The 222,361-nt window shown below is 44.1% G+C and overlaps 1 protein-coding gene across 1 annotated transcript; it reads left to right on the forward strand.

Moving 5' to 3' along the window:
- The first annotated feature begins 60,908 nt into the window (after positions 1–60,908).
- DNAH2 (dynein axonemal heavy chain 2) lies at positions 60,909–196,952 on the forward strand. Its single transcript, XM_063449723.1, has 86 exons — positions 60,909–60,959; positions 65,288–65,458; positions 74,048–74,276; positions 74,503–74,613; positions 76,096–76,334; positions 76,621–76,812; positions 78,265–78,422; positions 81,272–81,359; positions 83,110–83,315; positions 83,624–83,753; positions 84,779–84,961; positions 87,073–87,287; positions 96,035–96,181; positions 97,907–98,063; positions 98,338–98,577; positions 98,832–99,020; positions 99,743–99,890; positions 100,035–100,227; positions 100,774–100,974; positions 101,602–101,758; positions 102,245–102,419; positions 102,792–102,955; positions 103,193–103,354; positions 104,710–104,813; positions 105,674–105,830; positions 108,740–108,822; positions 109,414–109,594; positions 109,747–109,885; positions 109,987–110,204; positions 110,398–110,496; positions 110,740–110,865; positions 111,083–111,193; positions 111,540–111,728; positions 115,495–115,598; positions 116,882–117,071; positions 117,444–117,624; positions 120,627–120,754; positions 121,765–121,917; positions 124,708–124,833; positions 125,321–125,539; positions 125,679–125,796; positions 126,657–126,793; positions 126,892–127,029; positions 129,318–129,476; positions 129,562–129,714; positions 131,193–131,284; positions 132,923–133,121; positions 133,213–133,437; positions 134,506–134,610; positions 134,851–135,039; positions 135,223–135,308; positions 135,725–135,855; positions 136,475–136,624; positions 143,294–143,461; positions 143,795–143,955; positions 146,182–146,321; positions 148,255–148,387; positions 148,507–148,646; positions 149,478–149,688; positions 150,834–150,950; positions 159,995–160,136; positions 160,345–160,514; positions 161,465–161,581; positions 161,869–162,033; positions 162,139–162,261; positions 164,009–164,157; positions 164,744–164,810; positions 164,942–165,092; positions 169,342–169,490; positions 169,627–169,760; positions 170,218–170,362; positions 171,609–171,808; positions 185,107–185,233; positions 186,177–186,363; positions 186,711–186,859; positions 187,472–187,655; positions 187,861–188,051; positions 188,192–188,383; positions 191,327–191,511; positions 191,754–191,982; positions 192,117–192,268; positions 192,399–192,513; positions 193,690–193,866; positions 195,687–195,761; positions 195,960–196,110; positions 196,635–196,952. Exons 1-86 carry the CDS (start codon positions 60,912–60,914, stop codon positions 196,787–196,789), a joined length of 13,344 nt encoding a protein of 4,447 aa, XP_063305793.1. The 5' UTR covers positions 60,909–60,911; the 3' UTR covers positions 196,790–196,952.
- The last annotated feature ends 25,409 nt before the right edge of the window (positions 196,953–222,361 follow it).

Raw genomic sequence — 222,361 nt, forward strand, 5'->3', positions numbered from 1 at the left:
TCTACCCCCTTCCTGCCCCGTGTGCACTCCTGTGTCGCTTCTTCTCGCTTGCGCAGCAGCAGGAGCCAATCAGAGCCCAGCGGGACAGAGAATGTTCTGCGATTCTTTCATGCTATTCCAATTCTTATTACAAAATTGAAGGCTATTTTCAGAGAAAATCTGCATTTATTTGAATTTCTTTCAGTAAAGTCATGCACACAATATTGTATCCTAATCTGTGTCTACTGAGAGAGTGCCCCTCGTAACCTTACGAATCTAAACTCTGCTCTAACCCTATCTCTGAAATAACTCCTCCAATCCTATCAATCTAAGCACGACACAACTCTAATCCCATCACACTAAGCATGAAACGCTAGTATCAGGTACTAATCCCAGCTCTATACACACAGCATCCTGTACTAATCCCAGCTCTACACACACACAGCATCCTGTACTAATCCCAGCTCTACACACACACAGCATCCTGCACTAATCCCAGCTCTACACACACAGCATCCTGCACTAATCCCAGCTCTACACACACAGCATCCTGTACTAATCCCAGCTCTACACACACACAGCATCCTGTACTAATCGCAGCTCTACACACACACACACAGCATCCTGTACTAATCCCAGTTCTACACACACAGCATCCTGTACTAATCCCAGCTCTACACACACAGAATCCTGTACTAATCCCAGCTCTACACACACACAGCATCCTGTACTAATCCCAGCTCTACACACACACAGCATCCTGTACTAATCCCAGCTCTACACACACACAGCATCCTGTACTAATCCCAGCTCTACACACACACACACAGCATCCTGTACTAATCCCAGCTCTACACACACACACACACAGCATCCTGTACTAATCCCAGCTCTACACACACAGCATCCTGTACTAATCCCAGCTCTACACACACACAGCATCCTGTACTAATCCCAGCTCTACACACACAGCATCTTGTACTAATCCCAGCTCTACACACAGCATCCTGTACTAATCCCAGCTCTACACACACACAGCACCCTGTACTAATCCCAGCTCTACACACACAGCATCCTGTAATAATCCCAGCTCTACACACACACAGCATCCTGTACTAATCCCAGCTCTACACACACAGCATCCGGTACTAATCCCAGCTCTACACACACAGCATCCTGTACTAATCCCAGCTCTACACACACAGTATCTTGTACTAATCCCAGCTCTACACACAGCATCCTGTACTAATCCCAGCTCTACACACACACAGCATCCTGTACTAATCCCAATTCTACACACACAGCATCCTGTACTAATCCCAGCTCTACACACACACACAGCATCCTGTACGAATCGCAGCTCTACACACACAGCATCATGTACTAATCCCAGCTCTACACACACACAGCATCCTGTACTAATCCCAGCTTCACACACAGCATCCTGTACTAAACCTAGCTCTACACACACACAGCATCCTGTATTAATCCCAGCTCTACACACACACAGCATCCTGTACTAATTCCAGCTCTACACACACACAGCATCCTGTACTAATCCCAGCTCTACACACACACAGCATCCTGTACTAATCCCAGCTCTACACACACAGCATCCTGTACTAATCCCAGCTCTACACACACACAGCATCCTGTACTAATCCCAGCTCTACAAACACAGCATCCTGTACTAATCCCAGCTCTACACACACAGCATCCTGTACTAATCCCAGCTCTACACACACAGCCTCCTGTACTAATCCCAGCTCTACACACACACAGCATCCTGTACTAATCCCAGCTCTACACACACACACACACACACACACACACACACACAGCATCCTGTACTAATCCCAGCTCTACACACAGAGCATCCTGTACTAATCCCAGCTCTACACACACAGCATCCTGTACTAATCCCAGCTCTACACACACAGCATCCTGTACTTATCCCAGCCCTACACACACACAGCATCCTGTACTAATCTCAGCTCTACACACACAGCATCCTGTTCTAATCCCAGCTCTACACACACAGCATCCTGTACTAATCCCAACTCTAGACACACACACACACACACACACAGCATCCTGTACTAATCCCAGCTCTACACACACAGCATCCTGTACTAATCCCAGCGCTACACACAGCATCCTGTACTAATCCCAGCGCTACACACACAGCATCCTGTACTAATCCCAGCTCTACACACACACAGCATCCTGTACTAATCCCAGCTCTACACACACACAGCATCCTGTACTAATCACAGCTCTACACACACAGAATCCTGACTAATCCCAGCTCTACACACACACAGCATCCTGTACTAATCCCAGCTCTACACACACACAGCATCCTGTACTAATCCCAGCTCTACACACACAGAATCCTGTACTAATCCCAGCTCTACACACACAGCATCCTGTACTAATCCCAGCTCTACACACACAGCATCCTGTACTAATCCCAGCTCTACACACACAGCATCCTGTACTAATCCCAGCTCTACACACACACACAGGATTCTGTACTAATCGCAGCTCTCGACACACAGCATTCTGTACTAATCCCAGCTCTGCACATACTGCATCCTGTACTAATCCCAGCTCTGCACACTGTAGCGGAACCCCTTTTTGGCTGTCCCATCTATCGTTTTATTTGTTGGCCCTGCTGAGGTTTTTCATGCCTGGATTATACAGATTGACATTGCACCAGCTATGGACATACTTTGTTCGGTATACCGTCAAAGTAACGAAAACGGACCACCCTGATGTACATTAATCATGCAATTGACCTCCCTGATCGTTTCTCTCATTCCCTTGGTTTATACGAACTCCCTGTTGTATCCCCTGGGTGGCCGCCATTTCGGCAGCCGAACACGTGGCGGCGGCCATCTTAACCCCACGAACAGCAGCGTTTGGTCGTCGAGTGTCTGGAACTCAAAACGGACACTCGACTAGCCGAACACCGCTAAGACCTCCAGGACGGCAGAAAGTACCGAAAGTAATTCACGAACGGCCCGGCATTCGGTAGGATGAATCCCACGAACTAGGGGATTCATCCGGTTACCGACTCAATTATGTGTGGCATAGCCTTTCGGGAGTTTTGGGGCACGAATAGAGAATGACCGCAGGGCCAGATTTCATGGAACTAATTTCGGCATCTTTACCCATGCGGTCGGTCAAAAATTTACCTTCCTATAACTCCCGAACCCCTGGTCTGATCTGGGTGATTTTTGGATATGTTGCTCAGCCAGATCAGGGCTACCAGGGGGTACCATATTTGGGGTACATCTGGAAAGTGGGGAAAAGTATGTACAGTATAATCGTATTATCTGTTGAGCTAAGGGGAGGAGATGTGTGGGAGGTAACGTCTGTATGATTGGTGCAATGTGTAATTAATGTGAATCCCTCCCTTGCATGGGAGAAACTCATAAAAGCAGGAATGTTGCCATACTAATCCCAGCTCTACACACACAGCATCCTGTACTAATCCCAGCTCTATACACACACAACATCCTGTACTAATCCCAGCTCTACACACACAGCATCCTGTACTAATCCCAGCTCTACACACACAGCATCCTGTACTAATCCCAGCTCTACACACACAGAATCCTGTACTAATCCCAGCTCTACACACACAGCATCCTGTACTAATCCCAGCTCTGCACACACAGCATCCTGTACTAATCCCAGCTCTACACACACAGCATCCTGTACTAATCCCAGCTCTACACACACAGCATCCTGTACTAATCCCAGCTCTACACACACACTGTATCCTGTACTAATCCCAGCTCTACACACACACTGTATCCTGTACTAATCCCAGCTCTACAGACACACAGCATCCTGTACTAATCCCAGCTCTACACACACAGCATCCTGTACTAATCCCAGCTCTACACACACAGCATCCTGTACTAATCCCAGCTCTACACACACAGCATCCTGTACTAATCCCAGCTCTACACACACAGCATCCTGTACTAATCCCAGCTCTACACACACAGCATCCTGTACTAATCCCAGCTCTACACACACACAGCATCCTGTACTAATCCCAGCTCTACACACACAGCATCCTGTACTAATCCCAGCTCTACACACACAGCATCCTGTACTAATCCCAGCTCTACATACACACAGAATCCTGTACTAATCCCAGCTCTACATACACACAGCATCCTGTACTAATCCCAGCTCTACACACACAGCATCCTGTACTAATCCCAGCTCTACACACACAGCATCCTGTACTAATCCCAGCTCTACACACACAGCATCCTGTACTAATCCCAGCTCTACACACACAGCATCCTGTACTAATCCCAGCTCTACACACACCGCATCCTGTACTAATCCCAGCTCTACACACACAGCATCCTGTACTAATCCCAGCTCTGCACACACAGCATCCTGTACTAATCCCAGCTCTACACACACAGCATCCTGTACTAATCCCAGCTCTACACACACAGCATCCTGTACTAATCCCAGCTCTACACACACAGCATCCTGTACTAATCACAGCTCTACACACACACTGTATCCTGTACTAATCCCAGCTCTACACACACACAGCATCCTGTACTAATCCCAGCTCTACACACACAGCATCCTGTACTAATCCCAGCTCTACACACACAGCATTCTGTACTAATCCCAGCTCTACACACACAGCATCCTGTACTAATCCCAGCTCTACACACACAGCATCCTGTACTAATCCTAGCTCTACACACACAGCATCCTGTACTAATCCCAGCTCTACATACACACAGCATCCTGTACTAATCCCAGCTCTACACACACAGCATCCTGTACTAATCCCAGCTCTACACACACAGCATCCTGTACTAATCCCAGCTCTACATACACACAGAATCCTGTACTAATCCCAGCTCTACACACACAGCATCCTGTACTAATCCCAGCTCTACACACACAGCATCCTGTACTAATCCCAGCTCTACACACACACACAGCATCCTGTACTAATCCCAGCTCTACACACACACACACACAGCATCCTGTACTAATCCCAGCTCTACACACACACACAGCATCCTGTACTAATCCCAGCTCTACACACAACACGGGGATGTGGCTGGGATAGATGCAGTGGATAAGGATTGTGACAAACTCCCCCCTCCAAGTGAGTTTGCCATGAGCTCCTGGAGGAGCCTGCTTGCCAGCCTCCTGCCCACAGAAACCTGTAAAAGACTACCGAACTTGACTGATCGTTAGCACTGATTTCATGGAACTGTTTTTGGCATAGGACCATGTGCACCGTCGGTCAAAACTATGGCTTCCAGGAAATTCCTGAACCGATCTGGGTGATTTTTGGATATGTTCGTCACCCAGATCAGGGCTATCAGGGGATACCATGTGTTTTAGGGGGAATTTTTGAGACTTTTTAGAAATTTATGTTTTTTCTGTGCTTGGAGATAATTGGATTAGAATTAATACAGTTACTGATCTGATTATCTCCCAGGCAGAGGGGAGGGATTGTGTTACATGTGTGGGAGTGCCTTACATTGTAAATATGTTATTATTGGTTTGTAAGTTTGTGTCCCTGTCCCCAACAAGGTCCATGTGGGCGTACACCTTGCTTGGGGATTGTCATAAAAGGCCAGTGTGCCTCCATTAAAATCTATTCCAGTTTACACTCCAAAACTGTGTGTCGTCCTGTTATTGGAGGGAAAGAATATTTACTCCTGTGTCGGCTGTTCCAGCTTGCAGGGGATTCAACGGGGAAAGTCCTTGCAAGGACTAGAGCTCCTGTGATGTAATTCCAGTAAAATACAAGTTTAGCAGGCTAAGATTGCCACAAGGCATATGTATGTATATGTGTTTGTAGTATCAGTTAGTTAATTACACGTAACTAAGATACTGTTATCACTGTACTGACCAGGTGCAGGAATGTAAGAACTGGAATTACGCGTCCCTCTCCTTTGTATCAGATGAGCCACGTGGTTAGACCGGATGGATGAGTTTAGACTCTATTCATTAAATAGGTTAAGGGTATGTGTGGGTGTAGTTAATTGTGGGAGGAGCTACAGTGCTATATAAGGAATGTACTCTATGTATTCAGTACTCAGACTTTGCTGTATTTTGGTGACGCTAGTCCCTCTGAGTCCCGATCGGTGATCCAATAAAGAATCTCTTCCTTCCTGAAGAAACCTGTGTCCATCTCTCTGTGCTTGGCTTCCGTCAGTTTCTCCGGTATCATTTGGTGCATTGGCCGGGAAGCTCATCGTTCAACGGTAGCTGAGAGGCAGAGGCGTGAGACGGTCTATCTTTGCCCACGTTCTCTACGGCTGCACCCCTGAACTTCTGCGTGGACCTCCCTTCGTCTCGGCGCCACTGGTCTGTTGTCCAGGAGATCATCGGCCTCTACGTGAGAAGTGCTGGGGTGTCCCCGTCGATGAGTGTGAACTCAGGTTCAGGAACGAGGAGGTAAGACAACTGCTGTTTTAGACGGCAGGACCCACTAGGGGTATACCGATTGTGCGGTAGGCCCAAAAGGGTTTTTGAATCTGTGTATCTGCCCCCTCTGTCGGAGGGAAGGAGCGAAGGCGCACCGCTCGATCGAACGCTCTTTAGTCAGACCGTTTGATTTGGTTAGTCAGGCGGGGTCCTGGTGTAAGATAGCCCTAGCCGGACACCGGTGTCTTGTCTAGACTAGCGTTCTAGGGTGTATATTACGTTCGCTAGGTCGGAGGGACCGGGAGACTAAGCGGCGCCTGTGTAAATTCGGTTCGCTAGTTCTCATCCTATCTGGGCTAAGTGGGAAGGCGTGTAAATTTGGAACCCACTAGACTTTTGATAGTGCGACTAAGAGGCGCCTGTGTAAATTCGGTTCTCTAGCTCGCTATATATGTGGTGATTGGGCAGTGTGGCTAACCAAAACGGGTGTATATAGTTTTAGGTAGTCCATTCAAGGTACTGGCCAATAGTTTAGTTGGGAATTGTAAATGTGTTAACGATTGTTTTAGTAAAGTGTATATCTTGTTAGATAGCGCGAGCTCAGCCGTCTAGCGAGAGTGTTAATAGTGTGTTGCTGTATTATAGTGCACGGTACCATAACCCTGTATATTTACTGACATTGTATAATAAGTACTAATCATTGTCGTCCATTGCATGTTTTAACACCATAACCACTAATAATTGTATTGTGACCTTAACTTGTGCTTTGACCTATGCTAACCGTACTGTAACCGCTATTTGTAAAAGACGATGTTACTGGGTGTGTTATAGACGGGTAATTCGTATATAGAGAATTATAGCGTGGGTGACTGTGTAGTTACGCCAAAGGGCATAATATTGATTATATAGTGACTGGTGTAGCAGCTGTGTGTGTATGGGAATTCCCTGAGTGTTTATTGTTATTGTGTACGTTTCACTTGGTAACCGTACCACGTGGTGCTGTTGCCAGAGGAAACGGGTGTGACTGTTGAATAGTACGCGTGTATAGTAATCGTTGTCGACAACGTTCCACTGTTAAGTATGGGTGCGTCGCAGTCAACGATTCCGGATCCCTTAGGATGTATGGTTAAGAATTTTAAAAAGGGATTCAAAGTTTGTGATTTTGGGGTAAAGATGTCTCCTGTACGTTTGGTCACTTTGTGTACTAGGGAGTGGCCTACTTTGGTTGCGGCATGGCCGCCACGTGGCAGTTTGGATCCAACTCTGGTACAGCGCTTACACGTGGCTGTATCAGGTAGGCCTGAACTTTACGGCCAGTTTCCTTATATTGATTGTTGGAGACAGGCCGTAAATGACTCGCCAAAATGGCTCCGGACATGCCACGAGGAACAGTGTCGCCTCATGGTAGCTAGGACTTGCTCGTCCACTAGGACTGGTGTTAGGCCCATTTTGGACACGCCCCCTGAGTCCGAGATCCCTTTGCCGCCCCCTTACTTTCCGTTAAGAAGAAGTGACGCAAACGCAGGAAGTCCTGCACCCCTCCCCTCACTACCCCCATCCACTTCCGCTTCCTCCTCCAGTGCAGGATCCACCCCCCCTCGTACTAAATCCCCCCTTCCGGAACCAGATAGACCAACCTCCATTAAAAATGAATATCCTGATTTGGCGCCACTTCAGACTTCCGGTCAAGCTTCATCTAGCTCGGCCCGAAGTGTTCTATTCACTACCTTTTCCCAAAACCAACCTCCCACATCCCCATACCCTATATCTCCCCGACCGGAACCCATGACTGACGCCTCTCTACGTAGCCCCATCCAAACCCGACAGTTGACTGGTGCCCAACAATTAAAGCACTATCAGATGCCTCTTCGTCTGAATCCCGGGTCAGCTTATATCGATGCCGCAGGTCAAATGGCACACGCTGACCCAGTCTTCGTATATGTCCCATTTACCACAACCGATCTTTTAAACTGGAAGACCCATAATTCCTCGTATACTGAGAAACCACAAGCTATGACTGATCTGTTCACCTCAATAGTACAGACGCATAATCCGACATGGGCTGATTGCCAGCAGTTACTAATGACTTTATTTAACAATGAGGAAAGGACAAGAATAAATCAAGCAGCCATTAAAGCATTAGAGGATAGAGCCCGTGCTTTGAACCAAGCCAATCCAGCAGCATGGGCCGCGACACACTATCCCAACACCGATCCCGATTGGAACGTAAATGGTGCTGATATGGTTCAACTCAGAGCCTATAGAGACGCTATAATTGCTGGCATGAAAGCCGGAGGAAAGAAAGCCATTAACATGTCGAAGACAGTTGAGGTGATCCAGAAAAGCGATGAAGCGCCCAGTGTCTTTTATGACCGATTATTGGAGGCGTACCGCTTGTACACCCCCTTTAATCCGGAAGACGCAGACAATTCCCGAATGGTTAACTCCGCCTTTGTCAGCCAAGCTTACGGAGATATTAAGCGCAAGCTACAAAAGTTAGAAGGGTTTGCAGGTATGTCCATCACCCAACTAATGGAGGTAGCAAATAAGGTCTATATGAACAGGGATACAGAAAGTAAGAAAGAGGAAGAGCGCAAGATGCGTAAAAAGGCTGATATGCTAGCGGTAGCGATCGCAGGCGTAGATAAACGGGGCCCAGATAGAGGCAATAATAGATGGAGTAGGGAGCCTTTGAGTAGGGATCAGTGTGCGTATTGCAAGGAAGAAGGGCATTGGAGGAACGAATGTCCGCAAAGAGAGCAGTACGAGAGAGACCAACCCAGGGCAGGCTACGGAAACTTTAGAGGCAGAGCGAGAGGTAGAGGAGGTCCCGGAGGGAGTAATGGTTATAGAGGGAGTAATGGGAACAGAGGAAGTGTTAGGGAAGACAGGTATATTCCAGCAGCGCAAAGGTCTCGCGATAGAGAAGGTAGGGACTTTGTAGGATTGGCTGACACGGTCATGGAGGACTATTGATACCGACCGGGCTCCATCCCCCTTGGTCGAGCGGAGCCTATGGTCGATGTATCAATAGGGGGGAAAAGGAGTGCGTTCATGATCGACACTGGTGCTGAACATTCAGTGGTGACTAATCTAGTTGCTCCTCCATCTGGAAGGACTATTACTGTGATAGGAGCAACTGGAAGAAGTGCTGAAAAACCGGTTCTTAAAAGTCGACTCTGTACATTGGGAGGCCACGTAGTAAAACACCAATTCCTTTATATGCCTGAATGTCCAGTCCAATTGCTGGGACGTGATATGCTATCAAAATTACAAGCGCAGATTACGTTCCTACCAGATGGAACAACATCTTTAAAGTTTAATGGACCTTCAGGTATTATGACTTTATCCGTACCAAAGGAAGAAGAGTGGCGACTTTATACAGTGTTGACTAGCCAAAACCCTAGGAGTGATGAGACATTGTTTAACATACCAGGAGTTTGGGCAGAGAACAACCCACCAGGACTGGCCCGCAATATTCCACCTATAAAAATTGAACTAAAACTTGGGGTTTATCCAGTAAGCCTAAGACAATACCACATCCCACAGAAGGCTAAGAAGAACATCCAATCCTATCTGGATAAATTCATACGGTATGGTATCTTAAAATTCTGTACTTCCCCCTGGAACACCCCATTGCTGCCTGTTCAAAAGCCCGGTACAGATGAGTATCGACCTGTACAGGACTTAAGAGCAGTCAATGATGCGGTTGTTAGCATACATCCAGTTGTACCCAATCCATATAACCTGCTTGCTTTAATTCCGGGCGGGGCTACTTACTTCACAGTCTTAGATCTCAAAGATGCCTTCTTTTGCCTCCGAATTGCCGCAGAAAGCCAATGTATTTTCGCTTTCCAATGGGAGAACGCTGTAACGGGCTCAAAACGCCAAATGACTTGGACAAGACTGCCCCAAGGGTTTAAAAATTCACCTACCCTATTTGGTTCAGCTCTAAGTCAAGATCTATTGGATTTCGAGTCCATCCCAGGAGAGTGTGTATTGTTACAATATGTAGATGACTTGTTGATAGCAGCAGTTACAAAAGAAATCTGTCAGCAAGCAACGCACGATCTACTACACATTCTCTGGAAGGCAGGATACAAGGTGTCTAGAAAGAAGGCTCAGTTGTGTTTGCCAACTGTCAAGTATCTAGGATTCCATATCTCTGAAGGTCAAAGAATTATGGGGCCAGAGAGAAAAGAAGCTGTCTGCCAAATACCAATACCCAAGAATAGAAGACAAGTGCGAGAATTCTTGGGGGCAGCAGGCTTCTGTAGGATATGGATTCCCAGTTATGCGATACTAGCAAAACCTCTGTACGCAGCTATCAAAGGTACAGAGCACGACCCCTTCTTATGGACCCAAGAACAGCAAACGGCATTTGAAGATGTGAAGAAGGCTTTGATGAGTGCCCCAGCATTAGGTCTACCTGATCACACACGACCATTCTACTTATATGTACACGAGCAAAGAAGAATGGCTGTGGGAGTATTGACACAGTACTTGGGATCATGGCAAAGACCTGTTGCCTACATGTCTAAACAATTGGATGCAGTGGCCAGCGGACTTCCACCTTGTCTAAGAGCCGTAGCTGCAGCCGCCCTGCTAGTAGCTGAAGCCGATAAACTCACTCTGGGTCAAGAACTTTATGTACGAGTCCCACATGCAGTACAGACGTTGTTGGATTACAAAGGAAATCATTGGTTTAGTAATAGCCGTATGACCAAGTATCAAGCAATGTTGTGTGAAAACCCAAGAGTGCATTTAGAGACTGTAAACACCTTAAATCCAGCTACCCTTTTGCCGCAACCTACTGAAAGTCAACATGATTGTTTGGAAGTAATGGATGAAGTATTTTCAAGTAGACCAGATCTTCGTGATTTTCCCATCCAGAACCCCGATGTTCAATATTACACCGACGGCAGTAGTTATGTGAAAGAAGGGATCCGCTATGCAGGATATGCAGTGACAACAATAGACAAGGTGATAGAAGCTCGGCCACTGGCGAAAGGAACATCAGCACAAAAGGCAGAATTAATAGCACTAACACGAGCGTTACAATTGGCTGAAGGTTTAAGAGTAAATATCTATACGGACTCTAAGTATGCGTTTTTAACCACTCATGCCCACGGAGCTTTGTATAAAGAAAGAGGACTACTGAATTCAGAAGGCAAAGAAATCAAGTACGCAGCTGAAATCCTACAACTATTGGAAGCAGTGTGGGAGCCGAAAGAAGTCGGTATCATACATTGTCGAGCGCATCTGAGAGGAGATGGTGATGTAACCAAGGGAAATCGGATGGCAGATAGTGCAGCTAAGCGTGCTGCTGAATCAGGAAGACAGGAGTATGTAGGGCATATAGCTGCTCTTATACCAACTCCACTGTCCCAATGGACTCCAGTTTATACAGCTCAAGAAGAGGAGTGGTTAAAGACTGAACCGGGAAAGTATCTGGAGAACAAGTGGTATCAGCTAGAAGATGGAAGAATAGTTATACCAGCATCGCTAGCGGTAGAAATTGTCCAAAATTATCACAACGGGACACATTCTGGGAGAGACAGTACTGAAGAATCTCTTAGAAAACATTTCTACATACCAAGATTGTCCAACTTGACTCAGGCCATTGTACGCAGATGTGTAACGTGTGCTAAGAATAATGCAAGACAAGGACCAGTAAAGCCACCAGGAGTTCAGTTTATGGGGGGACTCCCCATGTCCGATCTACAAATAGACTTTACAGTGATGCCTAAATCGGGTGGACATCGTTACCTGCTGGTAATTGTGTGCACCTATTCAGGCTGGGTAGAAGCATGTCCTACTCGTACAGAGAAAGCAGGAGAAGTTGTGAGATTCCTGCTACGAGAAATAATACCCCGATATGGACTACCCTGTTCTATAGGATCGGACAATGGTCCAGCTTTTGTTCATCAGTGCCTACAACAACTGACTCATATGCTTGGTATAAAGTGGAGGCTTCATACTGCATATAGACCCCAGAGTTCTGGTAAGGTAGAGAGAATGAATAGAACTATAAAGAACCAGTTGGCTAAAATGTGTCAGGAAACCCAACTTAAGTGGAACGTTCTCTTACCCATAGCTTTATTGCGAATCCGCAGTACCCCTACCAGAAGGATGGGCCTCTCTCCTTTTGAAATCATGTATGGGCGACCACCTCCCGTACTTGGTAACTTAAGGGGGGACTTGAGTCAGTTGGGAGAAGGAATTACCCGGCAGCAGGTTGTAGAGTTGGGTAAGACTATGGAGGAGGTACAGAAATGGGTACAAGATAGATTACCTGTGAATATTTATCCCCCTGTTCATAGTTATCATCCAGGAGACCAAGTGTGGATTAAAGAGTGGAATAATGTACCGTTAGGGCCCAAGTGGAGAGGTCCTTATGTTGTTCTTTTGTCTACCCCTACAGCGATAAAAGTAGCCGAAGTGACTCCGTGGATACATCACTCCAGGGTTAAGCCAGCAGCAGTTGATTCTTGGCAAGTTACAGCAGATCCAGAGAATCCCTGCAGGATCCGGTTGAAACGCACTACTCAGTCGGAGTAACGAGGAATTATTGTGGATTACAAATTTTATTGTTACAGGTGTGAGTGAGAAGGCCATAATAAAGCCTGTCCGCTTACCATCACATAGTGTATAAGCCAGGAAAGTCTCGAAGGGACACCTGTGAAGATGAGCAGAACTCCATTCCCTGCAGCCCCTCACATCCTGGAAGCTGAGGTTCCATCGCACGGACGAAGACTGAGGATGACGGCGAAAGATGTGCTTTTGATAGTGTTTATTTATATGTGTTTTTATATTCAGGAAGGTAGAGGTACCGACACTCCTAGCTGTGAGGTATGCATTAAGACTACGAGAACAGGTAACCATATTTCCCAAACCCTAATTTGGCATTCACAATACGAGTGTAAAGGAGATGTATCGAGATGTAGATACTTAAATATAGATTATAGTGTGTGCCATTTAGGAGTAGGAGAACCTAAGTGCTTCAGTCCGGAGTATCAACCTCGTACAATTTGGTTGACTCTCAGGAATGGAGATCCTCAGGGGACCCTAATTAATAAAACGGTGTTAGAATCCGTACATTCTTCGGGTGTTCTGCTATTTGATGCGTGTAAAGCGATATCGAGTGGTAGAAAGCCGTGGAATGTATGTGGGGATCTTAGATGGGAGAGGACGTATGGGTCTAACGATAAATATATTTGTCCCAGTAGCAAAAATAAATATGTAAGTCCTAGATGCCCAAATAGAGATTATAACTTTTGCCCATATTGGTCTTGTGTGGGGTGGGCAACTTGGGGACAGACAGTAGACAAAGACATGATAGTGACTAAGTTGCCGACTAGCCCTTATTGTAAGTCTATGGAATGCAACCCAGTCCATATACTTATTAATAACCCCGACAAGTTCCTAGATAAGTATGGAAATTTATTTGGGTTTCAGATATACGGGACGGGTTTAGATCCTGGGACATTATTGTTTATAGGAATAGAGACTGATACGGTATCCTCCCAGACTCATCAAGTATACCATTCCTTTTACGAAGAGATGAGTATAGATAATAAGATCCCCCATAATGCTAAAAACCTGTTCATTGATCTAGCTGAAAGTATTGCCGGTAGTCTTAATGTTACCAACTGCTATGTGTGTGGAGGTACTAACATGGGAGACCAATGGCCTTAGGAAGCAAAGGAGGTAATGTCCGGTTCTGAGGCAGTTCAACAATTAATATCTTCACAAGCCGATTATCATATGAGTGTTAGAGGTAAATCTGAGTGGAGATTAAAGACCTCCATCATAGGTTATGTTTGCATAGCAAGGAAAGGAATGATGTATAATACTTCTGTAGGAGAATTAACTTGTCTAGGGCAAAAAGCTTATGATGATGATACAAAGAATACAACTTGGTGGTCGGCTTCAAATGTCTCAGAACCATCTAACCCGTTTGCTAGATATGCCAGTTTAAAGGATGTGTGGTTTGATTTATCCATCACATCTACCTGGAGAGCCCCAGCAAATTTGTACTGGATCTGTGGTAAGAAAGCCTATTCGGAGTTGCCACAGGACTGGGAAGGGGCATGTGTGTTGGGTATGCTCAAACCATCCTTCTTCTTGTTACCGATTGAAACAGGTGAGACTTTAGGTGTTAAAGTGTATGATGTGAATCATAGGAAGAAAAGTGGAACCCTTAGAGATAGGCACCTGGGAAGATAATGAATGGCCTCCCCAGCGTATCATAGATTATTATGGGCCAGCCACGTGGGCAGAAGATGGTACCTTTGGTTATAGAACCCCAATTTATATGCTCAACCGTATTATAAGATTACAGGCGGTGGTTGAGATTATTACTAATGAGACCTCACAAGCACTCAATCTTCTAGCGAAGCATAATACCAGGATGAGGACAGCAGTGTACCAAAATAGATTAGCCTTGGATTACCTTTTGGCAGTAGAGGGAGGTGTATGTGGGAAGTTTAACCTGAGCAATTGCTGTCTTCAAATAGATGACGAAGGGCAAGCAATAGCTGAGCTTACTAGCCATATGGTTAAACTAGTGCATGTGCCTACTCAGGTATGGAAAGGGTACAATCCAAGTAGTTGGTTTGGTAGCTGGTATGAGTGGTTTGGAGGGCTTAAGGCAGTGGTAGGTGGAGTCCTACTGATTTTACTGTTGTGTCTACTCCTGCCGTGTCTTATACCCTTAGTAGTTAGGTCTGTGCAAAGCCTGATAGGAAGTATAGCAGAGAGGAAGGCTGCTGCACAGATAATGGCGATATATAAGTATAAGGCTCTAGATCAAGGAGAACCAATGCAGGAAGATGAGTGTTAAAAGATTCACATCATAAGATAAGTCTGGTCTGGTTCATGGTAACCTGAGGTATATGCAAACCAAGGTTAAGTGATGCCTCAAGTAATTGTGAAATATCAGAGGCATCAAAGGGGGGAATGTGATGTAATTCCAGTAAAATACAAGTTTAGCAGGCTAAGATTGCCACAAGGCATATGTATGTATATGTGTTTGTAGTATCAGTTAGTTAATTACACGTAACTAAGATACTGTTATCACTGTACTGACCAGGTGCAGGAATGTAAGAACTGGAATTACGCGTCCCTCTCCTTTGTATCAGATGAGCCACGTGGTTAGACCGGATGGATGAGTTTAGACTCTATTCATTAAATAGGTTAAGGGTATGTGTGGGTGTAGTTAATTGTGGGAGGAGCTACAGTGCTATATAAGGAATGTACTCTATGTATTCAGTACTCAGACTTTGCTGTATTTTGGTGACGCTAGTCCCTCTGAGTCCCGATCGGTGATCCAATAAAGAATCTCTTCCTTCCTGAAGAAACCTGTGTCCATCTCTCTGTGCTTGGCTTCCGTCAGTTTCTCCGGTATCACTCCCAGGACTGAGTGTCGTCCAGTGCGAATTACCCATTCGGCTCCAGGTCCCCAGTCCAGCCACAGCGACTGTGGGCAGAAGTGCTGCGGTTTGTCCCCTGTTCCAGCTAGGAAGTGGTCCTTGGCCATCACAAGGATGTTACGGGGGGGAAGCCGTGGATAAGGATATGGCTGGGGAGAGATGCAGTGGATAAGGATATGGCTGGGGAGAGATGCAGTGGATAAGGATGTGACTAGGAAGAGATGAGGTGGATAAGGATGTGACTAGGGAGATATACTATGGAGGGATGTTAGAGAAGATTATGCTGATTTGTAATGAGTTAATATAAGATCAGATGATGGTGAGCCATAGTGAGTTAATATAAGATCAGATGACGGTGAGCCGTAGTGAGTTAATGTAAGATTAGATGACAGTGAGCCGTAGTGAGTTAATGTAAGATTAGATGACGGTGAGCCATAGTGAGTTAATATAAGATCAGATGACGGTGAGCCGTAGTGAGTTAATATAAGATCAGATGACGGTGAGCCGTAGTGAGTTAATATAAGATCAGATGACGGTGAGCCGTAGTGAGTTAATATAAGATCAGATGACGGTGAGCCATAGTGAGTTAATATAAGATCAGATGATGGTGAGCCGTAGTTAGTTAATGTAAGATCAGATGATGGTGAGCCGTAGTGAGTTATTATAAGATCAGATGATGGTGAGCCGTAGTGAGTTAATTTAAGATCAGATGACAGTGAGCCGTAGTGAATTAATATAAGTTCAGATGACGGTGAGCCGTAGTGAGTTAATATAAGATCAGATGATGGTGAGCTGTAATGAGTTAATTTAAGATCAGATACTTGCAAGTTGTTAAATGGAGATCCTACGAGCCTTGAGGTTTAATAAAATTGCAAAGTTTAACAAATGATCGAATAGCTCTAGAGATATTTTGAAAGATTAAAAAATCTGTACAGATGTTTCATGTAAGACCAGCTAGTACTAGATTCACTGTCTTGTGTCCAGCCCAGAGGCCCCCCAGTCATAAATTTAATCCTAGAGGTTCTTTGCTTTTAATGTCCTAGAGGTGCTCTGCCAGAGTATATAATCTCCTTGGATCAGTTGCTGCAATTAGCCCTGATTAGCTGCTCGTCACCTCATTATTATGTATGAGGAGCTAACGAGCCTCAGATCCGAACATCTCTCCATCAACATATATACATGTGTATATACACACACAGGGAGGGGCAGAGAGAATATGGAAAGACAGAGGGAGATACGGAGAGCTAGCATGGAGGGAGATATGGGGAGCAGAGCTAGCATGGAGGGAGATATGGGGAGCAGAGCTAACATGGAGGGAGATATGTGGAGCAGAGCTAACATGGAGGGAGATATGGGGAGCAGAGCTAACATGGTGGTAGATATGGGGAGCAGAGCTAACATGGGGGGAGATATGGGGAGCAGAGCTAACATGGGGGGAGATATGGGGAGCAGAGTTAACATGGGGGGAGATATGGGGAGCAGAGCTAACATGGGGGGAGATATGGGGAGCAGAGCTAGCATGGAGGGAGATATGGGGAGCAGAGCTAGCATGGAGGGAGATATGGGGAGCAGAGCTAACATTGGGGGGAGATATGGGGAGCAGAGCTAACATGGGGGGAGATATGGGGAGCAGAGCTAACATGGGGGGAGATATGGGGAGCAGAGCTAACATGGAGGGAGATATGGGGAGCAGAGCTAACATGGAGGGAGATATGGGGAGCAGAGCTAACATGGAGGGAGATATGGGGAGCAGAGCTAACATGGGGGTAGATATGGGGAGCAGAGCTAACATGGTGTCAGGATCGGGACAGGGATCCAACACGCAGAGTACAAAGAGTGGAAAGGTACGTATACCGGGCCTTAGAATGGCCGGACTAACGTACCGAGAGTAATAGAGAATAGTCAGAGACAAGCCGAGGTCGAGGGAACGAGAAGACAGATAAGCGAGAGACAAGCCGGGTCAAGGGATAACAGAGATAAGCAGGGTAGTACAACAAGCCGAGTCAAAACCAATAGAGCAAACTAGAATACCAGAGCATTGAGTGACTAGACAAGCTAGAACCACGACAGGGCAATGAGCTGAAGTGAGAAGTAAGCTTAAATACCCTGGCTCCGGATGGTAGACACGCCTCTGACAAGTACCGATTGGATATCGGACACTTGAGTGGCAGGTCGCTCGTGATAGCGTCATGACGTCACGTATTGAGCGTACCGCTAGAAAAGGACGTGGATTCCTCGCGGTCGGTGTTTAAGTGACTGGATGAACCGCGAGGAACGAAGGAAACAGCTCGTTTGGACGGATAAACTACTAAGTCTCTACCTCTTTTAGAGGTAGAGACCTCAGGTACCCTGACAGTACCCCCCCTCTCAGATACGCCCACCGGGCGGAAGGAACCGGGACGAGATGGAAAGCGGAGGTGAAATGCTCTGCGAAGGCGAGAAGCATGAACGTCCTCCTGAGGTACCCAACTCCTCTCCTCAGGACCATATCCCCTCCAGTTGACCAGATATTGCAATTTTCCCCTTGAAATTCTGGAATCAATGATGGAGCTGACCTCGTACTCCTCCCGACCCTCCACCTGAACAGGACGAGGTGAGGAAACCTTAGAGGAGAATTTGTTGCAAATAAGAGGTTTCAACAAGGAGACATGAAAAGAGTTAGGAATGCGTAAGGCAGGTGGCAGAGCAAGGCGATACGCAACCGGGTTGATACGAGTGAGAACCCTGTAAGGACCTATGTAGCGAGGAGCAAATTTCATAGATGGAACTTTTAGGCGAATATTCTTAGTGCTCAGCCACACCCTATCCCCAGGAACGAAGACCGGAGCCGCTCTTCTATGCTTGTCAGCGTGTCTCTTGAACAACGAGGAATTATGTAACAGAATTTGCCGAGTCTGATCCCATAATTTCTTCAGGTTGGCGACATGATCATCAACCGACGGTATCCCCTGAGAAGAGGAAACCGAAGGAAAAATTGAAGGATGAAAGCCATAGTTCATGAAGAAAGGGCTAGAGCGAGTTGAATCACAAACAAGGTTATTGTGTGCGAACTCCGCCCAAGGGATCAAACCGACCCAATCGTCCTGGTGTTCGGAAACAAAGCAACGTAGATACTGCTCGATCTTTTGATTGGTGCGTTCAGCAGCTCCGTTAGACTGAGGGTGATAGGCAGAGGAGAAGTTCAATTTGATTCCCATTTGAGAACAAAAGGATCTCCAGAAACGTGAGATAAATTGAGAACCTCTATCAGAAACAATCTCCGAAGGAATCCCATGTAGGCGAAAAACTTCTCTCGCAAAAATCTCTGCCAATTCAGGAGAAGTCGTAAGTTTAGGTAATGGCACGAAATGGGCCATCTTTGTAAATCTATCCACGACCGTGAGAATAACAGTCTGTCTCTTGGAAGCAGGTAAATCTACGATAAAGTCTATGGACAAACAGGACCAAGGTTTCTCAGGAATGTCCAAGGGGTGTAACAGGCCACAAGGGGATGTATGAGGTTGCTTAGTCTTGGCACAAGTCTCACAAGCTGCGACGAACTCCTCAATATCTTTTCGTAGTGAAGGCCACCAGAAATCTTTGGATATCAGAGAGTATGTCTTGCGAATACCAGGATGTCCAGCTACTTTACTTTCGTGAAAACATTGTAAGAGTTCCAGTTGGAGTTCAGGAGGGACAAAGTTTCTTCCCTCAGGAGTGTTTCCGGGTGCCAGATGTTGTGACTTCAAGATCTGGTCAAGTAGCGGAGAATGGATCTTGAGACTGGTATTAGCAATAATATTGCCTTTGGGTACAATGGAGGACAAAAGTGGTTCAACTGAAGCAGACGGCTCATATTGGCGAGATAGCGCATCGGCTTTAGAATTTTTTGACCCAGGTCTGTAAGTCAGAACGTAATTGAAATGGGTAAGAAATAACGACCAACGAGCCTGCCTGGAGGACAAACGCTTGGCCTCTCCGATATAAGACAAATTTTTGTGGTCCGTTAGAATGGTAACAGGATGTAATGTACCTTCCAATAAATGTCTCCACTCTTTCAAAGCCTTGATAACCGCTAGTAATTCTCTGTCACCAATATCATATCTGCTCTCTGTACCAGACAATTTTTTAGAGAAAAATCCACATGGATGTAATGGTTTATCAACACCCAACCTTTGAGATAGGACAGCACCTAAACCAGTCTCTGATGCGTCTACCTCAAGTAGAAAAGGCAGGGAAGTGTCGGGGTGAACTAAAATTGGAGCGGAAGCGAAAAGCTCCTTGAGAGTTTTGAACGCAAGAAGGGCTTCAGTAGTCCAATTCTTAGTATCAGCCCCCTGTTTGGTCATATTGGTGATAGGTGCGATAATTGAAGAATAACCCTTAATAAAGCGCCTATAATAATTAGAAAAACCAATAAATCTCTGTATGGCTTTAAGACCTTTGGGTAAAGGCCACTCTAGAATGGACTGGAGCTTATCCGGATCCATCTTAAATCCCTCCCCCGAGATCACATAGCCGAGAAAGGTTACCTGGGTTTGATCAAAGCTACATTTCTCCAACTTGCAGTACAAGCCATGTTGAAGAAGCTTGTGCAAAACCCTCCTGACTTGCTTGTGATGAGTCTCAATCTCACTAGAATGTATGAGTATATCAACTAGGTATACAATGACGCAATCTTGCTGAAATTCCCTAAGAACCTCATTTATCAGATCCTGGAATACAGCTGGTGCATTGCATAACCCAAAAGGCATGACTGTATATTCATAGTGGCCATATCGAGTATTGAATGCCGTCATCCACTCATGTCCCTGCTGGATTCTCACCAAGTTATATGCCCCTCTGAGATCCAATTTGTAGAGCCCTTCAAACGATCGAAGAGTTCGGTGATCAAGGGAATCGGGTAGGCATTTTTAATGGTTATCTTATTTAGGCCTCGATAATCAATACAAGGTCTTAAAGAACCATCCTTCTTTTTAACAAAAAAAAATCCAGCCCCGGCAGGAGAGGAGGACCTCCTAATGAATCCCTTGTCTAAATTTTCGTGAATATACTCCTCTAGAACTGAGTTCTCTTTCGTAGATAACGGGTATACATGACCTCTGGGCGGCATGGTACCAGGGAGTAGGTTAATTTTGCAATCAAAGGACTTGTGTGGGGGTAAGGTATCGGCTTTCTTTTTGTCAAACACTGCCTTTAAATCTAGATACTGAGACGGAATTTGTGTCTCTGTAGGATTGTCAGAGTTAGTCGAGGTGTTGGTTAAGCAGAGAGGTGAGACCTTCCGCAAGCATTTCTCTTGACAATTCTGTCCCCATGAAACTATCTCCCCTGACTCCCAATTAATAATAGGGTTATGTCTCCTCAACCAGGAGTAACCCAGGACTATGGGAATAGACGGAGAAGAAATGAGCAGTAAGGATATGTCCTCTCTATGTAGGATGCCAGCAGTTAAGTTAATCGGTATGGTCTCACGGAAAATGACAGGCTCAAGGGCTCAAGTAACGGTCTACCATCGATGGCCTCAACAGCCAGTGGTGTCTCTTTTAACTGGGATGGAATAGCATGCTTGGCAGCAAAACCCTGATCTATAAAGCTCTCAGCAGCTCCAGAATCGATTAGTGCCATAGTCTTGACTACTCCCTTTTCCCATTTTAAAGAAACGGGTAACAGAAGCCTGAACTCTTTGTAGTTGTGAATAGAGGACAAAGTAGAAACACCCAAGGCCTGTCCTCTAGAGAAACTTAGGTGCGAGCGTTTCCCGAACGATTAGGACAATTTAGGCGTAAATGACCTCTGACTCCACAATACATACATAAACCCTCCCTTCTTCTGTACTGTCTCTCCCTCTCTGTGAGATGAGTACTGCCTATCTGCATAGGTTCAGAAATACGTAAGTCCTCGAACTCAGAATTTTGAAAGGTAGGCGCTAGTTTAAAGGAGGGTCTACGGGTCCTATCTCGAGTGTTCTGCCTCTCTCTTAGGCGTTCATCAATACGAGATATAAAGGAAATTAAATCCTCCAAATTCTCAGGGAGTTCTCTAGTAGCAACCTTGTCAAGAATTACATCTGATAACCCATTCAGAAACACATCTATATAAGCCTGTTCGTTCCACTTAACTTCTGCCGCCAAGGACCTGAACTCTAGTGCATAATCCACTAGTGTTTGATCGTCCTGTCTAAGGCGCAACAGTAATCTAGCTGCATTGACCTTTCTACCAGGAGGGTCAAAAGTTCTTCTAAACGCAGCTACAAAGGCATTATAATTATAGACTAGTGGATTATCATTCTCCCATAAAGGATTGGCCCATCTCAGAGCTTTCTCAATGAGTAAAGTAATAACAAATCCCACCTTCGCTCTATCTGTAGGATAAGGGTTGTAATTCGAAATGGATGCTAATCTGGTTCAGAAAGCCACGACACTTCTCCGGTGACCCGCCATAACGTACTGGTGGGGTAATACGGGAAGAAGCACCTACAGTGGCTACCTCTAGACCTGAGACTGCAGGAGAAATAGAAGGAGTACGTGTCTCCTCAGGTGGGTTACTAGCACGAGACAAAAGTGCCTGTAGTGCTAGAGCCATCTGATCCATCCTATGCTCCATGGCGTCAAACCTGGGATCAGAAGAACCAAGCTGACTGTTTGTACCTGCAGGATCCATTGGCCCTGTCGTAATGTCAGGATCGGGACAGGGATCCAACACGCAGAGTACAAAGAGTGGAAAGGTACGTATACCGGGCCTTAGAATGGCCGGACTAACGTACCGAGAGTAATAGAGAATAGTCAGAGACAAGCCGAGGTCGAGGGAACGAGAAGACAGATAAGCGAGAGACAAGCCGGGTCAAGGGATAACAGAGATAAGCAGGGTAGTACAACAAGCCGAGTCAAAACCAATAGAGCAAACTAGAATACCAGAGCACTGAGTGACTAGACAAGCTAGAACCACGACAGGGCAATGAGCTGAAGTGAGAAGTAAGCTTAAATACCCTGGCTCCGGATGGTAGACACGCCTCTGACAAGTACCGATTGGATATCGGACACTTGAGTGGCAGGTCGCTCGTGATAGCGTCATGACGTCACGTATTGAGCGTACCGCTAGAAAAGGACGTGGATTCCTCGCGGTCGGTGTTTAAGTGACTGGATGAACCGCGAGGAACGAAGGAAACAGCTCGTTTGGACGGATAAACTACTAAGTCTCTACCTCTTTTAGAGGTAGAGACCTCAGGTACCCTGACACATGGGGGGAGATATGGGGAGCAGAGCTAACATGGAGGGAGATATGGGGAGCAGAGCTAACATGGAGGGAGATATGGGGAGCAGAGCTAACATGGGGGTAGATATGGGGAGCAGAGCTAACATGGGGATAGATATGGGGAGCAGAGCTAACATGGAGGGAGATATGGGGAGCAGAGCTAACATGGGGGGGAGAGATAAGGGGAGCTGAAACTCATGAAAGAAAGCAAGGTAGGTACACGGAGTCCGTAAATTAGTAATGTCTGATGAGAGGTAGGTACACGGAGTCCGTACACTAGGAATGTCTGAGAGGTAGGTACACGGAGTCCGTACACTAGCAATGTCTGAGGGGTAGGTACACGGAGTCTGTACACTAGTAATGTCTGAGGGGAAGGTACACGGAGTCCGTACATTAGTAATGTCTGATGAGGGGTAGGTACACGGAGTCCGTACACTAGTAATGTCTGATGAGAGGTAGGTACACGGAGTCCGTACACTAGTAATGTCTGATGAGAGGTAGGTACACGGAGTCCGTACACTAGTAATGTCTGATGAGAGGTAGGTACACGGAGTCCGTACACTAGTAATGTCTGATGAGAGGTAGGTACACGGAGTCCGTACACTAGTAATGTCTGAGAGGTAGGTACACGGAGTCCGTACACTAGTAATGTCTGAGAGGTAGGTACACGGAGTCCGTACACTAGTAATGTCTGATGAGAGGTAGGTACACGGAGTCCGTACACTAGTAATGTCTGAGGGGTAGGTACACGGAGTCCGTACACTAGTAATGTCTGATGAGAGGTAGGTACACGGAGTCCGTACACTAGTAATGTCTGATGAGAGGTAGGTACACGGAGTCCGTACACTAGTAATGTCTGATGAGAGGTAGGTACACGGAGTCCGTACACTAGTAATGTCTGATGAGAGGTAGGTACACGGAGTCCGTACACTAGTAATGTCTGATGATTAGCTGCTGATTCAGTCAGCGAGGCTTTGCTTTCAGTCGCCTGCTATATATAAAATATAGATAATAATAATTATTATAACGTTCTAACGTAGTCATTTTTTTTTTTTTTAAAACACTCAGATCCATCAGTTTGAGCCTTTCTCACATTCCAATTGCTGCTATTGATCCAAAGAAAAGCACAAAAGTGTTGCCATGTATGATTCTGCTCAACTGCAGACCCATTTATTAGCTCCAGGCTTACAGCTAACACGAACATGGAGGAAAACCAACAAACGCTCTATACAGAGAGCCTGCAGGGCATCGGGCAGCATGGACTTTATAGGGGGCTATGTGGTGAGATGTTCTGCAGATATTCTCATCATACAGGTAGCATTATGTCTAATTGTTAGATGGAGGAGGGGTTGCTGCCTGTCAAGGATCCCTAGTATTCTAGCTCCCTCATGACCTCATGTGGTTAAACAAGGGAACTACAGTACAAACTATACTAAATGCAATGCTCTATTGTGTGTGACAGGGATTGCTAACCTTAGCATTCCAGATGTTCCTTAACTACATTTCCCATAATGCTCACACAGCCTTACGTTGGTTCAAAATCTCTAATGAGACAGAAAGGGGTATTTATTTTATATACATCCCTACATGCTTATTACCCTTAATAGGGAACACATGGGATGGGCGGAGGTAACTAAAAAACTCCATTTGTTTTAAAATACATAGGGATGTGGAAAGAGCGCAGGTAACTTTTTTTCTTTGTTTTTTACTATATTTATTTTCGCTGATGTGTACTATAGTCATTGCTGCCGGCCAGGAGTAATGGGAGTTTGAGCACAGGACTAGTTTATTTGTATTTGTATTCACTTTTGTATCACACAGCTAGGTTGCAATGCTGCCGCCCATCCCATGTGTTTCCTTATTAAGGGTTAATAAGTATATAGGGGTGCATATAAAAAATACCCCTCTGTCTCATTAGAGATATCTTTGCCAGAAGCTCAAGGAAGCAAGGTGAATGGTTAGGTAGGACCCACCTAAGAGGTCTGCCTTGACGTTGGCAGGTGGGCTTACCCTCTCATGGCCATTGGAGGTAACTAAAAACCTCAATTTGTTTAAAAATACATAGGGATGTGGAAAGAGCGCAGGTAACTTTTTTCCTTTGGTTTTTACTATATGTATTTTGGCTGATGTGTACTATGGTCGTTGCTGCCGCCCCGGAGTAATGGGAGTTTGAGCGCAGGACTTGTTTCTTTGTATTAATATAGTGAGAGAGCCCACAGCCACTGTCCATGACAGCCTGTACCTGTATGTGTCTCTGTGCACCAGTCCATGACCGCCTGTACCTGTCTGATACCCTGTGCTTGTCTGTGTCTCTGTCCATGACTGCCAGTCCCTTTCCATAACTTCCTCTACCTTTCTGTGTCTCTGTGCACCTGTCCGTGACTCCCTGTGCTTGTCTGTGTGTCTGTCCATGATTGCCTGTACCTGCCTGCATTTGCTTGAACCTGCCCACAGCTGCCTGTACATGTCTTTATCTGTCTGTGCACCTGCCGAGGACTGCCTGTACCTGTCTGAGACTGCCAGACCCTTTCCATAACTTCCTCTACCTTTCTGTGATGGCCTGTATTGTCTGTGTGCCTATGTCTGTCTTTCTCCGACTCGAAATAAAGGGGTCAGCAGGTCTTTCTAAGAGCTCTCCATTTATTTAGGCATCCACACAACAAAATACATTTGACATTTTCTCTTTTGAGAATAAGTCGCTTCAGCTTACCCACCAAGTGAGGCTGTCCCTTTAAGGTGTCTTTGTAAAATATGCAATAGAGGGTCAAGATTATTATTAGCATTCTAGATAAAGTGATATATTTATATTTCTCTCTTTATAAAGTCATCATTTTACGTAATATCATGCATTTGTAATTCTGTATAAAGGTATATTATTATTATAGTGAGATATATTTGTCTTTTTATAAAATAGCACTATATAGTATATTAGTATTACATAACGTTATATATATTTTTAAAGCCCACCACTACGTCACAGTACCCCAATATCGGTAGGTCGTACACTAATTTCAAAATGGGAGATAGACCTGCTAACTGCAATACTTATAGCTTAAACTGACTCCAGAGACTCCCCTCTGAATCCCCGTATTTGTTTGCGGAGATAGGTGATTTTATATGTGTGTTCATGGGGTAAGGGAGATGATGGGGGGGGGGGGGGGGGGGGGTGGTAGGGGGGATTGGGGGGGGGGGGGGGGGTGGTAGGGGGGATTGGGGGGGGGGGGGGTGGTAGGGGGGGTGGGGGGGGGGTGGAGGGATATATCACACAGTTTAAGGGATAATGAGATATGTACCCCTTGGATGTTTGGAGATGCAGTCATTGGGATGATGGGAGATGTAGTCTGTGGGGGGAGGAATGTTGGGAGATGTAGTCTGTGGGGGGAGGGATGTTGGGAGGTGTAGTCTGTGGGGGAGGGATGTTGGGAGGTGTAGTCTGTGGGGGGAGGGATGTTGGGAGGTGTAGTCTTTGGGGGGAGGGATGTTGGGAGGTGTAGTCTGTGGGGGGAGGGATGTTGGGAGGTGTAGTCTGTGGGGGGAGGGATGTTGGGAGGTGTAGTCTGTGGGGGGAGGGATGTTGGGAGGTGTAGTCTGTGGGGGGAGGGATGTTGGGAGGTGTAGTCTGTGGGGGGAGGGATGTTGGGAGGTGTAGTCTGTGGGGGGAGGGATGTTGGGAGGTGTAGTCTGTGGGGGGAGGGATGTTGGGAGGTGTAGTCTGTGGGGGGAGGGATGTTGGGAGGTGTAGTCTGTGGGGGGAGGGATCTTGGGAGGTGTAGTCTGTGGGGGAGGGATGTTGGGAGGTGTAGTCTGGGGGGAGGGATGTTGGGAGGTGTAGTCTGTGGGGGAGGGATGATGGGAGGTGTAGTCTGTGGGGGGAGGGATGGTAGGAGGTGTAGTCTGTGCTGGGGGGATGATGGGAGGTGGAGTCCATTAGATATGATATATCACACAGTTTAAGGGATAATGAGATATGTACCCCTTGGATGTTTGGAGATGCAGTCATTGGGATGATGGGAGATGTAGTCCAGGAAGATTACTATTGGTGGTCCCAGTTTTGCTGAAAGCCCGTTCATCTTCTCTGGCTTCCTATTGGCTGAGAGCCCTGCCGGTCATCCAACCGTCTGACGTCACACCACCCTTGCCACGCCTCATGTTTCCCGCCTTTTCCCTCACACGCTCAACTAGTTATTAAGGACACGCCCCCCCCCCCCCCCGCGGGACACGCCCCCCCTGCTGGACACCCCCCCACTGGTTGCCTTGGAGACGCGTCCATAGCAACGGCCTGCGCCTGTGCATAGTAACTACTGCGATATTCTAATACAGAGAGCGGGGTGAGTGTAATACGCAGTGTGTGGGGTCTATAGGGTTAATATCGCTGTAATATGAGATGGGGTGTAATACACAGCGTGTGGGGTCTATAGGGTTAATATCGCTGTAATATGAGATGGGGTGTAATACACAGCGTGTGGGGTCTATAGGGTTAATATCGCTGTAATATGAGATGGGGTGTAATACACAGTGTGTGGGGTCTATAGGGTTAATATCGCTGTAATATGAGATGGGGTGTAATACACAGTGTGTGGGGTCTATAGGGTTAATATCGCTGTAATATGAGATGGGGTGTAATACACAGTGTGTGGGGTCTATAGGGTTAATATCGCTGTAATATGAGATGGGGTGTAATACACAGTGTGTGGGGTCTATAGGGTTAATATCGCTGTAATATGAGATGGGGTGTAATACACAGTGTGTGGGGTCTATAGGGTTAATATCGCTGTAATATGAGATGGGGTGTAATACACAGTGTGTGGGGTCTATAGGGTTAATATCGCTGTAATATGAGATGGGGTGTAATACGCAGTGTGTGGGGTCTATAGGGTTAATATCGCTGTAATATGAGATGGGGTGTAATACACAGCGTGTGGGGTCTATAGGGTTAATATCGCTGTAATATGAGATGGGGTGTAATACGCAGTGTGTGGGGTCTATAGGGTTAATATCGCTGTAATATGAGATGGGGTGTAATACGCAGTGTGTGGGGTCTATAGGGTTAATATCGCTGTAATATGAGATGGGGTGTAATACACAGCGTGTGGGGTCTATAGGGTTAATATCGCTGTAATAAGAGATGGGGTGTAATACACAGTGTGTGGGGTCTATAGGGTTAATATCGCTGTAATATGAGATGGGGTGTAATACACAGTGTGTGGGGTCTATAGGGTTAATATCGCTGTAATAAGAGATGGGGTGTAATACACAGCGTGTGGGGTCTATAGGGTTAATATCGCTGTAATATGAGATGGGGTGTAATACACAGTGTGTGGGGTCTATAGGGTTAATATCGCTGTAATAAGAGATGGGGTGTAATACACAGCGTGTGGGGTCTATAGGGTTAATATCGCTGTAATAAGAGATGGGGTGTAATACACAGCGTGTGGGGTCTATAGGGTTAATATCGCTGTAATATGAGATGGGGTGTAATACACAGTGTGTGGGGTCTATAGGGTTAATATCGCTGTAATAAGAGATGGGGTGTAATACACAGTGTGTGGGGTCTATAGGGTTAATATCGCTGTAATATGAGATGGGGTGTAATACACAGCGTGTGGGGTCTATAGGGTTAATATCGCTGTAATATGAGATGGGGTGTAATACACAGTGTGTGGGGTCTATAGGGTTAATATCGCTGTAATAAGAGATGGGGTGTAATACACAGCGTGTGGGGTCTATAGGGTTAATATCGCTGTAATATGAGATGGGGTGTAATACACAGTGTGTGGGGTCTATAGGGTTAATATCGCTGTAATATGAGATGGGGTGTAATACACAGCGTGTGGGGTCTATAGGGTTAATATCGCTGTAATATGAGATGGGGTGTAATACACAGTGTGTGGGGTCTATAGGGTTAATATCGCTGTAATATGAGATGGGGTGTAATACACAGTGTGTGGGGTCTATAGGGTTAATATCGCTGTAATATGAGATGGGGTGTAATACGCAGTGTGTGGGGTCTATAGGGTTAATATCGCTGTAATATGAGATGGGGTGTAATACACAGCGTGTGGGGTCTATAGGGTTAATATCGTTGTAATATGAGATGGGGTGTAATACACAGTGTGTGGGGTCTATAGGGTTAATATCGCTGTAATATGAGATGGGGTGTAATACGCAGCGTGTGGGGTCTATAGGGTTAATATCGCTGTAATATGAGATGGGGTGTAATACACAGCGTGTGGGGTCTATAGGGTTAATATCGCTGTAATATGAGATGGGGTGTAATACACAGTGTGTGGGGTCTATAGGGTTAATATCGCTGTAATAAGAGATGGGGTGTAATACACAGTGTGTGGGGTCTATAGGGTTAATATCGCTGTAATAAGAGATGGGGTGTAATACACAGCGTGTGGGGTCTATAGGGTTAATATCGCTGTAATATGAGATGGGGTGTAATACACAGTGTGTGGGGTCTATAGGGTTAATATCGCTGTAATATGAGATGGGGTGTAATACACAGCGTGTGGGGTCTATAGGGTTAATATCGCTGTAATATGAGATGGGGTGTAATACACAGTGTGTGGGGTCTATAGGGTTAATATCGCTGTAATATGAGATGGGGTGTAATACACAGTGTGTGGGGTCTATAGGGTTAATATCGCTGTAATATGAGATGGGGTGTAATACACAGCGTGTGGGGTCTATAGGGTTAATATCGCTGTAATATGAGATGGGGTGTAATACACAGCGTGTGGGGTCTATAGGGTTAATATCGCTGTAATATGAGATGGGGTGTAATACACAGCGTGTGGGGTCTATAGGGTTAATATCGCTGTAATATGAGATGGGGTGTAATACACAGCGTGTGGGGTCTATAGGGTTAATATCGCTGTAATATGAGATGGGGTGTAATACGCAGCGTGTGGGGTCTATAGGGTTAATATCGCTGTAATATGAGATGGGGTGTAATACACAGTGTGTGGGGTCTATAGGGTTAATATCGCTGTAATAAGAGATGGGGTGTAATACACAGCGTGTGGGGTCTATAGGGTTAATATCGCTGTAATATGAGATGGGGTGTAATACACAGTGTGTGGGGTCTATAGGGTTAATATCGCTGTAATAAGAGATGGGGTGTAATACACAGCGTGTGGGGTCTATAGGGTTAATATCGCTGTAATATGAGATGGGGTGTAATACACAGCGTGTGGGGTCTATAGGGTTAATATCGCTGTAATATGAGATGGGGTGTAATACACAGCGTGTGGGGTATATAGGGTTAATATCGCTGTAATATGAGATGGGGTGTAATACACAGTGTGTGGGGTATATAGGGTTAATATCGCTGTAATATGAGATGGGGTGTAATACACAGTGTGTGGGGTATATAGGGTTAATATCGCTGTAATATGAGATGGGGTGTAATACACAGCGTGTGGGGTCTATAGGGTTAATATCGCTGTAATAAGAGATGGGGTGTAATACACAGTGTGTGGGGTCTATAGGGTTAATATCGCTGTAATAAGAGATGGGGTGTAATACACAGCGTGTGGGGTCTATAGGGTTAATATCGCTGTAATATGAGATGGGGTGTAATACACAGTGTGTGGGGTCTATAGGGTTAATATCGCTGTAATATGAGATGGGGTGTAATACACAGCGTGTGGGGTCTATAGGGTTAATATCGCTGTAATATGAGATGGGGTGTAATACACAGCGTGTGGGGTCTATAGGGTTAATATCGCTGTAATATGAGATGGGGTGTAATACACAGTGTGTGGGGTCTATAGGGTTAATATCGCTGTAATATGAGATGGGGTGTAATACACAGTGTGTGGGGTCTATAGGGTTAATATCGCTGTAATATGAGATGGGGTGTAATACACAGTGTGTGGGGTCTATAGGGTTAATATCGCTGTAATATGAGATGGGGTGTAATACACAGCGTGTGGGGTCTATAGGGTTAATATCGCTGTAATATGAGATGGGGTGTAATACACAGTGTGTGGGGTCTATAGGGTTAATATCGCTGTAATAAGAGATGGGGTGTAATACACAGTGTGTGGGGTCTATAGGGTTAATATCGCTGTAATATGAGATGGGGTGTAATACACAGCGTGTGGGGTCTATAGGGTTAATATCGCTGTAATAAGAGATGGGGTGTAATACAGTGTGTGGGGTCTATAGGGTTAATATCGCTGTAATATGAGATGGGGTGTAATACACAGTGTGTGGGGTCTATAGGGTTAATATCGCTGTAATATGAGATGGGGTGTAATACACAGCGTGTGGGGTCTATAGGGTTAATATCGCTGTAATATGAGATGGGGTGTAATACACAGCGTGTGGGGTCTATAGGGTTAATATCGCTGTAATATGAGATGGGGTGTAATACACAGTGTGTGGGGTCTATAGGGATGTCATTTAGAAACATAAAATGTGACAGCAGATAAGAACCCTTTAGCCCATCTAGTCTGCCCAATATTTAAAAATACTTTGAATTAGTCCCTGGCCTTATCTTATAGTTAGGATAGCCTTATGCCTATCCCACGCATGCTTAAACTCCTTTACTGTGTTAACCTCTACCACTTCAGCTGGAAGGCTATTCCATGCATCCACTACCCTCTCAGTAAAGTAATACTTCCTGATATTATTTTTAAACCTCTGTCCCTCTAATTTAAGACTATGTCCTCTTGTTGTGGTCGTTTTTCTTCTTTTAAATATAGTCTCCTCCTTTACTGTGTTTATTCCCTTTATGTATTTAAATGTTTATATCATATCCCCCCGTCTCCGCTTTCCTCCAAGCTATACATGTTAAGATCCTTTAACCTTTCCTGGTAAGTTTTATCCTGCAATCCATGAACCAGTTTATGGATTATTTGTCCAGAGTCGATGCTGATTACAGTATACTCTCGGGCTGACTTCTGATATTGGCGCCAATATTCCTTACTTTTTACATTTAGAAAATATAACACAATTTGTACACAAATCTGGCATTAACATGCTGACAGCCACACTCCGATCATTCTCAGGCAGCCAGAGCATTCTGGTATCAATGAGTGTTGATACTGATAGGAATGGGATTTCTAAATCAGCCAGCCCAGTACATTACTGTAGATTACTCACAGAAAGGAGGTGGCACGTGGTGAGAACATGGCGCTTCTTTGTCCGCCGTCTATAGTCTCTGGATGTAGAAGACAGCATGTGGTGACTGGGAGTGGTGAATAAGTTAGCGGTATAACCGGTAAATGACAAGGCTGAAACCGATTATCGGTGAAATGCTGAACGTAGCAAACCTAGCACCCTTTAGGTTGTACTGTTTTAGGTCTAAAGGTTTTAGGTCTAAAGGTCTTAGAAAAGCTGGTTTGATTCTGTCAATTTTATGTATCCATGTATACCTGTAATGGAGAGCATTCGTATGCTAGCGGCCGAAAGCCACTAGCATTCATATGGTAGTTTCACGAACAGTGACTTTTCACACTGTTCGTGAAACTAATAAAGTCCCGAACGGGAGCCCACACACAGGGGGTCGTGTGGCTCCCATTAACCGATTTTAACATTGTAGCAATCAGCGGTTAATTGATTTCCCGGGTGGCCGTCGTTCGGCTACCGACCACGAGGCGGCGGCTATCTTGGATCTTCCTTTTGCCCAGCAGTGTTTGGTCGTCGAGTGCCTGAAACTAAAATCGGCTACTCGACGGCGCGAACACCGCTGGACTTCCAGGCCATTCTGGAGCGCCTGTCTTTCGGTATTTGTTCTACGTTATGTATTCGGTACTTTTGGGATGAATGTATAATAAAGTGTGTTTCGTGCGGCGTTCGGTTATTTATGCCGGGATCTGAGCGGTACTCTCACAAAGTGTGCGCTCCTCTCACAAAGTGTGCGCTCAGACCCCAGCTATGACCGAACGGTCATTCGGTATAATAGCACGAATAATGTTAGTTATGGATTTTTGTGTAAAAAGCCGGTTCTGCTGTACGGAGGGATAATCCACTTAACACGATATTCAAGTGGGAGTTTCCCTCTCGTACAGCAGTGCATGGTGGGAGAAATGCTCTGTATATTCAGTTTCCCATGTGGTCCCCTACTGTATAACCCCTGTAAAGTGATTAAGGAAACCCCTTGCATGGGGAACCACACAAATACTGTGAATAAAATCGTCAGTTGACTCCCAGAACTGTGTTTCGTCCGGTTACTGGGGGATTTGGGATATTGCCTTCATTTCCAGCGCTTCTCTTGGATTATTTTCTGTACCAGCGGAGATATTGGGATTTAATATTGCAGCTCCGCTACACTAAATATCGGTAATATAGGTAAGGTTTTAATGAGCATGTATGGACTATTCCCTGTTTAATCATCTGTCCGTTACATGTAAGAACCCTGGTACTGATAACATACAATAAGACACACCGTTTAGCTTGCTCTGGCAAGCTTCTGAAATTCCATGATTTGACCTCAGGTATTCCCAAGGACTTCTTATTAGCCAGAGAGAAACAAACTGCTCTCTTTACCCTCACCCAATGAGAATTGAGAAATATCTTGTGCGTAGCTCCTGAGGGCCCCCTAATAATTGGAGACCGGTCCCTTCCTCCAGAAGAAAATAAAGAGATTCTCAGGCCAAGGAGCTGTCTGTCTCGGCTGTTTGATAATTGTAGATTATTCTGGTTTTCATAAAGAAATTATCTCAAAGGACTACTATAGTGCCAGGAAAACATACTCGTTTTCCTGGCACTATAGTGCCCTGAGGGTGCCCCCACCCTCAGGGACCCCCTCCCACCTGGCTCTGGGGAGAGTAAAGGGTTAAAACTTACCTTTATTCCCGCGCCGGGCGCGGAGCTCTCCTCCTCCTCTCGGCCTCCGATCCTCCCTTTCGGCTGAATGCGCATGCGCGGCAGGAGCTGCGTGCGCATTCAGCCGGTCGCATAGGAAAGCATTTAAAATGCTTTCCTATGGACACTTGCGTGTTCTCACTGTGATTTTCACAGTGAGAATCACGCAAGCGCCTCTAGCGGCTGTCAATGAGACAGCCATTAGAGGATTTGGAGGCTGGCTTAACCCTTATATAAACATAGCAGTTTCTCTGAAACTGCTATGTTTAAAAAAAAAAAAAAAAGGGTTAATCCTAGAGGGACCTGGCACCCAGACCACTTCATTAAGCTGAAGTGGTCTGGGTGCCTAGAGTGGTCCTTTAATTTTAGTAATGACAGGAGGTGAATATTTTGCATTCTTTCTTTACTCCGCATACAAATAGCAGCAAACTATTTTAAAAAAATAATATTGTGATGGTACAATCCTTTACTCTGTCAATCATTCCCTTTTTCCCATAATATAAAATACTGAGAAACAGGGCACACAATTTATACAGTACAGAACTCCTCCTCTGGGCCAGGCTAATAATTGGGTTTGAGCAACTTATCAAACTCAATTATCTAGTGGCCAGAAAAGTATTTTTTTTTCACAATTATTAGAAACACACTTTATGCATAACCTATCAATATATCCCTGGGTAGCTGAGGGTGATGTGAGCAACATATCAAAATTTCGTTAGAATCCGTTCAGTAGTTTTTGGAGTTATACCGTGTGGAAGTTTGACCGGATGATCGGATGAAAATTACATGAAAACACCCATAGATGCAATGTAGCTGGTTACATTATAGTGCTGCTATGTCTTTTCCTCTGTTATTTCTAGTGGTTCCTCCTTAGCCGTTCGGGAGACTTCATATGAACAGAATCCCTTTGTCTCCCGAACGAGGACCACCCCTGTGCCCCATTAGAATGTTGACACCAGCCCCTTAAGTGTGAAAACCGCAAGGGAAACAATTAATGAGTGCTTCCCCTGGGTGGCCGCCATTTTGTATAACTGAACACGGGGCAGAGAGAATGGCGGCCATCTTGTCTCCCGAACTAGGGCAGCGGTACTTGGTCGTTGAGTGCCTGGAACTATTTTCGGCTAGGGGCCATCGGTGATTCCTAGCAACATCTTGCTGTGTGGGTTATTTACCATATTTGCCCACACTTCCCTCTGAATCCCGAAGTGTATGACTGTTTTGAACTGGGCGGATTTAGGATAACGATGTCTTCGTTACCCCCATTTATTTTATCGTCATTTTTTGTCCATGGGGGATTAATATTTAGCCCACTGGCAATCCGTTCCCAGCACTTCTTACAGTCCTTTCTCAGATTAGCCTCTGCATTGTATTGGCGATATCTAGAAGTTTTCTGTGACTTTAAAATTATTATATTTTTCTTGCCAAGCTATTTAGCACTTTTTCGTTACATGACTTTCTTTAGATTGAACTAAGTACTATAGCTTCTGTCACAGCTTGTTACAGTCTCGATCTACCAGAGGTACACTGAAATCTTTTGAACAGGTCCTCTGTGTTTGCTACATATTTGATACTTGTATTTATTTTCATATTTAGATTGAAGTACGTTACCACCATGTTAGGATCTATTCTCAACTAGCAATAGGTACTATCACCTTAACGTTGCAACTCCTCCATCATATTATATTGCAACTAATTATTTATTTATTATTTTTATTTATTAATTTGTCTATCATTATTTATCATTTTTGGTATACATAGCACTATGTCTAGTTTAACATATTTATTAAAAGTTATTTCTTAATCTTACCCAGGGCACTCAACTGTTCTATTTTTTCATTACTACTCTGGTAGTTTATTGTGGGTTAACCCCACTATGAGTGTTTCCCTATAGCTTCCACTCCCCCCTTTTTTCTCCTTTTCGGCTGGGCACTCGCTTGAACACCGGTAAACTTTCGACCGCTGCCCGTTACTGTTCCCGACCACCTACACAAACGTTGTTCGGGAGATTTGTATTACCGAACAGGGGAAGCATTCGTATCTTGAAAGCTAGAGATTCCTTTGAATGGTTTTCGCACAGGAACCTCACGAACGGAAACCGTCCAGGACACCTATTTCTCTGGAACTATATTATGCTAGCGCCTCGTGTCTGGCCGGTCAAAACTTCATCACTGTGGTGAAACCAACCTCACCACTGGGCATTGGAGAAGCCTGTTTGCCCGCCTCCTGCCTGCTGACTATGGCCCCTGGGATATTTGACCCTTTAAATACAGGATTTGGGCATGTTGTTGTATTGTATTATGCTGCTTCTGGCCCTTTAAGAACCATCTGGGGACATACTGTGGAGTTACTGGGTGGCCACCATTTCATGTATCAGAGGCACATGGTGAGAACAATGGATGAAGCACATGGTGAGAACAATGGGTGGTGGCCATTTTAACTCGCAGACACTGTTGTGACTTTTCTACATGGTGCCATCTCGCTGGTATTTGGTGCACAAAGACATTGTGCAGTAGTTTTAAACTATACAACAGGGGACACATTATACAGTGATTATTTTTTATATAATCTGTATATGTTCTGCAGAATCTGCATTAAACTGTATCTTCCAAACTACTGAACGGATCTGGGTGAATTTTGGATATGTGGTTCACCCAGATTGCCCGGTTCTTTATGGGGTTATTGCATGTTTTGGGGTCCCTGTGATATGTTTTATAAAACTGTATTTCTCTGTCTGTGTTCAGTAATCCTATCACAGGCAGAGGGGAGGATTTTGTGTGGGAGTGTCTGTGTGTATTGTACGGATTGATTGGTTGTTCTGTAAAACCCTGTGGGCAGTACTATGTTTGTGGATTGGGAATAAAACAGGCTGTATGTGCCAGTACAGTCAGTTCTGCTTGACCTCAAAACGAATTGTCGTCTCGTTATTGGGGGAATTGGATTGTATGCTGATTGCCGGGAGTGTAAGCTGATTGTATTTTCCTGTTCAGCTGTTTACAGCATTCATATGCTTGAGAGCATTCGTATGCTTCTCCGGTTCGGTGGTTGTGGTGTCTGCTACAGTGCTTGGAGTCCTCAGGAAGCGCTAGGAGCATCCTTCAACGGAGGTACCCAGTCGGGGTGCCCGTCGATCCGTTACAATCACAATGGCATTTCCGTTCTGCCAAACCGATCTGAGTGATTCTTGGATATGTTGGTCACTGAGATCAGGGCTATCGGGGAATGTGCTTTTTGTGGAGTTCCTATGTATGGTTGGGGTACAGGATATTTTGTAGATTTTCTGATATAATTTAATTAGAGGAGTTTACTCAGGCAATTATCTCTCAGGCATAGATGATCTTGGAATTGAATCCCCTGCATTTTCTGCTTGTGAAACCCCTTGCATGGGACTGGGCATAAAAGCCATGTATGTGTCAATAACATTCAGATATACTCCCAGAGCTGTGTGTTGTCCAGTTGCTGGGGAGGAGGTGGGAGATTCTTGAATTATTTTAATGTCCCTGTCTGCTCCATTGGATTGGTTTACTTGTTCCTGATTTGTACTTTGGTGTAACCAGCGTAGAAGAGTCCCTGCTAGGACTAGGGTTCCGCTACAACGTAACAATATATATATTTTTTTTTCATGAGGCAATTTTAGTACTCCGAGTCCATTTCTAATCTTTGAAACTGTATGGCAGGTTCGCCTGTAAAGGCAACGGTACCTAAACCTGGACCGGCGGAGAATGGAACTCTATTACATACTCCTGCGTAGCCTTTATAATCGATGCATCCATCAAGATTGTCACAAAATTCTGTAAAAAAAATAAATAAATAATAAAAGTATAGTCGACACGCAGTTTACTACTAAGAAAAAGGGTTTAAAATAGCATGATTTACCTTCCCAGAATTTTGCTCAACCCCAACCGTGGTATCTGCGACCTCTGTCAAATTCCCCTTGGGACTATAAATTGGGTAGTCCTGCAGTGTCTTGCGATCCTTTGTAGAAGGTTTGAGGTTGGGTAGCTTTGAGGCAGGACGTCCAGAAACAGTTGGAGATCCGACCTGCAGTAGTCCAGTTCTAGAAAAAATACCCCTCGTGCTCAGGGGGTGCAAACTTTCTGGAGGGTGGTTGAACATTGTTCAAAGAGGAAACAATATTTGCATGTTTATGGAGTTCTTTGAGGAAAGGTTCTCCAAATAACATCCCTTGTGCCTGGTATCCCAGTTTTCTTGAACCTAAATCTGCCAGCTTCGGATCTATACGAAGTAATGCGGCTTTCCACAGAATTCATGGCAACATTCGCATTGTCCCTTAGACATATGGTGTGTTGTACCCATTTGCTAATGACATTCTGATTAAGGGTGGAATCATAGGTCATAACAGCATCTGACAGATACAGAATTTGCGCCACCGGGCACAAAGCGTCTTGCATTTTGTCTTGAGCAAGTTAAAGCCCTCTTTCAATACCCTTGCGAGTGGGCCATGAAGGTGACCATTGCCTAATCAAATTCAGGAGTCTGAGAGATTTTGTCCGAGAGAACCTGCCTGGGACCCTCAGAATGCAAGCAGTCAACTGCGTTCTGTTCATTTAGATCAGGGGCGAGTGGAGGAGGTCCGACATGCCCAGTGGGCATATAAGGGAACACCCTGGCCGAGGGCTTTTCCACTGATGATGCCACAGCCACATTGAACCCTACTTGCAGATCATTAGAACGTGTCTTGTATTCCTAAATGTAGGGGTGTTGATGTCCGTCCTCTGGGCTCGCAGGGCTCTGTGCACCCGCTGAATGTGCCACTGTTCTTCAGGGAGGAGAGGCTGTAGGAGGGAATGCAGAGTCTCCCGCAGATTTTCGTCCCGCACCTCAGGGAGCCCCCTAAGGCGGAGGTTGTTTCTCCGGGACCTATTCGCCATGTCCTCCAGTGCCAGGTCAGTCTCAACCATGCGGGCCGCCATCCGGTTCACCCTTTCGTTGTGGGCACGGGCGGTGGTGTCCATGCGGTCCTCCAGGGCTGCAGTGCGTTCACCCAAGGCCCCTATATCTGCCTGGAGCACAGTCTTGGACCTGGCTATTTCTCCCGCCAGGAAGGCCCTGACTTCAGCCAGCTTGGCCAGGACAGTATCCTGTTCCGCGGTCGACGCCTCAGTATCGGCCCGGGTCGGGGTGCGCGGAGATCCTCCGTCGCCATCTTGGCTCCCTGTCCGACCAGGCCGTTGCATTGCGAAGTGGTCGAGGACGGAGGCCCCGGATTCCGCTGTTTTTTTCCCCCTGCTTTTTCGTTATCCTCCACTCCATGTCTGGGGACCCGTTTTGGGGTAATTTGCGTGTAGATAGGTCGCTTTAGTGGGCTTTAAGGCGCGGTGAGTGCGGAGCACTATTAAAACACGTCCGTGTTCATCGACGGTTCGGCCACGCCCCCTTGGTTGTTACTGTTTCTATGCTGCTGGAGTTTTCAGTAAAGAAAGATATGCAAATATGAAGCCTCCTGTCATGTGGTAAAATCACAGTTTAGGTATTTATGCAAATTACAATATTGCAGTAGAGATGTGAGCTCACCACACTAACCAGTAGCACCTTTTTTATAATAAAAGTATGCACCAAAGTATGTTTCCACAACAATGGGGGCTCACCCAATTGGCAATATATTTCTAGGCACCTTATACATTTGGCAAAATAATTTGTTCGCTCACTGTAGAAGAGTCCTTCAGAGCAGAAAGGCCAGAAGTGCGCTTCTCAGAAAAGAAGTGCCCTTCTCAGAAGAAGTGCGCTTCTCAGAAAAATAAAATGGCCATGATGTCTAGCCTCCGCGCATATAATGCCACGTCTCGTGAGACGTCAACAACAAGACTGCTGCAGGATTTAGAAGATATTTGACCAAAATTTGCTGGGAATTCGCCAGACCTTGTTGTACAATTACACTACGCAGTCAGACCTAGGCCCCCCAATCTAACCAATAACTAAAATATTACCACATAAAATGGTGGCAGACATACTGTAATTGTATACAGTACTAGGGTAAATGGGGTTGTAGACAAATCAGGATAACACAGAGCAGATAGAACAAAGTATCACATAACCCAGGAAGGGAGATCCTACTCTGACCAGAATCGGAGGCAGGAGCAGCAAAGAAAAAGGAAATGTTTTTCGTGTTCTGCCTGCTGTATGACTTTCTGATTCTTGATTGTCCACCCGACAAGGTTGCAGGTCTCTCCTTCCAGGCAGGTATTGTGCCTTATGCCTTTGCCTCTTCAGCTTCTTTCTACACCTCTACCTGTAATGGGATTCGCTCCTGCCTTTACAAAGGCACTCAAGACTTTTTGACTTGTCCTGGGCTACAGGGACCAAGCAACCAGCCAACAGATCTGAAAACTCTGTTACAGTAATCCCTGAGCCGATCTACAAAGGACACACAGTGCCAAAAGGAACTAACATACAATACTTTATTTTGAATTAGGACCAGCCTTTGCAGACTATATACAAAATATATAGAACAAGCAACACAATAATAATGCCTCAAATATACATAACTACAACTTTCCAATTTATTGGCAAACAGAATAAATATATATATATATATATATATATATGCAACTTGACAGTTTTTACAGTATCCTCATTTGCATATTGAGATTATGCGAACAATGCATTTTCCGGTTTCACCAACAGAGGGCAATGGAGTAAAAATTTAAACCTTTTTAAAACAAGGGTATTCCAACCTTGAAATCCAAACCAGGGGGTAAAGCAGTCCAAATGACCCCCGTGTTCCTGCCTTCCCAAAACAGAATCCTATTCCTGTAGTCCTGTCCAACTCCCAAGGTAACTGGGGATTCCATTACAAGGGGTAATATGGGATATTGTAACCTTTAGCTAATACAGCAGCCATTTAGACTAAAGAATAAGCAATCTTCAGGGAAATACACCTTTTGTTCATTAGATTTGTTGGTGACTAGATGGAATTCATAAACCTATCCCATAGAAACCTCTAAAACCAGGGCCGGATTAACATAGGAGCTGATGAAGCTGTAGCTCCAGGCCCATGGAATAGGGCCATTGTTTAAAAAAAAAAAACACTTTTTTTTTTTTTTTTCTTCACATGCTCTTGCTAAAGTATGGGAAACGTAAGAGTGATGTATGGGAACAAAACTGGTGTGGACTGGCTAACAATGAAATTAGTTAAGGTAAAGCTAACTTTGCTGCTCCAGTCTCTCTAACACTGTGACATGTGCCGTTTTTTCTACACTCACTACATACACCTATTCTCTGTCCCAGACTATATAAGAGGAGATTCTGCTTGCTAGTAAGAAGGTTAGGAGAGCAGTGGGTAAGTGAGTGCTAGGGGACAGTCCTTAGAAAGCGTAGAGCGAATGCATCATTAGACGTATTTATGCCAAGCTCAGGGTGCTGTCTGCATAGTATGCCCTCAGCTGGCCAACCTGATTGGCAGGCAGCCTGTCAAGCATTCACACCAGGCTGGCTTTCTAGTTCTTTGGGCAGGCAGACCTGCCCTCTTTATGGGCATTTCTTATTTTATAATTCGCGTCTGTGGCCGACCCTTTTACACCGTCCATTGACATCCTTCTTCACTGGACACTGCTGTTAGAGGGGTATGGATATACTTGAAAGATGAAAGTGAGAGATTAGCATAGGGTATGTGCTTTCTTATAGCTATATCCTGTGAGTTTACTTCCAGCACCATCTATACCATATACACGATGCTTAGGAGGTATAACTGTTTGAGTGTTTTCTGTTGATCAGATTCTGTAATGGGCTCTTAATCTGGACCTGTCTCTAACCACTTCACGATAAGAGATTTGGCAAATCCCCTTATTTTATGTTTGCCCTGACACATCACGTGTCATGATGGAGTTAACAAAGAACGAACAAATTGATCAATCGTATTTGCTTCATGAATCTATTTATTCATTCATAGACCAGGTATTGGTTTAGCACATGGGGATTTGTGCACAAGTCTACCAGAAATTTCAAATAACAAAAAATGCAGAAAAACACATTTATTTAAAATGTTAAAAATCAATATCCGTTCCTAAGCAGGATGTTAGCTAAATTCTGTCTGGTGGTTTATGACGAGAATGCTGTGTAAGTGCATCTGAAGCACCATTCGAAGCGGTTATATTCAGCCTTATTTGTGATAAATTCTGCTTCTCCCAAGCTGTTTTGAACGTGTGCAGAGGCATTTTTGAAATATAAAGACAGGAGAAGGTCAAGATGGTTTTTCACCATGATTCATCTGAAATAATTTGTTTACGGTGAATCTACAGCATGTATGTCTCAATGTCCCGCTCGAAAAATCACATCAGGTTGCCCTTAGAAATGGGTACAGTCAAGTGAAAAATAAACACTGCTTTGAAAAAAATATCTGTTGATTTATTCATTGAACAGTAAGCTGTGATGGGAATGTAGTCCCAAATAGCTAAGGTGGGGTTAAAAAAAAACTAAAAACTGGTGTTCAGATTTGTGGCTTATTACAATACCTAGAACATCTGTCCAACACACCTACAGCAAACTTGGACAGCATCGCCCTAGCGGTTTACCAGATGAAGTGGTGGACTGTAGCAGGAGTTGCCACTTTGCCAAGAGGCAGAAAGAGATTGGGCTGGTGGTGATCCAATCACTCTTCATCCATAGCAGGCTGTCCATTTCAACACTGCCTGCTAGCACGGCACCTGAATACAGACCATGAACTGCACTGCTCAGAAAGGCTTCCTAGCACAACACCTAGACCATCTCCCCGAGCACAGCACATAGACCAGTTCTCTGAGCACAGCACCTAGACCATCTTACCGATACAGCACCTAGACCATCTTACCGATACAGCACCTAGACCATCTTACCGATACAGCACCTAGACCATCTTACCGATACAGCACCTAGACCATCTTACCGATACAGCACCTAGACCATCTTACCGATACAGCACCTAGACCATCTTACCGATACAGCACCTAGACCATCTTCCCCACAACAGCACCAAGACCATCTTACCGATACAGCACCTAGACCATCTTACCGATACAGCACCTAGACCATCTTACCCACAACCTCACCTAGACCATCTTACCGACAACCTCACCTAGACCATCTTACCCACAACCTCACCTAGACCATCTTACCCACAACCTCACCTAGACCATCTTACCGACAACCTCACCTAGACCATCTTCCCCACAACAGCACCTAGACCATCTTCCCCACAACAGCACCTAGACCATCTTCCCCACAACAGCACCTAGACCATCTTCCCCACAACCTCACCTAGACCATCTTCCCCACAACCTCACCTAGACCATCTTCCCCACAACCTCACCTAGACCATCTTCCCCACAACCTCACCTAGACCATCTTCCCCACAACCTCACCTAGACTGGTTCCCTTAGCACAGCACATACACCGTACCTCTATGCACAATACCTAGACCTTAGACTGAATATCTGAGCATAACTTCTAAAACAGGGTGGACAGGTGGTAGATTCCCTGATGTTGCAGAACTTTGCTTTAGGAGTCCTTCTTTTAGTTAGCTCTCTTCTAGGCCCTACTCCTTCCCTTTGTATAGTGAGCTTCTGGCACCCAGTAAATGAGATAATTTGCCTCTTTACTGAACTTGTATCATCCCATCCATTGATATATTCTCTCTATTCACAATATCAGTTGTCAGCCACCTCACATTGATACATCTTATATCAATCGGCCCCCCTTTTTTAGTTTGGCACATTCCATTATCATCCTCTGATTGCTAAAGCTAATATGATCTGCTCCTATAGAATACAATATCTCCTGGTTAGGAGTGGTATTAAATGTAAAAATGAACTCTCTCCCACAACTCTTATATTCTTTCTTTCCTCTTCCATTTATAGCTTAATTGAGATACGTTGTATGCAAGCCTGAGGGTCAGTTCGGGCTGAGATAATCATGGAGCTATTCGAGTCAGGAAACCAAGAGGGACCCAAACTGCATACATAGCATTAAAGTGACAGCCCGGCCTTCAGCTGGAAAATGAGCTCACTGACCCGTTCTTCATTTGTAATGTAATATATAGCAATATACATTCTGCAAAACACCTTCATTAGTGTATAAAGAGATCCCCTGTGCATTGTGCACGGCAGTAAGCCATTTATTGGGTTTACTTGCCTGGGACCTGATTAATTTACTGTGCCTGTTTTGAGCCCCGGGGAAATGACATGGAGTGATCAAAGCAACAGAAAGCTAGGGTCACGGCAGATCCCTTCTATTGTATGAAATACTTATAAGCAAGAGCCATGCAGGTGTACTGAGTCCAGGAAGTCACTGAGTTATATTCGCTGGATCCGAAAGTGATCACTGCTACTTGGAAAGATGAAGGACCGTCAGTGCGTGAAAGTGCACAACATCATGGGATGAAACCACTAAATGGTTTGCTCCTTTGGAATGTGCACTGTTGCAGATGTCATAGCAATATGCCACTGGTGTGCTCATAGTGTCACAGTTTTTGGTTGGAAATTGAATAATCTAGGCTAGCTCACGCTAGCCGCTCGGACTATTCCTTGGCCTCTCGATTTGACCTCAGATCGCCAGCTTTGCCTTCTAGAAATGATACAGCTTCCGCACAATGATCAGTCCTGTGGGGATATTTCTAAATATCTGTAAAAGCAGCAACAAATTATCAATGAAAGAGCCTGAAATAAGGAATAGTCATTGGTCGAAGAACTTTCTAACACGGAGCACACTGTATGACCGGTCACATGGCAATATATTAGTACACTACCTGGGCAACATGTAGACTCCACAAAGTATCCCTGGAAGGAAGGTTAAAATATTAAATATCGAACATCCACCAGAAGTTGAGCACACAGTGTTTTATGCTCTATTGATTACACATGTAGAGTTTACTTTGATCAGACCGGCAAAGTTTGTCTGGTGTAAAATCTTGAAATAGAAGGGGGGTCCTGTTCATGGTCCCTAAACCATCTGTCTGTAAGGAACCATATATTTTTGACTGTTTTGGACCAACAGTGGCAATATCTACTATTAGTTGATAGTGATGTACCGAACTGTTCGCTGGCGAATAGTTCCTGGCGAATATAGCGTGTTCGCGTTCGCCACGGCGGGCGAACACATGCGCGGTTCGATCCTCCCCTATTCGTCATCATTGACTAAACTTTAACCCTGTGCCTCACAGTCAGCAGACACATTCCAGCCAATCAGCAGCAGACCCTCCCACCTCCTGTACAGCATCCATTTTAGATTCATTCTGAAGCTGCATTCTTAGATAGAGGAGAAAAGTGTAGCTGCTGCTCATTTGATAGGGAAATGTATAGCTAGGCTAGTGTATTCAGTGTCCACTACAGTCCTGAAGGACTCATCTGATCTCTGCTGCAAGGACAGCACCCCAAAAAGCCTTTTTTAGGGCTAGAACATCAGTCTGCTTTTTTTTTTTTTTTTTTGTAATCTAATTGCAGTTGCCTGCCTGCCTGCCAGCTTCTGTGTCAGGCTCACAGTGGATACTGTGCCCACTTGCCCAGTGCCACCACTCATATCTGGTGTCACAATAGCTTGCATTTAAAAACAAAAATGTTTTTTTCACTGTAATAGATTGAATAGCAGTTACTTGTCTGCAAGCGGGTGTCAGGCCTTCAGCGTGTACTCTGCCAACCTCTGCCAGTGCACATTGCCACTCATATCTGGTGTCACAATAGCGTGCATTTAAAACCAAAAAACTTTTTTCACTGTTATAGATTGAATAGCAGTTACTTGTCTTCAAGCGGGTGTGTCAGGCCTACAGCGTGTACTCTGCCAACCTCTGCAAGTGCACATTGACACTCATATCTGGTCTCACAGTAGCTTGCACGCATAGTACCACTTATTAAAAAAAAAAATTACAGACAGAGGCAGGCCACCCTGCAGGGGCCGTCGTGGTGCTGTGATTCCCTTTTGCCCTAGAATAATGCCCAATTTTCAGAGGCCACGTACCCTGAACTTGAAAAGTTCTGAGGACATAGTTGACTGGCTAACACAGGACACCCAATCTTCTACAGCGTCCGCTCGGAACCTTGACGCACCATCCTCCTGCAGCTTAGCTTCGGGCTCCTCTCAAGATACCACTCACCCGCCTGCCGCCACCACCAACACTAGGCACCACAGCCGCTTCACTTTATCTGTCAGAGGAGTTATTTACACATCCGTTTGAAGAAATGAGTGATGCGCAACCATTATTGCCAGAGGATGTAGATAACAGGGATATGTCTCAGTCAGGCAGCATTACACACATGGACGTACGGTGTGATGATGATGATGATGTTGTACCCGCTGCTGCTTCCTTTGCTGAGTTGTCTGATACAAGTGAAGCGGTTGATGATGACGATGCGTCCATGGATGTCACGTGGGTGCCCGCTCGGCAAGAAGAACAGGGCGAAAGTTCAGATGGGGAGACAGAGAGGAGGAGGAGATGAGTTGGAAGCAGGGGGAGGTCGTCGCAAGGAGCTAGTGGCACAGTCAGACAGCATGCATCGGCACCCGGGGTCAGCCCGACAGCACGCCAATCAACGCATGCTGTGTCCACCACCAGAATGCCGTCATTGCAGAGCTCAGCAGTGTGGCAGTTCTCTCGCCTTGAGCAGTTCCCACTCATCTGCACACAGTCAGGTGTCTGTCAAGGACATGTTTGAGCGTAAGAAGCCAATGTCATAAAGTCACCTCCTTGCCCAGCGTCTGACTGCTGGCTTGTCTGAACTATTAGCCCGCCAGCTTTTACCATACAAGCTGGTGGAGTCTGAGGCGTTCAAAAAAATTGTGGCTATTGGGACACCGCAGTGGAAGGTAACCGGACGAAATTTATTTTCACAAAAGGCAATCCCCAACCTGTACTCGATTGTGCAAAAGGAAGTAATGGCATGTCTGGCACACAGTGTTGGGGCAAGGGTCCATCTGACCACTGATACCTGGTCTGCAAAGCATGGTCAGGGCAGGTATATCACCTACACTGCGCATTGGGTAAACCTGCTGACAGCTGCCAAGCATGGAATGCGTGGCTCTGCAGAGGAGTTGGTGACACCGCCACGACTTGCAGCCAGGCCTGCTGCCTCCTCCTCTACTTTCCTACTCCATCCTCTTCCATAACCTCCTCGGCTGAGTCCTCTTCTACTGCTGTGTCTTGCTCCACATCAACGGCACCCCCCCCAGCTCCCCAGGTACTATTCCACATCCCGCATACGGCAGTGTCACGCCGTCTTGGGTTTGACTTACTTGAAAGCAGAGAGTCACACCGGACAAGCACTCCTGTCCGCCCTGAACGCACAGGTGGAAAAGTGGCTGACTCCGCAGCAACTGGATATAGGCAAAGTGGTTTGTGACAACGGAACAAATTTGGCGGCATTGAAGTTGGGCAAGTTGACACATGTGCCGTGCATGGCACATGTGTGTAATCTGATCGTACAACGCTTTGTGCATAAGTACACAAACTTACAGGACATCCTGAAGCAGGCCAGGAAGGTGTGTGGCCATTTCAGGCGTTCCTACATGGCCATGGCGCACTTTGCAGATATCCAGCGGCGAAACAACATGCCAGTGAGGCGCTTGATTTGCGACAGCCCGACACGTTGGAATTCAACACTCCTAATGTTCGACAGCCTGCTCCAACAAGAAAAAGCTGTTAATGAATATTTGTATGACCGGGGTGCTAGGACAGCCTCTGGGGAGCTGGGATTTTTTTTGCCACGTTACTGGACGCTCATGCGCAATGCCTGTAGGCTCATGCGTCCTTTTGAGGAGGTGACAAACCTAGTCAGTCGCACCGAAGGCACCATCAGCGACATCATACCATTTGTTTTCTTCCTGGAGCGTGCCCTGCGAAGAGTGCTGGATCAGGCCGTAGATGAGCGCGAAGAGGAAGAGTTGTGGTCACCATCACCACCAGAAACAGCCTTATCAGCATCGGTTGCTGGACCTGCGGCAAGGCTGGAAGAGGATTGTGAGGAAGAGGAGTCAGAGGAGGAATGTGGCTTTGAGGAGGAGGAGGAAGACCAACCACAACAGGCATCCCAGGGTGCTCGTTGTCACCTATCTGGTACCTGTCGTGTTGTACGTGGCTGGGGGGAAGAACATACCTTCATTGAGATCACTGAGGAGGAGGAACGGAAAATGAGTAGCTCGGCATCCAACCTTGTGCAAATGGGGTCTTTCATGCTGTCGTGCCTGTTGAGGGACCCTCGTATAAAAAGGCTGAAGGAGAACGACCTGTACTGGGTGTCCACGCTACTAGACCCCCGGTATAAGCAGAAAGTGGCGGAAATGTTACCAAATTACAACAAGTCGGAAAGGATGCAGCATTTGCAAAATAAATGAAAAAGTATGCTTTACACAGCGTATAAGGGTGATGTCACAGCACAACGGGAATCGAACAGGGGAAGAGGTGAAAGTAATCCTCCTCCTCCCACGACCACGCCGGCAAGGACAGGACGCTTTAAAGATGTGTTGTTGATGGAGGACATGCGGAGCTTTACGCATCGCCACAGCCCTTCGGGATCCACCCTCAGAGAACGACTCGACCGACAGGTAGCAGACTACCTCACCTTAACTGCAGATATCGACACTCTGAGGAGCGATGAACCCCTTGACTACTGGGTGTGCAGGCTTGACCTGTGGCCTGAGCTATCCCAATTTGCGATAGAACTTCTGGCCTGCCCCGCTTCATGTGTCCTGTCAGAAAGGACCTTCAGTGCAGGAGGAGGTATTGTCACTGAGAAGAGAAGTCGCCTAAGTCAAAAAAGTCTAGATTACCTCACCTTTATTAAGATGAATGAGGGATGGATCCCGAAGGGACTGACACTGGGCGATACATTCGACTAAAAAAGGCGTGATGAGATGAGCTGCCTTGGGCTAAAAATGGTGACCCTATGTAGGAGGAACAGTCCCTATTCTGCTCTGTGTCAGTGTGTATCAGGTATCCTTAGGATAGGTGTCAATCCATATCTGCCAAGTGACCCTATGTAGGGGGATCAGTCCCTATTCTGCTCTGTGTCAGTGTGTATCAGGTTACGTGTCAATCCATATCCATTGTGATTTAGGAATGTTAGGTGATTTATGCCCTTTATGGATTAAAACCAGACTCTGCATCAACTGTGTAATTTTCCATGGGAGTTTTGCCATGGATCCCCCTCCGGCATGCCACAGTCCAGGTGTTAGTCCCCTTGAAACAACTTTTCCATCACTATTGTGGCCAGACAGAGTCTCTGTGGGTTTTAAAATTCGCCTGCCCATTGAAGTCTATGGCGGTTCGCCCGGTTCTCCGGTTCGCGAACTTTTGCGGAAGTTCGCCGTTCGCGAACCGAAAATTGTATGTTCATGACATCACTATTAGTTGATAACTGTAACCCGTGTCGGTGGATTGCAGTTAATTTCAAACTTTAATTTGATATTGCATGCACATATTTATTAATTTTAACCCGCTCTTTTGCCAGGGGGTGCATATTTCGTGGAATCTTTTACGATAGAGATAAATAATGACTTGGCAACGCATTTTAACCTATTTTATTACAGCTACATAGCATTTGGATGATTTCATGGACTTTTCAATAAAATAATCCATTTTCTGTAAAGAAGACAAATAAAGGAAAAAGTGCATGACAAATCTTGTAATAATGCAGCATCTTTCGTGAACACGCTACATTATGTAATCCAGTATAATAGCAGACGCATCGGGAACAATGCAGGGTGAGAGTGGAACATTGGGGATAAAAGAAAATACCGAGAATAAAGTGTAAGACAGAAAGCTTTCAGCTGATGTGAACATAACAAATATTAATTAAGAGTAGAGCAGCAACAGTGATGGAGAAGAGGGAGGGGGGTATAGAGGAGAGATCCATTCAACACAGAATACAGACAGAGAACCCAGATTTGGTATTTCTTTAAAGGAACAGGTCTGCCAAATGGTCCGCTTTTGGTGGGACAGTCCATATTTTGGGGCCCTGTCCTGCCGTCATGATTTAGTTCCCTGATGTCACTAGAGAACTGTCTTTGGACAGCACAGCTGGAGTGCATCATTATGTTATGTTTAAAGGGTAATCCGGACAGGGACCCCTAACTCACGGTGCCTAGAGGGATATCGGCTATACGTCGCTGACGTATAGCCGATATCACACGGGCTTACTATGGGTTTCTGCATATCTTGTGCAGAGAGAGCCAGACTGCATATTGGATCTGTTATGCACTTTTGGGTGGGATCAGTCTGATATGCAAAAGGCCCAACTTGAGATCTGAGCGGGGAGGGGACCCACCGAAGGGCAGGTTTTTTGTCTGTTGTCTGTTCTCAGTATTCCCTTGCACCCTGTTTTTTGCCATCATTATGTTACCCTGCGCTGTGCAGCTGGTTCTAGTATTATACGGTCAGCGGACACCAGGAGGCTGTGTGTTAGTCTAGCGTGCTTGACGCCAGGCTGGCACGCCCCTTCAGTGGATGTTCCCGGGTGCACCAGTGAAGCACGTTGTAACATTGGTGATGCACTCTGAAGACCTGGCCAGCCATCCCGAATCCATAGCTCCATAGCTGTTATAAGGTATGAAGTAACATTCTGAGCATCACAACCAGGGAGTTTATCATACCATTTTTGGGAGAGACATAGGTTCTGTCAAAATGATGTGAATCAGTTTGACAAAAATATGCAGGAACGGCACCCAGACTCCTTGCATCACTCCGAAAGTGAGAATTGGCAAGAATTCTTGGTGAATTTTAAAGCTAAAATGGAGAAACAAGGCTTTGATTTCAGCTATTTTAATTTAAAATTTACTTGGAGTTCTCCAAAATTCTAACATTTGTGAATAACTTTGACAGTTATTAACTAAAATGAGCTGTTGGGAATTCATCGAGGAATTTCAAATTTTAGTGTAAAATAGCCGGTGTGGGCAATACTTAACTCACATATTGACTAAAGGGAGATTTCAACGTGGATTCAAAGAGAATTTTAAAATAGCTGGACTGGGGAAATTCAGTCATCATGCTTCCAGTCCGATTACTTTGTCTTGAAATTCTTTAAATTCACTTATTTTCAAATTCACTTTGAATTGCTGATAAAATTCTCAGTAAATTCTTTAGTAAATAAAATAACCCTGTATATTTTGGAATTGTCTGTGGACATTAATTAAAGGCCGTTTGGAGGCATTTGCGATTATTCCCAACTAAACGTGTAAAGTGGTAGTAAAAAGCCCAACATATCAGAATTGCACAGAAAATGGAAAGGGTTTGTTAAAGCCACAATCTGTAAGCTGTATACCCACTCCAGCACAGTGAGAGCAGAATGGAGAAACCCTCTCTACTTCACAGGAGTAAATATCTACCCATCGTACAGCCCTGCAGAAACTGTTTCTAAACAAGAATATTAATCAGACAGGACTGATTATCTCAAACAAATGAGGATCTACTAAGATCTACATGTGCCTTCTGAACAAATTTCAGGGAAACTACCCAGACTTACATTCAGTTACTTATTTAAGGCAATTTAGGAGATTTTATTTTCAGTGTGCCAATCCAATTCATCTCAGCTCTGTATCTGGTAAAAATGCTAACACACACCGTTCCGGGTCCCAGGAGCAATTGGTTTCGATAAATTGCAATCTAAGTAGAAAATCAGTGGGCTGTTATTGTAATTTAATTATTTCTTGGGTAGATCGTTTATGGAGCAATCCCTGAGCTATTCTACCCCAATTCACAATTTTTAAAATTAATTTTAAATCACTATTGACGAATTTGGAAAGGTCCCAATTTAGGGTCGAGTTGCTGAACTATAGTATGCTCAATGTAGATAATATCTCCAGAATACCTCCCAAATTATTTTCTCTCTATTGCTTCCTTCTGTTTCTGGACTAAGTCAATAACACCAGTAAACGCAAAATGCAAAAAAATGTCTCCCAAAGCTGCTATATTGCATCATGTTGACCTGTTGCCGTAGTATATCATTTTATTCCCATCATTTAGAAGGGCGGTGTGACGGATTCCCAATCCCTGAATGACAGGCTGTGAATTTTGTTGCTTATTTGCAGGGCCGTCTTTAATATCGATTGGACCCTGGGCCCTGCCCTCCTCCCCCACTCACACATAACACTCAACATGTCCATACAAATATGGTGTCAATTTCTTTAAGGCCCAAACCAATGCCATGCATTCTTTTTCCACTGCAGAGTAGCTCACCTCATTGGGTAACAATTTCCTGCTGAGGTACGTGACAGGGTGCTCTCCTCCATCTTCTCCTACTTGACTCAAAACTGCCCCCAGTCCGAACATGGAAGCGTCTGTATGGAAAATGAAACGTTTGTTAGGGACTGGGGCAGCCAAGACAGGAGCATTCACTAGAGCTTTCTTAAAAAACTGGAATGCGGCTTAACATGCGGGAGCCCACAGGTCCTGTCTAGGTAAACTTTTTTTTCTTCAGGTCAGTCAGGGGTTTAGCTACAGTACTATTGTCGGGTACGAACCGCCTATAGCACCCAGCGGTCCCTAAGAATGCCAATACCTGAGTCTTGGTGCGAGGTGTGGGCCAGTTAGCGACTGCTTCTATCAGTTCTCATGTATTTGCCGAACTTCTGTGGAAGTGGAAGTTCTAGCGGTGTTTGCGCCATCGAGTGCCCGATTTTAGTTCCATGCACTCGACGACCAAACACCACTGTATGTGTTCGAGGCTAAAGATGGCCACCCAGCCGACCACTCAGAATGTTGTTATAATTGCGGTTACTGAGGTGCGAACAGAGGTGAAAGAGGTTAATGGGCAGCACATGCCTGCCCTGGGTGGTCTGGCCGTTCGGTAGTTTGTTCGGTATATGAAATATAGGTCTCGGGTGTTCGTATACCGAGCTATAGAGTATATCAAATAAGCAACAAAATTCACAGCCTATCATTCAGGGGTAGGGAATCCGTCACAGGCAGGATGAAGCTTAGATATGATACTTCCATGTCAGCCATCTGCACATGAGTGGCTGACTAGATCTGTATAGTACTAGCCAGTATTTAACTCTCCGCATGTAGACTGAACCTTGGTAAATCTTAGTACGGGGACAGCAGTCCGGTTTGTTTTCCTCCAGTGTCCTGAAGAAGCAGGAAAACCAAGAGGCAATAGGAAGACTCGGGGATGCCTAGGATGTATGTTATCTATGGCATATACACACAGGATTACAACATGGGAGTACAACACTGAGGCTTGTGGAGGATCCTGTGGGATCTAGGGTGACGGCTGGGGGAAATGACAAAGTGTTATGGTCGTAGCTCCACACTTTGTCAAGTGTAGGGAATATACTAAGACAAATTAGTCTCTCCCTTGTCTTATGATGTGATTTGACTGCGTTAGAATTTCAGTGAAATGGGGGGAAGTTCTGAGAAATTTTAGTACAAAAACACAGTATTCTGAGTCAGGGCTTGACAAATCCCAGGCGCCAGGTGTGATTTGTGAATCAGTTCAGCACCCGAGGTGACTGGCTGCCTGAGAGCAGAGGCAGGCAGTCGGCTCAAGGAGGGCTGAGGCAGGCATGTCTGTGTCACTGGTGACGGCCCCTTAGGGGTTTGGCCAATCCATCCTGATTCCGCAGGTTCGATTGTTAGGTGGTATAAGCCATATGAGCAGAATCTAAAAGATCTTCGATAAGATAATAGTCTTTTCCAGTTTGGCCATTGCATTTATTATAACAATGGTTATTTACTAAAGTGAGAATTGTTTGGAATTCAATGAGAATTAGACTGGAAGCCAAGCTGACTGGGAGATTTTTTCCAGTTCGTCTACATTGGCCTCAAAGAGACACTATAGGAATCCAGACCATTTCATCTCATTGGTGTGGTATGGGTGCCATGCCCCTTTGCCCATAACCCAGCAATGTTAATTATTGCACTTTCTGATAAACTGCAATAATTGGACTGCAGGGTTAAGATGCCTCTAGTTGCTCGGGTGACGACCCAGCGCAGAGGAACATTGGCTCTGGAATGGGGTGAGTGCAGGAAGGATTTTTTAACCCTTACAATGGAGGGGGATGCGACAGGGGGGAGCAGAGAGAGCCATAGTACAGATTTGTATTCCTAGCACTATAATATTCCTTTAAAATACCTGGCAATTCTCACTTCAGTGAATAAGCATGTAAGTGTAGAAGGGACTGCCTCTTTTAGGACCTAAATGTCTGTCTCTTTTGTGGTTTCAATAGTTTTTTTTTTTTTTTTTTAATGTGCCATATGTGTGACTCATAGAGATTTTGCAGCAATATAACTCATAGTAACGTGCAGTATGTATACATACCTCCTAACATTTCAAATGGACAGAGGGGGACACTTTCATTTTTATGGGTGTGAGTCGAGGTGTGGCCAGGGGCCGCTACAGTCTGTTATACATTCAGACACACCAACAATATGGAGCTAGTAGAAAAGAGGGACAGAGGGATTTGGTCCCAAAATAGGGACTGCCCCACTTAAATAGGAGTACTTGGGAGGTATGTGTATGAGTGTCACAAAGATCCACAGAAATAAAGCTTTAGGTGTTTTGACATTAAGACATAGCATTTTGTCTAAGAATAAATAATAATACGGTAATTTGTGCAAATAATATATTTTGGTAGTGTTACTTTTTTTTTTTACCAAATAAATAAATGAATGGGTGCCTGTATGTACAACCCCCCAGCACATGCCAGGGCCATTACCAATATTATTTATTTTTCTCTATCCGGCCTTTAATGAAGCAGTCGGTATTTACTGCCAGGAATTAAAGGAATAAGATTGAAGCTCTGAGCAGTTATGGCGTAATCCAGGCTTTCCACATTTCAGAGGGGGGTACAGGGAATACAACATCAATAAAATATTTCTCAGAAAGTTCTGTATGTTTTAAGAAATAATTGAAGCTGAGGGACTGAGAGAGTTTCTTGTAAATGAAGCACAAGGTTCAGAACTAGGCCACCCTGTTTTTTTTACCATTCATCAAAGGTACAAGATGTAAGGTTACTCGCTCATCACATTCTCAGCAGAGGGCTTCGGGGAAATTTTACGGGAGGCAGGTAAACGTCAGAGGAGATTTAACACATAAATGCAAGGTTGTAGATTTAGCAAATCATGCTCCCTCGGGAATAAATGGGACAGATTAGGAAATAAATGATGGAAACATATCAACATTTCATCACAATCCTTCAAATATTCACACTTGAATCAGGAATTGAGGAGAACTGACATGAGAATAACAAATTTAGCATATTGCATATTTTTCCTTTTTGTCTACTCTAGCATACAATTAGCAATTTCCTGGTTAACTCCCAGCTTTTACAGTTTAGTGAACTGCCCCCTCACCCCCCTCCCACAAAGATTGTGTAGGGTGACGGGCGAGCCAGATTACAAGGGAATGCTTAGACGTGATGTATCAGGTGGTTAAGTACATTAATCACAAAATAAAAACAAAATGGTGGAATCAAGTGTTCAAGTGTTCGGGTCCCCGTGGACACTTGATATTATGTCTTCCTACCCTTCCCTCACCCTGTGTGAGGAGGAGGGGAATTGACAAAAAGTTACACAATAGGGAGTGAGTCCCTACACATTGTGCCCCCACCCCATGCTCTCCGATGAGGGTCCATTAATACAATAATGAAATGAATGGAGTGACTTCTTAAACATAGTGCCTTCACCCCATGCTCTCCATTGAGGGTATTTTTTACATTATTATTTTAATATTATATATATTTTTTATATTATTATTTTATTTTTATTCATATTTTTTTCGTCCCCCCTCCCTGCTTGCTAGCTGGCCAGGGAGGGGGCTCTCCTTCCCTGGTGGTCCAGTGGCATTGGTAGTTCAGTGGGGGGAGGAGGGGGGCTGGCTGAGAGTTTACTTACCTCTCCTGCAGCTCCTGTCAGCTCCCTTCTCCTCCACGCCGGTCCGGTCAGCTCCCTTTGTCAGCTCACACTGTAAGTCTCGCGAGAGCCGCACTATGACCCTGCGGCTCTCGCGAGACTTACACTGGGAGCTGACAGAGGTGCTGAACGGACCGGTGCGGAGGAGGAGAGAGCTGACAGGAGCTGCAGGAAAGGTAAGTAAGAGCTCTGCAGCCCCCCACAGCCCCCTGTCTGTATTATTGCAATGTAAATTGCTATAATACAGACACTAACTCGAATATAAGCCGAGTTGGGGTTTTTCGGCACAAAAAATTTACATTTACATATATCGTGTTGGAGGATATCTGCACTCATCATATAACCCCTGAGAGGGTGAAAGGCCTGAATTATCGTTTGTTTGTGAGTGTATTTCCAATCTCACTTATATTTCACCATTTATACATACTTTTTTACGCTATGCAAGCTATTTCAATTCTTTCATAGCTCCTTCTGTCTGTGTCACTGTGTCACCCTGCAGGGGGAGGAACAGACTCATAGCTCCTTCTGTCTGTGTCACTGTGTCACCCTGCAGGGGGAGGAACAGACTCATAGCTCCTTCTGTCTGTGTCACCGTGTCACCCTGCAGGGGGAGGGACAGCCTCATAACGCATTCTGTCTGTGTCACTGTGTCACCCTGCAGGGGGAGGGACAGACTCATAGCTCCTTCTGTCTGTGTCACTGTGTTACCCTGCAGGGGGAGGGACAGACTCATAGCTCCTTCTGTCTGTGTCACTGTGCCACCCTGCAGGGGGAGGGACAGACTCATAGCTCCTTCTGTCTGTGTCACCCTGCAGGGGGAGGGACAGACTCATAGCTCCTTCTGTCTGTGTCACCCTGCAGGGGGAGGGACAGACTCATAGCTCCTTCTGTCTGTGTCACTGTGTCACCCTGCAGGGGGAGGGACAGACTCATAGCTCCTTCTGTCTGTGTCACTGTGTCACCCTGCAGGGGGAGGGACAGCCTCATAACGCATTCTGTCTGTGTCACCCTGCAGGGGGAGGGACAGACTCATAGCTCCTTCTGTCTGTGTCACCCTGCAGGGGGAGGGACAGACTCATAGCTCCTTCTGTCTGTGTCACTGTGTCACCCTGCAGGGGGAGGGACAGACTCATAGCTCCTTCTGTCTGTGTCACCCTGCAGGGGGAGGGACAGACTCATAGCTCCTTCTGTCTGTGTCACTGTGTCACCCTGCAGGGGGAGGAACAGACTCATAGCTCCTTCTGTCTGTGTCACTGTGTCACCCTGCAGGGGGAGGAACAGACTCATAGCTCATTCCTGTTGTACAAGCTAATGCAGGACAGCAAACCTGATAGAAATGTGTGCAAATTAGAGTTGTTGCCTTCCGATTTTTATTAATTTAGTTTATTAAAGGGTCACTACCATCTGAAGAGACATTTGTAGATAATACATTTAAACGTTACGCCAAATACCCATTCCAGAATAACAGAAGACCATAAAACCCTCACATGTGACGTTGCAACATTTGCAAGAAATCCCAACTTTAGCGTTGAGTCCTGCCATTACTAGGAAGGAATACAAGCAGCTCGGCCGATCAGAGGACTATTATTCTGGTCTATGGAATCTGAACTGGTCGGAACACAAAATGGTTTAAAGTGCAGATTGAGTTCTAGCTGTTTAACATTGCTTGCAGTGACTATAAAAGTGACATATAACCGAGATACATTGCTGTGTTTCTCACTTACAGGTCGCTCAGCCTGTATGTTTATTTTATATTGTGTTGAGGGTAAAGGGCTGGCTAGATGATTTCACAGCCCTCTGTGCACAGCCTCAGTTCTGCTAAGAGAAGGGGTGTTCTAAAATGTGAAGTTCAGATATCAGCTTTTACTTTGCTGTGCTTCCTGATGTTGTAACTTTGGTATTGGAGATAAACCTCCGTGGTAAGCCGGCGACAGAAAGTGGGGATGTAAATGTGAGTGAGAAGTGGGGCAAAAACACAGGATTAAAATGCAAATTGCTGCAAAACTTTCCCGCCCCCCCCCAAAAAAACTACGCAAATTTATTTCTGCTAACGAGACATCCAGTTTTGTTGGACAAATGCGATAAAATGTATACACCTTGTGTTGGTGCGGGGAGTGTCCCTTTAAGTTGAATGGCATTGAACAGTCGTCAGCTTTCATTACGCAATAAAGGAAAGCTTTGAGGTGTAATATATTTTGATGTTATCTCATTTACACAATATAGGTTTTCCTGATTTTATCATTTTTGTTTTTATTGTTTCTTAAAACCACATTTCTGGCAGTTTTCACCTGTGGGTGGACTCCCGTTTCCTTTTTGCACGGCATTAAGTTTATCCTTTACCTCATTCTAGGAGCAGAACGCCAGCCATGTCTGATGGAGATAACCTGGACACACTAGAGCGACCGCCTTCCCCTTTAAGTAACAGTGTTATTAAGGAGGACATTTCTGAGACTCCGCTAATGTCAATGGAAACTGATGAGGGTCATGGTAAGAAATGTAACAGTTTTCTAATCTCATGGAGGAGACTATGACATAGTAACCATGACATGTTTAATGGGTTAAAGGGACAGTCCATGTAAAGTGACAATATAATGACAGTGACATGGTTAATGGGTTAAAGGGACAATCCATGTAAAGTGACAATATAATGACACTGACATGGTTAATGGGTTAAAGGGACAGTCCATGTAAAGTGACAATATAATGACAGTGACATGGTTAATGGGTTAAAGGGACAGTCCATGTAAAGTGACAATATAATGACAGTGACATGGTTAATGGGTTAAAGGGACAGTCCATGTAAAGTGACAATATAATGACAGTGACATGTTTAATGGGTTAAAGGGACAGTCCATGTAAAGTGACAATATAATGACAGTGACATGGTTAATGGGTTAAAGGGACAGTCCATGTAAAGTGACAATATAATGACATTGACATGTTTAATGGGTTAAAGGGACAGTTCATGTAAAGTGACAATATAATGACAGTGACATGGTTAATGGGTTAAAGGGACAGTCCATGAAAGTGACAATATAATGACAGTGACATGTTTAATGGGTTAAAGGGACAGTTCATGTAAAGTGACAATATAATGACAGTGACATGGTTAATGGGTTAAAGGGACAGTCCATGTAAAGTGACAATATAATGACAGTGACATGGTTAATGGGTTAAAGGGACAGTCCATGTAAAGTGACAATATAATGACAGTGACATGTTTAATGGGTTAAAGGGACAGTCCATGTAAAGTGACAATATAATGACAGTGACATGGTTAATGGGTTAAAGGGACAGTCCATGTAAAGTGACAATATGACAGTGACATGTTTAATGGGTTAAAGGGACAGTCCATGTAAAGTGACAATATAATGACAGTGACATGGTTAATGGGTTAAAGGGACAGTCCATGTAAAGTGACAATATAATGACATTGACATGGTTAATGGGTTAAAGGGACAGTCCATATAAAGTGACAATATAATGACAGTGACATGGTTATTGGGTTAAAGGGACAGTCCATGAAAGTGACAATATAATGACAGTGACATGGTTAATGGGTTAAAGGGATAGTCCATGTAAAGTGACAATATAATGACAGTGACATGTTTAATGGGTTAAAGGGACAGTCCATGTAAAGTGACAAAATAATGACAGTGACATGTTTAATGGGTTAAAGGGACAGTCCATGTAAAGTGACAATATAATGACAGTGACATGGTTAATGGGTTAAAGGGACAGTCCATGTAAAGTGACAATATAATGACAGTGACATGTTTAATGGGTTAAAGGGACAGTCCATGTAAAGTGACAATATAATGATAGTGACATGGTTAATGGGTTAAAGGGACAGTCCATGTAAAGTGACAATATAATGACAGTGACATGTTTAATGGGTTAAAGGGACAGTCCATGTAAAGTGACAATATAATGACAGTGACATGGTTAATGGGTTAAAAAGACAGTCCATATAAAGTGACAAAATAATGACAGTGACATGGTTAATGGGTTAAAGGGACAGTCCATGTAAAGTGACAATATAATGACAGTGACATGGTTAATGGGTTAAAGGGATAGTCCATGTAAAGTGCCAATATAATGACACTGACATGGTTAATGGGTTAAAGGGACAGTCCATGAAATTGACAATATAATGACAGTGACATGTTTAATGGGTTAAAGGGACAGTCCATGTAAAGTGACAATATAATGACAGTGACATGGTTAATGGGTTAGAGGGACAGTCCATGTAAAGTGACAATATAATGACACTGACATGGTTAATGGGTTAAAGGGACAGTCCATGTAAAGTGACAATATAATGACAGTGACATGTTTAATGGGTTAAAGGGACAGTCCATGTAAAGTGACAATATAATGAGTGACATGGTTAATGGGTTAAAGGGACAGTCCATGTAAAGTGACAATATAATGACACTGACATGGTTAATGGGTTAAAGGGACAGTCCATGTAAAGTGACAATATAATGACAGTGACATGGTTAATGGGTTAAAGGGACAGTCCATGTAAAGTGACAATATAATGACAGTGACATGTTTAATGGGTTAAAGGGACAGTCCATATAAAGTGACAATATAATGACAGTGACATGGTTAATGGGTTAAAGGGACAGTCCATGTAAAGTGACAATATAATGACAGTGACATGGTTAATGGGTTAAAGGGACAGTCCATGTAAAGTGACAATATAATGACAGTGACATGTTTAATGGGTTAAAGGGACAGTCCATGTAAAGTGACAATATAATGACAGTAACATGGTTAATGGGTTAAAGGGACAGTCCATGTAAAGTGACAATATAATGACAGTAACATGGTTAATGGGTTAAAGGGACAGTTCATGTAAAGTGACAATATAATGACACTGACATGGTTAATGGGTTAAAGGGACAGTTCATGTAAAGTGACAATATAATGACAGTAACATGGTTAATGGGTTAAAGGGACAGTCCATGTAAAGTGACAATATAATGACACTGACATGGTTAATGGGTTAAAGGGACAGTTCATGTAAAGTGACAATATAATGACAGTAACATGGTTAATGGGTTAAAGGGACAGTCCATGTAAAGTGGCAATATAATGACAGTGACATGGTTAATGGGTTAAAGGGACAGCGTGCTTACACTTTTTTTTTTTTTTTGTCTTTAGGAGATGGGATGGAAATGGATAATGCATCATCCCCTATTGAGGAACACTTAGATTTGGTAAGAATGGCTTAACCAAGTGTTGAGTAAAATGGAATTATATATCATCCTAATCTGGTATTGTAAAACACAAAATGAGTTTATAGATGATCAGTATCTAGGGATAGATTCTCAATATTAGTAGATACTGAAGCAGAGTATCTACATCAATATATAGATACCCTGTATTAGTATATAGATACCATGTATCAGTATATAGATACCCCGTATTAGTATATAGATACCCTGTATGAGTATATAGATACCCTGTATCAGTATATAGATGCCCCGTATCAGTATATAGATGCCCCGTATCAGTATATAGATGCCCCGTATCAGTATATAGATGCCCCGTATCAGTATATAGATGCCCCGTATCAGTATATAGATGCCCCGTATCAGTATATAGATATTCGGTATTAATATATAATTGTGCGACTCTCAGCACACCCTCTCTCCGTCCTGGAAATGTCTTGCTCCGATGGTTTGTGCTGATCCAGACCTTGTTCTGGGCTGTGAAGTGAGAGCCTGGGTAATTGTGTGGAGCATCTGTCTGCGTGTTTACATGTTTACACAGCAGATGTTATCGAGATAAAATCAGTACGTTGCAAATGTTCTCGCAGGGACACAAAAGAGCCTACTCTGCAAACTGTTAGGAAGAATATTAAAACACAAAGGGTACATGAATTCCTGCAATGTCTCGAATTAAATCTCTCAATGACTGCTCCTGTTCTTTATAGTTATTCCTGAGTGCCTATTATTTCCTAATATAATCCTCCACTTTGAATCCTCACATATTGACATTCTATAACATTTCCTATGGGTTTAAATTCATTTTCATTTAATCCATCTATTGCTCACATATAACCCTTCCTAAAACGACATCTATCTAGCTATATAATACTCCCTATACAACTTCTCTTACTCCATATGACATTTACTAAAGCTCTTTCTTTTACTCCATATAACCTCTCTATAACTCCTCTTATTACTCCATATAACCTCTCTATAACTCCTCTTATTACTCCATATAACCTCTCTATAACTCCTCCTATTACTCCATATAACCTCTCTATAACTCCTCCTATTACTCCATATAACCTCTCTATAACTCCTCCTATTACTCCATATAACCCTCCCTATAACTCCTCCTATTACTACATATAACCCTCTCTATAACCCCTCCTATTACTCCATATAACCCCTTCTATAACTCCTCCTATTACTCCATATAACCCTCTCTATAACTACTCCTATTACTCCATATAACCCTCTCTATAACCCTTCCTATTACTCCATATAACCCCTTCTATAACTCCTCCTATTACTCCATATAACCCTCTCTATAACTCCTCCTATTACTCCATATAACCCTCCCTATAACCCCTCCTATTACTCCATATAACCCCTTCTATAACTCCTCCTATTACTCCATATAACCCCTTCTATAACTCCTCCTATTACTCCATATAACCCTCCCTATAACTCCTCCTATTACTCCATATAACCCTCTCTATAAGTCCTCCTATTACTCCATATAACCTCCCTATAACTCCTCCTATTACTCCATATAACCTCCCTATAACTCCTCCTATTACTCCATATAACCCTCTCTATAAGTCCTCCTATTACTCCATATAACCTCCCTATAACTCCTCCTATTACTCCATATAACCTCCCTATAACTCCTCCTATTACTCCATATAACCTCCCTATAACTCCTCCTATTACTCCATATAACCTCTCTATAACTCCTCTTATTACTCCATATAACCTCTCTATAACTCCTCCTATTACTCCATATAACCCTCTCTATAACTCCTCCTATTACTCCATATAACCCTCCCTATAACCCCTCCTATTACTCCATATAACCTTTTCTATAACTCCTCCTATTACTCCATATAACCCTCCCTATAACTCCTCCTATTACTCCATATAACCCTCTCTATAAGTCCTCCTATTACTCCATATAACCTCCCTATAACTCCTCCTATTACTCCATATAACCTCCCTATAACTCCTCCTATTACTCCATATAACCCTCTCTATAAGTCCTCCTATTACTCCATATAACCTCCCTATAACTCCTCCTATTACTCCATATAACCTCCCTATAACTCCTCCTATTACTCCATATAACCTCCCTATAACTCCTCCTATTACTCCATATAACCTCTCTATAACTCCTCTTATTACTCCATATAACCTCCCTATAACTCCTCCTATTACTCCATATAACCTCCCTATAACTCCTCCTATTACTCCATATAACCTCCCTATAACTCCTCTTATTACTCCATATAACCTCTCTATAACTCCTCCTATTACTCCATATAACCCTCCCTATAACTCCTCCTATTACTCCATATAACCTCTCTATAACTCCTCTTATTACTCCATATAACCTCTCTATAACTCCTCCTATTACTCTATATAACCCATTCTATAACTCCTCATATTACTCCATATAACCTTCCCTATAACTCCTCCTATTACTCCATATAACCCTCTCTATAACTCCTCCTATTACTCCATATAACCCTCCCTATAACTCCTCCTATTACTCCATATAACCTCCCTATAACTCCTCCTATTACTCCATATAACCTCCCTATAACTCCTCCTATTACTCCATATAACCTCTCTATAACTCCTCCTATTACTCCATATAACCCATTCTATAACTCCTCATATTACTCCATATAACCTTCCCTATAACTCCTCCTATTACTCCATATAACCTCCCTATAACTCCTCCTATTACTCCATATAACCCTCTCTATAACTCCTCCTATTACTCCATATAACCCTCCCTATAACTCCTCCTATTACTCCATATAACCTCCCTATAACTCCTCCTATTACTCCATATAACCCTCTCTATAACTCCTCCTATTACTCCATATAACCCTCCCTATAACTCCTCCTATTACTCCATATAACCTCCCTATAACTCCTCCTATTACTCCATATAACCTCCCTATAACTCCTCCTATTACTCCATATAACCTCTCTATAACTCCTCCTATTACTCCATATAACCCATTCTATAACTCCTCATATTACTCCATATAACCTTCCCTATAACTCCTCCTATTACTCCATATAACCTCCCTATAACTCCTCCTATTACTCCATATAACCCTCTCTATAACTCCTCCTATTACTCCATATAACCCTCCCTATAACTCCTCCTATTACTCCATATAACCTCCCTATAACTCCTCCTATTACTCCATATAACCCTCTCTATAACTCCTCCTATTACTCCATATAACCCTCCCTATAACTCCTCCTATTACTCCATATAACCTCCCTATAACTCCTCCTATTACTCCATATAACCCTCTCTATAACTCCTCCTATTACTCCATATAACCCTCCCTATAACTCCTCCTATTACTCCATATAACCTCCCTATAACTCCTCCTATTACTCCATATAACCTCCCTATAACTCCTCCTATTACTCCATATAACCTCTCTATAACTCCTCTTATTACTCCATATAACCCCTTCTATAACTCCTCCTATTACTCCATATAACCTCTCTATAACTCCTCTTATTACTCCATATAACCTCCCTATAACTCCTCCTATTACTCCATATAACCTCTCTATAACTCCTCCTATTACTCCATATAACCTCCCTATAACTCCTCCTATTACTCCATATAACCTCCCTATAACTCCTCCTATTACTCCATATAACCCTCTCTATAACTCCTCCTATTACTCCATATAACCCTCCCTATAACTCCTCCTATTACTCCATATAACCTCTCTATAACTCCTCCTATTACTCCATATAACCCTCTCTATAACTCCTCCTATTACTCCATATAACCCTCTCTATAACTCCTCCTATTACTCCATATAACCTCTCTATAACTCCTCTTATTACTCCATATAACCTCTCTATAACTCCTCCTATTACTCCATATAACCCTCCCTATAACTCCTCCTATTACTCCATATAACCCTCCCTATAACTCCTCCTATTACTCCATATAACCTCTCTATTACTCCATATAACCTCCCTATAACTCCTCCTATTACTCCATATAACCTCTCTATAACTCCTCTTATTACTCCATATAACCTCTCTATAACTCCTCCTATTACTCCATATAACCCTCCCTATAACTCCTCCTATTATTTCATATAACCCCTTCTATAACGCCTCATATTACTCTATTTAACTCCTTTATATCCCCTTCTATTACACCATATAACCTTTTTATAATGCCTCTTATTACTCAAGAAAATCCACTTTTAAATTTCCTCTGTATTTAATGCGTTATTTATTTGTGTTTAATTTTATTTAATGTTGTATTTTGTTTTCAGAAGCCAAATTTAAAGCAAAGGCTGGTTCTGAGCCACTTGAGAACAGAGTTATGGTCAGCGGAGCTGGATGCTGCCCTTGATCGATTTGCCTCAGATGTTACACAGCAGACACTCGCTGTGTACCTGGATCCTCACTTGGGCCTCCATGTAGAGCCAAACATGCCAGCACAGGTAGGGGGCACATAAAGAATACAATGAGGCAGTGTACAAGGATTCGTGTTAAAGAGAGGTCCTTGTAGCGGATTGCATTAAGGTTGTCCTCAAAATTCATGTGTTTTAAAATGCTTTCTTGGATTGCTTATTCTATGTATTCACATTGTATGCTCGGTATTCACATTGTATTGTTCGGTAAAATCACTCCGTTTATTATACAAGGGAAACTTCAGAACAATCAGACCACCCCCAGGGATAAGTGTGCCTCTCATTACCGTTCGCAACAATGTTGCAAACCCATAACTGGCAATCCGTACTTTGTTCTATGGGTGGCCACCATTCGGGATACGAACACGTGGCAGCGGCCATCTTAACTCCCGAACAGCAGTGTTTGGTCGTCGAGTGTCTGGAACACAAATCGGACACTCGACTAAGCAAACACTGCTGAGACCTCCAAACTTCCATATCTTCGTGCTGAAACAACCGAACGAGCCGCAGTTCAGTAGAAAGACTCATACGAACATGGGGATTCACATGAAGGCCAGCAACAGCTATTTCATTCTGTATTTTTATCAGTTTATACCCACAAACAGAGACTGACCGCAAGGCCAAAACCTATGGAACTATTTCCGGCTACTATTACCTGTGCGGTCGGTAAAAACTTTACTCCTCTATAACTCCCGAACCCCTGGTCCGATCTGGGTGATTTTTGAGTATGTTACTCACCCAGATCAGGGATATCAGGGAATACCCCTATTTAGGGGTGAACCCTCTGTATTTGGGGTACATGGATAATGTACATGGATTAGGTGGATTATGTGTCATGCTGAGGGGAGGAGATGTGTGGGAGGTAACATGTATTTTATTGGTTACTGTAATAATTACTGTGGGTGTCTCCCTTGCATGGGAGAATTGCTTAAAAGCAGGGATGTGAAATTAAACTTCAGTTCAGTTCTGTTCCTGATGCTGTGTGTCGTCCAGTCATTGGGAAACATATGGGATACTTTTGGATTACTTTACTAACCGTGGATATTATTCTCTTGGGTTTTATTACTTGTTCCTGAGCCTTACTTGTTTTACCAGCGGAGATAGTCCGTGAGATACCAGCACTCCGCTACAGTCCTGGACTGTCAGTGAGGTTGGAGATATCATTGTACAAGGCCACGCTAAGGGTCCGAGCATGTCCAGCCGTTTGTCTTGGACTGCCTTCAAGTCTCTTTTGTCAGGATCGGGACAGGGATCCAACACGCAGCGTACAAACAGTAGCCAGATACGTATACCGGACCTTAGAATGGCCGGGCTAACGTAAGTAGTACTGTAGAGAATAGTCAAAGACAAGCCGAGGTCGAGGGTAACAGAAGACAGGTGAGCGAGAGACAAGCCGAATCAAGAGTAGGATAAACGAGCCGGGTCAAAACCAAAAAGAATAAGCAGAATACAAGCACTGAGTGACTAGAACAAGCTAGAACCACGACAGGGCAATGAGCTAAAGAAAGATGCTCCATTAAATACCCTGTTCAGGAAAGTAACCACGCCTCCGAGGCGTCCTGATTGGTCCTGCAGCAATTGACTGACAGGTCGTTCCGGGTAGCGTCCTGCCGTCGACTTCCGGTCGTGATGCTGTAAAAGGCAGTCACTCCCTCGCGGCCGGCTTAACATGACCGGATAGACCGCGAGGAAGGAAGCCATCAGACCGTCTGGATGGAGGAACGGCTAAGTCTCTACCTCTGGTGGTGATGGACGACCTGCATGTTGCTTGTAGGCAAGCCCTGACGTCTCGGTCCAAAGGTTTCCTGATTCAGAAATGGATAAACTTGGGCAGGTGGGTTGGCAGTCTCCATTTTGAGGACCATGGGTGTTGAGTGGTCCTGGGATGGAACAACAGACAACCCTATGTGTCCAGAAATGATCCATGTGCTTGTGAGGAGGGATCCTGGGTATCTTGTGGATGGATAGGGTCCTCCACATATGACTCCCTGACCTACTTGGAGTCCGGGTGAGGCAGGTCTTGCCAGTTGTTGTCTCCTTCAGCCGCGGAGCCATCTGCTCGCCATTCATCTAGTATGTCCATAGAAGTTGGGGGGTAGAAGTCTTCCTCTTTAGAGGATAGCATGGGGGGGAGGGGAAGGTCTGGAGCTGCCGCTCTCTTGGAACGTTTGACCGGTGCCTTTCCTTTCGCTGATGACGACGGCCTTGGCACATCCTTCCTGTGGCGTTTTGTGAGTGGAGGGAAGTCCTTGGCGCACACCTCCGAACCCAGCGCATCCTCTTCCCTGGTAGGTGTTAGACTCACGGCCTCTCCACTCAAGCTGCAATGGAAGCATTTATCATGGACTGAAAGTCCTGTTTCTGGGGTGGTGTATCACTCGTGATTGAGCGTAAGATGTCCTGTGGGAGAGACGACATATGTAATAATAGTCATTGGCAAGGCCTGATGGGGTTACGCCTGGCCAGTATGATTGGGGCTCACTTTTGTGAGAGGTAGAGATAGCTAACCAATGGTACACTTAATAGTACATAGGTGTCACTAAAATTAGAGTGAAGGATGTACCCTGCATGGCCGGTCGTAATGAGTGGGTACATCCCTCACTCTAATAGGTCAGCGACCAAAACCCTGAAAGAAGGTGATGATAGCCTCCAATAAATAAGGGTCTAAGCACTTTAATTTCTTTACGTGTGTCAGGTGCCACTGTAATGAATAGTCCGTGATGGCAGAGGGATACTTAGGCAATGTTGGGGTAGCTTGGATGGGCTCACTTCAGTAATTATGTGTGTGTTGCTCTTGAGTGCTTATTTGATAGTAGTTAAGGAAGTGGTGGGGTACGATTGGGGTCAGCCACGTGTGCTTGTGGGTAATCTGCACCACCAGGCACTATGACAGTAACAGTATCACCATAACAACTGTAAGCCTGAGAGAATCCACCATAACAACTGTAAGCTTGAGAGTATTGTAATGCATGTACAGACTGCACCAAAGGAACTAATACTGACAGTTCCAAACTGTCTATGAATCACCTGTCTGCCTTGGAGTAGTGGGAATTCCCTGCAGGGTAGGGGCCAGTGTGGCACGGTAGGATTGTCACATTAGGATAGTTTGGTAGAGATCCTGTTGCAGGCTGTGATTTTGCCACTCTGCAATGAGAAAACCAAGATGACCACTGTGAATCCTGTGATCCGCGAGATCCATGATGGCCGCTGCACATGACCCAATGGGAAACCAACTCCTGCAGATTCGAGCGAGCGGTGCTGAACCGAGCAAAGTGATCTGATCCAATATCCAGTTCCGGCGCAAGCAGAGGGATACACAGCAAGAAGTGTGAGGAGACAGGCCCCAACCAGTGGAAAGAGTAGGCCGAAGGAAAACCCAAAGGGAATAACCTAGAAAATAGTTAAGAATCAGTGAGCAGGAACTGTATAGAGATATAAGAAGCACACAGAAAGATCAAAAGTGAACAGAAATAGCTTGGGTCACACAAAATATTAATACATCATGTAAAGAACAGAGTAGTATGGCCAGTGCACAGCAGGAGCAGCAAAGAAAGAGGAGGATTTTAAAGTGTTAGAATCTTATATATGTTTGAATACTTTGTTTTGATTGGTTGATTGATTCTATGATTGACCTTTACTGCTGGAGGTTTTAGTAAAGAAAGTTCCTGCAAAGTATGAAGTTTTCCTGACATGTGGTAAAACTAAATGCAAGCATATGTTCAAGATATAATTACAGGTATACATTACACATTACATTAACGTAATACATCCAATTTCTTCTTATGATATATATTTCTTCATTCTTGTTGGTTGCTCTTCGTGTTAATATACATCTATATTATAATTCTTGTGTTTGTCAGTTACAAACATCAATACGCATCAGACTTAAATTTTCTTCAGGTTTATTCTTACAGTTACTGATACCATAGGCGTGCGCAGCCTATTGCATTAGGGTGTGCACCCTAAAGCACAAACACACGCCGCATGTATATGTATTTATATATATATATATATATATATACATATATATATATATATATACACACACACATATATACATACACTGCTGTGTGTGTGCTGTTAGTGTGCTGTGTGAGGGTGGTGTGTGTAAGGGTGCTGCTGTGTGTGTGTATGTGTGAGGGTGCTGGTAGTGTGCTATGTGGGTGAGGGTGTTTGTGTGTGTGTGTGTGTGAGGGTGCTGTTTGTGTGTGAGGGTGTTTGTGTGTGTGTGTTAGGGTCCTGTTAGTGTGCTGTGTGAGGGTGCTGTGTGTGTCAGGGTGCTGTTTGTGTGATGTGTGTTTGATGGTGCTGTGTGTGTGAGGGTGCTGTTTGTGTGATGTGTGTGGGTGTCATGTATTTCTGAGGGTGCTGTTTGTGTATGTGTGTTTGCGAGGGTGTTGTTAGTGTGCTGTGTGTGAGGGTGTTGTGTGTTTGTAAAGGTGCTGTGTGTGTTTGTGAGGGTGCGGTTAGTGTACTGTGTGTGTGAGGGTGCTGTATGTGTACTGTATTTGTGTGGGTGCTGTTTGGGTGCTGTGTGTGTGAGGGTGCTGTGTGTGTGCTGTTTGTGTGAGAGTGCTGTATGTCTGTAGGTGCTTTTTGTGTGTGGGTGCTGTATGTGTGTGTGTGTGCTGTATGTTTGGACAGATTGTGGAGGTGGGGGCAGATTAGTAAATATCCCCCCTCCCTTCTTACCTTATGTAGGGAGGGGGGATCCTTGCTGCCATGTGCCATCCCTGGTGGTCCAGTGGAGAGTGAACTCTAGCCTGCGGGGCTAGAGTTAACTCTCGTGAGATCTGAGCGTTGCCGCGGCAACGCTCAGATCTCGCCAGAGGAACCTGGCGGAGCTGCTGTCTAGAGCTCCCCGGGTCCTCTCCTGCCTCCCTTCATGCTGCTGTGGGCCGGTGAGGTAGATCTTTGATCTCCCCGCCGGCCCATGGAGGCTTAGAGCAGAGCCGACACTCAGCGCCGGTTCTGCGTGAGCCGACAGGGGAGAATAAAGTCCTGGGGAATAAAGTGTGGGAACCAAGATTCCCACCCCCCCAAAAAAATAATATACACTCCAGTGTGTGTATATATATATATATATATATATATATATATATATATATACACACACACTGACACGCATACTCAAACACACACACATACACTCATACATTCATAGACACACACATTCACAGACACACTCATACATTCACAGACACACATATTCACATACACTGACACACATACACATTCACAGACACACATTCACAGATACACATACACACATACACTCACACACACACATTCACAGACACACACACATTCACAGACACACACATATTCACATACACACACACATTCACACACACATTCACACACACATTCACAGACACACACACACATTCACACGCACATTCACATACACACACACAGACACACACACATACACAGTCAAAGACACACACACACACACAAGCAGACACACACACACACAGACACACACACACAAACACAGTCACAGACACACACACACAGTCACATTCACACACACACAAATTATTATTTTTTTAATAAAAAAAATGTCCACCCAGCCTCCCTACCTGGAGTGCTGGCGTGGACTTGTCCCTGGGGTCCAGTGGGTCGGTCGGCTCTCTCAATATCAGCCGCGGCGAGGGAGCTGTGTGCTTTCTGCTCCCTCTCGCCGCGCGGGCTGTCTGCTGTAGCTGGGAGCCGGAATATGACGTCATATTCCGGCTCCCAGCATCAGCAAGCAGCGCGCGGCGAGAGGGAGCAGAGAGCTCACAGCTCCCTCGCCGCGGCTGATATTGAGAGAGCCGACCGGGGGGGGGGGGGGGGTCCATAACCTCTTGCCCCCCCCCCCCCCTCCCATCCATGACAGGGGGGACATGGGGGGAGGAAGGGGGACGCTGAGTGCCTGCAGGAACGGCGTTCCTGCACAAAAAAAGTGCAGGAACTCCATTCCTGCAGGACTCAATCCAGAGGCGTGCCGCGGGGATTAGGGTGGGCCCAGGCACACCCGGCACACCCCGTGCGCACGCCTATGACTGATACATAATAAAACAACAAAGGGTGTTCCAAAACTAATAATGGATACTCAACACCAGATGGTAATTGCTGGACTCCTGAAGGGAGAGTTAAACTCTACATAGTTAGAGAACAGACAGACAACAAGCCACTATTCTATATAGCTGTAACCATAATGCCGGCAGACATTTTAAATATAACTCCATTCGTATTAGGACAAGACCACAATCCCCAAAGAAAGCTTTGTGACTTATTGAAATCATCTGTTACTTATGTCAATCCAGACATCCATACCTAATCAATAGGAACATAGAATATGCAATTTACTACAGTTAGATGATTATTCACATTTATTTATTTATATTTATTTATGAAATATTTTACCAGGAAGGATACATTGAGATTTCTCTCATTTTCAAGTATGTCCTGGGTCCACAAAACATTGCATTGTTACAATAGGATACAATATTACAAAAAAATACAACATACAAACAATATATATAATTTTAACACATAACAGGTATTAAATATATTGAACCATGACAGGTGCATTCTGTATTGAGGTATATTGCCATAGATCTTTTAAAATATTTTAGATTAAATGAAGATTTGACTTTGTCCCTGAGGTTATTCCATAATTGCGGTCCTCTGTAGGAAAATGAGGATCGATCCACGTTATTTTTGTATTGCGGTATGCTAAATATCCTGCTGGTACTGGATCGGAGGTTATAGGAGGTGGGAACAGCTGGGGAGAGCATTCTGCTCAGGTAGGGTCGGAGCTTCCCAAAAAAGATCTTATGCACAAGGCTGGAAAGATTAAAGGGACACTCCAGGCACCCAGACCACTTCTGCTCATTGGAGTGGTCTGGGTGCCAACTCCCACTACCCTTAACCCTGCAAGTGTAATTATTGCAGTTTTTCATAAACTGCAATATTTACATTGCAGGGTTAACTCCACCTCTAGTGGCTGTCTAGAGGTCACTAGAGGTCACTTCCTGGGTTCTAGCACAGGTTTCCTGTGCTAGAGCGTCGCTGGACGTCCTCACGCTGTGTGAGGACCTCCAGCGTCGCTCAAAACCCCATAGGAAAGCATTGAAATGATTTTTCAATGCTTTCCTATGGGGAGACGTAATGCGCATGCGCGGCATTTCCGCGCATGCGCATTAGGTCTCCTCGGCCGGTGAGCGAGATTAGTCTCGCCCACCGGCCGACGTAATCACTAGGAGGAGCGTCGCGGAGGCGGAGACAGCGGCGAGGGACATCACCGCTGTCCCAGGTAAGTGACTGAAGGGGTTTTCACCCCTTCAGTAACCGGGGATTGGTGGGTGGGAGGGAGAGGAACCCTCCAGTGCCAGAAAAACGGATCGTTTTTCTGGCACTGGAGTTTCCCTTTAACCCCTTAAGGACACATGACATGTGTGACATGTCATGATTCCCTTTTATTCCAGAAGTTTGGTCCTTAAGGGGTTAAGAGTGCGTTGGGGTTTTTCAGCGGTTGCCAGTTTAGCTCTTTTAACATGTTCACATGGTTGCAATCTTGTTGAAATAAAATGAAACAAAAAAAGATAGATAAGGTGAATATTTGTAATCCTACATTACTGTAGTTAATGAATTCCTGGTAAGTGAAAAATTATCATTAACCATGTGAGAGGGGCAGCTATAGGTGTATAACATAGAGCTTCATCACAGCTCCTTGGAGTGTTAGAAGTTCCAAGAAGCATTGCAGTGATACTTCTACACTATGTTTTCTCTTTTTTATTTTTTTATTTTAGCTAAGGTGGTAACCATGTGAATGATGACAAAAAGTCATATGTATTACCGGCTTTACAAAAATATCATCTTCATATAATGAACGTATGGCAATATTTAATCAGTTGTCCAATTTCACCAGTTTTTTTAAATAATTCTGAGAGAGGAGGAAACTGGCATACTTCCTCAAATAGTTGCTAATGTTTCTCTTACCAGAGTTATAGTTGGGATGATTGGTTCTTCAAAACCTTGCATTACAACTTGTGGTGGCTATTTAAATTTGTGAGGACATACAGTCTCTAAGAGACTCTGAGAACATATCAATTATGTAGTTTTATTCTCAGCAGTTTTAATTTTATATGTTATATTTATACATTTTTATTTATAGTTTTATGTTTGTGTAGACATTTTCTATTGAATAGATTGTCCTTTAAACGTGTCACTGTGATTAGCTGTGTTCAATGTGATTTTCCAGTTTGATATCCTTTAAAAGGGAGCAATCACTACCCAGGATTTCTAATATTACTTTTATTTATCCCTGTATTTAACAAATATATTTATTTTTGAGGTGTGAATAATGAAACTAAACGTGGAATTTCACACCTCTTTATCGTGCAACTGGGCACCTCCATCTTAGCTCCCCTCCAATCACGGTTATAAGTTTAGTCCTTTGCACACGGCAATCAGCATAGACAGTGCTGGAATTAATATGCTAGATTTTTGTACATGTTAGTAAATGTGTATTTCCTAATCTTATCCCACCCTCTGTTTTTAAGGTGAGCATAGAGCATTTTTGCTCATTCCTAGATACACTCTGATTTTCCTGAATTTCTCCTCCAGAATGTTGAACAGTTGATGTACTTTATCCGTAAAGAGCGTGCACCTCTTACCCCTGAGAACCTGGAAGAGACGCTACAGTTTGGCTCCATGAGAGGCTCCTACATCGTGGCCCTTCTCAGGTTAATGAACGGGATATACGCTCCTTACATTTTCAGCAACACTAGCTGGCCAGAGAGTATCCGCAACAACTTCTCAGCTCATGTCCACCGCTTCCTGGCCACGCTCACAGGTCCGGCGTCCACTGCTACCTCAGTACTATGTCTGTTTTGTTCCTTTCCTTTTCCTTCCCATTTTTCAGACTAGTTTTCTAATGTCCCTCTTCTTCGACACCTTGGCCAAACAGCCCTTCTTATATAAGCATCTTCAAACTTTTCCTTTCTTGATTTATTGTTAAAGCAGACTCTGTCCCCGCTATCGTTCTCATGCAGCATTGCTCTGTCCTTTTCTTTCCACAGACACAAGGTACAAGCTCCAGGGACACACTGTGCTCTACATTCCCATTGAGGCCATGAATCTGGTCCCTGACGCAGCTATTAAAGACAAGGAACTGGTGCAGAGACTTGAGAGTAAGTAGAGAATCTTCCAGTCTGAGAAGGCCATGGCACCTGGTGTCTAATATCATGCAAGATGTAGCGGAATTAACATTTGCAAGCTACTTTTTATCCCATATATTGGCTGTCCGTATCTTCCCCCTGTTATTTTGTGTATTTTGCCCCGGTTATTTTGTGTGGTTCTTCTTTGGCCGATCGTGAGACTTCAATTTGTCTCCCGAACAAGGACCAACCATGTATCCATTAGAAGGTTGACACCAACCACTTAAGTGCGAAACCGCAAGGGAAACAATTAATGAGTGCTTCTCCTGGGTGGCTCCCGAACTAGAGCAGCGGTACTTGGTCGTCGAGTGCCTGAAACTATTTTCAGGTTGGCACTTGCGCAAACACAGGTAAACTGTCGACTGTTGCCCGTTCCTGTTCTCGACCACCTACACGAACGGTGTTCGGGGGATATGAAGTACCGAACAGGGGGAGCATCCTTATCGTGAACGTAAGAGATTCCCTTGTATGGTTTTCGCACAGGAACCTCATGTACAGAGACCGGCCAGGCCACCTATTCTTCTGGAACTATTTTGGGCTACCACCTCGTGTCTGACCGGTCAAATCTTCCACACTATGCCTGAGTGATTCTTGGATATGTTCGTCACTCAGATCGGGGCTATCAGGGAATGTACTTTTTGTGGGGTTCCTAAATATGGTTGGGGGACTTTTGGGGTATGGGATATTTTTGGGATTTTGTGTACCTGAGAGAGAATTAAATTGGAGGAGTTTACTCAGGCAATTATCTCTCAGTCACAAGGGATCCTGGCATTTTCTGTATGTGGAACCCCTTGCATGGGAGATCGCATAAAAGCTGTGTATGTGTAAATAAAATTCAGTTATACCCCCAGAGTTGAGTGTCGTCCAGTTGTTGGGGATGTGGTGGGAGATTCTTGGATTACTTTGCTGTGTCTGACTGTTCCATTGCATTTTTAATTGTTCCTGAGTATATCTTGTAGTAACCAATGGAGGAAAGTCCCTGCTAGGGCTCTGATACACAATGTCTTCCTATACATTGTATTGTACTAGAATTCGATTGTTTTCTAAGGAAGATCTTAACTCGCAGTCAGTAAAGAAATTCCTCTATTATGTAAAGATTCTGATCATTAACTCAGTAAGGAAAGGGATTTCAGCGTATTGTAATGCGCCCATTAATGGTTATTCGGTTAAGGGATTCTTTTATATTGTGATGTTGTTATTGGCTATCAAGCAGACAGAAGATTTGTTTGTATCATAAAGTGCCATAGTGTCTGGAAAAGTGTCAGATTGGCAAACTAATCTCCATAAGGCAAACGATTCCCATATATAGTACAAGTACTGAAATATGCTATAAAATATTTATAAAGTTACAAGAACATGCAATTCAATTCTCAATAATGGTATATTTGTTTCTCATGCTAGGATTACTCGGTTGCTCTATTAAAATGCATCAATAAAGGTAATTTTTTCCCCCAGCTGCCATGGTCCACTGGACACGTCAGATTAAGGAGGTTCTGAGCGAGCAGGATGCTGTCGAGATTGGCGAGAGCTCGGGTCCTCTGGAAGAAATCGATTTCTGGAGAGATAGGTGCACAGACCTCTCAGGGATCAGTCAACAGCTGGATAAGCCAGGAGTCAAACACATCGAGAAAATCCTTGAGTTGGCCAAGTCCTCTTACATAGGCCCTTTCCAGAAACTGTCAAAGCAAATTCAAGTGAGTCAACTTGGAGGGAAAGTGGATTGTGAGGGAGAGTGCAGTTATGTTTTTTGTAGATGTTGTGAGCTAGAGGAAAAGTAGATGTCCATAAAATAGTCTCCCTGTCAGGAAGTCCAACTCTCATTATGCTTTGCTAGCTCTGTTTGTGTTGTAGTTCTACAATAGGTGGAATAGTTGTCTATTGTCATCCATGGTGTAGATCGTTCACTGATTAGAATCTTCTACACAATATCTGAAGCACCATTTTCATTCCTCTAAAACACAATCCTCTATGATCTCCCAGGATGGATCTCTCCAAGCTCAGTCTAATCTAAGGTTCCTGTCTTTACTGAAAGCACCTTTTGAAGAGTTAACTTCACTTAGTTTGAAAGACATTCCGGGAAAATTCCCACATCTCCTGAACTTAATCCGGATCATATGGGTCAACTCTCCGTATTACAACACTCAGGAACGACTCACCTCACTTTTCCGTAAGGTAAGACTAAAACCAGGGCCACTACCATTGTTGATCCCCTATTTCTTTCATTTTCCATCAACGTCTCATGACTGTCTCCATATTATAAATGTCTGATAGGGATTAACAAACCTGAACTAAACCAGAATATTTGTCTTTTTATTGAATGGATTTTTCATTATTCATTTATTTGTAAAATATTGAAGGATAACTTAGATTTCTCCGGTTTTAAAGTATCTTCTGGAGAGCGTAAACAAATATATGGCAACTCATACAGTAGAGGACATATACAGAATGAATATTATCTACATTGCTACGGATACCATTGAGGACATATATAGATATAGATACATTGTATAAGTATAAAGTAACGAGTACAGTTGCATTTTGTTTGAAGATTGCTAGATGCAGAATTTCAGGGATTTCAGATTGGTGGCAATTTTGATATTATTTGGCAGGCTGTTCCATTTATATCCGATGTCATTTATGAGTTGGGGAAGGGAAAATAAAGGAGCAGGAAGTGGAGCGGGGAACATAGGGGGGTGTAGGCAGCAGGAGCAGACAGACTGCTCAGGCGGAGTGGAGGTTTTATAGGAAAGCATATATGAACCAGACGAGAAATGTGAAGAGCACATCTGGATTTGAGAGCTTGTTTTGTTATTTCAACATATCACATTGATGAGCACTGTAGTTACACTGGAGAACACAGAGTTATACACATTATACATTGTGTTGTGTTTGTGCACAGATATATATCCTACACCCACATAGTCTATGATTAGCATTGACATTTACTACAGAATCCTTTTTCTTATGGGAAAATCCAACAGGCTGTTTTTCTGCTCATAGCACCAGGCTTGGGCTAAGGTTTGCAGGATCATTTTTTAATATGTACCGTAAGCTGAATGGGAGATTAGGAAGCGATTGTGGTCAGATAGATATTGCTTAGTGACCTATAGGCAGCATTAGTGTTTAAAATACAAAACATTTATTGGTCTGAGGGGGTGGACAAATTACGGGCACTTATAATCTGATTGAGTGCTAACACACTTTGTAGTGCAGCATTAGTGTTTATGCCTTACTGGACCTTTGCTCTTGCATAGCAATCCATGGGTCTTCCTCTCCTTCTCTCCCTTTACCCCTCCACCCTTTTCTTCCTTTCTTCTTTAATTCTATTCTTTTATCTCTTATTTATTTTAATCACGAGCCTGAGGCTCCCTTGGTTGCCAGCAGTGTATTGTGCCAATTAATCTCATAATGGAGAATGTTTGCCCATGCCGCTCTCACCCAGAAATGGTTCTATGCTCTATCTTTCCCCCTTTCTGGTGTTTTCTTTATTGTGCTACAGTTCCTATTGTAAAAATTAAATAAAGAGTAAATTACAGAAAAAAACTGTATTGTCCACAAAGATTGGGCAGATATTCATTTTCCATTAACTTTTGTTAAGTTGACATTTTTGGTATCTTGTTCCAGGCGAGTAATGAGCTAATCCACTTGTGCAGTCGTCAGATCTCTCTTGACCGTATCTTTGATGGGTACGTGACATCAAGTAGACAAATTCTGAAGGATTGTATCCTGTGCTGCATGTCGTGGAAAGAGCAGTACCTGAAGACATCCCAGGTGCACAACAGGTACGAGAATACAGGGAGTGCAGAATTATTAGGCAAGTTGTATTTTTGAGGATTAATTTTATTATTGAACAACAACCATGTTCTCAATGAACCCAAAAAACTCATTAATATCAAAGCTGAATATTTTTGGAAGTAGTTTTTAGTTTGTTTTTAGTTATAGCTATTTTAGGGGGATATCTGTGTGTGCAGGTGACTATTACTGTGCATAATTATTAGGCAACTTAACAAAAAACAAATATATACCCATTTCAATTATTTATTTTTACCAGTGAAACCAATATAACATCTCAACATTCACAAATATACATTTCTGACATTCAAAAACATAACAAAAACAAATCAGTGACCAATATAGCCACCTTTCTTTGCAAGGACACTCAAAAGCCTGCCATCCATGGATTCTGTCAGTGTTTTGATCTGTACACCATCAACATTGCGTGCAGCAGCAACCACAGCCTCCCAGGCACTGTTCAGAGAGGTGTACTGTTTTCCCTCCTTGTAAATCTCACATTTGATGATGGACCACAGGTTCTCAATGGGGTTCAGATCAGGTGAACAAGGAGGCCATGTCATTAGATTTTCTTATTTTATACCCTTTCTTGCCAGTCACGCTGTGTAGTACTTGGACACGTGTGATGGAGCATTGTCCTGCATGAAAATCATGTTTTTCTTGAAGGATGCAGACTTCTTCCTGTACCACTGCTTGAAGAAGGTGTCTTCCAGAAACTGGCAGTAGGACTGGGAGTTGAGCTTGACTCCATCCTCAACCGAAAAGGCCCCACAAGCTCATCTTTGATGATACCAGCCCAAACCAGTACTCCACCTCCACCTTGCTGGCGTCTGAGTCGGACTGGAGCTCTCTGCCCTTTACAAATCCATCCATATGGCCCATCAAGACTCACTCTCATTTCATCAAACCATAAAAATCAGTCTTGAGATATTTCTTGGCCCAGTCTTGACGTTTCAGCTTGTGTGTCTTGTTCAGTGGTGGTCGTCTTTCAGCCTTTCTTACCTTGGCCATGTCTCTGAGTATTGCACACCTTGTGCTTTTGGGCACTCCAGTGATGTTGCAGCTCTGAAATATGGCCAAACTGGTGGCAAGTGGCATCTTGGCAGCTGCACGCTTGACTTTTCTCAGTTCATGGGCAGTTATTTTGCGCCTTGGTTTCTCCACATGCTTCTTGCGACCCTGTTGACTATTTTGAATGAAACGCTTGATTGTTCGATGATCACGCTTCAGAAGCTTTGCAATTTTAAGAGTGCTGCATCCCTCTGCAAGATATCTCACTATTTTTGACTTTTCTGAGCCTGTCAAGTCCTTCTTTTGACCCATTTTGCCAAAGGAAAGGAAGTTGCCTAATAATTATGCACACCTGATATAGGGTGTTGATGTCATTAGACCACACCCCTTCTCATTACAGAGATGCACATCACCTAATATGCTTATTTGGTAGTAGGCTTTCAAGCCTATACAGCTTGGAGTAAGACAACATGCATAAAGAGGATGATGTGGTCAAAATACTCATTTGCCTAATAATTCTGCACTCCCTGTATAAGAGAATGACTGACGGCTGATCATTTTCTGCACTGTACAGGCAAATCATGGGTAAAAGAGTTAGGCGTTATAGTCCACAGCAAGTCCCCCTATATTTCACCCCTTTATACATTCTTGTACCCTAGAAATCTAATTATGTCGCATGAGAATTTAATTTCAAAATAAGGGCCAACGTAGCTGAACCAACGTTTTTTGTTTTTTTTAATTCACCTTTAACTCTCACTATAGTGAATAAAAGAATTGTACAAGATAGAATAAAGCTCATTCCAATGGGGAGGTATTGTCGTAATAGTACAGCTGGGTAGTGTCTTCCATTTTAAAGTCAATAAATGAAATGACTGGAGAATTAGAATAGGAGATTTGAAATAAGCTCATGTGGGCGCTTATAGCCTTGAAGTGAGGCTCTAGCCAGAAAAGCTTTTTACGTGAAGCAGCAGACACTAGCATCTTCTAAACCACTGTCAGATACACAGGTGTGTAGAATTAATATCACACAGACATAAATAAATACACAAATAAAGCAACAGATGGCGGGCACTCCTAATGGGTTTGGAGGGTGAATGCTAAGAAAACAATAGATTTATCTTAGAACCAGGAGATTATTCATTACATCTGGGAATTCTGAAAAACTGACAATGGGATTTTACACCAGAGTTGGAGACTGTTTCTACCTTGGCTGTTATGGTTTACATTTTCCAGAAGAAAATATAGTTTAGTGAATAAATTAACACGAAGAAAAATAAATAAAAATAATTACAAATTGTATTCAATAAGGCACTGATTCACTAAAGTACGAGTTCCGAGTGATTTTTATATTTTAGGACAGGATAGCTGAATTGGAGCGGTTCTTTAATTCCCCAATTCAGCTATTTTTTGCCAATTCAACTGTTTTGGCCTTAAATTTAAAATTAATTTTATTAGGACAAATGGAAGCCGTTTACGCAGAGACGATTACATAACAATTTAATTGTGGAAAATTGTCAGAGAATTTGCAAATTCTAGGTTGAAATAGTTCAAAAAGTTGGAAAAAGTTGAAAAAAGAAAAATCCATCTCTAAGTCTTTGCTCTTTTTTTCTAGAATAACATTTTTTTTTTACTAATTGTTTGCTGAGCTTGTGAAGTACTAATGTCTGTGTTTTTTTTTTTTGGTTTTTTTTTTTCTTGATTGCATTTCGTTTTGCTGATGGGTTTGTTGAGAGGTCTAGAAATCAATGAGATGTTATGATAATGGTCCAGATCTGAAAAGAGGAGCTGATTCATTTACTGAAAGATTGAAAGATGTTTAATGTTTTAGGTTTTCCAAGATAGGATGGGTTCTGGACCAGACTAGTATTTTTGCCCAAGTGGATGCCTTTATACAACGTTGCAAGGATCTCCTTGAGGTAAGTGAGATGTACATTGCATATAAAGCTCAGAATATATATTTATATATATATATATATATATATATATATATATATACATTTACACACTAGGTCAATCCGTGTACTGTAAATATGAACTTGGCCAATCCATGTACTGTGTGTGTATGTGTATATATCTCTCTCTCTCTCTCTCTCTCTCTCTATATATATATATATATACACTAGACCAATCTGTGTACTGTGTGTATATATACATATACACTAGGCCAATCCGTGTACTGTATATATACTAGGCCAATCCATTTGATGTGTATATGTCGGCCTGACTGCTGTTGTGTAGTCGGTGTGCACTGTACACGATGTATGTTCACTCTGTGTGCTATGTGTATACTGTAGGCCAGTCTGTGTGCTGTGTACATGTCTGTGTCATTACCTCTGTGCTGCAGTCAGAATGGGATGTAATAATTATTGAAATTAGGCTTTGTGTGTCATCTGGTCTTATAAAAATCCTTTTCATATCTGCAGCGAGGGCTGTTAGTGTCCATCCTCGCGTGTTGCCATGGGGATGGAGCACGAAATGGACGCAGCTCTCTGCTGTTCCCATGGTGTGCCAGAGAGAAAGGCAAAGGTAACGCCTTCTCATTCAAACTGGCACAGGGATAGGGCTATTATTGTGGTATCTGTCTTTAAATGACTTGTTGTGTATGTGGCTGTATATGTCTCTATGCATAGCTGTGTACATTGCTGAATCTGCCTCTGTATAGATAGCTGTGTATATTGCTGAATCTGCCTCTGTATAGATAGCTGTGTATATTGCTGCCTCTATATAGATAGCTGTGTATATTGTTGATTCTTCCTCTGTATAGATAGCTGTGTATATGGCTGTATATATATCCATATGTATAAGTGCGTATATGGCTGTATATGTGACTATATCCTTTGCTCACATTGTCTGTCTAACTCTTGCCGTTGAGTCGCTTGCTGTTAATAAATAGTCATTGCTGCTGCCCAGTAGTGATGGGAGTGAGCGCAGGACTTATCTTTTTGTATTTGTATCCACTTTTTGTATCACACAGCTTTGTTACAATGCTTCCGCCCACCCCACGTGTTCCCTATTAAGGGTTAATAAGTATATAGGGGTGTATATAAAAAATACCCCTTTCTGTCTCATTAGAGATATCTTTGCCAGAAGATCAAGGAAGCAAGGTGAATGGTTAGAGTTAGGACCCGTCTAGGGGGATCTGCCTTGACGTTGGCAGGTGGGCTTACCCTCTCATGGCCATTGGAGGTAACTAAAAACCTCCATTTGTTTAAATATACATAGGGATTAAGGAGAAAGTGCAGGTAACTTGTTTTTCTTTGGTTTTTACTATATATTGGAGCTGATGTATACTGTAGTCATTGCTGCCGCCCAGTAGTAATGGGAGTGAGCGCAGGACTTATCTTTTTGCATTTGTGCTTGCTGTTAATACACAAGGTCTCAGAATGCTGTTCATAGTGCACTCCTTCAGTACATATTATACAGAATTATAAGAGTTTATCCTCATTATGAAATGAGAAGGTTCCCCAGACACCAGGCATGTTGGTGTGTGCAGTTGTGTTCTCCTATTATTTATGATTAAGGACCGGTAAACATAGTGCTGAGAGCAGCCATTTTGCTTGTCACGTTTCATGGCTTTATGTTCAGGAGCAGACGTCCTCTGACATCTTACTGACATTCTGGAGGATGTTGGTACCCTTAGAACTAACCTCTTGCCATCTCTTCCAGGTTTGCTTGTGCCAGCAGCAGTTTGGTCGCTGGGAAGATGGAACTCAGACCCCACTTCCATGTTTCGCTGGACACAGTGGTCCTCTGATCACCCGCAAATTGCTGGAGATCGAAGAGACCTTTCATAAGAACCTTCATATCCTAAAATATGTCAAGAAAACTATCCTGGATGTCAAAAACACATTATGGCACGATGATTATAACAGGTAAGTCAGGAAAGCCCACTAAGACAAACCAGTATGGCTTAATCCTGACTCAGGACTGGACAAAAGTCTCATTATAGGAAAATCATCTCATGGAGGACCAAATAAGAATTATTAGAAGAGGCCAGACCCCAAAAACAGGGGTAATCTAAAAAGGGCACATGAGGAAAGGATAGATGGACACTTCAGTGAGGCTAGGATGGTCATATAGGGCACATTACAAAAGTCTAAACATGATACAATAACCGTCCACAAGGTCATGGTGTATGGGGAAGGGCCAATATCATTACTCTGTCTCCCCATTCTTTCAGGTTCAGAGCCGGTGTGAAAGATTTAGAAGTGATGATGCAGAATCTGATCAATACGGCGTTTGAGACGGTGCGCGGGGTGGAAGAGGGTGTGGAGCTGCTGGACATTTTCCACCATCTGTCAGCCCGCGAGGTATGTAGTAAATCTAGAATATAAAAGTAAGTAGGTTAATGAAGGAAGCAGGTTAACGAGGGCGTATGCAGGAAGACCTGGTGAGGTATACAGAAGGAAATAAAAAAGATTGGAGGAATAACGACAAAACCATAGTCTGTTAAGCAAAGTGTTGTAAGAGAAGGTCTTCCATCACAACTCCTTCTCTGCCAGGTAAGTGGGGTCCAGTAAATATCAACAAAACTGAGCACAGTTAGATTGAGAAGGAAACCACAGCTGGATGATAAATGAAACATCTGTGTGTATGGGCTATGGGGTGTAGGTGAAATCTTTTAAATAGTAACTATCCACTTTTGAGAAAGGCTACTCGTCGAAACGTGTCAAGTGACCAGTGAACTTTCCTTGTTTTTAAATTTTTTATGGTTATTCAATAAATTGTGTTTTTACCACCCTGATCCTGCATCTTGGATTTTTATGGTGGATTATTGATAACACAGCCTGGAGATACAAGGATCCACTGTACCGGTTATATCCTGTTACATACCTTTCCAGACTACTATTTATATATCATTTTATCAGCTAGGTACATCCGGAAATGCTAGAGGCTGCTTCTGGCTATGATATCCATTACAACGCCTATTTTGCAGAGCAGTGGAGCATTTTACCTGTTGCGTCTGAGTTTCCTTTTTGAATAGAATTATTTGCCAGCTTTAGTGTATGCATCCACCCAAAAAATTTAAGTCATAGTGTCTGAAACTTGGACCTCTGTATGAGATAGTCAAGGGGACGAACTGATCAGATGGTAAGAGTTGTGGAACCGGATCCAGACTGTGTGGGGATTGCAGTAAAAGTCAGAATAAACCTGGTTCTGATAGTAGTGGGATAGGTGAGGTCTGTCAGCAATAGGTGATCACAACCTGGATGTTTATTGCTATTGATTATTCAAGGTGTCTGTCTGGGTAATCTAACATTGTATCTTGCTGTATTATCCACTATTACTGTGTCTGCCTAGCTCTGTGTTTCTGATAGATTCTCCTCTTTTCTAGGCCATAAAAAGAACGTTTGATAAGAAGACGGTGCAAGTCTACGAGATTTTCAAACAGGAATTGGATCTGGTGAATAAAGAGTTGGGGAAGAAGGTTCCTCCAGTGCCTCGTAACATGTGCCGCTACGCTGGACAGGCACACTGGGCGCGCTCCCTGAGGCAACGAATAGACCGAGCTATGGAGGTAGGAAGCATGCAGAGTTCTATGGGTTTCATCGAAAACTAGACCCTAATTTCTGCATGTGGATTCTACTAATACATTTTATCTATTAGTACAGGTGTGGGTGATTGTTTAAACCCACCTCAATTACCAGCTTTTTGACTGGTAGGAAGATAGATTTACACTCACAGGTAATTCTTGGACATGATCTACATTTTAGAAGTGTGTTTATACAGATCAAACAACACACCTCTTATCAGGGAGATGAGATATCAAGCTCCCAGATCGGAGTGCACCCCGTAAAGACAGAACCGTGACCACAAACTAATCTGTCTCTTTAAAAGATGGCAACAACAAACAGCTGTACAATTCAGTATTTTTGTATGTTTGTTGTACACAGGTATTATACCATTCCTAGGACTAGCTAATTTGTCTTCAGTTCTTCCATGACTATTGGATCATTGCTTTCTAATTACTATGAATTCATTACTTTCAAGCCTGAAATTTAAGGCCTAAATAGTAAAAAAAAAAAATCTCCAAGTCAGCTATTCACATTAGTAAATAGCCCTGCTAGATTCTCTCTCTCTGTCTTGCTTTCTGTTTTTGTGTTTGTCTATGTGTCTCTCTGATTGTCTCTCTCTCCTTCTGTGTCTCTGTGCCTCTCTCCATTGTACTCTATAAAAGTGTGTGAAACCAATGCACATACAATTGGTTATTTCTTGGAAATAAGAGTATTTTCAAAGTGGACTTGAACGTCATTAAAAAACCTTGACAATACCTTGTCTGTTTTAAGGTGGAAATAGACAGCAGGATCTTGCTAAAGCTGCTCTGTCACTGGAAAACAATCTGATGCAGTTGTCCCTGTATCTCTATATCAAATACCTCAAAGGGACACAATGGGCAACTGCAGTCTCTGCTCAATTCTCTGCTATTAATGATTTAAATCACTGTGTTTATACAGCCCTAGACAAGCCTCCCTGCATGTCGCCTACCAGCTGTCCTAAACACTTCCTGAAAAGTAACCTAGACATTTTAGCTTCTCTTATTGCATAGTGTGTTTCATCTAGTATTTTTTTTTTATCTCCTGCTCTTTTAAAAGCCTTCTAGAGCCAGCAGAAACCTCCTGTGTATGATTAAAGTTACATTTATAGAGCAGGAGATAAAAACTTCTTAAGCAAGTTAACATCTGATTGAATATGAAACCATTGTTATCATGCAGGCTGTGTCAGTCACATGCAGGGTGAGGTGTGGCTAGGGCTGCATAAACAGAAACTAAAGGGATTTAACTCCTAACTGGCAGTGAATTGGCAGTGAAACTGCAGGGGCAAGATCTATACACCAAAACTGCTATACAGTATTAAGCTAAAGTTGTTTTGATGCCTACAGTATCCCTGTAATTACAGGTGGCAGGTACTACATCTCCCAGCATTCCTTTGTGCAAGAAGAGGAGAGGGTGCATGAACTGTCTGCTAGTTAGCGCTGTCATTAAATACATATCTGTTGTTACAAATTGATTGAAAGAGCCATTTGGTGCTGCTAGTAAGGCTCCAGTGTTTTTTGGGGAAAAAATATGTTTTGATGTTACTGTATGGGTGCAACCAGTTTATTAAGAATAAATAAGGCAAGTAAATCAACAGAGTAATTTACCAAAGTGATCATTGTCAGGAATTCAAAGTGAACTCAAAATAGCTGAATTATAACAATTATCCAAGTCAGCTATGCTTCCAATTCTGCTATTGTGATAACAAACAATTCACTCTATTAAATAATCCCGTCAGTGAGATAGCATTCAGGTTAGGGATCGGGGATGTAGTAAGACATTTAGATTAGGTTTACGGTTACTAATTTTGGCATGGATTTTGGGGGCCATTACAACCATCATTTGTCTTTAGGGTTCGTGGTTTGTGTGTGGAATGAGTGTTGGCAATAAGCATTGGAAATAGAGATCCCGATTTGTGGTTATAGTAAAGGACAATTGTGCTGAAATACCATTGTGCCAAAACATTTTGCATTTAAACAACGGGCAGTGCCAAACTGGACACGTGGAAAAGTAACAGGAAACACGTACTAAACTGCTATTTGCGTCTGGATTAGCATTTTCTGCAGCTTCTTATAACAGTGTCATCTTTCCTCAGTGCCTGTCCAGCGCCCACTTCATGCCCCGCATTGGCATAGGTGAAGAGAGCATACAGGAGTATCAGCAGCTGGTGCTGAAGTTGGATGAGCTGATGAGAAAGATCTTCACAGAGTGGTCCCAGTCAGCCGATAAACATGCCATGGCAAAACTGGACATCCCACTAATGAACCGGAGCCAGGTGGAGACCGGCATGCTAGACGTAAACTTTGATAAGTAAGTATCTCTGTATGTACATTCAGTAACGGTATCTCTGTATGTACAGTCAGTAACCGGATCTCTGTACATGCAGTCAGTAACGGTTTCTCTGTACGTACATTCAGTAACGGTATCTCTGTACGTACATTCAGTAACGGTTTCTCTGTACGTACAGTCAGTAACGGTATCTCTGTATGTACAGTCAGTAACCGGATCTCTGTACATGCAGTCAGTAACGGTTTCTCTGTACGTACATTCAGTAACGGTATCTCTGTATGTACATTCAGTAACGGTATCTCTGTACGTACATTCAGTAACGGTTTCTCTGTACGTACAGTCAGTAACCGGATCTCTGTACATGCAGTCAGTAACGGTTTCTCTGTACGTACATTCAGTAACGGTATCTCTGTATGTACAGTCAGTAACGGTATCTCTGTATGTACATTCAGTAACGGTATCTCTGTATGTACAGTCAGTAACCGGATCTCTGTACATGCAGTCAGTAACGGTTTCTCTGTACGTACATTCAGTAACGGTATCTCTGTATGTACAGTCAGTAACGGTATCTCTGTATGTACATTCAGTAACGGTATCTCTGTATGTACAGTCAGTAACGGTATCTCTGTATGTACAGTCAGTAACAGGATCTCTGTACATGCAGTCAGTAACGGTATCTCTGTATGTACAGTCAGTAACCGGATCTCTGTACATGCAGTCAGTAACGGTTTCTCTGTACGTACATTCAGTAACGGTATCTCTGTATGTACAGTCAGTAACGGTATCTCTGTATGTACAGTCAGTAACAGGATCTCTGTACGTACAGTCAGTAACAGGATCTCTGTACATGCAGTCAGTAACGGTTTCTCTGTACGTACAGTCAGTAACGGTATCTCTGTATGTACAGTCTGTAACGGTATCTCTGTATGTACAGTCTGTAACAGGATCTCTGTACATGCAGTCGGTAACGGTTTCTCTGTACGTACAGTCAGTAACGGTATCTCTGTATGTACAGTCAGTAACAGGATCTCTGTACATGCAGTCAGTAACGGTTTCTCTGTACGTACAGTCAGTAATGGTATCTTTGTACGTACAGTCAGTAACGGTATTGCACATGCAGTCAGTAACGGTATCTCTGTACGTAGAGTCCGTGGCGGTATCTCTGTACGTACATGTAGCGGTATGTACAGTCAGTACAGTCTGCTGTGTGTATACAGTCAAGGAGTAGGTGTGTGTCAGTCTGCTGTGTGTATACAGTCAGTGCTTAGGTGTGTGTCAGCCTGCTGTGTGTATACAGTCTGGGATTAGGTGTGTATCTGCCTGCTGTGTGTATACAGTCAGGGATTAGGTGTGTGTCAGCCTGCTGTGTGTATACAGTCAGTGATTAGGTGTGTCTATACAGTCAGTGATTAGGTGTGTGTCAGTGTGCTGTGTGTATACAGTCAGGGATTAGGTGTGTGTCAGTGTGCTGTGTGTATACAGTCAGGGATTAGGTGTGTGTCAGTGTGCTGTGTGTATACAGTCAGGGATTAGGTGTGTGTCAGTGTGCTGTGTGTATACAGTCAGGGATTAGGTGTGTGTCAGTGTGCTGTGTGTATACAGTCAGGGATTAGGTGTGTGTCAGTGTGCTGTGTGTATACAGTCAGGGATTAGGTGTGTGTCAGTGTGCTGTGTGTATACAGTCAGGGATTAGGTGTGAATACAGTCAGTGATTAGGTGTGTGTCAGTGTGCTGTGTGTATACAGTCAGGGATTAGGTGTGTGTCAGTGTGCTGTGTGTATACAGTCAGGGATTAGGTGTGTGTCAGTGTGCTGTGTGTATACAGTCAGGGATTAGGGATATATTTTGTTTTGATCTGTTTGTAAGGCATTCACATGTGAATGGTATTGAGGAGGGGAATGTGTCTTACAACAGCAGATCACATGCCTTGTAGAGTAATGACTCTTACTCTTGGCAATGAAAGGGTCCAGCACCGATCTCTCTCTCTCTTCCATCTGGAGATGATGTGAAGTCTGCCCGCAAGAGAAACATGCTGGATCAGGCAATGTGCCTTTTCACAACATCTGTCTATTTCATTCCCCATCAAGGCAATTCTGAGGTGTGAATTTATTTTTTGGGGGGCATTATTTTTAGATATCCTGTTTTCTCCCACGTCCTGCTAGCTGCCACATGTTCCTGCCAGGTAGAGGCAGCAGTCTCAGGTTCCCTGGTGTTTTGTTCTCTGTGAATTTCTTCACCACAGACATTACCGATATCTTCTAGTTTGACAGGCGAACGTAAGACGTGCAATATTCTATAGATAACTTGTGACAATGCCCCTTGTTTATTTATTCTACCAGCAAGGTTATGAGACAGCTGGAGTCAATGTAGATTAGAGATGCGTAGTGCTCCAGACCTCTTTTGTTAGACTACAATTCCCAAGATTCCCTGTCAGCCAGGTACAGGATGGGACCAGAGTAAATACCTATTAAAAACATTATACATTAACTCTTTCACTGCAGTTACATAATGAAAAGAAGCATCTGATAAGGTTTGGAACTAAACGGAAAGGATCAGCGCTCTAAAACCAAACACAAAATGTAGAATATATGTGAATGAAGCAGCACACCTAAAATGGTAGGGCTCCCTCTAAGCCCCACAAATAAGTAAAAACTAAACAAAAGAGGAGATAAGGTTGCACCAAAACAGAATAGAAAAAGTATAGTTACAAATATATAAGAAAAATCCAATATAAACACTAATAAGAAGTCCAATACAACTTGCCAGAAGATATAGTCTCAAATATGTCCAGAATAATTCTTCTAAATCAGGGTATTCATCGGTATGTAAAAACAAAAGGAAAAACTAATAGGGCAATATGTCTCTGAGATATATAATACCAGTATAAAAAGTCTAATATAGTCCTACTCACATTTTTTTCGAGCTTATAGCCAGCTCTAGTATGAATAGTGTGCAGTGGTACAATCCCCACTTAGGGATACGTGATGATATGTTGTTAGGTAGATGTATTGTCAATATGTAGACCATAAAAGAAATTTAAAAGAGACAACAATAGTGCTCACTGTGTAAAAAAATAGCAGGAGAATGAAATAATAAATGGTTACTCACATTTAGTAGAGCAGACAAACTGCTCACTGTATAGGGCGTAAGTGGTATAATCCCCACCTTGGATTCTTTAGGAGTAGTCCTCACTGGAACATAAAATGGATGCCAGGTAGAAAATAATAAAAAGGTAAAATGTCACACTCACTGTCACGTATTCATCTGCTTATAAAAATGTGGTTAATGGCATTTACTTTCCACACAGGAAAAGTTGTGCCGAGCAGCAACCAAATCCACAGAAGGGTTAATGCTGAGCAGCAATTATGCAAATGGGAACCTGGTAACTGCTTTGGGGTCAAAGGCCGGTTACAGCCCATCAGATCTAGAGGAGGGGTATTTAGGCCCAGTTCTCATCCTGCTCAGTGCCCTGTCGTGGTTTCCCTTGTGGTTGTCCGAGAGCGTGTTATTGATTCTGGTATTTCTGGTTATTTGACTTTTGACTGTTTCCCTGTTTTCTGGCATCCCTGACTCCTGGCTTTTCCTTATTGTTGTGTCTCTTTCTGTTTCCCTTGACCTTGGCTATTCCTGACTATTCTTTGGTACGTTAGTCCGGCCATTCTAAGGTTCGGTATACGTTACCTATCAGTCCTCTGTGTTATACAATTCTACGTGCTGGATCATTCTGTAATCCTGACACTCACAAATTGAAGTAGCCAAAATAGCTTCATTAAAACAATATAAAATATCCACAGCAGTATAATATATCCATGACGCGTTTCACCAACAAAGCTTTATCAAGGTTTCGCCAACAAGGCTTTATTTTTTTGTTCTTTTATTTTCTACCTGGCATCCATTTTATGTTCCAGTGAGGACTACTCCTAAAGAATCCATGGTGGAGATAATACCACTTTATGGTCTACAAATTGACAAAACCTCTACCTAACAACACTTTATCATCGAATCCCTAAGTGGGGATTGTACCACTGTGTCACGGCTACTAGTGTGGTCCAACACGCAGAAACTATGTAAACATATACATAAATAAGGAAAGGAAAATAACAGGATAGAGCGTAAACCGGACCTTAGAATGGCCGGACTAATACGCTAGAGACAGAGAATGGTCAAAGGGAAAGCCGAGGTCAAGGAAGCCAGAAAATACTCAATACCGATAAAACAAGCCAAGTCAGGAAAACCAGAGATCAGAATAACCAGGGAAAAGCCAAGATCAGGATACCAGGAAATCAGAAACACGAAAATAGCACTCTCAGGAAACCAGGAAACGGAAACCACGACAGGGCAAAGTACTGGGGTGAATTAGGGGTTTAAATACCCCTCGCTATGCTGTTATTGGTCAGAGGGCGACCTCTGACCCCCAAAACGTGCGTGTGCGTTGACGTCGTGACGTCACGCACACGCTGGTATAAGTCCCGGGGGCGGGGCTAGCACTAGACGCGACCACGCGGTCGTCGCCATCTTGGATATGGGCGTGAAGCCCGGAAGACCTGGGGGAGCGGTTCCCGGCTCGCCGACGAGCAGGTAAGCTCGTGTTGTCGGTGCGGTCGTGCCGGTCGGGCACGGCCGTGAGACTCGGCGGGCCGGTGACCGCAACAGTTCACCCCACCCGAAGACCGCACACCGGGCGATAAGGACCCGGCTTAAGAGGAAAGCGGTTGTGAAACGACCGGACAAGACAGGGCGCATGAACCCGGTCAGCAGGAACCCAACAACGTTCCTCGGGACCATAACCCTTCCTGTCAACGAGATAGGACAAGACACCTCTGGACAATTTGGAGTCCATGATAGAACGCCGAGTGAGACTCGGCGGGCCGGTGACCGCAACACACTGCACTCTATCCATACTAGAGCTGGTTATAAGCTCTTAAAATGTGAGTAGGACTATACTTATTTTTATACTAGTATTATCTATCTCTGGGATATCTAGCACTATTAGTTTTACCTTTTTGTTTTTACATACGGATGAATACCCTGATCTGACACTGATTTAGAAGAATTATTCCGGACATATTTGAGGCTATATCTTCTGGCAAGTTTTATTGGGACTTTTATTAGACTTCTTATTATTATTTTTATATTGGATTGTTTTTATATATTGGATTTTTTATATATTTGTAAATATTAAGGCCATTTGGCCTGTAATTGTGGGAGGGGCATGTGTTTTCCCTACTTAAAGGGAACCCTTACCTTACTCCACAACGTTCGTGGTCTAGCAATTTTCATGGCCCTCCCTCCACTCCCACTACTCAACATATCCTCCTTTTTCCTCCCTTTACCCTTGGGTGGGCCCTCTTTTATTTACAGGCTCTACCGCATTGTCAGTTCCGGCACACCACAACTGTCTTGCTCCCGTATTCTAAACTGCTCTTATACTTATCTCTTACTCAATATACGGCCTTTTTGCCCCTAACACAACTATACTTTGTGTATTCTGTTTTGGCGCTACCCTATCTCCTCTTTTGTTTACTTTGATAAGATTTGGCGTTACTGAACGCTCATGCAGTGTTTGGAGCCATTGACTACCCACTTCTCCCGAGGCTTCAGAGGACTGGATGAAGGCGTACAGGCATTGCTTTATTAATCCATCAGTATGGCGATTTAGGGGGAGACAGGTACCTGTTCTCCCTGTTAGTGGATGGTCCATTTATTTATATGGATATGGGTACCTTGAAAGCTTTGGAGAGACTATCAGATATAACGGAACCCAACCTCCCAGAAAAAAACTAACCTTTGCTGCTTTTTCTGATTGTCTCACAAACTAAAAGTCCACAAATTATTTTCATGTTTTGCCATTTATTTGTGTCCATTACTTATACTGTATAGTTTCTCTTTTAATGTCTATTACAGCTCATTATTCTTAGATTTAGATTAACTAGTTTTAAAACCTGGTTTCTTGCTCAGTTTGTTCCATTTGTTTATAATTTAGATGTTTTCAGACTTGTTCCAAGTGCTGAGTATATTCTTAAATATAATTTCTCAGACAGAATATTTCTAGACTGTTTTTCCCTTGAGAACATTTTGTCCGGTCAATAAGCATCCATTAGTATGTTGCCGTTGTATTTTCTAAAGTGAAGTGGTTGATGTATTATATAAATTGTAATGGAAGCCTCCATTACCTTGGCACTTGGAGAGGAGTGCAGGTCTTTCTCACTGATTATTGACCCTGGCTTGGAATGGGGTTTTGTTTTGGGGAGACATTTGGACTCCTTTCCCCCTGGTTATGGTTTACCAATATTGCATGATGAGAGACCCTTGTTTTAAAAGTGGATTTTTCTAGACTCATGATAACTCCATTGCCCTCTGTTGGCGAAGCTGGAAAATGCACTGATTTGTATTATCACAATATGCAAATTAGGAAAGTGCAAAAAAACTGACCAGTTGCATCTGCATATCTGTGTTTTTCCATAATTTGGAACATTGTGATTGTATTGTATATTTGATGCAGTATTATGTTGTTTATTTTTCAAGTTATCTATGTATGCTTGGTTATGGTTTTATGGTTTTCACCACATGCTCGAGAACAAGTCGGCAGAAGTACTCAGTCTGAGTACAGGAGCTCCGTCAAATAAATGATTTCCATTAAGATAAAATCATTATATTGTGTTAAAGAAAGAGGAAGAAACCACACTCTTCTTAAATAACGACCCAGGATGTTAAAACCGGACATGAGGCTGGCAAAACCTCAATGCACAAAGATGGTCCAGCCACTCAAGCTTTATAAAGGTTGTTGTGATACCTTGACCTTCATTAAACCTGTCACTTAATCAACCTTGAGTGCCGGGATCATGTTTATTTACTCATGTTGAAATCACTGTCTGTTTCCGCTAATGTTCTGTGTGCAGTAATCTATTTATTATATCCTGTGGCCCTGCGTGGCTTCTTGTTGATGTCTGAACTAGTTGAGGCATGAAGCCATTATTTAAATAGCTCAACACCAATCTAACACAGGAGTTCAAGTTGTCCCATCGCTACAGTAGGTTTCTGGTTGATTAAATAAGACCTGGCACATGTTTGCAGCCTTTGCAGTGTGTAATAAACACTAAGCATCCTTTGTTTCAGTACTATTTAGCTAAATGCAGCATATTACTAGAACTAATTATAGGCATGGGAGGGCTGGTAAGGGGGGCAGAGGGGCATTTACCCCCAGGCCAATTGCATGGTTGTTGGTTGGATGTGGGCTGCAGCATTAAACCATTCTTCTGAAAGGTAAAATAGCAAGAGATTTGTTGAGATGTCTGAAGGAGTAATGTATCAGGCAGGACTTGTGGGGCCTCTGTGGGTTAGTGCGTGAGCCTGTGACCTGTGCTCTGAATGCTCCCCAGCCGTGGACTGTGGTATCTGAGGCTTGCCAGGCTGCCATGTTACAATAAGTATAAATAATATGGATGGAGGTGTCTATCAGTGACCACAGGGTGACATGAGATGACATAACACGCTGGTGGTCACTGTTAGTAATGGGGATCTCTGTGAATGCTCCTTCATATTGTGCTGGTCATACTGATGGAGCTGTCAGGAATATATATGATGGCACATCCGGAAACAGCCTCCATCTTTCAGATCTGTACATATTGCAGACTTTACATGAGCTGGACCATCCACAGAGATCTGTGAGTTTCATGCGCGAAAAAAACCCATTAATTTGTTCCTGGGCAAAAGGTGCCAACGTACCCTTGCGTATAGGTATAAAGGCATTAAAATGTTGGTGACATCACATACTTGTACAGAAATGAAATGTGTGTAAATGTGTATTCAGTGTGTGTGCGCATTAGCATGGTGTGTGTGTTTGGTATCTCCATATATTTGTACAGTATATTGTTAGCATGCATAGAGTATAAAGCCAATCCTTAAAAAGTGTTAATATGTGGACGTGGGCAGATATTAAACGTGTGTACATGTGCGTTTAAGTATGTATTGTTTACGTTAATATATGTCTGTATGGTATATATGTGTCACAATGTATTGCTTTTATGTGTCTTTATTTGTCAGCATTTGTGAACAGTCCATGTGTTTTAGTGTGCCGTCTATGTCAGTCTATGTATGTGTGTTTTGTGAACTGTATTTCCGATAGTCTGTGTGTTTTGTGAACTGTGTTTGGCAGTTTGTGTGTGTTCAACACAGCTTGACAAAGACCTCTTGGAGTTTGAAATAATGATGGGCCACTTAATGGCTGCACAGATCACTTTCTTTTTACAATGTGGGCTTGTGTGCCTTTTTCAGTTTTGTGGACCTATAGGGAGGTCTTACCTTGAAGTTACTAGTGTGTGTTTGACAGCCATTATGTGTTAGTGTCTCTGTGTATTTTTGACAGTCCCTGTTAGTGTGTCATGTTTGCAGTGTCTGTGTGTCTGACAGTTCCAGTATGTTAGTGTTTGTGTATGTGTTTGTCATTTCCTGTGTGCCATTTTACAATCTGTGCTTTATAGTATGTGTGTTGACATCCTTCTAAATATTTGACAGCTTGTGTGTTTTAGCATCTGTATGTGTGTTTAACAGTATGTATATGTTTGCATCATCTGTATGTGTTTGACAGTATGAGTGTGTTAGCATCTCTGTGTGTGTTTGACAATTTGACAGTACGTTTGTGTTAGTGTCAATATGTCTGTTTGACAGTACGTGTGTGTTAGCGTCTCTGATCTGTGTGTGTGCTGTACATATTTGTCTCCGTGTGTGCACAATCGGCAAATTAAAGTGTGTCATACATTCCCCATCAGGAACTTGTTAAAGCTGTTTGTGGAGATCCATTTCTGGGAGAGGCTCCTTTTTGACATTCCTCATTATTTAGTTGAGATCTATCAAAGACGGGAAGATCTCAGGAACCTGCGAGAAAACGTGTTGCTCGTTGTGAGGGCATACAACAGGTAAGCAGACTCACTCAAATATCTTTCAAAGTCGGGAACAATTACTGCTTCAACCAGTAACTGTGACCTATGATCTGAATGAAAATATAGCAATCCTTATAAAATCTAAATGGAACACATCGATCCTTATATAATCTAAATGGGACACAGCGATCCTTATATAATCTAAATGGGACACAGCGATCCCTATAAAATCTAAATGGGACACAGTGATCCCTATACCATCTAAATGGGACACAGCGATCCTTATATAATCTAAATGGGACACAGCGATCATTATATAATATGAATGGGACACAGCGATCCTTCTAAAATCGAAATGGGACACAGCGATCCTTCTAAAATCGAAATGGGACACAGCGATCCTTCTAAAATCGAAATGGGACACAGCGATCCTTCTAAAATCGAAATGGGACACAGCGATCCTTATATAATCTAAATGGGACATAGCGATCCCTATACCATCTAAATGGGACACAGCGATCCTTATATAATCTAAATGGGACACAGCGATCCTTATATAATCTAAATGGGACACAGCGATCCTTATATAATCTAAATGGGACACAGCGATCCCTATAAAATCTAAATGGGACACAGCGATCCCTATAAACTCTAAATGGGACACAGCGATCCCTATAAACTCTAAATGGGACACAGCGATCCTTATATAATCTAAATGGGACACGGTGATCCTTATATAATCCAAATGGACACAGCGATCCTTATATAATCTAAATGGGACACAGCGATCCTTATATAATGCAAATGGGACACAGCGATGCTTATAAAATCTAAATGGGACACAGCGATCCTTATATAATCTAAATGGGACACAGCGATCCTTATATAATCTAAATGGGACACAGCGATCCTTATAAAATCTAAATGGGACACAGCGATCCTTATATAATCTAAATGGGGCACAGTGATCCTTATATAATCTAAATGGGACACAGCGATCCTTATATAATCTAAATGGGACACAGCGATCGCTATAACATCTAAATGGGACACAGCGATCCTTATATAATCTAAATGGGACACAGCGATCCCTATAAACTCTAAATGGGACACAGCAATCCTTATATAATCTAAATGGGACACAGCGATCCTTATATAATCTAAATGGGACACAGACATCCCAATAAAATATATAAAGTCAAAATGGGACACAGTGATCCATATACCATCTAAATGGGACACAGACATCCCTATAAAATCTAAATGGGACACAGTGATCCTCATACAATCTAAATGGAACACAGCAATCCTTATAACATCTAAATGGGACACAGCGATCCCTATAAAATCAAAATGGGACACGGTGATCCCTTTACCATCTAAATGGGACACAGAGATCCTTCTAAAATCTAAATTGGACACAGCGATCCTTCTAAAATCGAAATGGGACACAGATATCCCTATTATATATAAATGGGACACAGCGATCCTTATAAAATCGAAATGGAATACAGTGATCCTTACAATCTAAATGGGACACAGGATACACCTCACAATAGTCTTTGATTTGGCAGGACAGTTCTGATTTTTGGGTCCAGTACCACGTTACCACTTTTCATCTCTGATATCCCACCTCTGGAGATACAAGACACCAAGTCACCAGACATTTAATTTAGCCCATGTGATAGCACTTTTGATTGGGTCGTGTAGAGGAGAACAAGACATAATATATGACATTTCTATCTCTCTGTCACTCTGTAGGATTATAGCAGCTCTTTCCCACGGGGAACGTGGTTTGTTCAGGGAAAGAATACGGTTTTTGGATAAAAAGTTCCAGCCTGGTCTCACCAAATTACACTGGTCATCCAAGGGAGCATCCAATGCATTTATTAATGAATGTCTTCTACATGCAAGCAAGGTAAGGAGTTATTCTTTATGAAGAGCTCAGACTGAGTGTGAGAGCTCTTCTTGAGTAAAAGACTGGAATGGTGGACAAGGTTTTCTGTGTAAGAGATCAGCCTAGTTGTGAAGATCTTCTCTTCCACAGAAGACCTGCCTGGATATAGATTGTCCTTTGCAGATAAACTAACCTGTGTGGAGAGAGCTTCTCCTCTGATATCAGCGTGTCTGGGAAGAACTGTGAGGATAGTTCAGACGTACTCTGTACTCTAACCTTCTGTTACACTCTACAGATTCAGCAGATTGTAGATAATTTCAAGAATGCCAACGTGAACATCTCTCGGTGTGCCCAGCTGATTAGTGAAACACTTCTCCTCCGAATTGATGGGAAGCAAGTCTTTAGAGATCTTGAGTTCCAGGAAGTACAGGAGGAAAACCGACGTATTGCACAGAATCGGCTACAGAACCTCCATGACGAGATCTGCAAGGTTCTGATGACCACTTATGAGGTCTTTAAAGCTGACGGAAATGAGGTAAGGTTGGAAACATCCTATTTGTGCACTGCACAGCAAAGGTTCCTGGCATACACATTATACTCACTTTCCTGCACAATCTTTAACGGTTTCGTGAGATATACTAACCACACCTGACGTGACTGATAATATATACTGTGTCCTGGCGGTGACTGACTTTGACCAATATTAGACCATTATTATAGTTTGCCCTGCGGGATGTGTTGTGTTATTGCTATATGTCCTAGAAATGAGTGGGTGATCTTTTTCTGCAGATCCAGCAGCACTGGGCGAATTACACAGACAAGATGGACCGACAAGTGGAAGATGCCTTTCGGTTGAACGTTAAACGGTCCCTTCAGGAGCTCTCGAAGGCCATTAATGGTGAAAGCAAAACCACACCAAGTCCTCTGTTCAGAGTTATGGTTATACTGCTGAATGATTTCCCAGGATCAACTGCAGAGGTAAATAAGAAACACTGAAAAAGAAAAAGAGTATAATAGTTTAGGAAAGGCATGGTGTGCGCGAGGACAGGCTGAGCTGTACAGTTACTTCTGGTTTTCACCAATTGTCTCTCGTTGTACTCCTGTACTATCTTTTCCCTTTTTCTGTTCAGAGTCGCGTCTTCCATTTTCTATCCCCCTTTAGGGACATTTCACCTCCATATTTATCGCTAGATCATATATGTTCAGACACACCTATTTTCTTTGCAATAACATACTTAATAACAATTTTCTTAGGAGAGTAAGTATTGGAAAAAAGAAAAGCTCTCACAGTGGGTTTAATAGGGTAAAGAGAGTACAAATTCTTGGTTACAGTGAAAAAGGAAATGTTAAGAAGAAGTGGGTGGTAAAACAAGAAACAGAAAGGATAAATAGAAAATGTTGGGCAGGCAAAGGTTAGTCATTACCTGGATCAATAAAATCTGGATTTACTCCCAGTACCGGAAGGCTAGCTTAGTAAAGGGATGAGAGGTGTATATTCTAGGCTTCCCAAAGGAAGGATTTTAGCATGTTAAACACATTAAAGGCTAGCTCTTGGTACATTCTGCTTCTTTGGTTTTTCCTCAGAAAGTTTGTCATATACATCAGGCAAGGTGATGGTGGACCCTCATTGATTGTCTTTCATCCTGGCTAGTGATGTTCTGCAGATGCGTTAGATCACTTTTTCTGCTTCCTTCCTACAGGTGGAATTCTCACCAACTCTCCTACAACTTGCTAACCTTGTGAGCACTGTCTGCAATGAAATCTTCCGTACTCTGTCCAGCTTTCGAAGACTCCCAGACATTCTGGCCAAAAGGAAATCTCACAGGGATCCTATACAGAGCATTGTGGGTAAGCAGAGCAGACACTCTCTTAGGATACACATGTATACAAACACATAGTGTTCCCAGGCATTTCTAAACCTGTAAACACCACTTCATGTTTCTAACTGTACATGGGTACATTATGAATTGGATAACACGTTCCACTCTACAGAGCACGATGAGGAGATAAAGAAGATCCAGGCTCAGATCAGTGTGGGGATGTCTAACAATGCTGCCCTAGTGCAGGCCTATCTGAAAAACTGGGACTCATTCAAGATGATCTGGGAGCCAAACAAGGATACGGTAATACGACGCTACCAGCGCCTCAACCCCATGGTGTCTTCCTTCGATGCTGACATTGCTCGGTGAGTCCTCGATCCTTACTCTGGCTGATACTGTATTCAGTGATGGCATAACGTTCTAAGTCCTACAGCCCTTACTCTGGCTAATATTGTATTCAACGCTGGAATAACTTGGTATGGTCCTGATCCTTACTCTGGCTAATACTGTATTCAACGCTGGAATAACTTGGTATGGTCCTGATCCTTACTCTGGCTAATACTGTATTCAGTGCTGGAATAACTTGGGAGGGTCCTGATCCTTACTCTGGCTAATACTGTATTCAGTGCTGGAATAACTTGCTACGGTCCTGATCCTTACTCTGGGTAATACTGTATTCAGCGCTGGAATAAATTGGTATGGTCCTGATCCTTACTCTGGCTGATACTGTATTCAGTGCTGGAATAACTTGGGACGGTCCTGATCCATACACTGGCTGATACTGTATTCAATGCTAGAATAACTTGCTACGGTCCTGATCCTTAGCCTGGCTAATACTGTATTCAATGCTGGAATATCCCCAATCCATATTAAATCATCTTCCCTTCTTCTAACGAGCTGTTTTTTTGCAGGTACACTGAGCTTGCCAACAATGTTCAGAAGCAAGAGACCGTGCACAACATCCAGTTTGTGTTGTTAGACTGCAGTCACCTGAAGTATGCTCTAGTCCAGCACTGCCACGAGTGGCAGAACAAGTTAACTGGCCTTCTGAAACAAATGGCCACCGACAAACTCACTGAGCTACAATCCTATCTGAAAGACAATGCTGAGAGGTGAGACAATTCTTAGTTTACATGCTATATCATAATTAAACACACACTTTAAAGAAGAACATAAAATGTGCCTCACTGGCAGGAAACCGAACAAATGGTCGAGACCAGTGATGGCCAACACATATTTCTGGTTTCCTTTAAGACTCACTGTGCATCATGGGAAATAAACCTCACATACATGTAGAGTACTGAGATTAGCCATCAGGGCACGAGACTGTTAAGAGTCATCCTGCAGAGAGTTTGGTAGATTACAAATCATTCACTCACTATCTCAGCAGTATGTGTTCACACCTTGTGTCAGGAACAGAGTAGAATGGTGCGTAGTCTTATACACACCGGATAACAGGTCGACACATACACAAAAGCCATTGGACTGTATTTAAAATAAAGAAGAACAATTGGCTGTTCATGTGAGTTAGACAAACTCTTTGCTCGATATAGCGATAGAATCTGCTTGTATTGACATTAACAATAATACACACACGGGATGAATAATAAAGATGGCAGAATGTTTGATTCAGAAACACCATGAAGGGAGTCCTGATTACTGTCTTCTTTTTCTGTTATTTCCTATGTTTCTTTTGTGTTGTGTTTACCCAGATTTCCATTCATTCACTCTCATTTCAGGGTGCTACAGCCTCCCCAAACACTGGAGGAGCTGGCTCAGAGTATTGAGCTTCAAAATATGCTCCAAAGTGACCTGTCTAAGACTCAGAGCCAGATCTTGCCCATTCATGATCAATTTGCCATTCTTCAGAAGTATGAAGTCCAAGTGGATGAGACTGTAAGTGATCTCGTTTCACAAACATAGCTTTCATGGTCCAATTCAAATGAACAGAATATAACTAGCCCCAGCCATAGGCTTCTATGCTGTACTCTCTCATCAGCCAGGAGCTGAAGAGGGCCTCACTTGGAGGAAGATGCAACACCTACGAGGGACAGGTACAGGTAAGTAAAACTCACCATTACCTCCCCAGTGTCCAGCGGTAATGTGACCATCGGGGGTCCTTGCAAATTCCGCAAAGTCCTCAGATGGTGACAGTGCGGCTTTAACAATAAAATGTAAACTATGTTATTATGGTTATTGAATATGTTAGTGGTTGCATGTCACTTCAGCTTTAAATGAAGGCCAGGCCGATTAAAAGTTAAACAAATGTGTCTGCTTTAATTGTGTGGCCTCCTTATTTGTATACATTCACTTTTTCCTACCAGACACACTGGACTGACCCTTTAATCCATGAAATGTTAAAATTAATGCTTGTCCCTTCAGATCCTTCAGATGTTGAGTTCCCTAAATGGGGCTTGGCTGTCCTTCCAGCAGAGCCTGATAGACAGTGATGCAATGCTTAAGAAACACAAAGAGAAGTTCAAGAATAGCTTGATCCACGCAGCCGAGGAGTTCAAGAAGAAATCTCGCTCTCTACTGGATGAATTTACCACCAGTGGTGAGTTTATGTTTAACTGCACTGGTTCCAGCAGAATTAACCCCTTAAGGACACAACTTCTGGAATAACATGGAATTATAACGGAATATTTCCGTCATGTGTCCTTAAGGGGTTATACAATTCTGAAAATGTAACCTTTACTCACATATCTTTTGGTATTTTTAGTGCTTTAATGGCAAGAAAACATTTGTTCTTTCTCAGCTGTAAATATAATGGTGTAAACCTAAAGTACTGTATGTTCACTAGATTATCAAATTTTTGAGGATGCAATGTCTATCTAGTTTGTTCTCTTCCCAGGGAAGTCCATTGTTTGAAGTGTTGTTCAGAGAGCTACCATGTGCAGCATTCTTTTATAGCCCACTGTGGTTTCAGGTCCATTCTCCAGCTCGGTGGCCTGTGACCCAGCCTTGGAACAGATTAATCTGACACGTCAAATGATGAACACGCTGAAGGAAGAGGAGAAAAGTCTCCGCTCAGGTCTCAGCATGTTCAAGATCGAGCATCCATTTTCCAAAGAAATACAAGCTCTGGAGAAGGTTAGTCTGTCGGTACCCAACTGTGACACAGGGGGATCTGGAAGACACAACTGGAGAAAAAGCGTGTCATTATTAATTGTTTCTCAAGCTTCAATATCTGCTTCTCAGCTTCTTTTCTGTTACATCATTATCCCATTTTCCCATCTCTACCTAACCTTAATTTCTTTATCTTTCTGTCTGCGTGCCATCTTCCAATCTCATTTGTTCCGTTAACCCTCCTCTTCTTCTTTTCTACAGGATCTGGACTCCATCCAGCTGGTATGGGAGGCTACTCAGGAATGGAACCAGCATTGGGAGAAGTGGAAATCTGGTCGTTTCCTGACTCTGGAAACCGAGGTGATGGAGAACACCGCGCAGGGTCTGTACAGGAGGCTGACCAAACTGAGTCGTGAGCTGAAGGTAAGTTACTCTCTGTGAAGGAAACATTGTGTAAGACAAAGTTGGACTAAATCTTAAAGGATCACTATAGGGTCAGGAACACAAACATGTATTCCTGACCCTATAGTGTTAACACCACCATCTAGCCCCCTTGGCCCCTCATGCCTCCATAAATATAGTAAAAGTCTTACTGTATTCAAGCCTGTAGCTGTAACTCTGCACGCTGTTAGACTCAGAAAAACAAGCAGTCTGTTGACATGTGGTAGCCTGATCCAATCACAGTGCTTCCCCATAGGATTTCATGAGACTGACAAAGAGGCAGATCAGGGGCAGAGCCAGCATGATTCAAACACAGCCCTGGCTAATCAGCATCTCCCCATAGAGATGAATTGAATCAATTAATCTCTATGAGGAATGTTCAGTGTCTGCATGCAGAGGGAGGAGATACTGAATCACAGGATGCTGTACACAGTGCTGCCCTGTGCTCTGCTGACAGCAGATCTGAGTGGATGGAGGCATATTATGCCTACATCAACTCCGAAGTCCCTCTGGTTCACTCTGAGTGACTTCAACTGGAGGTGTTCCTAGCTTTCAATGTAAACATTTTCTCAGAAAATACAGTGTTTACATGAGAAAGGAACAAAATAAAGGGAAAGGAACATTTGTTCCTTTCCCTTTAGATCACTCAGCGCTGATCCTCTACCCATTTTCTTTACATGAGAAAGGCTGCAGGGAGCTATAGTTCTCACCTGAACAACCTCATTAGGCAGGTGACTATAGTGTTCCTTTAACAGTTTTGCATGTGAATGGTTTCCACCTCTTTTGACAGGTTCCTCCTGATCTTACTGTGATGGAGTAGAGCTGTGGTTCCATGAATGGAGCTATCAGTAGTAAGCTGGCAGCAGCAATGCTGTTAGTAATATTAGCTTGGATAGCACTTTCATTGACATTACCTGATGAATAACTACTACCGAGTATCAATCCCTGTTATGGGACACAATCACTACTCCCATTAAAAACAATGGGAAGGCTAAGATTTACTGACAGGGGCTAGCTATTTCCTAGCCTGGAGAAAGCCGTGTGTAATCTAAATAATGCTTTCTAATAATGTTAGGTAACATGATCCTAGAACGTCTTTTAACACTTTCTTTCCATGTTAGAATAGCAATTAATGCGACTGTCACAGTTCATAGAACAGTCAGGATATCCTACGGCAAGCAGCATGATCTCCTCTGTGTTTATATGAAAGCCCACATCTGTGTTTTGTGATTCTGACACGTGTGTTCAAACTGGGGATGTTGTGCTGTATAAACAGTGTTTTCACATGATCTGTTATCCTGGAAATTATGTTTTGCTGCCTTTCTTCTTTCCCACAGGATAAAAAATGGGACGTGCTAGAGACAAGCAGGACCCGCATTGATCTCTTTAAGAGAACCATGCCCCTTATAACGGATCTGAGGAACCCAGCGCTGCGGGAGAGGTAGTATGGAGAGCTGGAAATGGCCTATGGTTATACAAGTCAAATCCGTTTCTGGCATTCCACATACAGAATAAATAAAAATAAGTCTTGTTGGATACCTTCATAAATAGACAAAATATCTACAAGTGTAGGAAAGAAACCATACACAGAGTAGCACAGTTTAAATGTTCAGTAGAGGAGGTAATTAATGATTGCACTCACTAGATCGTAAATAGTGTCAGGCACTTCACAGGCACTTGAACTCCTTGAAGATTTCCTCAGTGTAACAGGTATTCTCCACTTAAGATCCCAGTAAGGCTCAGGAACAAGTATTATAAATCCATAAAGTAGTAATTCCAGCAGGCAAAATAATCCAACAATATCCCAACATCAATCCCAATGACTGGACGACACACAGCATCAGGAGCAGAACTGACGTTTCTTCCCACAGCCTCCTTTTAAGGGTTTCTCCCATGCAAGGGAGGGATTTGCAAACATTAGGACATCAACCAATACAGTGACAGTTAACTCCCACACCTCTCCTCTCCTCAGTATGACTCATAATCCCATTAGTCGTACTGCACTTTTCCCCAAAACCTGGATGTACCCTAAAACAAGCAGATAGCTTAATACTCAGGGTACCGCCAGGTAACCCTGATCTGGGTGACTAATATATCCAAAATTCACCCAGATCGGACCAGGGGTTCGGGAGTTAGGTTGAGGGTGAAGTTTGACCGACCGCAAACGAGGTGGTATCCGGGAAAGGTTCCATGTGTTGTGGCCCTGCGGTCGGTCTCCGTTCGGCAGTTAAAACATAAGGTAATTCTTGCCATAGTAAATTATTTTTTTATGAACATAGTTTAATTTTCCTCTAAATACAGGCACTGGAACCAAGTGAAGAAGGAGACAAGTGGGACATTTGACCAGACAGCTGATGACTTTACATTAGAGAAGATCGTGGAGCTTGGGTTAGATCAGCACGTGGACAAGATCAGAGAGATATCGATGGCCGCCACAAAGGAGCTGTTCATCGAACAGGTAGAATGGGCCTTTAAACATAGTCTGTCAGCCTCATCTGACTGAACACCTCAACACCGGGCGTTTGTAAACGGAGGAATCTCAGATACAATACTATATTGGGCTTCATCCACAGAATCCATAGAAAAAGAAGATTGCTGCAGATAAGGGATGCTTAGCCCATATCTCTCATATCACTAAATCTGAATTGACCCTTCACCCTGCATCTTGTCCAGGTCATCTCTTTGCCGTTCCCATGCATGTTTCCATACTGCATTAACCTCTATGATACCCACCAGAAGGTGATTCCCGGCACTACCCGTTATCTGATGTCATACAGGCTTCCCCCGTCTCATTAATCATCTCTTATCATACTGTTTTTATTTATTTGGAATCTTGAAATTTATTTGGAATCTTATTTTTAATGAAATTCAATATGAATCTGAACACGTCTTTCCTATCCCATAATGTAGTCTTTACTGATAGATTTATACAATGTTTGAAGTTGTCGTTATTTTGCAGTGACTCGTCCATTTTAATATGGAATTTTAATATTAGTAGGAATAAAGACAAAAAGAGACAGACAGACAGGCAGGACATAAAGAGAGAGACAGGAAAAACATAAAGAGAGACAGACAGGCAGAACATAAAGAGAGACAGACTTGCAGAACATAAAGAGAGAGACAGGAAAAACATAAAGAGAGAGAGACAGGCAGGACATAAAGAGACACAGACAGAAAGGACATAAAGAGACACAGACAGTAATAAAGAGACACAGACGGTAATAAAGAGACACAGACAAACGGGACATAGAAAGAGACAGGCGGGAAATAAAGAGAGACAGGTAGGCAGGAGAACATAAAGAATGAGGAACAGACAAACAGATATAACATAAATTGAGATGGATCGGCAGGATATATTGAGAAACAGGGAAACAGAACATAACTAAAGTCATACATGATTTATTCAGCCTGAATGACTTTAGGCTTGACCAGGACTCATTCACAGCCACAATACTGGCTACACTTATAAACCATTGCTGCTTCGCTATACATGGATTGAGGTCTTGTGTTAACGGAACATTGCTGGGAGTCCATGGAGTGAAGAGCTGTTCTCATAGTCCTATCATATTAAATGTCTGCCAGTGTGGGACTGCTATTTACAGAGTCACTGGATCGATCTGTCTGTCTGTCATGGTGGAGGCAGCTGCCATGGAGGACTGTCTGTCTTTATTAATTGGAGGAGCCGTAAGGAAGCTAATCGATAACTGGCAGTATTTTACAGATAATGTCATTTTTCCTGCCTGATGTTAAAGTTCTGTCCTCTGTACCAGTGCGGCAATGGTTCTTTACATCTAGAATTGCCTGCTGTTGGACCCGCTTTCCATCTGCATAGTAAGATGTCAGAGTTTTGAAAGGGAGGGACAAATGACCTATTTGTTAGCCATCAGGGATCGAGATGATTGTGACAGACCGCCTGGCACCCCGACTGGTTGCCTCCGCCAGTCGCTGCTTCCTAGTAGCCTGGAGTACTATAGGCACTGCACCGGACACCATAAGCACTGTAGCCCCTTAGCCGCCGCAGCTTGTCTCGGGTCTCGCTGTTCTTCACCCACCCTGGACCCAAGACCAGGATCCAGCTTCCAGTGGGTACACCTCTCCTCCAAGAGAGTGTAGCAATATGCTCTTAAAAGAGCAAGTGATTATAATCCCAGGAGAGTATAGTGATATAGCAATCCCCAGAGTGAATATAGCTGTCCCCTCCACACATGCGACGAGCCTCTATGTTGAGGGTGAAGAGGAACTGTTTAATGGTAGCCACAACTGACCTTATATGCACGTCCCCATGCAAGGGGCACTTCCCGCCGGACCAGAGAGTAAACCAAAGTAGAAACAAATACACAATCACATTGTCTCTCAGATCAAGGACACTTCCATACATAATAGGTTAATCCCTCCTCTGTACCTGAGAGATAATTGAGTCAAGCAATGTATTAACTCAATTATCTCCAGACACAAAAACACACATTTTTATAACATGTTAAAAATACCCCCCAAACACATCGAAACCCAATCTGGGGGACCAACATATCTAAAAATCATCCGGATCGGTTCAGGAGTTCAGGATTTCCATGGAAGTCCCAGTTTGACCGACCGCACTCATGGTCCCATGCGCAAAACAGTTCCAGGGAATAAGGGCTTGCAGTCGGTCTAGTTAGGTAGTTCACAATATACCAAAAATACAAATGCAACCAGTTTGTATGTATACTTAGTCTGTGTCTCTTGTTCGGGAGTATGTTTCCAACGAACGTCGCTATTCTCATGTGAATCCTGTAGAACTAACGAAGAGATGGAAGTCCCAGCGGTGTTCGTGCTGTCGAGTGTCCGATTAAAGTTCCATGCACTCAACGACCAAACACCGCTGTATGTGTTTGCGGCTAATTATGGCCGCCGCCACCATGTGTTTGCACATATGAACGATGGCCACCCAGCGAACCACTTAGAACGTTGCATTAAGTGAGGTCATTAAGGGCAATAAGCAGCACACAACGGTTCTGGGTGGTCGGTCCGTTCGACAGTTCATTCGGTATACGAACAGCATTAGTCTAATCTGTTCAGTAAGGCCTATATACCGAACCATAGAGGGAAAAAGGCACGAACAAAACCTTTTCATAGTCCTGCACCAAAGTTTAACACAAGGGCCATAGTCCTGAGGCAAGAGGCTGGCAAGCAGGCCCCTCCAAGAACCAGTGGCGAGGTTACTTTCGCCACAATGATTAAAACATTTGATGTATTATGTGTGGACACCGTCAGACAATAACAATTTATTTCGGTCCATATTGGTTGTAATGAGTAACTTGACTTGTATAACGGTTGAAGTTATCATTATTTTTTTATCATTGATCGCTCTCATAATTCCTACTCGCACAGGGCCTGGAACTGATCTCGAAAACATGGGAGGCGACTCTCCTGGACATCGTGCCTTACAAAGAGAAAGGCCACCACCGACTCCGGTGAGATAATTTGAGAGCAATGTTTGTTACGTGACACTGATGGGGCTTAGCATTTGCTTTCCTACATTTTTGTACTTTTGTTGCTTTAAGGATCCATGGTTGATATTTGAACTTTTATTACCAAGAGCAAACAAGATAATGCTGCATTGAATATCAAATTACTGACACAAAATTAAACTGCATGGATTTCAGCATCACCCTATTCCATTCAATTTCAAATATCCAAAGAAACGTATCTGCTTTCATAGACATTCAAAGTAAATATGTAACCATGTATTGCAAATATTTACTGTCCTCACTGTAAAATGAAAAAAAAAAAGAAATCAAAGTTCTTTTTCTTTCTCAGATATTGAATGGTTGTGTTGTACGAAGGGCGAAGCTAGTGGCTGGGATATTTTATCATCATTCTCATATTCCGACCTGTAGAAAAGTGCAAAATGTGTTTTTTGTCCATAAACAAATTTAATCTGCACTGAATGAAGCAATCCATGTAGGATTGCTTCATTCACTTGGGAGTTGATTAAAAGGCATGTTTTTGTATTTTTGCACATGTCTGCTAACCAGTGACTTTCCTCACACTTCTCCCAACAGAGGCACAGATGAGGTCTTCCAGGCTTTAGAAGACAACCAAGTCCGTATTTCTACCATGAAGGCATCTCCCTTTGTGAAAGCTTTTGAACACGATGTAGACAGATGGGAACGCTGCTTGTCACACATCCTGGAGGTCATAGAGATGATTCTCACAGTACAGAGGCAGTGGCTGTACCTCGAGGTTAGTTCATAAAATATGTAACTATATAATACAGCTAAAAATACAAGTTGTTCTACCAAGCTGCTACAAATCATCCTGCACCCTATGCAGTTTAGTAAATATGGATGTAGCGGTGATCAATAACTTATTAATCTGCTCCATCATCTAAACAGAACATCTTCCTGGGGGAGGACATCAGGAAGCAGTTGCCCCAGGAGTCGGCAGAGTTTGATCAGATAAATATCAGCTGGAAAGCCATCATGAACAGATTGAACAAAGACAAAAACGCTCTGCGTGGGACTCATCACCCCGGTATTCTAGTGTTCTTATTTTTAAAACATGGACTCAGACTTGAGGAACCCTGTGAGCAGTAATGCAGAGATCAGTTGATTGTTTTTCTCTGTCTTTCGTAGGCCTTCTGGAGACGTTGGGAAATATGAACAGGGTCCTGGAAGGAATACAAAAGTCTCTAGATATGTATTTAGAGACCAAACGCCACATCTTCCCCCGGTTCTATTTCATATCCAACGACGACCTGTTAGAGATCCTGGGTCAGTCACGTAACCCTGAGGCCATCCAACCACATCTCAAGAAGTGCTTTGACAACATTAAGTCACTCAAGATTCAGAAGGTACCCTTCTTTTATGTAGAATATAACTAGAATATAGAAAATGAAACCATTAAGGTTTATATCCCAATATTCCAGATATATATTGATGGATTTACACTCTTTTAATGTTTTAGCTGAATCAATTATCAGAATTCTGATGCTCCCGGTATTCTGTGACCTGTTGTTTACCCTCCCCTTATCTATCACATTGCAGGCTGGTATAACTATCAAGTCTGAAGCTGCAGGGATGTTCTCAGCAGAGGGCGAGTATGTTGATTTTACACATCCAGTGCTGTTGGAGGGTCCAGTGGAGGTAAATCAAGATTAATGTGCTTAGGTTTATGCCAATCATATAACAATCTAAACAAAAGGAGGTTTTGTGCTGGGTGCTGTGGCGCAATAAAGAAACATATTTTTATGATGCTGGTCACTTGTCATTAGATTTGTTGGGCTATTTCTGGCTTTGGTTGAACTGGATGGGTCATTTGCACTCTGCATAGGTGTATAGATGGCTGCTGTTCATTCTTTATTTGTGTTTGTTTTCTCTGACTTGTAGGCCTGGCTGTGTGATATTGAACGGACCATGCGGTTTACCTTAAAGGATCTCTTAAGAAATTGTAGACTGGCCCTCAAGAAGATGACTAGTAAGAGAGACAAGTGGGTGAAAGAGTGGGCTGGACAGGTGAGCAGACTTCTTATCTTCATACAGGACCATCTTCGCTACCTGAACCCAAATAAACACAAACTCCATCCCTTATACTTATCCAGACATTCCATATCCATGTTCTTTGGTCCATAACTTATGTTGCTGATCTATTTTTGTCTGTAGTGTGTGTAAAGGATGCATACTGATGAACCTCTAGTCTTGTTTCAGTTATTCTGTCCCTTCTCTACACCAGATGCTGATAACTACGAGTCAGATCCAATGGACTACTGATGTCACCAGGTCCCTGATGACAGCCAAGGAGCGTGCAGACAAAAAAATCCTAAAGATCATGAAGAAGAAGCAGGTGGGTCATCTAACAGAGTGATGGGAATCCAGAATATAATATGCCCACAAAGAGACTGACAGTGTGGTTATTGGTAACAACTTTTGTCGAAGTTATCGTAATTTGCCTTTTTATAATAGTATCATGTTTGTGAGTGACTTTACTTTATTGGTGACTAAGCTTGTCATCCCAGATGTTTCTGGACCACTTTGTTTGCTGTTCAACTAGCCTTTTGTTGACTTGGCATGATAGTTCAAAAACAGTTCACATAGAAAGCAATCGTTGTGCAATAGGACACAGCTATAACATTTGGATTGTAAGACTCCAACACGCGCAATAGGCTTATCAAATACTTTAATATTTTCAGATATCCATGCTCAACAAGTACTCTGAAGCCATCCGTGGAAACCTGACCAAGAATCTGCGTCTGAAACTTGTGGCTCTTGTGACAGTGGAGGTTCATGCCAGGGATGTAATTGACAAGATGCTGAAAAGTGGTTGCATGGATGTGGCTTCCTTTGAATGGCTGAGTCAACTGCGTCTGTACTGGGACAAGGTGAGTCAAATGTTTGAAAAAGACAGAAGGAGCTATGAGCTATGAGTCTGTCCCTCCCACTGAAGGGTGGCAGTATTAATATTTTTATAGTTTCATGCTTTCAACACATACTACCTTTGAAAAAGAAAACTGGAAATGATAAGAAAACGTATCTCATATCACTGAATTACATATTGTAGATTTAAATTGTGTTATTATGTTGTGATATATCATAAATTAAAGTTGTTATTGTTGGGAAAATCTTGGAGGATGGTTACTGGACAGAAACATTTTCTTCATGTGGGTGGTCATTAAACAAAGACCCTCTCCCTGCAATTGTACCTTGTCCCAGAAAGGCTTTATCATATGTATGTACCAGAGGCTGTAACTAACCTGTGGCGGACTGCTGTCACTGAGTACCATGCCCATGCTTGTTCGGGTGTTTTCCCCTGTGTATTGTACGTTTCCCGTGTATTTCTATGTATTTCATGTAATATGCCCTGTTGACCTTTCGGTAGTGCTCATGCGAACAGAACCTGTTCGTCTCCCGAACACAGACCACCCTGGTACCCCATTAGAATGTTTACACCAATCCATCAGAACGTTCGCACCTTCATCTAAAGTGTGAAACCGCAAGGGAAGTAATTAATGAGTGCTCCCCTGGTTGGCCGCCATATCGTATAGGCAAACATCACCCAGGGGGAGCATTCGTATCCCGAAAGGAGATGCTTCCCTTGCGGGGTTTTCGCACCGGGACTCCATGAACAGGTCCCTGAGGTTGGTGGGGGGTCAGTGTTGGGGTGTTGGGTTACTGGCGGTTCGGATCGCTCTACCTGCTCCTAATTGAGCTAATGCCGCTATGTCCCCCACCACCTCCCAGAAGCTGCAAGGCCAGGCTTGTAGCTGCCAGGAGAGGGCTCTCCCCGGGGCTACCTAAGTGGAGGTAGCCACCGGAGAGAGGCGCTAGCCCCAGCGGAAACCATGTAGCTGTGAGGCGGCTTTACAGCCGCAGAGTCCCGCTGGCTGCCTGGAAGCCCGTGCCAACCAATCGGAAAAGGAGCTCCCATTCAAACTGGGTTTGCACCATTTTCCTGATGGAGATCCAATCGGAGAAGAGGCGCCCATTCAAGCGGGGTTTCGCGCCCTTTCTCCTGATTGGCGGGTGAAACCCCTCTCCTCCCTGAGTGCTGATTGGCGCGATTTGGTTCGTGCCCTTTTTCTGGATTGGCCTTTGCTTGGTTTAGTCGTGAAGTTTGAATTCACTGGACTAAACTAAGCAAAGCTGTGGAACTAATTTCGGGGATGTACAGAGCCTCGGGCCCAGGCTTTGTACGATGGTTTCTTTACATCCGATAGCCCCGCTATTTGCAGGGATCCTAGTTGGAACCCGGGGCTATCCAGTGATATATCTTTTACATGAGTGACCACCCCACCCCCAAGTGAGTAAAATGTTTTAATGTATGTAACTGTGTCCTGTTGGTATCTCCCAGAGTGGGAGATGGTTTTCTGTAACCCATCCCCGCTCCTGCCTAGGACAAAAGAAAGTGTACTGAAAGAGTGGAGACCTCCTGCTGAGGTCTGTGCATAAAAGCAGTGTGTACCAATAAAGGATTGTCAGTGTTGTACCTCCAGGACTGTGTGTCGACCAGTTACTGGGGGGGAAATGGGTATCAAGCATGTCAAACTCAAAGTCTAGCACGAGCCACATAAACAAGTTTTAAGTTTATGTGGGCCGCAAAAAAACCCAAAACCTTACATTATCATAGAAACGTAGGTTTATTTTTAAAAATGTAGAAAAAAAAAAAGCATCCCCCTCTACTAAATCCCAGTGATAAACAGAAATTTTGCTCTGCATGATATCTTATTTTAAATACTGAATCTCATATTAAGGTATTTTAGGGGAACATGCTTTTTATATTGAAAAATGTATGAAATAAAAATAGACAAATATTTGGTATACACTGTGTGCAGAATTATTAGGCAAATGAGTATTTTGACCACATCATCCTCTTTATGCATGTTGTCTTACTCCAAGCTGTATAGGTTTGAAAGCCTACTACCAATTAAGCATATTAGGTGATGTGCATCTCTGTAATGAGAAGGGGTGTGGTCTAATGACATCAACACCCTATATCAGGTGTGCATAATTATTAGGCAACTTCCTTTCCTTTGGCAAAATGGGTCAAAAGAAAGACTTGACAGGCTCAGAAAAGTCAAAAATAGTGAGATATCTTGCAGAGGGATGCAGCACTCTTAAAATTGCAAAGCTTCTGAAGCGTGATCATCAAACAATCAAGCGTTTCATTCAAAATAGTCAACAGGGTCGCAAGAAGCGTGTGGAGAAACCAAGGCGCAAAATAACTGCCCATAAACTGAGAAAAGTCAAGCGTGCAGCTGCCAAGATGCCACTTGCCACCAGTTTGGCCATATTTCAGAGCTGCAACATCACTGGAGTGCCCGAAAGCACAAGGTGTGCAATACTCAGAGACATGGCCAAGGTAAGAAAGGCTGAAAGACGACCACCACTGAACAAGACACACAAGCTGAAACGTCAAGACTGGGCCAAGAAATATCTCAAGACTGATTTTTCTAAGGTTTTATGGACTGATGAAATGAGAGTGAGTCTTGATGGGCCAGATGGATGGATTGGTAAAGGGCAGAGAGCTCCAGTCCGACTCAGACGCCAGCAAGGTGGAGGTGGAGTACTGGTTTGGGCTGGTATCATCAAAGATGAGCTTGTGGGGCCTTTTCGGGTTGAGGATGGAGTCAAGCTCAATTCCCAGTTCTGGAAGACACCTTCTTCAAGCAGTGGTACAGGAAGAAGTCTGCATCCTTTAAAAAAAAACATGATTTTCATGCAGGACAATGCTCCATCACACGCGTCCAAGTACTCCACAGCGTGGCTGGCAAGAAAGGGTATAAAAGAAGAAAATCTAATGACATGGCCTCCTTGTTCACCTGATCTGAACCCCATTGAGAACCTGTTGTCCATCATCAAATGTGAGATTTACAAGGAGGGAAAACAGTACACCTCTCTGAACAGTGTCTGGGAGGCTGTGGTTGCTGCTGCACGCAATGTTGATGGTGAACAGATCAAAACACTGACAGAATCCATGGATGGCAGGCTTTTGAGTGTCCTTGCAAAGAAAGGTGGCTATATTGGTCACTGATTTGTTTTTGTTATGTTTTTGAATGTCAGAAATGTATATTTGTGAATGTTGAGATGTTATATTGGTTTCACTGGTAAAAATAAATAATTGAAATTGGTATATATTTGTTTTTTGTTAAGTTGCCTAATAATTATGCACAGTGATAGTCACCTGCACACACAGATATCCCCCTAAAATAGCTATAACTAAAAACAAACTAAAAACTACTTCCAAAAATATTCAGCTTTGATATTAATGAGTTTTTTGGGTTCATTGAGAACATGGTTGTTGTTCAATAATAAAATGAATCCTCAAAAATACAACTTGCCTAATAATTCTGCACTCCCTGTAGCTATGATTTGCTTAGTCTTCTGTAATAAAATACCATGAGTGAAATGGTAAAGCTTATACTTACTATTGCAAATGTCTGTCTTGCAAGAGTGGCAAACTGCACACCATGACTACTACAGGTCACTGGTGTAGTTGTTAAGGTGCTCAGCATGTTCCATAACATGTTCCATAATCCAGCAGGGATGGAAATCCATCTAACTAACATTATTTGTCTTACTAATAACTTCCATAATTTTTAAGTCCTCAGGGCATTTTGTTACCCTGTCTAACATTCACTTCTATTTCAGGATCTCGATGACTGTCTCATTAGACAGACTAACACCCAGTTCCAGTATGGCTATGAGTATCTAGGGAACTCTGGTCGTCTTGTGATCACACCTCTAACAGATAGGTATGTGTCCTCCCATTCTTTGTCCTGTTTAATAGTCTTTAGTCTCAGTGGGTGCAGATGAGCTCTTCTGGATGATGACTTGTGTTTAGGATTCAAATGAAATAATCAATATATTTATTTATTATCGCACAAGTGTTTTCATGCGGTGCTAATAATATCAATAATACTTTGAAACAGGGGTACCCAAAACATAGATCCCTTAGCTATTGTAGAATTACAACCTTCCTTGACACTGTGCGAGACTTAAGGAACAATTACACCAGTCAGGTAAAAGGGAAACAATGAAAAAAAAAAAAACAATCTTGAATTACACTTTAATGGCATTTATTCACTAAGGCCTCAATTGAATATTTTTGGATGCACTAAAATAGCTGTAAAAAAGCTTATCAATATTTTAACTTCGGTCTTGCTCATCACAATCTCGAACTTGTTTTGGGTTGATAATGGTTTCTGAACTTCGGCCGTTATTGTGTTTGTTTTCAATTACAATCCATAAATGTTTTAACAGTTTTCTTCTGGTAATGCCAATGTTAGAAATCATTATCAATTTAAACTGGGGCAAAACTCTATTTAATCATAGAATCCCAAGATTGACCGATCTGTCGAGATGGCGAAGTTAAGAAAAAATTAAATGCCAATTTTTCATGGATTTGCAATAACATCACTGATTGCAATTTATCAACAGCTAGCCTGCTAACCTGGCATTATATGCCTTGCGGGAGCTGTGGATGACACCACAACAACTCCCCTTGCATGAAGCCATTTCAGATATGAGCTTTGTTTTGTTTGTTTGGTCATTTTGGGGGGGTATTTGTTATTTAATTGATACATGTAATCAGTGGTTTATCAAACCCTTGTGGTTGTTTAATTCAAGAAGGGAAAATGGATCTGTTAATGTAACAATACATTTTACAGGACTGATTTTTAAGCTTGACTGCTTAACACAAGTCATAAGACAAACAGAAAATGATAAAAATCGGAAAAAAAGAGTGCATTAACAACTTCATCCTCTAGCATGTAATAATTACCAAACGCTAGATTGGAATTAAGAGCTTCAACCCTATTCACGTTTGGCTCTGCTTTTTTTAACTTCACAAAAGCAGCCATGGAAGCAATAGCAAAGCAGCATTGCTAAAAAAAAAACTTGGTAAAGCTGTCCCAAGTACCAGGAAATACTCAAACACATGTGTGATGTACTGTATTGGTATGAGACTGGTCAATTACCATGGTGGTAGCATGTCTACATTTATAAATAACTCTGAATGTCTTGATCCCCCTTCCAGGTGTTACATGACCCTCACAACAGCTCTGCATCTGCACAGAGGGGGATCCCCAAAGGGCCCGGCTGGAACAGGAAAAACAGAGACCGTAAAAGACTTGGGAAAGGCACTGGGGATGTACGTAATTGTGGTGAACTGTTCAGAAGGCCTGGATTTTAAATCAATGGGGAGAATGTATTCTGGCTTGGCTCAGGTGAGAACTGGTCATTTTCTTCTCCTAGAAGTTGTCTTCATTCCTAAAACAGTAATGCTGGGGAATTGATACTTAGGTGGAGAACTGAGGTGCTTTAAATTCCTACCTGCTTTTATCAGTAGACCACAGCTCCAGAGGCTTAACATGAGGTTTCCTCATCTGAACATAACGTTGCTTGCAAGTAGTCAGCCCCTTAATGGTGATGCCTAGGAGCCAGTCTCCATCCAAAGATGTGTCTTTAAAATGTGTCCACGGAGTTCAGGGGGAAAAAGAAGGATGGGAACAAGAATTAGACACTTTTGTGTGTAGGGCAAAAATGTGAAATGCCATTCTGTTTTCCTAATCTCTCAACTATATTTCCTTTTTTTTCAGACGGGCGCTTGGGGATGCTTTGATGAGTTTAACCGCATCAATATTGAGGTGTTATCTGTGGTTGCTCAGCAAATCCTGTCCATCCTATCTGCCCTCTCTGCCAACCTCACCAGATGTGTGTTCGAGGGTCGAGATATTAACTTGGTGTGGTCTTGTGGCATCTTCATCACTATGAACCCAGGTAAGACTCTTCCATCCAACAAATAACAACTGCGAGCGTAGTATGAAGTCATGATTTCCCAGACATGAAGCAGCTGCACCAAGATGTGGCTAGTTGCCCCTTCTCCTGATTTAAACGAGAAGCCTAGAAAATTTAGTAAAGAGTTAGCCATTAGTTTCCCTTTTAGGGCAACTAGACACCAAACTCCCCAGGATAGTAACCAAGCTCTAAAACATACAAACAAGGGGGAGTGCTGCATTCACTATGGGAAAAACATTGTGACAGTAAGTAGGAATTTTCTTCATGATGAGAGGCTTTTCCATATTCAAATATAAATGTTCCTATTTAAAAACTGTCTTGACTGTAATAGTATAGCTATATAACGTCTTTGTCTAGGGCTTGAATTCTTAGAACTACCCATTCAGGTTCCTTGCTGTCAAATGAAAATTCTCCAAGCTTCTGATTGGTGTGAGACAATTTCCCAGAGTGTCTTGGTGAAGACTCAGTCTAACAGCTTCTTGTCCCCCTCTTGCTAGCTGTGCGAACAAACTAATTTCTTAGAATGATAGCAATTGCAGAGAAATTAAATAATATTTCTAATTATTCTCTTTGTTTTGAATATTTGTATTGGTGTCGCAAAAGATCATGAGCAGGCACAGTACAGAGTGTTAGATGTAGTATGTGGTTGCCTACGCAGAGACATATAGGTCAGAATGAAAAAGCATTTATGGGAATTCAATACAGCGTGCATTACGGTAATCATATATGAAAATAGTATTATATGAGGCAGGCGTCTCGATGTAATGAATAATCCTATCTATTAACACTATGGCAGCGGCCAATTAATTGCAAAATAAGCATGCCGCGAATTGAGTGCATTTTCATCAGAGCTGTTAGTTTAAGTATATGCCTCAATGGTTGAAGCGTAGTGGTTTACGTTGTACAATGCAATCGCCTGGTCATTTTAGTGAGCAACCATGGCTGGCGTACGCATTCTGGAGCTGATGCGAAGAGTCACTCAAATATGTCAATGTAGCAGTGACGTATAGAGCTTATTGACTAAGCAGTTAACAGTAAAGTTTAGCCCCTGTAGGAGCATTTTAGCATTTCTAAGCAAAACAAATTGGGCAATTTCTGCTGGTAACTAGTCAACATAAACAGTATCTATATAACAGAGTGGGAATAACTTTTGCGCAGCAATCATGAATTTACAAAAATGCGTAAAGACAATAAATCCTAATATGCATCAAGAAACTCTGCTTAGGCGAGCTACCATTTTGTAATTGCGTAGTCCGTTATTAGTCTGATTCAGGATCTGTTATGGAGCGATGTGCATGCGTATATGAGCCATCTAACAGATCCTGAATTCTTTAAAGACATGCATGTTTATGCTAACGGTCTAAAAAGTAAATGCTTGGAAACTGTTGTGAGCAATGTGGTGTTGGTGCTAGATTATAGAGACCCATATAACGTATATCATGCTGTTTTCAGTACAGTTCAGTTAACGAAAAACTATAAAATTAATAACTTTGACTCTTTTAACCGCAACAGAGCTGGGCTGTTCACCATATCCGTTCACTGGAAGCTGCTCATTGCAAAGCAGCCCTACAGTTCTTAGGCCGCTGGGTCTCCTTCTGTCTTCCCTGCAACAACCCCTGTCCGTCTCCGGGGTCCTCCGTAGCTTTGTGGGCACTCGGGAGCAGGGGCTATCCATACGACTCCCACACCTATAGTCCACGGGCCCCTCTCTCCCTGCACCTCCCCATCACCACCGAGTGCCCCAGACTCAGAGGAGCGCGTTGCCCTTTGTCTCTCCCGGTGCCGGCCACTTGCTTGGAGCCCGCGCGTACCCCCGGCCCCGGTCCGCCGGAGGGGTCGCACAGGCCCGGCCCACCGGGCTCACGGCCACGGGGACATGGCCCTCTGGGGACCCCATGGGCTAGGGAACCCACTCCTCCAGCGGGCTGGCATTCATCACAGGGGATCCATCTAGCGCTCAGCTGTGCCCAAGTCCGTTCGGGCGGTCCAGAACGGCCTCCCATGATTGGCACTCTCCACCTTCACTCCTCCGACTCTGCAGTGGTGCCTTTGTGGAGTATTTGCCAGTGATGTGGCAATCTTTGTGTGCGCCCAAGTCTCTTTGCGCCCGATCGGGGTGCTTCTTCGGGCAGATGTTTCAGCCCCTCCGTGGCTACATCTAGTGTTGCTGGCTAGCTGATAGTCGTGCAGCCTGTGCCAGTGCAGGCGGTCGGTATCCGTAGCGCGCAGGGACTCCCGCTGCGGCCAGCTCCTCCACCTGGAGGCCGGGATATCCCCCACCGGCCAGGGAGGGGGGGGGGGGGCCAGGGCCGTGCCCCGGACCGAGGTTCTCCCCACGCCGCGATGTTCACAATGGGATGTCCTGCAGTGTCTCTATCCTGCAGGGCCGTGCTGCCTGCAGTGGGCGCTGGGTTCCTGACTCTCGGCCTCATGTAGGCCGTGCTCGGCCTTCTCTGCATGCCTGGCTCGCGTTTCGGGTATCGGGGGTAAGCTGGGGCCCTCCTCAGTTCAGTTCCGATAGAAATTTGTATCTTTAGGCAGTCTGAGGTGATTGTAGTTGCCTTTTTTTTGGCATGGTGCAGGAGCTCGTGGTAATGGCGTCTGGTCGGCCCGGCCCCGCCCCCATGTATTCTCTTTGTACGCCCTGGCTTTGCCTTGCCAGAACAGAATTATGATGTAATTTGCTAAATATTTAATATGAGATGGGACATTTCATGGAGAATTGGTTAAAGCAAGTTATAGGTTATTTTTTTTATTTCATTCAGTGGTGTAAATTCCAGAGAAGTGTTAGTTCCTCTCTTACTAGCATTCATGAATTATACTTTTTTTTACCATAAAGTGGATGGTGTGTTTTGCTAGCTGGTTGCTAGCACTGTCCATGTATTGCTTCCATTTCTTATTAAATCACGGTGTTTCCTCCATTTTCAGGCACTTTCAATGTTTGAAAGACTCAGTCTAACAGCTTCTTGTCCCCTCGCTCACAGGATATGCTGGACGCACTGAACTTCCAGACAATCTGAAATCTATGTTCAGACCTATCTCCATGGTGGTTCCAGATTCAACACTCATTGCAGAGATCATCCTTTTTGGAGAGGGGTTCAATAACTGCAAGGTAATTCCCTTGTTTGCTAACTGAAGATGCACACCATTCCAAAGGGTCAACTTAAAATGTGGTCACAAAACTGCCAAAATAAATGTCATCAGGCATCTCCTGCAACCTTGGGTATCTCATTTTATCTCAGGTATCTCATGTTATCTGAGGTATCTCCTGCTATCATCTGGTATCTCAGGTTTCTCTTGTTATCGGAGGTATCTCCTGCTATTTCAGGTGTCTCATGTTATCTGAGGTATCTCCTGCTAGCTCAGGTAACTCGTGTTATCTCAGGTTTCTCATGTTATCTGAGGTATGTCCTTCTATCTCAGGTATCATGTTTTGAGGTACCTCCTGCTATCTCAAGTAGCTCCTGATTTCTCAGTTATCCCATAATGTCTCTGGTTTCTCATGCACCCTCAGGTATCCATTGCTATCTCAAGTAACTTATGTTATGTCTGGTATCTCCTGCATCTTCAGGTATCCCATGCTCTCACAGGTACCCCATTCTATCTCAGATATCTCGTGCACCTTTAGGTATCCCATTCTATCTCAGGTACCCCATGTTATCTTGGGTACCTCATGCAATCGTGGGTACCCCATGCAATCTTGGGTACCCCATACTGTCTTAGGTACCCCATGCTATTTCAGGTAATGTATATTATCTTAGGTATCACCTGCACCCTCAGGTATCCCAGGAAGCAAACTGAAATCCTGTTATGTACTAACACACAATTATGTGTGGTGAGGGATTGTGACAATTTAATTTGGTACCATGTAGTGTTGCAATGCATGTGAACTATTATATGATATAATAGTTCCTGTTTGCAATCTTGAGAAACTGAGCTCCAGTACTGCATAACTTTATGGAGATCTCTTTTGCATTACCTGTTACTACTAGCTAGAATGTGTTGGGTGGTGGCAGAGATCCAACTAAAATAGTGACAGGCAGTGCATTCCTAGGGGCTCTCATTTATCGTATTTTGCTGATCTAACGCTTGAGCTTAGCGTTGTCTTATTTTGGATTGTAGATCCTGGCGAAGAAGGTCTACACCCTTTATTCTCTGGCTGTGCAGCAGCTCTCCAAACAGGATCATTACGACTTCGGACTAAGAGCGCTGACCTCGCTGGTCCGCTTCGCTGGGAGAAAACGCAGACTGCGAGCAGACCTGTCTGACGAAGAGGTGAGAAGTTAATGGATGGATGAAGCGATAGATATGTTTACCTTTTTATTCTTTCTGTATCTACCTATTGATCTGTGTCACTGTATTAAACATGTCCTATCACAAATAAATACTATCATAAGTCTTAACAATCCTGCCCTACCAAAAAATCTTACTGTCCTATCGCTAATAAGGAAAAAAGGAGGTAATTGTAATACCATCGGGCCAAAATAATTTAACAGAGTTGCTATTCCCTTGACATGCGCATAGTCTTTTTTTTTGGCATATGTCAATTAACGTTATACCAAACATTTCTCCCCAAAAAGGGAACACCCACATCAAAGTTCAAGTGGAATTAAATATCACAGCTTTATTAATAATAATAATAATAATAATAATAATAATAATAATATATAAAAACACACAATTTGGGTCATTGCCAAACTAACACAATATTTATATCATGTAAACATAGTTACCCTAAAAGTTACCACTACTATACCCCTTGGCAATGACCCATAACATAATAACATAAATAACCATAAAGCAATTTATATAAATAGCATAACATAAAACACAGCCACAACAGGCATCATATACAAAATGATTTTAACATTGTAGAGGTATACCGAGATACCCCTACACCCCAGGTTGAAAAGCCACTAACGGGCCCCAACCTACCAAATAACAAATTCAACCATGTGAATATTGTTACCCCACTTCAAACATACCAGCTACCAATCCTACCTAACCCCCAATTTCTTATCCAGTCCTCGTCACAGCTCAGGACTTGACTCCTCAAGGCACCTGAGCACCCCACCACCGCAAGAATAAAGCACACTGTATGCCCTCCTGAAAACCCATATTAAGAAAATCATTCCCTATGTCGGAGAGGTGCACCCCGTCATGCCTTAAATAACCAGGAAGCATGTTTTCTCACTGTGCCGAACCACCACTCCCCCAACTGTCTAACGAAAATAGCCAACAGCTTGTTAACCTTCCCCCGGGACCTAGCAACTGTCACAGGATTACGAGCATGCCGCCAATGGAAACGGGGAAACATCTCTCGACCAGATAATCACCTGGAACCAAGGCCTTCAGCCTATCCAAATCACGCTTCATACCCTGCACCAACTCCCTCTGGGGCACTTTCTCTAGATCATTCCCCCGGCATGGATCTACAGAATATCAGGGAATTACCAGCACCTAGCTGCTTAAAAATTTCTAAACAAACCGCCCTCCAACTAAGACCCCGAAAACCAAACCAACACAGTTGTAGCACACACCGTGGAAAGCCCAGCTGTCCTCCTTCTTGTCGAACTGCATCACTCTCGGGTGCTCCAATGGATATACAAGTGGCCCACCAACCAGGCGACCCACCCAAGAATGAGAGAAAAACATGTTACCAGAGACAACCAGTGAAAATATCAACCCACAATTAAACCAAACGGTCCAGTGGAACATATGACTGAAACCGCACCGACTCCAACCTCCCAATTTGTTTGACCAACTCATCACCTAAACCCAACCTCGTCACTTCTGTTGCAGAGCCAATCCGGAACGAACATAGATCAACAAAGTAGTTTCCCTCGAAATCACAGCCCAGAAGATGGTGTCAAGCCAGATGAATTGGTAACAGACGAAACGCCGATTCCACGTCAGCTTTTGCAAGCAGCGCCCCTCGCCCCGCCTGGTCGAATGGTGCATAGGACACTGAGAGCCAGCAGAAACCTTTCTTGTGCGAGGCTGACGAGTGGAGGTAGAGCCCACGCCGGCCCCAGACTGAAATGGTGTCGCCGTCTTTTGCGCCATCATGAGTTTGATCCCCAACGGCAGGTCCATTTGATCCAACCACATGCCCAGGATAGCCGAGAGACGCTTCCTAAATTGCTCGTCATAGCGCCACCAAGCTAAACCCCCATACGTCCGGTACGAAAAATTTTCGCCTAAAACGCTTGCCAAAATGCTAAACGCTCACAACCAGTTGCCAAAGGACTTCGGTATTCCACAACTCCAGGGCCTGCAGTTGGAGAAGATGCGGCAGTTTTGCCACAAAGCACAGCGTTGCGTCACTGCCAGCAGCAGCCGACCCAGGAGCTCCCAGCTCACTCGCTGCCGTATCCATTTGCCGTCTCCGCATGCCAGACTGTCCACCGCTCGCCTCCACTTCTCCAGATGCCTGGGAGGCCAAAGGGCTGTTCCTCCGCTGGGTCCTGGGAACCGTGCTCAAACTCAGCCGCTGGGGAGACCTAGTCCGCCTCGTGGGCCGCCCCAGCGGCGTGGAAGCCAGGCCATACCCCTCTCTTGGACAGCTGAATGGATCTTCTCCATCAGGGCCTCCATACTCGAACGTCACCTGCAAGACAAAGCACAAACACCACAAAAAACCTGCAACACACAGTATGGATATTCAAAATGGCCCCTAAACTAAAATATCTACTCCTCTTATATGACACCAGCGAAAGCCCCCCACTACTAGCTTAACTCTTAAGCAACCACCCCTCTCTATGCCTGCCTCATAGCTCTGTTAGGGCCCACTCCCTTAGCTTTGCTGGTCCATGGGCTACAATCAGCACTACAGTGACATAATCTCAAGGCCCACATTTGCCCTGGATATTTGTTGGTCATTAAGGTTCTGCCAGTTCTGAATCCAAATGATCACCTGAGCCAAGTGTTTTATTTTCCTTGAGTTTATCCAATCACATCCTATCCTTCCACCAGAGTTATATTTTGAAATGATCAATGTGACTGCTTTCCTGCCTCTTTAGGGAGGAGGGAGAGCCTTGTATAATATTGAATTGTACTCTTTAGATTCTAATCATGTCGATGAAGGATATGAATATTGCAAAGCTGACCTCTGTGGACCTCCCTCTGTTCAGTGGCATTATGCAAGATCTTTTCCCTGGCATCGAGACGCCATCTGTGGACTACGGCAAGGTGTTTATGCGTTTTATAGAGTTGTACTGTGTGTGCGTGTGTAGAAGGTTTCTATGTGTTAATATGTATTTATACAGTACAGTACAGTGTTCTAAAGACAGAAGAATGTATCGAAATAAATCTAATGGTAGATACATCTACATTAAGTTGGTCTTTGAGATGCTCAGCATGTGTATGTTTGAAGTATTCTCAAGTGATAAGGCGCATTACTCTCACAGCCCTGGGGGTAAATTGTCCTAGAATTTTCCCTGCATTATCACTGAGATCCACAAGATGGGGGAGGAGAGCTGTTTATTTACCCAGTTAGAGGATATATATTATTTGAATTAAATAGTACGTTGGCTGAAAATAGGACTTTTATTGATTAACTAAAAACCATTTGCATTTTTTTTTATATAATTTGCTTTATCAGTAGGTGTGATGAGACTTGTAGCGATTCTGTGAACGAGTTGTCAATGAGTCCAATGTTCTCTTTCTCCTGGTTTAGCTACGGGAGAAGATTGAGCAGGAACTGCGAAAGTCTGGGAAGCAAATCACCCCATTTACTGTCACCAAAATCATCCAGCTGTACGAAACCAAGACCTCGCGACACTCCTGCATGATTGTGGGTAGGACTTGTAGTGGCAAGACCACCACCTGGCGCTGCCTTCAGGCGGCACTGTGTGCCCTCAGCCAGATTCCTGACACTAGCTACAATCCTGTGCGGGTGAGAGCTTTCGGACATAGCAATGACTTGTGTACTATTTATTACATGACATCTGCTTATCTAAAATCATATAACATTAATACTATCACTTTGTACAGTTAATGCTTAAATTATTGCTTGTTATCTGGTGTTTGCGTAGGATTTCCCACTAAATCCTAAAGCAGTATCGCTGGGAGAACTGTATGGAGAGTACGATCTGACAACCAATGAGTGGTCTGATGGAGTGATGTCCAGTCTGATGAGGACGGCATGTGCAGGTATAGATACAGAGAATGTATGTGTGACTATATGTATATATAACATTGGCCTTTTTTTCAATGGTTATCTATGCATTATTCTCTTGTAATGCACCATAATATACTTAATCTTAGGGCAGCATTGGGATGTACATGTTTCAGTCTGCCAAAGATTAATGGAAGTTACACTCCTGAGCCACCATTTATTATGTTCCTCTCCTGCCAATGATATAGTGGTATAAGAGAAGAGCACACAATACAACATGATTGTATGTCCTGTCCTGATGTCTTTAGATGAATAAAGATTAAAGGTATCCTAACCTAATCCTAACCCTAGTCCTAATCCTAAATAAATCTGTTAATATAAAGGTGCGTTATGGATTCTATCACAGTAAAATCTCACCTCCAGGACCCCCCAAATGAACCCTTTAAAGCACCTTAAGTTCTGAAAAGCTTTATGGATGAAGAGTGTGTCCTCTTTTTTCATTTTGCAAAGAGTGCAGATTTCAATAGATGGAAATTTACACTTTTATAAATGAACCTTGTTACACCCCCTGGCTGTCAATCAGACAATCAGTCCTGTTACTGCCTGGTTTGTTTAGCTCAATGCAGATAAACACAAGAAGTAGAAATTGCCCAGGGCCTTGCACTTCTCATTGAGATGGATTAGGAAGTCTGTGATTGGACAGCCACATAAAGCCTGGGCACAGTTAGAGTAGGAGGGCTTGCAAAGGCTTCAGACTAGTGATCTGTAGCTTTTGCAAGCTGTTTTCAGATAAACCGCAAAAACCCAATGACAACATTTATAATTAAATGCAAATGGGTATATCTAGTAAATAGAGTTTTGTTGTAATCCTCCAATGTACTATTTCCCATGTAAGATGACCGTCCCGATGAGAAGTGGATTGTTTTCGATGGTCCGGTGGACACTCTATGGATTGAGAGCATGAACTCTGTGATGGATGATAATAAAGTGCTGACTCTCATCAATGGGGAAAGGATAGCCATGCCTGAACAGGTACACCTCAGAGCTTTTAGATGCTGAATGGAAATCTTGAATATATAATGCACCTTCTCCTATTCACATACTGAAATATATTTATTCTATTCTCCCAGGTTTCCCTCCTGTTTGAAGTGTCTGATCTTTCCGTGGCCTCTCCTGCCACCGTATCTCGCTGTGGTATGGTGTTCACAGACTATACCAGCCTGGGATGGAGGCCCTATGTGCAGTCATGGTTAGAAAAGAGGAACAAGGTATTAGTCAAAAAGTGAATTGCATGGAGATGCAATGGAGTGAAATTAGATAAATAATAGAGAAATAAAGAGGGAGAAGGTCGTCAGTAAGGTGGAACAGTTATGAAATGGGAGTGAAATACTATTAAGAAGAGAAAAGAGTTAGATGTCATTTAGAGAATAAAAAGGAAGAGATCCAAAACGGAAGAGTTGAAGGTCCGTGGTTCAGAATGTAAAGAACATATAATAGGGGGTGGTGCAGGATATATTGAGTGAAGCGAAGAGTTAACCTTTTAAATAATGTGTATTGATTATTTATAAATACTCCGGGTGAGTGATTTAAATGAGCTAAGGCTTGGAGTTAGAAGTGAAGTTCAAGTAGAATGAAATCTAAAAGGAAAAAATAGGATAAAGATGTAGGAAAAGTATAAGCAGAAAAACGATGGGTTATAACTATTAGGAAGTATTGTGAGAGTAAAAGAATGGACCTTGGTTCTAATTATTAGGAAACAGTATGTGAGTGAATGAATAGGCTACCGGTTATAATTATTTAGGAAGAAGAATGAGAGTGAATGAATAATCTTTGGATATGGTAACTGAAAGGAGTGGGAGAGTGAATGAATAGATCTTGGTTGTGGTTATTTGGGAACCAGTATGAGAGTGAATGAATAGACTTTGGTTACAAATTTTAGGAAGCGGTATGAGAGTGAATGAATAGTCTTTGGTTATGGGTTTTTTTTTTTAAGTAAGTGGTATGCGGGTGAATAAATAGACTTTTGTTCTGGTTATTAGGAAGCAGTATGTGAGTGAATGAATATTCTTTGGTTTTGGTTATTAGGAAGCAGTATGTGAGTGAATGAATAGACTACGGTGTGACAAAGTCCCCATTCCAAGTGAGTTTGCCACGAGCTCCTTGGAGGAGCCTGCCTCCTGCCCACAGACTATGGACAATGTGAAATGTAATATAAAAGTCTCTGTTCGTGTATTTGGACTATATGGTTCGGGAACCGAACAGCCGCACGAACCGGAGACCAGCCTAGAGCTTGTTAAGCCTAATGGATACTTTGAGATTTCCACTGCAGTGTTCTAAGTGTTTGTCTGGGTGGTCGAATTTCCTATGGACGACCACGAGGTGGCGGCCATCTTGTTCGCATGAACACAAGCAGCGGTGTTTGGTCATGGAGTTCATGGAACTATTTTTTAATACTGAAACTCCCGAACACCGCAGGACTTCAATGATGGCCTTTGTTCGGTTCTACAACACTTAGAAAGACACTGTTCGGTGGAAACGTTCCCACGAACAAGGGAAACAAGCTCCAGGGTAAGAACATTGACTATGTTCGGTAGTTTGTTCGGTTTTTAAACTAACAAACTAGACCAACTGCAAGCCCTAATTCTCTTGAACTGTTTTGGGCATGGGACCATGCGTGCGGTCGGTCAATTTATGACTTCCATGAAAATTCTGAACCCCTGAATCGATCTGGGTGATTTATGGATATGTTGGTCACCCAGATTGGGGCTATCAGGGGATGTAACTTTTGTGGGGGATTTGTGTGTTTAACAGTGTTTTTCAGGTGTTGAGTTTAATACAGTGCTTGACTCAGTTATTGGTAATTATTGTTTTGTATGGGAGTGTCCTGGACCTTAGAGCCAATGTAATTGTGTATATGTTTTTACTGTAGTATACTCTCAGGTCCAGGGGGAGTGCCCTTTGCATGGGGACCGGCATATAAGGCCAGTTGTGGATGCCAATAAACTTATTCCAGCTTGTACTCCCAGAACTATGTGTCGTCTGGTTACTGGGAGGGCTATTCATTAATCACTGTTCCAATGTTGAGGATTTAACGGGGGGAAGTCCTTGTAATGACTAGAGCACCCAGAACTGAGTGCTGTCCGGTGCCTGGGGATGTCTAAAGCAAATTCCCCATTCGGCTCCAGGAAGGAATGGTTCCAGGACCCCAGTCAAACCACAGCGACTGTGGGCTAGAGTGCTGAGGTTATGTTCCAGCTAGGGAGTGGTCCTTGGCGGGTTGTGGTTATTAGAAAGAAGTATGAGAGTAAATGAATCATCTTTGGTTATGGTTGTTATGAAGTAGTATGTGAGTGAATGAATAGTCTTTGGTTATGGTTATTAGGAACATGTATGTGAGTGAGTGAATGAATGAATGGATGTTATGGTTATTAGGAGTCAATGTGAGATTAAACCGATAAACTTTTAGGTTATGATAATAAGGAAGCAATATAAATGAGAATTATTAAGAAGATGACTGTATTAGGCGTTTGTAAATGATGATGCTTGTATTTTGTAGACTGAATCAGAGACATTGCAGCACATGTTTGATAAATACATAGACCGAATGCTGGCATTTAAGAAGCTGAATTGCAAGGAACTGGTACCCCAGGAGGAGACCTGCAGTGTTATCTCACTGTGCAAGCTGTACGATTCACTCGCAACAGTGGACAACGGAGTGAGTAAAATGGACACTATTGTTGTCTTATGTGCTGTCAATGCATGTGTCCGTTCTTTCTCTATTATACTATCTATATTGGCAGGTAAATCCAGCAGACTCGGATAATTACAGCCGGATGTCAGAGCTCTGGTTCACTTTCTGTCTAGTATGGTCAGTCTGTGCATCGGTAGACGAGGATGGACGACGGAAGATTGACAGTTATCTGAGAGAGTTGGAGGGCAGCTTTCCAAACAAGGTGAATTGAAACATGACACAGAGTTTATATGTAACAAAAGTTTGAGATTGAAAATACTACCGAACATGGGACAAATAAGGGAAGAAGAGATATAGAAGTCTTCACCTCCCTGATGCCTGGTTTGTGAAGGGGTAGGAAGACAATAGTACATAAAGTTGTTTTTATTACTCAGAGACATAGCCGCAAAGATAACTGGAGAGTCAAGTCATTAAAAGCATAGTCACACGCTATGTGTATTGTACAGTATACAATACTTAGTAACAAGCTAAGCACAAGAGGAGCAAATGACACATCACCTTAAGGTCGCAAATAATAATTTTTAAAGCAGGAAAACATTGACAGTAGTGTTTTTATGGCCTATGAGAAGGTGGCACACCATCAGCAAGCAACTCAAAGACTTGATGTACATGTCCTCCTTCTGTCAGATCAAATTGGGAACCAGGTTGGGAATATGAAGATGCTGGTTGAGGGCCTAGCTTGTTGAATGGTGGCAAGATTTCTGGAGTCACGCATTCCAACATTCTGATATCTAGGATATTGCCACATGCCGAGGCCCCATGAAAAAGAAATGTAATTGAAATTCCAGCTACTGATTCAGGCTGGGCCACTCACTGTAAGACATTAACCCCTTAAGGACCAAACTTCTGGAATAAAAGGGAATCATGACATGTCACACATGTCATGTGTCCTTAAGGGGTTAAAGGAACACTATAGTCACCTAAATTGCTTTAGCTAAATAAAGCAGTTTTAGTGTATAGATCATCCCCCTGCAATTTCACTGCTCAATTCACTGTCATTTAGGAGTTAAATCACGTTGTTTCTGTTTATGCAGCCCTAGCCACACCTCCCCTGGCTATGATTGACAGAGCCTGCATGAAAAAAAACTGGTTTCACTTTCAAACAGATGTAATTTACCTTAAATAATTGTATCTCAATCTCTGAATTGAACTTTAATCACATACAGGAGGCTCTTGCAGGGTCTAGCAAGCTATTAACATAGCAGGGGATAAGAAAATCTTAATTAAACAGAACTTGCAATAAAGAAAGCCTAAATAGGGCTCTCTTTACAGGAAGTGTTTATGGAAGGCTGTGCAAGCCACATGCAGGGAGGTGTGACTAGGGTTCATAAACAAAGGGATTTAACTCCTAAATGGCAGAGGATTGAGCAGTGAGACTGCAGGGGCATGTTCTATACACCAAAACTGCTTCATTAAGCTAACGTTGTTCAGGTGACTATAGTGTCCCTTTAATGAATCCTATTTAATTGACCTATTCATAATAATGAGTGCTTAGTTAAGTCTTCAGGGTCCATATTTATCTTTTTAGAGAACAACCTAGAAAAAACAAATCGCCACCTTAAATGCAATGCTCTAAATAATACCTAAAGGGCCAAACATTTCTAGATTGTTGGTTTCTCATTACAATATTTACCATGAAAGCTTGACGCACCCATCCTGATAAACAGTTCCTCTTCTCAGGACACCGTGTATGAATACTTTGTGGACCCCAAGACTAAGAACTGGGCTTCCTTTGAGGACAAACTTCCGAAGACGTGGAGAATTCCCCCCAAGTGAGTGAGCCTGTGAGGAGCATTGTTGTGTGCATCGCATTGATTTCCAGCTTAACTTTCTTTTCTACTCACTCTTTATAGCACTGAGATTCATCAGTGTGATTTGTAAAGGGACAGAGCTGGTAGTTTAGCATTTTATTTAACGTATCACACTATTATCAATAAAACACAAGCACAACACGTACAATAGGGTTCTGCTTATTGTTTAGTTTTTTTACAATTATTAAATTCAATGACTAAAACCTGGAAAAGTAACCAAACTTGAGATTACTTTTAAAGTTTGAAATATGTGAAATTTCAAAGTCATTTCTCCACAATTCCAAGTTTGGTGACTAAACCTGTCAGGGTTATTCACTAATTCACTGGAATAATGGACACCTCAGCACGCGGCCATGTGTCTGTTATTCCATCGATATGTTGTTCCAGAGAAGGAGGGTCGTACCTGTGGCACAGGCACCGAAGATTTTGAGATTTGGTTATGTGTCCAGCACGGACTATGTTACTAAGCTAGGCTTATCCACTAAATTGTTATTTTTTCAGCAGCTCATTAGAAATTTCAAAATGGAAGCCAACCTAGCTGAACTGGGACCGGAGCTGGCATGACAGAAAGGGTTTGGTTTTTAGGAAAGAGGAGAAAGTGATGTATAGATCCAACAAGTAGAAACTAACATCAGGAGAGCTCCAATGGTATAAGAAATGAGGAAGGGGGGCCCTACCTTTAATCAATCTAAGGATAGAAAGGGATATGCAAACAAAAAGTATAACTTGAAAAAAGGGAGATCTACAAAACGGTGCCCAGGTGATCCATTATCTGGAGTACTAAATTGCATCTAGGTTCCAGTTCCCCTAGTGTCCGACTGACGGGAAGGTAGTGTAAATTAGGTTAGGGAGAGAGAAAAGGCACAGGGTCCACAGAGAATGAGGGACCAGATAATCTGGTCTAAACTCAGATAAAAAGCCTCAAAGAAAAAAAATAGAAAAAATCTTTGAATTCACCATAAGAGTTACCTCGACACATTGGTCTGACCACTAGTGTGTAGAATGCAGAAGATGTAAGTAAAAAACTAACTTATCTCTTCTACAATTCAGCTAACTTTGGTGAAAATAAAATAAACTATAAAGTATTTTTTTTTTAAATGGACACACCGTATTAGCCTGTGCTAAAATTGAGGAAGTGACCAGAAGTGACATTTCTCTTTCGTGGTTTTTTTTGTCAAGAAAACTACCCCATAGCTTGTTGGAATCTATTTACCTAAGGGTTTTTGGTTGGAGAAAATGAGAAACGGAGAAACACAGGCCCTCAATTCACATTATTTAACGCAACAAAAATGTGGTAAATAATAGTAAAGTAATTTGTAAGGTACTTTGATAATTAAAGACTAACATAACCCTTCCACAAATGCTATAAATTCACTCTTGTCTTTTGTCATTTCTTAAACTTTGTAAAATGTTTCCTAAAAAGCAAGAATCACTTTCTGAGTGATTATATTGTGACCAATACATTGCATGTTGACTACACTCCTGACTGCCATTATGCCATGATTATGTCTTAAAGTGCCAGTGTGGACTTGGATGGTATGACTATTATATCTGTTTCCCCATAGAAAATAAATTGGATTTACAATTTTCTGTTCTCAGTGCCCCCTTTTATAAGATTATGGTGCCGACGGTGGACACAGTTCGATATCAGTTCATTGTCAATGCCCTGGTATCCCACCAGTGGCCTGTCTTGCTTGTGGGGCCTGTGGGCACTGGGAAGACATCTATTGCCCAAAGTGTCCTTCAATCCCTTGACTCAAGTAGATGGTCGGTGTTAACAGTCAACATGTCTGCACAGGTACCTGGAATTAGCATATATTAAGAGCTGCCACAAGCCATATGCAAAACAATTCTTTAATGTCATAGTGCCAACTCTCCTTTGTTCATAGACTACTTCAAATAATGTACAAAACATTATCGAGAGTCGAGTGGAGAAGCGCACAAAAGGTGTGTATGTACCCACAGGGGGAAAGCAGCTCATTACCTTCATGGATGATCTTAACATGCCAGCCAAGGACACATTTGGTTCACAACCTCCTCTAGAACTGCTCCGTCTCTGGATAGACTATGGTTTCTGGTATGACCGTATGAATCAGACCATCAAATATGTCAAGGTAAGCCTACTTATTTATCGCCTCATCTTCCATGGCCAATACCTATCATACACCCATCATTCTTTATTATTAAACTATTTTTTACCTTTAACATTAGATTATTTACTCAGGCTTTCCTCTGAACTTCAAATATTACACTCCTTTTGCCTCATCCAATTTCTGCATCATCCTACCGCCCTCACTGGACTTCACACAATTGTTGTGTTTATCTGGAGCTTATTGCTTAATTATGTATCTCCTTCTGGTCCTGAAACCTCATGTCATATCATCCCCACCACAAATTCATCACATCTTTCATTTCCACCTTGGATCCTTCACATTAGACCGTTTCCACCACAGATCCCTAATATCGTTCCTTTTCTACCACAGATCCCTAACATCCTTCTACCACCGATCCCTAACCTTCTTTCCATTTCAACCACAGATCCCTTATACCCTCTCATTCCCACCATTGGTCCTTCACATCTTTCATTCCTAACACAGATCCCTCACATTCTCATATTCCCACCATAGGTCCCTCACATCTTTCATTCCTAACACAGATCACTCATACTCTCCCATTCCCACCATAGGTCCCTCACATCTTCCATTCCTAACACAGATCACTCATACTCTCCCATTCCCACCATAGGTCCCTCACATCTTTCATTCCTAACACAGATCCCTCACATTCTCATAATCCCACCATAGGTCCCTCACATCTTTCATTCCCACTACAGATCCCCCACTGATCCTCGTGCTCACTCATTTCCACCATTCATTCCCACCATGTATCCCTACTTACACTTTTATACTTTACAATAAACTTTTTTGTAATTTCGGCTGCAGTCACATGTTCTGCTGATCACTTCTACCTTTTCTGATCCTTGTTTAATCCTCTATTCGCTGCTGTAGTGCCTCTAACATTCAGACTGTGTGCCTGATATTTTCTCTATCCAGGGCACGGTTCTTTCTGTATTTACACTGCCCCTATACACAAGGTAAAGTTCTGTTTATAATTCTCTACACTGCTATGCCTAATGCCTTGGCATTTGTTCTCAATACCATGCCCTCTCCCATTGTCTGCAGGACATGTTCATAATGGCTGCCATGGGTCCTCCTGGTGGGGGGCGCACTGCTATATCTCCCCGACTTCAGAGCAGATTCAACCTTATCAACATGACCTTCCCCTCTGTGAGTAACCAACACTTTGTGAAAACTTCAACTAGTCAAGAACTGTGTATCTCAGTAGAGGGCATATTCACACCAGCCCGAGTTCTATACAAATCTGAGAGTTTTATAGCAGGGGCTTGTTTGGCAAATTAGGGAATTAAGATTTAATTCTAACAGCTAGCACATTGTGCTCTATTTCTATATGAGTTAAAAGAAACATGTAAGTTCTCAAACAGAAATTTCCTCCCCCTCACCTTTCAGGAATCTCAAATCAAACGGATCTTTGGGACAATGATGAGCCAGAAACTGCAGGACTTTGAGGAAGAGGTGAAGCCAGTCGGCGAGGTTATAACACAGGCCACTATCGAGCTCTACAATGCCATCACTCAGAGGTTTCTTCCGACTCCTGCCAAAATCCACTACTTGTTTAACCTCAGAGATATATCCAGGGTGAGAAGAGTTTGAGACGTCTATGATACTAACGTGAAAAATATAGATGAGAGCGTGGGGAGAGTATTAAAGGAACAGAATAAAGTGGATTCACTGAAATGGAGGGATAGCACATGGCAGGGGTGAAGGAAACACAAGTAAAAACAGAAGTGTATGACTATCTCATCTCCTATTCCCCCTCAGGTGTTCCAAGGCATGCTTAGAGCTCACAGAGACATGCATGATACCAAGCACAGCATCACCCGACTCTGGGTGCACGAATGTTTCAGGTAGGAGATTCTCTGGCTGTTCAATGTATATTCACACCCAGGTATATGTACAATAGTAAACAAATGCATTTAGTGACAGCACACTGGACATCTCCCTGAAGACAGAATCATTTAGCAATACTACCAAACAATCTTTCTATCGTGCTTCCAGAACTTGGCATGTGACTTGTGAGTTTATTTATAATTTTATTGATTTACATGGTACTAAAATGAGAGCTTTGTTGTCCATAGGGACAAAAGCTGTGCTTGAGAAAGGCTTTAGTGGGCATCTCTTCTTATAATGGACTTTATGAAGTGGTGGGTGAGGTGGTTGCACAGCACTTCAATAGATGCACTTAATAAAACTGGGTATCTGTGTTTTTGTGTGAACATTGTGTGTCGCATGCAATAAATCTATGTTCTTGTCTCTCCTTCAGAGTCTTTTCAGACCGTCTTGTGGATTCATCAGACAATGAAGCTTTTGTAGCGATCCTGAGTGAGAAATTAGGGTCTCTTTTTGACCTCACTTATCACAACTTGTGTCCCGGCAAACAACCACTAGTTTTTGGTATGTAACAATAAATCTCTAACATAAAACTCCCCCAAATTTTTGGTTTGTAACCCTTCCTCTGCCCATAAGAATTTCCCCGTTTATGGAATGTAGAACTACCTCTATGCCAGCAAACTCCCTCTAGTGTATGTAACACTACCTTTGTCCCAGTGAACTTCCCCCCCATGTACATTGTATAACACTACCACTGCCCCACCAAACTCCACCCTGTGTACATTGTATAAAACTACCTCTGTCCAATCAAACTCGCCACTGTGTATATTGTATAACACTACCTCTGTCCCATCAAACTCCCCACTGTGTGCATTGCATAACACTACCTCTGCCCCATCAAACTCTGCACCGTGTGCATTGTATTACACTACCTCTGCCCCATCAAACTCCGCACCGTGTGCATTGTATTACACTACCTCTGTCCCATCAAACTCCGCACTGTGTACAGTGTATAACACTACCACTGCCATACCAAACTACCCACCCCGTACAGTGTATAACACTACCTCTGTCCCATCGAACTCCGCACCCCGTACAGTGTATAACATTAGCTCTTTCCCATCCAACTCTCCAACTCTTTCCCATCCATGCCCTACCCATCAATTTGTCTTTCTTTCACCAGGTGATTTCATGCGGGAGCCTCCTATATATGAAGACATCACTGATTTTCAGGCTCTTAAAAACTTTATGAAGACCCAGCTGCAAGAACAGAGCCAACAACCAGGTTCTGGGGCCAAGAAACTAGTTCTGTTTACAGATGCTGTCCAACATGGTATGTCCATATATCAAAAATAAAGGAAAACAATCACTGCACTCTATATAGCCATACAGGATCACTGCACTCTGTACAGACATACAGGGTCACTGCACTCTGTACAGCCATACAGGATCACTGCACTCTGTACAGCCATAAAGGGTCACTGCACTCTGTACAGCCATACAGGATCACTGCACTCTGTACAGTCATACAGGATCACTGCACTCTGTACAGCCATACAGGGTCACTGCACTCTGTACATCCATACAGGATCACTGCACTCTGTACATCCATACAGGGTCACTGTACAGCCATACAGGATCACTGCACACTGTACAGCCATACAGGATCACTGCACTCTGTACATCCATACAGGGTCACTGCACACTGTACAGCCATACAGGATCACTGCACTCTGTACAGCCAAACAGGGCCACTGCACTCTGTACAGCCATACAGGGTCACTGCACTCTGTACAGCCATACAGGGTCACTGCACTCTGTACAGCCATACAGGGTCACTGCACTCTGTACAGCCATACAGGGTCACTGCACTCTGTACAGCCATACAGGGTCACTGCACTCTGTACATCCATACAGGATCACTGCACTCTGTACATCCATACAGGGTCACTGCACACTGTACATCCATACAGGGTCACTGCACTCTGTACAGCCTTACAGGGTCACTGCACTCTGTACATCCATACAGGGTCACTGCACTCTGTACAGCCATACAGGTTCACTGCACTCTGTACAGCCATACAGGGTCACTGCACTCTGTACAGCCATACAGGATCACTGCACTCTGTACAGCCATACAGGGTCACTGCACACTGTACAGCCATACAGGGTCACTGCACTCTGTACATCCATACAGGATCACTGCACTCTGTACATCCATACAGGGTCACTGCACACTGTACATCCATACAGGGTCACTGCACTCTGTACAGCCATACAGGATCACTGCACACTGTACATCCATACAGGGTCCCTGCACACTGTACATCCATACAGGGTCACTGCACTCTGTACAGCCAAACAGGGTCACTGCCCTCTGTACATCCATACAGGGTCACTGCACTCTGTACATCCATACAGGATCACTGCACTCTGTACATCCATACAGGGTCACTGCACTCTGTACAGCCATACAGGGTCACTGCACTCTGTACAGCCATACAGGGTCACTGCACTCTGTACAGACATACAGGGTCACTGCACTCTGTACATCCATACAGGGTCACTGCACTCTGTACAGACATACAGGGTCACTGCACTCTGTACATCCATACAGGATCACTGCACTCTGTACATCCATACAGGATCACTGCACTCTGTACAGTCATACAGGATCACTGCACTCTGTACAGCCATACAGGGTCACTGCACTCTGTACATCCATACAGGATCACTGCACTCTGTACATCCATACAGGGTCACTGCACACTGTACAGCCATACAGGATCACTGCACACTGTACAGCCATACAGGATCACTGCACTCTGTACAGCCATACAGGGTCACTGCACTCTGTACAGCCATACAGGATCACTGCACCCTGTACAGCCAAACAGGGTCACTGCACTCTGTACAGCCATACAGGGTCACTGCACTCTGTACATCCATACAGGATCACTGCACTCTGTACATCCATACAGGGTCACCTCACACTGTACATCCATACAGGGTCACTGCACTCTGTACAGCCTTACAGGGTCACTGCACTCTGTACATCCATACAGGGTCACTGCACTCTGTACAGCCATACAGGTTCACTGCACTCTGTACAGCCATACAGGGTCACTGCACTGTGTACAGCCATACAGGTTCACTGCACTCTGTACAGCCAAACAGGGTCACTGCACACTGTACATCCATACAGGGTCACTGCACACTGTACATCCATACAGGGTCACTGCACTCTGTACAGCCATACAGGGACACTGCACTCTGTACATCCATACAGGGTCACTGCACTCTGTACAGCCATACAGGGTCACTGCACTCTGTACATCCATACAGGGTCACTGCACACTGTACAGCCATACAGGATCACTGCACTCTGTACAGCCAAACAGGGTCACTGCACTCTGTACAGCCATACAGGGTCACTGCACTCTGTACATCCATACAGGATCACTGCACTCTGTACATCCATACAGGGTCACTGCACTCTGTACATCCATACAGGATCACTGCACTCTGTACATCCATACAGGGTCACTGCACACTGTACATCCATACAGGATCACTGCACACTGTACAGCCATACAGGATCACTGCACTCTGTACATCCATACAGGGTCACTGCACACTGTACAGCCATACAGGATCACTGCACACTGTACAGCCATACAGGATCACTGCACTCTGTACATCCATACAGGGTCACTGCACACTGTACAGCCATACAGGATCACTGCACTCTGTACAGCCAAACAGGGTCACTGCACTCTGTACAGCCATACAGGGTCACTGCACTCTGTACAGCCAAACAGGGTCACTGCACTCTGTACAGCCAAACAGGGTCACTGCACTCTGTACATCCATACAGGGTCACTGCACTCTGTACAGCCAAACAGGGTCACTGCACTCTGTACATCCATACAGGGTCACTGCACTCTGTACAGCCATACAGGGTCACTGCACACTGTACATCCATACAGGGTCACTGCACTCTGTACAGCCTTACAGGGTCACTGCACTCTGTACATCCATACAGGGTCACTGCACTCTGTACAGCCATACAGGTTCACTGCACTCTGTACAGCCATACAGGGTCACTGCACTCTGTACAGCCATACAGGATCACTGCACTCTGTACAGCCATACAGGGTCACTGCACTCTGTACATCCATACAGGATCACTGCACTCTGTACATCCATACAGGGTCACTGCACACTGTACATCCATACAGGGTCACTGCACTCTGTACAGCCATACAGGATCACTGCACACTGTACATCCATACAGGGTCCCTGCACTCTGTACAGCCATACAGGATCACTGCACACTGTACATCCATACAGGGTCACTGCACTCTGTACAGCCAAACAGGGTCACTGCCCTCTGTACATCCATACAGGGTCACTGCCCTCTGTACATCCATACAGGGTCACTGCACTCTGTACATCCATACAGGATCACTGCACTCTGTACATCCATACAGGGTCACTGCACTCTGTACAGCCATACAGGGTCACTGCACTCTGTACAGACATACAGGGTCACTGCACTCTGTACATCCATACAGGGTCACTGCACTCTGTACAGCCATACAGGGTCACTGCACTCTGTACAGACATACAGGGTCACTGCACTCTGTACATCCATACAGGATCACTGCACTCTGTACATCCATACAGGATCACTGCACTCTGTACATCCATACAGGGTCACTGCACTCTGTACAGCCATACATGATCACTGCACACTGTACAGCCATACAGGGTCACTGCACACTGTACATCCATACAGGGTCACTGCACTCTGTACAGCCTTACAGGGTCACTGCACTCTGTACATCCATACAGGGTCACTGCACTCTGTACAGCCATACAGGTTCACTGCACTCTGTACAGCCATACAGGGTCACTGCACTGTGTACAGCCATACAGGTTCACTGCACTCTGTACAGCCAAACAGGGTCACTGCACACTGTACATCCATAAAGGGTCACTGCACACTGTACAGCCATACAGGGTCACTGCACTCTGTACATCCATACAGGGTCACTGCACTCTGTACATCCATACAGGATCACTGCACTCTGTACATCCATACAGGGTCACTGCACACTGTACATCCATACAGGGTCACTGCACTCTGTACAGCCATACAGGAACACTGCACTCTGTACAGCCATACAGGATCACTGCACACTGTACATCCATACAGGGTCACTGCACTCTGTACAGCCAAACAGGGTCACTGCCCTCTGTACATCCATACAGGGTCACTGCACTCTGTACATCCATACAGGATCACTGCACTCTGTACATCCATACAGGGTCACTGCACTCTGTACATCCATACAGGGTCACTGCACTCTGTACATCCATACAGGGTCACTGCACTCTGTACATCCATACAGGGTCACTGCACACTGTACATCCATACAGGGTCACTGCACTCTGTACAGCCATACAGGGTCACTGCACTCTGTACAGCCATACAGGGTCACTGCACTCTGTACAGCCAAACAGGGTCACTGCACTCTGTACAGCCATACAGGGTCACTGCACACTGTACATCCATACAGGATCACTGCACTCTGTACAGCCATACAGGGTCACTGCACTCTGTACATCCATACAGGGTCAATGCACTCTGTACAGCCATACAGGGTCACTGCACTCTGTACAGCCATACAGGGTCACTGCACTCTGTACAGCCATACAGGGTCACTGCACTCTGTACAGCCATACAGGGTCACTGCACTCTGTACATCCATACAGGATCACTGCACTCTGTACATCCATACAGGGTCACTGCACTCTGTACATCCATACAGGGTCACTGCACTCTGTACATCCATACAGGGTCACTGCACTCTGTACATCCATACAGGGCCACTGCACTCTGTACAGCCATACAGGGTCACTGCACTCTGTACAGCCATACAGGGTCACTGCACTCTGTACAGCCATACAGGGTCACTGCACTCTGTACAGCCATACAGGGTCACTGCACTCTGTACATCCATACAGGGTCACTGCACTCTGTACATCCATACAGGGTCACTGCACTCTGTACATCCATACAGGATCACTGCACTCTGTACATCCATACAGGATCACTGCACTCTGTACATCCATACAGGGTCACTGCACTCTGTACATCCATACAGGATCACTGCACTCTGTACATCCATACAGGGTCACTGCACACTGTACATCCATACAGGGTCACTGCACTCTGTACAGCCATACAGGGTCACTGCACTCTGTACATCCATACAGGGTCACTGCACACTGTACATCCATACAGGGTCACTGCACACTGTACATCCATAGAGGGTCACTGCACACTGTACATCCATACAGGGTCACTGCACACTGTACATCCATACAGGGTCACTGCACACTGTACATCCATACAGGATCACTGCACTCTGTACAGCCAAACAGGGTCACTGCACTCTGTACAGCCATACAGGGTCACTGCACTCTGTACAGCCATACAGGGTCACTGCACTCTGTACAGCCATACAGGGTCACTGCACTCTGTACAGCCATACAGGGTCACTGCACTCTGTACAGCCAAACAGGGTCACTGCACTCTGTACAGCCAAACAGGGTCACTGCACTCTGTACAGCCATACAGGGTCACTGCACTCTGTACATCCATACAGGATCACTGCACTCTGTACAGTCATACAGGGTCACTGCACTCTGTACATCCATACAGGATCACTGCACTCTGTACAGCCATACAGGATCACTGCACTCTGTACAGTCATACAGGGTCACTGCACTCTGTACAGCCATACAGGATCACTGCACTCTGTACATCCATACAGGGTCCCTGCACTCTGTACATCCATACAGGGTCACTGCACTCTGTACAGCCATACAGGATCACTGCACTCTGTACAGCCATACAGGGTCACTGCACTCTGTACAGCCATACAGGGTCACTGCACTCTGTACAGCCATACAGGGTCACTGCACTCTGTACATCCATACAGGGTCACTGCACTCTGTACAGCCATACAGGGTCACTGCACTCTGTACATCCATACAGGATCACCGCACTCTGTACAGCCATACAGGGTCACCGCACTCTGTACAGCCATACAGGGTCACTGCACACTGTACATCCATACAGGGTCACTGCACTCTGTACAGCCTTACAGGGTCACTGCACACTGTACATCCATACAGGGTCACTGCACTCTGTACAGCCATACAGGGTCACTGCACACTGTACATCCATACAGGATCACTGCACTCTGTACAGCCAAACAGGGTCACTGCACTCTGTACAGCCAAACAGGGTCACTGCACTCTGTACAGCCATACAGGGTCACTGCACTCTGTACAGCCATACAGGGTCACTGCACTCTGTACATCCATACAGGATCACTGCACTCTGTACAGTCATACAGGGTCACTGCACACTGTACATCCATACAGGGTCACTGCACTCTGTACAGCCATACAGGATCACTGCACTCTGTACAGCCATACAGGGTCACTGCACTCTGTACAGCCATACAGGGTCACTGCACTCTGTACATCCATACAGGGTCACTGCACTCTGTACAGCCATACAGGGTCACTGCACTCTGTACATCCATACAGGATCACCGCACTCTGTACAGCCATACAGGGTCACCGCACTCTGTACAGCCATACAGGGTCACTGCACTCTGTACATCCATACAGGATCACCGCACTCTGTACAGCCATACAGGGTCACCGCACTCTGTACAGCCATACAGGGTCACTGCACTCTGTACAGTCACACTACTTAATACTATAACAAGTATACAGCCATAGAAGTAGACAAGTTATAAGGCGTCTTTAGACATTAAAATACTCAAGTTATACTGTTTCTACAGACATCCAAACACAGAAGACATTTCCTATCTTGTAGTACAGAAAGTGATGTTACATCATGTCCCTTGTACATGTATTGTGTTTTCCATCTGTGTGTATTATTATTTCTTTATAGTGACCCGCATTGTGCGTGTGATTGGTCAGCCACGTGGCAACATGTTATTAGTTGGTATTGGTGGCAGTGGAAGGCAGAGCCTGGCACAGCTGGCTGCCTATATCTGTGACTACAAAGTCTTCCAGCTGGAGGTGACCAGGGGATATCGCAAGCAGGAATTTCGAGAAGGTGAGTTCCTTCATGAAAGTGGCAAGATTCTGCCCTCCTAATGCTCCTATAATACTCCTAATCACCCTAAGATGTACAGGAAAGGCAGGGAATGCTGAATGTGTCCTTACTGGTTAAATATTGTATATTCTTATTAGTATTAATGTTAAAGCAAGCCTATATAATATATAGTTCTGATATGTTGTATGAATTACCATCTCTTGTGTAAAACCCCATCCCATCCTCTGGTCATTACTCTAATATGCATTTTGCTGTCTGCTCCTGCCCTCAGTCTATCTCAGGCTCAGTCTGTTTCTCATCATTCTACCCATCGCTCTTCCTTGTCTTACGCAGACCTCAAGAAGTTATACCGCCAGGCTGGGGTAGATGGCCGTCCCTCTGTCTTCCTGCTGACAGACACTCAGTTCACAGATGAATCATTCTTTGAGGATGTGAACAACGTTCTGAGCTCAGGCGAGGTTCCTAACCTGTACAAGGCAGATGAGTTTGAGGAGGTAACATCTGCATGTCACTCTCTGATGCAGTAACCCCTACTAGAGTGTGTTACTGTATGTGCTGACTGGAGAGTATGCCTCCCATGTGTGTTGTCTCAGGATGCCGTTCTTTATCAGGGCAGAATGCCCTCCTGGCATGCCCTAATGTATTACAGCAATGTGCCCTCCTTGTATCCACATTATTAAGGCAATATGCCCTACCGTATGGCCCACATTATTAAGGCAGTATTCTATCATGTATGACCCACATTATTAAGGCAGTAATCTACCATGGTATGACCCACAGTATCGAGGCCGTATTCTATCATGGTATGACCTACATTTTTAAGGTAGTATTCTATCATGGTATGACCCACATTATTATGGCAGCATTCTATCATGGTATGACCCGCATTATTAAGGCAGTTATCTATCATGGTATGACCCACATTATCGAGGCAGTATTCTATCATGGAATGACCCACATTATTAAGGCAGTATTCTTTCATGGTATAACCCACATTATTAAGGCAGTATTATATCATGATATGACCTACATTATTAAGGCAGTAATCTATCATGGTATGACCCACATCATCGAGGCAGTGTTTTATCATGGTATGACCCACATTTTTAAGGTAGTATCCTATCATTGTATGACCCACATTATTATGGCAGCATTCTATCATTGTATGACCCACATTATTAAGGCAGCATTCTATCATTGTAAGACCCACATTATCAAGGCAGTATTCTATAATTGTATGACCCATATTATTATGGCAGCATTCTGTAATTGTATGACCTACATTATTAAGGCAGTATTCTATCATGGTATGACCCACAGTATCGAGGCAGTATTCTATCATGGTATGACCCACTTTATTATGGCAGCATTCTGTCATTGTATGACCCACATTATTAAGGCAGTATTCTGTCATGGTATGACCCACATTATTAAGGCAGTAATCTATCATGGTATGACCCACATTATCGAGGCAGTATTCTTTCATGGTATGACCCACATTATTAAGGCAGTATTATATCATGGTATGACCTACATTATTAAGGCAGTAATCTATCATGGTATGACCCACATCATCGAGGCAGTATTTTATCATGGTATGACCCACATTTTTAAGGCAGTATTCTATCATTGCATGACCCACATTATTATGGTAGCATTCTATCATTTTATGACCCACATTATTATGGCAGCATTCTATCATTGATGACCAACAATATTAAGGCAGTAGTCTATCATTGTATGACCGACAGTGTCTTATGGCAATATTATGAATTATGTTTTAGTATGTATTAGGCAGTACTATATATTATGTATAAGTATTGTATTATGGCAGTATTCTATCATTGTATGACACATTATTAAGGCAATATTCTATGATGGTATGACCCACATTATTATGGCAGAATTCTGTCATTGTATGACCCACATTATTAAGGCAGTATTCTATCATGGTATGACCCACAGTATCGAGGCAGTATTCTTTCATGGTATGACCCACATTATTGTGGCAGCATTCTGCCATTGTATGACCCAAATTATTAAGGCAGTATTCTATCATGGTATGACCCACATTATTAAGGCAGTATTCCATCATGGTATGACCCACATTATTAAGGCAGTAATCTGTCATGGTATAACCCACATTATCGAGGCAGTATTCTATCATGGTATGACCCAAATTTGTGAGGCAGTAATCTATCATTGTATGACCCACATTATCGAGGCAGTATTCTATCATGGTATGACCCACATTTTTGAGGCAGTATTCTATCATTGTATGACCCACTGAACTAGATAAATAGGTGTGTGTTACTGCAGTAGGAAAGCATATATTTGAAGAGAGTCTCTGGAAGCAGTTTAAGCATATTAATCTCCCATGTTAAAACTAGTGTAGGACCCACCAATATTGGGGTACCATGACATAGTGGTTGGCTTGCCACAGTATGGCCACATGGTGTAACTGAATCACCATATTTGTTTTTTTTAAGATAGGTGATTTTACGTAGCCTTCTAAATTTTTAAAACGGTTTCTTTTTTTGTGTGTGTGCTGTTCCTTAATCTTTGTTTTGTATATATTTTGGTCTTTATGGCAGCACCACTATTACTGAGAAATGCATGTTGGTTGTGCCCCATAATGCCCCTGTGTTACTGCTTTAGACCAGCGCAAACACTAAACACAGTGCAATGCTTCTAACCAGCTTTTCTTTAATGTTCTGCAGATCAAAACCATTTTGCAAGAGAAGGCCCGTGGTGAAAATATCCCAGACACTCCAGAGAGTCTCTATAACTTTCTAATAGAGAGAGTACGCAACAACCTTCATATTGTGCTCTGCATGAGCCCTGTAGGGGACCCTTTCCGGTGAGAACTGAACACTTACATTTTCCTTCACTCCATGGCACCCTGTGGGGGGCGGGACAGACTCATAGCTCCTTCTGTCTCTGTCACTGTGTCACCCTGCAGGGGGAGGGACAGACTCATAGCTCCTTCTGTCTGTCACTGTGTCACCCTGCAGGGGGAGGGACAGACTCATAGCTCCTTCTGTCTGTGTCACCCTGAAGGGGAGGGACAGACTCATAGCTCCTTCTGTCTCTGTCACTGTGTCACCCTGCAGGGGGAGGGACAGACTCATAGCTCCTTCTGTCTGTCACTGTGTCACCCTGCAGGGGGAGGGACAGACTCATAGCTCCTTCTGTCTGTGTCACCCTGAAGGGGAGGGACAGACTCATAGCTCCTTCTGTCTGTGTCACTGTGTCACCCTGCAGGGGGAGGAACAGACTCATAGCTCCTTCTGTCTTTGTCACTGTGTCACCCTGTAGGGGGAGGGACAGACTCATAGCTCTTTCTGTCTGTGTCACTGTGTCACCGTGCAGGGGGAGGGACAGACTCATAGCTCCTTCTGTCTGTGTCACTGTGTCACCCTGCAGAGGGAGGGACAGACTCATAGCTCCTTCTGTCTGTGTCACTGTGTCACCCTGCAGGGGGAGGGACAGGCCCATAGCTCCTTCTGTCTGTGTCACCCTGCAGAGGGAGGGACAGACTCATAGTTCCTTCTGTCTGTGTCACCCTGCAGAGGGAGGGACAGACTCATAGCTCCTTCTGTCTGTGTCACTGTGTCACCCTGCAGGGGGAGGAACAGACTCATAGTTCCTTCTGTCTGTGTCACTGTGTCACCCTGCAGGGGGAGGAACAGACTCATAGCTCCTTCTGTCTGTGTCACCGTGTCACCCTGCAGGGGGAGGAACAGACTCATAGCTCCTTCTGTCTGTGTCACTGTGTCACCCTGTAGGGGGAGGGTCAGACTCATAGCTCCTTCTGTCTGTGTCACCGTGTCACCCTGCAGGGGGAGGGACAGACTCATAGCTCCTTCTGTCTGTGTCACCCTGCAGGGGGAGGAACAGACTCATAGCTCCTTCTGTCTGTGTCACTGTGTCACCCTGCAGGGGGAGGGACAGACTCATAGCTCCTTCTGTCTGTGTCACTGTGTCACCCTGCAGGGGGAGGGACAGACTCATAGCAACGTCTGTCTGTGTCACCGTGTCACCCTGCAGGGGGAGGAACAGACTCATAGCTCCTTCTGTCTGTGTCACTGTGTCACCCTGTAGGGGGAGGGACAGACTCATAGCTCCTTCTGTCTGTGTCACCCTGCAGGGGGAGGAACAGACTCATAGCTCCTGTCTGTCTGTGTCACTGTGTCACCCTGCAGGGGGAGGGACAGACTCATAGCTCCTTCTGTCTGTGTCACTGTGTCACCCTGCAGGGGGAGGGACAGACTCATAGCTCATTCTGTCTGTGTCACTGTGTCACCCTGCAGAGGGAAGGACAGACTCATAGCTCCTTCTGTCTGTGTCACCCTGCAGGGGGAGGAACAGACTCATAGCTCCTGTCTGTCTGTGTCACTGTGTCACCCTGCAGGGGGAAGGACATACTCTTAGCTCCTTCTGTCTGTGTCACTGTGTCACTCTGCAGGGGGAGGAACAGACTCATAGCTCCTGTCTGTCTGTGTCACTGTGTCACCCTGCAGGGGGAAGGACATACTCTTAGCTCCTTCTGTCTGTGTCACTGTGTCACCCTGCAGGGGGAGGGGCAGACTCATAGTTCCTTCTGTCTGTGTCACCATGTCACCCTGCAGGGGGAGGGACAGACTCATAGCTCCTTCTGTCTGTGTCACTGTGTCACCCTGCAGGGGGAGGGACAGACTCATAGCTCCTTCTGTCTGTGTCACCCTGCAGGGAGAGGAACAGACTCCATCATCCAACAGATTCAACTTTTAGTGTTCCATGTTTTTCCACAGAAATCGAATCCGTCAATATCCAGCTATTGTAAACTGCACAACCATTGACTGGTTTTCTGAGTGGCCACAAGAAGCTCTTCTGGAAGTGGCTGAAAGATATTTAGAAGGGGCTGAGCTGGGGAGCATGGATGGGGTGAGTTGAACCACACTGTTCTCTTTATTCTCAGTGTTTATAAGACGCTGATGCTGGTCATTTACTTATTAGATTTCTGCTCTTTCTTGATCCATCTTTCTCGGTTTCTGATTTTCCAGATCCATGGAAAGGTGTCACAGATCTTCGTAACAATGCATCGTTCTGTGGCTGAATATTCACACAAGATGAAACTTGAATTGAGGAGGCAAAACTACATCACACCAACCAGCTACTTGGAGTTGGTATCTCGATACAAGAGGTCAGTGATCTCCATATTTCCTTAGAAGTAACGGCTGTGGATATGTGTGAACATAATGCTTAGATCACAGCAGCTTTCACTGTGCATCTGTACTAGCTTTCTAACAGCCTTTTTTAGGGCTGATCCTAGGGCCAATTATTTTGTGCACACTATGTGGGTGTGGTCATCTTTCTAAGCCCTCCAATTTACAGTTGCCCAGTCCAGCATGCCACGGCACAGAACAGGGCACTCAAGGTTAATAATAATAAATGGAACATTTTGGGGGGCTCACTCGGGGCTCCAGCCTGGTTCAGCCCCCCTCCTCCCGCTGACACCCCTTGTGCCAGCTATATGGCCTCAGCTCAGTGGATCGACTCTGAGCCTTTGCTAATGCAGAACAAGTGGGAATATCCCTTTGCCACCTATGGAGACTGGACAAATTAATTCCAGTCCTTGTTAACGCAGGACTAATGAATAAATCGGACTAGCTGGTATGGATGGTCCATTGTCAAACAGGCCTTGTTAAAGCAGGATTAGTGGGTTAAACCTTTGCACACCACTGGCAAGGGTAAACTAATAAACCCTTCTCTAACAGCCCGAGGTACTGTATTGCAGGACAATGATTCGTTCTCTAACAGCCTCAGTTAATGAAGGAGCAGATATATGTGATATCATTATTTAAGAAGGGCTCAATACACATAATAATATGGTGCCTGCCTCGTGTGTTCATTCATCTTTGGTGAGAAATGCTTTTTCTTAGGGCCTCTCGAATGACATGATGTCCATGAAACTCCAAGATGAGGACCTGCTGATGTATTTAACTGTTTACCTGTTTAATTGTTTGTTTCACAGTCTCCTCGCTGAGAAGCGAGCAGAGCTGGGGGAAAAGGCCAACAAACTCCGGAATGGGCTGTATAAGATTGACGAGACCCGGGAGAAGGTGGAGAAAATGTCTGAGGAATTGGCGGTGGCACGGAGCAAAGTGGCCGACTTTCAGAAGCAGTGTGAGGAGTATCTGGTCATCATTGTTCAGCAGAGAAGGGAGGCTGATGAACAGCAAAAGGTCTCTCTACAGCAATCCAGATCTATATGTCAATTAATGTATTGTGATGGAACTCCTGTACTCTGACAGAGTACCTCCACCTGCTCAGCTTCCTCTCTGCTACCAGGGACTCTGGAGTGCTTCAGACCCAGCCACCGAAGAGTGACTGGGGTCTCTGGGGACCTCTTCAAGTAGACCAGGCTACAGTGATTGTAGCTCAGGAGACCTTCTCTTCTGTAAAACCGAGACTATAGCTTCTCTCCCACACATTAGATGAATCTCAATGTAGGGGGTAAAATTATTTTATTTTACAGAACACAGCTATTTATACAGAGCAGTGTTGAATTTCTGCAGGGGGTCCTCTATACAAAGCAATCCCTCCCTGGTACCATTATGTATGAGGACTTACATTATTCCCATCTAACTTCCTGCTAGGCCCTCACAGTCAGATACAGCACACAAAATGTATGCCAGTACCCCCTATCACTAGAACTAACCCCCACACAATATTTATCCCTGGAAAGCTCATCACAGAGTACCCTCACTGTACAAATAGCACCCTAACTGGAGAATCTGCACCTGAGTTACAGCATGTTTACGTTTTTTAATGGGTCGTGGCTATTCTCCCATCCGGGGAGGAGTTCCAGACCTGTCCCCATCTCCAAAAAGGGGTTCCTGGAGTTTTGAGAAGGGGAGCACTCTCAATCCCAGGTTCCCTCCGATGTCTCCTTGCTCCCCCCCCCCCCCCCCTCCCCATCTCCCCAAGCAATACCCACTTACAGATTAACCAAACCTGGGCACAGTCCTGATACGAGAAACCGTTCCAGAGTATTTTGAAGTATCTTCTGGTCAGGTCCTGCATGTGTAAAATAAATCCAGGCAAAACCCAGGTTCCTCAACTCTGGCTGGGAAGTAAGCGACACAGTAAGTGTCCGAGCCACCATACCTGTCCCCACAGTGATAACAGCCTCATTAAGGGGCTCTTGAGACCAGACCCATAGTCTATGGGCAGGGGGCCTCTGTCACAATGTATCAGATTTATTTCCTCTCTTTATGTACATATGTCACAGCTCTTTACCTTGTTTTTCTGCCTGCCCATTCATTATCTGCCTTGTTTTGGACATAGACCTTAACACATATTCTTTTTAAATCTTAATTTCCTTCAGTCCGTCGCTGCACACAGTGAGAAGATTGGTGCAGAGGAGATTAAGTGCAAGACTCTTGCTGAGAATGCACAAAAGGACCTTGAGGAAGCCATGCCTGCCCTGAATGAAGCCATGAAAGTAAGTAAAATGCTAAAAGTGATCCTATGCTCACCACCCAGTCCTAGTTCCAGCTGTATATGTCCTATAATTCTATATGCTATATATGTAACAACCTGTATTAATCCCTTAAGCTCTATATGTACACCACCCTGCACAAATCCCAGCTCTATATGTACACCACTCTGCACAAATCCCAGTTCTCTATATACACCACTCTGCACAAACCCCGCTCTCTATGTACACCACCCTGCACAATCCCAGCTCTATATGTGTACCACCTTGCACAATCCCAGCTCTATAGGTGTACCAACCTGCACAAATCCCAGCTTTACATGTACACCACCCTGCACAATCCCAGCTCTATATGTACACCACCCTGCACAATCCCAGCTCTATATGTACACCACTCTGCACAAATCCTAGTTCTCTATATACACCACTCTGCACAAACCCCGCTCTCTATGTACACCACCCTGCACAAATCCCAGCTCTATATGTACACCACCCTGCACAAATCCCAGCTCTATATGTACACCACCCTGCACAAATCCCAGCTCTATATGTGTACCACCCTGCACTAATCATGATTTTAACTCTCTTCTGCTCCCTGGCGTGCCTCCTCTTCCTACCAACTGGACCGCCATAAACTTTGCACCTCACTTCACTGAGAAGATTTCTACAATCTCTCATCTCTCTCCATCCACTACCAACTACCAACGTTTTCCCTAACCACACTCCCTCAGCTGTCCTGCTCATTTGCACCCGCTACAGCAGAAGAGGTTTTTGCTCTGCTCCGTTCCTCCCACCCCACCACCTGTTCCCTCGATCCTTTTACCTCGTATCTCATCCGCCCTTTGTCTCCCTCTCTTGCTCTGCCTCTCACAAAAATGTTCAATCTCTCCCTCTCCTCTGGCACATTTCCTCTACCCTTCAAAAATGCAATAATAACCCCGATTCTAAAAAAGCCCAACCTTGACCATAATTCTCCGTCCAACTATCGCCCTATCTCGCTACTGCCGTTTGTTTCTGTGGCAGGACCGCTGCCTAACTGTGAATTGTCCTCTCCTATGTGTGGATGCACTCTCCTGGAATGTATGTTTTCCCTTGTTCATTTTCCCCCTCTCTGTGATTTTCACATTGAATCATGCTAATTACTTTTTAACCACATGGGGGCTCCGGACCACCCCAATACTCCATTTAGAACATGTTGTTAGAACATTCACACCTCACTAGCGAGGTGTGAAAACCGCAGACCACAAGGGAAACAAGCGGCGTGTGCTTCCCCTGGGTGGCTGCCGGTTCATATCACCGAACACCAACTAGGGGGAGCATTTGCATCCCAAACTGGCCTGCACTGTCTTTGATCCCCATATCGGTGATCGTCCTACCCGCTCCCAATGGAGCTATAAACACCCCTACCTGAGAGCTAGGAAGGCTAGGCTCGTGGATGCCCAGGAAAACGCTCTCTCGGGTGGATACCAGCGTGGAAATATCCACCTGAGAGAGGGACACGAGCCAGCAGGGAATCGCTGGGACTGTGAGTCGGTCTCATGGCCACAGGGCCCTGGTGGCGGTGTGTAAGTCTGTGCCGAGCAATGGGAGAAGGAGCGCCCATTCAAACTGGGTTTTTCGCCATTCTCCTTGTTGGTCGGCACGAGGGAGCGCTGATTGGTCGCTGCAAGGAGCCGTCGACAATCAGAGAAGGAGCACTCGTTCAAATGGGGTTTTGCGCCTTTTCTTCTGATTGGGTGGCAAAACCCCTCTCCTCCATAGGCGCTGATTGGCGCAAATTGGTTTTGCGCCTTTCAGCAGATTGGCTGTTGCTTGGTTTAGGTGCGAAGTTAGACCAAACCAAGCGGCGCTGTGGAACTGATTTTGGGGATGTGCAGAGCCTCGAGCCCCAGACTTTAGACGCTGGTATCTCTGGCTCTGTACACCCGATAGCCCCGCTATTTGCACAGATCCCAGATTCCCACCGCCTGTATGTAATGTGTTTGAAGATGTAACCCTGTGTGCTGTTGGTATCTCCCAGAGCAGGAGAACCAAGCCCCCTCCTGCCTGGCATTGTGTTATGTTGAATGGAGACCCCCTGAGGGGGTCTGGGCTTAAAAGAAGCCTGTTTCCCAATAAATCTTGGCAGTGCTTAAACCTTAAAAACTGTGTGTCATCCTGTTACTGGGGGAAATGGGTCTCTTAATACATTAATAGCAGGAGTAACCAGCCGGGTTACCCAGGTCCCGCTACAGTCTCCAAGATCTTTGAGAGAGTTGTGGATGCGAGAGTGACATACTTCCTCAAATCCAACTCTGCTTGACCCGCTTCAATCTGGATTCCGCGCTTGTCACTCTGTTGAAACAGCTGTGACCAAAGTATCCAATGATCTTATCACTGCAAAATCCCATGGCCACTACTCTATCTTAATTCTCCTCGACCTTTCTGCTACTTTTGACACTGTTGATCATCAACAGATTCTTCTCATCCTCCGTAATCTCGGTCTACGAGATACCGCTCTCTCCTGGTGCTCTTCTTACCTCTCCCAGCGCTCATTCAGTATTTCTTTCTCTTGCTCTGGCAATCTACAGTGCCTCCCTTGGTAAACTCATCAGCTCCTTCGGCTTCCAGTATCATTTCTATGCGGATGACACGCAAATTTATCTGTCTTCCCCTGATTTCTCACCACCCCTCTTGTCTCTGAATGCCTTCTTTGCTATTTCCAAACTATACAAAAAGAGTGTATAAGACACTTAGGACCACTGCAGTGGAATTTTCACAGTCTTGTCTTCGTTATTCTAAACACAGATCAGGATATCTGCCCTTGGAGGATTTTAACTCAAATTGACAAATGACAAGGCAAACAATAAAAATAACTTAAAACCCACAGTTATATTCCACTATAAGATTCCTTTCACAAGACATAACACAACATCAGCCTGAATATAACCATAATACCACAGAAAACAAGTTCTTTAGATCAGACGTTTTTAAGTCGTTCCTTACCCAGACAGACCAGTAGGACGTGGATCTGAGAGCGAAATTGATAAATGTAGGAAAAAAAAGTTTTTCCTTACCTTGCTGCAGCTGATTTCGCTGTCAGAGGAATGTCCACCTGTATGCTAGTGTCCAAGTCTTTCGACCGTCAGATCCCGGGTTTCGGCACCAAATTGATATAGATCCAAATATTGATCTTTGTTATTTTCAGAGGAAGCCCAAATTGTTATTACAAGTGCACTTGTAGGAGCGCAAATTAAATACCAGACACCTGTTGGTATTCAAAATAAGCCTCTGCCGTTTTATTCGTCAGCTGAGTTTTATACATTAAAAAGTAAGTGCTTACGTGCAGATACTCATAGGACAGTAGTAGGAAGGGAGTGAAAGGGTAAAAGGAGTACAGATAAGACATAGGGGTGAACTTCATGTACATATAACAAATAAGTGCCGAGATAGAGAAAGAACAGACTGATTTAGGAGAGACAGCTCAGGTGGGGGCTATCTGCTCCCGGAACTAGACATATATGGTCTTAAGTGTCATTTTAAGCATCAAGCATTTCCTGAGTCCAAGTTAGACAATTTTAATATAGGATATCTAATATGACACCTATAAGCTTGAGCCTTGGAATCAAGATAAATTCTATCACAATGGCTGTTAATTTCCTTAAACTGAATCTGTCCAAAACATCACTTCTGTTTTTCCCTCAAGTGTTGCTACTCCCTTGTCTGTGTCCCTCCAAGTTAATTGTGCTACCATCTGCTCTACCTCTAAGGCTCACTGCCTAGGTGTTCTCTTTGACTCTGACCTCTCCTTCACCCCTCCTTCACCCCTCATGTCCAATCAATCACCAAATCATCTCAAATATATTGCAAGCATCCCACCCTATTTAATTTATTTAAAGATGCTTGTCCATGCAGCTGTGCTCTCTCACCTTGACTACTGTAATCCACTTCTCAGTGGTCTTGCATGTAATTTGCCCCATTACAGTCTTTATTAAATGTGGTGACGAGGCTCATTTTCCTGTCCTCCCATGCCTCCCCCCTTTGTCAGTCCTTACATTAGCTTCCCGTAAGATATAGGACTCAATTTAAGATCCTGATACTTGCTTACAAATCTCTACACAATGCTGCTCCAACCTACTTATCCTCACTAATACACAAATATGTCCCGTCTAGGCCCCTACGCTCTGCCGGAGACCTATGTCTGAACCCCTGTTCGTACTCCTACCTTTGATGCTCACCTTAAAGACTTCTCTACCAATCAATATACACACACAATGACCTTGCAAAATTCTCCTTCACTACTGCCTGGGAGAAAGAATTTAAATATAACCTAACCCTGCAGCAGTGGAAAGACATTCTAAAGGCGCATAACTCCATTTCTAAATGTGCCTCACACATGGAGCTCTCTCGTAAAATCCTATACAGGTGGTATTTAGTACCTACTCGCATTAAAGCAGCACATCCACAAGCATCTAACATATGTTGGAGATGCCAGCAGCATAAAGGCACGATGCTCCATATTTGGTGGACCTGTCCCATCCTAACCCCATTCTGGGACGCAGTTTCCACCATAATCCAAGAGAGCATAAAAACACTATTACCCAGAACACCCGAAACATACCTCCTCCAACTATTCCAAAAGGAATGAGGTGGAAGCAAAAATACCTAACATATCAGATACTCGTGGCGGCCCTTACGGTAATTAGCAGACACTGGAAATCTCCTCTACCAATGCCAATCACTGAATTTACACAAATATTAGAAACTACAAGACTATATGAAATAGCTGCCAGGCGAACCCCGCTTCAAAAGAAAGACTGGCTAGAGGCATGGGACGATTGGCGCCAATACATGGAGCGCAATAATCCCTCCCTAAAATGAACGGAGATGGCAAAAGCATATATCTGCAAACCGACAGCTGTGTTCCTCAGGGCACAAGCCAATGTTCAAACATGGAAAAAACGGTACTGAATAAGGTCAGTGTAAGTCACTTCACGCCTGGGAATGACACTTACTCCCCCCCCCCCCCCACGTTATCCCCCAACCGTTTCCCCCTTTTCCCCAGTGGGGTCCTGGATAAGGAATATCTAAGTCACCAATAACGTACCTGAAGCACGCATGACCTGATTTGCTCAAATAAGTGCAAACTTGTAGCGTAATACTCCAGATGGAAATTGTATATTCAATTTGTATACTGCATAACACACCTAAATTGCTAACAATTAGGCCCATACCACTGTACTAAGTATGTTTAAGCTTGCCACTGCTTTTTCCCCCACCCCTTCTTTCTGTATCCCTCAAAAGATCAATAAAAATTGTCAAAGTTAAAAAAAAAAAGTAAACCTAACTGAAAAATATATAGACACGCTCACATCTTAATGAGCTATGTCAAGCTCTACATAGAGCACATAGGGATATAAGAGGATATAATGACTTCCAAAGTGATGTAATATGCAACAGAAACAGACTCATGATATATGGTGATGATTGTCCAAGGTCAGAAAGTTAGTATTGTTTTAAAAAAGTGTTACACTCACATTTACTATACTTACCCTTTTGTGTCATTTTACCCCACTCCCTCGAGCATGTAAGCTCATTGATCAGGGCCCTCAACCCCTCTGTTCCTGTGCGTCCAACTTGTCTGGATACAATTACATGTTTATTCATCCACCCACTGTAAAGCGCTGCGGAATTTGTTGGCGCTATATAAATAATAACATAATAATTTAATAGAGCTTTATCCTGCTGAAATTATAGGAATGAGCAGAACAACCTTGCTTTGAAAAATACAGTCAAAGGGTAGCTGTAATAATAAAATCCAATATCTCCACTGGTGTTCTAATTATCAGGAAAGAAAGCGTTGTTCAGCAGATATACCCAATTCCCCCAGTAACCGGATGACACACAGTTCTGGGAGTCAACTGATTTTTATTCAGCCACAGCTGGCTTTTATGCCCAGTCCCCTACATGGGGTTTACATACAGGAAAATCAAGGGTTTCAATCCTAGGATCCTCTGTGCGTGAGAGATAATTGCGTGAGAAAATTCCTTTAATTTAATTATCTCTCAAATCCACAAAATAGATTGCACCCCAGAAGTGTCCCCACCGTCCACAAGAACCCCACAAAAAGTATATTCCCCGATAGCCCCAATCTGAGTGTACAAAATATCCAAGAATCACTCAGATCGGTTTGGTAGAACAGGAATGCCTTCAAGGTCAAGTTTTGACACGAGGGTTCCAGTGCAAACACCATACAAGGGAATTTCTTGTTTTCAGGATAAAAATGCTCCCCCTGTTCGGTAGTTTATATTTCCCGAACGCCGTTCGTGTAGATGGTTGGGAGGTCGGGGACGGGCAGCAGTCTAAAGTTTACCGGTGCTCGCGCGAGTACCTAGCTGAAAAGAGTTCCAGGCACACGACGACCAAGTACCGGTGCCCTCCTTCGGGAGACAAGATGGCCGCCATTCTCTCTCTGCCATGTGTTCAGTTATACGAAATGACGGCCACCCAGGAGAAGCACTCATTACTTGTTTCCCTTGCGGTTTCGCACTTAAGTGGTTGGTGTCAAGGTTCTAATGGGGCACAGGTGTGGTCCACGTCCGGGAGACAAAGGGATTCTGTTCAGATGAAGTCTCCGGAACGGCAAAGGGATAAAACACATAAATTAACATGGGGGAATCGTACGAAATATTGTTCACAAACCAAAGTAAGGGAAGACACAAGAAATAGGTGGCCAGGTTTGCCACAGTCACTACCCAGGATTTATTATAGAAACATGAATGTGATGGCAGATAAGAACCATTCGGCCCATCTAGTCTGTCCAATTTTCTAATTAGTTTTATTAGTCCCTGGCCTTATCTTATATCTAGGATAGCCTTATGTCTAGCTCACGCATGCTTAAACTCCTTTACTGTGTTAACCTCTAGCACTTCAGCTGGAAGGCTATTCCATTCATCCACTACCCTCTCAGTAAAGTAATACTTCCTGATATTATTGTTAAACCTTTGCCTCTTTTTTCCACATCAATCCTCACTCAATACCCCTTAATGACAAAGCAAAAACCAGTCCCCGATCTAAACATGTCCCTGTACTATACTATGTTAATATTTGTGTCTGTCCTACACTAATACATTAAGAATGTAGCGCTTATGTATCGGAAAATTAATCACCTTTTGGAACTTTTCAGGAGCAGAATTTCTCTGTCAAACCAACAGATAGATATCTATAAAAAATAATCACATATAGTGTAGATCATACTTATATAAGACAGTTAATATTAATATATGATGCGCACACTCACAAACAGAGAGCTATAGACCCAGCTCTGGTTTGAATAGTTTCTGGGTCCATATAGGCGACCCACCCCTATTTCGATGTAATTTTTGAGGTCTGTAAAACAATAAAGGTACACCCAATTGCACAGTATTGCTTTAAAATATTTCTAAAAGTGTAATGTACTCTTCTCAAGTGGGTACTCACAAGTGTGGAGTCAAAATATAATGACTCAATTTTGCAGCGTTGTGCAGATTCGGGACTGCACTCCCTGTTGAATATAACGGTGCCGGGAACCAGGGTCAGTTAAAACAATTAGTAAATTTATTAATACACTATAATATATAAATGAAAAAAGCCTCAATGTGCTTAAAAGACCGGTCTATATCATTTTGACTCCACACTTGTGAGTACCCACTTGGGAATGTGCAATGTCAACAATGTGCAATGTCAATCAGCAGTGGCCAAGGCCAGTAGGGTATTGTCATGCATGAAAAAGGGCATTCATTCTCGGGACGAGAATATAATTTTGCCTCTTTATAAATCACTGGTAAGACCACACATTGAATATGCTGTGCAATTTTGGGCACCTGTTCTAAAGAAGGATATTATGGCACTAGAAAAAGTGCAGAGGCGGGCTACAAAATTAATAAAAGGAATGGAACATATCAGCTATGAAGAAAGGTTAACAAATTTAAACCTATTTAGTTTAGAAAAACGTCGCCTGAGAGGGGATATGATAACATTATACAAATATATTCGAGGCCAATACAAACCATTGTGTGGAAATCTATTCACAAACCGGACTTTACATAGGACACAAGGTCATGCGTTTAGACTAGAAGAAAGAAGATTTTGTCTAAGGCAAAGGAAAGGTTTTTTTACTGTAAGAACAATCAGGATGTGGAATTCTCTGCCTGAAGAAGTGGTTTTATCAGAGTCCATACAGATGTTCAAACAGCTACTAGATGCATACTTGCAAAAACAGAATATTCAAGGATATAATCTTTCAATGTAGGGTAATAACTGCTTGATCCTAGGATAAATCTGACTGCCATTCTGGGGTCAAGAAGGAATTTTTTTGCTAGCTTGTTGCAAAATTGGAAGTGCTTCAAACTGGGTTTTTTTTGTTTTGTTTTTTTTTATGCCTTCTTTTGGATCAACAGCAAAAAACATATGTGAGGAAGGCTGAACTTGATGGACGCAAGTCTCGTTTCAGCTATGTAACTATGTAACTATGGGAAGAGTATATTACACTTTTAGAAATATTTTAAAGCAATACTGCGCAATTGGGTGTACCTTTATTGTTTTACAGACCTCGGAGCTGGGTCTATAGCTCTCTGTTTGTGAGTGTGCACATCATATATTAATATTAACTGTCTTATATAAGTATGAGCTACACTATATGTGATTATTTTTTATAGATATCTATCTGTTGGTTTGACAGAGAAATTCTGCTCCTAAAAAGTTCCAAAAGGTGATTAATTTTCCGATACATAAGCGCTACATTCTTAATTTGTTTTTATTTGTACACGTTATATTGAAAGGAATATTTGGATGTTTAGCAGCTACATTAATTGATAAAAGATATATTTATATTTTTATTACCTTTACACTTTATAAGCGCTGGTTCCACCATACACTCTACATTAATACATGCTCTGGTTTCCTGTGCTACTAGAGGCCTTTGAGCTTTTGCTTCTGGATGGCTGGCCATGTATCCCTGCTGTATTGTGCAGCTCCTCTATATCCAAGATTCCCATAGGTAATGGTGATCACTCAGTGATTTATCTTGGCAGGCCCTGGAATCCCTGAACAAGAAGGACTTGACAGAAATAAGATCGTATGGACGCCCACCATTGCCAGTGGAAATTGTATTGCAGGCTGTCATGATTCTGAGGGGCAATGAGCCTACCTGGGCCGAGGCCAAGAGACAACTGGGTAAGACTGACCATGGAGTGGGAAATATGTATGTAGGTGGTCAGAAAGAGAGTAAAGGGAATGCAGTGGGAAGGATGAGGTGTGTGGGGGATGAATAAAGTAAAAAAAGGTGTTTGAAGGAGAGAGGGCTATGGACAAATATAGCTTCAACTGTGTAATGTAAAAACATATTGTCTGCCTGTAACTGTCTCACACTCTCCATTCCCAGGGGAAGCCAACTTTATTAAACAGCTGGTCAACTTTGACAAAGACAATATCTCGGACAAGATACTGAAAAAGATTGGACAGTACTGTGTGCAACCAGACTTTCACCCAGACAGTGTTGGACGAGTATCTCTTGCTGCCCGGTCCCTATGTATGTGGGTACGGGCCATGGAGGTAAGGCATTTGTATGTAAGGATATGACTTATGGAGGTAAGTGTATAGATAGGAGGTATGTAGGTCAGTAATGTGTATGTACAGATAAGAGGTATGGATTGTGATTTGTATGTACAGATAGGAGGTATGTAGGTAAGTGATGTATATGTACACAAAAGAGGTAAGTGATGTGTATGTACAGATAGGAAGGATGGAGGTCAGTGATGTGCTTGTATAGATAGGAGGTATAGAGGAGAGCGCTATGTATGTATAGATAGGAGCTATAGAGGTGAGGGCTATGTATGTATAGATAGGAGGTATGGAGGCGAGGGCTATGTATGTATAGATTGGAGGGGGAAGTGTTGTGTATGTATAGATTGGAGGTATGGAGGTAAGTGTTGTGTATGTATAGATTGGAGGTAAGTGTTGTGTATGTATAGATTGGAGGTAAGTGTTGTGTATGTATAGATTGGAGGTATGGAGGTAAGTGTTGTGTATGTATAGATTGGAGGTATGGAGGTAAGTGTTGTGTATGTATAGATTGGAGGTAAGTGTTGTGTATGTATAGATTGGAGGTATGGAGGTAAGTGTTGTGTATGTATAGATTGGAGGTAAGTGTTGTGTATGTATAGATTGGAGGTATGGGGGTAAGTGTTGTGTATGTATAGATTGGAGGTATGGAGGTAAGTGTTGTGTATGTATAGATTGGAGGTATGGAGGTAAGTGTTGTGTATGTATAGATTGGAGGTAAGTGTTGTGTATGTATAGATTGGAGGTATGGAGGTAAGTGTTGTGTATGTATAGATTGGAGGTAAGTGTTGTGTATGTATAGATTGGAGGTATGGAGGTAAGTGTTGTGTATGTATAGATTGGAGGTATGGAGGTAAGTGTTGTGTATGTATAGATTGGAGGTATGGAGGTAAGGGCTGTGTTTCTTGATTCACCATTTTCCATTTACATTGTCCTTCCAGATGTATGGTCGGATATTTAAAGTTGTGGAGCCTAAACGTGCCCGTATGAATGCTGCACTTCTTCAGCTGGCAGAAAAGCAGGCATCGTTGGCAGACGCACAGAGCAAACTCAGAGAGGTATTGTATTTGTCTAACTCTGAGACTCATTTTACTGCCTTTGAGCATTTGTAACCTTCATGATGTTGGATTCTGAAAGGACACCATCTTAGGACTAAGCTTCTTAAATAGAAATGACTTCCAGCTATTTTACTTCCAGACCATCAGCTTTGTTTAATATAGAATCCACACAGGGACTGGAACTAGATCTCATGCACTCATAGTAAAATAACTGCTGAGATACCACAATTTCTTAGCCAGGTTGTGACTCTTGTGGGTCTAATGGTACTAAACTGTTTGGGCAATAGGTGGGTGAGCGTCTGGAAAAGCTGAAGACACAGTACGACGAGAAGCTTGCACAGAAGGAGCAATTGCGAGCTGAGGCTGAGCTCATGGAGGTGAAACTTCAGAGAGCAGGCACACTTGTAACAGGATTGGCAGGAGAAAAATCCAGATGGGAAGAGACGGTGAAGGTTCGAAAACATAGAGCTTTATACTGTCACCTATTCCTGCTTCATATCTCTCACCCTACGCATATCCATTTTTTCATGCCCTGCTATTTTCTGTATTCCCTGCAGGGTCTAGAGGAGGATCTCGGATTCTTGGTTGGTGATTGTCTTTTGGCTTCAGCCTTTTTGTCATACATGGGCCCATTCCTTTCCAGCTACCGTGAGCAGCTTCTTCAAATCTGGATAAAAGAGGTAACATAGTCCTTTTGTGACCTAAAAAAGTAAAAGAATGTTTCATTATCCATTTCTACAACCTGGAACGCCTCCCTGAAAGCCTCACATTTCTACTCTTAATAAAACACGTGGGGGAGAGCAACCAAAAGACAAGGTGGGAAAGTAGCAGAGCTGAAAGGTGAGAGTTTAGTGTGGCCCTTTAAGAGAAAACAAAAGACAGGTTTGTGAAATAGAATTAACTTTGAGAGGCCATACACTTTACTGAAGAGGTGGGTTTTGAGAGACTTCTTAAATGATTGAAGACTAGGGAAGAGTCTAATGAGGGTTGGCAGACTGTTCCAAAGGAAAGGAGGCACCCGTGAGACGTCCTGCAAGCACGAGAGAGTATAGGTGAGCGCAGTGGACAGGAGAAGGTCACCGGCAGAGCGTACCTCCAAATGAGTTAGGAAATATAACAGAAATTAGAGTTGTTTAGTGATTATAGGTAAGGGTTAGTATTTTGAATTGACATCTATAGGATACAGGAAGCTGATGTAAAGATTTATATACATGCCACCAGAAACTGGAAAAAAGAAAAAAATTATTCCAAAGTTGTGTTTACAGGTAAATCTGTAGTACCCAATCCGTTCAGTGTTTTACTCTGTCCTCAAGTGTAGAAAGCAAAAACAAAGGGTATGTCCTGGAGGTGAGTACAAACTGTAGCTCACTCTGATAACACTTATTATTCATTAATACGTTTTATCTGTCACCTTAATTGCTCTGCATAACCAACTGAAACACATGTAAAATGATAAAATAATCTAAAAAAGTGACAATAATATAGAATTCATTCAAACACAATCTAAAAAGAGAAAGCAGAATTGCATTAATAATAACAATCTGGTACAAATTTTAAAAACCTAAAATACAAAACACTATAAAGGTGCAATAATTCTATTTAATGTTAAAGTAATCAAATTCAGTAAAGTGTTTAACTGAAAGACCCATTTAATTTCTCCCATTTTTATTACAGTTATCTCCATGTCAACCTATCGTATGCTCCTAAATTTACATAATCTTTTTTTTTTTTTTACTTAGTTTTCACACACTTAACTGTATTAACTGTTTGTCAACTATGACAATTTTTAAAAAGCTACCCCTTAGAGGATTTTGTAAACCACAGAGAGTAACATCCATTACCAAATAAAGCATAACTATTTGCATAATCTTGCTTCTCTACTTCTAGATTTGGGATCTACAAATTTGTAAAAATTCAATTTTGCAGTACTAAAATTTTTTGAGTACCTCATCTTCCAATTATTACTATTAATATATCTAAAAGAATACATTAGATGTTTATATACCATATACATTTTTTTGTCAAATGTGCTCATAAGTTCATCTTCCAGTCATTCATAGAAAATACGTTCTTGTGTTCCATGCCTGTTTTATGCTTTGAAACTTTTTAAATAACTGTGGGCGAATCTACTGCCCATGGCTGTCCCATGCAGATATAAATGAAAATCAGATTTAACCAAAATGCATTATTTCCAATAAAGATGTGATGCCCCAATAACATTCGTTTTGGTTCCTGAGATGCATCCTACTTAAGAAATTATCTTGCCACGTAACACTAATTGTTATTGGATTTCTTACATAAATCTGCTTGCAGTGATCATCTGGTTACTCTTTTTAAAGCTTTTAAAGCTATCAGTGAGCTGTAGAAAACAATAGAATACATTACTGGAATTACTTCCACTGACTGTTTTCCTTCTTTTCCTTTCAGGTCAAAGAGATGTTGATTCCCTGCTCACCAAACTTTTCCCTGACTGCATTCTTGTCTAGCCCAACAATGGTCCGAGATTGGAACCTGCAAGGTCTTCCATCAGACAGCTTCTCTAGTGACAACGGGGTCATTGTTACCCGAGGAAACAGGTATTTCCTATTGTATAAGTCGCAGCAATATCTTCGTTTTCTCAGATAATCCTCTCTAGCTTTGGGTTATGAGATGTCCTAAAGACTATTGCTGAGATAACATGCAAATTTGATATTGTTTTTGTTCATTTTTACAAATGGCCAAATGCAAAGAAACAATTTACTATAATGTACTATATCCAAAAATGTGAGGTGCCAAAATAAGTACCTATGTTTTATTTTTAACTTCAGAGTTTGTACTTTAGTCCAGAGATTATTTTGTCAGAATTTGTTTTTGGGGATCTATTTCTTAGGTTTTGAGAACTGTTTCTGTAAGTTGTATATATTTTACTCTTTAGTGTAGGTTATGGTGCTGGTACCATGAGTTGATCATTGAAGTAGAGTTGCACAAATGACCAAGAATGGAACATTATACAAACTTTCTTTAGGAAACAGTGGCAATGGAAATAGATCCAGTCATATTACCAGTGCTGTCTAACAAGGACAGAACCAGATGAGTAGAAGATCACTTACCTGAGGTTTAGGATTTACTTATTAAAATGTTATGGTGAACCTAGGTAATACATTTTTCACAAATTTTGCATAGGTGGCCACTAATGGTCGATCCACAAGGACAAGCAACCAAATGGATTAAAAGCATGGAATCGGCCAAGGTAATGCACAATCATGCTCTCTAAGGATAACTTCCATCTCCATGTGTCTCTTCCAGCTGTTCAACATGAAATGCTTTCCCTTGTATTTGTGTAACATACGTTGCTGTCTTTCCTTGTGTATTTGTTTCTAGAGCCTGAAGGTGATCGACCTACAGATGCCAGATTTCATGAGGATACTGGAACAGGCTGTACAGTTTGGAACCCCGGTCCTGCTACAGAACGTTCAGGAGGATCTCGATCCATCTTTGTCACCAATCCTGAATAAGGCTGTAACTAAAGTCGGTAAGATAACTGGCACAATAGGTGTGATAGGTGGGGTTATAGGAAGAAGTATACAGAGTAATAATAGGAGTTATAGAGAGGTTATATGGAGTAACAGGAGGCATTGCAGGGAGAGTTATATGTAGAAATTGGATAAGTTATAGCGAGGGTTATATGGAGTAATAGGCATAGGCGTGCGCACGGGGTGTGCTGGGTGTGCCTGGGCACACCCTAATCCCCGCGGCACGCCTATGTATTGAGACCGGCAGGGGAGATCTCAGGATCCCCCCTGTCGACTCATGCAGAGCCGGCGCTATCCAAACGCCGGCTCTGCTCTCAGCCTCCCTCCCCACCGACCCACATGCAGGGAGGGAGGCAGGAGAGGACCGTCAGAGCTCTTGCCAGCAGCTCCGCCGGGTTCCTCTCGCGTGATCTGAGCGTTGCTGCGGCAACGCTCAGATCTCGCGAGAGTGAACTCTAGCCCCGCAGGCTAGAGTTCACTCACCACTGGACCACCAGGGAGGGATGGCAGAACAAGGACCCCCCCTCCCAGGCATAAGGTAACAAGGGAGGGGGGATATTAACTGATCTGCCCCCACCTCCACTGGACCACCAGGGAATGTAGCAAGGAACACAAAGTAAGAAGGGAGGGGGGATATTGAGTAATGTACATTACACACACACAAACAGCACCCTCACACACAGTACATTAACAGCACCCTCACCCACATAGTACACTACCAGCACCCTCACACACACACACACATCACACTAACAGCACACACAAACACACACAGCAGTGTATGTGTGTGTGTATATATATATATATATATATATATGTATATATATATTGTGGCAGGATGGCCAGGCTCTTCACAATAAACTTCAAGTGCAACAGTCAGGATAAAATAGTACTGCAGTTTATTGTCACTTTCCACAATTTATACAAGGTTGTGCTCTCCCACAAAATAAAACAAAAAGAAAATAAATCCTACTCCAACTTGGAGACTTACTAAACAACAGCATTACTAACTATCCAACTGGCCAGCTAATCTAGTTCCCAGTTTTAAACAAAATGAAATACAGCACTTTTAGCAGGTTTCACACAGTACCTTTTTCTCAGAGTCTCAGGCTTAACTACCTCCTCTCTCCCAGCTGTTAGACTCTCTGATGTCTTCAGAGGCTAACCTTTTAAAACCCTAGGGCTGGTTAATTACATTAACCTGGTTGATAACATTCAAGGGGTGACTCCCCCCAATTAACCCCATCATGCTGGAAATAGAGATCGCTCCAATCTATTACTCACATAGAAAGCCTCTCTGACCTTGCCACAATATATATATACACACACATATATATATATATATATATATATGCGGCGTGTGCTTGTGCTTTAGGGTGCACACCCTAATGCAATAGGCTGTGCACGCCTATGGTAATAGGATAAGTTATAGGGGGTTGTATGGAGTAATAGGAGAAGTTATATGGAATAACAAGAGTGCTATAGGGAGGTGTGGCGGAACCAGCCTCACCACTGGGCATTGGAGAAGACTGATTGCCAGCCTCCTGCTCTGCGACTATGGCCCCAAGTTGAAATGCTTGATTTTCCCCTGCAAAGAACTGAAAGTCGGGTCATTCGGTACTTTCCCTATTTGAACAGTGATACCCCAGATAGCTATGCCATGGAGCCCATTCGGATAACGAAAGGCTATGTGAAAGACTTTGGCTCCATGGCAATTGAACTGTATGTATGTGATCTGAGCGCCATTCAGTAATAATGTGCGCTCAGATCTAAGCTATCTGGGGATATGTTGAATGTACCTGTTTTATGCAATAGCTGCACAGTTATATATATATTTATGTATTTTATTGTCTTTTGCTACCATGTGGCTAATGGAGTTTTGCCTCTGTCCTTGGAGAAAATTGGATTACTTCCCAATTATCTCCAGGATAGAAGACTCTGTGGAACCGGTTTTGGGCAGAAAAGCCATGCTTCATTTGGTCATAAAGGACTTCGATCTAATTTTTGACCCACTGGACCAATTTGTATGATTTTGACATATGTTTATATTTGGAGTATGCTGATTCTGAAAATCTAAGTATGTGAAAGTAATGCATACTTTTAAAGTTATGAATATTGTGTAAACTGTGTATTTTCCTGCCTGTGATAATTACATTAACCCATTGTGTAAGGTAAGTGTATCACAGGCAGAGGGGAGGATTTTGTGTGGGAGTGTCTGAGTGTATTGTACGTGTTTATTGGTTGTTTTACAAAACCCTGTGGGCGGTACTAATGTGTAAGAATGTGTATATGAGCACAATAAACCCACAGCTCTGGCAGTTCTACTTCACCCTCAATTTGGAGTCTCGTCTCTTATTGGGGTATCTGCTACAAGGGATTGCTATGCTCTGCATATTCCCTTGCTATAATCACTCCTAAGCTCTTGTAAGAGCTTGTTCCTGCTTCACTCTGAAGTAAGAGAGGTATGGCCTGTGGTGGTTGTGGTGTCTGCTAGAGTGCTTGGAGCCCTCAGGAAGCGCTAGGAGCATCCTTCAACGGAGGTACCCAGTCGGGGTGCCCGTCGGTCCGTTACAGGAGGTTTATATGGAGTAATAGGAGAAGTTATAGGGAGGGTTATATGGAGTAATAGGAGAAGTTATAGGGAGGGTTATATGGAGTAATATGAGGAGTTATAGGGAGGGTTATATGGAGTAATAGGAGAAGTTATAGGGAGGGTTATATGGAGTAATATGAGGAGTTATAGGGAGGGTTATATGGAGTAATAGGAGAAGTTATAGGGAGGGTTATATGGAGTAATATGAGGAGTTATAGGGAGGGTTATATGGAGTAATAGGAGAAGTTATAGGGAGGGTTATATAGAGTAATAGGAGGAGTTATAGGGAGGGTTATATGGAGTAATAGGAGGAGTTATAGGGAGGGTTATATGGAGTAATAGGAGAAGTTATAGGGAGGGTTATATGGAGTAATAGGAGGAGTTATAGAGAGGGTTATATGGAGTAATAGGAGAAGTTATAGGGAGGGTTATATGGAGTAATAGGAGAAGTTATAGGGAGGGTTATATGGAGTAATAGGAGGAGTTATAGGGAGGGTTATATGGAGTAATAGGAGGAGTTATAGGGAGGGTTATATGGAGTAATATGAGGAGTTATAGGGAGGGTTATATGGAGTAATAGGAGGAGTTATAGGGAGGGTTATATAGAGTAATAGGGGGAGTTATAGGGAGGGTTATATGGAGTAATAGGAGGAGTTATAGAGAGGGTTATATGGAGTAATAGGAGAAGTTATAGGGAGGGTTATATGGAGTAATAGGAGAAGTTATAGGGAGGGTTATATGGAGTAATATGAGGAGTTATAGGGAGGGTTATATGGAGTAATAGGAGGAGTTATAGGGAGGGTTATATGGAGTAATATGAGGAGTTATATGGAGGGTTATATGGAGTAATATGAGGAGTTATAGGGAGGGTTATATGGAGTAATAGGAGGAGTTATAGAGAGGGTTATATGGAGTAATAGGAGAAGTTATAGGGAGGGTTATATGGAGTAATAGGAGAAGTTATAGGGAGGGTTATATGGAGTAATATGAGGAGTTATAGGGAGGGTTATATGGAGTAATAGGAGGAGTTATAGGGAGGGTTATATGGAGTAATATGAGGAGTTATATGGAGGGTTATATGGAGTAATATGAGGAGTTATAGGGAGGGTTATATGGAGTAATAGGAGGAGTTATAGGGAGGGTTATATGGAGTAATATGAGGAGTTATATGGAGGGTTATATGGAGTAATAGGAGGAGTTATAGGGAGAGGTTATATGGAGTAATAGGAGAAGTTATAGGGAGGTTATATGGAGTAATAGGAGGAGTTATAGGGAGGGTTATATGGAGTAATATGAGGAGTTATAGGGAGGGTTATATGGAGTAATAGGAGGAGTTATAGGGAGGGTTATATAGAGTAATAGGAGGAATTTAGAGAAGGAAACAATAGGAGGAGTAGAGCTCCCAAATGCCAGAAGACTGTTTTAGATACCAGCCATGAAGACAGCGCAATGCATTAGCCTGTATTGTTTATCATTAGTGCTTCCATCTGTCCTTTAAAATTTCGTTTTTAATGAACCTCATACTAGATATTGGTGTCTGTATAAACCATGTTTCAGCCTTTTTATTTTCTTGTTTTCTGTTTTTTGAGAGTCAGTATGTATTGTTTTCATTTTTTGCTAGTTTAGTTTCTAATCAATCTATATGTATGATACAGGGGGCAAGCTGCAGATACGCCTGGGAGATAAAGATGTCGTGTATAATCCTGAATTCCGATTTTATATCACAACAAAACTTTCCAACCCACACTATACCCCGGAAATAAGCTCCCAGACAACTATTGTCAACTTCGCTGTGAAGGAGCAGGTATGACATTCAGTATGTTTATTCTAGTAACAGTCTTAAGGACAATCAATGTGGTTTTAGCGTGTGGGCTGTGAGGGCTTATGGGTGTCTGTTTGTGGTTGCATGAGGCTCAGAGTTGATATGCTGTGTCCCACAGGGATTGGAGGCACAATTGCTGGGCAGTGTGGTAAGGAAGGAACGTCCGGAGCTGGAGGATCAGAAACAGTCTCTGGTCCTTAACATCGCAGCCGGGAAAAGGAAACTGCAGGAGTTGGAGGATGAGATTCTCAGGTATAGAAATAAGTCCATTGAGATATAAATACTGGGGTTGTAGCTGTGTGTATTGTGTTATTGTAGGAATTCAGAGTGCGGATATCACTCTATTTGTATATGTGTAACAGGATTACTATATATGTTATTTACATATGGCCTTTCTCCATGCTTTCCTTCTACATCCTGCTCCTTCCATTTCTATCTCCATTATTGCCCCTTTTCTTGCCCATCTCTTTAATACCCATCATGCCCCACACCCTGCTTTCCAGTCCTTAGTCCATCCTGCTGCAATTGTTGCTCTTTTCTTTTATACCCATCCTGCCCCTAACAGTGCTCTACTAATACTTCTCCATTCTGTTCCTCACCCTCGCCTACCCTCTCCATTACACAGTGATTGCTTTTCACTGGTGTCAAGATAACTGTTTTAGATACCTGTTTAACTTCCCCTTTGATTCATAAATTGTCCTTTTAACAGGCTTCTAAATGAAGCAACAGGCTCCCTCCTGGATGATGTTCAGCTGGTGAACACTCTACAAACATCTAAAGTGACAGCGAGTGAAGTCAGTGAACAACTAGAGAGCAGTGAAGAGACAGAGGAGAAGATAGACACCGCCAGAGAGGTAATGGGGAGCTAGGGATACCAGCACTGCCAGAGAGGTAATGGGGAGCTAGAGATACAGACACCGCCAGAGAGGTAATGGGGAGCTAGGGATACCAGCACTGCCAGAGAGGTAATGGGGAGCTAGAGATACAGACACTGCCAGATAGGTAATCGGGAGCTAGAGATCCCAGCACTGCCAGATAGGTAATGGGGAGCTAGAGATACAGACACTGCCAGAGAGGTAATGGGGAGCTAGAGATACAGACACTGCCAGATAGGTAATGGGGAGCTAGAGATCCCAGCACTGCCAGAGAGGTAATGGGGAGCTAGAGATACCAGCACTGCCAGAGAGGTAATGGGGAGCTAGAGGTAATGGGGAGGTAATGGGGAGCTAGAGATACCAGCACTGCCAGAGAGGTAATGGGGAGCTAGGGATACCAGCACTGCCAGAGAGGTAATGGGGAGCTAGAGATACAGACACCGCCAGAGAGGTAATGGGGAGCTAGGGATACCAGCACTGCCAGAGAGGTAATGGGGAGCTAGAGATACAGACACTGCCAGAGAGGTAATGGGGAGCTAGAGATACCAGCACTGCCAGAGAGGTAATGGGGAGCTGGAGATACCAGCACTGCCAGAGAGGTAATGGGGAGCTGGATATACCAGCACTGCCAGAGAGGTAATGGGGAGCTGGAGATACCAGCACTGCCAGAGAGGTAATGGGGAGCTAGGGATACCAGCACTGCCAGAGAGGTAATGGGGAGCTAGGGATACCAGCACTGCCAGAGAGGTAATGGGGAGCTGGATATACCAGCACTGCCAGAGAGGTAATGGGGAGCTGGAGATACCAGCACTGCCAGAGAGGTAATGGGGAGCTAGGGAGACCAGCACTGCCAGAGAGGTAATGGGGAGCTGGAGATACAGACACTGCCAGAGAGGTAATGGGGAGCTGGGGATACCAGCACTGCCAGATGGGTAATGGGGAGCTGGAGATACAGACACTGCCAGAGAGGTAATGGGGAGCTGGAGATACCAGCACTGCCAGAGAGGTAATGGGGAGCTGGATATACCAGCACTGCCAGAGAGGTAATGGGGAGCTAGGGATACCAGCACTGCCAGATGGGTAATGGGGAGCTGGAGATACAGACACTGCCAGATGGGTAATGGGGAGCAGAGAGTCTTTAGAATTGAGGTAAGTGTGCCAAACTTTCTGTATCCGTATTAGTTTACTGCCCTGTGCCCATAATTCCTCTTTCTCTCTCCCACAGGCATATCGCCCTTGTGCCCAGCGGGCATCCCTGCTTTTCTTTGTTTTGAATGATCTTGGACGTATTGACCCCATGTACCAGTTTTCCCTGGACTCCTACATAGACCTATTTCATCTGAGTATTGATAAGAGTAAGAGGAGCACCAACCTGGAAGAGAGAATAACCAACCTTAATGATTATCACACCTACGCTGTGTACAGGTACGGCATAACTCTGAGTGTACACCTTGACCTTTGAAAGAGTACAATCCTATTCAGAGAGTACATATCATACAGTGATAGATTACAGCCCCGCTCAGAGAGTGTAGCGGAGAGCTGGTCTTTCACAGGTTAACTCGACTAAAGATCCCAGTAAGGCTCAGGAACAAGTAGTAAAATACTATAGAGTAATAATCACAGCAAGCAAGGTAATCCACGAATATCCCCATACAGATCCCAATGACTGGGCGACACACAGCATCAGGAGCAGAACTGACTTTTAATCCACACAGTCTCCTTATAAAGCATTCCCCCATGCAAGGGAGGGATTCACATTAATCAGTACAGTATCCAATAGTGTAACAGTTACCTCCCACACATCTCCTCCCCTCAGTATGACACTTAATCCCATTATACAGGACACAAATTCCCTGGGTTTCTGGATGTACTCCTAAACATAGGGGAACCCCTTTAAATATTACATCCCCTGGTAGCCCTGATCTGGGTGAGTGACATATCCAAAAATCACCCAGATCGGACCAGGGGTTCGGGAAATTTGTGGAAGTAATAAAAAGACCGACCGCGCTGGAGTGAACAGCCGAAATTGGTTCCATGCGTTTTGGCCCTGCGCTTGGTCACAGAAAAAGGGAATTAACTGCACGAAAGACTTATGCTACGGAGACTAGGGAGAGTTCGCAAAAATCCCATTGTTCGGGTGTTTCTTTCTACCGAACGGGTGGCCGTTCGGTAGTTTCTATACGAATTTAAGACCATGTGGAGGTCTCAGCGGTGTTTGCCTAGCCGAATGTCCGATTTGAGTTCCAGACACTCGACGGCAAAACACAGCTGTTCGGGAGTTTAAAATGTCCGCCGCCACGTGTTCGTCTCCCGAATGGCGGCCACCAAGAGAACAAAGAACCCACTACACGAATGGCCAATTACCCGTTTGCAACATTGTTGCAAACGGTAATTGGAGGCACACTTACTACTGGGGTTGTCATAATAACTGGAGTGATTCTACCAGACGAATGCTGCATACATTTCACATATATAGGTTACAATTCAACCGAACACATAGGAATAACTGTAATTTTTAGGACAGCCCAATGCCATCCACTACACTGCTCCCCCTTGCCCACAAGCCGGCATACACAGTCTGACCCAACACGGATCGGCTTGGGGATGCCCGGGGTGCTCATGGATAATTTTTCCAAGTCTGTTTGTCTAGACAACCCGTCAGCGTTTCCATTTTGTTTGCCCGGGCGGTACTGAATGTTAAAGTCAAAGGGCTGCAGCGCCAAACTCCAGCACAGCAGCCTGGCATTGTCCCCAGCCACCCGGTTCAGCCATACGAACGGGTTGTGATCCGTGATCAAAGAAAAGGGCTGTCCATACAAATACGGCTGCAACTTCTTTAGGGCCCACACCACAGCCAGGCATTGCTTCTCGATGGCGGCGTAGCTTACTTCTCTGGGTAACAACTTGCGACTGATGTAAGCCACGGGATGTTCTCCACCATCGGCCCCGACTTGGCTCAGTACTGCCCCCAATCCAAACATAGAAGCATCTGTGTGAACAAGAAAACGTTTAGTTGGATTTGGAGCTGCCAAGACAGGGGCATTGATTAGTGCGTTTTTCAAATGTTGTAATGCCTGCTCATACTCCGGGGTCCAGGTTACTTGGCGGGGCAGGTTCTTATGGATCAGGTCGGTAAGGGGGTTTGGCCAAGGCGCTATAATTGGGAACAAACTTCCTATAATATCCAGCCGTCCCTAGAAACGCTAGTACTTGAGTCTTAGTCCTAGGGGTGGGCCATTGGGCTACGGTCTCTACTTTGGCTGGTTCTGGTTTCTGTTTCCCACAGGCCACCCGATGGCCCAGATATTGCACCTCGGCCATCCCTATACTACATTTGGCCGGTTTCAACGTCAAACCGGCTTCCCTAATCCTGTCTAGAACCGCTCCTATACGGTCCAAGTGCTCCTGCCAGGTATTGCTGAAGATGGCAATATCATCTAGATATGCACAGGTGTAGTCCTGGAACCCATATAGGAGGTGGTCCACCATCCGCTGGAAGGTAGCTGGGGCGTTTTTCATCCCAAACGGCATGACCTTAAATTGGTACAAGCCGAATGGGGTGACAAAGGCCGACTTAGGGATGGTGTCCGGGGCCAAGGGAATCTGCCAATACCCCTTACACAAGTCAGTGGTAGTGAGGTATTGGCCTCTGGCCATCCGGTCCAGCAGTTCGTCTATCCTGGGCATAGGATAGGCGTCGGACACTGTTTTCTCGTTCAGCCTCCGGTAGTCCACGCAGAAGCGGGTCGTACCATCCCGCTTAGGCACGAGGACTACTGGGGAAGGGATCAATCACCCCCAATTGGAGCATCGCATCGATCTCCTTGCGCATATTCTCCCGCACCGCTTATGGGATGCGGTAGGGGGTCTGGCGCATGGGTAGTTGTCCTAGGGTTTCCACCCGGTGAGTGGCCAGAGGAGTGTATCCAGGTACATTAGAGAAGGTATCTTGCTTCTCTCTTAACAGCTGTTGTACCTCGATACGCTCCTGGGGGCTCAGCCGGTCTCCCAGTGCAACTTCTCCTAAATCCCCAGACCGTCCCCCAGCAGGTCTGGGAGGGGAAGGCTGTCAAACCCGTCAGAGTTGGGCACACATATAGCGGTCACCTCCTCTGAGCGTTCCTGGTAGGGTTTCATCATGTTCATATGGAGCATGCGTCGCCCTCCAGTTCCGGCGCAGGAGCCAATTATATAAGTGTGTCACATCTGTGTTCCACCACTCTATAAGGGCCCTGCCAGGCGGCCTGTAACTTATCATGTCGGACAGGTTTTCGAATTAAAGCTTTCTGCCCCACCTGGAAGCTACAGTCCCTGGCGCCCCGATCATACCATGTGCGCTAGCAGGTCTGATCCGCCTGAAGGTTTTCTTTTACCGTCTTAGTTAATGCTTCTAGGCGGTCTCGGAATGCCAACACATATGGTATGATGGGGGTGCCGTCTGCGCTCCGGTCTCCCTCCCAATGCTCTCTAATAAGGTCTAGGGGCCCTCTTACTCTTCTCCCAAATAACAATTCAAATGGGGAAAACCCGGTTGACTCCTGCGGCACCTCCCGGTAAGCAAAGAGGAGGTGTGGCAGGAATCGCTCCCAGCTCCACAGGGGTCTCGGCGAAGGTTCGGAGCATTTGTTTCAATGTACCATTGAACCGTTCGCAGAGCCCATTAGTCTGGGGGTGGTAACGGGCACTGATGCTAGGTTTTATGTCACAGAACTTCCAGAGGTGCTGGGTGACCTCCGCGGTGAATTGGGTACCCTGATCCGAGATGATCTCCCTGGGTAACCCCATCCGGGAGAAGTTCTGCATGAGAGCCTCGGCCACCGTTTCCGCGTGGATATTGGTCAGAGCCACCGCCTCTGGATATCTAGTGGCATAGTCTACAACAGTTAAAATATATTTCTTGCCCGAAGGGCTAGGTTTCTGGAGTGGGCCTATTAAATCCACTGCTAATCTGCTAAAAGGTTCTTCGATTATGGGTAGGGGGTGTAGTTTTGCCTTCCGTTGGTCTCCCCTTTTTCCTACCCTCTGGCAATACTTGCGAACTTCCTGGCTGATTCCTGGCCAAAATAAACTTTAGGTCAGCCGGTACCTGGTTCGACTGACCCCTAAATGTCCGGATAGCGGAATATCGTGCGCTATCGGAGTAACTCCGCTCGGTACCGCTGCGGCACTACTAGTTGCCTCATAACAAGCGGGTCTGACCCGGCTATCTGTTTGTCAGACTCTCTGTACAATAGCTGCTTATCCCAAATAAATCTCTCGCCCTCCCCCCGGGTTGGTCAGCTACAACCTTGTCCCTATATATTTGTAATGTAGGGTCAGTTATCACCTCTGCTGCAAATTCGTTAGGAGGGGCCCAGGGAACACAATCTAAGGAAGGGGAAGGATCTCTCACCTGAACCTCCGGCATTGTGTTGTGGTCCTGGGTGTGGGCCTGTTGTCTGGTGACCACGGGATTGGCTTCCCCTGTGGTTGGGGTCTGGGGCTCAAAAGCAGACGTGAGCCTTCCCAGATCATTCCCCAGCAAAACTTCTGCGGGCAATTGTGGCATCAACCCCACTTCCACCTCTCCTGACCCCGCTACCCAATGTAGGTGAACCCTTGCTGTAGGTAGCCGGTATACTGCTCCCCCGGCTACCCTGACGGCTACAGTCTTGCTTGTCTTGGCTTTATCCGAGACTAGGTGGCTTTTGACCAGAGTTATAGTGGCTCCTGAGTCGCAGAGCCCTTGCACAGCTTTACCCTCCAGGTATACGGTTTGTCTGTGATGCTGGCGGTTATCAGCATTTGCCTGTAATGGATCTGCCTCGTGTAGCACTTCCCACTGTTCCACGGTGGTGATTGGAACTGCCGAGCCATAGGTTGTCGTGATCACGTCCTGGTAGTAGTGGGCTGCTGCTCTCGGTGGTGGTGGTGGTCCTGGTCGGATCCAGGTGGATCGGTCTCGGAGTTGCGGGCACACTACAAGTGATTGGACCGATCCACCTGGATCCGACCAGGACCACCACCACCGAGAGCAGCAACCCACTACTACCAGGACGTGATCACAACACCCTATGGCTCGGCAGTTCCAATCACTTGTAGTGTCCCCACCTCTGGCAGTGGTGACATTGCACAGAGCTAGGCTGGCGGAACCTCGGTTGGGCTGCGGTTGGTGGGGATGGTAGTTGTCTGGGTGGTGGTGGGGTAGCTCGACCCCCCTAGGGGTCTTACAGCGGTCTTAATGACTACAGGTTTTTGTTGTCTGCGCACATCCATCTGCTTTACTAGCTGCCTCCGTGAGGGATGTATGGTTGTGGTCCCTTACCCACTCTTGGACATCTGCTGGTACCCCATCATAAAATTGTTCCAACAGCAACATTTGTAATATGATTTGTTAGCCTGTACCCATCCGAGGGCCGCCCGCTGTAATCTACAAGCCCATTCTGCATGTGAATCTTTTTCCGCTTTCTTTAGTTCCCTGAACCGCCTTCGGTATGCCTCTGGTGTGATGTCATACCGAGCCAATATAATTTCTTTTACCCGACTGTAGTCACAAATTTCTTCGTCGGGTACAGTACGGTAAGCTTCTGCTGCTCTCCCGGTTAGTCGCCCAGCTAAAATGGGGACCCTGATTTTATGCAAGGCACACAGTCTTTCAAAATCCCGGAGAAATGCATCTATATCTTCCTCTGCCTCTACATACATTTTAAATGCTTGGTACGGTATTTTTGGCTTACCCTCTTGTACCATGGTTACTGCTGCGCTGCGTTCTGGGGTTGCTGTTATCCTTTGCCTCAGTACAAACTCCTGGACTTCTGTCATAGTCCTGGAGATGATCTCTGCCGGTGGATTCTCCCCATAAAAGGACAACCTAAATTGCAGCTGCCTTTGAAACTCCATTTGTTCTTGTCCTTCCGCCGAATCACTATGTTCAGGAACTGAACCGCCATCTGTTTGGTATTCCGCCATAACTTCAGCGATGAGAACAGCTTTAGTTTTATTGCTGGCTGGAATACCCCTTGCTTCCAGGAGGTCTTTTAGCGTGGAGCGTTTTAGTGTAGAATAGTCAATCTCCAGCCGTACTCCAATGGTACTTGTTCCTCTGTGAGTCTGGATCCCACCGCTGCCACCAAGTTTCTATACAAATTTAAGGCAGTGTGGAGGTCTCAGCGGTGTTTGCCTAGCCGAATGTCCGATTTGAGTTCCAGACACTCTACGGCAAAACACCGCTGTTCGGGAGTTTAAAATGGCTGCCGCCACGTGTTCGTCTCCCGAATGGCGGCCACCCTGATAATTTGGGGATATTTATGGGATAATAATAGTAAACAGTTGAGAATTGCCCACTATTTCAATTCTCAGATCCCAAAGATCATTATCGTGTAAGTGAAATGTATTCCATATAAATAAAATCACAATTTGTTATGAAAATAGATACAATTTATTTTTATTTTTTTTATTTTTTTTATTTTTTTAATTCTTTATTTTGTCGAGTGCAGTGAGAAGTACAGGTGAGGACATTTACATTTGACAGAATTCGGAGTGACAATGTGTAAACATTTGAGATTAAGAAACGTTGCACTCTTTTTTTTTTTTTTGTATTAATACATGCTTATTCAAACAAAGATTATGAGTAAATGGTGTTAATAACAAGCGTTTAAACCTAGTTGAAAGATAATACTATAAGATTTTCAAGCTGGGGTAGCTCTGGTGTTGAGCAGCGTAGGGCTGCAGGTGAGTATTAGACAACCGTTTCAGCCCCAGATCTACGGTAAGATTGCTCTGAGCATAACATATTAAGATATAAACATTGGTTGCAGGGCTACACTCCAGTGCTAGACCTCAGTTTCGGCACCAGGTCTACGGGAAGATTGCTCTGAACATATCAAATTAACACATAAACATTTGCAGTAGGGTTGCACGCCAGTGCTAGACGTCAGTTTCAGCACCAGGTCTAAGGTAATATTGGTCTGAGCATAACAAATTAAGACATAAACATTGGCAGTAGTATTGCACGCAGGTATTAGGCATCAGTATCAGTACCAGGTCTACGGTAAGGTTGCTTTGAGCATAACAAATTAAGATTTAAACATTAGTAGTAGGGCTGCTCGCCAGGACCAGACATCAGCATCAGCATCAGGTCTACAGTAAGATTGCTCCGAGCATAACAAATTAAGATATAAACATTGGCAGTAGGGCTGCGCGCAAGTGCTAGACATCAGTGTCAGCATCAGGTCTGCGGTAGTATCGCTCTGAGCATGACAAATTGAGATAGAAACATTGGTAGTAGGGCTGCATGCAAATACTAGGCATCAATATCAGTACCAGGTTTACAGGTTATATTGCTCTGAGCATTACTAATTAAGATATAAACATAGACAGTGGGTTGCTTCTTTTATAACAAGCAACATTCTGCAGTATACAGTTCAGTTCTGTGGGTTTGGGACCTTATGCGTGGTATGGGCGAAAGTATCCGTCTATGTCGGCAGGCGGTGTCCATCAGTATCTGTTCCTGTGCAGAATGTGCCCAACATGTTTGTGCCAGTCTATTGTCTAGGAGACCAGTCGGCCGCAGCCATGAAGCATTTTCTCCATCAGGGCCTGCAACAGTGTTCAGGTGCCCGTTGGAAGCTTGGCAGCCCGTTGTGCTCTGAAAGCGGTGGAAGATGATGTTCCAAGGCCGGCTGGCTTAAACGGCCTGACTTAGATACAATTTATTGTGACAATTTAAATAATAATGATAATAAGTAACATGCGTGACAATAATCAATGAATATTCAGTATAACATGATTATGCAATACAAATGGTAATATATTTTCCAACGGTTAACACAGCTTAGAATCTACAACATTAGCTGTCAAGAAGATTTATGATGAGACTAAGAAAGTTTCACACAGAGAACAGAATTCCTCAGAGTGCAGCGTAAGGTCGTAAAAGTTTAGCTAGCAGTTAACAACTGAAATGACCCTTTCAATGCTGGTTAAATTCTCTTAGGTAATGAAGATCTATTCTCATGTAATTTTAAATAAAATAACATTTAAACCAGCTCATTAGTCACTTCCTGGAACCATCCAATAAGAGTAGTCTACTATGTTCTAGAAGCAGAATTTTAACTTGCCTAAACAGATATTTTATCTTATTTTAGAGCAAATCAATACACCTGGATAAATATCACGATATGCTAACATGTGATATGTCACATAAATACATACTTATTCTAACTCCATCTGCAGCATGGAATGGTTATAAATATATACTTCTTAGTTAACTAAGATTTCTAAATATCGAAATCTGATCGTGATTTATCCAGTCATATATCATGCTATTAGAAAATGTTAATTAATTTAGATTAATTAATTGAAACCGGTATAATTACCAGTTGAGTAGACATTCTCATCTGATGAGTAGATAGTCTCAGGAACTTGTTTGGATTTCTCGCTCTGACTCAGCTTTTCTTTCTTAGCCTGCGATCCTGACTGCCTCCTTTTGCTTTCTCTGCATTCCCCTGCATACCTCTCTCTTCCCTTTGTCTTAACTTTTAAAGGAAAAGATTCTCTGTTCGTCACTAGGTAATAGACCAATAGAAATTTGGAGGTGTGGTTACCTTCCTTTTAACAATTTAAGTATTTGGTCTATAGAGGGCAGTCTCGTCCCACTAAACATACGTATCCAGGAAAGAGTTAACTTTTCCTGGTGGCTATTTTGATGTAATTTTGGCTTATCTATATGGTTGCCATAACTCAAGTTTTCTGTTAGTTCAAAGCCTTTCCTTGAAGTTTCTTCAGACTATGTGTCTCCAATTCCTACTGTAATTTCTAAAATTGACAGTTTGAACTTAATTTCAACTTCTAAATTACAACGAGAATCTTGTGAAATTTAGAAAGTAAAATTAATTACTAAGTCTTATCTGGTCACTGGTGTCTGGCTTTCTTGTGTGACGCTAACATTAAGAAGAGTATTCCGTCTCCCTTCTCTGTTAGACTCATTGTATCACTTGGTTTGTTTATACAAAGCATTCCTTTAGCTCTGGCAAAGTGGTCAGTTTTACAGAAAGGATAGAAATTTCGTGTCTCTTTGTTAACTTGAAAATAACAAAATGGAGTCTGGTCTGTTCAGAGTGACTCAGAATATACACGTTTAATTTCTATCATAGCACCAAATGTCTGCCGATATAAATACCCTGACAATAACAAAGAACCCACTACACGAATGGCCAATTACCTGTTTGCAACAGTGTTGCAAACGGTAATTGGAGGCACACTTACTACTGGGGTGGTCTGGCTGTTCGGTAGTTTCACTCTCATAATAACTGGAGTGATTCTACCGAACAATCAGGCGAATGCTGCATACATTTCACATACATAGGTTACAATTCAACCAAACACATAGGAATAACTGTAATTTTTAGGACAGCCCAATGCCATCCGCTACAGAGAGTACACTATGTACAGTGATAGATTACAGTCCCGCTCAGAGAGTACACATCATACAGTGATAGATTACAGCCCCGCTCAGAGAGTACACTATGTACAGTGATAGATTACAGTCCCGCTCAGAGAGTACACATCATACAGTGATAGATTACAGTCCCGCTCAGAGAGTACACATCATACAGTGATAGATTACAGTCCCACTCAGAGAGTACACTATGCACAGTGATAGATTACAGCCTCGCTCAGAGAGTACACTATGTACAGTGATAGATTAGTCCCACTCAGCGAGTACACTATGCACAGTCATAGATTACAGCCTCGCTCAGAGAGTACACATCATACAGTGATAGATTACAGTCCCACTCAGAGAGTACACTATGCACAGTGATAGATTGAAGCCCTGCTCAGAGAGTACACTATGTACAGTGATAGATTGCAGCCCTGCTCAGAGAGTACACTATGTACAGTGATAGATTACAGCCTCGCTCAGAGAGTATACTATGTACAGTGATAGATTACAGCCCTGCTCAGAGAGTACACATCATACAGTGATAGATTACAGCCCCGCTCAGAGAGTACACTATGTACAGTGATAGATTACAGCCCTGCTCAGAGAGTACACTATGTACAGTAATAGATTAAAGCCCCGCTCAGAGAGTACACTATATACAGTGATAGATTGCAGCCCTGCTCAGAGAGTACACTATGTACAGTGATAGATTACAGCCTCGCTCAGAGAGTACACATCGTACAGTGATAGATTACAGCCCTGCTCAGAGAGTGCACTATGTACAGTGATAGATTACAGTCCCGCTCAGAGAGTACACATCATACAGTGATAGATTAAAGCCTCGCTCAGAGAGTACACATCATACAGTGATAGATTACAGCCCTGCTCAGATAGTACACTATGTATAGTGATAGATTACAGCCTCGCTCAGAGAGTACACTATGCACAGTCATAGATTACAGCCTCGCTCAGAGAGTACACTATGTACAGTCATAGATTACAGCCCTGCTCAGAGAGTACACTATGCACAGTGATAGATTGCAGCCCTGCTCAGAGAGTACACTATGTACAGTGATAGATTGCAGCCATGCTCAGAGAGTACACTATGTACAGTGATAGATTACAGCCTCGCTCAGAGAGTACACTATGTACAGTGATACATTAAAGCCCCGCTCAGAGAGTACACTATGTACAGTAATAGATTACAGTCCCACTCAGAGTACACTATGCACAGTCATAGATTACAGCCTCGCTCAGAGAGTACACATCATACAGTGATAGATTACAGTCCAACTCAGAGAGTACACTATGTACAGTGATAGATTAAAGCCCCGCTCAGTGAGTACACTATGTACAGTAATAGATTACAGTCCCACTCAGAGAGTACACTATGCACAGTCATAGATTACAGCCTCGCTCAGAGAGTACACATCATACAGTGATAGATTACAGTCCCACTCAGAGAGTACACTATGTACAGTGATAGATTACAGCCTCGCTCAGAGAGTACACATCATACAGTGATAGATTACAGCCCTGCTCAGATAGTACACTATGTATAGTGATAGATTAAAGCCCCACTCAGAGAGTACACTATGTATAGTGATAGATTAAAGCCCCGCTCAGAGAGTACACTATGTACAGTAATAGATTAAAGCCTCACTCAGAGAGTACACATCAAACAGTGATAGATTACAGTCCCACTCAGAGAGTACACTATGCACAGTCATAGATTACAGTCCCGCTCAGAGAGTACACTATGTACAGTGATAGATTAAAGCCTCGCTCAGAGTACACTATGTACAGTGATAGATTACAGTCCCACTCAGAGAGTACACTATGTACAGTGATTGCAGCCCTGCTCAGAGAGTACACTATGTACAGTCATAGATTACAGCCACGCTCAGAGAGTACACTATGTACAGTGATAGATTACAGCCCTGCTCAGAGAGTACACTATGTACAGTGATAGATTACAGCCCCGCTCAGAGAGTACACTATGTACAGTGATAGATTACAGCCCCGCTCAGAGAGTACACTATGTACAGTGATAGATTGCAGCCCTGCTCAGAGAGTACACTATGTACAGTGATAGATTGCAGCCCTGCTCAGAGAGTACACTATGTACAGTCATAGATTACAGCCTCGCTCAGAGAGTACACTATGTACAGTCATAGATTACAGCCTCGCTCAGAGAGTACACTATGTACAGTGATAGATTAAAGCCTCGCTCAGAGAGTACACATCATACAGTGATAGATTACAGCCTCGCTCAGAGAGTACACATCATACAGTGATAGATTACAGCCTCGCTCAGAGAGTACACATCATACAGTGATAGATTACAGCCTCGCTCAGAGAGTACACATCATACAGTGATAGATTACAGCCTCGCTCAGAGAGTACACATCATACAGTGATAGATTACAGCCTCGCTCAGAGAGTACACATCATACAGTGATAGATTACAGCCTCGCTCAGAGAGTACACATCAAACAGTGATAGATTACAGCCTCGCTCAGAAAGTACACATCATACAGTGATAGATTACAGCCTCGCTCAGAGAGTACACATCATACAGTGATAGATTACAGCCTCGCTCAGAGAGTACACATCAAACAGTGATAGATTACAGCCTCGCTCAGAGAGTACACATCATACAGTGATAGATTACAGCCTCGCTCAGAGAGTACACTATGTACAGTGATAGATTGCAGCCCTGCTCAGAGAGTGCACTATGTACAGTCATAGATTACAGCCTCGCTCAGAGAGTACACTATGTACAGTGATAGATTAAAGCCTCGCTCAGAGAGTACACATCATACAGTGATAGATTACAGCCTCGCTCAGAGAGTACACATCATACAGTGATAGATTACAGTCCCGCTCAGAGAGTACACATCATACAGTGATAGATTACAGCCTCGCTCAGAGAGTACACATCATACAGTGATAGATTACAGCCTCGCTCAGAGAGTACACATCATACAGTGATAGATTACAGCCTCGCTCAGAGAGTACACATCATACAGTGATAGATTACAGCCTCGCTCAGAGAGTACACTATGTACAGTGATAGATTACAGCCTCGCTCAGAGAGTACACATCATACAGTGATAGATTACAGCCTCGCTCAGAGAGTACACTATGTACAGTAATAGATTACAGCCTCGCTCAGAGAGTACACATCATACAGTGATAGATTAAAGCCTCGCTCAGAGAGTACACATCATACAGTGATAGATTACAGCCCCGCTCAGAGAGTACACATCATACAGTGATAGATTACAGCCTCGCTCAGAGAGTACACTATGTACAGTGATAGATTACAGCCCTGCTCAGAGAGTACACTATGTACAGTGATAGATTACAGCCTCGCTCAGAGAGTACACTATGTACAGTGATGGATTACAGCCTCGCTCAGAGAGTACACATCATACAGTGATAGATTAAAGCCTCGCTCAGAGAGTACACATCATACAGTGATAGATTACAGCCCCGCTCAGAGAGTACACATCATACAGTGATAGATTACAGCCTCGCTCAGAGAGTACACATCATACAGTGATAGATTACAGCCTCGCTCAGAAAGTACACATCATACAGTGATAGATTACAGCCTCGCTCAGAGAGTACACATCATACAGTGATAGATTACAGCCTCGCTCAGAGAGTACACATCATACAGTGATAGATTACAGCCTCGCTCAGAGAGTACACATCATACAGTGATAGATTACAGCCTCGCTCAGAGAGTACACATCATACAGTGATAGATTACAGCCTCGCACAGAGAGTACACATCATACAGTGATAGATTACAGCCTCGCTCAGAGAGTACACATCATACAGTGATAGATTACAGCCTCGCTCAGAGAGTACACATCATACAGTGATAGATTACAGCCTCGCTCAGAGAGTACACATCATACAGTGATAGATTACAGCCTCGCTCAGAGAGTACACATCATACAGTGATAGATTACAGCCTCGCTCAGAGAGTACACATCATACAGTGATAGATTACAGCCTCGCTCAGAGAGTACACATCATACAGTGATAGATTACAGCCTCGCTCAGAGAGTACACATCATACAGTGATAGATTACAGCCTCGCTCAGAGAGTACACATCATACAGTGATAGATTACAGCCTCGCTCAGAGAGTACACATCATACAGTGATAGATTACAGCCTCGCTCAGAGAGTACACATCATACAGTGATAGAGAGGTTTACACTATGTAGCAAGTGAACAGTATGTGCAAGATACCTGAATGGTGTATTTTATGTTTCGGCCCACAGATACACATGCCGTGCCCTCTTTGAGCGACATAAGCTCCTTTTCAGCTTTCAGATGTGTGCCAAGATTCTAGAGGTGTCAGGAAAACTGAACATGGATGAATATAATTTCTTCTTGCGTGGAGGGCTGGTGAGTTTGTTTTCAAAACACTGTTCTACTACATACATGTCTGGCTAGCACTGCTGCCGTCTGCACTGTATCTGTGCTGGTTGTACGTGTCATGGTGTAGTAGTGTGTGAAATGGAGGCTGACACTGGCACTGTCTGTGTTGTGTATACGTGGCATGGTGTAGTAGTGTGCGAGGGGAGGCTGGAACGGTCTGTGCTGTGTTTACATGTTATGGTGTAGTAGCGTGTGAGGGGGGCGCTGGCGCTGTCTGTGCTGTGTATACATGTTATGGTGTAGTAGTGTGCGAGGGGAGGCTGGCACTGTCTGTGCTGTGTATACATGGCATGGTGTAGTAGCGTGTGAGGGGGCGCTGGTGCTGTCTGTGCTGTGTATACATGTTATGGTGTAGTAGTGTGCGAGGGGAGGCTGGCGCTGTCTGTGCTGTGTTTACATGTTATGGTGTAGTAGCGTGTGAGGGGGCGCTGGCGCTGTCTGTGCTGTGTATACATGTTATGGTGTAGTAGTGTGCGAGGAGGACGCTGGCGCTGTCTGTGCTGTTTATACATGTTATGGTGTAGTAATGTGTAAGGGGGAGGCTGGCACTCACTGTTTGTGCTGTGTATACATGTTATGGTGTAGTAGTGTGCGAGGGGAGGCTGGCACGGTCTGTGCTGTGTATACATGTTATGGTGTAGTAGTGTGCGAGGGGAGGCTGGCACGGTCTGTGCTGTGTATACATGTTATGGTGTAGTAGTGTGTGAGGGGAGGCTGGCACGGTCTGTGCTGTGTATACATGTTATGGTGTAGTAGTGTGTGAGGGGAGGCTGGCACGGTCTGTGCTGTGTATACATGTTATGGTGTAGTAGTGTGCTGGCGCTGTCTGTGCTGTGTATACATTTTATGGTGTAGTAGTGTGTGAGGGGGACGTAACAACAACACATTCTTAGCGTTATTATTCTTGTAGGTTCTGGACCGTGATGAGCAGATGGATAACCCCTGTACCAGTTGGCTATCTGATGCCAATTGGGATAACATTACTGAACTGGACAAGCTAACAAATTTCCATGGCATTATGAACTCATTTGAGCAGTATCCCCGGGATTGGAACTTGTGGTATACCAGCCCTGAGCCGGAGAAGGCATGCCTGCCAGGTAGTGTATTTGTTTTTAGAAAAAAAACTGGTTGAATAGTCTCCACCCATGACAGATGAGAATACCCGATGAATCCGCCTCCCTAAAGGTTCCAAACACAATGAAGGTGAAATCAGACAGTTTGATTTGAGAATTGCCTCTGCCCTGGAATTTCACTGAAGCCAGTTTCATTCTGAGTTTGGCTGATTTGGAGATTTAATCCAGTCTAGCAATTGTATCCTACCGTTTATCTGGTTCTCAAGTCAGCACAACTCTGCTTAGTAAAATTGACCTTTACATTATTGAAGTGCTTGCATCCATGCTTCTCTATGGTTCCCTATATAGACCTCACTCTGTGTGTCCTACAGGTGAATGGGAAAACGCATGCAGTGAGATGCAGAGAATGCTCATCGTCCGTTCCCTGCGTCAAGACCGCGTGGCCTTCTGTGTTACTGCTTTCATCATCAATAACCTTGGGTCAAAGTTTACAGAGCCACCAGTGCTGGATATGAGAGCGGTGAGCTATCTGCACGTCTGTAAATGTTCACACAGAGAGATGGCAATCTGTCACATGGGGACAGGGTGACTCACATAGGCAGGTCCGCCATACAACTGCGTGTTTCATGTGGCTAGAGAAGTGGATTCACATACAGTTGCGTGTTACACTTGGACAGGGCTGACTCGTATACACATGCATGTTACACTTAGACAGGACTGATTCACATACAGTTGCGTGTTACACTTAGACAGGGCTGACTCACATACAGTTGCATGTTATACTTTGACAGGAATGATTCACATAAAGTTGCATGTTATACTTTGACAGGAATGATTCACATACAGTTGCATGTTATACTTTGACAGGGCTGACTCACATACAGTTGCATGTTATACTTAGGGCTGACTTACATACAGTTGCGTGTTAAAGTTGGACATGGCTAACTCACCTAGAGCTGCGTGTTATGTGATGGCCGCACACCACTATAATCTCTGCTTCTTATCCTCCCACCCATCTTTATCTCTGCTTATCGACCCACCACACACTTATTAGTTTCACATCCACCATATCATCTCTTGTTCACTTTTCTTCTATCTCCTGTGTTTCAGCCACATTTTTATGTCTTCTCAGGTGGTAGATGACTCACTGCCTCGTTCCCCTCTGGTCTTTGTACTCTCTTCTGGTGTGGATCCAACAGGAACTCTGCTACAGCTTGCTGAGCAGCGAGGCATGTCCCAGCGTTTCCATGCACTGTCTCTTGGGCAAGGACAAGCTCCTATTGCCACCAGAATGATCAAGGAAGGCGTCAAGGATGGTAAGAACCACGACATTGTTAAACACAGTCATTGCCTCGTGCACACATGCACACACATCTTTATCTCTACCAGAAATATTTGAAAATAACATGTCAGCAGCAATGATAGAGCTGCCATCGTGTGCCTCCGATCAGACTACACAACTGGTATGTCATTGTGTCATTGTATGGCCTTCTATATGATTAACTTCTCTATCTGTTTTAGGACACTGGGTTTTCCTAGCCAACTGCCACCTGTCCTTATCATGGATGCCACAATTAGACAAGCTGGTGGAGCAGTTGCAGGTGGAGGACCCGCACCCTAATTTCAGGTTGTGGCTCAGCTCCAGTCCACACCCAGACTTCCCCATTTCCATCTTACAGGCCAGCATTAAGATGACAACTGAACCTCCCAAGGTCAGTCCTCAGGGAAAGGACAAGTGGTTGGTAAAGGGTTTAATTTAAAGGAGAATATAATGGAATGGGGTGGAACCAACTTAGCAGTAATATCATCTGGAACAAGGATTGTATTAACTAATGTAACTTGTGATTCCCAGGGCTTGCGTGCCAACATGAAGCGTATGTACCAACTCATAACGGATCCTCAATTCTCACGCTGCACCAAGACTAACAGCTACCGACGGCTGCTCTTTTCCCTCTGCTTCTTTCATAGCGTTTTAATAGAGCGACGGAAGTTCCTCCAGCTTGGCTGGAACATTGTATATGGCTTTAATGACTCAGACTTTGAGGTGAGACTTAGCTCCTTACGTGGTATAAACCAAAATAACACTCCACAGTTCTTGGTTAAGGTACACGCAAGCATTGATTTTCTAGTTTCATTTATTTTCATCCATTTGAACAATCTTTTACCCACGGACTCATCTCTACCTCCACTTTCTATGCTACCATTTACTCATCTCTTATTCTAACCCAGCAAATTATCTCTCCTCCTTGGGCCACTACTCCCCAATCTGCCACCCTCACTCAGTTACCACCACTATCTCACCTCCCACTACCATTCAGTCACCTCTCATTCCATCACCACTCACTTGTCTCCAGTCACTGCTCAGACTTCTTTAATTCTCATCCTTCCAGCACTCAGTCATCTCTCATCCCAATTACCTGCAGCCAACACTCAAACAGCCCTCATGCCTATGTGCTTCCCATACAGCCCTCATTCCTCTGTGCTTCCCATACAGCCCCCATAGCTCTGTGCTTCCCATACAGCCCCCATTCCTCTGTGCTTCCCATACAGCCCCCATTCCTCTGTGCTTCCCATACAGCCCCCATTCCTCTGTGCTTCCCATACAGCCCTCATTCCTCTGTGCTTCCCATACAGCCCCCATAGCTCTGTGCTTCCCATACAGCCCCCATTCCTCTGTGCTTCCCATACAGCCCCCATTCCTCTGTGCTTCCCATACAGCCCCCATTCCTCTGTGCTTCCCATACAGCCCCCATAGCTCTGTGCTTCCCATACAGCCCCCATAGCTCTGTGCTTCCCATACAGCCCCCATAGCTCTGTGCTTCCCATACAGCCCCCATAGCTCTGTGCTTCCCATACAGCCCCCACTGCTCTGTGCTTCCCATACAGCCCCCATTCCTCTATGCTTTCCATACAGCTCCCATTCCTGTGTGCTCCCCATACAGCCCCCATTGATCTGGGCTTCCCATGCAGTCCCAATCCCTCTGTGTTTCCCCTACAGCCCCCATTCCTCTGGGCTTCCCACACAGCCCCCATTCCTCTGTGTTTCGCCTACAGCCCCCATTCCTCGTTTTTTCCCATGCTGTCCCAATCCCTCTGTGCTTCCCATACAGCCCCCATAGCTCTGTGCTTCCCATACAGCCCCCATAGCTCTGTGCTTCCCATACAGCCCCCATAGCTCTGTGCTTCCCATACAGCCCCCATAGCTCTGTGTTTCCCCTACAGCCCCCATAGCTCTGTGCTTCCCATACAGCCCCCATAGCTCTGTGCTTCCCATACAGCCCCCATAGCTCTGTGCTTCCCATACAGCCCCCATTCCTCTATGCTTTCCATACAGCTCCCATTCCTGTGTGCTCCCCATACAGCCCCCATTGATCTGGGCTTCCCATGCAGTCCCAATCCCTCTGTGTTTACCCTACAGCCCCCATTCCTCTGGGCTTCCCATACAGCCCCCATTCCTCTGTTTTTCCCATGCAGTCCCAATCCCTCTGTGCTTCCCATACAGCCCCCATAGCTCTGTGCTTCCCATACAGCCCCCATAGCTCTGTGCTTCCCATACAGCCCCCATAGCTCTGTGCTTCCCATACAGCCCCCACTGCTCTGTGCTTCCCATACAGCCCCCATTCCTCTGTTTTTCCCATGCAGTCCCAATCCCTCTGTGCTTCCCATACAGCCCCCATAGCTCTGTGCTTCCCATACAGCCCCCATAGCTCTGTGCTTCCCATACAGCCCCCACTGCTCTGTGCTTCCCATACAGCCCCCATTCCTCTGTGTTTCACATATAGTCCCCATTGCTCTGTGTTTCCCATACAGCCTCCATTCCTCTGTGTTTCCCCTACAGCCCCCATTGGTCTGAGCTTCCCATACAGCCCCCATTCCTCTATGCTTTCTATACAGCTCCCATTCCTGTTTGCTCCCCATACAGCCCCCATTGATCTGGGCTTCCCATGCAGTCCCATTCCTCTGTGCTTCCCATACAGCCCTCATTCCTCTGTGCTTCCCATACAGCCCCCATTCCTCTGTGCTTCCCATACAGCCCCCATTCCTCTGTGCTTCCCATACAGCCCCCATTCCTCTGTGCTTTCCATACAGCCCCCATTCCTATGGGCTTCCCATACAGCCCCCATAGCTCTGTTCTTCCCATACAGCCCCCATAGCTCTGTGCTTCCCATACAGCCCCCATAGCTCTGTGCTTCCCATACAGTCCCCATTGCTCTGTGCTTCCCATACAGCCCCCACTGCTCTGTGCTCCCCATACAGCCCCCATTCCTCTGTGTTTCACATATAGTCCCCATTGCTCTGTGCTTCCCATACAGCCCCCATAGCTCTGTGCTTCCCATACAGCCTCCATTCCTCTGTGTTTCCCCTACAGCCCCCATTGGTCTGAGCTTCCCATACAGCCCCCATTGCTCTATGCTTTCCATACAGCTCCCATTCCTGTGTGCTCCCCATACAGCCCCCATTGATCTGGGCTTCCCATACAGCCCCCATTCCTCTGTTTTTCCCATGCAGTCCCAATCCCTCTGTGTTTCCCCTACAGCCCCCATTGGTCTGTGCTTCCCATACAGCCCCCATTCCTCTGTGTTTCACCTACAGTCCCCATTGCTCTGGGCTTCCCATACAGCCCCCTTTCCTCTGTTTTTCCCATGCAGTCCCAATTCCTCTGTGCTTCCCATACAGCCTCCATTCCTCTTGGCTTCCCACACAGCCTCCATTCCTCTGTGTTTCCCCTACAGTCCTCATTGCTCTATGCTCCCCATGCAGTCCCAATTCCTCTGTGCTTCACATAGAGCCTCCATTCCTTCCCATGCAGCTACCAGTCATTACTGAGTCTCACTCAGCCCCAGATACTTATTAAAAGCCATTCATCACTTACTTGACACTCGGGTATTTGACCAGTTAAAAGGCGTCATTTCCATCGTACATAAGACTTTTCGTAAATATATCTAAGGAAAATTAAACAAAAAATGCTCTACGTGTGCACTCACAGGTGTCGGAGAACCTGCTAAGTATATACTTAGACGAATATGAGGAAACGCCTTGGGATGCTCTTAAATACTTGATTTCTGGCGTCAATTATGGTGGTCATGTGACTGACGACTGGGATAGACGTCTCCTTGGCACCTATATTAATGATTACTTCACTGATCAGGCTCTGACCACGCCGTTCTTCAGGTACCAAGAGTTCAATATTTAATGTGATGTGTGAACATGTTATGGTCTGTCTTTCAATGCAGTGTGTTCTTGCTATGTATGCAGGCTGAGTTAGTTTACATGTTGTTGTGGTCTAAGTGTGAAAGTGAGTTTGTTTCTCTTTGTGCTTTGTATGCTGAGCAATGTAACGTATTTTCACTTGCTCAGATCGTGCATTGTGTAAATATATGGTGTAGTACTGATCTCCTTTTTCGCACTTACAGACTTTCAGTGCTGGACACCTACTACATCCCTCGTGATGGGACCCTGACATCGTACAAAGAATATATTAGCATGCTCCCCGCTGTAGATCACCCTGAAGCCTTTGGGCAACACCCCAATTCGGACATTGCCAGTCAGATTACTGAAGCTCGCACCCTGTTTGACACCTTGCTGTCTCTTCAGCCTCAGATTACTCCTAGTGCTCAGGGAGGGCAGAGTCGAGAAGAAAAGGTTATTTGCTTCTGATGTTTAGATTATTGTACTCACTCACTCACAAGCCTGAATCATAATTCCTTTACTATTCATTCTATTCTATTTGTATTTCTTTCCATTAAGTGTGTGTAACATGTATCACTATTGCATAGGTGTTGGAGTTGTTGTCTGATGTTCGGCAGAAGATTCCACCTGAGATAGACTATGAGGGCACCAGGAAAGTCCTGAGTGATGATCCCAGCCCAATCAATGTTGTGTTACTTCAAGAGATTCAACGATACAATGCACTTTTACATACTATCAGGTCTGTATTCAAACTGTTCTTAATCACCAATTTGCCTTGCTCCATGTGACATCTTTGTTATCATTGTATGCATGCTTTCTGTATCTTGGTGACATTTAGCCATTGATGTGCTTTTATGTTCACTCTATAGGTCCTCTCTCCTTGACTTGGAACATGGTATTCAGGGTCTGGTGGTCATGTCTACAGAGCTGGAGGAGATATTTACCTGTATACATGGTGCCCGTGTACCCCCACTCTGGGGAAAGGTATAGCAAGAAATACAGTTGGGGTTCCAACATACTATAGGATGGAACATTGAATGGAGGGGTATAGGTAGATTGTGAAGTATTGAGGTTTTGAAGCTTATCCAAAAATATTAAATTGAGGCCTTATTATCAACAACAATGATTTTTTGTCAATCTTTCTTTTATTAAGGCTTATGTTTTGGGTGGTACCGAATAAAGAAAGGTGAATGAACGATAAGTACACAATATAGGGATACCACATCATGGTTTAACATCTCCTAGCAATGACTGCCTCATTTTATATTATTTAAGTAAAATATAAACATTTTTACTAAACTGTTGTGTCAGGACTATGAACAGATATAGCAGTGCACTCTGGTAAGTCTTTGGGCTATGTAGCCGCCGATTTTACTCCAAATTCTGCCTGCCAGGCAAGAGCTTGTGCTGCCCACGTCTGCACAGCTCGGTGGTCAGGCTCCGCTCCCCAAACTACAATGATTTTTTAATGCAATGATCAGTATTGCTGTCAGCTTCTCACATAGACCTGGATCTGAACTTTATATACATATATTACAGATATAGTGCATTCAAATGTCCCTATTTTACAATAAATTCAGCTTTCATTAACTTACAGTGACAGTTGAAGTGAATCAGGGAAAGGCTGAGCTGCCCCAGCCAATTCTGGTTTTGCCATAACGTTCGTTGTGAGATCTAATCAGATTTGTGCATGTGCAAACTGACTCAATCATTACATTTCAATCGTTAGAAAAAGAAAACGCGAACAACTTTATCAAGTCAATAGCAGCCTCTCTGTATGTTTGCTGTTACATATGTTTAACCACCTCCTCCATTAAGTAAAAGACAAGGAGGGATCTCTTTTCATGAGTGAAAGTCATGATGATTTATTCATATATCGTAGTCTTCACAATGCAATAGCCAAATCGTAAACAAAGTATTACTTTGATTTTTATTCATTAGTTTGTGGGCCTGGTGAGCCACAATTCTGTGAATGACAAAACCTCAACCCCCCCCCCCCAAACAAATCTTTACCTTCTGTAGGGAACGAACAATCTAATAGCATTTCTCTGTCCAGTTGTTCAAAAGCTCTAGTTAAATTTACCGAGGAAAGAGTCACAAAGGCCTGGTGGTGAAGAGACTAGAGTTTGATATAATATTTTGATAATTCCTTTTTTCCAGGCTTACCCTTCACTAAAACCGCTGGCTGCGTGGACTCGTGACCTGGTTCTACGAATGGAGATGTTTGCACGTTGGGCAGAGACTGCTCGTCCTCCTGTCCTATATTGGCTATCGGCATTCACCTTTCCCACTGGCTTCCTAACTGCTGTGCTTCAGACAGCGGCCCGGCAAAATAATGTGAGTTGGTTATAAAGGGCAGATTGTGTGAGTGAAACAATGTAAAATGTACAAGGATATAGCAGGGATATGGAGTCTCACTGCTCAATTCTCTGTCATTTAGGAGTTAACTCCCTTTGTATATGCAGTCTTAATTACACCTTTGTGCAGGTGACTTACACAGCCTTCCTAAACATTTCCTGTAAAGAGTCATCTAATGTTTACACTTCCTGTATTGCAAATTCTGTATAATTTAGAATTTCTTCCTATATGTAATTAAAGTTCAACTTACGCAGCATGAGATAAAAACCTTTAAAGTAAGTTACATCTGAATGAAAATGAAACAAAACCTTTTTGTATTCATGCAGACTGTGTCAGTCACAGCCGGAGGAGGTGTGGCCAGGGCTGGATAAACAGAAACAAAGTGATTAAACTCGGAAATGGAAGTGAATTCAGCAGTGAGACTGCAGGGGCATGATAAAACTACTTCATTAAGCTAAAATTGTTTTGGTGACTATAGTGTCCCTTTAAAGAAAATATCCAATCACAGAGTGTTTTCCATAATTATACTATATTGCTTATTAATAAAAATAACATGTAAAACGTATTTCTATGATGTGGAAATTCCAACACAGCTTCCCATGAGCTCTGACTCCACATCTATAACCTATAAAAGCTTCGATAAGCTGTGAAACCATATCAAACACTCCTTCCAATTATAACTTTAATTAGCTTATTAATAATTTTGCTGACCCCATAATTTTACAATGTATCCTGCACATCTCTTTAAATCATTCCACTAACCACATTATTCCTAGCCCCATAACATTCACAATCAAGTCCATATACTGTGTCAGTCTTTCTATTTGTTAAACTATGCTTTGTCACTGTTTACATTGCACCAACAAATTCTGTAACACTAGATGTGAAGGAATAACCCATCACTTTAGCTCCTTTCGGCTGTTAATAATTATTATGCTCCACTGGTTGGCCGCCATTTCGAACATGTGAACGTATATGGTTGGGACAATGGATGTCGGCCATCTTGTCTCCCAAACGCTGGCAGCGGGACGTGGTCGTTGAGTGCCTGGTCATAATTTCAGCCAGGCCCCCCCCCCCAGAACACTGGTCACCATGGACTTAAGGCACTTTCCAGTTCACCTAGACTAACGGCGTTCGGGAGTTACACATGGAGCATTCTACATGAACCAGCTTTCCTCTACCTTTTGTGGTTTTCGTACAAAACCCCACAAACGAAAACCGGCTCTGGCCACAATTTCCCTGGAACTATTTTGGGCTTCAACCTCGTGGCAGACCGGTCAAAACTTCCCAGCGATGGCGATCAAAAACTACTGAACGGATCTGGGTGATTTTTGGGATATTTTGTTTAGCCATATCCCAGCTATCCGTGGGGTTTCTATGTATTTGTGGGGTGTTTAATAAAAATTGTTATACTTTTCTGTCCCTGGAGATAATTGAGTTTGTACAGTTCCTGACTCAATTATCTCTCAGGCACAGAGGAGGAGTTTACTGACTGTATACATTTGATGCCTGTGCTTCCATTGAAACAGTCTTCTCCCAGCATTAAGCCTTCACTCATGTGTGGGGGGTTATGGAACAGCTGTGATATTTGTGCCTTTGGATTTATTCATGTTGGGTATGGGGAAAAGGGCATCCGTGGCATTGATACCCTGGCAAACCGTTAACTTAATTATTTTAATTAGATTCAATTTTTAATTAATTATTTTAATTAGATTAAAAGAAAATTATTGGAACATGTATATTTTGATTAGTGTATTAAGTGCTTTGAGATTAAAGTTGCCTCATTATCCATCCTTTAGATCTCTGTCGACTCGCTGTCCTGGGAGTTCATTGTGTCCACGGTAGATGACAATAATCTTGTGTATCCACCAAAGGTAAGAACCCGGGGATTATTCAGTAAAATGGGGCAATGATTCCCCCCCCCCCCCCCCTGCAAGTTGAGGAAGTGACAAAGACAGAAGGAACTATGAGCCTGTCCCTCCCCCTGCAGGGTGACACAGTGACAGACAGACAGAAAGAGCTGTGAGCTTGCAGCTTTAATATAGTGCTAAACATTGTTTGTCTTCCTCCAGGAGGGTGTGTGGATCCGAGGTCTTTACCTGGAGGGGGCCGGGTGGGATAAGAAGAACTCTTGTCTAATTGAGGCTGAGCCAATGCAACTGGTTTGTCCTCTACCAACTGTGCATTTCAGACCCACAGAGAGCAAGAAGAAAAGCAGCAAAGGTATGGCAACCCACCAATCTCCACTCACACTGACCTACCATTACATACCACAACCCACCAATCTCCACTCACACTGACGTACCATGACATACTACAACCCACCAATCTCCACTCACACTGACCTACCATTACATACCACAACCCACCAATCTCCACTCACACTGACCTACCATTACATACCACAAGCCACCAATCTCCACTCACACTGACCTACTATCGCATACCGCAACCCACCAATCCCCACTCACACTTCTGTACCATCACATACCGCAACCCACCAATCTCCACTCACACTGACCTACCATCACATACAGCAACACACCAATCTCCACTCACACTTATATACCATCACCTAATGAAACAGATTGATCTCCACTCATATACCACAGTACACTCATCTACCATAACAATGTGCACTATTTTGCCATTGTTCACTCCTTTGTTCCGTCACATACCGCAGTGTACTGACATGCTCACATGCTGGACTCCCCAATCTGTACGTACTGTTCTCTTTCTATTTGTAGGGCTGTACTCCTGTCCATGTTATTATTACCCAATCCGTTCCGGTACCGCTGATCGCGCATCCTTTGTCATCGCGGTGGACCTTCGCACAGGTGCTGTGTCAGCAGAGCACTGGATAAAGAGGGGCACAGCTCTGCTCATGAGTCTGGACAGCTAGTGTAGACATAACTTGTGATGCTCTGTACCATGGAGTGACACAGGAGGCTTAGCACAATACAAAGCACTCTGTAAATAGAAACTCTGTTCAACTCTATGGCAACTCTTAATGTTAATAAAATTACAGTAAAGTTTATATTATTGTTATGTTACTTTTCCCTAAACTGTGTCAGCCTCTTTATTCGCCACTAGAGGGCGGCAATGTATCAGTCTCTTTTATATATTTCACCAGATTTGCCAACTATTTACTGAATTATTGAAGAATACTGGTCTGCCAGTATCCCCTATGCTGCGTGGACTTACTGCCATAAAAGTTACAAGTTTACCTGTATTAACCTGTCTGTACCAAATATAAATAACAAATGGTATTCAGCATTCAGCATATTCCATAGGTTAAATAAACAGGAATCATATCAGATATGTTAAGATATGATATGATATGATTAAAAAAAAAAAAAAGATTGTCATGGAAATGCATAAACTTAATTAATTAGCAGTATGTTGCAGAAACATTGGGATGGGAGGCTACATTATTATTATTTATAAAGTGCCAACAAACTCCGTAGCACTGTACAACAGGTTGAATAACAGACATGTAATACATGCAGTTATTGAGAAACTGTTAGCTGACGAGTTATATTTTTCAGTTAAAATAGCTAGCCCAGACACTGCATGTTGGTTTTTAGCTCCCCTAAATTCATTGGGATTTCCCATAAAAGGTCCAGCGATTCAAGAAAAGAGATGAAAACTGAAAAGGGCAAACTTGCCGACCGTGGCCTCGATTTAATATTGTTTTTATATGTTTCCCAAATGATTTAATAGTTTTAAATAACTTTTAAAATAATTTAATATAATGAAACATATTTTTATTTTGATATTTTTATGTATTAAGATATATTTATACATCAAGCAGTTTGTCTTGAACTGTTTTTTTGATTGGGTTATTTATACACTGATCAGTCACAACATTAAAATCACTGGCAGGGCCTGACCACCATGCTGGCTGGATGCGTTTTGTAGGTGCCCAATGCCTGAGAGGTAGCCGATCTCCCAGCTCGGAGCACCCCGAGCTACAGCACAACTATTCTGGTGCCCCGTAACCACCCCCTGCCCCTTGGTCCTGTGGGGCTGATCCCGGTCCGCTTCTAGGAGGCTACCCTAAAGGGGCAAACTCCATATTGACGAGTAGTATTGACAAGTATCCAGGCGACTGGCTCAGTAACCGAGCTGACATGGCAGACGCCACATGCTCCATAAGTTGCAGCACTGCAAAACCTGACATCATGTCAAGGCTGGATGGAATGTTTAAGGAATTCTGGCGGAGGTTGAGATACAGAGTGGGACAGTCTGCCCCGCAGGAACGGATAAGCCACTTACCACGTCCCCATCGTAGGCCTGCAGCTCTCGTTGTGAGGAAGGATCGAGCACAGAGGCCAAGGGCGCGGTGTCCCACGTCTGAACACCGGCTGAAGCGGAGGTTAGTAATAAGGGGGGGGGGAATCTACTGTCCTCCCCCCCCCGGCCCCCACCCCTGGGCGGCGGGTGGGGGCCATAACGATAATGGGGGGGGACCTACTGTCCTCCCCCCGCCCCCACCCCTGGGCGGCGGGTGGGGGCACTAAGTAAATTCCCCCCCCCCATCAAGGTGACTAGGGGTGCCCAAGCCCCTAGTCACCCACCCCCCACCCAAATAAAAAATGCCCCTACCTACCCCCCTCACCCTAAAAAATAGTGAGGGGGGAATAAAATTGCTAACCTGTAAAGTAAAATTAAACTTACCATTCGACGTCTTCTTTTTTCTAAAATCTTCATTTTTCAGCCCCAAAAAAGGCCAAATAAAAAACCATCATAGCCGTCGAACTAAAAATAAAATAAAAAACCCGAGCGCAAAAAAAAAACCCGACGAAAAAGAAAAAACCCGAGCGCACAAAAAAATTATCCATCTTCACCCATGGAGGGCTCCGCGCAGACTGAGCTCCGCAGGGCAGGGCAAGGCTTATAAAGCCTTGCCCCGCCCTGCAATTAGCCTAAGAACACTCTGATTGGTACTCTGATAATACTCTTCAGTGAAACTCAATACAAAACCCCCACCCTCTACCAGGGTAATGGCTAACACAAAATACAAAAACAATTATTATAATATACATACATTCTTAACCCTTTGTGATCTAGTTCTTCCTCAACCCTACCTTCCTGCTGAATAGCATTGCTACTCTGTACCAGTAAGCTTGCTTTCTTCTCTGTCAGTAATCTACCACATGAAGGCACAGCAATTTTACACACTTTAGCAATCTCTTCAACTAGATCACACGCGCTAGCCAGCCCTTATTGGGCTTTTCTAACCCTGTTCCATTCCCCTCCTATACAGGCATCCCAGATATAGGGGAAAGAAGATTAAATAGATTATCTACAATGGTCAGCTGCCACTCAGAAAGGGTGGGTCCCTCCAAGTGCATCTTCCCAAAACGCAGACTAGTCACTAATTCCGTGTACCCGAGGTGGTAGCCACGGATTGGAGTGGGGTGAGAAGTGTGTGACCAATCACTTCTCTCACAAGAGAAATAGTAGAGGATAGTATAATAGTATAGGAAGTGTAGAAAAGATAAAAAGGTAAGGAAAATCCTTAGAGACAGACACAGGAGTTCATGAGACTCCTAATTAAACAGACAAGACAACAATACAATTGAAATACAGTGCATGCATTACAGTTCAAATAAAATCAACAGTAATCCCTTTCCTTTACTCGTGTGCTTACTCCAAAGTCACCTCCCTCAACCTCGTAGTGTCCCCGCTCGGAGAACGACTTTCATAAGTCTCACTACCAGCGGCCACGGAAAACAACTGACACCGGTCCGGGTTCCGTCAGCCTCCCTCTGCACAGCAGTCCACAAGAATGTGGCCACCTCTATCCTCACTCCCGTAGTGCCCCTATAAAACCCACTTATAAGTCTCACTACCACGTGATGCGGAAAACAAGCAATGCCTACTTGAATCCCCCCAGGAAACAGAGTCCCCTGCCACAAGACTAAGTCCCCTACCACAAATAAACAGAAAACTGGAATTCCACCAGCCCCAGCGCTCAGGGTTGTGGTTACCAAAAGAAAACTGGAATCCCCCCAGCCGAAGCTGAGGTTTACCAAAACTGGAATCCCCCCAGCCGAAGCTGAGGTTTACCAAAACTGGAATCCCCCCAGCCTCAACACTCGGGGCAGTGGTTACCAAACTTGGAATTCCACTAGCCCCAGTACTCGAAACTGTGGGTTACCACGTGCACAATGAGGCTAGCTGGGCTCTCAAAGTGTCACAAGAAGGATCACAGGAAATTATGAGTCTACACAAAATCCACAGTTCCAACAATCCTCTTTTTCCTTACAGCCACAGCCACGAGGCTCCTAAAAGAGGTAAACAGGCAAAGAAGACCCCCAGGAACGCATCCGCAGGTCAACCCCTCTTTTTCCTTACAACCACAGCACCGTGGTTCCTAAAAGAGGTAAACAGGCAACAGAAGACCCCCAGGAACGCATCCGCAGGTCCACCCCCCTTTATCCCAAAAGGGGTAAAATACAAACAGATAAACAGACAAACTGAAGACCCAGGCAAGTCCCCTCAGGTCCACCCCCCTTTATCCCAAAAAGGGGAAAACAAGCAAGACAGAACCCCAGGCAAATCCCCTGCAGGTCCACCCCCCCTTTATCTCAAAATGGGGAAACAGGCAAACAATTCACACACACCCAGGCAACAGATAGACTAAAATGCAGGTAAACAAGTGAGTAACGAGACACCGGGCAAGATATTACCTGTCTTTGATGTCCTCCCGGGAAGCAGTCACAGACACGTGGACGGGTCAATCAAAGGGGCCGGAACATACCGGTGGCTCTGCAGAAGTCTCTACCGTGTACTTGGAGGTGATCAGTCTCCCTTCCTACCCCCAGGATTCCCCCGTCCAACAGCATCTTCCTTAGGACGGCTCACCGGCCAGACATAGCCCGATGCCCCACGTTGGATGCGCCAAATTGATGTGGATTAATTTAGAAATAAACAAATATGTTTAAATGTCTATCTGTTCCTGTCCAAATCTGAGATGATTAAATTGCGTATACGCAGAAGTAAGCTCACACTGACACATGGAGTTCAGGTTAAAAGCACTTCAGAAAATTTAATACAATCTGGTTGGAAAACAGTTGTGTAGATCTTTTTAAAAGCAAAATGACATCATCATTGAATATCAGATAATAACAAATAAACATCATTAATTGGATTAAACGTTATGTGACTATATCAGTGTCCACCCATCAATATTATTAATTGGCTCAGGGATTTGAGTGACCAGCTAGGTGTCCTCCCACCGGGAGGTGGTATTGTTCTGGACAAGGGTGTGGACAGAAGGCTCAGGCGCCATCTTTCCCAGCATGAGGTTTACTCGGTGGAAAGGGGGGCTTGAGCGTCATTTTACACAGTCAGTGATATCGGGCCTCATGTCCAGGTGCAAGGTCTCTTATGAATAGAACATTTCATTACTACTGTGTTCTCGTGGCCTTCAAATTATACTATGTTGCAAGTTAGGGGAAAGTCAGTAAAGTCAGCAGTTCCTGAGTTAATCATGTCTTTATAGAGAATACAGTCTTTGTCTATTGTATTAGATGTGCTGGGAAATTCTGTCATGTAATGTAGTTTTAAAATGAACAAGTTAGGTTATGAGGACAAAATGGAGGATTGAAGAAGTCAGGTTAGGAGGACAAAATGGAGGATTCACAGTATGCAGTTAAAATGGAGTTAGTACAATAATTCAATACAAGTTCAATAAAGATTTTTAATAATTCTACATCAACACCAATGGAGAAACTCTTCTCATTCTGTTAGGATGCAATTCGGCAGTTTTGCCGGCGTTCTGTCTAAGTGACAGGACTTTCGGCAATACTGACAGGAAGCATTGTGGGAACAGGGAGGAAAGCTAGGGATCATGGGAAAATTGCTCTGACCAGCGGAAATGAAGCACACTTTGCTCCTCCGCTGGTCAGAGCTGGTCAAGCGGAGGAATCCCATAAGACAAAGAGTCCCTACTTTGTCTTATGATTTTAAAGAAAACTAAAGAAGACAGGAAGAAAAGAATAACAGATCCTGAGAGAGGGGGAGAAGAGGAAGAGATTGAGGAAAGGTAAGTTCGGCATGACAGTGCCGCTTTAAGCATCAAGCATTTCCTGAGTCCAAGTTAGCCAATTTTAATATAGGATATCATTATGTGACACCTATAAGCTTGAGCCTTGGAATCAAGATAAATTCTATCACACAGTGCATCACAGTTTTTTTGCGTATGGCGCTGCATAGCCACAGACAGAGTCAGAGTGCTTATGATGACCTCTGTCCACCGAAGAAGGTGCCTTCACTGGGGATGTGACCACGGAGCACTGTTGCCTGGTCCTTGGGTCCTAGCATTCACTTTGACGCATACCACCTACCTAGATATTGCAAACCATGTACAACCCTTCATGGAGTCCATGTCTCGAAACATCAGAGCAGTTTTGGCAGCATGAGGGGGACCTACACAATATTAGGTAGGTTGTTTTAATGTTGATCAGTGTGTGTGTGTTATTTATACAATGGAACTTCGGAAGTCAAACAAAAAGTTTGAGTAAAAAATGTTTTGGTACACAAACATTCCTCGGTACCTAAACACATCACACGGCATTAACCTGTATGGAAATCTCGTTGGTAAACATGTGGGTACCTTGTTAGTATGATGCATCGCCATTCCATTCTGTTAGGAAACAGTTCTTTTCTATAAGCAAACAGCTCCATTCAGTCAGCAGAGCTGCATTCAGTCAGCAGAACTACATTCTGTCCGAGGAGGAGAATTGTACCGACTTGGGTACCGTGCATTGAGGGGGCTCTGTGTTCTGTGGGCGCCTTGCCATTGGCCTTTTTCGTCTTCGAGCTTTTGCCCTTCCAATGACGTTTAGGGGGGCGCAAACGTTCTCTGGAGGAGTCCGAATCTTCGGAGTCCACCACATAATGTGCCCTCTTGGCTGAAGGCTTAGCTACATGCTGGTTAGCGAAGGTTTGAGAGAAAGCTTTCTCCATAGATGCAGCGACAGCGGCGGCAACTATGGCCTGCAAATCAGTAGGGGTCTGTGACTCTTCCATGTTGTCTTAATATGGGGCTCATGCAAAGACACCAAGGGCAAGGGCAGAGTAGAATTGGCACTGAGGGTAGTTGAGACCTAGGGACCAGGGTGGTGGTATGCCTGTAGGCGTAGTGTAGCCCGATTCAGCAACTGTGTCTGATAGAAGGGCAGACGGATGAAGACAGTAGTGTGTCACTGGGGCTCACCCAGATAGTCAGGAACCTGTATGGACAGGTCCTGTTCGGCAGCACAGAAACAGGGGCTCACCCCAACCAGTATAGACTTGATATAGCAGAGCACCTAAAATGGCCACTGGTAGGCCCGCCCATGACAAAACGCGGGAACCAGAGGACCTCCCAGTTATTTGGGAGAAATTTTGTTTGAAAAAACGTGCAAAAGAAAGGAAACAAAGCAATCGCAAGACAAACACATGTACATTTGTAAATGCTTATAACTTAAGCATTTGTATGAGAATGGACTCGCCTTTTTAAAGCGTTCGCACGGAATGAGCCGAACGCAGAGTGTTCTGTTCGTGTATTTGAACGCCCGCAGACGAACGCTTGTATATCAAGTGTTGGTGCGCAAGTAAGGCAATCTGTTTGCGTATGTTCGCCAAAGGGAACGTTCGCGAGATTAGACCAGTTCGGCGGAAGTTGCCAAACGAGGTCCAATTGTCCCGCACGCCGGCGGCGACCCACTGTGAAAACGGACTAAAGGGGGTGAGCCGGAAGAGCAGAGGGACCCCAGCAGAGAGAGGGTGCACACTAGAGAGAAGGGGGAGAAACCCCCAAAAGTTGAAGGGAGCAGAGAAAAATAGACAAAACATACAATAACAAAAAAACAAGTCCTGTGCTCAAACTCCCATAACTCTCCCATAACTCTTGGGCGGCAGCAATGACCACACTACACATCAAAAATAAAAATTACCTGCGCTCTTCCCAAATCCCTATGCATATTTAAACAAATGGAGGTTCATTAGTTGCTCCAATGGCCATGAGAGTTAAGTCCACCTGCCACGTCAAGGCAAACCTCTCAGGTGGGTCCTGCACTAAACTTTCACCTTGCTTCCTTGAGCTTCTGGCAAAGATACCTCTAATGAGACAGAGAGGGGTATTTTTTATATACACCCCTATATACTTATTAACCCTTAATAGGGAACACATGGGATAGGCGGCAGCATTGTAACCAGGCTGTGTGATACAAAGTAAATAAAAATACAAAAAGAGAAGTCCTGCGCTCACTCCCATCACTCCTGGGCGGCAGCAAGGACTACAGTACACATCAGCCCCAATATATAGTAAAAACCAAAGAAAAGAAAAAGTTACCTGCGCTCTCTCCTTAATCCCTATGTATATTTAGACAAATGGAGGTCATTTAGTTGCTCCAATGGCCATTGGAGGGAATGCCCGCCTGCCAACGTCAAGGCAGACCCCCCCTAAGCGGGTGCTAACACTGATCCTTCAGCCTGCTTCCTTGAGCTTCTGGCAAAGATATCTCTAATGAGACAGAGAGCGGTATTTTTTATATACACCCCTATATACTTATTAACCCTTAATAGGGAACACATGGGATGGGCGGCAGCATTGTAACCAGGCTGTGTGATACAAAAGTGAATACAAAGAAACAAGTCCTGCGCTCAAACTCCCACCACTCTTGGGCGGCAGCAACGACCATAGTACACTTCAGCCCCAATACATACAGTAAAAACCAAAGAAAAAAGGTTACCTGCGCTCTTTGATTCCATATAGGATTTGTATACTGTGTGAGAAAATCCTTGTAAATGTCCATAAATTATAACTTCCCTAAATCGCACAGTATGGGGGTGTTTTACCTTTTGCCTCTTAGGCTGAGAAAGAAGAGTGGAAAGATCAGGAACGTGCCACATGTAGTTTAAAAGTGAACCAGGACACAAAGCCAAGGCCATGACATACACGAGACGGACATTTTATGAAAAAGCAAATAAGATGGACACTTTCTTAGCCAGGACCCTAAACCCCAGACAAAGACGCACACATTACTTCGAATCGACATCCAGGCAGAACAAGACTTGGGTGAGGAACTCAAGGGTATCGAATGGCAGGAGATTTGGGAAGCGAGTAACACTGTTGTAGAATTATTAGACCCCTAAAAACCTATAACCATTATTAGGCCCCTTATAAACTATATAATCCTTACTGGGCCCCTTTAATACGATATTCTCATATTCAGCTCTCAGGCCTCATAGTTTAAGCTTTACAAGATTCCTTTGTTCGTAGAAACAGCATGTCAGCAGAAAATGCTAGAATCTTCTGATTAAATGAAACACTGTAGCAGATAGTCTTGATAGAATGTATAATTGCTAAAGAGGCCTTGAGATGCTAACCTTGAAAGACTAAGGTACCAGCTACTCCTTATGGATAGCTGCCAAAGCCCCCCTCCCATCGAGTGAACTCCTCGTGCTAGCAAGATGGCGCTGAAATCTGGAGGAGAACTTTATGACGTCAGTTATGACATAAGACGTAACAACCAACAAGGAGGGCATTTGACTAACCACTTTGCACTTGAGCCAATTGACAATGTTTTCTTGCTCATATCTTGATTTTTATAATGATGTAATTCTGCCTTTAAAAGGGCTTGCAAGCCCGCTTTTTAACAGAAGCCAATACATTTCCTGAAGTTCTTTCATCTAATCTGAACTCTGTGTCAGTGTGAATTTACTTCTGCGTATACGCAATTTAAACATCTCTAATTTGGACAGGAACAGATAGTCATTCAAACTTCTTTGTTTGCTTAAAAGATTCCCTTATCAGCTGGCGCCCAACGTGGGGCCTGGGTTATGCCCTGCTAGGGCAGCCGTCCGAGAAAGACGTGGGGCAGATGAATCCTGGGGGAAGGAAGGAGATTGATCACCTCTGAATACACGGTGGAGTCTGCAGCACCCCGGTATGTTCCAGCCTCTGTGATTGACCTGCCCCAGAGTCTGTGACTGGCTCCCAAGAGGTCATCAAAGACAGGTAATATCTTGCCCAGAGACCCCACACCTTACTTGTTGATATTTACTTTTACCTGCACATACTGACTATCTATTGCCTGGGTGTGCTCTTATTGATTTGTCCTTATCTTAGTGCCCGGGTAGTTTTATTTGTTTATTTGCCTGTTTACCCCTTTTAGGTACCACGTGGCTGTGGTAGTAAGGAAAAAGGGGGGTGGATCTGTGGAAGTTTTCCTGGGGATCTTCTGTTTGCCTGTTTTCCTCTTTTAGGTGCCGAGTAGCTACGGCAATAAGGAAAAAGAGGGGGGGAATCTGTGGATGGGTGTAGACTCACTGCCTCCTGGGGGTTTCCCATAAGTGTCATTTTGACTGCTAGCCTCATTGGACATCACTTTACTCTGCTTGTTGTGTGCAGAGAGGTGGAACACTGCAGCCTCGAGCGCTGACGCTGGGTGTTCCAGTTTTTGTGGCAGGTGGATTCAGGCTGGTATTGCTGTTTCCTTCACCACGTGGTAGTGGTACTTGCGGGTGGGTCTGCAGGTGTACTACGGGATTGAGTTAGGTGGCTTTTGCCACACGTGTAAGGAAAGGGATTTTTGTTAACCCTGTTAGAACTTATTTGAACTGTGATGCATGCACTGTATTTTACTTGAAATGTTGTCTTAATTGTCTGTCACACAGATTCCTGTGTTTACTTTTATCTTACTCTCTGTACTATTTACACTTTCCCCTCCTGTTTCTCTTTCTCTGATGAGAGAAGTGATTGGTCACACACTTCTTGCCACGCTCCAATCCGCGGCTACCTTGGGTAGACGGAATCAGTGACTAGTCTACGTTTTGGGAAGACGTACGTTGGAATTTATTCTTGCGTAGCAGTCGAGCATTGTAGACATTATCTTTCAATATATCTCTCTCCCTCTCTCTCTCTCTCTCTCTCTCTCTGTCTCTCTCTCTGTCTCTGTCTCTCTCTCTCTGTCTCTCTCCCTCTCTCTCTCTCTCTCTCTGTCTCTGTCTCTCTCTCTCTCTGTCTCTCTCTCTGTCTCTCTCTGTCTCTCTCTGTCTCTGTCTCTCTCTCTCTCTCTCTCTGCCTCTGTCTCTCTCTCTCTCTCTCTGCCTCTGTCTCTCTCTCTCTCTGCCTCTGTCTCTCTCTATATCTGGGATGCCTTATATAGAGGATATGGGACAGAAATTAGGAAAGCCCAGTAAGGGGTGGTTCGCGTGTGATTTGGTAGAGGATAGAGAAGGGGAAGAGATGGTTAAGAAGGTTGATAAGATTGCTAAAGTGTGTAGAATTACCGTACCTCCGTGCGGTAGATTGCAGCCAGAGAGCTGGCGTAAGTTACTGACAGAAAAGAAGGGAAAGCTTTCAGATCATGATTTAGTCCGGACAGCTGAGGCTTGGTACCGGGTGGCAAAGGCTATTCAGCAAGAGGGATGGATTGAGGAAGAGGTAGATCATAAAGGTGTAAAACTGTTTGTGTACTTTGTTTCAGGGAAGCTCTCCCAGCCAGCGCTTAGTTGTGGCGCACACGAGGTGACCCCGAGTGAAAAGCAACTGACCATAGCTCCCGCTCCTAGTCCCCTCTCTGCCACTGCCCCCGTTTACCCAGTCCTGAATGCTGATGGCTCCATATTTTCCCCACAATCAGTCCCACAACTCCCATCATCCTCATCCAACCCTTCACCCCGTCCATCTCCCTCCAGCCCCTTCCACCCCTCCAACATGACGTCCCTCCGCCCGTCCCCACTTACACGCCCTCGTGCCCGCCCACTTTCCACTCCTCTTCCCACTGACCCATCCCCTTGGCCTGTCCCTCCTCCTTTTGCCTCCCCTATTTCCCCTGTCCCACCTTCTCCTCCTCCTACTCCTCCAGCCCCGCCTACTCCACCCTCTTCCCCTCCTACTCCACCCGCTTCTCATCCCTCCCCTTCTGTGTCCTCATGCCCATATCCTCTGTATCCTTCCGCCCTTCCTAGTCCCTACCCGTCACCACCGCCCTACGCCTACTCCACCCAACTGTCTTGGCCCCTCTCATATTCTTATCCGTCACTTCCGCCCTATACACCCACTTCCCCTGTGCCTCCCGTAGTCACGCAGCCAGCTCCTCTTACATCTGCCCTTGTCATGCCCACATCCAACATGGCCGCCACTTCCTCACTGAACCCAAACGTCACTTCCTTCCATGCCTCCAATATGGCATCCCCCAGTAACACAGCACCTCTTATGCCAGTCCTTCCGAATGATCTACTTCCATCAACTCTTAGTACACCGGCAGCCCCAGCCGGAGGAGTGCCACTTCTGCCCCCAGCCTTGACACCCCAAGTAGTGCGTCCCCCGGGCATCCGGGTGACACAAGCAGATGAATCTAGCTCGGCCGACTCGTTTGGCTCTGGCCACTCGTTTAGCACTCATGGCTACCAGGTGCCACCGGACGCCAGGGAATCTTCACCCCAATCATCCCGGCGTTCTTTAAATGACCCATTTGGCCGCAGGCTTCAGGGAGGTGAGGCCCCTGTAATGTATGTCACCTTTAACCCAACACAAGCCAGTACACTGATGAAATCACTCCCTGACCCCGAGAAACAGCCCATGCCCTTCTACAGGGCAATAGTTCAGATCCAGCAAACTTACTCCGCCGCTTGGCGAGACTTACTGAGCCTTTGTGCCATTAAAGCTGGGGATGCCTACTGGCCTAGCATTGCCCGTCACCTCTGTACTAACTGGTTAGTAAGTGACACAGATTATATGTCCGGTATTGAGTTCTGTGACCAGCTTAAGACCTGGGCTAAGGATAAGCTTGCAGATTTAGCAGCAGGCCTTAACGACATTATTCAGGAAAAAGGTGAATCTGTAGAAAGGTTTCATGCTAGGCTTTTCCAAGTGTTCACTGACCTGGGATTTGAGCTCAGTAATAAAATACACGCTCAGATGCTTTCCGGTGCCTTTGTACAAGGCATCAAAGACTCTATACGTAAGGGTATTATTGCTGCCCGCCCTGAGTATAGAGTGGTTCCCCTTGATAAGCTGCTCCTAGTTGCCAGGGGCTTAGAAGCTGCACAGGTTCCAAGGAGACCCCATCCCACTCTCCTTATGGTATCACGTCCACCCATCCCCAAAGGCACTAAGCCTGCAGATGGAATCTGCTTCAACTGTGGAGAGAAAAGCCATTTTAGGAGTGACTGTCCTGCACCCCTTAAACCCCAAAGATCTAACAGGCCCAAATCTACCACTAAGGCCCCAGCACCTCCTTCACCTGATTCAGCCCAAGAAGACTAGGATATTGGCAAGCTTGTATCATTAACCCCTGTTATGGCAGTTTCTGCAGGGGAACAAGGGGGGCCATTAGCCACTGTCACTTTACCCATTGAAGGCCACCCCACCACATTCCTTGTTGATACAGGTGCAGCCCGAAGTGTTCTGCGAGAACAAGACCTGCCTGATTCTTCCTTTCTGTCCAATATCGATGTCTCCTGTGTGGGAGTGGATGGTCTTCCGAGACAAAGCCCATTAACTACTCCTTTGCGGGTTGGCAGCTGCCCTAGTCTGCTTGCCTGTTTTATGGTGTCATCCACATGTCCCATTAACCTGTTAGGTGCTGATGTACTTTCCCGCCTACAGGCATCAATCACTTTCACACCTGATGGCCAGGTGGAATTATCTTCAGCCCTCTCTGATTCAGATACCTCAGCCCTATGTTCCTTACCTCTGATGCTTCATCTAGAGACACCACAGGGCTATGCAGAAGGCATGAGAGAAAATTTTCCTACATCCCTAATGAACAGTGTCCCTAAGACTTTGTGGTCCTCAGGCCCAGAGGACATAGGCCATCTGAAAGTCCCACCAGTGATGGTCAAACTCATTCCAGGGGCAAAGCTACCAAGAAAGTCTCAATATCCATTGAAACCTGCCCAAGCGGCAGCCATTACCAAGCAAGTCCAAGCACTGTTGGAGAAAGGGGCTCTTGTTAAATGTGAATCTCCATGTAATACTCCTTTATTTCATGTGAAAAAGAAGACACCCAAGGGTGAACCAGAGAAATATCGAATGGTCCAGGACCTCAGAGCAGTAAATGAGGCAACAGTCCTGGACACCCCAATTGTGCCAAACCCGCACACACTCCTCTCTGGCGTTCCACCCTCTGCCAGGTACTTCACAGTGATTGACCTGGCTAATGCATTCTTCAGTGTTCCCCTAGAACCAAGCTGGCAATACCTGTTTGCCTTCACACATGAAAAACAACAATATACATGGACAGTTATGCCCCAAGGGGCACAGAATTCCCCAAGCCAGTTTGCAAAAGCAATGAGTATCATCCTTGACCCCTGGCAGTCTGACCATCCAGAGGTTGTCCTACTCCAATATGTAGATGACTTGCTCCTTTGTGGAGATGATGTTCCCATAACAGAAAAATGCTCTCTGGACCTCCTCTGTTATCTTGCAGATCAAGGATGTAAGGCGTCTCTCATCAAACTTCAATTCTGCCAGCCTACTGTGATCTTCCTAGGCCACTGCCTGTCACATGGCACCAGACACCTCACACGTGACCGTGTCAGAGCAGTGTTGGCCATTCCACCTCCAAAGAGCACGAAGTCCCTACATGCTTTCCTAGGCCTCATCTCATACTGCAGAGCCTGGATCCCTGAGGCCTCTCTGCTCATGCAACCCTTGTATGACGCTCTCAAATCAGACCCCTTCTGCCTGTCACCAGAGGCACTTGACAACTTCTATACTCTTCAACGAGCAATTGCCTCTGCCCCTGCTCTTGGCCTACCAAATTATGACAAACCTTTCAAATTGTTTGTGTCTGAAAGACAAGGCCATGCTACAGGCGTCCTCACTCAACCACATGGCCCTGGCGGACGTCAGAGGCCTATTGGATTCTTCTCCTGTCAACTGGATATCGTAGCCAGAGGCACCCCCTCCTGCCTCTGTGCTGTCTTTGCAGCTCAAGAACTTATTGAATGTACTGGGGACCTGGTTCTTGGTCACCCTCTTACTGTTTTGGCTCCCCATGACATTTCTGCAATAATTAACCAAGTCCAAATCAAACATGTCACAGCTGCCAGACACCTTCGACTCCAGTGTCGCCTCCTACTGCCTGACAATGTCACCCTCCAAAGATGCCAGGTTTTAAACCCGTCCACTCTTCTGCCACTCCCTGAGGGGGGTACCTATTATGGATTCATCATGGATGAAGGATATGTCCTACTCCTTACACACACTCTGGCAAAACTGCTCCCCAAATTGCCTCCCTGTGACGGGCCTGAATATGCTTTTTGCACCATGTGGTACAAACCAACCATCAACCCTGAACCTCGCTATGAAGATGAACTTTTCCAATTGGTTGAGATAACACTCACCTTACAGGACTTTTACTATGATACTGAAGGTAACAGCATGACTTTAGTCCAACTGCCACATGAACTTAAACATCTGTACCATCATTGGGACACAGCCATTCCACATGTCCCTGTAACCAAGTCAAAGACTAAGTCATGGGGTGATCTTGGGCCCATGGCAAAATGATGGGCCACCATGGATGATTCACAACTTCAAGAAATAGGTGTTGCCAAGTATGCAACAACTGAACGTGAACCTGTAAGAGCATGGCCACGTTACTTTCTGGAAGAAGAATTTGAAGACCTGGTCATACAGCATGACTATGATCCAGAAACCTCCCATGACTGCTTTGCACAGATGAAAATGGAAACAACGCACCTACCAACCGTGCATGAGGATCCACTAACAGATCCTGACATCACCCTGTTTGTGGACGGCTCCAGATATGCTGATGAAGAAGGAAAATATCATACAGGATATGCCGTCACCACAACAGATGAAATTATTGAATCATCATCTCTACCATCAACAAAGTCTGCACAAGAAGCTGAATTACAAGCTCTAACTTCAGCATGCAAGATCTCTGAAGGAAAACGCGCCAATATCTACACAGACTCAAGATATGCACTGGGCATGGCTCATGACTTCGGACTGATTTGGAAAACAAGAGGATTTCTTACCACTGCCGGTACACCAGTCAAGCACAGTTTTGCAATCAAGGAGCTGATGGATGCCCTCCTACTTCCAGAAGAAGCTGCTGTTTTGAAGATAAAAGCACATGGGAAGTTGGACTCGGATGAAGCAAAGGGCAACCACCTAGCTGATCAAGCTGCAAAGCAAGCTGCAAGAGGACCACAGGGAGTGGAAAGAAGAGTGTCCGGAAATGAAGAAAGTCCAAGAAATGAAGAAATTCCAAGAAATGAAGAAACTCCAATATTCACTCTGCAGACTCTTCCTACTGACCTAAGAATCCTACGGGAACAACAAGCTGCAATTGCCCCTGAGGAAATACAGAAATGGAAGAAGAAAGGAGCAGTCCTAAAAGATGGAGTATATTACAACAACCTCAGATTCTGTCTCCCTAAGAGTTTGTACCCAGCAGTTGTTCAATGGGCACATGGCCCTGCACACTTATCAAAAGATCTGATGAATGCCCTCATACAGAAGTATTATGAAGCTCCTGCAATTACCACGCTAATCAATAACTACTGCAAAGCGTGTGTCATCTGTGCTAAATGTAATCCTGGGAAAACAGCTAAAGTCCCCTCGAAGCACCTGGCTAAGCCCATGTATCCATTCCAAAGAATCCAGATAGATCATATCCAGATGCCAAAGAGCGGCAATTATGAATATGCACTAGTGACAGTGGACATGTTCTCAGGCTGGCCAGAAGCCTACCCAGTGACTAACATGACCGCCAAAACAACAGCACGACGTCTACTTACAGAAATTGTGTGTAGATTTGGATTGCCGGAAATCATTGAAAGTGACCAAGGTCCAGCCTTCACAGCATCAGTTACCAAAGAAATTTGGACTGCTCTAGGAGTAACTCTTGCTTTTCACACCCCTTACCACCCACAGAGTAGTGGTAAGGTGGAGCGTATGAATGGTACCTTGAAAACTAGAATGCTAAAAATGTCACAAGAGACAAAAATGCCCTGGCCAGAAAGCTTGTCAATAGCCCTGTTCAGTGTCAGACATACACCCAGGGGAAAGCCCTCATTGTCCCCTTATGAGATTCTATTTGGTACTGCACCCAGGCTAGGTTGCTATTTTCCCCAACAACTACAGCTTCAGACTGATGTTTTAGTAGATTATGTGACTGAACTTGCAAGTGCCTTAAACAAAATCCATGCCCAAGTTTTCTCTTCAATTCCAGATCCTGATTCTGACACAGGCAACCACAGTCTGCTACCCGGTGATTGGGTCCTAGTCAAGAAATTTGTGCGAAAACACACTCTGGAACCAAGATTTGAGGGACCATTCCAGGTTCTCCTGATCACTGCTACCTCTGTCAAGCTGGCTGGTAGGCCACATTGGATTCACGCCTCCCATTGCAAGAAGACTCTCGCTCCAGAGAAAGCTAATTCCGCACAACCATGTACTTCTGGTACCTAATCCCCTTGATTGGTCTCCTTAAAGCACAGCAGGTGGCCATCACTAAAGATGCTAGTGGGTACACCTTCTGGTATAATTCATCATGTACCCGTGTGGCCACCTTTACCTTTGATTACTGTGATATTGTAGATTGCCCATTTCCTAAATCACAGTTTCAAGCCATTTATAAAGATATACCACAAGCAAAAGACCCCTACATTTGTGTAGTTGACGAACAGTGGGGGCACAATTGTAACCATTGGGGGGCGGCGGGATGGAATACCGGGCCTGCCTGGGGTTACAGACCAGAAAGTGCTTTATCAAAAGTAGATGATCATGGCAGATCCCTCCTCCAAAGAATGACTTTAAGAAAGCCTGGAGGAAGTACACCTATGAAGTTAATGTTAAATATTGAACATCCTGGCCCAGAGGATGCTGGCCAATATGTAATGGGAATGTACTGGAGAAGGGGTTCCTATAATAAACTAGGACATTTCTACCTCAATGATATGTGTCACTCTCCAGAGTGGCAAGGAGCTGTACATATGGTCCCAAATCCGCTGAAACCACATATCCAGTCCTTTAAGGACATGATGGCCATTGCTAACCCCACTTTTGAAGACACCATGGCCGCTGAAACTGGATTTAATGACATTAATTTGTGGTTAGAGTGGATGAGATATAATGCCAACAAGCATAATAGAACCGCATGTTATGTATGTGGTGGTGCCCGACCTCACCTTGGCACCGTTCCCCTAATCCTCCCTTTAGAAATAGAAGAGTGTTTCTTGAGTCTTTTTGCCTACCGCTATGATTTTAACAGATCCCTCTGTGAAACATGGACAGCAGAGTACCCTATCCTAGTAGGGAGTGTTAAACCCCCAGATGGAATTACAATCTATAAAGGTAATTACACTTGTTACACCATGTATGATGGGATCGGTAAATTTATGCGTAACTTTTCCAAGGGTTATTGTGCCACCTACAGAACTGTTCCTGTGCACCTGTTACAACACCATACTAGGTCACTAGGAGATATTTACTGGTTATGTGGGGATTTACAGTTAAGGTCTAGACTGGAGTCTGAGTGGTGGGGAGAGTGTACCTTAGTCAAAGTCATCATGCCCATCCACATTATTTCTGATAATCATCCTAACACTCATGATCCAACACACACATCAACCAGAGTCAAACTTGAAACCCCAGTAAAAGGCAGTTTTGACCCACATGTTTACATAGATGCCATTGGGGTACCTAGGGGGGTACCTAACAGGGGCGGACTGAGAACCCTCAGGGCCCCCGGGCAAAATAAATCCAGGGCCCCCTTACAGGCCCCACCCATACTCCGCAGCAAGCGCCACCCATGTCCCGCCTCCATGCTCCGCCTCCAGCCACACCCAACACAATCTTTAGACATAAGGAACAAAAGTGCAATAATCCCTTCAAGGCCCCAGTAGAGACTACAATTGAGGGCTAATGAGCCATGAAGGGGGGTCTTTCTAGCAGAGGCTATCTCAGTGTCCTTTAGAGAGTGTGTTAGAAAGAATACCCTCCAGGTCCCATTAGAGACTACAATGGAGTCTAATGGGGCCTGGAGGGGGGTCTCTCCAACACTCTGGTTCCTATTCACAATATAGCAACACAACATAGCTCGCTGATACCTAGGCCAAGTTGGCTCCTCTTACCTTAATTACTGTTGCTGGCTGGCAGTCTGTGGGCTTGCTGGAAGGCTGTGGGCTTACTGGCTGCGGCTGGCAGGCTGTGGGCTTGCTGGCAGGCTGTGGGCTTGCTGGCAGGCTGTGGGCTTGCTGGCTACTGCCGGCAGGCTGTGGGCTTGCTGGCTGCGGCTTGCTGGCTGGCAGGCTGTGGCTTGCTGGCTTTAAGCCTAACTGGTGGCCTGTGGGCTGGCTGGCTGACTACTGGCCAGCCTGTGGGCTGGCTGGCTGGCTGGCTGGCTGGCCGGCCTGTGGGCTGGCTGGCTTGCTGGCTACTGGGGCATGTGGCGAAACCAACCTCGCCACTGGGCCCTGGAGAAGCCTGTTTGCTAGCCTCCTACCTGCTGACTATGGCCCCTGGGTTATTTGGGGCATATTGTACTGTATATTGCTGCTACTGGCCCCTTTTAACAGCATCTATGGACATATTGGGACTTTTGGGACTACTGTCCCTTTAAGACTGTGATACATATTCTAGTGTACTGCCTGTAATATTATATGTGTATTAAGTTTAACCTGGGATATGTATGCAGCATTCAACTGATTGTTCGGTAGAATCACTCCATTTATTATATTGAGTGAAACTACCGAACAACCAGACCACCCAGGAATAAGTGTGCCTCCAATTACAGTTTGCAACAATGTTGCAAACGGGTAATTGGCAATCAGTGTAATGTATTCTTTGTCCTCTGGGTGGCCGCCATTCGGGAAACAAACACGTGGCGGCGGCCATCTTAAACTACCGAACAGCGGTGTTTTGCCGTCGAGTGTCTGGAACTAAAATCGGACACTTGACTAGGCAAACACCGCTGAGACCTCCATACTTCCAGAAATTCGTATGGAAACTACCGAATGACCCGCCGTTCGGTAGAAAGAACCCCATAAACAAGGGAATTCATTCAAACCCTCTCCAGGCTCTATAACACAGGCAATTCGCCTGTTTTCATTCCCTTGTTTGTGACCGACCGCAGGGCCAAAATGCATGGAACTGTTTTCGGATACTTTACCCATGCGGTCGGTCAAATCTTTGGAACCCCATATCTCACGAACCATTCATCCGAATTACTTGAATTTTGGATATGTTGTCCCCCTGAATAAGGGCTATCCAGCGATGCTGGATTTAAAGGTGTACCCCCGGGTTTTGGGGTACATCCAGAACTTGGCTGAAAAAGTGTACCGGATAATTGAGTTTAATGTTATCTGAGGGGAGGGGATGTGTGGGCTGAACCATGTATGTGATTGGTTATTTTATGCCTCCCCCTGGGTGTGGCCTGTATGTGGATTAGTGTAATAAAAGCCAGGCTGGATGAGCCAGTCGAGAGTTCCTGTTTTAACCTCAAAGTGATGTGTCGTCTCATTATTGGGGGAAGGATTTATTGTATGCTGTTCCAGTTGACTGCTAGGGGTACAAGCCTATTCGTATGGTTCCTATTCAATGGTCTACAGCATTCATACGCTTGGGAGAATTTAAAGGTTTCTTGGATTCGGTGATTATGGTGTCTGCCAGAGTGCTTGGAGTCCTCAGGAAGCACTAGGAGCATCCTTTAACGGAGGTACCAAGTCGGGGTGCCAGGTGATCCGTTACAGGGCACTCGTAGATTATTTAAAGAAATAATCCATGCACAATAACCACTACTGCTCTGTGTAGTCATTATGGTGCCAGGAGGGCCGGGCCCCCCTCCTAGAGTAAGTAGTCAAACCGTTTAAGAACAGTTTGACAACTTACCTGGGGTCTGCTGGGATATGAGGCTGTAGTAGGGTATAGGAGCAGTGGTGCAATGTGTAAGGGGTGCAGTGTGTGTGAAAGGTTCAGTGTGTGTGAGGGGGTGTAGTGTGTGAATGTGTAGGGTGTGTGGGGCAATGTGTGTACGAGGGGGCTGTGTATGTGTGTGGCAATGTTAGTATGGGGGCTGTGTGTATGGGTGGGCAGTGTATGTGTGTGTGTGTGAGGCAATGTGTGTAAATGTGTATGGTCTGTGTGGGGGCAGTGTGTGTGTGTGTATAGAGGGCAGTGTGTGAATGTGTATGGTGTGTGGGGGCAGTGTGTTTATTGGGCTAGAGTTCACTCTCACCACTGCGACCACCAGGAATACCTGGTGGTCACAGTGTTGAGAGTGAACTCTAGCCCGTAGCTCCAGGGCTAGAGTTTACTCTCGCAAGAGCCGTAACGTTGCCGTGGTAACCGCGGCAATGATCTGTGCTCGCGCAAGAAGGACCCAGAGGAGCTGCAGGCTGAGCTCCCGGGTCCTCTCTTCCTCCCTCCCCTGCCGGCTGCCCGCACGGTGCCTGCGGACAGGGAAGGGGGCAATTGCCCTCCTCTTACTCCCCCCTCACCCTCTTCTTACCCCCCCTCCCCCTCTTCTTACCCCCTCCCTCTCTTCTTACCTCCCTCCCTCTCTTCTTACCTCCCTCTCTCTTTTAACCCCCCTCTCTCTTTTAACCCCCCTCTCTTTTAACCCCCCTCTCTTTTAACCCCCCTCTCTTTTAACCCCCTCTCTTTTAACCCCCCCTCTCTTTTAACCCCCCTCTCTCTTTTAACCCCCTCTCCCTTTTAACCCCCCTCTCCCTTTTAACCCCCCCTCCCTCTCTCTTTTAACCCCCACCTTCCCTCTCTTTTAACCCCCCTCCCTCTCTCTTTTAACCCCCCTCTCTCTCTTTTAACCCCCCTCCTCTCTCTTTTAACCCCCCCTCCCCCTCCCTCTCTCACCCCCCTCCCCCGTCCCTCTCTCAACCCCCCCTCCCTCTCTCAACCCCCCTCCCTCTCTCTTTTAACCCCCTCTCTCTTTTACCCCCCTCTCTTTTAACCCCCACCTTCCCTCTCTCTTTTAACCCCCCTCCCTCTCTCTTTTAAACCCCCTCCCTCTCTCTTTTAACACCCCCCTCTATTTTAACCCCCCTCTCTTTTAACCCCCCTCCCTCTCTCTTTTAACACCCCCCTCTCTCTTTTAACACCCCCCCTCCCTCTCTCTTTTAACCCCTATCTTTTAACCCCCCTCTCTTTTAACCCCCCCTCTCTTTTAACCCCCTCTCTCTTTTAACCCCCTCTCTCTTTTAACCCCCCTCTCCCTTTTAACCCCCCTCCCTCTCTTTTAACCCCCACCTTCCCTCTTTTTTAACCCCCCTCCCTCTCTCACCCCCCACCCCCCCTCCCCCTCCCTCTCTCACCCCCTCCCTCTCTCAACCCCCCTCCCTCTCTCTTTTACCCCCCTCTCTTTTAACCCCCACCTTCCCTCTCTCTTTTAACCCCCCCTCCCTCTCTCTTTTAACACCCCCCCCTCTATTTTAACCCCCCTCTATTTTAACCCCCCTCTTTTAACCCCCATCCCTCTCTCTTTTAACACCCCCCCCTCTCTTTTAACCCCCCTCTCCCTCTCTCTTTTAACACCCCCCCTCTATTTTAACCCCCCCTCTCTTTTACCCCCCCTCCCTCTCTCTTTTAACCCCCCCTCCCTCAACCCCCCCTCCCTCTCTCCCCCCCTCCCTCAACCCCCCCCTCCCTCTCTCCCCCCCCTCCCTCAACCCCTCCTCCCTCTCTCTTTTTACCCTCTCCCCTGTAGCGTGGATGAGCGGCTTTCCGGTCCGCGGCCGGAGTGATAGGAAGGTGCACACTGAGTGTGCACCTTCCTGTCAGTCCGGCCGGGTACAGGAAACAGAAACTTCTGTTCCGCGCGGAACAGGAGTTTCTGTTTCCTGTACCCGGCCGGACTGACAGGAAGGTGCACAATCAGTGTGCACCTTCCTATCACTCCGGCCGGGCACCGCGGACCGGAAAGCCGCTCGGCCACGCTACAGGGGAGGTGAGAAGCTGCAGCCGCCTGAGCGCTCTTAGGAGAGCGCTCAGGCGGCTGCAGCATTTAAAGGGGCGGCCGGGCCCCCTGATGGCGGGCCCCCCTCCCGGCCGGGCCCTCGGACCATGTCCGAAGTGCCCGACCGGTCAGTCCGCCCCTGGTACCTAATGAATTTAAAGCTAGAGATGAAGTTGCAGTGGGGTTTGAATCACTCTTCACTATAGTCACTGCCAATAAGAACCTTAACTGGATAAATTATATCTATTACAACCAACAGCGCTTTGTTAACTATACCAGGGATGCCCTCCAGGGTTTAGCCGAACAATTACAAGCCACATCCCAAATGACCTTCCAGAACAGACTGGCCTTAGACATGATTTTAGCTGAAAAGGGGGGTGTATGTAAAATACTACCCAACACCATGACTTGTTGCACTTACATTCCAGAAAACACAGGCCCTAATGGTAAGGTCACTTTGGCCATAGAAAAATTAAATAAACTCTCAGAAGAGTTGAAAAGGAATTCTGGGGTGACAGATCCCTGGGAAAAATGGTTTGGTTGGATGACTGGTTGGCAAAAAGCTTTAGTTCATATTGGTGTGGCTCTACTAATTTTTATTTTTATTTTTGCTCTTCTCGTTTGTTGTGTCCTCCCATGCCTCAGAAAATTCCTACAGAAGACTGTAGACCAAACGACACCAACCTTTACTCATCTGGAAATTGGTGATCAAGATCTCACATCGCCCTGCATTCCGCTACAAACTCTTCCCTATGACGACGAAGTGCAGAAATTCTAGGGAGGGACAGCTAAGGGACAGCTTCCGTCTGTATGGGTTAGTCTACCGTGTGGAGAAGTGGTGGACAAGCCACCGTGGGATACCCATGGGAGTGAAGCGTTCGAGAGCCATGCTGACGGATGAGTTGCAGCCTACTAGGGTCAGATTAGGGATAGACTTGCACTTTGCACTAACACCAAAGTAGCGGACATGGGGTTTTATGTGTCTTTGGGCTAACAAATCTTCTGATATTAACAAATAAAGTTTATCCTTTTTAGCAATTAACACTCTATAGGGGGGACTGTTGTAGAATTATTAGACCCCTTATAACCTATAACCATTATTAGGCCCCTTATAAACTATATAATCCTTACTGGGCCCCTTTAATACTATATTCTCATATTCAGCTCTCAGGCCTCATAGTTTAAGCTTTACAAGATTCCTTTGTTCGTAGAAACAGCATGTCAGCAGAAAATGCTAGAATCTTCTGATCAAATGAAACACTGTAGCAGATAGTCTTGATAGAATGTATAATTGCTAAAGAGGCCTTGAGATGCTAACCTTGAAAGACTAAGGTACCAGCTACTCCTTATGGATAGCTGCCAAAGCCCCCCTCCCATCGAGTGAACTCCTCGTGCTAGCAAGATGGCGCTGAAATCTGGAGGAGAACTTTATGACGTCAGTTATGACATAAGACGTAACAACCAACAAGGAGGGCATTTGACTAACCACTTTGCACTTGAGCCAATTGACAATGTTTTCTTGCTCATATCTTGATTTTTATAATGATGTAATTCTGCCTTTAAAAGGGCTTGCAAGCCCGCTTTTTAACAGAATACATTTCCTGAAGTTCTTTCATCTAATCTGAACTCTGTGTCAGTGTGAATTTACTTCTGCGTATACGTATACGCAATTTAAACATCTCTAATTTGGACAGGAACAGATAGTCATTCAAACTTCTTTGTTTGCTTAAAAGATTCCCTTATCAACACCACCTCCGTGTGCGTGACCCTCCAGGAGCAATCCTTTAAAACAATGTTTAGATGCCCAAAGCCCACCATTAGCCGCTTTGGGACGTCTCTCCATGATTAGTTTACATCATTTACCCTCTATAGAGTTAACTTCTTTTGAATTGAACGGTTGGAGGATATTTGGAGCATTCTGGGGATTCAATAATTGTGAGTATTTATATTAGTGTCTATTGTGTGTTTTTTCATAGTTTTTTGGTTGTTTGGTCGTTGTTCTTTATATTATTCACTGCTCTATCTTGTTTCCTGCACAGCAGTTTAGCCTACTAAGAGATCAAATATTGGGCCTTTTCAGAATCCAGCAGTGTTGATCACAGTAAAATGTGAGAACCAGAGAAAGCCATTAACATCTTGTGATCTACATTTTGGCCACCGCTGATTATATAACTGTATCTGCACAAGTTTAATCCTGTCAGAGTGGTGCAGACGGACCCTGCCCTCCTTCTCTTTAATTTCATTTAATTGTATCGTGGCGTTATGTAGCACTGGGGAAAAAGTCATCCTCAGGGCCACGCTTTGGTGGTAATGTTTTTTTGTTGTTGTTTTTTTTAAAGGTGATCAGGTCATCTAAAACCGACTGGCAATTTTGTGGTTAATAAGTTAAAAGTTTTAAAAAGGTTAAAGTTTGTGTTATACGTTTATCGAAAATGGTTATGAAATTATGGTTGTAAGTCCCTTAAGCTTTGAACAAACACCACCGCCAAGCCTACTGAAAAGTAATTAAACATTGTCTGTGTTTATTTTATTTATTTATAAAATATTTTACCAGGAAGAATACATTGAGATTTCTCTCGTTTTCAAGTATGTCCTGGGTCCACAAAGCATTGCATTGATACAGTAGGGTACAATGAAATACAAAAACAATATGAATACAAAATAAATACAAAATTTAACATAGAACTGGTATGAAATATATAATCAATCATAACAGGCGCATTATTATTATTATTATTATTATATAAATTATTGTGTGGTTTCATTTTACTTATACAAATATTGCCTACCAGACATATAAGTAGGAAGGGATTATGTGATAGCTACACATTCAATGTTTCCAGTAAAAGTTTTTTTAATTTGGTCTAAATGTAAGGAATTTGGTAGTGAATAGGTTAATATGTAATAGAATCTGCAATATATGTAAAACCTCAGATCCTGCAGATCAGATCCTGTGCTATTTAAAGACCCCATTAACCTTGACTACGGCCACATATAAGGATAAGATGTACCCCCGGCCCCCACGCCGGCCCCTTAATTCCTCCTCAATAGAGAGCATTCTTGAGTCTGTAGTATTATGGTAGTAAACTGTTTGACAAGTCAGTCTGCAGCTGCAGCCGGCCTTGTCAATCATCACCCAGTATTTAATTCTTTGTTGCTCTTACCAGGGGCTTCTGTGAAGAGAAGTGGGGATAAATGATAGACAATATAGCTTGCAGGATGCCTGAATTATTTGGTAAAATATCATTATATTTTGTGCGTGCGTATTGCTGTCACTGAAATCTATTTATAAGATCTATGGATGAAAACCAACGTTAAATCTTGTTTGATATTCTGTCAATTATAATAAAATCTTTACATTAATATCGACATTTATATAGCGCCAACTTATTCTGCAGAGCTTTCCAATATCATAAAGGGGGAAATGTAACAATTAATGAGAGAATGACCTCTTTACAGGAACAATAGGTAGACGATGACTCTGCTCGAAGGAGCTTACAATCCACAGAACAGGATTTTAA

The sequence above is a fragment of the Pelobates fuscus genome, chromosome 3 (genome assembly GCF_036172605.1).
Source record: "Pelobates fuscus isolate aPelFus1 chromosome 3, aPelFus1.pri, whole genome shotgun sequence".
In the NCBI taxonomy this organism is placed as follows: Eukaryota; Metazoa; Chordata; class Amphibia; order Anura; family Pelobatidae; genus Pelobates; species Pelobates fuscus.

Coding starts and splice junctions, on each gene's coding strand:
- DNAH2 (XM_063449723.1), top strand. CDS start 60,912: ATGGAAATGGATAATGCATCATCCCCTATTGAGGAACACTTAGATTTG. Junction 133,438..134,505: donor AGACCATCAAATATGTCAAG/GTAAGCCTACTT, acceptor CATTGTCTGCAG/GACATGTTCATAATGGCTGC. Junction 136,625..143,293: donor TACAGATGCTGTCCAACATG/GTATGTCCATAT, acceptor ATTTCTTTATAG/TGACCCGCATTGTGCGTGTG.